This window comes from Syzygium oleosum, unplaced genomic scaffold (assembly GCF_021117445.2).
Source record: "Syzygium oleosum isolate NSW1041296 unplaced genomic scaffold, Sole_v2.1 Sole_v2.32, whole genome shotgun sequence".
NCBI classification, from domain to species: Eukaryota; Viridiplantae; Streptophyta; class Magnoliopsida; order Myrtales; family Myrtaceae; genus Syzygium; species Syzygium oleosum.
In genome coordinates, this window is record NW_026607516.1 from 2,114,615 (window position 1) to 2,387,221 (window position 272,607).

At 40.8% G+C, this 272,607-nt stretch overlaps 35 protein-coding genes, 1 long non-coding RNA gene and 3 other non-coding genes across 72 annotated transcripts in view; 17 read left to right on the forward strand and 22 right to left on the reverse strand.

Moving 5' to 3' along the window:
* Window positions 1-1,187: 1,187 nt before the first annotated feature.
* LOC130135383 (BON1-associated protein 1-like) lies at window positions 1,188-1,841 on the reverse strand. The gene is made up of 2 exons (XM_056304380.1): window positions 1,306-1,841; window positions 1,188-1,248 (listed from the first exon to the last, which is right to left on the reverse strand). Exons 1-2 carry the CDS (start codon window positions 1,839-1,841, stop codon window positions 1,188-1,190), a joined length of 597 nt encoding a protein of 198 aa, XP_056160355.1.
* A 7,221-nt stretch (window positions 1,842-9,062) lies between these two features.
* Window positions 9,063-9,977, reverse strand: LOC115691733 (BON1-associated protein 1-like). Its single transcript, XM_030618439.2, has one exon. The coding sequence runs from the start codon at window positions 9,751-9,753 to the stop codon at window positions 9,229-9,231; it is 525 nt and encodes a 174-aa protein (XP_030474299.2). The 5' UTR covers window positions 9,754-9,977; the 3' UTR covers window positions 9,063-9,228.
* Window positions 9,978-16,011: 6,034 nt separating this feature from the next.
* On the reverse strand, window positions 16,012-16,557 carry LOC115691730 (BON1-associated protein 1-like). The gene has a single exon (XM_030618437.2). It carries the CDS (start codon window positions 16,555-16,557, stop codon window positions 16,012-16,014), a length of 546 nt encoding a protein of 181 aa, XP_030474297.2.
* Window positions 16,558-22,313: 5,756 nt separating this feature from the next.
* Window positions 22,314-23,107, reverse strand: LOC115691729 (BON1-associated protein 1-like). The gene has a single exon (XM_030618436.2). It carries the CDS (start codon window positions 23,085-23,087, stop codon window positions 22,464-22,466), a length of 624 nt encoding a protein of 207 aa, XP_030474296.2. The 5' UTR covers window positions 23,088-23,107; the 3' UTR covers window positions 22,314-22,463.
* A 12,694-nt stretch (window positions 23,108-35,801) lies between these two features.
* On the reverse strand, window positions 35,802-36,639 carry LOC115691731 (BON1-associated protein 2-like). Its single transcript, XM_056304634.1, has one exon. The coding sequence runs from the start codon at window positions 36,527-36,529 to the stop codon at window positions 35,984-35,986; it is 546 nt and encodes a 181-aa protein (XP_056160609.1). The 5' UTR covers window positions 36,530-36,639; the 3' UTR covers window positions 35,802-35,983.
* Window positions 36,640-42,721: 6,082 nt separating this feature from the next.
* Window positions 42,722-47,094, forward strand: LOC130135427 (cell division protein FtsY homolog, chloroplastic). 3 transcript variants are annotated; one of them, XM_056304649.1, is made up of 12 exons: window positions 42,722-43,145; window positions 43,333-43,437; window positions 43,633-43,706; window positions 43,779-43,837; window positions 44,120-44,157; window positions 44,339-44,459; window positions 44,586-44,654; window positions 44,752-44,834; window positions 45,040-45,108; window positions 45,464-45,515; window positions 45,836-45,898; window positions 46,008-46,134. In XM_056304649.1, the coding sequence occupies exons 1-11, from the start codon at window positions 42,795-42,797 to the stop codon at window positions 45,871-45,873; spliced, it is 1,059 nt and encodes a 352-aa protein (XP_056160624.1). In that variant the 5' UTR covers window positions 42,722-42,794; the 3' UTR covers window positions 45,874-45,898; window positions 46,008-46,134. The 3 variants fall into 3 exon arrangements, with proteins under 3 accessions (XP_056160624.1, XP_056160623.1, XP_056160622.1); XM_056304648.1 differs by lacking the exon at window positions 45,464-45,515 and adding an exon at window positions 46,864-47,094 and having other exon boundaries at window positions 42,723-43,145; window positions 45,040-45,090; XM_056304647.1 differs by lacking the exon at window positions 45,464-45,515 and adding an exon at window positions 46,864-47,094 and having other exon boundaries at window positions 42,726-43,145.
* Window positions 47,095-50,336: 3,242 nt separating this feature from the next.
* On the reverse strand, window positions 50,337-52,271 carry LOC130135393 (uncharacterized). Its single transcript, XM_056304406.1, has 3 exons — window positions 51,969-52,271; window positions 51,060-51,206; window positions 50,337-50,920 (listed from the first exon to the last, which is right to left on the reverse strand). The coding sequence occupies exons 1-3, from the start codon at window positions 52,185-52,187 to the stop codon at window positions 50,777-50,779; spliced, it is 510 nt and encodes a 169-aa protein (XP_056160381.1). The 5' UTR covers window positions 52,188-52,271; the 3' UTR covers window positions 50,337-50,776.
* Window positions 52,272-53,474: 1,203 nt separating this feature from the next.
* Window positions 53,475-58,321, reverse strand: LOC130135415 (transcription factor MYB3R-2). 3 transcript variants are annotated; one of them, XM_056304594.1, is made up of 9 exons: window positions 57,551-58,321; window positions 56,608-56,662; window positions 56,192-56,249; window positions 55,945-56,007; window positions 55,752-55,855; window positions 55,485-55,613; window positions 54,843-55,061; window positions 54,061-54,760; window positions 53,475-53,740 (listed from the first exon to the last, which is right to left on the reverse strand). In XM_056304594.1, the coding sequence occupies exons 3-8, from the start codon at window positions 56,213-56,215 to the stop codon at window positions 54,106-54,108; spliced, it is 1,194 nt and encodes a 397-aa protein (XP_056160569.1). In that variant the 5' UTR covers window positions 56,216-56,249; window positions 56,608-56,662; window positions 57,551-58,321; the 3' UTR covers window positions 53,475-53,740; window positions 54,061-54,105. The 3 variants fall into 3 exon arrangements, with proteins under 3 accessions (XP_056160569.1, XP_056160568.1, XP_056160567.1); XM_056304593.1 differs by having other exon boundaries at window positions 55,752-55,851; window positions 55,939-56,007; XM_056304592.1 differs by having other exon boundaries at window positions 55,945-56,039.
* A 1,957-nt stretch (window positions 58,322-60,278) lies between these two features.
* Window positions 60,279-70,732, reverse strand: LOC115691752 (uncharacterized). Of its 3 annotated transcripts, XM_056304552.1 has the most exons (18): window positions 70,329-70,732; window positions 69,257-69,575; window positions 67,395-67,638; window positions 64,613-64,714; window positions 63,388-63,529; window positions 63,200-63,301; window positions 63,042-63,113; window positions 62,854-62,955; window positions 62,695-62,766; window positions 62,507-62,608; window positions 62,348-62,419; window positions 62,160-62,261; window positions 62,001-62,072; window positions 61,814-61,915; window positions 61,627-61,728; window positions 61,452-61,541; window positions 61,246-61,377; window positions 60,279-60,809 (listed from the first exon to the last, which is right to left on the reverse strand). In XM_056304552.1, exons 3-18 carry the CDS (start codon window positions 67,473-67,475, stop codon window positions 60,505-60,507), a joined length of 1,752 nt encoding a protein of 583 aa, XP_056160527.1. In that variant the 5' UTR covers window positions 67,476-67,638; window positions 69,257-69,575; window positions 70,329-70,732; the 3' UTR covers window positions 60,279-60,504. The 3 variants fall into 3 exon arrangements, with proteins under 3 accessions (XP_056160527.1, XP_056160529.1, XP_056160528.1); XM_056304554.1 differs by lacking the exons at window positions 62,695-62,766; window positions 62,854-62,955 and having other exon boundaries at window positions 70,329-70,726; XM_056304553.1 differs by lacking the exons at window positions 62,854-62,955; window positions 63,042-63,113 and having other exon boundaries at window positions 70,329-70,725.
* Window positions 70,733-71,334: 602 nt separating this feature from the next.
* LOC115691751 (digalactosyldiacylglycerol synthase 2, chloroplastic) lies at window positions 71,335-77,331 on the reverse strand. 6 transcript variants are annotated; one of them, XM_056304556.1, is made up of 6 exons: window positions 77,157-77,331; window positions 76,638-77,030; window positions 75,546-75,879; window positions 74,691-74,957; window positions 72,702-73,051; window positions 71,335-72,008 (listed from the first exon to the last, which is right to left on the reverse strand). In XM_056304556.1, the coding sequence occupies exons 3-6, from the start codon at window positions 75,825-75,827 to the stop codon at window positions 71,498-71,500; spliced, it is 1,410 nt and encodes a 469-aa protein (XP_056160531.1). In that variant the 5' UTR covers window positions 75,828-75,879; window positions 76,638-77,030; window positions 77,157-77,331; the 3' UTR covers window positions 71,335-71,497. The 6 variants fall into 6 exon arrangements, with proteins under 6 accessions (XP_056160531.1, XP_056160532.1, XP_056160533.1 ...); XM_056304557.1 differs by having other exon boundaries at window positions 75,546-75,886; XM_056304558.1 differs by lacking the exon at window positions 76,638-77,030 and having other exon boundaries at window positions 75,546-75,628; window positions 75,770-75,879; window positions 77,157-77,329.
* Window positions 77,332-81,975: 4,644 nt separating this feature from the next.
* Window positions 81,976-86,650, forward strand: LOC115691776 (uncharacterized). Its single transcript, XM_056304561.1, has 7 exons — window positions 81,976-82,153; window positions 83,832-84,161; window positions 84,246-84,339; window positions 84,799-84,920; window positions 85,077-85,226; window positions 85,935-86,033; window positions 86,264-86,650. The coding sequence occupies exons 2-7, from the start codon at window positions 83,841-83,843 to the stop codon at window positions 86,312-86,314; spliced, it is 837 nt and encodes a 278-aa protein (XP_056160536.1). The 5' UTR covers window positions 81,976-82,153; window positions 83,832-83,840; the 3' UTR covers window positions 86,315-86,650.
* A 2,916-nt stretch (window positions 86,651-89,566) lies between these two features.
* Window positions 89,567-92,946, forward strand: LOC115691775 (uncharacterized). The gene is made up of 6 exons (XM_030618505.2): window positions 89,567-90,028; window positions 90,748-90,907; window positions 91,129-91,316; window positions 91,664-91,787; window positions 92,154-92,284; window positions 92,578-92,946. Exons 1-6 carry the CDS (start codon window positions 89,807-89,809, stop codon window positions 92,707-92,709), a joined length of 957 nt encoding a protein of 318 aa, XP_030474365.1. The 5' UTR covers window positions 89,567-89,806; the 3' UTR covers window positions 92,710-92,946.
* A 926-nt stretch (window positions 92,947-93,872) lies between these two features.
* Window positions 93,873-96,161, forward strand: LOC115691778 (uncharacterized). Its single transcript, XM_056304562.1, has 3 exons — window positions 93,873-93,885; window positions 94,086-94,314; window positions 95,776-96,161. Exons 2-3 carry the CDS (start codon window positions 94,132-94,134, stop codon window positions 95,848-95,850), a joined length of 258 nt encoding a protein of 85 aa, XP_056160537.1. The 5' UTR covers window positions 93,873-93,885; window positions 94,086-94,131; the 3' UTR covers window positions 95,851-96,161.
* Window positions 96,162-97,208: 1,047 nt separating this feature from the next.
* LOC115691777 (phosphomannomutase) lies at window positions 97,209-101,716 on the forward strand. The gene is made up of 12 exons (XM_030618510.2): window positions 97,209-97,418; window positions 97,870-97,956; window positions 98,124-98,168; window positions 98,288-98,354; window positions 99,039-99,115; window positions 99,360-99,395; window positions 99,566-99,621; window positions 99,696-99,795; window positions 99,879-99,974; window positions 100,086-100,175; window positions 101,051-101,102; window positions 101,482-101,716. Exons 2-12 carry the CDS (start codon window positions 97,888-97,890, stop codon window positions 101,538-101,540), a joined length of 747 nt encoding a protein of 248 aa, XP_030474370.1. The 5' UTR covers window positions 97,209-97,418; window positions 97,870-97,887; the 3' UTR covers window positions 101,541-101,716.
* Window positions 101,717-101,974: 258 nt separating this feature from the next.
* LOC115691774 (bifunctional protein FolD 4, chloroplastic) lies at window positions 101,975-105,123 on the reverse strand. 2 transcript variants are annotated; one of them, XM_030618503.2, is made up of 5 exons: window positions 104,719-105,123; window positions 103,792-104,111; window positions 103,248-103,484; window positions 102,996-103,163; window positions 101,975-102,714 (listed from the first exon to the last, which is right to left on the reverse strand). In XM_030618503.2, the coding sequence occupies exons 1-5, from the start codon at window positions 104,909-104,911 to the stop codon at window positions 102,544-102,546; spliced, it is 1,089 nt and encodes a 362-aa protein (XP_030474363.1). In that variant the 5' UTR covers window positions 104,912-105,123; the 3' UTR covers window positions 101,975-102,543. The 2 variants fall into 2 exon arrangements, with proteins under 2 accessions (XP_030474363.1, XP_030474362.1); XM_030618502.2 differs by having other exon boundaries at window positions 103,792-104,117.
* Window positions 105,124-106,332: 1,209 nt separating this feature from the next.
* Window positions 106,333-116,214, reverse strand: LOC115691739 (K(+) efflux antiporter 2, chloroplastic). The gene is made up of 21 exons (XM_030618449.2): window positions 115,967-116,214; window positions 113,920-115,654; window positions 113,412-113,583; window positions 113,230-113,320; window positions 112,643-112,779; window positions 112,507-112,566; window positions 112,276-112,395; window positions 111,838-111,906; window positions 111,266-111,331; window positions 110,999-111,088; window positions 110,265-110,369; window positions 110,043-110,171; window positions 109,523-109,732; window positions 109,181-109,330; window positions 108,484-108,537; window positions 108,331-108,389; window positions 108,067-108,133; window positions 107,814-107,990; window positions 107,581-107,637; window positions 106,858-106,932; window positions 106,333-106,754 (listed from the first exon to the last, which is right to left on the reverse strand). Exons 2-21 carry the CDS (start codon window positions 115,542-115,544, stop codon window positions 106,632-106,634), a joined length of 3,636 nt encoding a protein of 1,211 aa, XP_030474309.1. The 5' UTR covers window positions 115,545-115,654; window positions 115,967-116,214; the 3' UTR covers window positions 106,333-106,631.
* Window positions 116,215-128,045: 11,831 nt separating this feature from the next.
* Window positions 128,046-130,808, reverse strand: LOC115691749 (LIM domain-containing protein PLIM2b-like). The gene is made up of 5 exons (XM_030618466.2): window positions 129,845-130,808; window positions 129,105-129,204; window positions 128,981-129,009; window positions 128,644-128,733; window positions 128,046-128,524 (listed from the first exon to the last, which is right to left on the reverse strand). Exons 1-5 carry the CDS (start codon window positions 129,977-129,979, stop codon window positions 128,234-128,236), a joined length of 645 nt encoding a protein of 214 aa, XP_030474326.1. The 5' UTR covers window positions 129,980-130,808; the 3' UTR covers window positions 128,046-128,233.
* A 147-nt stretch (window positions 130,809-130,955) lies between these two features.
* Window positions 130,956-136,526, reverse strand: LOC115691741 (uncharacterized). Of its 2 annotated transcripts, none has more exons than XM_056304550.1 (14): window positions 136,367-136,526; window positions 136,100-136,180; window positions 135,813-136,014; window positions 135,593-135,667; window positions 135,410-135,511; window positions 135,195-135,235; window positions 134,789-134,902; window positions 134,022-134,136; window positions 133,710-133,900; window positions 133,495-133,611; window positions 133,061-133,141; window positions 132,628-132,866; window positions 131,797-131,836; window positions 130,956-131,638 (listed from the first exon to the last, which is right to left on the reverse strand). In XM_056304550.1, exons 2-14 carry the CDS (start codon window positions 136,145-136,147, stop codon window positions 131,057-131,059), a joined length of 1,947 nt encoding a protein of 648 aa, XP_056160525.1. In that variant the 5' UTR covers window positions 136,148-136,180; window positions 136,367-136,526; the 3' UTR covers window positions 130,956-131,056. The 2 variants fall into 2 exon arrangements, with proteins under 2 accessions (XP_056160525.1, XP_056160526.1); XM_056304551.1 differs by having other exon boundaries at window positions 136,325-136,499.
* A 1,476-nt stretch (window positions 136,527-138,002) lies between these two features.
* LOC115691747 (pre-mRNA cleavage factor Im 25 kDa subunit 2-like) lies at window positions 138,003-141,910 on the forward strand. The gene is made up of 7 exons (XM_030618464.2): window positions 138,003-138,199; window positions 138,880-138,925; window positions 139,718-139,811; window positions 139,904-139,977; window positions 140,456-140,542; window positions 140,652-140,762; window positions 141,446-141,910. Exons 1-7 carry the CDS (start codon window positions 138,081-138,083, stop codon window positions 141,515-141,517), a joined length of 603 nt encoding a protein of 200 aa, XP_030474324.1. The 5' UTR covers window positions 138,003-138,080; the 3' UTR covers window positions 141,518-141,910.
* A 1,651-nt stretch (window positions 141,911-143,561) lies between these two features.
* LOC115691746 (transcription factor MYB17-like) lies at window positions 143,562-145,560 on the forward strand. Its single transcript, XM_030618462.2, has 3 exons — window positions 143,562-143,867; window positions 144,354-144,483; window positions 144,677-145,560. Exons 1-3 carry the CDS (start codon window positions 143,735-143,737, stop codon window positions 145,308-145,310), a joined length of 897 nt encoding a protein of 298 aa, XP_030474322.1. The 5' UTR covers window positions 143,562-143,734; the 3' UTR covers window positions 145,311-145,560.
* A 521-nt stretch (window positions 145,561-146,081) lies between these two features.
* Window positions 146,082-149,156, reverse strand: LOC115691750 (remorin-like). The gene is made up of 5 exons (XM_030618467.2): window positions 148,958-149,156; window positions 147,626-147,676; window positions 147,290-147,377; window positions 146,634-146,715; window positions 146,082-146,389 (listed from the first exon to the last, which is right to left on the reverse strand). Exons 1-5 carry the CDS (start codon window positions 149,109-149,111, stop codon window positions 146,195-146,197), a joined length of 570 nt encoding a protein of 189 aa, XP_030474327.1. The 5' UTR covers window positions 149,112-149,156; the 3' UTR covers window positions 146,082-146,194.
* A 3,257-nt stretch (window positions 149,157-152,413) lies between these two features.
* Window positions 152,414-169,021, forward strand: LOC115691760 (tRNA-specific adenosine deaminase TAD1-like). 2 transcript variants are annotated; one of them, XM_056304628.1, is made up of 11 exons: window positions 152,414-152,652; window positions 152,784-152,904; window positions 152,998-153,197; window positions 153,379-153,510; window positions 154,139-154,252; window positions 154,469-154,638; window positions 154,711-154,790; window positions 154,873-154,992; window positions 155,073-155,160; window positions 168,445-168,523; window positions 168,950-169,021. In XM_056304628.1, the coding sequence occupies exons 1-10, from the start codon at window positions 152,475-152,477 to the stop codon at window positions 168,520-168,522; spliced, it is 1,281 nt and encodes a 426-aa protein (XP_056160603.1). In that variant the 5' UTR covers window positions 152,414-152,474; the 3' UTR covers window position 168,523; window positions 168,950-169,021. The 2 variants fall into 2 exon arrangements, with proteins under 2 accessions (XP_056160603.1, XP_056160604.1); XM_056304629.1 differs by lacking the exons at window positions 155,073-155,160; window positions 168,445-168,523; window positions 168,950-169,021 and having other exon boundaries at window positions 154,714-154,790; window positions 154,873-154,996.
* A 3,863-nt stretch (window positions 169,022-172,884) lies between these two features.
* Window positions 172,885-177,638, forward strand: LOC115691743 (uncharacterized). The gene is made up of 5 exons (XM_056304381.1): window positions 172,885-173,019; window positions 174,974-175,527; window positions 176,450-176,642; window positions 176,804-176,868; window positions 177,011-177,638. Exons 1-5 carry the CDS (start codon window positions 172,885-172,887, stop codon window positions 177,621-177,623), a joined length of 1,560 nt encoding a protein of 519 aa, XP_056160356.1. The 3' UTR covers window positions 177,624-177,638.
* A 3,662-nt stretch (window positions 177,639-181,300) lies between these two features.
* On the reverse strand, window positions 181,301-181,831 carry LOC130135420 (uncharacterized). The gene is made up of 2 exons (XR_008814816.1): window positions 181,505-181,831; window positions 181,301-181,432 (listed from the first exon to the last, which is right to left on the reverse strand). It is a non-coding gene; the product is annotated as an uncharacterized LOC130135420 (long non-coding RNA).
* A 2,660-nt stretch (window positions 181,832-184,491) lies between these two features.
* Window positions 184,492-187,843, forward strand: LOC115691745 (tRNA-specific adenosine deaminase TAD1-like). 4 transcript variants are annotated; one of them, XM_030618459.2, is made up of 10 exons: window positions 184,492-184,755; window positions 184,857-184,977; window positions 185,107-185,273; window positions 185,451-185,582; window positions 186,207-186,320; window positions 186,531-186,700; window positions 186,774-186,853; window positions 186,937-187,056; window positions 187,138-187,225; window positions 187,553-187,843. In XM_030618459.2, exons 1-10 carry the CDS (start codon window positions 184,578-184,580, stop codon window positions 187,661-187,663), a joined length of 1,281 nt encoding a protein of 426 aa, XP_030474319.1. In that variant the 5' UTR covers window positions 184,492-184,577; the 3' UTR covers window positions 187,664-187,843. The 4 variants fall into 4 exon arrangements, with proteins under 4 accessions (XP_030474319.1, XP_056160605.1, XP_030474320.1 ...); XM_056304630.1 differs by having other exon boundaries at window positions 186,959-187,056; XM_030618460.2 differs by having other exon boundaries at window positions 186,777-186,853.
* Window positions 187,844-189,738: 1,895 nt separating this feature from the next.
* On the forward strand, window positions 189,739-193,896 carry LOC115691742 (uncharacterized). Of its 2 annotated transcripts, XM_056304626.1 has the most exons (6): window positions 189,752-190,326; window positions 191,084-191,164; window positions 191,647-192,200; window positions 192,576-192,768; window positions 192,930-192,994; window positions 193,137-193,896. In XM_056304626.1, exons 1-6 carry the CDS (start codon window positions 190,192-190,194, stop codon window positions 193,738-193,740), a joined length of 1,632 nt encoding a protein of 543 aa, XP_056160601.1. In that variant the 5' UTR covers window positions 189,752-190,191; the 3' UTR covers window positions 193,741-193,896. The 2 variants fall into 2 exon arrangements, with proteins under 2 accessions (XP_056160602.1, XP_056160601.1); XM_056304627.1 differs by lacking the exon at window positions 191,084-191,164 and having other exon boundaries at window positions 189,739-190,326.
* Window positions 193,897-197,677: 3,781 nt separating this feature from the next.
* Window positions 197,678-201,418, forward strand: LOC115691761 (uncharacterized). Its single transcript, XM_030618491.2, has 6 exons — window positions 197,678-198,211; window positions 199,058-199,611; window positions 199,749-199,941; window positions 200,232-200,296; window positions 200,400-200,610; window positions 200,785-201,418. Exons 1-6 carry the CDS (start codon window positions 198,038-198,040, stop codon window positions 201,112-201,114), a joined length of 1,527 nt encoding a protein of 508 aa, XP_030474351.2. The 5' UTR covers window positions 197,678-198,037; the 3' UTR covers window positions 201,115-201,418.
* Window positions 201,419-227,962: 26,544 nt separating this feature from the next.
* LOC115691744 (uncharacterized) lies at window positions 227,963-230,683 on the forward strand. Its single transcript, XM_030618457.2, has 6 exons — window positions 227,963-228,247; window positions 228,571-229,115; window positions 229,271-229,463; window positions 229,586-229,650; window positions 229,813-230,023; window positions 230,104-230,683. Exons 1-6 carry the CDS (start codon window positions 228,107-228,109, stop codon window positions 230,464-230,466), a joined length of 1,518 nt encoding a protein of 505 aa, XP_030474317.2. The 5' UTR covers window positions 227,963-228,106; the 3' UTR covers window positions 230,467-230,683.
* Window positions 230,684-232,662: 1,979 nt separating this feature from the next.
* Window positions 232,663-235,939, forward strand: LOC115691765 (uncharacterized). Of its 2 annotated transcripts, none has more exons than XM_056304438.1 (7): window positions 232,663-232,951; window positions 233,092-233,263; window positions 233,641-234,200; window positions 234,337-234,520; window positions 234,939-235,003; window positions 235,100-235,310; window positions 235,405-235,939. In XM_056304438.1, exons 2-7 carry the CDS (start codon window positions 233,126-233,128, stop codon window positions 235,765-235,767), a joined length of 1,521 nt encoding a protein of 506 aa, XP_056160413.1. In that variant the 5' UTR covers window positions 232,663-232,951; window positions 233,092-233,125; the 3' UTR covers window positions 235,768-235,939. The 2 variants fall into 2 exon arrangements, with proteins under 2 accessions (XP_056160413.1, XP_056160414.1); XM_056304439.1 differs by having other exon boundaries at window positions 233,099-233,263.
* A 131-nt stretch (window positions 235,940-236,070) lies between these two features.
* On the reverse strand, window positions 236,071-237,557 carry LOC115691767 (actin-depolymerizing factor). Its single transcript, XM_030618495.2, has 3 exons — window positions 237,412-237,557; window positions 236,726-236,991; window positions 236,071-236,477 (listed from the first exon to the last, which is right to left on the reverse strand). The coding sequence occupies exons 1-3, from the start codon at window positions 237,412-237,414 to the stop codon at window positions 236,327-236,329; spliced, it is 420 nt and encodes a 139-aa protein (XP_030474355.2). The 5' UTR covers window positions 237,415-237,557; the 3' UTR covers window positions 236,071-236,326.
* A 1,754-nt stretch (window positions 237,558-239,311) lies between these two features.
* TRNAE-CUC (transfer RNA glutamic acid (anticodon CUC)) lies at window positions 239,312-239,383 on the forward strand. Its single transcript has one exon. It is a non-coding gene; the product is annotated as a tRNA-Glu (tRNA).
* Window positions 239,384-242,208: 2,825 nt separating this feature from the next.
* LOC115691769 (serine/threonine-protein kinase BSK3-like) lies at window positions 242,209-247,225 on the forward strand. Of its 9 annotated transcripts, none has more exons than XM_030618498.2 (12): window positions 242,212-242,633; window positions 242,719-243,213; window positions 243,824-243,978; window positions 244,064-244,284; window positions 244,522-244,657; window positions 244,877-245,010; window positions 245,091-245,196; window positions 245,293-245,378; window positions 245,560-245,748; window positions 245,839-245,991; window positions 246,196-246,309; window positions 246,573-247,225. In XM_030618498.2, exons 3-12 carry the CDS (start codon window positions 243,897-243,899, stop codon window positions 246,825-246,827), a joined length of 1,476 nt encoding a protein of 491 aa, XP_030474358.2. In that variant the 5' UTR covers window positions 242,212-242,633; window positions 242,719-243,213; window positions 243,824-243,896; the 3' UTR covers window positions 246,828-247,225. The 9 variants fall into 9 exon arrangements, with proteins under 9 accessions (XP_056160663.1, XP_030474358.2, XP_056160658.1 ...); XM_056304683.1 differs by having other exon boundaries at window positions 242,766-243,213; XM_056304685.1 differs by having other exon boundaries at window positions 242,846-243,213.
* Window positions 247,226-248,186: 961 nt separating this feature from the next.
* TRNAC-GCA (transfer RNA cysteine (anticodon GCA)) lies at window positions 248,187-248,258 on the reverse strand. Its single transcript has one exon. It is a non-coding gene; the product is annotated as a tRNA-Cys (tRNA).
* Window positions 248,259-248,749: 491 nt separating this feature from the next.
* Window positions 248,750-250,784, reverse strand: LOC115691773 (uncharacterized). Its single transcript, XM_030618501.2, has 3 exons — window positions 250,487-250,784; window positions 249,738-249,792; window positions 248,750-249,332 (listed from the first exon to the last, which is right to left on the reverse strand). Exons 1-3 carry the CDS (start codon window positions 250,694-250,696, stop codon window positions 249,025-249,027), a joined length of 573 nt encoding a protein of 190 aa, XP_030474361.2. The 5' UTR covers window positions 250,697-250,784; the 3' UTR covers window positions 248,750-249,024.
* Window positions 250,785-251,980: 1,196 nt separating this feature from the next.
* LOC115691771 (voltage-dependent chloride channel 1, chloroplastic-like) lies at window positions 251,981-254,708 on the forward strand. Of its 2 annotated transcripts, XM_030618500.2 has the most exons (4): window positions 251,981-252,776; window positions 252,939-253,106; window positions 253,282-253,488; window positions 254,122-254,708. In XM_030618500.2, exons 1-4 carry the CDS (start codon window positions 252,108-252,110, stop codon window positions 254,323-254,325), a joined length of 1,248 nt encoding a protein of 415 aa, XP_030474360.2. In that variant the 5' UTR covers window positions 251,981-252,107; the 3' UTR covers window positions 254,326-254,708. The 2 variants fall into 2 exon arrangements, with proteins under 2 accessions (XP_030474360.2, XP_056160582.1); XM_056304607.1 differs by lacking the exon at window positions 253,282-253,488.
* Window positions 254,709-255,118: 410 nt separating this feature from the next.
* TRNAV-CAC (transfer RNA valine (anticodon CAC)) lies at window positions 255,119-255,192 on the reverse strand. The gene has a single exon. It is a non-coding gene; the product is annotated as a tRNA-Val (tRNA).
* A 527-nt stretch (window positions 255,193-255,719) lies between these two features.
* On the reverse strand, window positions 255,720-262,908 carry LOC115691770 (serine/threonine-protein kinase VIK-like). Of its 4 annotated transcripts, none has more exons than XM_056304418.1 (12): window positions 262,333-262,908; window positions 261,594-261,830; window positions 260,853-260,927; window positions 260,156-260,236; window positions 259,957-260,051; window positions 259,221-259,341; window positions 259,068-259,147; window positions 258,367-258,429; window positions 257,593-257,705; window positions 257,422-257,507; window positions 257,100-257,218; window positions 255,720-256,137 (listed from the first exon to the last, which is right to left on the reverse strand). In XM_056304418.1, exons 1-12 carry the CDS (start codon window positions 262,360-262,362, stop codon window positions 256,062-256,064), a joined length of 1,176 nt encoding a protein of 391 aa, XP_056160393.1. In that variant the 5' UTR covers window positions 262,363-262,908; the 3' UTR covers window positions 255,720-256,061. The 4 variants fall into 4 exon arrangements, with proteins under 4 accessions (XP_056160393.1, XP_056160392.1, XP_030474359.1 ...); XM_056304417.1 differs by lacking the exon at window positions 255,720-256,137 and adding an exon at window positions 256,397-256,767 and having other exon boundaries at window positions 262,311-262,908; XM_030618499.2 differs by lacking the exon at window positions 255,720-256,137 and adding an exon at window positions 256,397-256,767 and having other exon boundaries at window positions 262,333-262,905.
* Window positions 262,909-263,805: 897 nt separating this feature from the next.
* On the reverse strand, window positions 263,806-266,688 carry LOC115691768 (F-box/kelch-repeat protein SKIP4-like). 3 transcript variants are annotated; one of them, XM_030618496.2, is made up of 3 exons: window positions 266,560-266,688; window positions 265,235-265,953; window positions 263,806-264,611 (listed from the first exon to the last, which is right to left on the reverse strand). In XM_030618496.2, exons 2-3 carry the CDS (start codon window positions 265,714-265,716, stop codon window positions 264,014-264,016), a joined length of 1,080 nt encoding a protein of 359 aa, XP_030474356.2. In that variant the 5' UTR covers window positions 265,717-265,953; window positions 266,560-266,688; the 3' UTR covers window positions 263,806-264,013. The 3 variants fall into 3 exon arrangements, with proteins under 3 accessions (XP_030474356.2, XP_056160641.1, XP_056160642.1); XM_056304666.1 differs by having other exon boundaries at window positions 266,492-266,668; XM_056304667.1 differs by having other exon boundaries at window positions 266,311-266,668.
* A 2,031-nt stretch (window positions 266,689-268,719) lies between these two features.
* Window positions 268,720-272,607, reverse strand: part of LOC115691759 (acyl-CoA hydrolase 2) — a 7,047-nt gene continuing 3,159 nt past the window's right edge. The window contains exons 8-17 of the mRNA XM_030618489.2: window positions 272,268-272,355; window positions 271,578-271,690; window positions 270,959-271,021; window positions 270,817-270,872; window positions 270,352-270,456; window positions 270,139-270,195; window positions 269,684-269,785; window positions 269,340-269,388; window positions 269,203-269,271; window positions 268,720-269,077 (exon numbers count right to left, since the gene is read on the reverse strand). Coding sequence (XP_030474349.1) covers window positions 269,000-269,077; window positions 269,203-269,271; window positions 269,340-269,388; window positions 269,684-269,785; window positions 270,139-270,195; window positions 270,352-270,456; window positions 270,817-270,872; window positions 270,959-271,021; window positions 271,578-271,690; window positions 272,268-272,355 — 780 coding nt within the window. The 3' untranslated portion in view covers window positions 268,720-268,999. The remainder of the gene's footprint in view (window positions 269,078-269,202; window positions 269,272-269,339; window positions 269,389-269,683; window positions 269,786-270,138; window positions 270,196-270,351; window positions 270,457-270,816; window positions 270,873-270,958; window positions 271,022-271,577; window positions 271,691-272,267; window positions 272,356-272,607) is intronic.

Here is a 272,607-nt window from a genome sequence, read left to right on the forward strand (position 1 = left end):
ACGTAAAACGACAATTTACGTCCAATGACCTCTAGAAAATAAATATCGTAGTTTTCAGTGATACGAGCTCATGAGGAAGTTTTGGGCTTCTGAATTATCATTACGAGGATTCGAGGGAAAAAACAATTGAGAAGTATTATGCATAATAGGTTGAACTTTGTAAGTTTAAATAAGACTTTGCTTGTTTCGCGAAAAATGAATGATTTGAAAAATATTTTTTTTATAAATGATTGCTTCTATCGCTTTAAATAATTAGTCAATGAAAAAAAAATTATTGTCAACAAAAATTTACGTTTAAATAATTTTTTTTACCAGACAAAAGGAAGAAATATAGGCACATGAAAAAGATAAGTTTAAAATGTCCATATAGTATTTAAAGATTTGAGTTAATGTAGTAGGGAAAAATAAATGCTTGTAGCATGTGCAATATCTAATCTAAAACATCGAAAGGTAGACATTTATGGGATTAGTCAAGATAGATATTTCTGTCTATTTTGATTTTATTGTAGAATACTAATGTTGTTGTTTAGGAAAAATTATTCAATCGGTCCTGAACCTATTATACGGGTTCTAATTCAGTCTTAAATTTTTCAATTTTGCTAATTTAGTTATAAACCTTTGCGCAAAGTTCTAATGTAGCCATTTCGGTCAATTTTCGCTGGAAAGCGCTGACGTGGCGATCCAGTCACCGCCGGCCGTTCTAGTTGGCACACCGTTGTGTCAATAATTTCCCGAGAAAATTGACCGAAATGACTACATTGGAATTCCGCGTAAAGGTTCAGGATTCGATTGATAAAATTAGAAAGTTTAGAATTAAGTTGGCATCCGTACAATATGATTATAATTAATTGGGTAAATTTCCATTAATCTTAATAAATAAAATGGTCTAGTGACATATTTTGACAAGATTTCGAGATGAAAAGGAGTCACCAATTTAGTGCGCCTTGTGATATAGAGATGGAGAGACGTTTAAAGGCAGAAAATATGTCATGATTTTCTTTATAGCCATTATAAGAAGGACATTTTCTCATATCGGACATTCACCCTCCAACCCCTCTAACGGAGATCGAACCAATCAAACAGGGGACCCCCAAAACATTAAAGTAATAAAGTTTACAAAATCAATATGTGCGCTTACACCGTTAGACGCTTGACGCTCCACCAACAAGACCGTCACTTTCTTGAGCTCAAACCAGGCCGTAACCAGAGACACCCAAACTCATCAACCTTTCATACCTTCTTTTCCAACTGCAAGTTTAGAATCGAAACACAGTATTTTTTTAAGATTTCCATCGATTGGGATACCAAACCGGCACGCCAGTCACTGTCCCGCCGTTCTTCTCCCGATCCACTGGCGTCTTGAACTCCAGCACCGACGGCGGCGAACGCCACGGACGGGACGAAGCCCCTTTACACGACGATGTGATGACCCTCACCGAGATATTGATGATCCCATTGCGCAGGCCTTTGGCGTCTCTCAGCCTGTAACTCAAGAAATGCAGGTAATTCTCCGGCGTGTAGTCTCCGACGAAGTCCGACACCAGAATCCACGCTGTACCGACAAGCTTGTCTCCGGCCGAGGAGCTCCTCCGGCGAACCTCGGCAATGATGTAGCGCGAGCCCGCGGGCAATTCCACGTGGAGCTTCTCATCCCAATAAGGGTAGCTCTCGCCCCGCGCGTCCGGTTTAGTCGAGTCGTGCGATGACGGCGAGCAGCAAGAGTCGGCCTTGACGGTGACGAAGGCGTTGTTCTTGATGGGCCTGTCGTTGATGCGGAGGTCCTCGCCGGAGATGATGGTGACTTCCAAGCTGCGATCGTGAGTGTTGGCTATGTCTGACATGTTCGCAAAACTGGTGGGTGTGCCTTCGAAGAATGGAATCGGAGACGACGAAAGTATATGTATTTGTGGAACGATTCTTCTTTGATTGCGATGAGGAGATTAGGATAAGAGAAAGAGACGGACTAGGAAATATATAGGCTCCTTCGAATGCAATTGTACCAAAGACATGCATCTTCTACGTGTGTGATTATTATATATGATGTCACAATTTCCTTGAAACCACATCAAGAGTTTTTACATTTTGGTACTTACAATCATCGTAAGACATTCATGATATAATAAAATAGTTTCCTTCATATCACCTCACAATACTAGTTTTGACAATCTTTCAATTATAACGAAAGGATTTTCATAATTTCCTCAAAACCAACTCAAAGGTCATTACTTTAATAATTACTTAAATTAGATGTGACATAAATAAGGGTGTGTTTCGAATTTCGAACTTGTGACGGGATCTATCGACAATACTATTTTTGGACAAAAGAGAAAAGAATTTGACAATATCATTATTAAATAGCCAAATACCTCCCTGGGCTATGAGATAAGTGATACTTATTCAGGATAAAATTTTGCCCTGACAATTTTCTTAGTACTGTGGTAAAACATCCTTAACCATACTACATCTACATCAATAATTTAGTTAATGCTTTTTCGAAGAATCGGGATATCTCAATTGAGAAGAAACATGAAGTGGTTCCATCTCCCGGAATTTTTCAAAATGGGGAAAGTAACGTAATGACTATGAAATTTCTGGGAAAGCGATTGGCTTTGTAGTCGTCAGGGAATTAACATGACATTACATGTGCCTTGGACAGCTAGCATAAATATTCCCCATTTTTTTAAACAATCAATAAAATTTTTAAATATGTAGGTTTCGTTTGTTTCACCAAAAATAAATAATTTGTAAAAAAATTTCTTAAAAATGATAACTTATATCTCTTATTGAAATAAATAAACAAAAAATATTTTCATCGTTCATAAAAATATTTGGATAAATTGTTATAGGTGATGGAAATTTATTTCATTAATTAATTATGTCAAGCGATACAAGCAATCAATTTTATGAATTTTTTTAAATTCGTTCATTTTTTGCGAAATTAACGGAGTCATAAAATATTAAAATCGCGAGAATCCGTGAAGTCGAGATAATGTAAAATAATTGGCTTAAGCCTATGAGCGGATGCTTCTACTTTATTCGAATAATAATTCTAGACTTACATATGAAGATGCTTATGCTTGGCATTGCGTGTACAATTCCCTATGCAATGAGAGACGCAATACCTTAGTTGTTCAGATAGGAGTGCGAACTGACGAGGCATTTGTGAACGATTTTGCTACGTAACCTAATTATTTTTCTATATTTGAAGATCATCCATTTGCTTTGTCCAGGATGCTTTCCCCTTGGATCTTCGGAAAAAAAAAAACAAAGATACATAACAATTCTTGTTGGATGTTTGTTTGTAAAACAAATAAAATAATGCTCTTTCCTTTGCCCCACATAGGAAAGTTTTGAGAAAGTGGGCCGCTTTATAACTGTAAATATCTTCTTGTTCCTTAGAGTGAAGACAATGGGGTGTGTGCTAGTCCACACAATACCCGCGTGCGGGTGCGCGAATAATTGCGCGATTTATTTTATTTCGTAAGGTTATCTTATTAATTTTTATTAGTTGAAAGGTTGTTTTTTGTTTATTAAGTAATTTTGGAAATTATAAAAATTCGGAATTATATATTTATTTATTTATTTATTTTATTCCGAATTTTGCATGTGTCTTTCCAAGACAACTTTTGGAGATTATACTTGATCAGTTTTCAATCTTTTCCGAAGGGTTGCATCTATTTAGTTTGCAACTTCTTCCGAAGGAATATCTTTGTTAGCTTTGCAACCTTTCGTGAAGAGTTGCCAATGTTCTTTAAAGACCGATTTCTATATATGTCAGTTTTTGGCAAGAAAGAAAACAGAGATCAATTTCTTCAAGTCTTCTTTCGAAAACTACAACCATCATTTCTTTTGTTTCCTAGAGAGAAATGGAGAATTCTATCTAGTATTCTCATTTTAGACTTTATTGTATCTGGAGGATTTCTGCGGACCATTAGACAATTTTGGGCAAATAAATCCTTAAGGAAAGTGATATCCTCAAAGTCCACTTGATTGCTCTTTGATTCAAGCCATTTTATTTTACAACAATTCTCACATGAAATCGATACGTGCATATTCATTTGTGTACTAAATTCATACGACTCCTTAAAACAAAAACCACGTATTATCATGTTTGCAGTAGTTAAATTGTAGCTTATTGGTCTTTTCCTTTAGGGTTAATACCACGAAAAACCCTAAACTTGTACACTTTGACACATTTACCCCAAACTATTTTTTTACCATGGTACACTGGGACAATTTTACACAACTATTTTTGATCCTTAAGGAAAGTGACAATTTTATCACGCCAAAAAAGTCCGTACATATGTGACAATTTTACCTGAATTAAAATTTTATTATTATTTTTATTTTTTCAAATTTTTATTTATTTTTATTCTTTTCTTTCTTCATCTTTTGCTTTCGTCCATTTTATTTTACAACAATTCTCACATGAAATCATACGTGCATATTCATTTGTGTACTAAATTCATACGACTCCTTAAAACAAAAACCACGTATTATCATGTTTGCAGTAGTTAAATTGTAGCTTATTGGTCTTTTCCTTTATGGCCGATGATGTAATTAATTGTTGTTTGGACCATAAATTGGGTTTTTCGCTTAGATGTTTTGCTTGTCTAGCTTAAGTTAGATCCCTTCCATGGATGACTATCCCACCATTCTATTCTGAATGTTAAGAAAGAAAACATCGTCGTGACCTTTCTCGGGGTGAATCACCAAGGGAAAATTAATAAATTAGTAGGCGGGCACAAACGGTTACTCATCAACCGGGAAAAATATACTAACTAAAATCCATGATCTCCTAAATTATTTCATAATTTCTAATGCATTACATATAGGAAATTCTAAATTAGGAAACATGCATAGATTAATATAAACTAAAATATGCAACATGCATGAATATATGATAAAAAAGTAAAATCTGATGGAAGTGCACTATAATTGAATAACGTCAAAAATTATTACTATGCATCAATATCCATGGAAACAATGTAATATCATTAAAAAATCATCAATATCTACCAAATATATGCAATGAACCCATATGCATATACAAGAAAATAGATTAAAAGAGTAATGAACTGTGATCCAAGTTAATAGTTAAACTTAAATTATTACTGGACGAGAAAGATGCAAATTTGACTTTATATTATATAGTAATATACGATTATAAATCTCGTAGTAGATATAATTTCATTGGACAAGGTACTCAACGCTTGTGCTTAGGTTCCTAGTGGCTGGGTCCAAAAAACCCCGGCTCCTGCAACCATGATCACAACACTTGGGCCTGGGAACCCCGGCGGTTGAAACCAAGTTCCTGAGGCCGGGGCCCAGTCCATGACGCTTGAGCCGGGATCCTCGGCAATCGGAAAGTATTTTGATGATACCAGATCATACGAATAGTGCATGTCTCTTTAAGAAAATAAAGTCAAGTTCTCTTACACAACGACGGAAAATATTTTCCGATTCATTTTCAAATTGCAATCAAACACTGGAAACTATTGTTATTTTTCCTGGACAATGACTTCCAAAAAAACATTTTCTGTGAAGCAAACGGAGCCTTAGAAATGGTAATTTTGTTACAACGCGAGGTCGAGTCTCACCCAGCCATGGGTAATTTTTTTACAACGCGAGGTCGAGTCTCACCCAGCCATGGCGAGGCCGACCTCGCCTCTGGACAAAAGTGCCCCTGTTCCAATCCTCAAAAAAATCACATTAGTGAGATTGGCCTTTATCTAAGACCAAGTTAATCACTTCAAACCTTTATTTGAAACCAAATCCATTCTATGCCCCTTTTTTTTTGAGTAAATGTCTCCCTTCATGCCCTTATTTAAAATTTTCTCCATATATATCTATATATATGGGTATGTGTGTCAGTTTCTTCATTTAATTACTTAAACTCTTGAAATAGATCTTCTTTAGCATAGTAGAAAGCCAAACTACCTCGTTGACGTCTACTGATTCTAACGGGATTTTTAGAATTAGTGACACGAACCCATTATTAGGATTCATGTCGAACGAAGGGCTTGGCTTTATATAGGAAAGAATCATTTTAGTATTTCTGATATTGCTATTGTGTTTAAGTTATTAAAATGCACATTCACAAAACAAAATAGCTAATAAGGTGGATCTAGCGAAGCACTGGTGTTGTTCATTTGGATAATAATGAGAATTCCTATGCGGATGGAACGCTTGACTCAACTTCCATACGCATGCTAAGTCGTATTAACTAAAAAAAGAGGAAGAAAATATTCATCACTCCGCCCCGTGCTCTCTCTTTTTACGCTATATAAAGTAGTGCTATTGTTTATGACCAAAACAAAAAGGAAGTGCTATTGTTTTTTCTTCTAGCAACGGATCATTGACGGCATTTTCTTATTGTTGACCTAGAGGGAACTTACGATACAACGCACTTATTTAGGCTAAGTATGGTGTGACGACAAGAGGAGTCGACGAAGACGATGACCGCATGTCAACGCAAAAGTCACAAATTTATAATATCCTTAGCCTTTGCAAATACGGGGTGACGACATCATGACGATATCGGTCTCGGTCACTATGATTACGTCGCATAATTTTCCAATTTGCTGATACTGAGAGCACGAAGCAGTTGTATTTGACATCTTCCCCTCCTTTGGAGTTATTCACTCTTTATTCCTTCCCACCAGACAAAAAGAGATGGAGCTGGATTTGTGATTTGTTGTTGGGGCGACCGATGATGAGTCGCGAGAGACTTTGCTAGCGAAGTTGCTGTTCCCGTGCGTGGTTGCGGATATACATGACAAAGTTAATATACAGCTCTCCAAGTCGTTTCGCAAGTCGCCTTTGCATGGATGAATGCAGACCAAGTTATATTATATTCGTGACTTGACACATGTGGGGGATTGTTGGAATTTTAGGTACAAATCCCTTGTAAAGTGAATAAGAGATGTGGATGGAGGAGTCCCACATTGAATAGAAGAGAGATGAGAGATGTGTTTAAATAGTTGAGCCTCTCAAATGGGTTTGAGCCCTAAGGGGTACCCCACTTTTGTGGAAGAGAGAGGACCTACGCCATGCTGGGTCGATTTCACCGCCGCTGTCCATCCGGCCGACCCCGGGTTACCATCGGTTTTATTTTTTCCTGAATTTATTCTTTTTATTTCGAACAAATATGTCTGTTCGTGTCCAAGAGTGAGAGTAACCGAACCGAACGAAATTGTTCACTTTGTGACTCTTCATTTTCGTCCTTCTATATTCGAAATTCGCTTGGTGACTATTCATTCGCACATGACCGAACGAAACTCTTCGGTTATTAACAACTGTTCATTCCGGCTCTTTATTTTTTTAAAAAATAACATCCGTCAGAGAGTAATTCTCTGGTTTTTTTTCCGCGAGTCATATTGCTGCACTCTCATTCTTCATCATTGTCATTTTTTTTTTGTGTGATTATTCTGCGAAGTTGCGTTCGAAGGAGTCCTCTGAATACGTACCACTTCAGAGGAACGAGATCCGTTCTATCCTGGGAGACGATTGTCCAATATCCTCGGGTACTGATTGAGGGGCCAAATTCGTCTTAAGGACACGACGTTACTTCTTTGGGCTCGGATCAACATTCTGTTTATTTATTTGTACTGCTTTCAGGTTAGTTTTTCTGATGTTTGATTTCAATTTCTGGTATACGAACTTAGCCGACAACAAAAATAACTTTCACTGTCATCAAATTTGAAATGATATGAACATACTCTCTCACCCCTTTGATTATTAAGCCGTGATCCAAGTGTTTTAAGTCATTATATAGTATATATTTCTGCTGGACTCCATCATTTTAAATACAAAACATTAGACGTAAAAAAACATGAATTTACTGTTAAATAAGAAACGCGTGTTTGAAACTTTAGAGCTTTTGCAGGTTGCAAAAGTGCATGCCAATGATCCTCGTTCATGCGTAAAATGTAATTATTTATACGCATAAACAAGAGTAAGGTTCACATTTTTAAGGGTCATTTTATAGAGTATTGTGGGATTGTGGTAGAAGGTCACGTTGTTCATCTAAAATTGTTTACGAATCTCCATATGTTCTTGAACTATGATTAGAATCTAATTTTCCTAGAATCAATCTTAGCGGTTGGATTCGAAGAGAGTAAAAAAAGGTCGGAAAAAAAGGAGAATTCAAAGAGGAAAAGAACATTGTACAGCTTATTTTGCCTAAACGACGGATCACCTGCTCAGTTCATCCACACTTAGGCGTTGTGCATATCATCGTCTTCGAACACGGAGCTTCAACAGTGAGCAGAACTGAGACTGAGAAGAGAACCATCCATGGCTTCATCGACCCCAGTTGATGTTCACCTGGCCGACGATCACCTTTGGTTGCCGTCAATGCTTGCTTGTGGTCTTCGCCAAAGCTCGCCAATATCCTCGCCTGTTTGCCACTGGTCGCCCAGTTGCCTGCCCTCTTTTCTTTTTTTCTTTTTTTACTTCTAAGTTGCTTTAAAAAATATGAACCAAAATCAGATATCCAAACCTTATTTGCTTTCGGCAAATACACCTTCATTCAAAAATCTTTGCGAAATTGGCTTTACATCTCCCCGAAGCTTAACCAAACGCAATCTTAACCCTTTCATCATATATGCTTGAAATCTATCCATTTTAGCTTAACTATATCGTGTTGTAATTGTCTCCTAAACGAAAAGTACTCGAATGAACATGGATCCGTAGACCATATATAATCTGAGTCATTAATATTGGTAAGATCCATCTGGGTTTCAAGTGAGACTCATGTGATTAGTGGCTTTGATTGGTTCAACCCACGTAGGCAATGGTTAAAAGACAAATCTCGCCTCCCGTGACGTGACCAGATGCATACAGTCTACTTCGAGAGCGCATATTCTCCACTTCAACACTTTGAAGCCAAGTTAAAAGTAGCTTCCTAACCAGAGCTTTTTGCCGTGAATATATTACAGTGTTCAAATATAAACCAGAGCTTTTTGCAGGTAGATGCTCTCTCTATGATAGTTAGGAAGCAAGATTGTGTAGCTGAGAGCCAAGAGAAAGCCCATGAGAAAAGAAAAAAGAAAGTCGCGTTTTAGAAATAGAATGGCCGGCCTCAAATTGAGGATGTTTACCACACCCATATATTATTGGTCCATCGAAATTTTCAATTGCACATACTGTGTTTACAATGTTATGTTGGCACAAGAGAAAACAGTCTAAACACAAAAGGTCAACTTAGTTTGATCAGCTCTGGCTTCAACATCTACAAGGCTGGGCGTACCAAACTGGGACTCCAGTCACCAATCCGCCGGCCGCCATCATCTTCCTCTGATCACTGACCGGCACTCCGATCTCCGGTCGCGGAACCTCATACATGCGTGTCGGTGCTGGCGCGGCCATTTTCGCTGAAATGTTAATGATGCCATCTGTCCGCACGCCGTTAGAATCCCTCAACCTATAACTCAGAAAATGCACGTAGCCCTCCGGCGTGCCAAAATCCCCAGCGAAGTCCGAAACCGGTACGGTCGCCCCGCCAACGAGCTTGTAACTACCCGACGAGCTCTTGCACTTCACTTCCACGGTAATGAAGCCCGTATGCAGCGGTAGGTCAACCACGACATTCTCGTTCCACGTAGGGTTTGTTCCACTGTCCAGCGCCGGTTTGGTCGAGCACTCGTTGCCGGGCTCCACCCGGACCGCCACGACGGCGTTCTTCACGGGCTTTTTGTTGAGCTGTATGTTTTCTGCCGACATTAAGGTGATTTCCAAGGCTCGCTTCATCTTCTTTTTTTCCTTTTCTGGGTTGAAGATCACCGCTTGGAAAGCTTGAAGCTTGTGATTGGAAGAAATGGAGGAGATGAATGTAATGAGAAGTGTTGAGATGAAGAAGACTATGAAGAGGAAAGAGGGTGTGTGGTTTGGCTCTATATATAAGGGGTTGTGAAGGAAGGGAGAGAGAAAGGAGGAAGAAGGAGGTGGGCGGTTTCTGTTTCTTCTTCTGCGTATGGACCGAGCTTGACGCGGTAATATTTGTATTACGCGAGAGATTGGCGACGGGGTTCAAGAGACGAGTTAAAGTTGGTTTTCGCGGTTGAAAAGTCATAGCCATAAGTACAAACGAAGAAAATATTTGTATATGTTGACTAATTCAATTCATTAGAGGGGATAGGATCGGACCCTCTTCCTCTAATCAAATTTTTAATTCGTAGATTACACACACATATATAGACACACGCTATCCACAGTTATTTTTAATTAAATACTCATATGGCTAAATATTCATTTGTTACCCACCATACCTAATTGAAGAACCAGGAAGGAAGAAAAGGCACGGAAAAATGAAGATGTGTTTGTTTCATTGAAGACTTCGTGATAAAAGAAATTATTTTTAAGGAAAATTGTTAGTTTTTATTTGTTTAGCGATTTAGGAAAAATGATTTTCTTCTTGCTAGAAGGAGAAGTCATTTCCCCAAAATTATGCTTGTTGTTTTCGGTTCATGGAAAATGTTTTCTGTAGATTGATAAGTTTTCCATAAACTAAACAACCAAATAGCGGAAAACAATTTCTGAAAAATAGTTTTCCTTCAAACAAATGGACCCTAAAGTAAACTAATTAGATTCTATGATACAGTGTCAAAATCAATCATGGAAAAGTATAAATTTTGTGTTTATTTATGTAACTCAAATTAAATGATACGTAACTCCGACTAATTTTCGTTTCGCGAAAAATGTGATGTTCCTTGAAAATGTTTTCTAAGAAGCCATTTTTCAGGAAAATGATAATATTTTCCTGTGTTTGGCTGAAACCTGAAAATGAAATGGAAAATATTTTCCACCGTTCGCTATTCGATTTGATTTTCTAGAAAAAAAATTACAAAGATATTCAAAATTTTTAATTATTTTTTAAATTTTAAATTATTAAGGACAACATTGACCATTTTCATATAATTTAGAGACTACACATATCAAAAGTTCAGGGATCATATTGAACAAATTAAAAGTTCGGATATGACATTGCACATTGAGCTAAAGTGCATGGATCACATTGAACAAATTAAAAGTTTAAGGACCACATTACATATTAGGCCAAAGTTCAGTGATCATTTGTGTCATTATCCCTTTAACTATCGACTCTAAAACCTAAGATATTTTGGTGTCTACAACTGTAAATCAAATGACACGTGATTATTTGCAAGTTATTATATCTAATCGCCAACGTCTCACTTGTTAAACATATAGTTGAACGCAATTCTTTAATGGGAAAAAGCCAATTCTCTTTCTCTAGTAGGGTTAGGTGACGCGCGTGCGGACATACAAATGGAAACGTTCAATTATGGCGTGAATTCAGTGGTCCACCACAATTTTCCAATCATGGTTACATGAATTGTTTAAGACATAAAGTTCCAATTGCACCATTAATATAACCTGTTCAACTAGTCAATAAATGTTTCCGGCCTTTGGATCCTATCGGAGGAAAAATTGCACCAACGCGAAGCCTCGAACATCCCACGAAGATTAGCTTAGGATCAAGTTTGTGTTGGAACCAAAAAGGAATAATGATAATTTTGGAAGTTTTGAACAGGCGCACAAATAAAGACCGGAGGATGGAGAACTTATTGAATCGCAAATGCTTTGTCTTCGGGTGCAACTACAAATCTGAAGTTCACAATCTCTTATGACGGTTGGACGTGTACATAACTTAGGCATTTGCTCTGGCAATATTAAATGAGAAAAACAAGAAAGTCCACAAAGCACACAAACAAAGTCAAAGAAAATACGCACGATAAGGGTGCGTATGGTAACGTTTCTATTTCGAAACAATTTTTTCTAAATAGTTTTTATTTCTATTTCTGGAAGAGTTTCGAGGAAAATAATGCGTTTAGAAGCGCACAAAATTTCTATTTCTAGAAGAAATGTGTTTGGTAAGCGCACAAAATTTCTATTCTTGGAATAGAAAAAGAACAATGCGTTTAGTAACTCGCACAAAATTTCTATTCCCAATTTTTTGCATTTAAATCTATATCTTTTATTTAACTATAAGTACAAGTTATAAGTGAAAAAAACCAATAAGCATGATTTATTGGTTTGTCTAATCCTTTTTAGGGGTTTAAAACCCCTTTTAATCCCTAAACTAAGGAATCTTCAAAAATACCACTTGGGCACCTCAAAAATTTAAATTTCACTCAAAGTGGGTGGCGCGGGTATTCTAAGCCATTATGTGAATTTTTTATATTTTTTTGGGGTAAAATTTATTAAAATTTTTTACTTTCCCTAAATCTGTTTCTTTTTATTTTTCCGAAAATTTTTTATGAAATTTTTTAATTTCGAAATTTCGAAATTTTGCAAATATTTAAGGGTTTTCTGAGCTTTTATGATTTTTATGGATTTTCTGAGAATTTTTCTGATTTATATGAATTTTGGGAATTTTTTAATTTTCTAATTTTTTATGGGATTTTTCTGAAATTTTTCTAATTTTTATGAATTTTCGGAATTTTTTAATTTATTCTAAGCCATTATGTGAATTTTTTTATTTTTGTTTTTTTTTGGGGTAAAACTTTTTACTTTCCCGAAATTTATCTCTTTTTATTTTTCAGAAAGCTTTTTATGAATTTTTTTTAATTTTTTCAATTTCGGAATTTTGCAAATTTTTATGGGTTTTCTGAGTTTTTCTGATTTTTATGGATTTTCTGAGAATTTTTCTGATTTTTATGAATTTTTGGAATTTTTTAATTTTTTATAATTTAATTAATTTTTTATTATTTCCGTCGAGAATGGACCGGACCGGTGCTTTGAGACGGTTTGCAACGACGGAGGATGGAGGAGGAGCTGAGGTCGCGACTTGAGGACCGGACCTTTCTATTTCTATTTCTATTTCTAGGAACAAAGTAGATTTTTCTACTTACTTATTTTCCCTCCAAATATATTTTGTGGCACTTTTCTATTCCAGGAAATGAAAAATAAAATGTGTTCACAAAGCAGTTACGTGCTTTTTTGTTCCGGAAATGAAGAACGAGAAAAATAAAAAAAGAAGCGTTATCAAACGCGCCCTAATTCAAGGAAGCTCCTCGTCTATATATGCATGAGAAGTCATGCTACCATGAATCGTGCTTGGCCGATTGAATTTCATTCCTCCTCTGACGCCCACCATAAATCAAGGTAATCCTTGAAGAATACCAACAACCAAATCTGTAGCTCAGAAACCAACATGCTCAAATATTCAACAATCAATTTTATATTATTCTAACAGTTTGCATAGTTTCTTGTTAATTGGCGAACACAAAAAGAAGAGGACAATGTCATTGTCTATTATTTAAAGAGTCGTGCGCGTTTTCCTTCATGTTTGAAATCGAATTACTCTTACATTTTCCACGCATATGTATAATCACTTCCAAAAACGCACACCATGTTTAGGCAAAGTTTGTCGGTCTAATTTTCACTGTGTTATGAGAAATATCCTGGAGTAAGCAGGTTTCTCCGTATAAAGACCGTAGCAATTCGGTCAACGAGAGCACGCGGTACGTTTTCTTTTCGAAGAAATTCCCCGCAAAGTAGGGCACCTAAATCGGTTGAAGTCCATTTGCGCCACCTCGATTTCACCTTTATAAATTATTAACCACGTGGCGGCCGGCCGGCAAATTTTAATGTCCTGAGGCGGCGCCGCCACCACGTAGCTACCTTGTAGAACACGCCAACAGAGGAACACTTGGCAATCGTTTGACCAAAGAAGATAATAATAATATGTAAACTGCTCCCAGATTTATGGTGGTATAGTCTTTATCAAAGAACAAGTGGATGATTCAGGCCGCTGAAGGGAGATAGGACCGCCACGTTTGAATGCATGGAGCGGATTTGGTGAACACGTGTGCGATACGGCGGACATGCTTTGACTTTGTTAACGTTAAGTCCTCCTCCTTAACGTTATCCACTTCTTTTTTTTTCGTGGAAAAGTCAGGAAGCTTTCATACGTTTTTTTTTCACGAGAACGTATGAATGCACCGGTCCAATAAAAACCTAGGCTCTTGATTTTCTTTAGTAGAATATATGAATGGATATTATCCAAACGAGGGCCGACATAGATTAGATTTTTTTTTTATGTGAAAATTCACAAGACGAAATGGATGACATGCATAGAGATCGAGTTCATATTAAGTCACAAAAAGATTTTTTGGAAATGAAAAGGAGTAATATAGGTGTTGCAAAGTTCATTCAGAAAGCCTCGTTGAGATCTTAGATTCACGTGACTATTTTAATGAAATGGAAGTAAACTTAATCAAGACACTCATCTATTTTTCTGGGTTTTCCAAGGAAAGTGCAAGAGAAATTTGAGAATGACCATAAGTTGGCTAACTAGTTTAAGAAAAGCACCCTCTATGGGATTATAAACATTAAGATTTTCTTTTTATAGAGATAATTAAGATATTTCTAGTAATTCTTCATATCTCTCGAGATTATGCGTATATTTATCTAATAATTAAAGATATATCTCGTCGGATTGTGCATATTTTGATTGTGATGTTATCTTATATAATTATCTAATAATTAACCTATAAATAAGTTGGTGTATTCTTTATCATATCACTGAAAAAAATATTTTCCACAATATTCTTATCTGCTTCAATTATCCGAATTACTTAGGTGGACAATCATATATTGTTTGGGCTATTTAATTGAATTTTGACACAATCTGCAATAAGATCATAGTGATTAATATTTATCAATGACTGTGATGCACCATTCCATGACAGACTCAATGTACGGGCAAAAATGATCATTCAGAGCATATATATAACATTATAATATTAGATTAGATAAGTGAAATCCAAATGATCTTTAGGATTTACTCAAATTATTATGTAGCACCTAATAGAATCTTCCAAGTTGTTGGGAGTATCGCTTTAAAGAATTCTTTGGAAAATTAGCTGTGAAAATGCACCCTCGTATATCCCTTATATTAATCTTTCTCTGATCTCATCTTTTAGTAATTGACCGAACCTATATTAATGTATCATACTTGTTCAGACAACACTTCCTGGTTTTCCTTCCTTGTTTACCCAACGAAAGAGTAGTTCCACCTTACTACGCAAAAGCAAATTTCGTGTTGGAAGTTCGCACCACCTACCTACGCCAACTCAAAAGAGATCGCAATGGATGACCAAAACCAAAACGTAACTTACAGACCAAAGAATTCTAAATTCACCTCCCTTTCTACTCTTTTACCAAACTAAATTTAAAGTCAAATCGCGCGAACGGTGAAGAATTGTTTAGAACAAGCTCCTCCTTTTTTGGTTTGACAAGTAATTTTGCATGATAGGTTGATGAGAACTTTGTCCATTTGAGTTCATACAAGTGTCTCCAATTTCTACTTGGAATTGACCCAGTCTATATTCATTATTCACTGTGGCTGATCCCCTTGTTTATAATGGTGGAAATTCTCCACAGGTTACTTTCTTTTTTCACTAGAAAAAGAAAAGCAGAAATATAGGCATATGAAAAAAGAAAAGTTTTAGACGGGTCTAGAAAGTATTTCAAGATTTGAGTTTATATAGGAGGGAAAAACAAAATGCTTGTAGCATGTGCGATATCTAAACTAAAACACAGAATTTAAGACATTTACGGGATTAGTGAAAAAAATTTCGGTTATTTGTATCACGATTCTGTCTATTTTGATTCTAATAATGATGTTGTGATTGATCTTAATAAATAAAAATGGACTCTCATGAAATATTTTGACAAGATTTTGAGATGAAATGGCACCATTTAGCGTGCCTTGTAATAGAGAGAGAGAGAGAGAGAGAGAGAGAGAGAGAGAGAGAGAGAGAGAGAGAGAGATAGGGAAAGGGACCGAAAACATCAAGGTAATATAAGTCTACAAAAAATCAAATCAACATGTGCCACTTGCACGCTTGAAGCTACGCCAAACCGACGATCACTTTCATGTCCGAAACCAAACCGTAAGCGACAGATCAAAGAATCCCAAACTCGTAAATCTCGATACCTTCTTTAACATCTGAAAGTTTAGAATCGAAACACACGTGTCTCTCAAGATTTCCATGGATTGGGATATCGAACCGGCACGCCGGTCACCGTCCCCCCGTTCTTCTCGCGCTCCACCGGCATCCCGAACTTCGGCTCCGACGGCAACGAAGACTGTGCGGCGGTCCCTCCATATGAAGACGTGACGACCCTGACCGAGATGTTGATGATCCCGTTGCGCAGGCCTTTGGCGTCTCTCAGCCTGTAACTCAAGAAATGCAGGTAATTCTCCGGCGTGTAGTCTCCGACGAAGTCCGACACCGGAATCCAGGCCGTCCCGACGAGCTTGTCTCCGGCCGCGGAGCTCCTCCGGCAGACCACCACCACGACGTGGCGAGAGCCCGCGGGCAAGTCCACGTGGAGCTTCTCGTCCCAGTAAGGGTAGCTCTCGCTCCGCGCGTCGGGTTTCGTCGAGTCTTGCAATGATGACGAGCCGCGAGAGTCGGCCTTGACGGTGACGAAGGCGTTGTTCTTGATGGGCTGGTCGTTGATGCGGAGGTCTTCGCCGGAGATGACGGTGACTTCTAAGCTGCGGGTGTGGGTGTTGGCCATGTCTGACATTTTCATGAAACTGGTGGGTGTGCTTCTCATGGAACGGAACAGGAGACCACAATATATATATATATATATATATATATATATATATGTATATATGGAACGGTTCTTCTTTGGTTGCGACGAGGAGATTAGGATCCGAGAAAGACTCGGACAAGGAAATGTAGACGCTTCTTTAAATAATGCATATGTACGAAAGACAAAGCGGTGGAGAACTACCATCTTGCTTCTATATATAAAACCTTTGCAGTTTCCTCGAAATCACCTCAAGAGTCCTTACTTTTTTATGCTTACAATTACTATACGTGATCGAGATATGATAAAAATGTGTCTATATAATTTACTTAAAATCATCTCACGGCTCTAATTTTGGTAATTATTCAGTTACAATGAGATGAATCTCGTAATTTCCTCGAAACCACTTCAAAGTTATTACTTTGATAGTAACTTAAATTAGATGGGTAATGATTAAGGATGCTTTTCCAATTTTGGACTAGTGATGTGGTCTATCAACTAATCTGAGTCTAATCTATAGACTAGAGGAAAACAAATTGACAATATCATTATTAATTAGCCAAATACCTCCCTAGGTTAGGAGATCACTCATGCTTATTCAGAATAAACTTTTTCCCTAACAATTTTCCTTAGCAATGTAAGATTATAAATATTGTGTTATATTTATGTGACTCGGATCAAATGATACGTGGCTCCACTTCTTGATATGTAATAAATATGGTGTATTGGAAGGAAGAAAATGATACTAAATTCATTCAGAGGTTATTTCTTAGAACATGATGCTGGTCTATCAAATTTGAACAAGTATACACGTCTTGGTCTCCTCGTGGATTTAGATCGAAGTTATTTGTAAGTTATTAAATCTAATCACAAAGTCTCACTTGTTCAACGAATTGCTGAACGCATTTCTTTTAAGGGAGAAAGCCAATTTTGTTTTCTTAAGTAGAGCTAGGTTGACGCGCGTAAGGACATGCAAATGGAGACGTTCAATTACGGCGTGCATTTGCAATTGCATGAGTCTCCATGTTGGCCTGCTTTGGATATAACCTGCTCGACAACTGAATAATGTTTCTGGCCTTTGGAGCCTATCAGAGGCAAAAATGCACTGATACCGAGCCTCCAGTGGTCGCGATCACGAAGATTAGCTTAGGATCAAGTTTGCATGTAATTAGGTTCCGTTTATTTCTCGGACAAATAAACGATTTGATAAACATTTTCCTGAAAACGATAGCTTATATTGCTTAAAACAATTAGTGAACGGAAAATAATTCCATCATCTACGAAAACTATTATATACATAATTCGTTACCGGTAATGAAAACATTTTTAACTGATTAATTATTATAAATACAAGCGATCATTTTTAGGGAAATGCTTTCCATATTATTCATTTTTCGCGAAACAAACGGAGCCTTAGTTTCTTGTTAATTGATGAGGGACCAAAAAAAGGGAGAAGAAAATACAATATCATTGGCTAAATTTAAACATCATCCGCATTTTCTTTTTTGTTCAAAAATAAAATTATTCTTAAAACTCCATATATATATATATAATCAATTCAAAAAGGGCGGCGCTATTTCCACCCACATTTTGGCTAAACACTCATTTTTTCAATTGACTAACCGAAATATCTTCTTCTGTCTCTTCAATGTATTGTTTCTCTTTTTATCAAGCGAACCAACAAAACCGACTTTATCTATATCATATCTAATCGATTTTACATGCCCCATTACGCACAACAAGATATCATCTTACCCTGCATCATGTTATCACTTTTCTTTTAGAAGGTTGTTGATTTTAATTTATGGTCTCATGTTTTTAATCATGTTATCACTTTTCCTTTAGAAAGTTGTTGATTTTAATTTATGGTTTCATGTTTTTAATCATAAAAGCTATATAAAAAATTAAAAATTTCTATTTACGACCGCTTATGAATACACACTTAGTTGCTGATTTTTTTACTCAAATAGATTGAGCGAATCTAAATTTCAAAATTGAAAATTAAATTTCAATCTAATTAGCTAGCCAATCTTGATCTTATGGGTCTAAAGTTAAAAATCGCATATTTGGAGCTTTTTTTTTTAGTTTTTCACATTTTAATCTGAATTGCAAAATAGTGTCGAAAATCTAGTTACACGTTCTTTGTTGACACCTAAATTTCTGTCCAAAGATCATGTTTACAAATTTCCAAAAAAGAATTGGAAACTTGTTTTTCCATAAAAATATTTCATGTTAAATTCTTGCATATAAATTATCTAGGTGTTTAGTATAGTTTTTAAATGGGAATATTTTTCTCGAAATTTACTTTCCAAAGGATCTGAACGTGAGGAAAAGTGTTAGAAAAGCCATAAACCTTTTGCATTGGTGCCAATTTAGTCCTAAACCTTTTTTTGGTGTCAATTCAGTCCTAAATCTTTTGTCTCGGTGCCAATTTTTTCTTTTTGTTCTTTCCCTTTCTTCTTCCACCAGCTGGTCGCTGGATGGTGACCGACTGGAGGCCAAGGCTGGTGAGCCCCGCCGGCCACTGGCGAGGCTCACCCTCGCCAACGACAGCGACGGCGAGCCTCACCAGTAGCTAGGCGAGGCACAACATCGCTGGATCTGGCAAGGTCGGGCCTCACCCATGGCCGGCGAGGGTCGAGCCTCTCCCATAACTGGCGAGGCTCGACCCTCACCAGATCCAGCGAGAGCGAGCCTCACCCAGCCCAACGCGAGGCTTGACCCCTCACCGAATGGCCACGAGGGCGGCCTCGAGCTGGGCTGGGTGAGGCACGACCTCGTCTAATGGCCGCAAGGGAGGCCTTGAGCTGGGCTGGGTGAGGCACGACCTCACCGGATCTAGTGAGGTCAGGCCTCCCCCACGGCAGACGAGGCTCCACCCTCGCTAGATCCGGCGAGGGCGAGCCTTGCCCAGCCCAGCGCGAGGCTGCCCTCGAGGCCATCCAACGAGGGTCGAGCCTCGGCGCCCTCGCCAGTGGCTGGCCGGGCGGGGCTCACCAGAGGCCAGCGACCGGCTGGAGGAAGAAGAAAGGGAATAAAAACAAGAAATATAAAAAAATCGAAAAATATTAAAATATTATTAAAAGTTGTCTACGTCATCGCCGGCGGTGCCACGTAGGCCAGTCGGTGTCCACATTAGTAAAATCCGGTCAAAATTAGCCGGAAGGACTGAATTGGCACAAAGATAAAAAGGTTTAGGACTGAATTTGTATCAAAAAAAGGTTTAGGACAAATTGACACCAATGCAAAAGGTTTATGACTTTTCTGACACTCTTCTCTCTGAACGTGACTAGCCAAGCTTTGGGTTGGTCAGATTGCAATTGAAACAGTAAGTTGGGGACTGAGCCCAAAAGAAAAGAATGAAAATAGAAAAAAATAAAAAAGATGAAAAATTAATAAAAAAATATTGAAAAAAATATTAAAATGTTATTATAAATTGTCTAAGGCACCGGCCATGCCACTAGGACGGCCAATATCCACGTCAGCGATTTCCGGCTAAAATTAGTCAAATGAACTTAATTTGCAAAATGTGATGAGATTTATAATTCAATTGATACAATTAAAAAGTTTATGATTGAATTGGTCAAAGCGTAATAAGTTTATGATTTTTTGGATAATTTTTAACCATAACATATATTTTTTTTTTCTTTTGAACAACACCTAAATCGGTCGAAGTCCATTCGCACCACCTAAATTTCGCCTTATAAATTATGAACCATGTGGGCGGGCCAATTTTACCGTCCTTATGCGGCGACACCATGTGACATTTTATTTTCACTACCTTATAGAATACGCCAACTGAGAACTTTTTTCAATGGTTGGACCTAAAAATAATAATATGTAACTACTCTCAGACTTTGAACCATGTGAAACCAACGTTAATAATGGATTGCGTTATAAAAGTTTAATTTAAAAAAACAAGTAGATAATTCAGGCCGCTTAAGATGCTACGATCGCCACGTGTGGATGCATGGAGCGGATTTGGTGAACACGTGGGCGACACGTGGACACGCCTTGACTTTGTTGAGGTCGGTTCAATAAAACCTATGCTCTTGATTTTGCAGTAGAATATATGGATGAATATCATCCAAATGAGGGCCGACATAGATTAGATTCTCTTATGAAAACAAGAAAATGTTTTTAAAAGGCAAAGGAATAATATAGGCTCCGTTTATTTCACGAAATATTAATGATTTGAAAAATATTTTCCTAAAAAGATCATTTATATCACAAATAAAGATGAAAATATTGAGGCATTAATTATTGTCGACAAACAAAATGTTTATCGTAAACTAATTATTTCAACCACCGAAACGAGCAATCGTTTTAGGAAAATATTTTCCAAATTATGAATTTTTCAATAGTTTTGCAAAGTTTATTGTGAATCACGATTGAATGCTTTTACAAGCCTCATCGAGATCTTAGATTGATACGATTGCTTCATGAGATGGAAGCAAAACTTAATCGAGACATTCATACATTTTCCTGGGCTTTCCCTAGGAAGGCGCAGGAGAAATTTGAGAATGGACCATTGAGTTGGCTAACTGTTTTAAGAAAAAGGACTCATATGTAGGATTATAAACATAACATCGTTTCAATAATCGGAATGGCTAAGGCAAATAGTCTCATATTATTCGGGCCACTTAATTGAGTTTTGACTTACAATTTATCTTATTTATGGAACTAGTAAGATACATCGATGCACATTGTTCTCTCACGTTGGAAATAGAACATTAAGGACAAGTCGTATGACAAGCGTTATGACATAAAGGACCAATGTGCCGGTGCTCTTTTTTGGAGAAATTTTTACATTATACGGCTCCAAGGAAAAAAAATACATCGCACATTCTGCAATAAGATGGTGGAAATTAATCATCATTAATGGTTGTAATGCACACCATTCCACGACAGACTCAATTATGGGCAAAAAGAAAATGATCATCAAGAGCATATACAACAATCCAATATTAGATTAGATAAATGAAATCCAAATGATCTTTAGAGTTTACATTTCAGATTATCATGTGGCACCTAATAACATCTTTCAAGTTATTGGGGGCATAGCTTTTTTTAGCAAGCCATCTTCCAGATTATTTTCGACCAAAAAAAAAAATCTTCCTGATTTTCGAGTACCTACTTAACCTATTCAAAATATACAATGCGCCTCCAATCAAAACTAATTGTGAAATCAATCTATGTAATGCATCAAAATTGTTTAGAGAGAAGAGAGAACACTTCCTGCTTTTCTTTCTTTTTTCGCCAACGAAAGAATAGTTCAACTTTACTACGCAAACGCAATCTCATATTGGGAATTCACACCACCAACACCGAACCACAAACTGAAAAAGGGAACAAATTCTAACAAAGTGACACCAAAAAGATGTTCAATTGCTGACCAAATTCATCGGTTTTGGTGCTTTTTCAGTAAACGAAATTTGAAGTCCAATCACGTGAGCTTTGAAGAATTTTGCATTATAGGTTGACGAGAGCTTTGTCTTTTGGAGTTCATACAAGTTCCTCCAATTACTATTTCGAATTGACCCAGTCTATATTCACTGTGGGCGATCAACTAATTTATATCGCAGAAATTCTCCACAAATTACACTTTTTTTCGCTAAAAAAAGTGAAAAATGTCCAGAAAATATTTAAACATTTGAGTTTATAAAGGAGGGAAAAATAAATGCTTGTAGCATGTGCAAAATCTATAATAAATACGGAATTAGTCAATAATTTTCGTCATTTGTATTACGATTCTGTCTACACCAATACGACGATCACTTGCGTGACCAAAAACCAAACCGTAACTGACATACCAAAGAATCCCAAACTCATCAATCTGGATACCTTCTTTGCCTCCTGAAAGTTTAGAATCGAAACACCCGTGTTTCTCAAGATTTCCATTGATTGGGATACCAAACCGGCATGCCGGTCACCGTCCCGCCGGTCACCGTCCCGCCTGTCCCCACTCGATCGGCTGGAATCCCGAACTTGGGCACGGAAGGCAACGAAGGCGATGCAGAAGTCCCTTTACATGACGACGGGACGACCCTGACCGAGATATTGATGATCCCGTTGCGCAGGCCTTTGGCGTCTACCAGCCTGTAACTCAAGAAATGCAGGTAATTCTCCGGCGTGTAGTCTCCAACGAAGTCCGACACCGGAATCCAGGCTGTCCCGATGAGCCTGTCTCCGGCCGCGGAGCTCCTCCGGTAGACCTCGATGACAAGGTAGCGCGAGCCCGCAGGCAAGTCTAAGTGGAGCTTCTCGTCCCAGTAAGGGTAGCTCTCGCTCAGCGCATCGGGTTTCGTCGAGTCTTGCAATGAAGGCGAGCCGCAAGAGTCGGCCTTCACAGTGACGAAGGCATTGCTCTTGATGGGCCGGTCATTGATGCGGAGGTCTTCGCCGGAGATGACGGTGACTTCTAAGCTGCGATTGTGGGTGCTGGCCATGTCCGACGGGTTCATGAACCTAGTGGGTGTGCTTTCATTGAACGAAATAGGAGACCACAACATATATGCACTTATATAATGAATCTTCTTTGACTGCGACGAGGAGATTAGGATCTGACAACACACGGTCTAAGAAATATATACAAAAAAAAGAAGTTCCCGAAACCACCTCAAAAGTCCTTATACTTTTATGCCTTATAATTACCATACAAGATTCGAAACACGGTAAAACTCTATTCACACGGTTTCCTTGAAATCACCTCGGATTCTAGTTTTGATAATTATTAATCAATTTCCTCGAAACCACCTCAAATATTCTTACTTTGATAATTACTTAAATTAGATGGGATATAAATTAGGATGCTTTTCCATTTTCGGACTCGTGATGTGGTCTATCAATTGATCGAGTCTAATCTATGGACTCGAGTAAAACAATTCGACAATATCATTAATAATTAGCCGAATTCCACCCTAGGTTACGAGATCACTGACACATATTCAGAATAAACTTTTGGCCTAACAATTTTCCTTGGTAATGTAAAAACAAACATCCTTAATCATAGTATGTATATATGACTAATTTAGCCAACACTTTTTTCAAGAATCGGGATGTCTCAACTTAGAAGAAACAACATAGGGATGAAGACCAGAGGATTGCAGTGGTTCCACCTCCTCGAGTTTTTCAAAACGGGGAAAGGAAATCAATGACTATGAAATTTCCTGGAAATTGCTTGCTTTTATGGTGGTTAGAACATTACATGTGCCTCGGAACTAGCATAGAAATTCTCAATTTTTTTAAACGATCAATGAAAATCTCGAATTGTGTGGAACATTCAAATTGCTTGAACCAGTGAAGACAAGATAATGGAAAATAATTGGTAACTTGTGAGTGGATGCTCTGCTATATCTCATGCTAATTATAGTCTTATTTATGAGAACTAGGTGAAATGTTCATATAAAGTTCCGTTTCCTGTCCAAACATGTAAATTGCTCTTCCTTGGTATTACGTGCACAGTTGTCCATGCAATGAGAGATGCGCGTTGTGTTGTTCAGATAGGAGTCCGTATTGACGAGGCATTGACAAACGATTAAGCTTCGTAACCTGACTGTTTCTCTACATTCGAAGATCTCCCATTTGCCTTTCTCTTCGATCTTCCAGTAAAGAAACAGAGGTACATAACAATTTTTACATGAAATCGATATGTGCATATATTGTTGCGGAACAACACCAAAAGATGCGCAAATCAAAGCACAACAAAGGATGAAAGCAAAACCAAAACCACACGAGACACAAGATTTCATTATCTTCAACAACAAGTACAAGAGTATAGTACAAAAGGCAAAACAAAATCACTTGGTGAGCCACAAGATCTAAAGATCTAACAAGAAGATAAGAAGGGGGAGAATGCGGAGGCTAGGGTTAGAGAAGTGTTGTGCAACACATCCATTTTACAGTCTCCCTTCGGAAAACCCTAAAAACAAATATGCATAATCCAAAATAACCCTAGTCATCAATTTGAAAGTCAATACTCAACATATACAAATTTGAATTCGATGGATACATGAGGGTCTATCTAATATAAGGGTCTGCATAAATATGTTCATTTCTTCGTTTAATAACTCTTGAGTAGACCTCCTTCACCAACATCAAAAGCCTAACTACCTCATTGACGTCTACTAATTTGAACGGATATATTATAATTTGTGACATGGGTCCATTAGTATGTACAAAAGAATTATTTTAGTATTTCTGATATTGCCAATGTGTTATACCCCAAAATTTGAATTGCTAGAAAACGTGTCTACATATCGAAATGGAGAAAATGATACTAGAGATACTATAACTTTTGTACCTTGCTCACTTTAATGCCAAAACTTTTCGAGTGAACACTTGAATGTCACATAAATGGAAAAACGATCACTTAAGTGCCTTTGATAATATATTCCAGCAATTCATCCTATGTAGCTTTTTTTTTTTAGGGAAAAAACCACCAAAAACCCCAAACTTTCCCACTTGTGACACATTTACCCCGAACTTTTTTTTGTGACACCAAAAACCCCAAACTTTGTTTATTGTGACACATTTACCCCGATATACATTGTCCATGGGCATTTTCGTCTTTTTAGCTTTTTCTTTTTCTTTTTTTTTTTTTTCTTTCCGGCGAGGGCCCTCGCCGCGTCGGCGAGGGCCGCCCGCGCCTCGCCGAGCGAGGGCGAGCCTCGCCGGCGTCGGGCGAGCCTCGCCTCGCTCGCCCAGCCGGGCGAGGCTCGCCGCGTCGGGCGAGCCTCGCCTCCTCGCCCAGCCGGGCGAGGCTCGCCCGACGCCGGCGAGCCTCGCCCTCGCTCGCCCTCCTCGCCCGAGCAGGCGAGGCTCGCCCGACGCCGGCGAGCCTCACCCGCTGGCGAGGAGGGCAAGGCCGCGAGGCTTGGGCGAGGAGGGCGAGGAGGGCGAGCCTCGCCGGCGTCGGCGAGCCTCGCCCGGCCTCGCTCGCCCGGGCGAGGGCGAGGCTCGCCAACGCCGGCGAGCCTCGCCCTCCTCACCCTCCTCGCCCGACGCCGGCGAGCCTCGCCTCGCACGGGCGAGCGAGGGCGAGGCTCGCCCGACGCCGGCGAGCCTCGCCTCGCTCGCCCGGGCGAGGCGAGCCTCGCCGCGGCGGGCGGGCTCGCCTCGCTGGCGAGCGAGGGCGAGCCTCGCCCGACGCCGGCGAGGGCCCCTCGCCGGAAAGAAAAAAAGTAAAAAGAAAAAGAAAAGCTAAAAAGACGAAAATGCCCATGGACAATGTATATCGGGTAAATGTGTCACAAATAACAAAGTTTGGGGTTTTTGGTGTCACAAAAAATTCGGGTAAATGTGTCACAAGTGAGAAAGTTTGGGGTTTTTGGTAGTTTTTTCCCTTTTTTTTATAAATTTGTTATTTCAACGTGGTTTTTTTTTTATAGAAAAGGAAACCCAACATGGCCCATGACCTGGCTATTCTTGATTAAATGACCATGTTTCATATTACAACTCTCTCTCTCCCTCTCTCTCCTTCTTCTTCTTCTTCGGCAGGTAAAAAAAAAAAAACCGGCGGGCTTCTAGCAAATTACCAAAGAAAAAAATCTCAGGCAATTCGAAGGGAGATCTCACTCCTTCTTGGGTACATCTCATCTTTTCTCATTCTCTCTCTCTCTCTCTCTCTCTCTCTCTTCTTCTTCTTCTTTGGCGGTAAAAAAAAAAAAACCGGCGGGCTTCTAGCAAATTACCAAAGAAAAAAATCTCAGGCAATTCGAAGGGAGATCTCACTCCTTCTTGGGTACATCTCATCTTTTCTCATTCTTTTTTTTTAAAATTTTTTTAATCACTTTCTTTGTCCCTTTTCTCTCTGTTCAAACTCTGCTCACTAAGAAAGCTTGGGCAGACCAAAAGAAAATGTTGGGAGTTTTCATTTGGGTTGGGTTTGTCAAGCGCGGACGTCCTCTTCCACCGGGAAATTTCAATTCCGGCAAAAGAAAATCATACAAATCAAGTAGCAGACCTCCATTGGAAGGTTAAGGTTTGAACAAGAGACTGAACTTGTTCCTAATTCTTGAGTGTGAGATTAGGGTTTAAAGAAATAGGTGCTTGTTTGTTATAGTTGGTGTGGAAGCAAGCCATTGCAAGATTCAGCTCTTAATTTTGTTCCAAAATGCCTCAGAAAGATTCAGCTCTTAATTTTGTCCCAAAATGCCTCAATCTGAATTAGGGTTTGAAGGAGATGTGAGATTTGAGCCGATTTGTCCCCAATTTTGTTAAATTTGAGGCAAACATGTGTAGCATAGTTGTTTTAGGGCATTTACGTTGAATTATTGCCACATCATTTGAAAAAAATGTTAGAATATTGCTACTTTGGATTTTCGATATCTCAAATTGGAGTTAGTACATAAATGATTTTTTTTAATCAAAGTGGTATAGAAGTAATTGGTTGAAAAATTTTGACATCAAAATAAGTATCATACGAAAGTTATGATATTTCCAGTGTCAATTTTCCAATCTAAATGTAAATATAATCTCATGAAACAAAATAACCAAAAAAGAGGAGCTAGTAAAGCATGATGTTGTCTATTAGGAAAATAACGAGAATTACTATGATGATGGAATGCTTGACTCAACTTCGTTACGTATGCTAAATCGTATCAACTGAAAACAAAAGAAAGGATTAATCTCGAGGGGATCGCTCCCTACCTGCTTTCTCTTTTTGCGCAAATGAAGTGGTGCCATTGTTCGCTCATTTCGCAATGAATCGTTGACGACCCTTTTTTTTGTTGACCCAGAGAAAATTCGAGGTGTTGATCTAATCGCTGTTCCAGGTCAACATAGCTAATAGTACACGACACGTGATCAAGACTACGCTGTGCTTTCCTGTCTGTGACGTCGTCTGCGTGAGCTGATGCTCACGTAAAGAAAAAGACTTAGAGCCGAGAGGAGTCACCGCGAACACGAAGACAACAAATGGCAAGACCATATGATATGACATTGCAAAAGTCACAGATTCGCAATATCTTCAACCTTGAAAATTTGAAACTATGGGGTGACGACATCGTGGCGATTGATGGCCTCGTCACTGTGATTACGTTACATGATATCATCCCTATTTGCTGATACTGAGAATGAAGCACGTGTTTTGACATCTTCCCCTCCTTATTTGGACTTGTTCCACCAGACAAAAAGAGAAAGGAGCTGGATTGTGATTTGTTTTGGGGCGACTTATAAGTCGCGAGACACATTGCTAGCGAAGTTGCTGTTCCTGTTCGTCGTTGCTTATATATCTGACAAGAGTAATAAGTACAGCTCTCCAAGTCATTTTGCAAGTCGTCTTTGCATGGATGGATCAATGCAAACCAAGTTATATTATATTCGTGACTTGACATATGTTAAAATAATTAATGTCACTGTTATCAAGTTTGATATGATATCAACATACTCTCTCATGCTTTGATTATTAAGTCTTGAGCCAATTGTTTTAAGTCATTATATAGAATATATATCTGCTGGACTCCATCATTTCAAATACAAAACATTAGATGCAGAATATAGTTTCGACCGAAAGTAAGGATGAATTGAATATTTTTTGACAGTTAGAATCATTTTTCTAAGGCTCCAGAAGGCACATCGATGAAGCCCTTCCTCGTGTTTTGCATCACAATCTTAAGTTCCTCTTGTTTCGCAAAAAATGAATGATTTACTAAAAATAATCACTTATATAGTTTGAAATAATCAATCAATGGGGAAAGTTTTTATCATTGACAACAATTTATGTTCTAACATTTTTGTGGATGATGATAATATTTTTTATTTCTTAATTTTTGTAAGCAAAATAAGTTTTTTGCAAAACAAATGGAGCTCTGAGTCTCAGTCAAAACGGACTTCGTCTCGCTTTCTTCCTTCCACCAGACAAAAAGAGACGGAGCTGGATTGGGATTTGTCTGGGGCGACTAACAAGTCACGAGACACATTGCCAGCGAAGTTGCTGTTCCTGTGCGTCCTTGCGTATATGTCTGACAAATAATGCACAGCTCTCCAAGTCAACTTGCAAGTCGTCGTCTTTGCATGGATGAATGCGATCGAAGATACATTATATTGGTGAGCTGACGTATGTTGTGATGATCAATGTCCCACGTATCATCAAGTTCGATATCATCTGGATATGCTCTCTGACGCAACGACATCAAGTCGTGATTTTAAGTCTTTTGAGTAAAAAAAAAAAAAACATTATATGTTTCAGATGGACTCCATTTTCAAATACAAGGTATTAGATGTGGACAATAGTTTCAACCGAAAGTAAGAACGATTTGTAATTGTTTGACAGTTTGGGCTCATTTGTCTAGCGCTTCGGAAGGCACATCGAAGATGCGATTTCTTGTGTTCTATGTCACAGCCTTAAGCCTCGATCAAACTCTTTAAGTTCACAAGAAAGGTATACAAGCACAATCGTAATTCGAGTCTCAATTCTTATGGAATTGAATAGAACCTCATAATCGATCCCGTTCCTATACACTTGTCTCTGCAGTATTGTTTTCTGGAATTTATGACCACAGAGTAATTTATACTTTTCCGTTGAGCATTATTGTATCTGGCTTCAAAGTGGACAATAGGACTTTAACAAAGTGAACAAATAGATACAAAAATGACATATCCCGTCTTGCACATCGCTTACCAAGTTACTGATACGATCTGTATAAACCTCAAACGATAATACCTAAATTTATCATCAGATAAGAAACGTGTGTTTGTTGTAAAATGGCAATGATCCTACAATCACCATTGAAACTGGAGGCAAAGCACCTATACACAGACAGAGCAAAGGGGCATCGAATTTCCAAAAGTATATTTATTAAACTTCCAGATTTAAATCGAGAGAGGATAGCTCCTAAATTTAGAATTAGACTTAGAGAAGAGAGCTCCCGAATCTAAATCGGGAGAGAATAAAAGAGCAATAAAACACAAACAAAAAAAAACAAGAGAGGAAGAGAAGAGAGAGGGAGAGGGGAAGACTTTTCGGCTCATTACATTGAATGGGCTCTCATTAGAATGTACTTTATTTTTTTTGCCAAACATTAGAATGTACTTCACTTGTAAGTAAATTATGGACTTTTCATTAATATTTTTCCATTTACGCTCTACTGAATCTCTACGACAATTTTTTTTAATGTCCCCCTTCCAATCCTATATAAGCCATCCATTGTCATGCCAATAGATGCTAGCTCCGCACGAATACAAATCTTAACTCGATCGACCACCATCACCTAGCTAGCTAAGTGGAATTCAACTAGGCTAATATCGATTACCTTTTTGGACATTGTAAGATTTTGTGAAACCACCCAATTATTTTTAAAGCCTAAACTTTTAGATAAAAACTAGGCTTAATGTTAAAGTATCTAACTCTCCCCCTCATGTGTACTTTAACCTAAGACACGAAAATATATCATAAGTGAGGCAAATAAGAGGCTTGAAAAGATTTAAACTCAGAAACTTCTACTTTGATACAATATTAGAAAGTTAATTTAAACCAAAAGCTTAAGTTAATAGGTGAAGCGAGATTATCAAAATAGAGGAATGGTTGCTCCAATTTAAAATATCCAACTCAAACTCACCTTCCCTGGAAGTAATTGCAAGTATCCTCTTAAATCTACGAAAAGCGAGAAATAATTTTGTATTATGCCTTTGAAGCCTAGAACCGTTGATGATTGTTAAAACTAGGGGTGATCGGTTCTCGGGTGGTTCGGTTCTCACCCAAAAACCAGGAACTGGCCACCCGGTCCCGTAACCGATGGTATGTTGCGAGAAAACGAAAGGGTGCTCACTCACCGAATGATTTCAGCTCAAATATACGATGCGAGAAAATAAAGGGAGGCCAACTCACCGGTTCCGATCACTGCTGGAGAGGGAATCGATTATGCTCCGATCCATGCAACGTGCTCCGCTCACTCACTAAGGTCGCTAAAACTCAGTAAACTCACCGAGTACGAGCCAAATGTCCTTTTCTAGGAAAAGTAATCTCGTGATTTGGAAGTTCCTTTTGGTCATAGCATCTTCCATAACGTGAGAGCCACTACTACGAGAAACATATGATCCCCATTTCACTCAAGAGAGAGGGACAGAGAGTTCTTATGTACATATTTTACCTCCCAAAGGATATTTAATTGAAGAAGAATCTAACACGGGGAAGATTTTGCGTTTGCGAGAGAGCGAGATTTATATTATAATGGATAATTATAAAATAACTAGCATTTTCAGGTATTTAATAGAAATTAAATAATGATTAATAGTAATAAGAGAGAGGCAAAAGCGAGAAAATGATTGAACTGCCTAGTGCATGTGACTAGGATGAAAGGAAAAGATGGAGAGACAGATGCTTTTCCTGTGCTTCTTTATTTTCTTTAATATTTTATTATTTAATGTTTGTCTTTTGCCTTTTGCCTTTTGCTTTTTGGTGATTTTGTGGAGATTGAGAAAAGTGGTGCATGCGCTAAACAAATATTTTTAGTTTGATCCGGGTAGGCGGTTTCACATATGAAATCGAACCGAAAATCACTGATTTTAATTTTTTTGAACTGAGAACTCGATCGATGCTCTTGGGAACCACCCAGGACCGGCCAGTCCAATTCAATCCGGGTGGTTCATTTTGCTCACCCTAGTTAAAACCCTTTTGCTGAAAACCAAATACTTCCAAAAAAGTACCCAAAGGAGAAAACCTCAGCGGAAGAGTGAGGCGACTTACCGGCTGTGTGGAGTCCATCAAAGAGAGGCCCCCTGAAGATAAATATCGATGGATCATTTGTCGAAGGGACAATGGAAAGTCCAATTGCATGTATTTGTCGCGATTCTTCGGGGAGCTTGGTCAATGGCTTTACTCGCCGCGTTCGTGCGTCCTCTGCAATCCAAGTTGAAAGCCCCAGCAGCACTGCTCGAGTTGCTGAAGTGCTTTGAAGATCAAATTGATCTGCACAGGTGAGCTTCGAGTCAGATCGCTTGTTGCTGGTAAGCTCCCTTGCAGATATGTATTTAAGCATCGATGGGAGCTAAGGGGGCCATATTCAGGAGTGCATATCAAGACTGGCCCCATTTCTATAAAGCCCAAGTTGTCCACTGTTACTGCAAGGCCAATCACCTGCAAACTGGGCCGCTTAGAGTCTGCATAGCAACGATTCTGTTCCCAGAAATAATTTTTGATCAGAAATAGTTTTTTCTATTTCTATTTTTTTGGAACAGTTTCTGAGAAAAAAATAGCATTTAGTAACTGCACAAAATTTCTATTCCTGGAATAGAAAAAGAATAAAAACGCGTTTAGGGCGCGAATGATCCATTTCTATTCCATGGACGAGTTTCTCCCTTCTGGGCTACCGGCGAAGGACGGCGGGTGGCAGTGGGGGGCGGAGGACGGTGGTCGGCGGCGGCAGAGGATGGCGGCCGGCGGTGGGAGGCAGTGGAGCACGGCGGTTAGCGGCGGAGCACGGTGGCGTCGGGCGGCGGTGATGGCAACGGGGGGCGGCGGCGGGAGGTGGTTGGCGGCGGAGGGCCGCCATCGTCGGTCGATGGAGCACGACGGCCGATGGCGAAGGATGGCGGCCGATGGTGGGTGACCGTCGGCGTCGGGTGGCCAGAGGCGGGAGGTGGCCGGTGGCCGAGGGCAGCCAGCACCGGGTGGTGGCCGGCGTCGGGCGGTGGAGCACAATGGCCGGCGGCGGAGGATGGCGGCCGGTGGTGGGTGGCCGGCGGCGGCGGAGGACGGCGACCGGTGGTGGGTGATCGCCGGCGTCGGGTGGTTGGCGGGGGGAGGCGGCTAGCGCCGAGTGGCGGTCTGCGTCGGGCGATGGAGCACGGCGGCCAGCGGTGGAGGACGGCGGCCGGTGGAGGGTGGCGACAAGCGTCGAGTGGCGGAGAACAATAGTCGACAACAAGAGGCGGCCAGCGGGCGGGAGGCGGCCGGCGAGCATTGGCCGGCGGGCGGCTGCGGCGGAAGGCAGGCGGTAGGTGGCGGCGAAGGACGGCGACAGGCGGCGGTGGGCGAGTTGCGGCCGATGGATTGTTTCTTATTTTTGGAGAATTCTAGAAAAAAAATCGTTTCTTTTTTCTTGTTCCAGAAACAAGAAGCAGATTTTTTTTGCTTCTTGTTTCTGTTCCAAATCTATTTCTGGAACACTTTTTTGTTCCAGAAACAAAAAAAATAGATTTTTTTTACTAAACGGATTTCTATTCTTTTTCTGTTCCGGGGAACAAAAGAACAGAAAAATAAAGAAACAGAAACGTTACTAAACAGACCCTCAGTTGCAGAAATGAAGGCTTTCATTTTAACCCAAAAAAAAAGGAAAAATTTTAAATAAAAGCTTGAAGTGCCCTCATTTTATCAAACAATGGCATGAAATGAACCTTATTTCAAATAATGGCGCAAAGTGCTCTAATTTTCTCATATAAGGGTCTGAAGTGGAGGTTGTTTTAAATAAGAGTCCGAAATGATTATGTTAGTTTCAAAGAAAGGCCTGACTTTCCGGATGATCAAAGGTATTTTTGCTCTTCACCTTTTTCTTCGAATTTTTTTCCCTTTTTTTTATTTTTTCCTTTTTTCTTTCTTTTTTCATTTTCTAGTTTTTTCTTTCTTCTTCGCTGGTGGCCGATCGAGGCCGGCCATGGGCCATGTTCGGAGAAGGCTAGGTGAGGGTCGCCCTCGATGGCCATAAGTGAGGCAGGCCCTCGTCAAATCTGGGCTAGGGTCGCCTCACCAGCGGCCGGCGAGGGCCAATCCTCGCCATAAAGAAAAATTAATAATTTAAAATTAAAATTATTTTTGGACGAAAATGCTCTTAACCGATTAGAATATTTAGTCGGTCGATGACCTGCAAAATCAGGCCCTTATTTGAAATTGCCATGGCCACTTCAAGTCCTCATTTCAAGCACTTATATGTCACAAAATTTACTTTAGACTCTTATATGAAACTTTTCCAAGAAGAAAAATCTTCTCTTTCCACGTTTTGTGGGTGAGTCCTCTTTATTTGGCTTCTCCAAAGTTAACTTCTGCAAAATTCCTTCTTGACCGAGTATTCTTGCCTCCAAGTGTGCGTGAATATTGTGTGCGAGTGCTTCTTCGCTTGCTGCTTTGATTTTTTTGGACGTGCGTTTTCTTGCTTTCAGACTTGACTAAATTTTGATGAACATGTGGCACCCATCTTTTATTCTACTTTTGGCCAAAAATATATACTCAATATATACTCGCTGAATGTCCCATTGTTTCCAAGCTCGCATGGGTTTTGATCTTGAAAATTCGAATGCAATTGACAACTTGATCAATCTAAATGAAATTTATTCGATGCGAACATGTTACTGCTAAATAAAAAATATACACAATACCTAAATGAAATGCGAATGCAAAAGTATGCAATATCAATCTTTTTATTTTAGAAATCATATTCTATCGCTATCGATAAATTTGATCCCGTTCTTATGAAATGCGTGCGAAGACTTTAAACAGAAAATTTAGGGGTCAACAATCAATTATACCGCATGCTTCTTTTCTCGAAAAAACAGAAGAATTTCCGCACACCGACTACACCTAAATCAGTCGAAGTCCATTTGCACCGCCTTGATTTCACCTCCATAAATTGTTGACCACGTGGGTCGGCAAAATTTTACTGTCCATATGCGGCGCCACCACGTGCTACCTTATGAAAAACGACGACACAGAACACTTGGCGCATTCTGAACATGCGAAACCAACGTTAACAATGAATTTGGTGATGTTGTTTTGTTTTATAAAACAAAATTGAACACTTCAGGCCGCATAAGAGAGCTAGGACCGCCACGTGTTAACGCATGGAGCGGGACTCGGTGAACACGTGTGTGACACGTCGGACATGCTTTGACTTTCTCAATGTTGACGGGTGTCGGGTCCTCCTCGAAGTCGGGAAAGTTTCATGTTTCTTTCATGAGAGTGTAGGAACGCACCGCCCAAAGAAAAACCTTTTTTCTCTTGATCTTTTTAAGTAGAATATGGGAATGGATATTTGTCCAAACGAGGGCCGACACAGCTTAGACATCTTATCAAAGCACGACGTCATGAATGACATGAAAGGAAAGGAAAGGAATGATATAGGGTTGCAAAGTTTGTTCTGAATCGCGATTGAATGCTTTTACAAGCCTCATTGAGATTTTGGATTCGCACGACTATTTTTATGAGATGGAACCAATCTTATTCGAGGCACTCGTCTATTTTCCTGGGCATTCCAAGGAAGGCGCAAGAGTTATTTGAGAACGGCCATGAGTTAGCTAACTGTATTAAGAAAACGGACTCATACATGAGATTATAAACCGCTTCAATCATCCGAATTACTAAGGCGAACCATCTTATATTATTTGGGCTCTTTGATTAAGTTTTGACTCACAAGTTATTCGATTCATGGAACTAGTAGAATACATTGATCCACATGGTTCCATCACATTGAAAAAAAAAAATTAAGTACACTGAATTAACTAGCGTTATGACGTGATGGACCACAATACTTGTGCTCTTTCTTGGAGAAAATTCTTAAAAGATACGAGTACGGGAAAAAAAACATTACACAATCTACAATAAGATCATGGAGATTAATCATTATCAATGGTTTTGATGCACTGTTCCAAATCTATCACTCTTGGTATATACTATTCTCAAACTTGTTTAGGGAGAATAGTTTACTTCATGATTTTCCTTTTTTGTTGGCCAAAGAAAGAACAGTTCAACTAAACTATGCAAACGCAATCTCGTATCGGATGAACCCCAACCAGAACGTAACTAACGGACTAAAGCATTCCAAATTCATCACCCTTTGCCACTTTTTTTACTGAAGTAAATTTAGAGTCAAATCCGTGAGCCGTGAAGACTTTTTTCAGAATAGGCTCTTTCTTTTTTGGGTTTGACAAGTAACTTTGCATAATAGGTCGATGACAACTTTGTCTTTTGGACTTCACACAAGTGCCTCCAATTTCCACTCGTAATTGACGGAGTCTATATTTTCTGTGGGCGATCAACTTGGTTATAGGGCAGGAATTCCCCACAAATTACACTCTTTTTTACTAGGTAAAAAAGACAGAAAAAACAGGCATATGAAGAAGAAACGTTTCAAATGGGTCTAGAAAGTATTTGAAGATTTGAGTTAATACGGGAGGGAAAAACAGATGCTCGTAATACGTGCAGAATCTAAACTAAAGTATTATTACGATTCTGTCTATTTTGATTCTAGCATTGATGTTGCTATTTATCTTAACGAATGAAATGGACTCTCATGAAATACTTGAGCAACGCAAAGGCAAATCTCATATTGGAGAGTCATTCTCTACCAGATCGAACCAGTCAAATGGGGATCGAAGACATCAAAGTAATAAGTCTTACAAAATCAATAAGTCTCTCTCTCTCTCTCCACCAAAACGACGATCATTTTCATGACCAGAACCAAACCGTAACACGTTTCTCTCAAGTTTTCCATCCATCGGGATACCAAACCGGCACGCCGGTCACCGTCCCGCTGTTCTTCTCTCGATCCGCCGGCATCCCGAACTCTGGCACCGAAGGCGACGAACTCGACGAACACCCCTTACACGACAAACTCTCTTTACACGACGACGAGACGACCCTCACTGAGATATTGATGATCCCGTTGCGCAGGCCCTTGGCGTCTCTCAGCCTGTAACTCAAGAAGCGCGCGTAGTTCGTGTAGATGAAGTCAGACACTGGAATCCACGCCGTCCCGACGGGTCTGTCTCCGGCCGAGGAGCTCCTCCGGAGGACCTCCACGACGAGGTGGCGTGAGCCCGCGGGCAAGTCCACGTGGAGCTTCTCGTCCCAGTAAGGGTAGCTCTCCCCCTGGTCGTCGGGTTTCGTCGAGTCGTGCGACCATGGGGAGCCGCAGTCGGCCTTGACGGTGACGAAGGCGTTGTTCTTGATGGGCCTGTCATTGATGCGGAGGTCTTCGCCGGAGATGACGGTGACTTCTAATCTGCGATTGAGAGTGTTGGCCATGCCTGACGTTTTCACGAAACTAGTGGGTGTGCTTTTACAGGACGGTATAGGAGACGACGATATATATGTTTTTATGGAACGACTGTTCTTTGATTGCGACGAGGAGACCAGGATCCAACGAAGCAGGACTAGGAAATATATACGTTTATTTAAGTACAAATGACAGATGCAGTCAAATCATGTTCATATATATAATAGGTTTTCACAATTTCTTCAAAATCACCTCAAGAGTACTTATTTTTTAGTACTTACAATTACAATAAGAGATTTGAGATATAATAAAACCGAGTCCATGTAACTTCCTTGATATCGCCTTAGAATTCTAGTAGAGATGTTTCGATAATTATTATGTTATGATGAGATGGTTCTTACAATTTTCTCTATATCATTTCAAAGGTTCTTGCTTTGATAATTACTTAAATTTGATGGGATATAAGTGGGGATGTTTTTCCAATTTTGGACTCGTGATGTTTTCTATCAACTAATCAAGTCTAATGTATGGACTAGAGGACAATAATTTGACAATATTGTTATTCTATATAATGAATTATATGTTAGCAAAATAGCTCCCTGAATTATGATATTAGTGATACTTATGTAAATTAATTATATGTTAGCGAAATACCTCCTTGGAATAAACATTTGCCCTAGCAATTTTCCTAGTAATGTTGTAAAACATCCCCAATCATAATATGTCTATATCAAAATGTTTTTTTTTCAAAGAATCGAGAAATATCAATTTAGGACAAACAGTAATGAGATGAAAACTAGCTCCTGGATTTTTTCAAAACGGGGAAAGGAAATTGATGGCAACGAAATCACTGGGAAGTTGATTGTGGCTTATAGTCACTTGGAAATTACACGTGCCTCGAAATTAATCGATGAACATTTCCAAAGGCGTAGAATATTCAAATTGCGTGAACCAGGTGAACACAAGATAGTGTAAACTAATTGCCTAGAGTTACAAGCGGATGCTTCTGCTTTTATCTTAATAATAGTTCTAGACTTATATATAAGAACTAGGCGAAATGTCGTAACAAAGTTCCGTTTCCCATCCAAACAATTGATGACTATCCTACCACTTTAAAAGTCAAGGAAGAAAAACATATAATAGAGTTCCGGCATTGGACAAAGAGATGCACATGACCTAAGGAGCAAGATTTGGTAAGTTGTAAAAGTCCGTTTCTTCGTTTAATAACTGGAACTCTTGGGTTAGAACTCCTTCAGCATCATCAAAAGCCAAAAGTACCAAATTGACGTCCACTAATTTTGAAGGGTTGCCTACATGTCCAAATGTAAACATGATCTCAACGAAACATAATTACCCAAAAGAGAGGATTTTTGTTAAGCATTGGTGTTGTCTATTTGGGTAACAACGAGGATTGCTAAGAGGGACGATCGACTTCGATCGGTCCCGCCTGCTTTTACAGAGGCTAAGTCGCACTAACTAAGAACAAAAGAAAGAATTGCTCTCGAGGCGATCGGTCCCACCTGCTTTCTCTTTTTCACGCAAATAAAGCAGTTGTATTGCCCCACGAATAATCATTGTCTTAGGTCAACATCGCTAAATTACGGTGATATTCCACAACACGTGGCCGAGGGCACTTCGTGCGTAATGCCAGTGACGTCATCTGCATGAGGTGTGATGCATGAGGTGTGATGTCATGTCGATTTTAAGACGAAGGATTAATACCACGAAAAAACCTAAACTGGTACACATGTGATAATTTTACCCCAAACTAATTTTTTGACTAAAAAAAGCCTCAAACTGGTACACTTGTGACAAATTTACCATCGGTTTGTTTCCATAAAATTTTACTGTTAAATTGCTTTGTTAAATGACACACAGCAGTTGACTGATGTGTCAGTTCTATGTTTTACCCTCTGTTTGTCATAGGTGTACCAATTTTTTATTTTTTTTGTATTAATCTAATTTAATGGAAACTAACGGAGGGCAAATTTGTCACAAATTTATCAGTTTTGGATTTTTAGTGGTTAAAAAATTGGTTTGGGGTAAATCTGTCATAGGTGTACCAGTTTAAGATTTTTTGTGGTTAAAAAATTAGTTTTGAGTAAAATTGTCACAGGTGTACCAGTTTGGGATTTTTCGTGATATTAACGCTAAGATGAACCCTCGAGAGAGCGACGCGTGTCGAAAGTGAGTTCACCTATCAGAAATTTTAAAAAGTCTTTCTCCTTTCTCCTCGGTTACTTCGTTTGCTTCTCCCTCTCCAACTACGACTTCAAAGCTCAAACACCATGACTACGAAGCGAGTGTCGCTACGCCTCCATGATTGTTAGCAATTGGTTGGTGTGTGGCCGCGAGTGAAGGCGGCCTCGCCCCGACTGGTGAGGACCGCCTCGCTCACGGTCGGCGAGGTTGGCCTCGCCCAGACCATCATGGCCGTGGGTGAAGTCGCCTTCGGTGGTAGCCGGCGAGGCCATAGAGGCGAGTCTTCTTTGTTCGAATGAAGAAGAAAAGAGAAGCACGGAGAGGAAGAGAGAAAGTAATGGTGAGAGAGAAGAGACAGAGTAGTCGATGAGTGCGACCTACCTTGCCACGTGTCGACCAATAAATGGAGTATTCCGCCACGTAAAACAAGACTTGCGCCAACAGGAGTCAACGAGCACGAAGAAATACGAATGGCAAGACTTCCCACTAAGGACAAACCGACGACCATACGTCAACTGCAAAAGTCACAAATTTATAATATCCTGAGCCCTTTAGAAAATCCGAACATACGGGGGTGACGAAAAACGTGGCGATGACGGCCTTGTCACTGGGATCACGTCACATGATGTCCCAATTTGCTAGATACTGACATCTTCCTCTCCCTTTGGGACTCGGTCACTTGCTTTCCACCTTCGACCAGACAAAAAGAGGTGAGCTGGATCGGGACATTTTTGGTGGCAAGACTCTTTAACACAAGTCGCGGGAGACATTGCTAGCGAAGCTGCTGTTCCCGTCCGTCGTTGCGTATCATATCTGGCAAATTGAGTGCGGCTCTCGAAGTCTTTCTGCAAAGTCGTCTTTGCGCGGATCACCGCGATCAAAGGCATATTATATTCACGAAGTGACGCATTGTCAAGTCGTGATCACTGATCAGAGTCCTCAAGTTGATGCATAGTGTCCATTTCATCTGGACTCCGTCTCTAGATGCAGGACATAAGATGTGGAAAATTGCTTCGGATGTTCTGTAGTTGTTTGATTAATAGTTGAGCTAATTTGTCTGGCATCTAGAAGGCACATCGAAGACGCAATTTCTCGCTTATAGTGTCGCGATCTTAAGTTCTCGTTCATGTTTCGTGGAATTCGCAACAACGACAAAGTGTACGAGCACAATCGTAATTCGATTACCGAGTTGTCAATACGGATCTGTGTATGGACATCGAAGGATTCAAACATGAACTAGCTGCTAAATGAGAAACACATGTTTGACAAAAGATATCAGATGTGGAAAATAGCTTCGGATGTTCTGTAATTGTTTGATAGTTGAGCTAATTTGTCCGGTATTTGGAAGGCACATCGACGATGCACCTTCTCGTGTATACTGTTGCAATCTTAACTCGTAAGTACTCTTTCACAATTAGTTAAAAAAGGGGAAATTACTAAAAAAAGTCATAAATTTATTGTAATTGTGCAAATTCGGTCCTAAACTTTTTTTTTTTTTTACAATTGAGTCATAAACCTTTTGTATTTGTATCAATTCAGTCCATACGGTCAATTGTGACCGACCGGCGCTGACATGGACTGTTCATGACGTAGCCGGTGCTGACGTAAACAATTTTTAATAATAGTTTAATATATTTTTTTCGAATTTTTATTTATTTTTCCTTTTTTTCTTTTCTTTCTCTTTTTTTTTTTTCTTCCCTTCTTCTTCCTCTAGCTAGTCGCCAGACCTTGGCAATCGCCTAGAGGCGAGGGCTGGCAAGGTCGACCCCGTCAGCCTTTGGCGAAACTCACCCCTGCCGGCCATTAGCGCGGACGAGCCTCGCTAGATCTGGCAAGTTCAAGCCTCACCCAGCCATGGTAAGACCGACCTCGCCCAGCGATGGCGAGGGCATACTCCAGATGCCCCAATCAAGAAGAAATAGTCACATCCAATTACCAATTCCTCAAACGATTGATTCAAACAAGAGCAAATCGAAATGGAGAGAGAGAGAGAGAGAGGAGAGAGAGAAGAGAGAGAGAGAGAGAGAGAGAAGAAAAGAGAGAAAAGAGAGAGAGAGAGGAGAGAGAGAGAGAGAGAGAGAGAGAGAGAGAGCAATTCCCAAATGATGGATTACTAATCCCTCGCCAGGCCCTCGCCCTCGCCATGCCGTCGCCACACCCTCTTCGTTGCTGGGCAAGGTTGGCCTTGCTAAGGGCGGGCGAGGCCGACGAGGACCTGTGGCTAGTCGCCGAGGTCTGAAGACTGGCTAGAGGAAGAAGAAGGGGAGAAAAAAAAAGTGAAACAAAAGAAAAAATCATAAATAAATAAATAAAAATTCCAAAAATATTAAAATATTATAAAAAATTGTCAACGTCAGCGTCGCCGGCTGTGCCACATAAGACGACCGGCGTCCATATCAATTTGACCGGCCCAAATTGACAGATGGACTAAACTGGTACAAATACAAAAGGTTTATGACTTCAATTGGCAATGAAAAAGGTTTAGGACTGGATCGACACGATTGCAATAAGTTTAGAAATTTTTTGGTAATTTTCCCCTTTAAAAAGTATATAAATTGTGAATGAGAACGATCACAATTCAATTACCAAGTTATCAATACAGATCTGTGTTTGGACCTCGAAGGATGAAACATGAACTGGCTATTAAATTAGAAACACATTATTTATAGGGTTAATACCACGAAATATCCCAAACTAGTACACTTGTGACAAATTTACTCATAATTAATTTTTTGACTACCAAAAACCCCAAACTGGTATACCTGTTACAATTTTACTCTCCTTTAGTCTCCATTAAATTTTACCGATAAATTTCTGAATTGGATGACACATGGCAGCTGACGGGTGTATCAATTTGAGGTTTTACCATTCATTTGTCACATACGTATCAGTTTATGATTTTTTGTGGTAAAAAAATTAGTTTTGGATAAATTTATCACAGGTGTACCAATTTGGGATGTTTGATGATATTAACCCTTGTTTAGATCAGGGAATTTTCTATCTTAGTGTGTGCACGTTTATTTCCTTACCTTAACATAAATATCATTAAATAAGAACATTCACATATGTCCGATGAGTAACTACATAAGTATAACGGTTAGTGTCATATAAAAATCTAAGAAAGAGGATTGCATGTACCTTGGTTATGTAGTGTGATTTGGGGGATTTTTGTTTTGCACTTGTTTTGCCGAAAAGTATCGATGAAATATATTTCAAAATACGAATGGATGGACTAAATCCACAAAGGGGGGGTCTAAAAGGATCATTTAATGATTCTTAGACAGAAAACAAAACGATGAGAGATTTGTAGATATTGAGACGGAACCTAGTCATGTAAAAGGTACTGAAATGTAAATATAAACTAGAAGATAAAAGTGAATAACCGGTGTTCTTTGATTGATTAACGGTCATTTCTACAAACTACAATTCATGCATTTATACCTACTATTTATAGCTAACGACAGTTACAAAGAATTCAAACACATTTTAGGTGGCTCTTACAATTCAGCAACTCCTATCTACAACTGGTTACTCAACAATAACTGATGCAGTTACTCAACAATTAGATTTGCTCTGCTCCTTCACGATTGCCATCACCAGTCATTTATGGGATCTTTGGCTCTATTATTTGACAGTTGTGTCGATTTTCTCCATTACGGTGCCTCTCCGATGGTTGCTTCCGAGACCGTCGGCTCCCACACTTAGACGGTTAATCATTTCCACTCTATCGATGGTTAAGCCAATCGTGGCATTTTGGTCGGTTAAGTCAACCCCCATCTGTCGACACTTTACTCCAAGACTTAGCTATTTTCACATTGTATATGAATCTCCCTATGTTCTTGAAATACGATTAAAATCTAATTTTTCCAGGATCAATCTTGGTCAATATTGGTTGGATTTGAAGAGAGTAAGAAAGAGATTGTCTTAAAAAAAAAAAAAGAAGAAGGAGAAATCAAAGAGGATAAAAAGAACATTTTGCAGCTTATTTTGCCCAAACGACAGCGTATCACCTGCTCGGTTTATCCACACTTGTGCGTTGCGCGTATCATCGTCTTCGAACACGGAGCTGCGAGAGCAAGAAGAGAACCATCCATGGCTTCACCTTCGCCTTCGAGTCACCTCTCGCTCCTCTCCAAGCCTTCGCCGCCACCGCCGACGCCGCCGCCGCCACGGCCGCTTGGCCTCCGCTTCCAATTCCCGCCGAGCCGGTCCTCCGCCGCGCCCTCGCTCTCTCGACCGGCCGGTTCTAGGTTCAGGTGCTCGGCCAGCCAGACGGGCTTCTTCACTCGGCTCGGCCGGTTGATCAAGGAGAAGGCGAAGAGCGACGTCGAGAAGATAGTTTCTGGATTCTCGAAGACCAGAGAAAACCTCGCGGTCATCGATGAGCTCCTCCTTTACTGGAACCTCGCCGACACCGATCGCGTCCTCGATGAACTCGAAGAGGTCCTTTCCTTTTGATTCTCTGTAGAGTTCGAAGTCCGTTACGGAAGGATTGACTTCGTACAGCTTGGTTATGCGCTTCGTTGAAGTAGTGCGATTCCTTTGTTGTGCGTCGAAGTACTGTTGTTTCATGTATCGCTTATGGAGAGTGTTTTGTTCAGTATTCTTTACGTTTTGCTATTGGTTTCAGGCTCTGCTAGTGGCCGACTTTGGTCCGAAAATTACGATTAGGATTGTGGATAGATTGCGCGAGGATATATTGGCGGGAAAGCTTAAATCGGGAGCTGAGATAAAGGTAGCTCCGATTGAAACAATCGGTTGATTCTTTTGTGAGTGCTGTCATCAAGTTGGATTTTTTATAGTTTAATTGGCTCTTTCACGAGCTCCGTTTGTTCTTGGTAGTATATCGGATTCTTCTCTGAAACTTGGAATCTTGATTTATAAGTTGATTGACATCCAAATTGGCTCCTTGCGTGTTCCATTACCATAGGATGCGTTGAAGAAGAGTGTTTTGGAGTTGTTAACCAAAAAGGGGAGCAAAACCGAACTCCAACTTGGTTTCAGGTTTGATACTTCTTAAATGTTTGTTTCTCGCCACAATATATGCTGTTTATGTTCGTTATGTCTTATCATCAGGAAACCGGCTGTGGTAATGATTGTTGGTGTTAATGGAGGTGGGAAAACAACTTCTCTTGGTAAGTAGTGTGGTTCCTTGCTAGAATTTCAGTAGAAACCAGGAGGAAGTTGAATAAGATGTATCGAAATGGAAGTTTGTTTGCAAAAATTGGATGTAATTAACTATGACTTGTTCTGTCATGTGCATTCTTTATCATTCTGGTGCTTGTGATGCTATGTTCGTTTCTTCTACACTGGACTAACCTTGACCATTCTTTGCTTTCAAGAGATAAAATACATTAGCTTCTGCTGTTCTCATAAAAAATGAGAAAGTGCTGATGTCTTCGATTGCCTCCCTGCAGGAAAGCTGGCTCATAGACTAAAGAGAGAAGGAGCAAAGGTGATTGCCTCCCTGCACGAACATTTCTCTGAGATGCTCGAACCTTATGTCTTAGATTAAAAGTTTAGTGTAATTTATCTATCAAGGAGTACATCATTCACGTACAACATTCTAGATGAGCTGTGCTGTAGATTTCTTTCATATTTCATCTGCACCACCTGATGATGGGACATTGGCTTAGGTACTAATGGCGGCAGGTGACACCTTCAGAGCAGCTGCTAGTGATCAGCTTGAAATTTGGGCTGAGAGGACTGGGTGTGAGATTGTAGTGGCCGAAGGAGAGAAGCCTAAAGCATCATCAGGTAGACGATTGGAGTGAAAGAGTCGAATGTAGTTTTATTTGCATCTCCAGTGGAATTATTCTCTCTTATATGGTTTAAACTTGTTTGATGATGCTGACTATGATCTTAGAAGTTCTTCCTGAATAGTGCTCTCCCTGGCTGTGAAAAGAGGGAAAGAACAAGGATTTGATGTTGTCTTATGTGACACTTCCGGACGTAAGCACAATCACTTCTTTGCCTTTTTTTGGAACAGTCTCTTGTGTAGCTTATATCTGGCATAATTTGAGGAGAGATGCCTGCTTTACATGTTCAGGTCTGCACACTAACTACAGCTTGATGGAAGAGCTGATCGCATGTAAGAAAGCTGTTGCCAAAGTGGTTCCCGGTGCACCAAATGTATAATTCATCTTTTCATGTCACGAGCAAACCTTATTATATATGGAATCTCTTCATTTTGTCTATTCCAAGTTTCTTTATCCATCTGCCACTTTTCTAAAAGCGAAAAGAATGAACTTTTCCAATATTTTGGACCTAACAATGGCACTTGTTGTGGTTATTTGTAATTGACTAATTTCTGAAGACCTTGTTTCAAATTTCACAGGAACTTTTATTGGTTCTGGATGGGACAACAGGATTGAATATGCTTCCACAGGCGAGAGAATTCAATGAAGTAATATCACGTTTTCATCTTTGAATTTAATAATACCTATACTTGTTTCTCACTTAAATGTACTGGCAGTGGTGGATTAGACTCAAAGTTACGCAATTAACAGAAACAGAATGGGAGAAATGTCTTTTAACCATCACAGTTTTTCTCCAGTTCAAACTAATAACTTTTATCTCTGAAAGATCTGTTTTCTCCCTCACATGACATGTGAGGGAGAAATAGATGAGGGACATAACATGGAAGAAGTGTCTTCAAAGCCCTTAATTGTATATCATGTTTTAATGAATTGAAAGTTTCTAAGAAAGTTTCAAAGTGAGGAACCATAGAAATTATTAGGATATCTTGTTGATTGTCACAGGTCAGCGTTAAGTTTTGGTCACTTTTTGAGGGCCTGTTGGTGGTGATGGATGGTAGGTGGTGAGGAAATGCTTGGTGATAATCAAAGGGTCTTTTCATCTACTCCTGCTCTTGCTTGTATTATCTTTTAATATAGTGGAGTGCTGAAAGTCAAGAGCCCCGTTTAGATATAGAGTTTTCTGTAGAATTCTGAGATATAGTGTGTTATTTGTTTGGTTCTGTTAGAGATTTAGACTGCTAAGCGTAGATCCGGAGATTCCCAAATAGGTCAATAGCGATCCCATTTCAAAATCCTGGCTTGTCCCTTTGATCGTTGCTTGTGTAACAGTCAACATCTGGCAGTATTAATGACTTTGATCCTGAACTTTTGCAGGTGGTTGGTGTGACAGGTTTCATTTTGACAAAACTTGATGGTTCTGCAAGAGGTGGCTGTGTGGTAGGTATCAACTTTTGAATGCTTTTTGCGATGGATTCACCCTGTCTGGCTTTTACCTCTTCGAATAGAAATGCCATAGTTTTTAGCATGAGAATCACTCTGTTTTCAGGTCAGTGTGGTTGATGAGCTGGGCATCCCTGTAAAGTTTGTGGGTGTCGGTGAAGGAGTTGAAGATCTCCAACCCTTTGATGCCGACGCTTTTGTTGATGCAATATTTGCATGAGGTTTTAATGTTGGTGAGTAATTATCAGACAAGGGCTACCCGTACTTCCAATGTTTGACTAGAGCCGTGCAATGCTAGGTTCTTCTCTACCAATTCCTTTGAACTGGGGCCATCATCTTTACATTGATTCTTGTTTCAAAATGATGTATACCGGTTTCATACTTTATTTCACATCCAGAGCCTGACTTTCTATCGTCAGAAAAATTCCCAATTGAATTAGCCACTGTCACTAGCTAATCCAGTCGTTGTTGCCAGCTCCCATGTCTGTCTTAGGCAAGCTTTTCTTTTAGCATTTGAAAGTTGCATCTTGCTATACTATGCTTCTACTCGTCATTCTTTTTTGGTCAATCGAGAAAGTATTTCAGGTCAATACCTTCTCTCTACTCCCGTCAGGCTAAAGAGAACCATTTGGTTGTTTGCTTGATCACCTATAATATCACATAGAATAGCCGCTTTTTCATTTGGTGGTGTTGGTAGTAGTGGTAGAAACAGCTGTATGGCGCTTTTTTATATGAAGGAATTGCAAATGGTCAATTTGAGGCAACAGATGGGTCCGTGAAAAGAAACAGATAGGTCATTGATCACGGTTGACCCCTCTTCCATCTTTTCTAAGCAAATCTCTCTCAGAAAATTCTCAATAGCTTCTTATATTACAGGTAGCCTTCTCTCGTCTTATATCGCTAGAATTTGTTGAAGCTCATGTCGCTTCCTTTTCTCTTGCTCACTACTGCGGTAACTTCAGATGGTTCAAGCTGAGCATGGGACTTTATCAATTTCTCTGGCCAAACAAGGGACTCTATCGACAAGATTCACAGGAAATGCAACTGAGATTCTACCGATAGAATGTGAAAAGACTTCCTTCCCTGGGGTCGAGGAATTGCTTATGGCCTATGCGCGTTGAAGACCAGAGCCCTGCTTCTGGAGTTGGAAAGGTGAATAACGGTTTACAAACAATGAATCATTGCTTTCCCTCGCATTTTGGTAGATTTCTTCAAACATCTTTTTGTAGGGGTTCGACGTAGGGTTCCACAGTTGTTAAAATGCAGCGGAATATATTTGTAAACCGAAACCCTAGAACCCTAGACAGTATCCATGTGTATATTGAAATACACTTTTATCGGTCTGCGAATCCATCATTGGCACATAGCTAATTACTCTGCTATTCCCCTACGTGGGACAATCCATTTTAACTCGTTTTTCTAGTTTTCAGATTGTCATATTATCTCCTCTTGCCGTCGTGTTTATGCAAGCTATTTCTGGCCCTTTATATCGAATATAGACCATCAGTATTTGTAATCAGCGATTTCTCGCTGGAGGAGGAACAATAGTATATCATTTAAGATGCGAGATGAAGATCCTTTTGATTTGTGCTATTTCTTCAATCATTAACTCGGAAAAGCAGTCGGTTTTGATTCAAATTAATTATTTTAACTAATTCTTTTTACGTATATTGCAAGCAAAAGTGCAATATGAACTAGCAAGAAGAGTGCAATAGCAATAAATCGAGAATATTTTACTTCTATAATTGCATTGTTCCATTTGCCAATAACTCGGGATTGAATCCGGGGAAAGTGCCAAAACAGTTCTAAACCTTTTGCATTTGTGTCAATTTAGTCCTAAACCTTTTTTTGGTGCCAATTCAATCTTAAACCTTTTGCATTGGTGCCAATTCAGTCCTAAACCTTTTGTATTGGTGTCAATTCAGTCCTAAACCTTTTTGTCTTTATATCAATTCAGTCCTTTCGGTCAATTTTTGCCAGATTTTGCTGACATGGACGCCGGCCGCCGATCACCGGTGCTGACGTGGACAACTTTTAATAATATTTTAAATTTTTTTTGAATTTTTTTTTCCCTCCCCTCCTTCCTTCCTCCAGTCGGTCACCGGACCGCCGATCGGCCTCGCTGGCCATTGGCACAACCTCGCCAGCGATGCCGAAGGCGAGCCTCGCCATAGCTGGGCAAGGCTGGACCTATCCAGATCGTGCCTTGCCCAATCGCCGGCGAGGTCGACCTTGCCGGCCCTTGGTGAGGCTTGCCTTCGCCAGCGAAGGCGAGCCTCGCCATGGCTGGACAAGGCTAGACCTTGCCGGATCTGGCGAGGTCGTGCGTCGCCCAGCGACCGGCGAGGCTCGACCTCGCCAGATCCGTCGAGGTCGGGCCTCGCCCAGCCGCCGGCGAGGCTCGAGCCCTCGCCAGAGGCCTTCGAGGCCGCTGGGCGAGGCACAACCTTGCCAGATCCAGCAAGGTCGTGCCTCGCCCAGCCATGGCGAGGCTCGCCTTCGCCGTCCCTAGCGAGGGCGAGCCTCACCAGCCTCTAGCCGATCGCTGGACCGGAGGAAGGAAGGAGGGAAAAAAAAAGAATAAATAAATATTCAAAAAAATATTAAAATATTTTAAAAAGTTGTCCACGTTAGCGCCGGTGACCAGCCAGCGTCCATGTCAGCAAAATATGGCCAGAAGGACTGAATTGGCACAAAGACAAAAAGGTTTAGGACAGAATTGGCACAAATGCAAAAGGTTTAAGACTGAATTAGCACCAAAAAAAGATTTAGGACTAAATTGGCACCAATGCAAAAGGTTTAGGACTGACTTGGCACAAAAAAAAGGTTTGGAACTAAATTGGCACCAATACAAAAGGTTTAGGAATTTTTTTATACTTTTCCCGATTGAATCCCATAGGGATGATAAAGTGGGTTTTCCTTCCACCTTTCAAGAAAGATGAGTTTCAATTGTTCGCTTTCTCTCTGCAAAACCTATTATACCTATCAAATGTATTTCATTGAGATCTAATCAAATCACGATGTGATTTTCTTGTTCATAAATGGGTCTTTTTTTCAATTTGTTTAGGTTTATGCCCAACTCTGAGTAAAAGGAAATCCATCCCATCTCTTTTGGCACATATAGGACAGATGATGCTGATATTATTGCTCCGTTTATTTTGCAAAAAATGATTGATTTAAAATCGTAAGTGATTTCATTGACTATTCTAATTTGATTATATGAATTTGAATAACCTCATAAAAAAAAAGATATAATTTCACTTGATCTTGTTTCACGCTCCGGCTTTTTGATAATTCAATTCTTTTTCCGGCAAAACAAAGGATATGATGATCAGGGGAGAGGATAAGCAAATCCCATACGACAATAAATTTGACAAGGTGCGCCATACGTCAACTCAAGAGGCATACTCCTCTCCATAACATCAAAAGGGTACTCTTGGAACAAGCTAAGCATACTTCACATTTTTGCACAAGCTAACGGAGAATACTCTTGTTTAATGCTAAGCACAAACTACATATTGAAATATCCACTTACGGTTTCCTGCACGTAGCGTAAATCAATCTAATAAACCAATCTTGATTTGCATAATCTCATGCAACAAACCACTTTCATTAAAATTTCCCTAGAATCGCATACTTGAGGATGGATAATTCTCAGCATAATCCGTCAAGAAAGGATCAATTGTTGGCAAAATCCCTAAAATTTCCAATTCTCTGACAAAGGGAAAGTAATCAGCACTAACAAATCTCTCAGAACTTCACTACTCATTTACGCCGTTCAGAGCTAACTTACACATACAACAGCCAATAAAGCCAAACTATCAAAAAGTGAAACTGAAAGGTCGATGCCGAGAAATGCGGTTGGGATTCAGAATTGTCTTAATGCCATCAATAGTAATAGTTTTAGGTGGAGGAGCAGTGCGATCAACATGAATTGCACATCAAATATCTCTAAAATATGATAAGAAAGGTTAGATCAAGTCAAATAATTGCCCATATCAAGTATTGATGGACATAATCAGTGATGTGAATAGCAGAGGGATTAAAACTAGAAGTAGACTAGAAGATTATTGAGCCATAAGAACTGAAACCACAGACAAGCTGCACTGCCTGAAGGATTTACATGGCGAGGGCCGATGAATAAATCTTAAATGAAGACACAGCTCCAGGACCATTAGATGCTCTGATACCACGACAGTGAAAATATTCTATTGCCTTGCACACCACATTAATCTTATTTGTGTGTGTGTGTGTGTGTGTGTGTGTGTGTGTGCACACACAGCAATAATAACATGGAAAGTATATCCTCACTCTTGCAAGCTTTACAAGAAACAAATGGCATCTCGAGATACTCCTCTAACAGAAACAATATGGTTTACTTTCTACATTACTTGTTCCCAAGTACAAAGATTAAGGGGGCAAAGCAAACTAAAAATCCAATAATAACGCTTTTACTCCAATCATCATCCACATTGTACGATCATGCAGTGATACATCTGAGAAACCTCTTCCAAATTATTATTTAAATCAATAATGATGGTCCTGGTCATTCATGAAGTTCTATGAACCTGAATTTATTTTTCATCAGAAGAGGTTGACACATCTAACCACATGCAATGCATCTTCCTAGGATGGTTCTACACTCTCAAGTGCATCAATGCTATTCAAGCAAAATATTGCAGAGTCCATCAGACATGTCCGCTAGAAAAATACACAAATTAACCTGTAATGTCAAATGGCAGGGCATATACCAGAATATGGCACTAGCAGAGTAGTAAATTATTGACATACCACAATGGCATACCATTGATGCTTGATGCAGCAGCAGGATTATTATCAATATTCCATTTTTTGCCTGTAATTTGCTACAGATTCTCACAACTTGGCAAGGGGCATATTAAAAAATGTGGCTCGAGTAGTGAAGGCAAGCTTTTCAGACTTTATCAATTTGAAATTGACCTCAACTACAGTCACATTTCTTCCAGTCCTCACCACTGAAGCATCAATGACCAACTCGGACTACACAAAAAAGACAAGTTGCAAGTCCTATAAGCATCAATTTCATAAACTCGTCCGCAGTCAATAGTGGAGAAATTCAAAGTTGCAGATTAGTATCAAAAGGCGATCGAAAATCACCAACGAGGGAAAAGAAACATACATTTTGAGGGGCGGACGAGAGGTAAGAAATGCTCAATTCGCCAAGAAACAGTTCTTTATCCTCACGCATGACTGTTCTAGCGCAGCCAATTGCCACTCTCTCTGCAAGGGCAGCAACCGATCCCCCGTGCAGTCCACCATACGTGTTCTGCAACAAAAACCATGAGAACCAACGAAGTTGTTGAAAGGAGAGGGAAGGACTGAAATAGCGAACCACCGATGCATTTGGAAAATATAAGAGATTCATAGCCCCAGCTAATAGATTTACCCATGCTCTGCGATCACTTAAGCTAGTAGCTTCTTTTCAGTCGCAGAGCAAAATGAGGAATCATAGCATTAGCTAGTGTCGAACTCGGTGGAACCATTCTCATTCCATCTAAAATGAACTTGTGCTTAGTATCTATTATTTCGATACTGCACCTCTGCCATAGACTAGCATTTCTGCCCAGGCTAAAAGCGCCGAATTGGTTTTAGATAGTCACACTGTGACACAGGAGATTCGGACACAGAACCACGTCAAAGTTATTCGAAATCTAACTAAGGCCGGTCATGCCTCTATATCAACAGCGTTAAATTACAGTTCATTTCCACAAGAGAAATGAAAAATCAATGAAGCAGAACAGGCAATATAGCAAGCAACCAAACAAGTCCAGTTCATCGGAGACACAAAACTTCGGCTCTAGAACAGTAGAGAAAGCCATCTCCTTTCCAATTGTGGAGCAAAACGAAATCTCATAACCTCCCGTGCCAGCAATTTCAACATACGTATCCGATAAAACTCGCAATGCTCGAATCATCTAACCAGGCAACAACGCATAACGAAGCCGAGCCAATCACAACAATCGACGCGCAATCCGAGCAGAATCCAATCGTTACGACGACCGAAGAGAGTAAGGCGAAAGGAGAGTACCAGGAGAGGAGGTCCGACGGAGAGGAGGCACGAGACCTTGCCCCGCTGGACTCGATCGGCTCTGAGGGAGCTGCAGAGGAGGTCGGAGTAGCCGTCGGCAGCCGCGTACGGCGGCGGGATGGTATCGGAGGCGCCGGTCCTCTCGAAGAAGGCGAGCATCGCGTCCACGTGCTCGCGAGGGACGTCCGGCGAGATCTTCGCCGGAGCCTCGGTCGCCATTGTTGAGAAATGAAAGAGAGAACGACGGCCTGCGTATACAAATGGAACGCGAAGAGCTTTGCGGTCTCCCCCTTCTTTTTTGGTCGGAGCTTTTTTATGAAACGACCGTCATAAATAGTTGCACGTGCCGCCCGATTTTGTGAATTAATTTTTGCTGAATAATCTTCTATCTTCCGGTTCTAATTAGGGTAAATGAAACGAATGATATGTGCGCTTATCCGGTCCCTGAATTTTGAATTTATTTAATATGATGTCTGAACTTTTGGTACATGTTCAATTCAGTCCTCAAACTGTACAAAGATATTCGATGTTGTCCCTAAACTTAAATTAATGAAAGGACAATATTGAACATTTTCATACAGTCCTCCAGGGACCATTTTGAATAAATTAAAAGTTCAAGGATCATATTGCACATTGAGTTAAAGTTCATGGACCACATTGAACAAATTTAAAGTTCATGAACCGCATTATATAATTAGTCAAAATTTAGAGATCATTTGTGTCATTATCCTTTCTAATTAATTGTGGCACTGTGGAAAAGAATTTTTGAAAATTTTAGAAAAGGGGAAATTCCTCGACAAGGTGAATGTCATTAGTTAAAATGACTATGAAAAGAAAATGCAAAGAAATAGAAAGAGTTATCATCATATGTGCTAATCAAATAATGTAAAACTGCGTATAGAGAATCATCTAAAAGAACTCAAAAAATTCTTGATCCACAAATTAGTCCCTTCCAACTCCCTCAGTGGTCGAGCCGATGATGTTTCTCATAACGGGGTTGATTATCGGAACGATGCCGGCGACCGGCGATGATGGAAACCGTCGCCGGAGCCAAGCCAACTTGCACAACGCCGATTTCCAAGGCCGCCAAAATCATCTAGACGATTAGCATGAGAGTCAAAGAATGTTTTATCCTATAACAAAATAATAGAACAACGCCATGTTTGCAAGGCTCGCGCTTTGGACCACCTTTCTGATTCCCACTCGAAAATAAATTGGCTGTTCATCATTTAACAAAACATGGGACCTAAACATGTCCTTAAAAGACTTTATCCTGGGATCCTCAAGATGTAAAGCAACAAGAGAGTATTCCCACTCTTCCAGGAAACAAAAAGATTTGGAGGGAGCGCAAAGCGTGCAAGCAATAGCACGTTAGAACAAGGAAGAGCCCGCCGTCACTGTACAACAAACTGATAGGCCTCGGAGGCCCTGTAGGTAATAAAAAAGAACAACCAAAAGGGATCCAACAACCATGACAGCGATGTGAATGTTAGTGCACAAAATCAGTAACAAATTTCAAGCATCATCGGAACAAATGTCAAAATCCAGATACAAATATCTTTATGCATGCTAGTAAACACTTGCATTTCTGCACAAGATGGGGCGCAAGAAACCCATAAATTATCCGATTTATTCCCAAAAATAAGCGCTCAACACCCATAATCGCAAAAGCAGCAGTCAATCCATTGGCAGCATGTATAGTCCAGACCAGAGAGACTGTGACCTGTGAGGGTTGAACCAAATAATTTTGCTGTACTGTCGATAAAACGAATCTGCAAGAGAGGAGAAAATTGAGTAGGTAAATACAAAATCATTAAGCAGCCACCTATATGGCGTGAACTCATTAACAGGCAAGATACGTATGAGATTATGCATGGAAATTATTCCACAAAACATGCGTGAATCCATTAGGACAAAATACAATCAGCTTAAGTTTTCTTTCCGTAAAGCGTATATGATCTCCCGTGACATATCAAAATTAATGCACAGATCATGTGATAACCACAGAAGCTAGGCACTCCTGTACTCTCTTATGCATACAGCTAAAGTGCAATATCAGATAAAAGGAATTACATTGTCATAGATCACTTACCCTATACAGAATTTACAGGGTCCGCCAATCAAGATATGGGTTTCATCAGCTACCAGGGGCAGTGGCTTCAGCAGCAGCATCAAATGCATTCTTTAGGTTCTTTCCAACCGAATCTATAGCCGAAGTTCCAAGCTTCCGAGACTTTGGAGGAGACGGGAAAAGTTGCTTAGGAATGTTCTGTTCAGTGCTGTTTGCAACATCAGTATCACAAACCAATTGGCACATGTTGTTAAAACCGTCCTTGTTTTCGCCAATGGCCGAGGTGCTGACTGTCTCGCTCGCGTGTTCTCTGACGTTCGTTGATTGAACTTTCCGCTTCCTTATAATAGATGGGATGTTTTTGAAACTCTTTGCCGCACTCTTTAATTCGGAAATGCAGCTTTCAAAAGACAATTCTTGAACTTGTCTTGGAGGATCGGAAATGCAGCTTTTCAAAGATAATTCTTGGGCTTGTCTTGGTGGAGTCCATGAGAAATATGGACCCGTCGTGATTCCAACATGACCACTCGGAAAACTCCAAGAAGTCGAACATTTATTGCGATCTAGGATTTTACAATGTTTCATGCTGCGGTCCGGAGACTGGAAATTGTTGGGAGGAGTTTTAGAGATGGACAGAAAAACTCCTGTAATTGTGTGCACGGGATTACTAGAGTTGCGCTGCTCATGGGAATATGACAACTTTGCAAGATCCACGGAAGATCTGTTTAACACATCATTGACCCATAGTCGATTAACATTATCTGGAGGTTCCAAGTAAATATATGATCAATAAACTCTTTTACCTTTTGCCAGTTGATGCATGCGTACCGATGCCTCTCTTTTCGGGCACTTCTCTAAATGGAAGATGCAGAACATCGATTCCTTGATTTCTGGGAGATTTGCAAGTTTCGTCTACTGTAGAATTTAAATCAATCTGTTTTCCCATGTGCTGATTTCTGAGTTGATGTTCAACTCTCTTTCTCAATGAACAGTTCCAGTGATTTTTTATCATATTTTCAGTCCTGCAATTAGGCAAACAGAAAGACACTTAAGTGAACAAATCATACAGGGAATAAAATGCCAAATATTTGTGAGTATGGGCTTTAATATACCATGCGAAGGATATGAACCTCACTAACAGCAAAAATGAGGTTCTTCACCATCCAACAAAGGTGCAGCAGTCAAATAAGCAGAAAATGTGACTGATCTCATGCCGATTCGGACCAATCACTAGAACAAAATCGCAATTATTTCTAGCTTATGAAGAGCAGTTGTCTACTAGGTTAGTTGCTTTGAAAGAAGCTTACTGGCTATTTAATTGGCCTTATTCGAATTATTCATTAGAAATCAAAGAAATGCCTAATCTAGAAGTTGAAAGTAATTTCGCCGTCTCTTGGTTTTCTACGCCTTAGTATCATCATCACGTAAAGGCTTTGAAGCCATACCTTCCTTTTAGTAACTTGGCTATTTCAGCCCACTTGTTGCCATACACCTTGTGAGCCTCAATAAGTGTCAGTTCCTCTTCTTTGGTCCATGCAGTTCTCCTGATATCAGGCTTTAGATGGTTATGCCACCTGAGAGAGCGATTTTATTTAGCTCACAAAAGAACTAAGTTTAGCTAAAGGAATCATGTGAAGTTCTTAAGAATGAGGCCATAAATTGAACATAAAAAAGTTTGTACTTCTGAAGAGTTAGCCATAGTTGTCGAATACCTTTCTCTACATTGCTTGCCTATGCGACCGGGCAAATGTTTCGCAATTTCAGACCAATTACTTGCGCCCTTCTTTGAAACAAGTGCAACAATAAGATCATCTTCCTGTCAATAGCAAAAGATCAATCTTTGAGAATCTCTATGAAATTGAGGGGGAAACTGTATCCTAAATGAAGAGATATTTCTACTCGCACCTTCTTGCTCCAAGGTCCTTTTACAAGATCGGGATCGAGGACCTTCTTCCAGCGATGTAGGCACTGAACATCATTGCGATTCGGTACCCTTTCAGCTATGGTGGATACATTTCATTAAATGCTCAGTGCAAGAGAGAGAATATAACGGGGACAAAGATTTTGACTTGTGACCAATCATTAAGAATACAGAGGGGCAAAAGAAGAGTGCTTCGGAAATCACTAAACAGAAATGAGAAGATTAGCTTACCGATCTTTTTCCAACTCTTGCCATTGTATTCCTGGACAGCAGCTATTAAAACTTTGTCCTGCAGATAAGAGAAAAGACATGCCAATCTGTTAAGGATGCAATTTGTCGAATCCACCATCAACATGAGAGATGAAGTTTCAACATGACACTGACAAGACACCATCAATTCGAGCCTTCTCTTTTTCATCAGTTCACTATGGGGCCAGCAAAAGATACAGAGAGAAGAAAAATTAAGAAGCATGTGACACTAAAAAGATTGCTTTACCATCAAAGTTCAAATTTGCATTGCCATTTCTGCGCTTAAGAATCTAAGTGATTCTTGCCGAGAGGAGACCAATCAATTTATTATGCATCCCCATATGCAATAAAGAAGCCACCCAAAGAACAAAAGAACAAGGTAATATCTAACTACTAACCTCCTCCTCTGTCCAGCCTCCTATTGTCGATCGCCTTCTGGGTCCCGTTTCCCTCCTAAAGATAGAGAATCGACCAAGCAATTAATGTTGAATGATTCGTATAACATGCTAAGAATTGTGTTGAGCATAATCGATAGTTGTCATCCATGTTGAATGTAAGACAAAATTTTCGACTCGGGATGCAAAAGGATGAGGTCTAATAAAACAAGTCCACTTTCCTTAACTGTTCTTTCATATGTTTCTCCTCCTAAACTAATAGAAACAATAACAAAAATCGGGCAGAGACGAAAAAGTGTTTGCTTGGACAATAAGTCATGTCATATTATCTTGAGCTTGGACCAAAAAATTGTGATATCATCATGTACAATTTGGAATTAAAAGCATAGGCAGTGTATATTTCTCTCCAATATCACCATGGCTAAGCCTAAAACAATTTTAAGCAAAGTGATTTAAAGCACTGCTCACAAGGAATATATACAAAACATAAATGCTAGCAAATCCTATCTCGTCTATCATTCGTCCTGCCCTCGAAACCAAACAGTGCGAACAGTAGAGCTAAAAGCAGTTACAATGGTTGATCATTCAAAGGAAAAATGGCAATCACGAATTCTAGCCCGACATAGAAGGAATTGGTATTGAATTTTGTCTCTAGCATAGAAAAGAAGATCATATAACGCAAAAAAACTCGATTATCCGCACCATTAGAACATACCATTCTAGAAAACCAATCTGATCAGCATTCCAAAAATCTCATTTAACCGAATTTCGGGCGCAACAAAAAGGCGGAGCTAACTAAACAAGCACGCTGAGACACGACCGAAAACCAACCGTCTAACTTCGAATTCGCATATTACATCCATCCCCGATATTCGCATGCAAATGTTCATCTCATGATGCTGGAATTCTAAATTTCTGAGAGCGGGGGAGAAACAGAGCTGCTAACCGCGGGAGAGCGACGGAATCGAGAATTCCGCGGACGCAGCTAATGTCGGGGCCGCACTCCTTGATCTCCACCATGATCATTACTCATTAGCTGCAGGCCATCCCCATCATCTCATACCCAACAACGACACGATCATAAAAATAAAAAATAAAAAAAATAAACGATGTTGTCGGGGAATTAAAAAGGAACTCCAGACCCACAACTCTTCCGATCTCAAAACAAAACAAAAAAAACAAAAAACTTTAAGCGAGAGACGGAGCAGAACTGAATGAAGCAAGCAGCAGCAGCAGCGTCGTTAATAATGCCGACCCAATAACTCACACTCCAGCGCCACCCTCACCCTTCGCGGGGGGAGATTAAAAATCGGATCTTTATCGTCCATCAATGCGGAGCTCAGCGGCAAGCCATCGCCAGCCCCCCGAAACTTTATGAAGAGAACAGGAGGAGGAGGAGGGAGGAGAGGGGCAAAATCAACGGATACGTTAGGAGTGCATGGAAGGGGAGAGAGAGAGAGAGGGAGGGAGAGAGTTACTGCAAATTTCCTCTGAAGGGGAAGCGTTTAATCAATTCAGCCGCTTTTCTACAGGGAAAGGCAGCGAGAATGGCGTAACGGTTCCACAGAGAGAGAGAGAGAGATGGGAGATGGTGGGAGTGGAGGAAGTGAGCAGAGCGGTTGACGCGAAGGGTCAGGCTTCTGCTTCTTCTTCTATGTTGAAGGAGAAGAAGGAGAGAGAGAGAGAGAGTTAGCGGGAACTGAAGCTGAAGGAGAGTTTGTGAGGGGGGTTGAAAATAAAATATACAAATATATATATATTTACCGCCCTTTCTTCAAGAAAATTTAATAATAATTCAAAAATAATTGGCCGATTCTCTGAAAAAGCATCTCGAACTTTAGGTCCAATTTCAATTCCTTATCTCGAAAAAGGTTGTCGACTTTCATCCCAAGTTCGGCTTCTTCGAGATTATCAACATCGGGAAGATGTTTGTGTTCCAGACGAAGGCCGGGGGGGTTGCTGATGAAAACTCGAGTTAATGAACGCCGTGATGTTGATGATTTCAAAGAAATCAGCAGCGATTATTGGCCATGTGGGTCAATTTGAGATTAAAGTGAAATTTGGGGATATTTTATAGATAAAAAAAATTTGGTGCAGAATTGAATTGAACATAAACTTGAGATTTTTTTTTTAAGGAAATTGGGCCCAAAAATAAAATACCGAGAGTGATGAAACGACAGCAGCCTTTGAGTTGCATCTCGTTTTGGTTCTAAGAAATTACTAGTTCCAAGATTAATTTTCTAATTATGTCGCGTGTTATCTAACAAATTACTCGGTTTGGATTGTTTTGAGGGTGGATCTCAGCATTTGTACGGATAAAAGGGGAAAAGGTGTGATTTGAATTAGCTCGAGATATAGATTTAGATTATTATAGGATTACGATAATTATTCAAATTAAGAACTCGTGAGATACTTATGCGATATCATTTGTAATCTTTTCAAAAATTAATTATCTCTATCGTTCAGTAATGCACTATCATTACTCAATCTATAGCATGCGATGGGCTTATTACGGAGTTCTTGCGTGAAAAGTCTGATATTAAATAAATTCTTTTTTGGTTTTGCATTTTGGAATAGAAAGATGCATGTGGAAAACAGTTATCTACAACTTAAATTTTTCTGCATGTTCGAGTAGTTTCGTTATCTTTCGTTCCGCGAGAGATAATGAGCGGCGAAGATATCGCACGATGGATCGTAGATTTATGTTCTTACCCAACAGCAGAGGATTAACCTTCACCGTGGGTTTGAAATATAGTTCTATAGTACAAAATATCGACCTTAGAATCCCTAAAACTTATTCTAAATCAAGTCAACTTTTGATACTTAGACTCCGTTTATTTCGCAAAAAATGAATGATTTGAAAGACGTTTTTTCTAAAACAATCGCTTGTATCTTTTATGAAAAATGACCAAAAGAAAAATATTTTCATCATTCACGAAAATGTTTAGACATGAATTATTATAGATAATAAAAATATTTTCCATTAACTAATTATTTCAAACGATACAAGCGATCGTTTTTTTAGAAATTTGGATGATAAGAGAAACAAACGGAGTCTTAGAGCATGATAAGAGAAAACCAAATTTGGATGGTTTGAGTATGACGGGCAGGATTAGTTCATAAACATCTGCTACATCTGCTTGTTTCCACTTCAAGAATGTGTTTGAGCAAAATATACAAAGCTACAACTAGTAAGTTAGAGGCGATCACAGGTCTAAAGAACTGATGAGCCCGACAAGCCCGCTCGTAGTTTAGGAGGGCTTGGAGAATGCCTTTCAGCATGTTGAACAAGTTCACCGAGAGCCCGTTACCGGACAGACGGTTCCATATTAATCCCCGAGCTTTTTCTACGAGTCGAAACCCGTCCAAAGCCACCCGTCAATCAAGTCTATACTAGTATTGATCGCCGGAACAAGCCAAACAAGGAGCAACTCAAAGCTACTAATCATCAGCCATACATGAAACAGAGAAGAATTAGAAGCTCGAAAGAGGAAAATGTTGATCCACAACGGGGCTAAATGATTTAGCAATTGGTACCGATGAAGCTGCCCAAGATTGAAACTAAATGTTTCACCAGAAAACCGGAATAACGAATTACCAAGGGCCTATTCCTGTTCTGCCCGTCAGAATCATTCTTCATATGTAGCATGCAGAAATTTCAAGCCAATTGGAAGTTAGGATCCGAAATAGTCGATAATTTAAATAAGTCTACCCGGAGCAAACCAAGCTCCAGAACAGCATAAAGTTTCACCGGAGAATCTTATGTCTGATAGAACAAGTTAAAAAGCAGGTAGGGTAAATGACATGGTCCCCATTAATAGAGTTTCTTCTCTTATTATTGAACAAGTCCAAGAGATGGGCGGTCGAAAGTCTCGGCAAACACTAATAGAGATGTTAACTTCAGGTCGCCTTTTTCCTCAGTTGCCCGACAGTTGGACGAGCGATCTTGTTTCTCTCATTTCTCCTGCGATATTGATGCTCTATGTATGGCCTGCTCGGTTCCATGTAATATTGGATTCCACTGTCTATGGCAGAGATGGTAGGTTCCTCACCTGCTTCAAACCCAACTTGGAAAGATAAAATATTTGCTTCAAAAGCCGAGTCATAATTTGTCTCCCTTGAGCCCCCTTCAAGTGGAGTATCCTCTTGAACACCACCATAATCCCCCATTGGAGTCATGTCCATTGAGCCGATGTTCACCTCACCTGCAGTGGCGGTTTATACCATAGGAAATAGAATTAATGAATTGGTATGGTGAACATATATAATTGCAAAGGCATTGTCAACACATATATACTAATGCAGCTCCTTTTCCCACTTCTATCATTGAGAAGTTGGATACTGTAAACGAGATTAAGTGTGATTCCATTTACATAATCCTTGAACCTGCAATGGCCGCATGGTGCACATGGCTAGTCACCATGCATTCTACTGATGAAACGAATTATTTCATCACCGCCAGATTCCAAGTCCTTAACTCAATACTACGAGGCCAAAAACCAGCAACGAACTTACAGTTTGAGTGAAAGTAAGATCATAAGATCTAAGTTCGGCTATGGCAAGTGAGGTTGCTTCATAACAGCTTCCTAAATCTTACCTGATATTTTCGAATTAGAAGTACTTTTTGGATCAGACACTTACTCTCATTGATGGCCCCTAATATGGAGCTCTGGCCTAGGGAAAGCTGCTCTATAGCTGGTGGGCCGTAGTTCTTCCTTCTAGGAGGAATTTTCTCTCTTGTTGGCGTTCTCCAAATGCTGGTCTGATCTACAGCTGAAAAAGTTCACACAACCCTTTTAGAATGAGGAATTTCATCTCACCGACTACCATCAATTTTAATCTCAAACCTGGGGAAAGCTGCAGATAACCTTCCCTCAGCCTTTTGGCAGGATATTCTACTCCCAATGCTAACTTCAGGTCTTTGGAGTGATCGCCCCCTGATAAATTTTATACAACCTTTGTCAGTCACTTTTTCGGTTAGCTTTTTAATCTTACCTGCAACAAAAGATCTTAATCTCTAACCTGGGGAAAGCTCCTTCAGATCTGGCAGACAAGCTTCCTCCATCCTTTCCAGAGGAAGTTCTGCTCTCATTGCTGCCGTTGGGACTTTGGTCTGATTAACGGCTGATAAGTTCATACAATCATATTCAGTCACCTTTTTTGGTCGAAAATTCAATCTCATCGACACCCAATAATATTAACTTCTAACCTGGGGAAAGCTCCTTCGCATCCAACGGGTATGCTTCCTTCTGCCTTTTAAGGGGAATGTTTTCACTAATTCCAAACTTCGGAACCTTGATCTGACCAACAGCTGATAAATTTCATGTGTTAGCTTTTCATAAATTTTGAGATAAGAGATCTACTCTTTAAGACAGCAAATATTTTTGAGCTCTAACCTGAGGGAAGCTGCTTGATAGCTGCTGAGCCAGCCCCTGTCCTTTTGCGATAGACCTTGGTCCGATCGACAGCTGATCAGTTTTGGGCAATCGTTTTCAGTCACTTTTTGGGTCGAAAATTTCAATCTCATTGACACACATCAATATCAATTTTCTAACCTGGGAAAACTTCCTCTGGATCCGCCGGGCATTCTTCCTTCCATCCTTTAGGAGGAAAATTTCCACCTATTCCAAACTTCAGAACCTTGATCTGGCCAACATCTGATAAATTTCATGTGACATCTTTTCAGAAACATTGAGATAAGAGATCTACTATTTGAGACAGCAAATGGGTTTTGAGCTCTAACCTGAGGGAAGCTGCTTGAGAGCTGCTGAGCCAGCCCCTGTCCTTTTGCGATAAACCTTGGTCCGGTCGACGGCTGATCAGTTTTGGGCAATCATTTTCAGTCACTTTTTTGGTCGAAAATTGCAATCTTATTGACACACATCAATATCAATTTTCTAACCTGGGAAAACTTCCTCCGGATCCGCCGGGCATTCTTCCTTACATCCTTTAGGAGGAAATTTTCCACCTATTCCAAACTTCAGAACCTTGTTCTGGCCAACATCTGATAAATTTCATGTGACATCTTTTCAGAAACATTGAGATAAGATCTATACTGTTTGAGACAGCAAATGGGTTTTGAGCTCTAACCTGAGGGAAGCTGCTTGAGAGCTGCTGAGCCAGTCTCTGTCCTTTTGCAAGGAGCTTTGGTCCGACCGACGGCTGATCAGTTTCATACAATCTTTTTCAGTCACTTTTTTGGTCGAAAATTTCAGTCTTATCGACACACATCAATATCAATTTTCTAACCTGGGAAAACTTCCTCCGGATCTGCCCGGCATTCTTCCTTCCATCCTTTAGGAGGAAATTTTCCACCTATTCCAAGCTTCAGAACCTTGTTCTGGCCAACATCTGATAAATTCCATGTGACATCGTTTCAGAAACATTGAGATGAGAGATCTACTATTTGAGATGGCAAATGGGTTTTGAGCTCTAACCTGAGGGAAGCTGCTTGAGAGCTGCTGAGCCAGCTTCTGTCCTTTGGCGAGCAACTTTGGTCTGACCAACGGCTGATCAGTTTCATACAATCTTTTTCAGTCACTTTTTTGGTCAGAAATTTCAATCTCATTGACACCCATAAATACTATATTCTAACCTGGGGAAACCTCCTTTGAATCCGCCAGGCATGCTTCCTCCCAACTTTTAGGAGGAAATTTTCCACTTATTCCAGACTTCAGAACCGTGATCTCACCGACATCTGATAAATTTCATGTGATATCTTTTCAGAAACTTTGAAATTAGAGATCTACACTTCAAGACAGCAAATGGTTTTTGAGCTCTGACCTGAGGGAAGCTGCTCAAGAGCTGTTGATGCAGCCCTTGTCCCCTTTCTAGGAACTTTTCCTCTAGTTGCTGGCTTACAAACTTGGGTCTTAGTATGCGAGCGACCTCTTCTCTTACGTGATGATTTATCAGCATCAAAGTCCTGCAACATTTTGACCTCATCTCCATGTCATTGGTTCAACAAACTTTTGCATAAGAAAAAAAATTGGATGTTGAGGAAAATATAAAGAAAAGAAAGTCTCGAGTTTGTTAAGAAACAAATGTTAAACAGATGTTCTAGCACCCAAAGGGCATCTCCATTTGGCAAGGCCATCCACAGAGGAAGCCTGGGACTGAGGCCAGGTTTCTAATGGAAGTAACTTTTATTGATTGTTGAACTGATTTTGTGTAAGGTTGTTGAGATCATAGTCAGATCAGATGCACGGCCGGTAATGGGAGAGTTACTATAGGAAAGAAAACTTGCGAAGTGGCTCCAAGTTGATGGTGGTTGAGCTAAGTAATTGCAGATAAAAAAGTTGAGAAGAAGATGATATAAGCGATAACAAAATGGAGATGCATTGCAACGAGGTGCTTGTGTGGAGCTGTGGGTGTCTGCAAGGAGGTATTTTTAGTACACTACAACCTCTCTGTTAAGTTTTTCCCATCTGTGTTCCCAGATCACATAGCCAAGTGAGGATAAAGAAAGCAAACTGATCATCCAGTCCGTAAATACATTGAGAATCACAAGGATCATATTCACTCCCCGGGATTTCTTTTCACACTTATTTTATAGATATAATTGCAGAAAGGTGAGTCCAATTAGAGCAACATTCAACAGCTGATTGGGTCTCCAAAGCAATCATACTGGATCCATGACCCATGATGTATCAAAATTTAGAATCTACAATGTGTATTTACCAAAAAGTCATAGCTCCAACAACACCATTCAGCAACACATATACCAAATAGAGAAATTCCTTTAATATTTAAATTTATCTGAATCTTGCCCTATACTCCTAGCTTATGCATTTAAACGGGCTAGAAAGCAAAGATGCAGTATCCAGAATGGTCTTACATCATATGAGTTCTTGTTTGTACTCCTTCCCCTCAACTACAGAAGAATGTTTATAAATGAGGCCTATGCTCCACCATGTAACAGATAGGCAACATCTCATCTCACAGATTAAAGCAACCCCAAAAAAGAAAAAAAGAAAGGGCGAGAGTAGCATAAGAACCCCATACTCACCGGCGCATAGATGGAAACTTTAGCTTTTTTAGCATATTCCACATAGTGCATAAGGGCTTTATAAGTTGAAAAGATTTGGCCTGTGGCAGGACAGAAGTAATGCTGTCATAGAGAAAACATTAAGCAGATTAGCAAGTTTGAGCAATACCAGATGAGACATAGATATAGAACTTTCTTCCATTAAAAATAGTTTCACTAAAACAATTCAAATAAACTGCAAAGGTAATGAGTGAGAAACAGCAAAAAGTTAACGACTGAATGACCAATGGACGAGGCATTTGCCTCCAAAGTATGAGATGAGGTTTGGAGACCTTTGATGCCAACATGTTCCATTCACTCCAGGGGGCAAACCTTCGAAGCAGAAACAGAACAACAAGAAGCGAAAGTGCTGGAAAGTTGATCCCAACCTGAGCACTTTTGCAACTTCTACTGTTCTAGCTTATATGTACAAAAGTTTTCCCAACTTTACAATTGTTTAACACAAGTTATTTGATGGAATTCATCTTCATTGCAGAAGCAATTAATTACAGCCAAGTCAAATTTAAGGAGTCATTTCATTAAACTTATAATCCTGAAAGCACACTGCAATTTCTCAAAAACCCAAAAGAAGACTTTCTTAATAATTTAAAACACATTTCAATTGTTTAGGAAAAGCCTACAGTAACCACAATTGCAACAGAATATTGCATTACAAAAGGGTGATTGCAGCACCAAGAGCTAAAGAAACACCATATGGACATTGGTACAGGAAGCTAACTTGACAAGCTTCTTTCTTGAGTGTGTAGTTGATTAATTCCATAGCAATATTCACGTGCATCAAACTACTGGTTAGAAGTAATATGCTGTGTACATCCAGAGCTGTCCTATGGAAAAATAGAAATAACAACATAACTGCAAAATCTTTTCTACCATGACAAGGAAAGGAAATATACCTTAGGTTAGCAAAATTTCGAGCCCATGAAATAACTCACTACATGGACAAAGTAAGATATGTAGATAAATAGCCCAAATCTGGGATTGTCTAAACTCTATAGCATGGGGAATAGAAACTGTGCATTTTGACTAGCCCTAATACATGCACGTGTCTATTTCCTTTAACTACAAGAACTCTATGATCATTTAAACTAGCCTAATTGCAAGCAATTAGGTGAAGTTCATTGAGCCAATTATGCCAGTTCATTCAACTACTCCAACCCTGTAGGCCACCCATTCAAATCCAACGACTGTGTGCAAATTGTCACCTCAATACGCAACAGCCTAGACTTAAACAGTTCGTGGGGCTTAAGAGGTGTTCAACGGGCCTCTAGATAGCCATGCTCCTGCAGCCGTGCCCCTTGGTTATGAAAAAAAACAAAGGAAAGCTGTGAAAGTTGTCATAAGTCGCTTTGCGGTTTGAACTATGTGAGGACAAAAATGCCTGATGTGAGCTCGAGTGGAGAAAGTGCATCTATCATTGCCGCGATTGCAAAAAGCACAGTTCTGATGGATATTCTCAATTGACTGGAGCAGAATCTTCTGTGACACATATGCAAAATTGATTAGAATAAAACTTAAAGCATACACTCATACTTTCTGCTCTTCATTTGAAGCTAGGTTGTAGGAGTTAATACTTAAGAAAACTCTCTCCATAATGTCTTCGATATTGTCTTGATTCCTCCAAATGCATATCTTGATTATTAACTTATGGGACCTTTTGTCACTAGACCTAGATATATTCCAATAAGATGCCATCATCTACATTCTGGTATGTCAGCTGCAACCAGGGCAAAACTCTTAAAAAGTTGCTGTCTTCAGTGTGTTCACATGCATGTCATCATACTCATTCTTATATAGGAAAGTAAATGATTGACTTCAAAATGTTAAAATTTGATACTCACATTACTGAATCACTGATCTATCATGACTAGAATTTAGAAGGATCTCATTAGGATATCTGCATTACTACTAACATATTCTCAGCTATAGCTTCATTTAAATCAACAAAACAGTATACATTTAGTACAGTGCAATAAATCACAACAAAGCACCCGTTATGAACTATGATATACATGGCCGCAGTTCAAACTCAAACACATAAGGTAACCACATATTTAACTGGCACCGAATAAAGCATAACAGAATAGAGTAAGCTAAAAAATTGAGGTCTCGCTTTTAGGTCTCAATAAATGTAATTAAATAGTAGGCTGATGACTGAATAAACATTTTCGATGTAAATCCTATTGTGTTCAGGAGACTTCGATTCGCAAAAGATCAACTGACTTTATTGTGGAAGTATTGCCCACACTAATTTAACAGCCAACAGGAAATCACATCACCGGCACATTCTGCTCAAAAAATGAATTATTTACGACCTTGACACTTTCAAGGGAAATATTTCTTTTCCAACAAAATTTGCTTAACTAAGAATCAGTTCACACAAATCTAGGTTTATGGAAATAATACTCCATAAATTGCATAAATTCAAGTTTCAATAATCAGAAAACCAAACTGAATGCATTACATGAAAAAGAAGACTCAAGCATAGCTGAAAAGCATAAACATGCTCTAAAAAGCAATAGATCTTCTTCTTTTTTTGCGGGGGTCGGGCTACAAAGCAATGGATCTGACCAAACACACCATTCACCAAAAGAATATTGATCAAGGAGGGACCTTTGCATGCCAATCCATGCAAGCAAAATATATTAATAAATGAACATGGCGGTCGATCAGGAATGTCCATGGTCAATAGGGTATCATTGAGAACAAACAGATTAAAATGCATAGAATTAGGGTACAGGTTTACCGAAGCATCAGATCCACGCCGGACCTTCGGCTTAAAAACCCAGCCATCAGGGATGATTCTAGATCTATGAGAATCAGCCATACCAGGCAAAAAGCAGATTTCCTTTACCACCAGTCAAAGCTTTCTTCTTCGCTACTTCCTCTGTGATGAATTTTCACCCCTCTTTCGAAAATGTCGAGGCACTGTTAGAGGAACGCTTAAATATCATATATGCCTCGCGACCACGTGTTCCCTCTTTCTCCATCTGTCGTGAATGGTAACCCAAAACATGGTATCCCAAAACATGCCTTTAAAGGAAAAAGAATTTATCCATCGTATTTTCCATTTTATTTCCAGTATTAATTAGATTTTCATTGAACTTGATATGGTGAAATCGGGAGAAAATGGACAGAAAAGGGGCCAAGCTCATATTTAATTTTCCCAGAAGAAAGATAAGCGAACAATAACTGAAGATATATAGAACTACCTTGATTAATTAAGAGGTTTGACAGCGGCAGCTAGAAAAGCCCATGAAAAAACGAGCGAAAATGCGGATATCCAACACAAACCACCAACATCAAACCAAACAAGTGGCAGCCATGCATACCAACAGTCAGAGAAAATGCAAACTGAAAAGATAAAACTTCAACGAAGACATTCCATTTTGGCACGATAATGTCACTGAGGATCCCTTACAATCTTCTACTAGCCAAACATTTAAATCAAAATATAACTCATCAAACTTGATAATGATAACAAAAGCCCATTAAGTAACAACCATGTAAGAGCTTCCTAAAACTTTTCCAACCTCAGACAGAGCATTTTATGCTTCAGATCATGCAAGACCAGTTATCCAATATACCGACCAAAAGGGGGATGAAAAGCTTCAATGCTGACTTTGCTTGAGAGAAAGGCCCCGATAGAAAGCTCCAATATGTTTGAATTGCCCATGAAGGCAGCATAAGTAGACCTCTTATTATGCCAGAAAAGTATTCCAACCTTATATGATGTACTCCAAATAGATATTCCACTACTTCAGCTATTCCTCAATCAAGCGAGAGCTCCTGATGCGTCTTGCTTTAGAAAAATTGAAAAAAAACTTAGTTGCAGATTGTTTGCCAGCCAAAGATCTTAGGCAACACTAAATTCACCAGTCCACACCTAAAAGGACTTAAAATCAGCACTTTGATTCCATCAAACAGACACCTAAAGCATGTCCATCTATGGTTACTAGGAGCAACAAGAAACGAAACAGAATTACTTATCAACCCAAAGTCATGGATCACATACCAATCTTCATCATGTGTACCATCTCAACTTGTTCCAAGTCCTTAAGTATTGTTAACCTCTCAAGCATTAGAAAAGATGATTATCAACACTCAACATGTGATGGTTCTTCAAGCCATTCCAGTCAATGATTCTCATGACCAAGTTCTCTATAAACAAATTCATTTGTGATCTGCATCAAAGGTTCATGAGACTGACTAAAATCAAAGGCAGTCATCATCTGACATTTTCAAAGGAACTCCAATTAACCCTTGTCCATCAATTTTGCAAACAGTGAGAGCATAAACAAGCCTTTCACCACTCAAATGTTTTAAGGATCTTTTCTTCATTCATTTTTTTTTTTTTTTTGCAAATTCAGTCGAAGTCAACTTATAATCCTGTCACAACCAAGAGGAGAAATCTAAACCCAAGCAGCGAGAACTGAGAAGGGCTTCCATAAGAAGCAGTGGTAGTGCTGACTGCTGAACAACCATCATAAGGAATTGGACAGATCAGGAAAGAAAATAACTACAACTATAATCTGAGGATCAAATATTGATTTTATTGAACCATCATTACATCTTTCAAAGGTAACAAAAGCCTGATCCTCTCCTTACCTTATTTTAATTCGTGACACCAACCAGAATCAGAACCGTCTCGGCTCCCAGTAGAGAGATATGTCATTGTCATCAGAGACTGCACAGGTTAATATATAGTCTCGAGTCTATATGACCGGAGAACTCAGGCTCATTTTGGAAAGAAAAATTGCAATAACGCCTGGTTGAAGAACTAACAGGCTTAAGGGGAAATAAAATTCCATTTGTAGCAGTAATAGCAGCATTATCTTCTCCTTCCCCACACTCTTCTCCCAGAGGGAAGGAAAGAATGTCTCCCAGCATATTTCTCTTATCTCCGCTGGACGGACTCAATACTTCACTGCAACAAATACAAGAAAAATGTAAATAACAAACACACAAAATGCTGATCATGAGAAGATATTGTGATTTTTCTTTTGACAACTAAGATCATGAGACTAAGCTCAAAGAGATTGCACATTATTCAAGTTGCAAAACAACTTCCCAAAGCATAAACTTGGATGACTACATGAATAGATCAATGTTCACAACACGCTATTGCAAATTACGACTGCTTAAATTATTTTGACAAGAAGGACGCATGAGCTTCCCTTATTTACAGATCACTTTCTAGTTCAGCTTCACCTGAGAACCCTAACTTCCAGTATAACGTTGCTTGAGAAATCTGCCTTTTTACATCAATTGTCCCGGTCAAACTTTTGTGGGCTTTGTCTTTGATACTGCAACTACGGCTCTAACACATGAAGCATCATCTTTGCCCACACAACTTCTCCAGTTTCTCAATCGCCAAGACGGTGAAAACCTCCTCTCTTCTTCCAACGATTGATAAATCAAAGAACACAGAGACTGTGCAAGCCAAAGCTCTAATGGGAAAAACACACGCACACGCACACCAGCAGCAGCAGCGAAAACCTCATCCGAAGATCTCTATAGAACATCAACTTGAACTAGGAGCATCTGGTGATAATGAGATGCATCCAGCATGCAATACACGTACCAATAAGCAGATGAAAGCTATGATACGCCCGTGAATGACAATCGCGAGCATGAAATCCATTGACAGAACGAGAAGACGAAGTTCCGAGAGACGTACGCTCGCGATGAAGACCTCAATTTCCGTCTCCAAGGTCCAAAAATGGCGGCGGGAAGGTAGAGCTCGAGCCACCGGAGAGCAGACGATCGAATTCCATTGCACTCGCGAACTCCGTTTGCTTCATCGGATTCATCAAATCCTCTTCGATTGCGGCCGTCGAACGCAATCGTAGGGAGATGGGCTGAAGCTAACTAGTGATTTCTGCCCGTCTCTTGCCGCCTACCTTCCTTCCTTCCTTCCCAATTGCTTTGGTTGCCATGAGAGAGAGTCCATAATAGCATTTTATGAAGAAACAATGGAAACATGAAGGAATGGTGTATACTTGACTCCACGGTGATTACTTTTTTATCTGTGATAATATGTTGAATATAGGTAATAATTTTAATTATCGCTCTAATTACAATATTTAAGGTCGATTTAGCCTGAATGCAATCATATAGGCTAACCCTTTATTCATCTTCTAATTCATTCTAAACTATTCCAATTTTTTCTTTGATTTCTTGATGCACATAGTTTGCAAAATCTTTTAATTTACTAGTAACAAACGGTCGAGCATCGAAGCCGGTACACCATTGTCACGGGAATCGCCAAGCTCGAACAATTGTTGTGAGCTTTATAAAGATGGTCCAGCGGTTATCGAATATTTGTCCAATACATTATAAAAGTCATAGCACTCCTATTCACAACTAGAGTTATTGCGGGAAAAGCTGTATCGAACGACCTCTTGATATCGAAGAGAGAGGACAATTAGAAAAACCGATTCTCGGGTAGCTCATGGGGATATGGCAGGGGAAGTTTTTGTAAATCTATGTTGTCGGTTATGTAACAGTTTGGCTTGTAAGTCTAATCAGCCGAGAAAAAGAGACTCAGGATCATGGCAAATGCAAGACAGAAGCATCATGCATCCCCAGACTAGGACTGGATGCAAGTTCTGCTCAGAATGACAACAGTGGCTAAGCAGGAACCGACACTCTTTAACAGGTCTATGGCCATCCCTCCATATCCATTGCAAATGGAATACAAAATTTGATTAGAATCATATAGAATGAATAGCTCTTACATGCTTTTGGTATTATTTACACCCCTAAACCAATTTTATTGATAGCACAGGATTTCAAAGTAGTCAGTACAGACAATCTTTCCCGAATTTCATCATAGTATTCACCATATTAACTTCTTGAGCCTCTCTTTCCAGGAGGCGGGGGCAACCCAAGATCCTTACGCAACTCTTCATCTGGTTGCAGGCTGCCAGGAATAGCACCAAATGCTCGTCGTGACATTTCGTAGCCGGAAGCCACATAGTGCAAATATGCAGATGCGTCTTCCATTTTCCTCTTGAAATTCAGTGAAGTGGACATGAAGTTGTTGGAAGTAGTTCTGGACAATTTAGTCGCAGATGCCTGATCCAACTGAGCAGCCTTCAGAAACCGTTCCGTGGCGGCCTCCCACGATAACTCGTACCTTAGATCATCCGTCATCTGGGCAGGTTCTTCACTCAGTGCCTTTTGAGTGGCATCCACGAATCCTTTGCTGTCGTCATATGTCCGGCAATTTGGAAACTGCTTAAAGAAGTCATTTGATGGATGATTGGCACAGACAACCCACTTCCCCATTGCGAGTGCTTCAGCTGTGGTCGTACAGACTACATCAGTGGTGCTTGGATTCAGGAACACCTTATAACTGGATGATAGAAAAGGAACTTGGTGAGTTTGAAATCTTCGGTTCCCAGAGCAATCAGGAAAAACAAATAGATGTGAGATAGCTCCTTTCAATAGCTAGACTCAATATTCACTTACCAATGACAAGATCACCTATTTACTGAAAGATAATTTAGCCATCATATTTGAAACGAGTTCTTTGAAAAAATCATACTTCAACCTACTTATCACATAGGAAAAGAGTATTACTCAAAACTAATAACTTTCAAGAAAGAAAGCGACTCAGTCATCACGCATACGTGACAGAGAAGAAAAAACGGTGAAGTACAAGAAAGCATGATGGAAAATCCGGTTTCCCATCATTGTCTTACATTAAGGATTTACAAGAAATTGTATTATGAGATAAGACTGATAATCTGTAAAAACAAACCGTGATAAGATGCATTTAGTGTTTTGTACAGTAATTAGTTTGTTAAGTACAAGAAAGCATGATGGGAAATCTGGTTACCCTTCATGATCTAGCATTAAGGATTTTACAAGGAATTATGTTACTTTATAAGACCGATACGATGCATGCAGTGTGTTGTATAGTCATTAGTTTCACCAACTTTTTGGTCGATAGGGAGCCTCATGAAAGAAACCTCCAATTAAGGATGTCTAACAGCTGTTTTCCAGGTATTTCAAGCTGCAAAATTGTGACAAAGTGACAACTTACTCATGGAACAGGGGATCAGCATGGTCACGACCCGGGTTAACTCTAATTGCTAGTTCCAACTTCTCTGCAGCTTTCCTAACTTGATCAGAATCCTCTCCATTCCCATACAAGTCAATCTCAAACCCAGTCAATTCTTTCTGGTGATCACCAAGCAATTTAAGTAGCTCCTTGTAGCCTTTGCTCCAAACCATCTTGCCAATATAGTAAGCACCTTTGCTAAAGGCTTTGCCTTCATTTTGTTGCTGCTGCATCTTTTTCTGGCCAATCTCAAGGAACTTGGGATTAACTCCATGGACATTGCAGATGATAGAATTGGGATAATCCTGAGTGGCAGCGGATAATCTGATAACCTGCCGTCCAATCCCCCAAGTGAAACCTTATTAAGTGTAAGTGTTGGACTATAGCCATAGTTCCAGAATCAGTAGGTTTCCACCATTGTTCTTTGTAAACAACTTACTTTTGACAGGAATGACGAGCGGGATTAAATAAAATAAAAAGATAACAAGACACTGCTCTCTCAACTTAAAACTAAATGCAAACCAGTAATTCTGTGACCAATACAATAACATCGAGTAAATGTTCCCATATTGCTCAGGCTAGGCTACATAAATCTATACCATTTGGCTTCATCTTTTGCTGTGTATCCCAAAACCAACATGCTAGGACATCCATCCAAACATTGAGTGCCCACCTAAGGAGCAGGAGAAGCAAACACAATGTATTCACACTCATAAACTACTGACAGCTACCTCTATCCGGAAATTTCACGATCGACAGACATTCATAAACAGAGAGCAATATGAAGATTAAGGGCTGTAAATACAGCAACACAGTATATTCATGTTCAAATTAATTAGTCATTTCCCATTTGACAATCAAGAATCATATTCAGCCCCAAATGGACATCATTTTAAAGATTCAGACGTACACACTTAAAAAATTCATGGGAAGTGATGAAAACAAAGGCTCGACAAGAAAGAATCTGATAACACGTAAGAACTGAACAAAGGTGTTGATCATCGCTTTAATAAGTCCTAGAAAAGGCCGATAGTATCTGCAAAGCACATCTTTCTCGAGTAAATTTCACCAATGCCCCTGTACCCACAGTGAAATTTGATGGATGATCCCCTTCTTTTTGAAACCTCCTCTGCAACCCATGAGAGACTGGGTCATCCGTGAATTGCTTACACAAAAAGGGGTGACCCCTAAATTATTGACAGAAAAGGATCGACACTCTTTCGTCTCTTATAATTACAATGACCACAAGCCAAACGATAATCATAACAATATGCAGTTTGTCAAGGAGGGCTCTTCGAGCACTATCAAGCAATCAAACAAGGAAATCTGCAAATTTCAATGCATTGACTTTTTCTGCAGTAAGTGCAATCGACACATTGCAAATCAAACACTTCATGAAAGTATGCTAAGAAAGTGCCCTAAAAGTACTCAACCCTTGAAACTATTTAATATGAGATTGTGCTTGGGATTTCTAACACCAAAGAATCTCCACGTCTCTACAAAGTAGAATGTTCTTCTCTGACCCATCTCTTACCAACTCTAGGTCAGAAGACTGCACCAAAGGCCTATCATTTATTATGAGTTCATATATCACAGTTGGGCAGTTCACCTTTTGCCTATATAAACTCTCCGCATAACCATGTTTAATCGTTTGATTGCATATAATCACCTTCCAGAAGTACCGCACTGGATAGACAGGGAATATAGAATGCACTCAATTCTAAATGTCATGAACTTACATCCAGATAGCCTAAACGACTACCAACCTGTTTTTCATTTCACAGCCTCCAAGGTCAACAAACCAAACAGTGCATGGGTAGTTCCACAACTGACCAATATCAAACTCCATTAAAAATGCAAACTATCAAGAGTATATTCTGTGTAAGACTAGGTACAGAGATGCAATCAGTGTTACCACAGTAACCATTTCTCTCAACAAAAAAATGAAAGGAAAAAGCTTGAGGACAATACCTTATGACAGTATATGTTGACAACCCAACCATTTGCTTGTTTAAGAAGAAATGCTTGTATACGACCATTCTTCTCTCTCTTTACATATTCCAAGTAATTTGTGTGAATAACTCCAATAACAAGGCGGAACTTAGTTTTCCATCTTTTCCCATGATGATACCATGTTAGGTGCTCTGGTTCCTCCAGGACAGCAACATCTGCCTCTTCATCGGAGATGAGTTCTGCAATATCTCCAACAGGAAGAATGCTCCTTTTATCTCTGGAAAACTGCAGTGTAGTCGATACCATGCATTAACATTTATCCTTGAGACAGTTGTAGTAGATGATATTTACTTACGTGTAGAAGAAAATTTCAGTAACCAAACACCAAAAATGACAAGCTTCCCTAATATGCCTACACCGTTACATGTTTAGGAGCCAATGGACTATCCGTCACATGAATATGTTAAAGCTCATGTGATTCTGGATTATAACTATACCAAAGAAACGAATACCAGATTTTCAGCTACAGAGGAAAAAGTAAGTGTTTAATTAGTAGAATAACCATGCCATAGACCATTTAGTGGTTGAAAATAACTAGCAAAAGATGCATGCATTTACGACTGGCCAAGAAGGGCAATTCTCAATGATCTCACTACAGTATCAAGAATGACAATTCTCAATGATCATGCTACTGTCATAAGATTATACACTCTTCCGGAAGAGGAAGAGTTGAAGACTGTTCATTCAGTGGTACAGGCATTGAATTTAACTGTTCTTCTGACTGTAGATGCAGCAACTATTTGCCTTCTCGTGACAAAAAAGTTAAACACAATGCATAACGATTAGCACATCTAATATAGAACCGATGAGTACCTTTCCAGGGTAAAAACGTATGCCAAAAGCAGATTTAAAGCCCGTTCTTTCTTCAAGCCACTGACGGACATACATTTCCTGTTCTGAAGGAGACCTGAACATGATGTTACTAGGATATACTAATCCTTGATCATTTGATGATAACCAAGGAATCACCAAAGTGATATTTCTCTCTCCATCTTTTGAGAGATATGCAGCACGGAAAAGAGGGTTGACAGCTGTACCAGTCATCCATGGTAGGCTTGCGGTCGTGAAAATTGCAATGTGTTGTTTTCTATCCATTGTTTTCAATCATGGGCTACCTCTTTAACAACTAGTAAGAATTGCCATACACCTGTCACCTTCAACGATAGTACAAATAAATATCTTCACTCACATGAAGGATGAGGAACTTGCATATCTGAAATAAATGGCTGAAGATAATATTGAAGAAAAGTCAACACTGCAATAAAAGTGCCAGTCTCTCAATTTCATATTTGATGAACATGCCCTTCCTGTGTTTTAGTATTTTTCAACCGCTTCTTTTTCTCACTTATATGGGACAAATGCACGGACATTAATCCTGCTACAAGTCATCAACAAAACTAATTTAACTAAACAATGGCTCCCTAGATCAACTTATGTATTTTTTAGACAAAAACCAACTCCTGAAGCTCTTAAATACCAACGATCCCATCTTAAACTCTTTTGTATTTAAAGCAAACGAAAATGATCCATAATGCTCATGACCTAGAACGTGAATGAGTTTATTCTGAGTTTACCATGGAAGAAATACACGAGCAAAGAAACCACAGCAACCTAAACAAAGAAACATCTAAGATACTTCGGTTCTGGATAATCTTAAACAAAAAAAAAAAAATTTAGGGCTTTAATCACCTATACATCAACTATCTCCCATAAGGCTAAGAGAGGGCAATCCAATAACAAAATGATTCATCTATCTAAAACACCATTAGAAAGCACACGCGCAAGCTCAACAGCATGATTCCATTTGCCAATTCCTTCTACCTTCCAAAGGAAGCTTATTTAAAACTGCTCAACCACAAATTTGGAAATTATCCTGTCATCCTAATTCTTAACTGCAGTGGATACCTCATGCGACGAACTGGGTCCATGCATCCCGTTCTTCTCCTCGTCTAGCACCCAGCTAATATCAAGAAAGCTACGGAATTCAACTAGACTAAAACATTTTTATCTATCCCCCTGTCGGTCGATGAAAAATGAGGGAAACTACGGTTGAATCTAAAATTGAACTTAAAAAACCTCTCAAACGTCCAGCATGGTAAGAAAACAAGCATGCCCGCGTTTAGAATCGCCAGGCCTGAAGAGGACAGATTCCATGGACGTAACAATCATGGAGCAAACTGACAAGCACGTAACGATCCCCGCAAACGGAACACGACCACCGCGCATGGCCACACGCGCGCGCGCGCACACGCAAGCGCGGTATCTACAGCCTCGCGGAGATCGTCGCCGCATCGACAGCTGAACGAAGAAACCGGACATGAAACCTAAAGCGGAAGCTCCAACGAAATCGCGACGTGCGCACGCGCGGAAGCAATGGCAAGATCAGGCGCCGAATTGAGCAAGATAATCGCGGGATGCTCTCACCTTTCGATTGGAGCGCCGATGGAGCGAGGGAGAATCAGGACGCGAGGATCTGCGTGAAGTTCACGGCGAGAAAGAGAGAGAAAGAGGAGAAGAGGAGATGTGGTGGTTTGGTGCATTATGCAATACGTCGGATATACTCACCTGCTTCTGTGTTCGCTGGCGTTGAGGGCGATTGGAGGATGGATCGCCGTGCGACGCTGCGACGTCGTTTGGTCAGTTTTGAGCGAGGGGACAGCCAATGGGATTCGTCGGATTCAGGGCGGCCTGCCTCCGGGGTCCCGGTCCCGCCAGCGAATGATCAGACGAGGAGTCGCCCCAGAAAATCAGCACGTGGAACATCTTCTGTCTAACCTTCTTCCGTCTATGTTTGAAAAAAAAAAAATTTCTGGTTTAATCATTTCTAACCGACCAACAATTTTCCTCGTCCCTTTTGACCTTCTCAAACAAAACTCGCTCGTTGACTTTCCATCATAAAAAAAATTTCCCCGTGACAAGATTTTATGCATTTCCATATATCAATATTCGAGAAAATTTCAAATAAAGACTCGAAATACTCTTATTTTTTTTAAATAAGGACCTGAAGAGAATTTTATTTTTAAATAAAGGGTTAATATCACGAAAAACCCTAAACTGGTACAATTGTGACAATTTTACCCCAAATTATTTTTTTGACTACAAAAAACCCCAAACTAGTATACTCGTGACAAATTTACCCCGAAATATTTTTTTGACCATCAAAAACCCTGAATTGGTATACTTGTGACAATTTTAACCCAACTAATTTTTTAATATTATTTTTTATTTTTTCGAATTTTTTTATTAATTTTTTTTCTTTTTTTCCTTAATATTCTTCATCTTCAACCTCTGGCCGGTCGCCGGTCCGGCGACCGGCCAGAGGCGAAAGCCGGCGAGGTCGGCCTCGCTAGCCGCTGGCGAGGGCTCGGCTCCCGCCGGCCGATGGCGAGGTCGGGCTCGCCCGCAACGGCGAGGTCGCCGCCTGGGCTTCGGCGAGGTCGAGCCTCGCCCCACGGCCGGCGGGCCGACTCGCGGCTTCCGCCCTTCAAGGCTAGTCGCTGTCCGGCGACCGCCGTAAATTGAAGATGAAGAAGATTAAGGAAAAAAAGAAAATAAAAGAAAAAATAAAAAATTAATTAAAAAATTCGAAAAAATAATATTAAAAAATTAGTTGGGGTAAAATTGTCACAAGTATATCAGTTCGAGGTTTTTGGTGGTCAAAAAAATAGTTCGGGGTAAATTTGTCACAAGTGTACCAGTTTGGGGTTTTTTGTGGTCAAAAAAATAGTTTGGAGTAAAATTGTCACAACTGTACCAGTTTAGGGTTTTTCGTGGTATTAACCCTTAAATAAAAGCCTAAAGTGTCATCATTTTATAAAATAATGGTATAAAGTGGATTTTGTCTTAAATAAGTGCCCAAATGGGCTATGTCAGTTTCAAATAAGAGCATAACTGTCCGAATGGTCAATGGCATTTTCGTCCTTTACCTTTTTAGAATTTTTTCCCTTTTTTCCTTTTTCATTGTTTTTTCCTTTTTTCTTTCCTTTTTTCTTTTTTTTTTTTTTGGTTTTTTCTTTATTCTTCATTGGTGGCCGGATCACCGACCGCGAGTGAGAGTCGCCCTCACCGGCCACAGGCAAGGGACAACCTCACTCGCCGCCGACGAGGGTCGCTAGGCCTTTGCTGAAAAAAAATAAACGAGAAAAAATAATTAAAAATAAAATTGTCTTTGGACGAAAATGTCTTTAACCGACCAGAATATGTAGCTGGCCGACACCGACGAAGTCAGGCCCTTATTTGAAACTATTGTGGCCACTTCAAGCCTTTCACTTCAGGTCCTCATTTGACACAATGTCCACTTTAAGTCTTTATTTGAGAAAATTATTGTACTTCATGCTCTTATTTAGAATTTTCTCATATTCAATTATAGTCCGCGCGATGTGTGGAAAAGATAAAGATTATAAAATTTCCGTGCATAAAAATTGTAAGATGAAAAGGAGTCCGAATTCCACGACATTTTTCTTTTCCATATCATATTTTCACTTCTACAGCTTATTTCTACATATTTCGATTACTTAGTTAGGGTGCGTTTGGCAACCATTTTGTTCCTGGAAGCTGATTCTACTCATAAATGATTCTTTTTGATTTTGTGCCCGGGAATAATTTGTAAGCATTTGAAGGCGTTTGATAACTACCCAAAATTTCTATTCTTGGAATAGAAAAAGAACATAAATGCGTTTGGTAACTGCACAAAATTTCTTTTTATTAATAATATTTTGAATTTTTTAATATTTCTTTCTCTTTTTTTCTTCCCCTTCCTTGGCCATGGCTAGGTCGCCGGCACCGGCGGCGACCGGCCAGGGCCGGCAAGGGCGTCACGGTCCTCGTCGCTTGGGCAAGGGCCCCTCGCCGCTGGCCTCGCCAGATTCGGCGAGGGCGACTAGCGGCCTGAGCGAGGGAGGGGCAATGCTGTCGATCTCACTGTCGCTGTTCCAGATGGATGAGTCCAACAACGGCAATATCATTGTTGACTCGAGGACGGGCATAACTCGGTTGCATACCTAGGCGTACAACTCACTCCGCGACGCCTTCATTAGATTCACCCCGCACTTGAAGTCCACCCGCGAAGTCGTCAACCCTAGATTTAAACTCGACACCGCCTGGCGCCGAGTTGGTGTTCACCCTCGCCCAGGGGGCGAGGACCACAACGCCCTCGCCGGCCCTGGCCTATGGCCGATCGCCAGCCGCCGGCGATCGGCGGCAAGCCAGGAAGAAGAAGAAGAACAAAACCAAGAAGGAAGAAGAATGAAAAAAAAAATTCTTTTCCATTTTTAATTCTTGTTCCTAGAATCAAGAAGCTACTTTTTTTTGCGTCTTGATTCTATTTCAAAACTTATTCTGTGAACAAATTTTTGCAAATTTTTGCTCGGGAACAAAAAATTTACTAAACGAATTTCTGTTTCAAAACTAATTCTGGGAACAAAAGAACAGAAAATAGTCATTATTTGGCAACCTGCCAAACACGCCCTTATTCAATTAGAGAGGTCTACATGACTGCTTCACACTAATTATTGGAATTATATATCATCAATAAGTTTTTTAACCTTCTTCTATCACAAGTTTCGATTTATTAACTATTTTCAATAAGGTTGTGAAATCATTATATCAAATACACAATACTTGAATTAATATAATTGAGGTATTTAATTGAAGAATTATTTGTCATTGATTGATGCTGCTCTTTATTTCGCACTATCATTCGTGGTCTCTGAAATATTTATCCTTATGTAGAATTTTATAACTTTTTCTAAGAATAGTTATTCTTTTTATTAGTGTGTTCTTCAACTTGGATGTATGTTGAAGTTTTTCTTAGCAATGTACTTTTTTTTATTAGAGTATGAACTTTTAAACTTAGCACTCCTAACTCTAGGCAATCCATTTGTAGAGACCCAATCGAAACCCTCCATTTCACTGGATGAAGGCCAACAACAGACAATAATACCCCTCGAACACAGTTTACGACTTTCATCGTACTGTACTCTCCAAAGAACAACTCTTATCAAAATTTCAAAGGGTGTTGAGTTGAAATCTCATCTAGCGAAGATTTTTTTTGGTTATGGAGGATCCAGCTACAGGAGAATTAGGAATTGAGAGCTTTCCTTGCCTTTTCCGCCTGACTCTTTGATTTTAAGAATGAGTGATTGCCTTTCTTCGATCTTTACTGCTCAATCTAAGGGCACACAGCTAATGCGTTCTACTTATTGAACGTGATTTTATGATCGGTCCACGACCCCTGGATGCCAAAGGAGTCATGTGATCTTGTAGTTCTTACGAGATAGAGACGATGAGATCGGTCCATGAATTTTTTTTTTTTTGCCGCATTTCGCTTTACGTTTAATATAATTAGTTGATGAAAATTAGCTACATGAAATCATGCACGCTACATGACTTCTCATGCATATATAGACGAGGAGCTTCCTTGAATTAGTCACCATGCTATAGAGAATGGTGACTGCAATCGAATTGTATTCTATGGGGAGATATATGGTAAGAGCCTTACTATAAAACACACTTTAGTGAAGGCTTGATATTAATAAATTTCAAATTTTAGGCTCAAAAGTTCGTACTATCATCGTGATCATAATTAATTTATTTTTTCATAAACATAATATTACGGAGTCATTATCATTTAGGGGTAATCAGTTCCCAGTTCAATCCGGTTTCGACGTGAAATCGGGAATCGGACCGGGAGGACTAGTTCCCAATTTTGAGAATCGAGGATTGAACCGGTTGGTCTTAGGATCGGGAATCGGTCACTTTTTTATTTTTTTTCCCACCACAACGAGAGAGAGTAACAAATCTCAACATATTGACGGAAGTGACGATAAGTGAAGAGTCATTGAGGTGCGACGATAAGGGGAAAGTGTTGTACATGAGTTTAGTTCACATTTTACTATTTTTTTGAAGAAATAAATAATAAAAAAGTTATATGTAGTCGGTTCGGCTCCCCCAGAGAATCGGAAACCGAACCATCCGGATACTGATTCTACTTTTAGGAACCGGGAACTGGACCAAACCAGTTAGTTCGGTCTGGACGGTTTCCGGTCCAGACGGTCCATTTTGCACACCCCTATTATCATTGCAACAATTTTACAATTTCACACCCAAGAAGAATAGGGAAAAGCCAGAAAATAGAGCTAACCGCAAGGGCTATTCCTAAAAATAGAAAAGCGCGATGAGCGAAATTAAAAAACGAAAAAGTCGAAAACTTTCGAGTTTTTAAATACGAGGGGGGCCCCCAAAATAGGCGAAACCAGAGAGAGCGAAGACTGGTAGTTTCAGAAATCCATACAGCTCCGAAGCTCTCTTGAATCATCTGCATCTCCACTAGTGCCAGCAGCTCCGACAGCCATCGATCACGCGATTCTCGAGCTCCTCCGCCATTGATCCTCCGTTCGTGCCGGCATTCGAAGGGTCGACAGGTGAAGTTCCCCGCCTCCGTGACATTCTCTGCGATTTGCGCTTTCCAATTTGCGCTCGGTTCCTCTTTCGGCTCGTGAATGTTTGAATTCGGACAAAATCCGTAATCGTCGAACGTGTATACGAGGATTCCTGATCTAGATGCTATTTTGCGTCGTGCTCCTAAGTTAGCTGGACATGTCGAAATGGTAAAGCGCGTGTATCTTCATTGTTAAGCTCCGGCGTCCAAAAAACAACTATTCAGTTTGCAATGCCGACCGGCTTTTGCTTTGGAGCGATCTGCTGAATCGGTGTGTTTGGTCGGAGGTTACGGATGCGTTCTGTGGCTTTAATGATGTTGTAGGAGCAGATGAAATTGGGGGATTGACGCAAATTTACCTACAGCCGAATCATTTGTCGTGGTTCCCTCTCTCTCTGAAGTTGGAAGAAGCCTCTCTGGCTCAAACAATCCCTTGAAAATAGATTGCCTCATTGGGGTGGCATGAAAATAGGGATTAGAATCACATGACATGACTGATTCATCAGTTAGCATGCCAGTTGGGCATTGGCACATTGCTCTTGTTCTGTTTGGAATATGGAGTGCATTTTCCCTCTTTTTTCTCCCTTTGAGTCCATTAGATTTGTGTTGAGATTCTCGTATACCGAGATCCCCATTGATAGTTAGCCGACCCCAATAGGCTAGTGGCGACTCTTCATTTAGAATTCTCATAGGGTTAATCTAATCTAAAATTGAATATCCCAACGTGGCGGAAGGCAAGGGTTTGGGAGAACCAGTGCCGGAAGAAGACCGTTGGTCCCGATTTGGCATAGCCTTTAAACCTCTTCCTTTCCCCCCTACGGAAAAGAGGGTCGCGACACCCAGGCACCTAAACATCTGAGACATGAATATTGGAGTGTGTTTGGCCGACATTGTGTTGTGAACCATAGTGGAATGTAGCTCCTGACCTGTATCTGATTGAATGGCTTGCTCTTCTATCAGATCGTTAACCTAGCTAGGCTAATTGTGATAGTTACACAACTCATGCCATCTTTCTGCCAAACCATACTTTCGGCCTCGGATCGATACTTTCTTATGGTAAGGCCAGCTAAGAAGCTTATTGCTAGGGTTCATGATAGGGCTGACCAAAGCGAGAAACGACTGATCCCAAGAAGAAAGTGGGTCTAGGCATGTCTGGAGGTTCTGGTCTTAAGCCTGAAAGAGTGAGATTTAGGAATATGCTGCCAGTTTGAATTGATCTGTGGAAGGGTCTTCCTTTTTTTGGCCAAATTTGTGGGGAGTTAACTTGCTGTGCTTAGCCGTCGTAGATGAGAATCGTTATTAAACACCGGAGTTGAGTAATAACAATAAACTAAAAAGCTTATTGCACTAACAGTAACTGCTTTATCCCCGATCAGTGCCCATTGCAGTAATTTTGTTCTTCAGTCCAGAAACTTTTGTATCCTGCAAGAGAGGCAGGGAGAGTAGGATTAAACTTTGCTTGTATTAGGGTTGTTCTCAATGCATATTAAAAACTTTTCAAGGAACTTCGCAGAGTCAATTCGTTAATTTTTCCTGTCAGCATTCTTGAGTTATTTTATGGAACTTCAACTGGTAGAGAATTATCTATTAACTTCCTCTAACCACACTGCTTCAAGTGACTCACCCTATAACTTGATTTTGCATTCCTTTGGCTTTTCTAGTTCAAGAAAATGTTGATGGGTCATACTGATGGTCTGTCGGAGCGCAGTACATCGAAGGAACAGCTGCTCCCTGATCCTGAATCTGAATTAGACAATGATGAAGCGTCAGATTCTTCTGAGGAGATACTTTATACAGCCTCATTTGAGGAGCTTGCAACGAATCACCTCAAGTATGATACCATCATATGGCTGTCTATATCCCTGCTTCTTGTTCTAGCATGGGGAGTTGGCATCTTTATGTTGATATATCTTCCCATTAGAAGATATGTGATTCGAAATGATATTCACTCACGAAAGTTATATGTCACACCTACTAAAATTGTTTACAAGGTTTGTTGCCTTTCTTTTCATATATATGTTTACGAAAGGGAAAAAAAGGCATCTCTGCAATTCTAAATTTTCTTCTGTCTGAAGGTTTCAAGGCCGTCATTCATACCCTTCTGGCATCCCGCAGTGATTGAGAAGCATGTACCTCTTTCCTTGGTGATTGATATAATAATTGAACAAGGTACTCATGCTTGCCTTATTGGAAGCTCACTCCTGTGATCTTTATCGATAATTTCAGCTGCTGTACTTTTCCTCTCTGGCCTAAGATGCTTAGCATACTGAACTTAAATGTCTCGTCCTGATGGCTGAAGTGTATTATGTATACACAAAATAGGTTGTTTTCTGCGAAAGGACATGACATATCATTGCGCTAATCAAATGCTTGACCTTTTGAGTTACTAGTGTGTTTTTATTTTTATTTCACTCCTGTGATCTTTATCGATAATTTCAGCTGCTGTACTTTTCCTCTCTGGCCTAAGATGCTTAGCATACTGAACTTAAATGTCTCGTCCTGATGGCTGAAGTGTATTATGTATACACAAAATAGGTTGTTTTCTGGGAAAGGACATGACATATCATTGCGCTAATCAAATGCTTGACCTTTTGAGTTACTAGCGTGTTTTTATTTTTATTTTTCTAGGTTGGCTGCAGTCTATCTACGGAATTCATACATTCAGAGTTGAAAGCGTGGCACGTGGAAAAGCTGCACCAGTAGATGAGCTGCGGGTTCAAGGGGTTTCAAACCCTGGTTTACTGAGGAAGGTTGGCCATTCTTTACAGTTCTTTCTTTCTGCATCTTTTAATGATTCAGGAACATCTGCAATTTCATCTTTCAATTTCCTCAAACTATTTTTTGTCAGTCATTTGACAACATTTGGAAGAGATTATGTATATACAGAGTCCTTGCATATCTTGCAGGTTATTATCACAGGAGCTTCCAAAGTCATACAGGATGCTGGCAGAAGTTGGAAGCCTACTTCTTTTGTTGTCGAGGGAGACAGTATGGCTCGTATGACATCATTGACTGAGGGATCAACTTATCTGAAGTCACCATCCAAAAGTTGGAAGGTACTCTATAACTATGTTCTACAAGCTAAATCTTTTTCTTGTTAAGAAAGACATGGCTAGGAAAACATAGTATACTTCTGTAATAGCAGCAACCGGGTCAAACTAGAAAATGGAAGAAGATGATAACATGCTATAAGCCTGCCCATTACTTGTTAGCAGAAGTTAACAGCAACGGGAGATCTTCGTTAAAAATCAGGAACAATAGGCAAGCTTATTTTCATAATGTAGTTGGCTCTTTGGTAGAAGCTTTTTCAGAAATTGGTAGATTCTTTCTCAATGCAAAACTGCCGACTTTATCTACACTGTAGATACAAGCATACTTTGCAAACTTCAATAACAGTAATTCAGCTACTGTGACTGGGGTTTGCCTAGTGATTGTAGGCTACTGCAGTAGCAGGAGTCAAGGATTCTATTCGTCAATAGTCAGCGATTTTATTACCAAAGGGATAAGGTCTCTTCTTAGGGCATGGCTAATGTTTGGACTATAGTCTATTCTAATGATTTCTCGGGTCTAACAATCATAAAGGTTCCACTGCTAACGAAGTCCACATACAGCAGAAACATAGTTCAGGCCTCCATTTTTCGGAGGAAACATTGGAAGAAGATAATCAATATACAGTTTCTGCTGTTGTTCCTGTTTCTATGCAGCTGACTTTATATGTGGAGTGAGTCTCTAATGATGATGTTCTCATCAATCTTATGATGCAGACGACTGGTTCCTCACGCTATCCTTCAATTGAGCGGAGGGGCATGGTGCCTGGTGAACTGCTGCTAAATAAACTTGAAGAAGTCAACAAGTCAGTGAAGGTATGGAGTTGCTTTCTGTAAAGTTCACGTTTTAGAAGGCTTACGAAAGTCTTTTAACTGGAGGAAATAAAGTGTCTCCATCATTAACTGTCGGAAGGATTTGAGATGTCATTGGGAAAATATATCCATTTGGGAGCTCATCTGCCTTTTTCTCTTAGAGAAACTACCTCTATCAGATCTTTTTCTTTTTTTCCGTATTAAATTATTTGTGTTTCTGATGTTCCCACCAGAAAATCGAATCACTCGTTGAGAAGTCTCAAGGGATCCCGCACAACAACTGATAAAGGAAGCCAGCCAATCTTGGCCGTCTTCTACTTTTCCAGGGCAGGTGCTCTGCAGCCATCTGAATCAGGCAAAGTGACAGAGAGAAGGGGGTGGTTACCAATGCCGCAGTTTTGCCATCCTCCCATACATTGTTGTTTTATCCGCGCAATTGCAAATCTGCTTCTGGTCTATCAGTTGATTGATTGCCTTTTGAGGTTTGCTCTTTGCTGTCTAGAATTTAGCTTTAGAATCTCAAAGAGAACTTGCAGAGAGAGGTTTCCAGTTTTCTTCATGAGGCTCGTGCCTTAATGGGAATTTCGAGTTGTAAATAATTCGAGGTTGATTTTTTTTCATTCCAAAGCACCCCCTCACCCTTTCTCAACCTGCAGGACGGGGGTCATTTGCTTCTGATTCCTTTCATCATGGAGCATTGTTACTCGTTGATTGTGGTGTACACATGCAAAATGTTTGTTTTTTTTTCACAATTAGATTGCTATTGTTATAATATTTACGCCTCCCGGTTTAGTTAAGAGGGATTGCTGACATCCGGGTTCAATGCCAAAAGATGACAATGGCAAGTAGCATCGATCATTGTACCTTGACAATGCCTACTCAAGAACCATTAATGTATGATTTTGGTGCCTGCGAGCTTGATTTACATGCACTATTGGATCATGTGAGTCCCCCGTTGAATATGCACGTGAGTTGATGATCTCAAATGCATCGGGGATATTGCGTAATTTTTTCGAATGTCCTTCTCTTCTTGCATATTTGTGACAAATATAATTTGATTAATGTGGTTCATGAACTTTGTGGTTTTCGAATTTTTAATTTGTTCAATATCGTTTATGAATTTTAGCTCAATATACAGTATGGTCTCCGAACTTTTGAAACACGTTGAATGTAGTCCCCGTTGTCCTTCCATTAATTTCAGGTCAGGGATAATATTGAACATTTTCTTATAGTTCAGAGACTAAATTGAACATGTATCAAAAGTTTATGAATCATATTGAACAAATTAAAATTTTAGAGACCAGATTACACATTGGGCTAAAGTTCAAGAATTACATTAATTAAATTAAAAGTTGAGGCATCACATTATACATTGGGATAAATTCATGGATCATTTATGTCAAAACTTAAATACAAGTAATCACAACGTTAATCGATTATTTTGTTGCAATTTTCTTTTCATCACACGACCTGCACTCACTTTCAAGAATAGAGTTTGAAAAGACTAGAAAGCAAACAAAGACTAAGGATGTGTCTACTTTGCGGAAAACTCAATGATAACGGAAAATGATTTCCCAAAAAGTATTTTTCAAGAAAACGATTAGTTTTCCTTTGATTGGTAATATATGATCGAAATTGTTTTCTGATGTTTGAATTTCATTGGAAAACGATTTCAATTTCATGATTTTATCTTAGGCAAAAAGAAATCGAATTTTCAATTTTATTATTTTAAAAAAATTCTAATTTCGAATTACTTTATTTTATTTTAAAAAAATCAGTTTTTTAATTTTCTTTTCTTTCCTTTACTTTTTTCCTCCTTCCTCCGCCGTGACGGCCACAGGCGAGCTCGAGGCTCGCTTGGCGACGGCCACAAGCGGTCGAGCTCGCTGGTCTTGACCAAGCCTGAGCTCGCGCTGACCTAGATCTAGCGAGCGTCGAGCTCGTGCAAGGCCAACGAGGTCGAGGCTCGCTAATGCGAGGTCGGCGCTTGCTAGGATTTGGCAAGCTCAAGCTCGTGCGAGGCCGGCGAGTCGCGAACTTGCGCTGGCGAGCCTGCCCTACCTGTGGGCAACGACCAGTGGACGAAAGAAAAAAGAAAAAGAAAGAAAAAAAATAGAAAAATAGAAAAGCAAAAAAAGAAAAAAGAAAAGAAAAGAAAAGAATAAAATACTAAAAAAGTTAGGGAAATTATCAAATAATGACCCAAAGTGGGTGCCTTTTTTCAAAAGAGGACCTCAAGTGGACAAGGTATCAATTAAGGACCTAAATTACCAAAGGCGATGGTGTCGTGCGCGAGCTTGAGGAGGAAGGGCCCGAGATCCGGGTTGTCGAGGGCTGTATCGGGCGGGGCGGGGCTGGCGGCGGAGCTCGGGGACTCCGGCGGGGGCTTTCGTGGGGAGAACTTGGAGCGGGAAGGGGAGGGGGAGGGTGCCATGGCCGGTGAACTCGAGCTCGCTGAGATCGGCGGAGCGAAGAAAAAAAAAAAGAAAAAGAAAAAAAAACAGAGATGAAATGTCTTGTTTCGAAACAAGAATCAGTGCATGTACTCGCCTCGGCCGGCGAGATTTGACCTGGCCGGCGAACTCGAGGCCCTTATCTCGAGACAAATTGAGTACTTCGGGCCTATTTGGGCGATTGGGCACTTAAAGGTCCTTATTTGACACCATGTTCACTTTGGGTCCTCTTTTGAGAAAAGGACCCCACTTGGGGTCCTTAATTGGAATTTTCCCAAAAAGTTAAGATGAGCAATTCTGAAAAGTATTTTCACCTTCTCATATTAAGGAATTCACTTTCCTAATATTATATATGAATGTTTTCCTTGACCAGAAAGTGTTTTCCGTTGACTTATTATTTTCGGCGAACAAAATGGGTTAAAGTTCGGAAAACGAATTCCCGAAAAATACTTTCCTTCAAACAAACGCACCCTAAGAGTGCAAATTCAGCAAATGCTCGGAAGGCGAAGTAGAAGCTACGTACAACGATAATAGAAAGCCACCGTACGATGTCTTTGCGCCTTTTCCACTAGAGTAACGTTCGTTGATGGACTTCACGATGAATAGGCATAGGAGTACCCAAATCACGCGTCGGCTAGCTTGGGAGTAGACCTCTCAAACAAGTGAATCGGATAAAAAATGGCTCGATCAAAATTGACCTATTTAATCTGTTTTGACCAATTTCCATATGATACAAATCTAGTGATTCATATTCAATCCATAACCGGCCAATCTGTATTGTTAAAACAATTCTATATTTAACTCAATTTAAAAAAACTCATATCCAAATTATGGTAAAATTACAGAGTGAGCGAGCAAGAGATCGAATAGGGGCCAGAGAGAGTTATAGAATTGGATCGCATATAAGTAAATTGCGAACTCATTTAATAGTTATATTATTTTGAGTATTATCATTCTAAACTCATTTATAATCTATTTACTAAATATAATTAACTAATTAAATATGGATTAAGAAATTGACACATGACTCGTTTTGGCAGGTTTAGCTTGAGCCCGCGGGCCTCCATTCCATTGGATCAGCTCTAACCTGGACGAACGAAGCCTGAGAGTGACATGACACGTCCTGGTGAAGTTGCAGACGACGCGACAACAGAAGCTTCCCTCCATCGAAGATCCTCCCTCAAATTTTCGCATCGGCCATAAGAAATCCGTCATCTCTCCACGTTTGGTCACCTGCATTCGCTCGTGTTCCTCGCTCAGCCACTAGCACGAGCAAAGTCCCAGGGGAAGAAGGAGAAGAAGAGGAGGACGGCGAGGAAGAAGATGACCCGGAAGCGAATCTTGGTCGTCGGTGGCACCGGCTACTTGGGCCAGCACCTCCTGCGGGCATTCTCGGAGGTTCCGGATCCTCCCTACGACCTCGCGTTCACGTACCGCTCCAACCTCCCTCGGGCATTGCTCGATGCCTTCCCTCGTTCTCTGGCCTTTCACGTCGATCTGCAATCTGGAGGAGGTCTCGATGCCGTTTCACAAGCGTTCGGTCAGGTTTTGTTACCGTCATCACGTTGAATTTTTCGTTTAATCTGAAGCATTTTGGTTCACAAAGCTCGAAGTTTAGCTGTCGTTGATTGGTGGTCACCGAGTAGTTCGCTTGTCTTGTTTTCTCGCCAATTGTTCGAGTCGAGCTCGCTATGGGAATGGAAAAAAAGCTTTGCTCCAGTCGGTCTTGAGGACTGACAACATGGGTTACGAATCTACGAGAGGGAACGTGCTAAATTGAACTTAAGTTGTATGCTGTCAAACTTTGGCTTTGGAAATGCGATTCTTTGTTGCAAAGAAGAACACTTTGCTTCGATTATCTGCTGCTGGACAACGTCTGTTCTTGACGATAACCGTGCCGCAATGTGTTGAATCTTAGTCAGGCAACAAATTCGTGGGCAACTTTGGATCTGAGCTGATTTGCATTGTACACCTCCAGCTGCCTGATGCTCAAGATTCAGTTTTTTTGTTTCCTTACATAATTGCTGCACGTTTCTTCTTTTTATCTGGGATGTTTCTACTACTAGGGGAGTGATTTTATAAAAATTGTGCTACTAGCTTCAGGGGTTTTTGATGATCGTTCGATTAATGCCTGATAATCATGATGGTTTAGATCTTTCTTGATCGTGTCACATTCTACTAGTTTCGCTCTTTAGAGCCGACATGTAACAAAACATGACGTGGTTCCATTCGCGCTGAAGAGAAGTACCATGTCTGAATGGCAGCCTGACGTGGTCGTTAACTGTGCTGCACTCTCTGTACCTCGTGCCTGCGAAGCAGATCCAGCTGCTGCTATGTCTATTAATGTGCCTTCTACTCTTGTAGAATGGCTATCGACCTTTAAGCAGGCTAACACTCTTCTGATACATCTATCAACTGATCAAGGTGAACTACTTCTTAGTCTAACCATACTTCTCTTATTCAGTGTTCATTCTTAATTTGGATCATTGGCAACTGGTCGGCCCTTGAGGTAAATGAACTTTTGATATGGGGATTGTTGCAGTAGACTTGCAAGTTTAATGGGGTTCAGCTTATAGTGAATGTAGTCTTCTCATTAAAAATCTTGCCGAGCCTGATGTCCTTAGATTTGATTCGTTTGAATTCAGTTTATGAAGGGGTGAAATCCTTTTACAAGGAAGAGGACGAAACTGTTCCTGTGAATGTTTATGGAAAGTCTAAAGTGGCAGCAGAGCAGTTTATCAGCAAGAACTGGTCAAACTTTGCTATCTTGAGAAGCAGCATTATCTTTGGCCCTCAGACTATTTCACCTGTTCCAATGTCTCTACCCATTCAGGTAAAAAGAGTCGGATGGAAACAAGAGGTGATCAAAATCATCACATTAAGTGATATAGATTATTTCCTCCACATGTGCATATGCGTCTCTGTTCTTATGGATAGTCTTCAATGAGTTCCTACACCTCAGTGATGCTTTTATTCTTTTGTCTTTGTGAGATACAAAATGGAGTTTTAAGATCTTTCTAATGGAGGGCAGCTCTATATGATATGCCAAGTGTCTAAGCATGCAAACTTAGAAAATCTAGTAGGAGCAACAGCCATGCAGTAAGTACTATAAGGATAATCAGAGGTCAAGAAATGATTATTTCAGTGTCTGACTTGTGCCCGCGCGTCACTGTGATGCAGTGGATTGATGGCGTCCTCTCTAGAGGAGATAAAGCAGAATTCTTCCATGATGAGTTTCGCTGTCCAGTGTACGTTAAGGATGTTGTAACTATAATACAAGCACTGACAAGTAGATGGATATCAGGTAACAAATCTTTAGTGTTTGCAGTGACCACTTTTGATCTGTCATCTGGGTGATGTTGGTAACTATAGATCATTGTATGACAGTCAAAGTAACATTAGATCATACTTGCAGATGTTAATAAAAGTTTCATATCCTTATGATTTAGAACAGGGTGTCCTTTATTTGTCAATTGCTTGTCTTACCTCTACATTGAGCAATATGCACACATTTATTGGGGAATGGAAATAGATACATCGTCTGCATTTATCTTACAGAAAAGATATGCATTTTGTCCAAGAAACTTAGAATTTTTTGGTGACTGTTATCACAAATGCCGGCTGTTTTGTCCATTTCTGCGGTTAATATAATAATTGATGATTGGTCCAGATGGTGAGTGCATGCAATTGCTACTAAACGTTGGAGGACCAGACAGAGTCTCTCGTGCTCAAATGGCAGAGGCTGTGGCGCATATTAGAGGATACAGCACCTCTTTAATCACGCTAGTATCTGCTTCATCAGTATGTGTATTCACGACACTCTTTTTCTATTTATTTTTGTGTTTACTTTTCCCCCAAAAACCCATCTGGTGGTTATTAGTGACTCCAATTTGCTGTTCTGCCCTTGACAGTTGTGCTTAACTTTGTCCTATCTAATTATTCCGTCAATTATTACTATCATTCAGATGAGAGTAGAGAAGCACCAATATTCATCTTGCACTTCATGCCTGAGATTCTTTAAATCTTAACCATAGATGGCCTGTTTCTTCGAATTACCAACTTTTCTGATGGTCGATATGGATGATTTTCAACAGGTTGACCGTGGTGTGAGATCCCCAGCTGACATCTCCATGGATATCACTAGACTGGTTCAGACACTAAGAATTTCTCCTACTCCATTTAAAGAAGGTGTCAGATTGACGCTTGAAGCTGAAGGCAGTGCTTGATGCTAAAAATGTTGTTTCTATTTACTCCATTTGTTTTTTATTGTTAAATTGGTTTTATAAGCCATTCTTGATGATCACCAGCCACTGAAGAGCCGAGGATCTATTGGGCTTAGGTTCTGCTAGGTTCTGTTGGCTGGAAGTTCCAATGTATCGTTTCATTCTTATGCAGGTGTTGTGTAATGACAATCATGGAATGATTCACGTATGTCGAATAAAAATTCATTGTTCACTTGTTCAGCAGCGATGTCTAGTTTCTGGATGTTAATAGAATACAGGGAGAGTAATTTTTATTTGCCCCACATCCTGCATTTTGATGGCCGAGGTAAATAGTAAGCTGAGGTGGGCAGATCAGAGGCCTTGAGTGACCCATGATGATTGATGACAAGAAAGAAGCCTTGCAAGTTACTGCTACTCATCTTGAGGTTCTTCTGATAAACTCCTTGTCAAGCGAAGCAAGAGAAATCTCTCATTAAGAAGAACTGGAAGAGAAATCTCAGTTGACATTATTTTGACTGCTTTTAGCTGGGAGACAAATAGCGGAGCATCTAAACCCTCAACTTTTTGATTTTACGATTGATCAGCTCTCTCCTATTCTCCCTACAAAGCATATTCAACCATATGTGTACCATTGAAATCGAGATGAAACTTTGCGCAAACAAAATAAGAACATGTTTAAGCTAAAAATGGGTTGTTCACTATCAACATTGCTTCCGATTAGAGTCCAAATTTAAGCTCCAAGTGAGCATACACTCCCTGTGGAGGATACAATTCGTCGCACCCGTGTCGGCTATTCACTTAATTTCCTGGAACTTCCAATTTGCTATAGTTATGATGCATACAATAACAAATCGGTTCCTTTTCAATCAAAATTGGATCAGAACTTGTACATTTATATCATTTTCAAGATAATAGGTTTTAACGTATTTCTAGATTCAGCTTTCTCCTGGTAAATTCACACCATGTGCAAGTGCTGTGAAACGAAAAATTGACAACCCATTATTGGGCCGTCAGTGGAGGCCCATGAACATCTCACTCGCCAGGATACGGTGGAAAGACCAAAGAGCCCTCGCTTTCACTCGCTAAACCCGCAGATTACCACCACCGTCGAGTCCTCCGACTCAACAACACACACGAGCGAGGAGACTCGAAGTAGCTCAAACCTCTCCGATTTCTCAGGTAATTCCGACCAATCTCTCTTCTTCGATCCTCCAGATCTGCGATATCGATCGTCCTTTGGAATGCGGCCTTAGCTACTGATTAGCGAGTGATGCGTCACCGTCGATGAATCGATGCATTGAAAAGGCTTAGGTTTTTGTGGTTCATGTGTTGCTCCGCTGATTTGTTTTTCCTTTTTGATTGAATCGTCGGTGAGCTAGAGTAGAGAGAGAGAGAGAGAGAGGAAGAAGCTTGAGGAGGTCGGCAATGGGCGGAGCAGATCACGGGCACGGGCACGGGGAGGTGCACGGCGATTTCAGGACGAAGGTATGGAGCATGAGCGGGGGGCCTTACTGCAGGCCCAAGCACTGGAAGCGCAACACCGCCATCGCCATGTTCGGCGTCTTCCTCGTCTGCATCCCCATCGCCATGACGTCCGCCAAGCTCGAGGTCGCCCCTCTATTCCATTCGAATTGTTTCGATAATGTCTTTGGGGATTCGTTTTTTGAGCTCTGCTTATTTGTCAGTGTTGTCTCTGTTTCTTTGTCTAGAGAGAAAGAATCGTCGTGTTTCGTGCTGGGAAGAGTGTTCTGAGTTTGGGTTCAGGTGCTTTGACATGAGTTTGCTTATGAGTAATATGGGTCAGTGCAAGATTAATTGGAAGTGCTCTTGTGAGAATATTTAGGGAAGACGAATGCACTTGTAATCTCTCAGGCGAAGAGGACATATGGCAAAGTGCATAGCTACTAATTCACTTGTTGAATGTAAATTGGTGTACTCATTTTCTTTTCGTTTCCAGGATTTGAAGTGTATTTGAAATCTTGAGTAATGAATTTCTTCATGTTTAGAAGAGAGCAATGTCGCGGAAATGTGCATTCTATGCTTGTGAGTGGGAGTGCTGCAGAAGTTAAACACCAGTTCTGTCTTTGAAGTCTAAGTCCCTCTCATTCACATATTACTAAAGTCCCACTTAGCCATAATCATTTATTCCTAGACAGATAATCATAACTATACTTGTGTCGATCTTCAGCAGTCTTAAGCCAATTTATGGGCTAATCCTTGTCAAAGAACTAGAGGAACATTTAATGGGAAGTTGCGGTTTTAATTGCAGTCTTAGAATCAAGAATCACGATCAGAACTTGAGGGCCAAAAGTGTTGCTAGCCAAGATTTTTTGGTCAAACAGTTAGAGAAGATACTTCACCTTGCCGTGCAATCATCCATGGAAGATAAACACTAACCCTTATCATAGTAAAGTACTTCAATTGTTAACATGCTACCTGGTATAACAAAGGCAAGCTACACCTGAGAGTTTTCCAAAGCTGTTTTCTTTTTCGTTGGAAGGTCGCTGTCTTGATTAATTGGAAGCAAACAAACAAGATTGGTTGCCTAAATACACTTTCATGTCATATAGTTAGAAAAGAAGTGTTGTGAAATGCAACTTCACGGAAATGGGGTGGAATGCTAAAGAAAATCATGAACCCCGTCCCTGAAAGCGGAAAAGCTTTGATCATATTCGGACTGACGAGAGTTTGAAAACCCTGTACCTGCAGAAAACTAATAGCAATAGATAATTTTTTTGCTGTCTTGACGGATAGTTTCCCGATGCATGTGAACATCCTGTTCTAATTTTCTTTTTATTGTTCATCTGAGATTTTCCCTTTGCGTAGTTGCTGCCTGTACATATTTTTGTGAATAAACTCAAAGGTACATTTGCCTGTGAGTCATTGTTGTGCATCTTCATTGTCAACAGCCTTCTCTAAATAAAATCCAGCAGGAACTAGATGTTATTCTATATGTTGTATTTGCATCGCTAGCTGGACAAGTCATTTGGACCCAATGACTTTTAGCTCGAGATATTTATGCTGTCTGGTTTCCCGACTAGTGGTTGACAGAATTCTGCTTTCTTGCAGCAACGGCCTCATCAGCCTGTTCGCCCCATTCCTTCACAACTCTGGTGCAAGAACTTTGGTAATAAGGAGTACTGAAGAAGTGTGCAAGAGCGAATAACTGAAGTGCTAAGTCCCGCAGCAGATTGAAGTGGCTTGTATCTACTCTTCTTCTTCGGATTTAAAACACCCAGTTGAGATTTTGGATCACATGTGTCTGAACTGATGACAGTTGCCTTCTTTTGTGTGTGTCATTCAGCATCCAATAAGCAGCGATTTGCTTCTATTTAGACATGTCTGAAGCTACTCTTTCCAGCTGAACAACTACTATCATTCCATATAAGCTTCTGTGACATTCAATGTCCCAATGCAACGATAGCAATGAGAAAGATGAAAACAGCATTTCATGATGATGAAATTAGTCTTGTTCTTGTAGTAGTAGATTGTGTCTGTAGATGGTTGTGCGTTCTTTATAGCTTGAAAATTGTCAAATGCATTTCAAAGTTGGTGATTTCAGCTCATGTAGGGACGATTCATTGACTCTTCTTTTCGCATATGGAATATGCCAAAATCTGGCATCGGAACCTTTTCTTTAAAAGACGGGATCGGATCGTAAGAGAGACCCCACAAGGGACCATGTGATGAGCAGCTAAGAAATTTCATTCCCACATATAGACAGGTCGAATGGCAACATGACTGGTGTGGTGAGTCGCCTTTTGGACCAGGTAGAATGATGACATCGGAGTGTCATCGGGACGAAGCTTCGTTCATCCCACAAGCCAACATCGACAATTTGCTTCTGTACTTTTCACAAAAGAGGAGGATTCTTGCTTTGGTTTTTTTTAGCCCCCCCATTTTCGTCTGTCCAATGGGACTTTGAACTGAGTCTTTATACATTAATAACTTTATGTTTTATGATTTCGTATAATTACAAATGGATCATTTATATCGAGGTCGGGAAATTTATACCCTCAAGGAAAAACTTTTTCCAGACTGGATTTGAAATTAGATGTTTCCATGATGTGCGCAAAATTTAATTGCCAGCAAATTAAAAAATGGTCGACCCGCATCTTTTTTTTCTTCTGACAAGTATTAACCATGTGACAAAAAAGCACTTCATAAACGTATAAGTTTATGTATGGACAGGCTCTGATATGCTCTTGTGATAACTCGTTCCGTTTAAAAAAGCATATTCTGTGTCGGTTGTACAACTAATCCAATTCAACCAATAGATTATATACTACACACTTTTACAGCGGGGTGAAAGAATTCTAAAGTTTTTACTATTGTGCTTAACTATTAATCTATGTAAAGGAAATAATCTTTTTTAAAATTATAATTTAAAATTTAATTCTTTTTACTTATAAAGTTTTGTGTCATATGGACGAAAATATCGTCCAATTCACGTGGGGTGACCGCTTCGTCCGAGATTTCTCTCCGAAGTCGAGACAAAACACACAGCGACGGTCGCAGAAGCGGACACCCAAACCTCTCCTTCCTTCCTCCTCCTCCTCCTCCATCCCTTCCCCTTCACTTTCCGTACGTATCTCCAGGTCCAAGCAGCTGCATACATAGCTTCGCTCGCGTCGTCTCCGCCATCGCACTTCGCTCTTCGGACGTCGACCTTCCGATCTCCCTCTCCCGCCGCCTTCTCCTTGAAGCTAGAGGTAAATCTTCCCGTCCTCTTCTTCACCGGCGATCTGTTCCGGTTTTGGTTCTCGCGAGCTGGAGACCGGCGTTGGAGAGTTCGGACCGCGACGGATTTGCGTGCGAACTTCGAGTTTCTTTGAGGCCGAGCTCGCATTTGATGTGATGTGCTGGAGTCTCTAGTGGCGAATTGCGTATGTAAAACTTAGATGTTCTGAGGCTGAACCTTGCACTTGAATCGACGTGTTGGATTTGGAGTCTGGCTGTGGAATTGGGTTCGATGATTGTGGTAAAGGTCATTGTCTGGATGATGGCATTGGCATTCCAGAGATGGCACTTTGCATTTGAAGTTGGTTCCGGCCCGATGCAGTTTTTGATCTGGAGCTCACTCGCATCGTTTGGATGATTTTGTTCGTCATAGGGGATTCAGTTCGTATCTAACCTTTGCTATTTCACTTCATTTGATGGCAGAAAGAGATCTCGAATAGAATGGCGGCGAGGAAGCCTGGTTTGATTGCTTTGTTTGATGTCGATGGGACTCTCACAGCTCCAAGAAAGGTCCTAGTTCCTTCTTTGCCCATCTCTCTCTCAAGTACTAGTTGCAGCTATGCAGTTTGAATCACTATCCTTACTGAGCATGTCGATATTGCTGCTGTGTTTCCAGACTGGAATGAACTGGGTTAATTAATGTCGAAATCACCTCTTTTCTTGTCCTTGTATTCCAGGATGTTACTCCTAAGATGTTTGAGTTTATGCGGGAACTCCGAAAGGTACATGACTTGGTTGGCTAGCTACTTCTGCGGGAAATTTCCTGTTTATCTTCCCTACTTGAAGGAAATGCCTTACAAGCTCTTTTTTGTGCTTGCCTTTGCGACACATTTCAATGCAGGTTGTCACAGTTGGGGTTGTTGGGGGATCTGACCTATCCAAGATATCGGAACAGCTTGGAAGCACAGGTTGGTTACCCATGGAAATGCATAGCTGTTAGATATTTCTCTTAGACAATACATCTGATTCATTTCACTTGACAGGCCTGCCTTCCATTCATCTTTTTAACTAATTAAACAGTGAATTGAATTAAGTTGCTTTGGTTATGGTCTTTGTAGTGTAGATAAGTCATCTTGGGATCCATGATTGGAATACATGAATAAGTGCTATAATTCTGGCTAGATGCTGCGATACTATTAAAGATTTTTCTCACTGAACTAGCACAATTCTGAATCTTTGTTTTCATCCTTAAAATTCTGAATGATTTTGAGCTCTATCTAGCCCGAGTATTTAGTAGATATAAGAGGCTTAAATTCGGAAAAAAGACCTCAATCTTGGATAAGCATGTATTTGATTTTCTGGGAACGGTGAGCTTCAATCAGGTGACAAACATCACTTATTATGTGAGGATAAGGTCTATGGTAATACAAACAGCATCTCCCGATGAGTAAGATCCATTGCAGAAGGAGTTATCTGATAATTCAAACCTTCTTGTGCTTTGAATTTCATGGTTTCACTTTGTAACTTTGGTTCCTGAAATCGCTGACATGGTCACATCTCTCAACATTACTTGATGAAACCAGTTTTGAATTCTTAGGTTCAATCTGCATTGTTTTATGGACTTGATCTCTACTGTCATGTCAATTATACAGTTATGAATGACTATGATTATGTGTTCTCGGAGAATGGCCTTGTGGCACACAAAGATGGGAAGCTTATTGATGTGCAGGTACGTGATTGCTTTTAAACACTCAAGCTGACTGAAAAGCTCAGCTCCACATTCTATTCATATCAATAATATATGAAGGAGTAGGAGATTAGGAGTTTTATAATTTCAATTTCACCATTCGATAGCTAATTTTCTACTTAATGTCACCGTCCACAATTGTTATTGCAATTTGTATTTATTCGTGATTGATTCCTTAGCTTACCTGTACTGCCTTGACTAGTTCCATGATTTTGCTTTCTTCCAGAGCTTGAAATCATTTTTAGGAGAAGAGAAGCTCAAGGTAAGATCTTCTGTTTGCTCTAATGTTTTTCTACATAAAGGTTAAAGTGACTAAGTGCAAGAGTATTATAGAGGTCAATTCTGGATGTCTATATCCTTTATTAGATTAGGTGGAACAGAATAACTGCGTGATAACAAATGCTATAAACTTGTTTGAAAATTGTCTTGCAGGAGGTCATTAATTTTACTCTTCACTACATTGCTGACTTGGATATCCCAATAAAAAGGTGAGCCTTGTTACCAGTTCTTCATCATTATTAAGCTCAAAGTCCAAAACTCTCATACTGCAATGCTTCCTCAGGGGCACATTTATAGAATTCCGAAATGGGATGCTTAATGTCTCCCCAATTGGGAGAAACTGTAGCCAAGAAGAAAGGGATGAATTTGAAAGGTACGACAAGGTGAGACATTCTAACTCTATTTCGGTATTGGATATTCTGATAATGCAATACAACATGTGATCTCTCATGTAGTACTGTTTCAGGTTCATAACATACGTCCAAAAATGGTGTCTGTCCTGCGTGAAAAGTTTGCTCACCTTAATCTGACATTTTCAATTGGAGGACAAATAAGTTTTGACGTAAGTAAATATACCACTTGTTGATTCTTTTGGATAAATCTCAAACTTGTTAATGGAGAACAACGCAAAAAACTCTATTGAATCTGCGAAGCTAAATAATGCTTGTGTCAGGTTTTCCCTCAAGGTTGGGATAAGACATACTGCTTGAGATACCTTGATGACTTCTCGGAAATCCACTTCTTTGGCGACAAAACTTACAAGGTATGCCTAGTATTTTCATCCTAAGGAAAATGTAAACAATCCCTCTCTGTTCGCTAATTAATATCTCATGTCACTGTCCTTTCTAAATCTTACATGCTTGGTGGTGTTAGACTATGTAGGACTAAGCTTTTAGATGATTTATGTCTACGAGATGTATTATTGCCCGCATGCAATGAGCTAGTGCTACTTGGTCCATAAAGCGATTAATGTCCTTGGAACTATAAAGGTGTGAAGGGATGCTTGATGATACTGCTAATTTTGGTTTAAGTAATTGCAGAAATTCTGTTCAGCTCATACCAGGGATTTGATAACTAGAATTGGAAATTAAATTTTACAATGCTTTACCTGAACCTGATGTTTATCCTCTTGAAGTGCTTTTTGTGCTATTCATGAGAGTCTTTAATTCCTTGATTGCATATTCTCTGTGCGATCTTCATGGCCATGGTTTGGGATTTGAAGCTATTGAACATTTCAACTGTCATTCCATCTCTATATCCTTTAGCCCCCCTAAAGTGGGGCCATTTGTTAGTAAGAGACATATCATTGTTTCACAATATCGGCTTCAACAGAATAAACATGATATTCAAGTGTCTAAAGGTCAGAAAGCGATGTTCCTTCAAAAGTGCCTATCTGTTGAATCACAAGCAGATATAGATTATCGTATACTTAAAGTTGAGAAAGGAGACTTTATGCAAAATAGCTCAAAGTGTTTTAATTTTAGTTATTCGATGTTAATCAGTTTTACTTGTATATCCAATGGAAGCATGAGTTTAGATGTATTATGCATATTGTGGTTAACCAAATAAAATGTCCTCTTTGTGGTGCATCATCTTGATCATTCTGTTTGACAACTACTGTTTCTTTCACTTGAGCAGGGGGGGAACGACCATGAGATATACGAGTCTGAGCGAACTGTGGGTCATACAGGTCAGCTTTGTGTATTGATGGAAATTTTGACACCTGAATTTCATTGTGTTTTCATCCAGCAGGATGTAGATGAATGGTTCTAGACTTTTAATACACAGATTCATTAACCTATAAAAGGAGGGTCCAAAAAATTTCTGAAACGGTGTAAAATCTCCAGAATAGTGACAAACTTTTACATGCCGGAAACATGAGATCGTGCCGTCATTTTAGTTTCAGAATAGACCGGGGATTTGTTTCATTTCTCAAAATGGCCGTAGTCAATGTCGCATAAACCCTTCGAAACTTCAAATTCCTTTTTATGACAAATACATCCATCTTTTTATATATTTATATTTTGCAAAATCCTGTTGTTTATACAGTTTTCCGTGTTCTTTGGCAGTCACTAGTCCTGATGATACAGTGGAGCAGTGCAAGGCCCTCTTCCTTGCTGAACCTTGAGCTCAGCGTCATGTAACAGTCTTTGGCAATATCCATTTGTACTCCGATTCATATGTATGAGAATTAACTGGTATGTGTAACTCATACCAGTGCAAAAGGGAGCATGAAATCCCAATGTATGACTCATTTCTTTTGGCAAATGGCTTAAATCACAGATTGTTTCATATTCGCTCGGACGTTATTAGTACATTATTTCCACAACATCACAGTTAATGAATTTAACTGATGTATCAATTTCATATGCTAGCTGTAACAGGTGAAGTTGATCATATTATAAAATTTTGATGTATATCGAATCTTTCTCCCTAATTATTCTAAAACAGTTTTCTCATTCAAACCATCCTGGTCATTTATTCATCCTGACCAACAAGTGAGGTAAACTCAAAACCCACAAGATTCATCACTCTATGTAAAATCTATTATAGACATTGAGATTAAGGGAGAGAGGGCATAGAAGCATTCAGGAACAGTTCACAGGTACCTTAGTGATGATTACACAACCTCAAGGTCTAAACATACATTTGGCATAAGAAGTAGGTGTTCATACTGTTGATGTATCTTACCCTCGAACCAGAACCGATAAAGAACGGATAAAACAGAGACCAGAATAACTCGTACTTCTGTGGATCTAGCAGCAAAAGAATTTGGCGATGATCACAACACTACAATAGGTGTCTTGTGATGAGCTCACCGAGTGAGAATCAAATACACTATCATATTCTCTCTCTCTCTCTCTCAAAATTCACCGCATAACTGCCGTCAGTACCATCATTTGTGTGATTTCCAAATGATAGAATCCTCTCTTGGAGAGCTTAACTACGGTAAGGAAAAATTGATTTCACTATCTACTAGATCAACTGGAATGGAGTCATGAAAGAGCACCCAAAGCATGGTAGAGTCAGGACACGTGCTGGAAACAGCAGCCCCACCAATAACTATTCCTCTTGCACAGTTTCTACAATTGTCTCCCAAATTGTAGAGTCGGATCTTGAATCTCCTACACTCATTGGAAATTGTGTGCCCTCTTTGCCGATGTAAGAGTATTAGAGAGAAGCATTGCTATCGTCATCGGACCAACTCCTCCTGGAACAGGAGTGATGGCTGATGCAACTTTACAAGCCTCCTCGTAGCAGACATCTCCGACTAGCTTGTAACCCCGAGAGCTTTTTGAATCCTGTTTAAGCACCAAAGATAAAGGTCACAAACAGTAAAAGTATAATGGTATGTGGTAGGTGCTTTTCATAATACGCACCCCTCTTCCAGTATGATGACCTAGGGGCTAACTTCATCATAATGAGAATCACCCCATGCTATTTAACAGTTACTTTTACCATCTAGCTATCAGTGTAGATTGACCAAGCCAACAACAGTTTCTCAGGCAACTTATCCTTGCACAATTGACAAGACATGGGCCACACGGCTTGTATTTGTAAAGCATGACAGCTTACAAGTTACCTCAACTGGGTTGATTCCGACATCAATAATCACTGCACCAGGTTTGATCCACGTCCCTCTCACCATGTTCGCTTGCCCAACAGCTGCAATTATGATATCTGCCTCTCTTACGATCTCCTCAGGATTTTGTGTCCTTGAATGGACAATACTGATAGTTGCATCTTCCCTCTAGAAAAATACATACATGTCATGGAAGATGAAGAAAGATAAATTGCAAGGAAGGCGACATAGTTCGGCAAGATAGAAGAATACTTGAAGTAGCAAAGCAGCAGGCATCCCGACAATATTGCTCCGGCCAATCACGACAGCTCTCTTTCCCTTAATACCAATACCATATCTATGCAATAGCTCTATGCAGCCTTTAGGAGTGCAGGGCACAAACAAGGGCTCTCTACCCCTCATAGCAAGTCGACCAATGTTCAATGGGTGAAATCCGTCCACATCTTTCTCGAGAGTTACTGCATTTAGGATACCCTGTTCATTCATATGCTGGCAGAAGAACAATTTAGTTGTTAATATTCTAAAAAGAACAAGAAGATGCCATTTAGTTCATATGCAGGCAGATAGGGCCAAGGGGCTTTATTACACAGTTAATGACCTCATGATTTGAAGTTGGTTTTCAACAAGATTAATTATTAAGTATAAAAAACAAAGGTCGTCCTAACTCCTACATGAACATCAAAATTGACCTTTTTATTGAATCCTCCTGTCATGAGATTAAAGATTGAACCCAAGAAACTCAATTTGAGAAGTCTACATCAATTAATTGGGGAAGAAAGAGCATTTAGATACATACTGAAGGCAGTGGTAACTGAACAAGAATGCCGTGAACCGAAGGATCATCATTGAATCCTGAGATAAACTTGAGCACATCTTCTTCTTCCGAGTCTTCAGGCAAATGCACTTCAAAGGAGTTAATCCCCACAGACTCGCAAGCTTTTTTCTTGTTGCGTACATATGTAGCAGAATCCTTCCTGTCGCCGACAAGAATCACAGCTAACCCAGGTACAACCCCAATCGCCTCCTTCATTCTAGACACTTCAGCTGAAATCTCGTCTCTGATTTGCTTTGCAACGTATTTTCCATCAATCACTTTGGCACAAGCCTCAATCGCCACTGAAGCTTCACAAGCACACTACCCAATCAACTTCAAATAATTAAGACACGCTTTAAATATGAATCTTCCACATGCATAAAAACCACCCCCTCCAAAAGAGCTCAAATTGCTGTCCATAATGATGCACGGAACAGAAGCATGAAACAGAAAGCAAACACAGTTTACATCCTCAGGGAAACAAATTGCAATCTATATGTATGCAGTATGATATGGAAAGAAAAATTCTCACATTCAGTCGATCCAAGAGACATCGCATAAAATTTTTTATTCTATCCATGCAAAATTCTTCTGTTCATGCTCCATTTCGTGTCTTTCTACTTTCTGTGACTAGAAATTCACATCACTCAAACTTTCATGATGAAATGTTTGAACTTTCTTCTTCTTATTCCAGTCGAAAACCACTGCAACAGCTCAGAAGCTGCTAAACAAGCTTCTTCACCGATTCCAGTTCTCAGCGAACACGAAAGCAGAAACCCATCACCAAAAACGAATCCCAACATTCGCAGCTTCACGAGCACCCGAGAAAAGCCTAATAGAGCTCCAGCTAAGCATCCATCACCAATCAAACAGAGGACGCAAAGGGAAAGGATGGAAATGGGGACGAACCAGAAGGAGGTGGTGAAGTCGGAGCAGCAGCGCCGACGGCGAGGGTCCTGCGAGAGAGAGGGGCCATCCAGGCACAAGAACGGCGAGGCAGCGACAGTCTGCGGACCAAAACGACGGCGTCCTTGCGGAGGCTCCTGGGGAGCAAGCGAGACGCGGTCGAAGTCGAGCACTCGCTGAACACCATGGAAGTCATCCTCAGGATCGAACGGCGTCGTCGTGTATCGGCCGCCGCGACTTTGGCTTTCGCTTCTCAGCTTGAGATTTTTCAGCTGAAGAAGGCTACGGCGGCACGTCGCGATACTCCGCCGTGCACCGCCGTCGTGATATTCTCGCCGTTGAAGTGCCCGGCGGCGAGAGGGTTTGCAGACTTGAAAGTGTCTGCTGCAAAGTGCCGGAAAGTCTGTTTATGGATTCTGCTTTTTCTTTTTCCTTTTCTTCATGAAAAAAGAATAAAAAAAAAAACAGGGTACTTTTGAAAATAGTAAAAGAAAAAACACACTTTTGACCTATTTATGATTATTAATTGTGTGCATAGTAACTGTGGATGTGATAAAATCTTAAACATGTTGATAAATAGTAATTGCTGTAACTGGTTAATAGCTTGCAATGTAGATTAGTAAATATCTACGTATGGTTAGTAATTTACTTGTGTGAAATAGTGAAAAAAATTATTTAAAGAGAAACTGATTAACAAAAGTGCGAAATAAATTAAACATAACTGAAATTAATAGCTTAAACTAGATTATGATAATTTCTCGATGGTTAGAACTGTGGTTTGGACCACAAAGCAAATCCATAGGATCGCAAAAGTTTGCATTTCGTCTATGTTGGGATAAAGAAATATCTATAGATCAAAATGGGTACGGGGACATAAGATGGAAATCTTGTCCAATTTTGTTGGGGCATAATAATATTTTATAACCTGAAAGGGACACAAGTAAAACACAAGCATTACCTCTTCATTGGGTTGTTATTAGATCCACCACCAAAAAAAAACATCATCAGATGAGTGACGTGTGCTTGGAGTAAGTGTTTTTTATTTTATTTTATCGAACTTGGAATTAATTTTACAATCGAATTTTTTCACACGTCAATATTTATGCATAATTAAATAATTTTTTTTTATCTTGGCCAAAGTCACTTTAAATCTCCCTGTATCAACAACTTTTTCCATGATGAAGTAAGTTTCACGAGGACCCAAGTAAAAAGCTTGGTAACCAGTTTTCTATGAGAAGGGATGGAAATCCATGAAAAGTCACTAGTAAATACTTTTAGTGATATAGGGAAATCGATTTCCTTCTTGCCTGAAGTGGAAATCGTTTTCCCCTAATTTAAGTTTGTCATTTTCAATCGACTACAAACATTTTTCATAAATCGATTAATTTTTCGACATTAAAACCCTGAAAAGTCGAAAAATAATTTTCCGAAAACAGTTTTCCTCGTAGCAAAAGAACCCTCTTAGAATTTGCCTCAATGGACATCGTTTGTACGAGATGACCAATTTCATTGCCCTTTGCCTCTGAGACAGAGGCGTAAATTCTCTGTGGTTTAAAAAATAAAAGCTAATTAATTGTTCCTCTTCCTTGATCACAAACAAAAAAGCAAGTTCCTTACCAAAAACAAAAAAGCAAGTGAATCAATAATTTCCTGCATGAAAGGGTTACAAGCTCTCTGTTTCTTTCCCCGTGCAAATCCAGCGTTGCCTTCAAGCCACAGGACAAAAGCCGCAGCGACGAAGGCGATCGTAGAGAACGTCTAGCAAAATTTGTGGAACCAAATGAATGATCACGGTGTCAAATGTCCGGTTCAATACTCTGTATAACCCTGTACAATTTAAACCAATGCGGTTTGCTTTACATTTATTCGATCCTCCCCCGCCCGTTCTGGTTGGCTTGGCCTGTACTAGTAGTTTGTTATATGGGTATCGTCCCTTCGCTGGCTTCATTCTCATCTGATGAATCCGAGGGAAGAGGTTTGGGTCGGCTCATGATTCGAGAAAATCCATAACCCAGCGAACTTCCACTGGCTTCACATAGCTGCAAATATAACAGTGAATATTTTCATCATTCGCCGCCAAAGTTCTGTCATGCACTTGCTGAGACTATATATGTATCTGAAGATGGAGGAAGTATTATGTACCTCAGTAAGCTCAGACAAATGGCGGGATCTGAATTCGTTTATTGTTGCTGCTATCTCTGAAGTTGGCAGTTTCGCCTAAGGTTAAACAAGGAAAGGTAAGGAAATGAAAGAAATGCAACAAGCAAAATCAAGTCTTTCAGCGCTCTTTTTCTCGATGTTACAATGTGGGTCATGCCACCAAGCGAGCCCCTGTACTAAAATTAGGCTGGAATCCAGCAGGTGCTGCAGCCTAAAATGCATTACCAGTAGGCCATTCCAATTTGTTATGAGATAGATAGGCATCACACAGTCAATGAGATAGCTTTCTTATCAACAAATAATTATTTTTAAGGCACAACTAAACTTGAGCTAGTAAATGTACAGGTATGCAACAGAGGTCTCTTACTCATTTCAGATTTCCCGTGAACTAAAAGATCGATGGGAATGTCTAGTGGCACTTTACGTTAGTTAGGAACAAACAAAGCATATGAAACCAGCTAATATTATTTTTTGCTGCATTGAGTATAGTTTACAAAATCTGTTTTTTGGCCAAGATAATCTATAGAAGCTTAAATCACTATCCTGTTGCCAAGTACCATCGCATTGGGACTTGGGAGGTCCAGGATCAGAGAAAAGCAGCTTTGTGCCCCATGCAAATTACCATCACATAGTACCAGGGCCCTAACAAGAGTGAATTCAACCTTCAGAAACAGTGTATTTGTCAAGTAATATCGTTGTAATTACCTGTGCAAGAACAGCAGCAGCCAATTGTAGACTGGGTTCCAGGGTCTCTGGAACAACCTGTGAGTTTTTGGCAGCAAAACCATCAAGGCATAGATGTCAATCAGCAAAGGCACTCAGGTAATGAAAGACTGAATAACTATCAGAGCATGCCGTTAATCTGATTGATCTTACAATTGGACTAACATACAAATACGAAAACAAAAGGGGGGACAATTAAGTAGAGGAATATTAACTGCCGTAGCCCCAGCTTTCTCCAAATTGACGCCATGATCCACATCGTGAGCACGGACATAAGTTTTTACGTTGGGGAAGTACTTGCTTAGAGCCCAAACAGCCCTATAATTTGCACCAGGAGTGTCCAAGGTAATTGCTGCAGCGCATGCTCTTTCAGCCCCAACTTTATGAAGGACCTAGGGAACCAAGTATAGCTTGTAAGGATTAACACATAACAAAATTGAACACACTTCTAGCAATGTCACTTATCACCTCTCGGCTGCCCGCATCTCCAAAGAACACAGGAAGGTCCAGGGCACGACCAACTGCTACTCTGTCGCTGTAATCATAATTAAGTCGATATTGACAAGTTTAGTTAACAACACATATATATTACTAGACCAAAAAGGTACTATGACTATAAACAACTTGGTTTCTCAGTTCTTGCACAAGGAAAACTCTGAAGCTGCATAATGCCAAAAACTGAACTTAACATATAAAATCAGTCAATGTAAGAGGAGTCACCAATTTCTTTACCTCCTTACGTCAAGTGCAACAAATGGGATTAGTCGTTCTGAAAGAAGCTGAGCAATGATCTGGGAGCAATGTAAACAGTTATGTAAATATGAACATTGACAATTTCCAAATGTGTCCTACTGTGGACTATATTCCAATTTTAAATTGCAATACCTGGCCAACACGTCCAAATCCACAAATGATGATATGATCTTGCAAATCATCGGTCTGTTGTGATCATGCCAAAGCAAATGTGGGTTTGTTAGTATGAATCACTGTTGTGATGAAAATGCAATTTAAACTTATATAAGGACCATGAATATAGCATACGGATCCATCATTTGCAATCTAGCAAAACTGAGATTATTAAATAATGTTTTCATCTCATTTCTGTGTTTTTCTGACTCGGTCCATGTCTATGATATCACCAGATGATGACGGTGACATGGAATCTACTTTGAATCTCCCTGAGGATCTAATGTCAGTAAATTATGCATGTTGAACTATTATAGCTTGTTTCTCATGCAAGAATTTCAGTTTTATCTTCAACACCTAGACTTGCACGTCCAGAGCAACGACGCTCCATTCTCCAAGTATACCATATCAATAGTTTTCTCAGTGGCTGGGACTGCTAAACCTAGACCTAGGATCGAACAAGGACACCTAAACTTCCCCCAAATCTTTCATACCCAAGATATTATCATTAAACCTTTCAACTGTGGTGCCCAAACCCACAGGACTTATAGACCTCTTTGTCGTCAATTGAGAATGAGTTATTGCAGACAGACAGTAGAAATGGCTGTGCTACGAGTATGATATCATTATTAAGCTATCCACATAAGAAATAGACACTGAAACTAAAGCACATTACCTCACTCTCAACAGGTAATAGACTTCGGACATCATGCTGCTCAAAACGAGAGGCAAGTAACTGGCCTCCAGCAGCTAGCCATGGAGTAATGGCCATTGAAATTCCCACCACAAGAAACAACAGAGATGACAGCTGAGGAGACATAATTGCCTGGACAAAATTCAGAGTAAAAGCACTGACAAATGTTGGAAACTCTAATGCCTAAAAAGCAACATGAAAGTATGAAGATGCCAACTGTTAACTGCTAAAGTTGCCAATAACACAGGACGGCAATTCAGCTCTTGTCCAATAATCAATGACAAGAATACGGGTCAAAAGTTTCTGACTTATAAGTTGACATACCTGATTAACCGCTTCACCAAAAGCCACAAATGCGAACTCCCCACCAGGAGCGAGAAGAAGGCCCACTCTTACTGCAGAGATTATCGAGATCCCAAAAAGCCGGCCAACCAACATAACCAAAATAGTCTTGCCGACAATTAGTAGTGCCAGTGCCCCTGTTATGACTGGAAAGTTTGAAACTAGAAGCTTTGGATCGATTGACATTCCAACCTGGACACCCACCAAATGGTCATCATTACAAGCAAGTTCCAGTCATAGCTGATGGTCCACTAGAATTAAAAATATCCCCCTTGAAGAGGAATGCAACTTTTCTCTCATTACTTCTCGAGTTCAGATGTTACATGATTTCACGAAGCAATCATTAAAGAGAAGAAAGACAACATGAATGAGCATAGCTTTTCATGTAAGGAGAATTTAACTGATTATCGATTTACTGTAAGGCATCAACTATTTTTGTAGCAACAGATATGAAGTTCATATAAAAATGGAAAAGAGAATAGACAAATGACAGAAAAAATACCGTCATGAAGAATAGGCCTAACAGCAGGCCGCGATATGGAGCAATATCTGATTCAACCTGGAGAGAAAATTCAGTTTCTGCAAGCAGCAAGCCTGCTAAAAAGGCGCCTAATGCCATGGAAAGACCAGCCTGTTGCAATATTTATTGGGAAAGAATTACTACTGCGACGCTAAGTATCATTTGAAAAATTATATGTGCACTGGATGTGGAAAGAGACAATACTCTGGCTGTAAGAAGACTAGTTCCCAAAATAACAAGGAGGGTGTTGGCTGAGAATATCTCTGCATTTTGATTTTCTGCAATTTGCTTATAAATTGGTCGCAGAAGCTGCAGAAATAGAATGAAACTAAGGCTGAGCACAAGTCAACAATTGTGAAAAGCAGAAGCACATAAGAACACTCTGAACACACGAGCACGCAGGCCAATAACTGCCTGTTCTCTTTCTGCTATTTGTACATTTAAATATTCACATGTACTTAAAAGAGACAAATCATACAAACAAGAAAAAACCCCACATGCCTGAACTTCATTGTGACTAGAACAATTAAGCACGACACCATTTGAAACAGAACTCGAGCAACATTCACCAAGATACATCAACTAGTTCAGATTCCTCAGGACATGACATTAAGCAAAGAATATCTCTGGTGTACTATCTCAGTCTGAGCATCCAGCATAACTATTAATATGAGCTTGATCATGCACCAAAATCCTTTTAATTGACAAGGTCATGATCACAGAACGCCAGCAGCTATGGATGCAAAAAAGAAACACGAATTGACATCTGAAGTGCCTAAGAAAGCTTCATGCATTTGAATGAAAATATTGTGCAATTAATCCAAGTTAGATCTTTACCACTCAGATTGCCCTTGTTCCCTAAGCAGATAATACGCATTTTACCAGGCGTCCAACAGTTAATCAGTCAAATATCATTCAATCGATTTATGAGAACTTACCAGGCGTCCACCGGCAATAATAGCAGTGATGGCAACAATAGCCTTAACTGCAGCTAAACCCAGGGCCTCGGCAATGGCTTGGACGCCAATCTAACTTGGCATGACAACATGATTCTTAGTGACTAAGAACAACTAGACATTCTGGTGAAAACTAAATACTGGTCAAGTTCAAAATTTAAAATTACTTCTGGAAGAGGTGTATGACTTGCATTATACAATAAAGAAAAACCAAAGATGAGGACCATGGGAAAAAATAGAACAATTTACCCCTCCTTTGGATGAATTCGGTGAGATAAGAGGTATGAGTATAAGCAATACCACCACAGCCAAATCCTGGAAGCAAATGAAAGACCAATGTCAAGAATTGTTCAAGAACCGAAAAAGAACATAGCAAGAAGTTAACAATGGATGAGTTCCTGTATTTAACTGTATCCAGGCATGTTAACGTTTACATAGGATAATTTGAAATATGCATGGTGTTACAGTTAACTAAAAGCACTGGCCATGAAATTTGACATGTTCTTGGAGTATTTCGTCATTTACAAGCCAACAAAGTTCCCTTGAACTCGTAGGGTAAATGTCAAACTAACCATAACACTAAAAAAATGTCACCATATCATGGCACCTAAGGAAGACAGATGTACAAGGAGAACTTGTCAATCTAGTTAGATGCATACAGAAACACATTCTACCTCTCGTGATATACCTATCTTCGTCTTAAGACAATTCTCCCTACAGAATCTCTATCATCAAAATTTTTGAAAGATGTGACAGAGCTGATGGAGAAAGCCTTAGGTTCTAAATCTAGTGGAGAAATATTTATCAAGAAAATTGCAAACCTGGAAAAGTAGGACAGAAAATGTTGCGCGTCCATGACGTGATGTGCTCTCACCTCGTTCCTGCAGGACCTGTGTATAATTTCCATGAAAATATCCATCAAGAGGACATCAAATATAAACCTCCTGTTGTGTTTGAAAGTTAGAATGAATACAGGTTGAGTTCTAGAGAAAATTGTTCTCACAACAAGAAGGCAGATGTTGCCAGTACTTTTATTCCAAAACATCATCTCACTAATCCAATGCACATTATCACAGGAGATGGAAGATTCGCGAATCCATATGAGCTCACTATTTAAGTTTCCTCAGAAGATAATGACCTGAGGCCACATAGGTAATCCCAGGAAACTGAATATACCGATTTATTTTGCTACTTGCTTATTCTTATATGTTAAGAAGGAAGCACTGACACTACATGGTAAAGTGAGATTTGCTATGTACCTGCAGGACGACAGCTGTGGAAGATAAAGCCAGGCCATTCCCAATGACGATAGCAGCAGGACCAGGCAGCCCACATACATAATGAGCAACCAAGCCAACAGCCACAGCTGTTGCTAAAACCTGTGATCATCAGGTGCATTCGCACGTAGGATTAGAAAATTATATATCCAATGGCACGAGACAATGCCAGCAAATTCAAAAAGGATTAAAAAATATGAGGTCTCCAATCACCTGAGCAGTTCCTAATCCGAAGACATACTTCTTCATAGAACTAAGTCTTTCAACAGAAAGCTGAAAATGCAGATCAAAGCTTAAGTACTCTGATGCAAAAAATTGGAAAAAATCAAACAGCAATCATCACTTTCACCTCAAGGCCAATGTTGAATAACAAGAAAACCACTCCAAATTCTGCAATTGCCTTTGTCCCATGTACATGCCGAATAATTGAGAGTCCATAAGGTCCAATCAGAATACCAGCAGCCAAGTACCCCAGGACAGGACTGCCTAAACATGACAGAAGGCCAACAGGTAGCATATACACATGCTTCTGAGATTTTGCACATGAAATGGGGAACTTAAGAAGTAATAAACAAAAACGGGGAACTACAAGGAACGTGGAAGGATGTTGATACACAGTAAATTATTTGCATAAGGAGTTAGCTTGTGAAGCACATTTTTGTCACTAGAAAGTTTAGTGCAGCTCTATCTACGTTATGATATACTAATTGGATTGAACCATCAAATACAAATGATTGCCAACAAGGAAACCAAAAACTGAGAAAAAAGGGCCTGACATGTTGAAGAAATAGCACGCTCAAACACTTAGAGACAAACAGAAGACAACAACTTATAACATTTTAAAACATACAAAAAAGCACACATCATTTGTGGGACTGTACTAATATACGAAAGCTTGTTTGAGCAAAGGGAAGGAAAAATTAATGGAGTTGTTACCTCCAGGAATCTTTTGGAAAACAGGAACGAAAATAACACTTGCTAGAAGCAATGCCAGCATATCAAAGAGAGAAGCTTCTTCCTCATTTACCTGCAAGTTGAGCACGTGATCATATGTTCACAAACTGTTAACTTGGGAAGGAAAAAATAAACTAATGAAGTATATAAATTTAATGCACAACCTCTTGCTGAGGAAGCATGGCCATTAGCTTTTTTACTCTTTTAGGAATTTTCCTCAATTGGCGGACCAGAGGTTTGGCGTTAGAGGAAACTTCTTCTACACTGGCACTAACGACTTGCGACTGTTGAAGCATTTGATCAGCTCTCTCAGCTCGTCGGGCTAAAATAGTGGCCCTGTACAAGTCACAGCATCTAGATAATGAGATGCAAAACTTGATGTCTGAATCGTGATTGAATTATCTAGACAAAAAGATCATAGGTCTTCTCGGAAGAAGTTACAAAATATAAAAGCAAACGGTCTTGAGCGGTATCATCCTAACAATCTAGATCCAACTTGAACGGACAACTTCAAACAATGAACCATCACTTTCAAAACTCAGTCTATAGCCGTCTCTTAAATCTCAACAACCAGATGACATAAAGAGCAAAGACTGTAAAAAAGTTTGCCAAGGATGAGAGTTAAAGAGTACTAAATGATAAGATGAGTCAAGAAGTAACACTAATGCATACCCTGCCCCAAAAAGCATTATCCCCAGTACCAGCTTGGGCCATTGCTCCTTTGCAGTCTGCAAGAGTCCCTGGAAAACTGATGCTGGTGTGAATTCAGTCCCATCTACAGTAAAAGAGAAGAACGATGCAGAAAAGAAACGAGAAGATTTCTTCAATAGTGCCTTTGGAGCTCCTAAGGGAGAGCTCTCCCTCAAGTCTTGTGCATCTTGCTTCTTTGCTTGAACTGGAAACTTCGATTTGTCTGCATCTACCTCAGCTTCTCTTGCAGAATCTAATACAAGCTTACCATTTTCTTGATCATCCAAATCCTCAGGCTCTTCATATATCTCAATTCTATCAGCCTGCTGATCCAGTAAATGCGCACCAGCTAACCGATCACCACCAACGACGACATCTCTCTCTCGTTCAGAACTAGCAGTGCTACCAATGGCTCGAATCGTATTCTCTTCCTCAAGCATCTTCTCGTCGGTCATTTTCCCACCAGTCATCTCTGGAATATCAACATAAGTACTAGATATAGACTTCTCTGCCCTTTTTAAAGCAATCTCAGCGTCATTTACACGTTGTGCAGCTTCAAGTTCAAAAGCAACAGCTTGCTCTGCTAAAAGCATTATGTTCGCCACATCCTCCTCTGCCTTCAAAGCATCCATCTGAGCATTCTCTGCAGCCTCATCCAGTCTGTCCACTTCCTTCTGCAGTTCTTCCTTCTTGTTCTGCAGCCGCTTCAACTCAGCATCGCAATTGGCTAAATTTGCCTGACAATCTCTTACGTCTTCTTGAGCAACCAATAATGCTTCTTCCTCATCATTAGAGATTTCGTCCGCATCACTTGCAGTACCAAGAGTACCGTTCTCTTCTTTTGCGAGTTCTAGCGATTCCAATGCAACCTGCAGCCTTGCTTCGGCCAATGAAAGAGCCATTGTTGCCTTTTGAACAGCCTCTTTGGCAACACATTCTTCATTTACGGCATCTTGTATGGTATTCACTGTACTATTGACATTGTTCCAGGCTTTCTGAGCTTCATCCTTCAAAGCTATGGCAGTTTCCGATATCCGCTGAGCCTTCTCTTCAAACACAGTGCTGTTAATCCTTGCAACCTCCAATTCTTTCGATGCCTTTTGCAACAATTCCCTCAGTTCCTCAAGACTAGGTGGCTCCCGATCATCCTTTTCTTCTCTTCCTCCTCCTCTCGAATCATCAGTATCGGAAACATCAATTAGTTCCGAGCTTTCAGTACTCTCTATGAACTCTACATTTCGGCCATTTCCATTAACACATGCTAAGGAATCATTATTCTGACATTGAAATCTAAGCCTTCTAGATGACTTGAAAACATTACCGACCTTAAAAACAGGGAACCTGTTAACATATGAACCACACAAATAGTTGTCCAACTCCGGCTTATATCCCCCGGCCGAATTACAACAGCCATTACGAACAACCATTTGTTTCACGCTCCTGTTAGCGCACATCGGTCTGTAGCTATTCACACTCTTAAACTGACTAAAACCGAAACTTCTATATCTAAACCTCGGATTAGGATTAGCAAGTTCCATAGCCTTGCGACCTGTGCCCTCTCCACAGGTAAGAGCATTCGACTGCCGCAGACTACATCCGATATCCATCTTTCCCCAGGTCCTTTCAGCAACGACGCTCTTCTTCACAGAACAAAAGGAGAACACGAGGCAAGCTCAGCAGCGCATTTCATATCCTCTCATTGCCTTCCATCAAACACCTGGACAAACAATCGACATCGCTAGAAAGAAAAAAAAAAATCACCAAACAAAGCACAGCAACCAGGTCCTAAAGCTAAAAAAAGGTGAGGACACAATCATTTCGATCGTACACGCGGGTGCTTGCACACGTAAGCACACGGTCCATCGATACGCATGCACATCTTCGAAAAACCTCATGCAACAATCCCAATCGAATCGACCGCAGCCACAAAACAAGCCGTTTCGCGAATTTCAACGCGGACAAGCGCACGCGACAATCCGATGCTCGAGTTTCCAATCAAGGAAAAAACGGGAGGAGAGAGTGGACGAACCGATCACCGGGAGCTGGAGAAGGAGCGAGGTTCCGCCTCGGAGGTCAGAGCGACGAAATCAATGGCGGAGCCGGAGGCGGAGAGAATGCGCCGTCGCCGGAAGAGAATGACGCGAGCGATGACGAATCGAAACGCGGCCTCTCAGATTCTTCTCCTCCTTCGTCGCCGTCTTCGTCGTCTCCTTCTTCTTCTTCGTCGTCCGTTCGTGCGAGTGCGAGAGAGCGAGAGAGTCCAAGCAGGAGTGATTCGGAGCGAGCACGTACAGACACTTGACGCCTCTCTCTCTCTCTCTCTCTCTCTTTCTGTGTGAAGTTTGGTGTGTTTAGGGAGAGGGAAAATGGGGGAGGAAAGGAAAAATTCCAGGGAGACGAGAACATGGTCGATTTGGTGGGCCGGAGAAATTAAATAATTCGCCTGAAATTTTCGCCGGCTTTGCGTAAAATCGAGAGATTATTCTGCTCTCGTCTTGAGATATTCCTTTTCCCAGATATTTAACGGAAGGGGGCAGAAAAATACAAGGCAGGTGTTTCAGAACACACCGTTATAAAAGAGAATGAAAATTATTTATACTTTCCATCGATTTTTTTATTATTGATATTCAGGAAATTCCGGAAATAATCAGCGCGCGACTCGAACTCTCGTTGTCGAACCATTTTGCTCGCTCCCCATCAATACTTTTGTCTTTTGGGTACTGGGTAGGTAGGGTGGGTGTACCGTGTTTCGGTTCGGTTCGGGTTACATACTCATATCATGGAATTATTACCCGAAGCAAAATTGAGGCTCGACCCGAAAATATCCGAAAACTTTCGGGCTCGGTTCGGGTCGACCCGGGCTTTTTTGACGGCCCTACTTGTCACCAAGTTCAGCACTAATTGACCCGAGTTAAACACATTGACTGTCGATTTGGATAGCTCTCGAGTTTAAGCGACCGATTAATATTGCAATGTAGATTTCACTTTTTCATACTCGAGTGTAATTGAGTCGAGCTCAAACCACCTCGAGGTTACTTGAGGCTAAGCTCGAACCGTGTACAGGAAGCTTTTCTGAAACCCATCATGATACGATAGATTATGAGACCCGACTCTGCTTAATTAGACATATAAGTAGTCTTTGGCATCAGCTGAATGATTGATGAGGCGTGTTATGGTGACGAGCTAGTTGAAAGCAACCTGGTGGTGCACAAAGTTTTTTCAATAAGCCGGTTGGCCGTACGAGTGCTTGGTCTGGGGCTATTGAACTCATCCAAAGGTAACATGAAATATACTAAGTGGAAATATTTCCATGGATCTAATTGACCCAAATTAGCAGTGAAGAGCCGCTAGACATAGAAATACCTCTTGACCCATAATCATATTTTAAATGTACAAGATGCGCCTTGAGTGGCGGTTGTTGTTAGGGATCAGCAAACCAACCGGATCAATTCGGCCGGTTTTAGGCGGTTCCCGATTTCTAAAATTTGAAACCGGCAAATATTGGTTTTGTTGCTCCTTTCAGGTGTGGACTCACCCACTCAAATCATCCGAATCGGGCTAACTTTTTTTTTTATTCTTATTATTCCAAATTTATGAAACCCTAATTCACATTTTTTTCTTGTTCAGACTTAGTCACGCACGCTCATCGCTCACGCCTCTCGTTCTCACTTCTCTCGATCTGAGTCATGGAACACTCACGCCTCCCTCGCAACTCGATACCTCTCAAACTTGGTTCTCAATGATCATTATAGTTTTGTTCGTGGAGAAGATCATCATGTTTAACTTATCACGAGCTTGTTCTTCAACATCGCTTTAGATTATGTAACAACACTTGCAATCTTGCACGGATTAGGAAAAGTAGCTTATCACAAGCTTGTTCTATTAACATCACTCGTGTTCTATTAGCTTATCACGCCTCTCAAACGGGGCCGACTAGCGATCCGATTCCCAAATGAGTCCAGGATCAGGTGGGCCGATTCCTAGTTTCACAAACTGGGAACCGACTGTTCTGGTCCATTCCCGGTTCTAGTGTGGGAATCAGCCCACCCTAGAACTGATCACCCCTAGTTGTTGGTCATTCTTTCACTCTACTATGCTTTTAGACCTTGCAATTGTTGGAAATTTAGAAAAAAGGTTGCATTCGATTGGGATTTTGGGCAAATTTTTTAGGAAAATGCAAAAGATTTTAGTTTTAGAGGTTTTTCGAAATGCAAATAGTGTTTGGTAAATTGTAATTTTATGGTGCATTAGGAAGCAATTTTGGTTTAAGTGGTGTTTTGTAAAAGACTTTTGCTATTTTTTTTTTAAAGCTCAAACAGGTAAAGGGCTCAGGCAATAAGCAGGCCGCTAGTAAGCTAGATTTGGCATCGGCGGCCCTCTCCTAGGGTTGCTGGGGTTGTGCAACCCCAAGTCATGGTTGCTTGGGGTGACGCAACGCAGCCTAGGGTTGCGTGAACCAAGGCAAGAACCGCCAATGACAAATCTGGCCAAATCAGGCCGCCGATGATGTTGCGCAAGGTGAGGGCATTGTTGGAATTATGAAAGTTTAGTGAGGGCAAAGTTTGAAGAAAAAGAATGTATTAGGATTTCGGAAATGCTTAAAACCCAAAACTCCTCCGGACCTACTTTAGGTTTTAGGTATTTGGAAAGGGTTACGCTTTTTCCACTTCATTTATGACTAAAACACTCCTTCACATAATGTTATGTAATATTGCCATTTGTGGGACTCACTTTTTAGCATCCATTTGTCCCTTTTTAAAATTGATTTCCTATTTCTTTTATTGTGGGTTCCACATCCACTTTTCTTAATTTTTTTTCTCCTTTATGTTCTCTTCGTTTTTTTTGTCAAACTCTGTTCTCTCAAGAGGCAGAGAAATAGAGAATTATGAAGGTCAAAAGTGCTCGCATATCCTAGGCAGGGCCACATCAACCCACCACCGAGACATCGATGAAGCTCTCCTCCTCTTTGACCACCTCCGTCTCTGCTACCGATTTTATTCGCTTAACCTCAATGTAATTCATGCTCTTTGCGAGGAAATTTACAAATTGGTCAATGGATATTTTCAACGGTTAGATGAGGAGAAATTGATTGTGAGCAACGCTGCTTTTGTGCGTAGAAGGGTTTTTCAATGAAGTATTTTAGATTGTGGAGAGTATGCCCTCATCCTCCCTATCACTCTTCCCAGCTCGTCCTCCTCATCGGCGCGAACTACTGCATCTTCACCAACCTCATCAAATGCAGAGTGCACAACCTCCTCATACCCCACCAGTATGCGCCACTCTTCGTGAACACCATCCCCTTGATATCATAAGACATAAGACATGTAGCGCAAAGCCTTCACTTAGGTGGCTAGAGCAGGTATTGTCGTGGGTCATGAAAACTAGTTCAGTTGCCTCTGCCTACACAAGCATGGAAGTCTCCATTTTTCTACCTTTTTATTGTTGTGAGTGGTTACATGAGAGAAATGTAGAGAAGGAAGAAGACAAGGAAAATGAACGTGAAACCCACAAAAAATAGAAAATAAATAAAAGAAAAGGGACACAATGAATAAAAATGTTACAACACTTTCTTAAAATATCAGCAAAAGAGAAATGCTAAAAAGTGGGACCACAAAAGACAATATAGTCAAATTATCACGTTAAGGAGTGTTTTAGTCAAAAGGGCAATGGAAAAAGCACGACCTTTTGGAAATGCAATTGCATCTTCTCAAACTATCCAAAAAAATTGCCAAACATCAATTGCCTAGAGGAGGGAAAGTTTTCCCAAACGTGTAGGCCTCGTTTGATTTCATGTGAATCGGATTCCTTCAAGGCATTCCAATTCCCATTATCAAAAAGCTCCATACCACCACCGGTTGCCGGTCGCCTCTACCGCCGGTCATCGACCACGGACTCCACCGTCAATTGTCAGCCATTGGTTGCTATTCGTCAAACTTCGCCGTCGCCAATGAGAAGTATTCTCTCGTTGAAGACCAAAATGTTTGGCAATTCAATTAATTACCAAGGAATCTCCTTTCAAGCAACGAGATTACTTGGAATGGGGAAACCATTTGAGGATTCCTTCTCATGAAATGAGAGGAGGGGCAACTTTAATCTGATTGGGCTCTGCTTACTCTAGAATGCAATTAGAAGTTTTTTTTTGTTTTGGTCTGTAATGCAATTAGAAGTTGAGAAGATCCAAAGAGTTCAACGTGATAAAAGTACAGGAGTTGGAAGGGTTTGTGGTACTCGATATACATTTTTCGGATCACATGGTCTTCAACATGCGTACACTTATTTCCTTACCAAAAAAAAAACATGCGTACACTTATAAGCACAGTACGCTAAGACAAGCAGTAACTAGTATGCCTTCCATTTTCAGCATAACAGTTCAGCTACATTCAAGGAGTACTTCATTTGTGCTGCCTTCTCAAAACAGAGAAGAGACATTGTAATTCGTCTTTCATTCGCCCCTCCGCTGCTTTCTACCGTCTCATCAGTCGTGCACCAGCTCATCCAGGCTAACTCAATGACACGTGTAGATTCGTAATTCTTTCATGATAATATATTTCACATTTCCAAGCACGCTACAAGGGCTTAGGCTGGAAGGTTTATCGCAGGTTGGAAAGGCTCATGCAAGGAAGGCCATGCGCAGCCCAGTTCCAGTCTCTGGAGGGTTAACTCTGGAGTAGTGGCAGGATCTCGTGCTATCCTTATTAGGATGTTTTTTTAGAGATTTGGCGTGGTGAGCTTGGAGCAGGACTCGTTGAAAATTCTATCCTCTAATCATCTTTAGTGGGCTATGTCATGTCATCTTGACACGGGCCACTTAATCCTAGCATATATCCTCTTAACACGTGACGAAACACCATTCGACGATTCAAGACACATGGATTGCCATGCAGCAAGATCCTGTTCAGTATCATCTCTTACCTCTCATCGTAGATATACCAGATACCCTTTTGAGGAGAAGTACTAACAAGGGTAGTGCTACAGCGAAAACCTGATGCGGATTCTATTAGTGGTGCGTTTTTGGACCGATTGGACGGCATGTGTCCAAACGGAAGGCGAAACGATGATGTGACTAGAAGCGGTGGACCGATCGACGACATCGGATATTTTTATGAGTTAATTTAAAAGGCGGTTTTCTAATTTTGATGTTTACGATTTCCAATTGATTAGGTAACTTTCCTATTATGATTAGGTTTCCAATTTAGATTAGGTAACTTTCCTATTATGATTAGGTTTCCTATTATAATTAGGTTTAACCCCTATAAAAGGGTGTTTAGGGTTGTTTTGAATACAAAACATTCTTATCATCAATATTGAATTTCGAGATTTTTCTCTCTAAGCAGGTTTTGCTTGAATTATTCGCGGGCTGCGTCGGAGTGGTATCGAGCCTATGGCGGCGGCGGTGGTCTTCGTGACGATGCTCGGAGCCGGAGCCCCAACCGTTGGGGACGGCGGCTGCAACGTTTGGAGCGGCGTTTAATGGAACGCTTGGATCAACGATTCGATCAAAGTCTTCGTCGTTTCGAAGAACGATTTGGAGTTAATGAACGATTCGAAGGTCTCGGCGTTGATGTGAACCGGAATCGGTGGAACGACGAAGGCGGGTGCGGATCTTACTCGTGGTGATCCCGTTGATAGGCCTTCTCGTCCATGAGGCGAGAATAACCCTCTGTTTTGGAGAGTTCGGAAGAAGAAGAAAGCTGAAAATTTTGATGAGGAACGTGCTTGATTATGGCGGCAGGCGTCGTCATGGAGGATTTCAAAGAGGATATGATCGGAGAGATGGAAGACGACGCTATGACGATCGTGAAGGTAACGACTTTAAATTGAAAGTCGATATCTCTTATTTTAATGGTAGTCGAGGCATAGAAGAATTTACGGATTGGCTTGCGATATAGATAGATTTTTCGACTATATGGAGACCCCTGGTGAGAAAAGGGTGCGATTAGTAGCTTGTAGATTAAAGGGCGGTGCGTCGTATGGTGAGAGAGATTACGAGAATAGGAGAGAACGAGAAGGGAAAGAGAGAGTTCGAACTTGGACTAGGATGAGGAAGGCTTGAAGCAAGAATTCCTTCCACCCGATTATGAGCAGATTATGTTCCAGCGGTATCAACGTTGCCGGCGGGCAATCGGATGATGCATGAGTATACGGCCGAATTTATGAGATTGGCGGAGCGGAATAATTTATCGAGACGGAGGACGGCGGGTGGCAAGATATCTTGATGGTTTGAAACCCTTCATTCGAGATAAAATTGGAGTGCGGTTCGCGAAATTTAGCGAAGCTAAGAATATGGCGATGAAGGCAGAATTGATGCAGCAAGATAAGGGAAGAAGAGGCTACGAAAATTATCGAGGTAGTAGTTCGAGCAGTTCGGTAGAAAAGAGCAGTTTCAATAATCGCTTTAACATAGGGCGAAATCAGGAAGATAAGGCGATAGAAAAGCACCCTATGAGCGAGCCGAGGGATAAGGAGCGCAAGCCTGAAAACTGCGAACCCTAACCCTTATACTAAACCGGCGCGATAAAGTGTTACGGGTGTAATCGGCACGGGCACCGTTCTAATAAATGCCCTCGAGAGAAAGACCGTAAAGCGTAGCGAGAAGAGGAGGAAGATGGATATTGCTTTGTGCGTGGATGGTGAGGACGATGATTTTGAAGATGAAGAAGAGGAGCAAGTAAACTATGTGGTGCGTAGAATGATGTTGGCCCCAAAACAAGAAGATGATTAGCAGCGCCATCGGTTATTCCGAACCAGGTGCACCATTTCGGGAAAGATCTTTCTTGTGATTATTGATAGTGGAAGTATGGAGAATATCATTGGGAAGGAGGCGGTGAAGAAACTGGGGATACCGTGGAGAAGCATCCTAATCCCTATACGTTAGGATGGATTAAATCGGAGCGGAAAGCATTCGGATAGCGAGCGATGTAAAATTCCATTCTCCATCGGTAAATATCATGATGAGTTGTATTGTGATGTAGTAGACATGGATATATGTCATGTGTTATTTGGGAGACCGTGGCAATTTGATGTAGATGCTCGACATTCGGGAAGAAGCAATCGGTATAACCTCGTGAAGGATGGAGTGAAGTATACGTTCCGCGCTTGAAGAACAAAGGAAAACAAGCTGCTGAAAATAATTTCCTTACCCTTACGAGGAAATTTGAAGGCGAGGTTAAGGAGACCGACTGATTCACGTCTTTGGTCGTGAAACAAGCAATTGAGGCCGAGGCTGAATTACAAGTGGAGGAGCGGCAGAATCGGTTAAACCTTTATTGAAGGAATTTAGCGAATTGATGCACGAAGAGATTCCGGATGGGTTGCCGCCTATGCGCGATATTCACACCATATAGACTTAATTCTGGTACTAGTCGCCTAATTTACCGCACTATAGGATGAGTCCAAAAGAGAGCGAGATTCTAAAAGAGAAGGTGGAGGAGTTGTTGCGAAAGGGACACATTCAGAATAGCATGAGCCCATGTGGTGTTCCGGCCTCGTTGACTCCTAAGAAAGATGGGAGTTGGCGGATGTGTGTAGATAGCAGGGCCATTAATAAGATAATCGTGGGTTACAAGTTTCCAATTCCGAGATTGGATGACATCTTTGGATAGGTTGCACTTGTGCTAAGTGGTTCTCGAAGTGGATTTGAAAAATGGATACCATCATATTCGGATTCGACCCGGAGATAAGTGGAAGACAGCTTTCAAAACAAAGGAGGGGTTGTACGAATGGTTGGTGATGCCTTTCGGACTTTCCAATGCTCCAAGCACTTTCATGAGGCTTATGAATCGGGTTTGAAATCTTTTATTGGCAAATTTGTTGTAGTTTATTTTGATGATATCTGATTTATAGTAAGACCGAGGAGGATCATCGATGCATTTAAGGGAGGTGTTGATGACCTTCTGATTAATAAGCTGTATATTAATCTTAAGAAGTGCAGCTTTTTTAACTAATAAGCTGTTATTCTTGGGGTTTATTATTCTTTTTGAAGGAATAGAGGTAGATGAGGCGAAGGTAAGAGCAATCGGAGAGTGGCCGACTCCTCAAACGGTTTCGATGTTAGGAGTTTTCATGGGTTAGCTACTTTTTATCGGCGATTTATTAAGAATTTGAGTACTATCGCGCCCCAATTCTTGAATGTATGAAGAAAGGAAAATTTCTATGGGGAGAGGAAAGGCGAGAATAGTTTTGCTATTTTGAAGGAGAAGTTATGTCTTACTTTGTTCTTGCTTTACACGATTTTGATAAAGCTGTTTGAAGTTTTGTGATGCTAGTGGAGTGGGTATAGGAGTGTTTTATCTCAAGAGCGCGAGACCAGGTTGCTATTTTAGTGAGAAGCTCGGTGACACAAGGCGAAGTGGAGCACTTATGATAAAGAATTCTATTATGTCGTAAGGGCTTTGAAGACACAGGAGCATTATCGATTGGGAAAGAATTCGTCCTTTATCTTGATCATGAAGCTTTGAAGTATCGAATAGTCGAAGAGGATTAGCAAAGATATGCATGCGCGATGGTGTCAATTCTTGCAAAAATTTCCTTTGATTCTGACACAAGTTAGGTGTACATAATGTCGTAGCGGATGCATTGAGTAGGAGAGGCTGGCTTGTTGATTACATTAAGCCAAGACATCTTGGGGTTTGAGCGAGTTGAAAGAGTTATGCGGATGATGATGACTTTGGAAAAATTTGGGAGTCATGTCTTTTGGTCAACTTTGTACAAGAATTTTATGTGCGGGATGGCTATTTGATGCGTAGCAACCAGCTTTGCCTTCCTCGAACATCATTACGAGAGAAGGTAATTCGCGATTTACATGATAGTGGATTAGGCACATCTAGGTCGTGATAAAACTATTGCTTTGCGGTTCGGGAGCGATTTTCTGGCCCAATTGCGTAGAGATGTCGGTAGGTACGTACAAAAGTGTTATGTTTGCCAGGCGCTAGGGTCAATCTAAGAATACATGCAGTATATGCCTTTACTGTTCCTAACAATATATGGGAAAGATCTTGTCCATGGATTTTGTGCTTGGTTTACTACCGACACAAAGAGGCGTGGATTCTGTTTTCGTTGTGGTTGACAGATTTTCCAAGATGGCGCACTTCATTCCTTGTAGGAAAACTTCTCATGCGTAAGTGTGACAGATTATTCTTTAAGGAAGTGGTTCGTTTGCATGGTGTGCCCAAGTCTATTACCTCGAGATAGGGATAGTAAATTTCTAGGGCATTTTTGGCGGACTTTATGGCATGTTTGATTCATCTTTGAATTTAGTATGCACACTCACCGCATGGTGATGGGCAAACGAGAGGTGGTTAATAGAACTCAGGAAACTTGATTCGAATCATTTGTGGAGATAAGCCGAGGCAATGGGATGTTGCTTTATCACAAGCGAGTTTGCTTATAATAATGCGGTTCATAGTTCTATTGGCGGTCGCCTTTTTTACATTGTTTATACAAGGCGCCTCGATACTCTGGATTTGGTACGGTTGCCTAAGCAAGCGGATAAAAGTGTAAAGCGGATCATATGGCTAAACAGATTGTGGAGGTGCATCGTGAAGTCAAAGTTTGGAGGAAGCTAATCGAAGTATAAAGGCTGACGAGATAAGCTGGCGGAAGCAGGTGTTTGCGATAGGTGATCAAGTCATGGTTTTCTTCGAAAAGCGATTACCCAGTGGATCTTACGGTAAATTACAGCCAAAGAAGTATGGACCTTTTGTTTGTCGGCAAGAAAATCAACGATAATGCTTATGTTATAGACCTTCCACATAGCATGGGCATATCCAACACTTTTAATGTTTTGATTTGTCACCATTTCATGAGTCCACAGAGCCGTTTTATCCGGATCCCGATTTTAACTCGAGGACGAGTTCTTTTCAAGTGGAGGAGAATGATGCGGAATCTATTAGTGGTGCGTTTTTGGACCGATTGGACGAGGCGAAGTCCAAACGGAAGGCGAAACTTGATGATGTGACTAGAACCAGGTGGACCGATCGACGACATCGGATATTTTTATGAGTTAATTTAAAAATGCAGTTTTCTAATTTTGATGTTTTACGCTTTCCAATTCAGATTAGGTAACTTTCCTATTATGATTAGGTTTCCAATTTAGATTAGGTAAGCTGTCCTATTATGATTAGGTTTCCTATTGTAATTAGGTTTAACTCCTATAAAAGGGTGTTTAGGGTTGTTTGAAGACGAACATTCTTATCATCAATATTGAATTTCGAGATTTTTCTCTCTAAGCAAGATTTTGCTTGAATTATTAGCGCAAGCCTGCGTCAAAACCTTCGACGGTGATGTATCAACCCTCTGACCTTTTCTCACCACTTCTTATATCCATAAGGCAGTTTCTATACTTCCAAAGAAGCCCAGCATCAGGGGAATTGATAGAGATATATCAAGAAGATAATCTCATTCATCCTCGCATGCGTGCCAAAGAAGCCTCATGCTTTGCAGCTGGTGCTTTGCCTAGTTCAGTGTCAGATTGTCACATTAGATGAGTTGTGGTGGCCAATACTTGTCCTTCGTGGTTTCGAGCTATAGCGGCAACAGCACAAAAGCCTCTATGGATGGTTGCATCAAAATTGATTTTTGTTGAACCCACAGGAGGTTGTTTGATTACGCTTTGTGGATTCTAGAGGCGCGGATTCTAGCAAAGGTATCGACAAAAGCTGGAGAAGAGATGTAATCACAAAAACAGTTAAATTTGTCAACTGTGTCAAATGAAGGGCATGCATTCTCAAAAACCTCATTGCCGAACAAGATGATTTACCTGTAGGATGAATGCTGATATTCATCAGAACTCCCAGAGGATTGATGTAGACATCGACTGGATCATCCTCCAAAAACAACTCTCTTAAGAACCGCATTGGTCATACCGACTTCTATGCTTGGAGAGCGCGTCCTTTGGCATCTGAAAAGGCAAAGGGATTCTTGGGGGAGAAAAAGATCGAGTCCATGCAGCCTGTGAAGCTCAAAGCTTTGAACAAGACTCCATTGCCGGGCACGACTACAATGTTCACATTGGCCATGAGGCTGAGAACCTTCAGAGAATTTATCAGTGGTAGGGCATTGCGAAAATTGAATCCCACCATTGCTGCGAGAGCGAGTAAGCGAAAGTGAGAGAGAAGATGGCAAAATGAAGCGTGTTCTGATGCTGTTTAAGATTTTTATGTCTAAATTTTTTTTGAAAAGGTTTGTCTGTCAACTTTAAACACTGATTACTTTGTCTGTCTGTCTTTGGTTCTCTTTATTTTTCTACTTTTGAGTGTTCGGGCACCAGTTGCTTATGGCAATTGGCAATCCTGTGCACACTGCATATCTATCGGAGAAATACTGGTCCGTGCTTCTGCGGGGCGGCCCAAAACAATATGCATTTGTTGTGAGTCAGACCGGGCACAAACACACTCATTACTTAAGCAAATGCCGGGCTTTGATAGCAATGAAGGTAGTCATCATAGGGAAATGATGCAAAAGAGAAATAATTCTAATAAGTGGTTCCCTATCACCGGATGAGCGTCATCCAAAACTATGATCTCTCTTTTTTAAGATCACTGAACTAGAATCTGCACTAAATGTTTTAGAAACTTTACCAAATATTTCAGACCGGTTCAGGTGGGTGATTCAATTGAATACTGGATATACAGTTCGACTTTCGTAAGCTTTGTGTATGATCTCATCTAAACATTTTTATCGATTCAGACTTGAGATCCGCTAAATCCAATGATCCAATAAGTATTCAGTGGAAGTCAGTTCGTGTGCAGACAACAGTAGCCAAAATCTGAAACTTAGCTTGTTAATTAGATGAAGTGCCCTCATTTTCCTTATACGAGTTAACACTGAAGTGAAGTCTCAAATCTGTGTTAAAGCGAATTGCATTTCAGGTAGAACAAAAGTACAGGGACTACATTTGCCATTAAATCATCAGTTTGCATTAGAAACACAAAATTGCCTAAAAAGTAAGGAAGAAAGAAACTTGAAAACTTATACAGCCACCAAATTTTTGTGCAACATATAATTCAGATCATTTAAACGAATCAATGTGTAACTTTTAGAACTCATAGTACATATCAAGAACGAAGCAGATATCAGAGATCAAATGGTATATCTTCCTGTTCATGACGGACAAAAAAACAGCAACATGTTATATCAGGTCATCAGACTTCAAAAACGTCAATTGGTAAATGCAAGAAAAAAGAATAGTGATAACATGCATACAGTTTGTGAAAAACTACAATCAAAGTACATAATGTTGGCTCTTGAAGATGATGGCATCGAAATAAGGTCTGAGTTGGGAGATGAGATGTTATAGTTAAGATTGATCCTCCTCTGGCTTATCATCTGGCTCCAGCTTTGGCTCAGCAGGTGTGGGCTCAGGCGCGGGCTCAGGCGGGGGCGATGTGGGCGCAGAGGACATGTTCCGCTTGTGTGCAGCAGCCTCTAGGACGTGGTTGTAGTTGCCTTTCTCCATGAAGAGGCGGGCAAAGTGGTGCTTGCAATAGAGGACTCCGTCCAGAGCAGCATAAGACGAGTGCGTCAACGGGCATCCGCCATGAGCGCATCGGAAGCAGTTCTTGTGGAAACACTCTCCCTCTAGAGTCACCTGTGTTTCGAAACAGACACATGCAATGTGTCGCGACAGTTTGATTGGAAAGAGGATGATGAGTTATTTCTAACTTCATTACGGATTTTGGAATTGGCTGGGGCTTAAGAATCGCATACCTTTTCCAAGGGGTAAACTGTCTTGCCACAGGTGGTGCATTTGTCTAGGGTTCCGGAGAACATAGAAGATAGCCTGCTCGGGGTCCGGTTCTGTGGATAGAGATGACATGAAATCATTGAGTTGGTTGACAACGCAACACAAAAGCAAAAGAAGATGAAAGATGAAATGTGGATGGAGTTGTCATTGCTGGCTGCCAGTTGGTCTCATCATTTGGAGCTACTAGGGAAGTAGAGAACAATGAGAATTGAGATTGAAACTGTTTGCGAAGCGTTATTGAAGACCCGTAAAATTTAGATGTAAATGAAGCAACCGAATCAGCGGTTATAGTTAACATACCAGGTCATGTTGCCTCTCAGAAGACTTGGCTGCCATGGTAATGATATGATATTAGCCGAAAAAATTATCTGAAAATTTAGCGGAGCCTTAAGAGAAGCTGATGATGAGGCCAAGAAGAGCTTACCAGTTTGAAAGTTCTTGCTGAAATTGCCAGATTCCTTGAAAAGTTGCTCGAAGTGAGTCTTGCAGTAGAGGATACCATCCATAGAGGAGTAGTTGCTCATCTGTCGTTGGTACCGGATTAAATGCCATCCTCGCTTTATGTTATTAGGCTTAAATGAAACACGACTCTTTGATGCATTTCAATGACACATAGTTCACCTTGATGAACACATCGCACATTTCACGGTTACATACATGTTGATGAACTTTGTCTTATAGACAGTGCACTACATTATCACAACAACCCACTTCAGAGAGAAAATTGCTGATTGCACACTAGCATTTCATATTACAATGCCTTGCTTAGATCATATTCGCATTGTTTTCTATTCTCATTTATGTATCTGAATTGTAACTAAAGCAGTTTATTCCTTAGGACGAGCCAAATTGTGTGGATTTCGATCTCTAATCATGCTTGTGTTGGGTCAATCATGCTTATCTCAGTTTTTCTAATCATATTTACCCGCTGCCATCACGGGGTGGTATGTTTGCTTTCTCAGGTTGTTATCATTCATTTTTGTTTGATTTAGTTTCCTGGTTTCATTTCACCACTTGAGCTAAGATCTACTCTACAGCATGAGGAATCGCGGGCACGATCCATAACGGGAAAAGAAAACTCCTTCTTCTTCTTCACCAGATTAGAGAATATATAAATCGTCACAATGCAAAGCAACAGAACCAACTCAAATACAACTCACATACCACAAGATATCCATGGCAATGGCTGCATCTGAAGCAGGTCTTATGGTAAGGCATGCCCTCGAGGGACAACATGTCGACCACGTAAACCGTCTTATCGCAAGCCTTGCATTTGTCCAGAGTTCCTGTAAACGCCATTCTCGTTTCTCACAAAAGCTAAAAGTCTCAAAGAGCTTTCTGAATCACCTTGACTGAGGCTGTCTCATAAGCATTAGCCCTCCAATTGGTAACCCAGAAAAAACGAGATTGAACAAAGAATATGATTTTTGTGATCAAAGCTCATTTATATCACTGCCCGACAACTGGATTTTGGCTTCTCACTTTCTCCTCCGAGGGTGTAAAAACGGATGGAGATCCCAATATTATGAGCTAAAAATGGACTTGCGTTTAAAGTGGAGGAAAAGAAGGATGATGTGTGATGTTTCCAAGCGTATCTTTGGCGTGCAATTGAAGTGCTACAGGTCTTTTGTTTGCTAATTTTGGTGTTAGGTTAGTTGTGGTGACTGAAATAGTACGACCTTTTCAGGTGACAAGGTGACAAGTAAGACCAACGATACAAGTCCAGAACGCCGAGGTGTCGAACAACACAATACGTGCGTTAATACACCTGTTCAAGACCCTTGAACCTTATTAAACATCCTGGGACCAAGTGTGGCTCAAGTTGCCATTGTGTAAAAATGCACAGAACGAGATCTAGGAGGCTGAGCGACATTTGAAGTAGTTGTTTGGGTGGACCACCAATGATGTTTTTAATAATTTGTTCACAGCAATATATTAGTGAAGGAAACAATAGTCTAAACTCAAATTACTAGCACTTGAACAATCGAAAATTAACTGGTGAGATACCCTGCAAATGATTACCAATGTAAATGCAAAATTAATGGTTAAATATATTAATAAATATCAACATAATTTTAACTTGGAGAAGAAGAATTAGAGATTACCCAAATCTAATTCAATCGAGTAGGTCTCGGGTGATTTGTGCAGATATCAGGAAAAAAAATGTAAGAGAATAAAATGATGATTTGTATCAAAGAATGTAGAAACCCATCACTGTGATCAACTTAAAAACAGTTTTCTAGGGAACAATTTTTAATAACAACACTGAGAAAAGTTTATGTAATTAGAAAATGTCCTTGAATAAAGAGATCTGCATATAATTATAGTTTCAATGGCAATTCACCATATAGGATTAGTATGATATAATTGAGCTAGTCAAACACTTGATAAAGGAGGCAACACAACTCTCTGGCACAATATGAGATCCGATACGGTCTTTCCATGGCGGTCGATCCTGCGAGAACAGTTGACACCACCATCTAGGATGTTCCGAACCACGACGTTCAATGAATGTATCCCCCTCACTTCATAAACTTCCGCACTTACGTGCTCCTCCACCCACCTGTCTCTCTTCACTATGGCATCTGAATCTGGAAATGAGGAGGCATTCAGAAGCGAAGAGACGATGCCTTTTACCCACGCCGGTGTTATGATCACCTTTAACCTCTCGATATCTGTAGGGCAATGTGGGATGATGGAGAAGTTCAAGTCATTTCCTTTGTCTCCAGCTCTACTATGCGCTATGTTGTACAACGAAATCTCCTCCCCGGCAGGCGCAGGAGAAGCATCAGATTTTGACATAAAGCCACCATCGTCATTTCCCTCTGTTGTTCGTGGATTAATTGGCCTACGAACAGCATGGTTTCTCATTGTATCATTGAGACAATTAACTCGATGATTTGAGTTTGCCATGCTGTGCTTTGCTCCAACTTTCCAATACACATGTTCACGGCCAACCTAAAAGGGCAAACCACTTCGATTAGTACTTCCTCAGTTTTTCAAGTCATTTAGCATTGGGTGAAAATTCACTTTTCCAGGAATGTTTGAAGAACTAATTTCAATCTTAGAGACTCAATGAAAGGCTCATGTGGGTGTTGGGGAGTCCAATTCCATACCAGTTCCTTTCCAAGGTAAATCTCTTTCTTGTGTCCGGTGCTGTAATAGAAGCAGACAGAACAGAGAGTGAGCATGTCGAAAAACTAAGTGGCCAAAACAACAGTCTTGCTTTTGGATTTGCAACAATTCATGCAAATAATAAGATAAGCAGTTCACAAAGCATTCTTTGCGACCTTTTCATTGTCCAGCACCTGAATTCTTGACATTCCTAGTGTTAAAAATCTTTTTCTAATTATTTCAAGGTTCCTGTCTCGGTGGAAGATTTGCCAACAGAAGTAGTCACCAATAGCAAATGCCAGGCCAAAAAAACTCTTTTAAGACTGGATGCTGAAAATTTTTGTATACTTTGTAACAGTAATCTCCAGTCCACATGATCAAACTAATTCAGCTCAGCAACAGACAAGTAATAGATAGATTTAACTAAAATAAATGCACAACTTTGTGTGATCCCCACCCGATTGACTAGACGCTAACATTTATGGCGGATATATACGCAAAGCCAACTTCAAGCATTTATAAGCATTTTATATTGTACCTTCCATCATCAATCCTCAACATCCTGGTATATCATGTTAATTGAACAACAGAACCACAAACCTACTTTCTCACAATTGTATGCTGTAGACATACTAAAGCCAGAAAGAACAAAACTGCAGACATTTTTGGCATCTGTTAAATCTTTTTCTGATAACTAGCTCAGTCGATGAAATTATCACCTCAAAAGAAGAGCTTTAAAATGTTTGCAATTGGTTAAAGTCAAGCAAAATCTTTAAGTGGAAATATTTTTTGGATTAAGCGCTGATACAACATAAAGGTGGAAAAGAAATTACCAGATACCACCGCCCCCAGCCGGTCCATTAGTGTATAATGCAGTGAACTCCCTCACAAACTGGAGTGCATGTTCCTTCAGCTCAAATAATCCATCCATTCTTAACCTTATATCTGTAACTGCCTCATAAGCAGAAGACCCAGTGACCAAGCTAGTTGCCTTCAGGCTATCCATTCCAATAATACAAGAAACAATGTGGTCATTAAGGCCAGGAATTACTTCTTCAAACCACGACCTGACCTGATAATGGAAATAAAAGGATCTTTGAGGGTAAAATGGTGAAGCCAGACACTTCACTACATCAAGAATTACTCACGTGACATTGTCTATGCAATAGTTTACTTCCCAGAGGAAAGATAATGACAGGCTGTTTGAAATGAGCACTCACATGTTTACGTTCATTAGAAAAGTAAAACTGATTAGATCTCACATACCAAAATTTCAGCAGCCTTAGCACGATTGACACATTCAAAACCACCATAGGATATCTCTCCCCATCCTTTCCACCCAGCATCCTGGCAGAACATCAGAAGTAGTGATCGTAAGAAGGCCTCAGACACTCGAACGACATCAGAGGATCAAAGACAAATTGCTTCGAAAGACGAACAAATCAACAGTTGGGAAAGTAATCAACATCTCAAGGACTCCAAGTTCAATAAATTACCCAAACATGAACATGAGAACCAATACAGTGATCCAAGACATGCTATTACACTATTGGAAATGATAAAGATACTGATTAACTCGAATCTTCTGAATGAGAGGGCAAGAATTGAATGGAAAAGGCTACTGAAATGGTAGGAGAAGCACAATCATCACGAACTCTGTTTAAATTTCAGTAAGTTCACTACCAAGATGCTGACTGAACCTTTGGAAGCAATCGCAGGAGCTGATCAGGTACTGATCTCGCAGATGGTTTTGCTCCAAGACACGTCATTTCATTGTTGGATAATGGCTGAAATGTAACATCTCGAAGATCTATTACCTGATTAAAATGAGAATAAACATTTCAACTTTTGTTTTTTCTTTTGGTCCATGATGAATGTCTACAAATCTTCAATGATGATGAAAGCCAGAACCTACCACATCAGGGGTAACATATGCTGCTGGATCACCAATCTCATAAAGAAGTTGCTGGGCACAAGTACTGAAGTTTAAAACTCCTCCACTGCTATCTGCCTTTGCTACACAGACTCCTCCATCATAACTTACTTCGGCATAAGGGAGTGACAGGTCTAAAAGGCATGGAAGAGAGATGTTGCGATATCTGTCACCTGCATCAGACAATAGTAAATTGCATGCAACATCCTAAAAATGTCATATAGGTTTTATGTTTCATAGCTTGAGTGTCCACATTAATTGGCATGCTAAACATGAAGGTTAAACAGCTAATACCTGGATGCATGAAGTATCCTCCAGTCAGTTGACAGCCGCACTCTAAAAGGTGACCAGCCAGAGATCCTTGCGCTAATAAATTTAGATCATCCCAGTTCCAACCCAATTCATACACCTATTTACAGGTTGGGATCTTTCAGATTTCTTTCCTCAAAAGGAAAAACTACAGGATGAGGAAAAGCTTATTAGACAAAATGAAGGGGTTCAGCACCCATGTGATTTTTACTATATAAAGAGGATCAGGCTGCACTCACATCTACACATTTCTTCCTTCAAAATCCCAACTTCTTCAACAGTAAATTGGTGTGACGATTTTGTCCAAACAATGGTCTCTTAATCCAAAAGAAGTGAAAAGCTGAAGTGTTTCTTAAGTGACTCAAACTCTATTTAACATCAAATTAGGTCAACGCTCTATCAATCAATTTAAGATGTCATATGGAAATCCCATTAACCCAAAGAAGTGGTAAAAGGTAGCACCAATATGGTATTTGGAGGAGTAATTGGATTCACATCAGGTTCTAGTTGTGAGAGATTCAACAATAGTCATTGCGAGGTATTTCCATAGTCAATGGGTAATTGTTCTGTTCAGAAGTTAATGCAAGTAGCGTGAGTCGTCCATAACAATGAAAGCGGGGAAGAAAAGAGTTCAGAAACTACTCGACTAAACATCAGAAGGAAAAAGACAAAGAAACACAAAACATAAAACACAGGAAAAGAACATCTCATTCACCAAAGGCGAAGATAAAAAAAATACAATGATTTCATACCATTGGACCCAAAAATAGGGCAGCATCTGCAACTCTGGAAGTAATAACTACATCTGGTTGGTAGTTCTCCAGACACTCAACAATTGGGGCAGCTCCAAGATACGTGCTAATACCCTTCAGAGAATGGGAAAGGAAGCTGAGACAATTCGACCCCATTAAAGAAAGAAAAAGGAAGATATGCCGCTGATCAACGATTTCCCTTCAGACGATCAAGAAACTAAAGCATAAAAAATTACATCATCAACATGTGTTTCTGTTTTGTCTACATTTACTTTGCTAGCGAAAAAATCCACTACATTGTCATTAAGAAACATTTATCTTCTAAAGAGTAGTAAAATCACACAAAATAATTCTGTACGATTAAAAATACCAACGAAAAAACACGATATCAATGTCAGTTGCTTACACCTTCCGCAGTATTTGATTTCTCGTGCAAGATTCTGGACCCTGCACAAGGAGAAAAAGGCAAAAACAATCTTTTGAAAGGCCACGCCTTGTTCCTTTATACTATACAACTCCATCTATGCTGTTCGCTATAATACTAAAATCACATTAAGCTTAAGTTACCCAAGACCGCCTATTTAACATCAAAACCGGATGATCCCTATTGACCTTGATTACCTGCTTCTGCGAATGAAACCTCATGAGCCACAGCAACTTTCAATTGAAGGCCTAGCCCGCTGGCCACTTCTAGCACTTTCGCTTGTGCACCAATTGGATCAACTTTCGAGAAAGACACAAAGCACAAGTATCAAATCACTTTCATCAAAGTTAAAACCAATTCGTGTGCTCTGTGCCCCTCACCTGCACCCATATTGGTGATAATGCAAGTTCCTCTTTCCACAGCCAAAGGCAACAGCAAAGCCATCCATTCCGAAACTGCATATCGTTTCGAAATTTCAAATCACCGATATTGATAACAAGTAGTACACCCCGGTCCATACCCAAGGCATCATCATACGTACATTTACAACAGCACTATAAGATAGAAACCACATCACCCAAAAGGCCAATCATGACATACTTCGAGGATCGAAACCATCGCCACCGGACATCATTTCTTGGTAGCGGTCGGCAAGAGTTCGTTCCGCTAAGCATTCGAGCACAAGGTAATTCAGCTCTTCCACCCTCTGCAGCAGCTTGAGCGCTGCGGATGGTCTGTCGCCTCCGAATCCAGCTCCACAACCAATATAAACCTTATCCCTCAGCCTCTTGGGATTCACCCTCTGCAATTCAACATGTCTCAATCAAAATTTCACATTACTTTCGGCGACCGAAACAGAACGACACCCAAGTAAACACCGCAACGACCTGCTTGGTCACGGAGTTGCGAATCCCACATTCAACATCTCTCTCCATCCAACCGTGTCGGACACTCGATACCAAATTAATCTGAGCAAGCAAGAAGGCGAAGACCCATTAACAGCTTCACACAAACAATTGCAAGTGGAGTACGAATTGCCAATCACATGTCAAATGATCCATCAAAGACCCAAGAACACCACTATATGCAGAAGCACGAGTGTGGTGCAATACCCACAAAAAAATCAATGCTAAAGAATTCTTTCGAAACCTCACTTGTGTTCTAGTAGCTGTGAGCTACCAAGGATGACGCTTGAGCTGAAATCGTGATGAAGCTCGAAGCTGCCAGAGAGAAATTGCAAAAGGAGATTCGTTGATCGACGCAAGCACGTAGGATCAAACTATGGCACGGAACTGGTCCTTAAATTTGTCTTATTCTGCAATATCCTTAAATTTCAAATTACCTCCATGCCCCCAACTTAGGAGCCATCATTGGGCGGACGGGACCGAGCTATATATAGGCTTCGGTTTTTTTTTTTTTTGGCATAAGTCCATTACAAATTTACAAGTTCTTAAACTTATTACGAAAATATAATTAAGTTCTAAAACTTTTAATAAGTGTAATTAAGTTTTAAAATTTATCGCGAAAATACAATTGAGTTTTAAAACGTTTCAAAATATGCAATTAAAATATAAAACTCGTCAAAATTGATTTGACGAGTTTTAGGACTTAATTCACTTTCATGACGAGTTTTAAGACTTAATTTTACTTTTTAAAAATCTTAAGACTCGATTAAATTTTCGTGACAAGTTTTAGAATTTGTAATGCATTTATCTCGGTGTTTTATCTTGGCTCGATGTTTTTGGCACCATGGAGAGAGGGCCCAGAGCGGATCCTGTTATTGGGCTAATAACCCTGTTCCAAGCATGATCTCGTGGATTATGTGTTCAAAAGATACATTTATATTTGATACTTACACTTTTTATTACTATCATAAATAGAAATATCGGCTAGTTCCCAGTTAAATAAGGTAGTTGGATTCTCAATTTTGATTTTACTAAATTGAGATGGTTTCCGATCCTAGTTCAAGAACAACCAACCGTATAATTGATTACCCTCGTTCTTTTTTTTTAATCGCCAAATAATTACAAATTTTCAAACACACCTGATCAAACTGATAATTCTATCGTTTGTCAAGTCACGATTTTATAATTCGTAAGGAATTGCGCAAATGATAAGATTGTTTGTCTCACTCGTTCAAGATCTAATTTCAAATCACCATACTTACAAATTCTCTCAATAGTACTCTTACAGGGAAGAAAGACCCATGTCTCTTTGGCAACCACCAACCTTAAATTACAAAAATTTACAGAATTTTCTCATTTTTTGCACCCACCTTCATGTACCTCAAATTTCTTTTTCATGAAAATGGTACGAGGGTTTCTTATTTTTCAATGTTCAATATAATTCGTAAATTTTTTCCCTTGTATAATTTTATCTCTGAATTTTCAAAACTCGCCGAATGTAATATTTTCAGTAAAGCGTATTGTCGCATTACATGCAAATTTTTCTTATGTGGACCGTCGCATTAGCGTATGACGTGGACAGCGGCGCTATCTTTCGAAGTCAGCAGATCTATTTTCTTTTTTTTCTTTTTTTTGGGGGGGGGGGGGGGGAAAATTAGCAAGACGGATGTGACGTGGAAGCCACGTGGATGCTAGCTAGCACGACGATTCAATTTCGGGGAGGAGGGTATTTTCGCGAAACCGGGGGCGTATCTGAAATTCAAAAGCACTCTTCATAAATCAGTGTACATGGTCGGCCAATCACCATCGGGGGGCATTTTCGTCCACGCAGGTGATCAGAAGTTCTTCGGTCAGAGCTCTCTCCATAATTTTGCACTATGCAACTTCCGAGGGAGCAAGCAATTGATCACAGAGAAGAAGAAGGAGGAGGAGGAAGAAGAAGACGACGACGACGACGACGAAGATGGTGAGCTCGCCGGTGGTGAACATGTACCCGCTCTCCAGTTACACCTTCGGCACGAAGGAGCCGAAGATGGAGAAGGACACCTCCGTCGCCGATCGCCTCGCTCGCATGAAAGTCAAGTACGGTCTCGACCCTCGAACCTTCTCCGTCGCAACTTCACTCTGGTGTTCTTCGCAGTAAGGCGTGCCGAGCAGGCCTTTTTCCGGCGCGAGTTTCTTTGGTCCTCGATTTGGTTTCTGAAACATGGTGCTAGGAATCAAGAAAGTTCTGGAGTCCTGGCTCGCTCGAACATACTTGTGTTCCACGACTGGAGCTGTCGTTTTTAGCGAGATTGAACTTACCCGACATGCTATTTCGCTCTTTGAGCTTTACCTGCGAGTGGTACTCTGTCGCGAGAGGGAATAAGTTTGTAGTTTTGACTTGGTCGTTTGGGCTAGCTCGGTCCGACTCGATTAGAGGCTAGAGCTCTTGATCGCGATGCTTGTTTGTAATTTCATGTGCCCTCTAGTTCGTAGTTGACCTTGGCTTGGTTCTTGATGCTTGTACCTGCTGCTGTAGAGTTCAATAATGTGTTCGTATTAAACGTTGAAGCCGCGGAGCAGCTTTGGGCACCGCTTTGCCAACTAAATTTGAGGCTTTCAGTCTAGCTATGTGGTAAAGATTATGATTTGTTTACAAATAGCATGAACCACGATGTTATCAAGGTTGATTTTGTTTGACCAATATGATGTCTCTTTTCCTTTTCCCATTTTTTTTATTGCAATGGGCAAGCACGTAGCTAATTGTTTCTAGTCTGCAGCTACATGAAAGAGGGAATGAGGACCAGTGTTGAAGGCATTCTGCTGGTTAGTCTTTGAAACTTTTAAGTGTGACACTCCCTTGCTCAGTGCCTATTCTCTCGCTCTCTCTCATATGCATATGTTTGTGCACGCTATTTGTGTGGGTGTGCACCTGCGCATGTGGGCACGTCTGTGTATGCGTATACGAGGATGTGCGCGTTTTCACATGTGTGCATGCGTCTGCGTCTGTTCTTGCGGCGCATCTCGCTTTTGAGTCGGTGGATGTTGGCTAATTACCACGCTTCACATTCTCCGATCATTAGCTTGTCTTGAAAATGATATTTTGATTGTAAATTTTCATCAACTGGAAATTTCTGGAATCTGCTCAATCAGTGGGCGAAAAAACACTTATGAATTTTATCCTATCGTGTGAATTATTATTATTATTATTTTAGCATATCCTTGACACAAGGCAAGGAGTTAGTTTTCCCCAAATTTCAAGTAGCATCTTTATTAGTCGATATAACAACATATTCTCGATAAGTGGGTGAAGATCTTTGGCTGTATGTCAGCATATGTGGTTCAAATTCGATTGTTTTAATGAACTGGGAAACCACCCAGCATCTTCAAGTTCTGATCCCCTTTGTATTTTTCTGTGAGGGCTTTAAGTTCCCTTATTTCATGCACACCTCCGCAATTTTGAGCATGTCATTTAGCTATTTAGATGTGATGCAGTGGTGCTTTCTGCTTTTTCTGAGCATCTTGTTCTTGGTGGTGGTAATGGTTTACCAAGTATGGTGAAAAGAAGCTGTCACGCTTCAGCCTCTCATTTTCAAGTACTTCTCTTTAATTGGGCAGGTGCAGGAGCACAGGCATCCCCATATTCTCCTCCTGCAAATTGGGAACACATTTTGTAAACTTCCAGGAGGACGTTTGAAACCAGGAGAAAATGGTAGACTGATTCATCTTTTAACCCTTCCCCCCCTCCCCCTTCTCTCTCTCTCTCTCTCTCTCTCTCTCTCATCTGTCTGTCTATCTTTGCAGAGATTGAAGGTTTGAAAAGGAAACTATCAAGCAAATTAGGTGCAAATTCACTGTCACTGCAACCCAATTGGCAGGTGCCCTATCATACCTGAGAAGTCTGGAGATTTATTTGAGTAAGCTTGACACTATAAGTGGGAGTATATTCAAGGATAATCGAAACGGAGTTATTGAAAAATCTTTCCATGCTACGACCGAGTGTACTTAAAAGAAGTAAAATGCCTAATTGTTGGGAAGATTGAATTATAATTTGTAATGATTATGTGTTTCAACAAGTACATTAGCTTCTTTAATGAATATAATATCCTCCGTGTTTTTTTATCGTTACAAAATATCGCCCGGCACTTAAAGCGCATATTCTCATTTTCTTGCTATATCATCTTTCTAAACCAATTTCAGAAACGCCTAAAGGGAAGCGTATAGAGTGGATTCATGTTGATAAGTGTGAAGAATACAAAACTTGTATAACAGTCTGCTTATCTAAATGAACATAATTGTGGACACAATTCCCCTTCTGGAAGCAGATTATTTTATTGTCAGTTGTCTTTTTTGCAGATTGGTGAGTGTGTTGCTATCTGGTGGAGACCAAACTTTGAAACTGTTATGTATCCATACTGCCCTCCCCACATAACGAAGCCGAAGGTAAATAAATACTGTTCAAAAACCAAGTCGTACATACTTTGTTCAAAACTTTTTCTTTAAACAAGTATTATAACCCTCCGAGCACTGAGTAAAGAGTTCTTTGATACAGGAGTGCAAGAAGCTCTTCATCGTCCATTTGTCTGAAAGAGAATATTTTGCTGTACCGAAGAACTTGAAATTGCTAGCCGTTCCGTTGTTTGAGCTATACGACAATGTGCATGTATGGTGACATCTAAGCTTCTAAAGCTCCATTCTTTTTTTCGTTCATTCTTAATCATCTACATTTTCTCATCAATAAAATGCAATTCTAAAAGTTCAGTTTTAGGTTGCTTGTAGAGCAAGTCTACAGGTGAGAGGAGAAATAGAAACATCAAGGATTTAGGATTTTCTTTTTCTTTTTCTCCTTTGTCAAGTGTGTGTGTCTCTAAGGGGGAGAGAAAAAATAGAGCTTAGTGGCAGCCATCTGTGCCTGCTGTAGGCGGTAGCTACCATTATGGGTGTTTCCGGGGTGGCTGGTGGTGAGACTGTTCCGGGAGATGAAGAGGTGAGTGAGACCTTGAGGGGGAGCAGTGATGAGGTAGAGAGCATATGGAATTTAGGGAAAAAGAAACAAAGAACACAATTTATTGTTTTAATTATTGTCGAACCCTAGTTACTTTACTTTTTTAGTAGTCCATCTGGTCATTCTGGTAGCTTGATTTGAAATTGTCTAGATTCCCAGGGCACAGTAAAAATTCTCAGAATTTGTCCCAAGACCTGAAAGAACTCGAATGGAATTGCCAAATATGATGTTAGAGTAGCGGGGCAGAGAGCTGGTTTTTTTATCATCCTATCTACCAAGTACGTCTATGTCTACACATCTAATACATGCTGCATGGAGGTTCACGCACTTTTTGTTGGCAGAGATATGGACCAGTTATCTCCACCATACCACAGCAGCTCTCAAGGTTTCAGTTCAACATGATGACCGCATGAAAGCGTAGAGGGGGGAAGAAGCTCTTGATCAATGCTTTCTAACATTTCTCGGGGTCACTAGATAGCAAATGGACCTCGATAACTTAGATAGTGTACCAAAAGTCCTACCTTCACTTTCTTCTGTTACTATTATTAGTAGGTGAACTCAATCTTCTAGAATAGTTGTCCCCTTTCTTTGTATTTGATTATGTATCCGACCTGACCAAGTTGTGATTGTTGGTTTTCTTGTCTTGCTTGATTATTTGTTTGCCTGCCCCTAATCAGTGGCTTCCGGCCTCTAAAACGGGGGTCGGAGTTGCCGGTTCTTGAAACTTGCTCCTGGGATGTCTTACTGTTAGATGAAAGTGAGCTGTAACCAGTATTACTAATGGTAGATGCTGATATTTCATGAGAGAGGATTTGGATGGGACTGTGTGTGTCTTCGTCGTACCAGCTTTGTGACTATATTTCAGTTATCTTCTCTTCCTCCAAATTTGGGGATGATGGACCTACCCTACTCTGCTTTATTGGCCGATTCTCCTTTTCAGCCAAACTGATGCATCCATCTTATGTTACCAAAAACCCGAGCTTTCCCTATTGTCAACGAGGAGTTCAATTGTCTATCGGACTCCATCTAGAAATCAGACACGCACTTTGCAGCTGAATATTCTCATAGTTGACCTGCACCGAAGATCACACCCTTGTTAGGGATCTATAACTCGGGGCAAAACGCGGTTTATGATTGACCACTGTTAAAATAATTAAATATTATATCACGTATTCATCTAACAGCTTAAGTTTTTAGAACGGTCAGCAGTGGTCTCACCAAAATCTCACATGGTATCAGAGCTGGAGGTCCTAAGTTCAAATCTTGCCAGGTCTCATTTGCCTTCTCAATTAAATATGTCCACGCTTAGTATTAGGCAAAAAATACCAGATTAAGCGTGAGGGGAAGTGTTAAAATAATTAAATATTAAATCACGCCTTCATCTAACAGCTTAAGCTTTTAGAACAGTCGGCAGTGATTCCACCAAAATCTCAGTGACCGGAACTGGGACTCTTTCGTGTCGATAATTTGATTGTTTATAAGAAAATAAAAAGTTCAGAGGGGAGACATGTACTGACTTCAAAGTCTGGGGGAGTCTTGTGTGATTTACTCTATAATTTTACAAAATATGTAATCTTTTTGGTGCTAAGAGAGCAACCTTAATCATATCGCGAAGAAATATATCGAGTAAAATGTCTATTTTTTTTAGTTAGGTGTGAAGTAGTCCAATCTATATTGAAGAGACGCAATAAGTGTGAACATTTGACTGCTTGATTATAGGCAAATTGTAATTGTTGAATAGGCTAAGGACAAAATCTTAACAAGACTTGGTGGATAAATTGATCAAGTGATCCTGCAATGTTTCATGTGTCTATCTTATATTATGGCAAAAAAAATAAAATAAAAAAGAGATAAATATGATCACCAAAGATGGCTCATGATCACGTAAAGTTGTACATGCCAAAATTTGAAATTATTTTGTCTCTGTTTAGCATTAAAAGAAAACTTTAGTGCAGAGTCATCGTTGTCATGACTCATGACAATAAAATCTCTCTCTCTCTTTCTCCATCCTCATGTCCCTCTTTGTCCTTCATCTTTGTAAGTATCCGCCATTAATGCATTCAGGATCATCTCCATTGCATCTTTCTCTCTCCACTTTCTGTAGCTTCTCTCTCATGCCTCTTCTGTGTTTCTCAGAGCTTGCACATTCATTGCCCCTTCCTTCTCTCTCTCTATGGCTCGAGAAAATATTAAGTGCATTCAATATATCACGTAGGATTTTAACCCTACACGTGTCCATATCGGGCCCACCTCTTACAGGTGGGCCCGATATGGACACAATTAGAGTGTATGGTTTATCGTAAATCCTACTTGGTATATTGAATGCACTTAATATTTTCACAGCTCGGTGATATCTTCTTTGGTCAAATGATGATCCAATTCATCACCATTTCCTGCGGATGTGACGGGGCCAGACACAAGTTACATTAAATGCATGCACGGCTTGAGGACCGCTGATATAGTCCCTCCACCTCCACAAGTTACATAATCTTCTTCTGTGTTTTTGTACTTTTTGATATTTTTATAGTTAGAATAGATAAAGTCTAGCCCTGTCACCTGCTGCCTTACTTTGCTCACTTCCTGTACTATCCTCTAGTTTCATTTTTTAGTTTGGATAAGCATTTGGAGAGATGGGTAGGAGTCCATGTTGCGAGAGGAAGGACTTGAAGAAAGGGCCATGGAGTCCTGAAGAAGATCAGCTTCTGATTGATTACATCAGCAAGAATGGCCATGGAAGCTGGCGTGCTCTTCCTAAGCTCGCGGGTAAAAAACTTATTTATGTTCCCTTTCCTTTATTGCCATTACGAGCATCATTTGCTTCTAAGTAAAAAAATTTCCAGACAACATTATGGAGATGTAGTGAGAATCACATTTCTGCTTCCAAGAACCATATGCTTGTAGTTCTGTTCATGTACATTTGTGTCCTGTGCATGAAAAAATATTTTGGTAGTTAACAAAAGGTTGAACTGCCACTTATATTCTTGCTGAGGTTGATAATATTGTACGCACTTAGACATGAATCACATATAAAGTTTAGTGCATGCTTTCGGTTTTTTACTTCAGTTTTCGTGCCATGAGCAAGTAATTGCATTCTAAGATCAGTTCAGTCCATGTTCTGCTTGATTTGGCTCACTCTACGTTGGGGCATATTTATCTGCTGTAGGGCTAAGAAAATTCACCAGATGCAAGAGTGAGCATGTGAGATATGAAACCTTTTCCATGTACACACTAAAGCTCTACGTTTGCTAGGTCTTCTTCGGTGTGGAAAGAGTTGCCGGCTCAGGTGGACAAACTATCTGAGGCCAGACATTAAGCGTGGTCCTTTTTCTCTGCAGGAGGAACAGCTTGTCATACAGCTCCACGGTATTCTCGGAAACAGGTAATTTTGTGATTATTAGCGTCTTATCAACACGCTAACGTCTTATGAAGAGTAGGAAGCAATGTTGTCATGCCAAGAGATTATAGTATGTTTGTCGATGGCCAGTGATTTTTCTCTTTCCCTAGTTGTGCTTGCGTGCTCTTTGACATATTGCTGTTTTTCTTCCATGACATGTATGATTTATGAATTTCAGGTGGGCAGCAATTGCTGCTCAATTACCCGGACGAACCGACAATGAGATCAAAAACTTGTGGAACACCCACCTGAAGAAGCGTCTGCTCCACATGGGTCTTGACCAGCTAACCCAGGCACCATTGACCCCTCAAGGGGCCATGACAAAATTGCCTGCATCTCCTATTACCCGACATATGGTTCAGTGGGAGAGCGCGAGGCTTGAAGCCGAGGCTGGGCCCGCCAGGGAGACTTTGCTGCTTAATCCACTGCCGCGGCGACGAAAAACCGATCTGGACTGTTTCTTGCGTATTTGGAATTCTGAAGTAGGGGAGTCGTTTCGAACCATCAATAGCAGAAGCAAAAGTGTGAGCCTCAGCCCGGTTTCTCAAACTTCTTCCTGTGCTAAATGTGAAACAAGCTCAGCTTCCACCACAGGGATTGGCGCCGCATGTCTCGGAGCAGATGCAGATTCAACACCAACTGATCATGAGAACAATGCAGATGGAAAGAGCAGTGAGGCAGAGTATGAAGCCCTGGCCACGTCTGAATTATCTGGCTCTAGCGAGTTCAACAGTTCGACAGTCACTGCACTGGAAATGCTATTTGATTTCCCAATCAACAATGACATGAGCTTCTTGGAAGGAAGCGCCTAATAGACCCGGTGTGTTGTTCTATTTCACAAGAACCAAACCTCCATGATCGTTCCCTTGGTAATCTTGTCTGAATACATTCTATATATTCTGAATCTGAAGCCTCTTTAGTTGAACTTTTAATCTGATTTTGGCATCCAAATTAGTAAAGCAAAGAATCCCATATCAAGTATATTTGATGTAGTAAGCCTCTTTTCAAAGAGCTGATCTGCTGGTTTTTTATGCAAGTTGCAATGGAACCCCTTTTCGTTCATTGTATTGCAGATGTGAGCTAGCTTGCACAATTCTAGTTTAGTACAGATTAAAGTCCTCGTATTTCTTTTTTTATTTGAGCCAGACAGATTAAAGTCTTGTTGAAGTTGGTTCAGTTTTCTCAATATCTGGTAGCTGATTGCGTCTTCTGGGTCAATTTTCTTCTGCCTACAATGATGATTTGTCCTTAAGCTTAACCCTTCTGATCCCCTCGTTCCATCTATTATTCTCATGCAATATACTCTTGTGAGGACTCGTTCCAGATGATGGCAGAATCAACCATCAGACCAAGCCCCAATCACGCGATCGCCATGGGAAGTTTCTTGAAAGACATGTGAAGATTCGAGCTCTTCTACATCATTCCGCTGAATTTATGTCTTGAACATAACAAGTAGATGAAGCCGTCTATCTATACAGGAATTCTCGACATCCAAACAAGGCGAGATTTTCAAACAATTCCCAAGTGGTCCTATAAGACTATAAGGCTTATTCCTTACCAAAACATATGGCTGCTACAACTGGTGGAAAATGAACATTCTGATTTTTTTTAACTATACACACTCAACAAACTGTGAATGGACACACAGGAACTAAAAAATCATTTCACCCTTTCTTGCTATGGTTCAAAACTGCCTTCAAAAGCACCCGACGAGCTTCTTCGGGACGTACCCGGTAGCACGGTGCTTTGCAGCCATTTCTTCTGCCTTAAGAATCTCTTCCTTTCGTCTAGCTTCAACCATTGCCTTCTTTTCTTCCGCTTCCCTGTGGATTAGACCGATCTTGTTCTTCATTTTCTCTGCATATTCAGCCTTTTTCTTCTCTAGTTGTTCCTGCAAGACATTATATTGTCAGGCATTGCATCTGCAAGACTGCAACTTTGTTCATACATCTCATGCATGTGAAGCGGGACAAATATCAAGACCTACATTGCTCAATGGTTCATGGCAATCTTTGCGTGTAATATAGGGGAGAAATTTGAGAACTCCATTTAGTTACAAAAATTTCGAGAGGAATGGCCCAAGATAACACGGGAAAAATCTGCCATGGCAAAACTTAAGAAACTTTTAAAAATACCTCCATTTTCCTCAATTTTGCTTCGGCAGCTGCCTTCTTGCTGTTTTCCCAGGAAGCAACAGCTGACAATTTTTTCTGGGCCCTGTTCAACATTTTAAGCAAATTCTGATATAAGTGTTAAAACCAGTATGATTAGCATCAAATAAAGCTCAGAAAATCACTTTAGTTTCTTCCTATTGCGAGCTAGAGTGTACAGTGCATGACCATTCAAATTACTGAGAAGATTCGTGGTCATGCAGTACAATTCAGGCATATCGTAGCAACTTGCAAATACAAATTTCCTCCTTCATAAAACAAGATTTAAGTCAAAAGATGTCTTCAGTATCTCTTGCAATTACAACATGGTTGCGTTTCACATTTCAAATAACTTCTCTCTTTCATGCCAACTTGTCAAGTACTTGGCAGTTGGGACACGCTGCACAGGAAAGCAATTGATTATATTGATCCTGAAGCCTAGCTGGGTAAGGGTGATGATTTTTCTCTTTAACTACTCCACTCCCAGTGTAGCTGATAATTGTTCATTTAGGATTTAGATGCATGACGAGTAATCCCCGCAACTCAATGATCTGTAACATCTGTTTCCATTTTTAAAATAACACAATCTATAACTCTTGTCAATGCTAATGAGGGCCGGAAAAAACTCTGGACAAGCTTACTTGTTCTCTGCTTTTGATTTTTCACTGTCTTCCCATGCCTTGATAAATGACATCTTCTTTTCTTTCTCAACTTCGGCAAGTGCGATGTCTGAAACAACAATAACATAGATCAGTGAAATAAATGTTGACATTCGTATTGTACTACAGATTGTTGCCAGCCAATGGCAAACTAAAATAGCTTTCACCATTCTGCAATTCAAACCAAGGAAAGCTATAGGCTCATTCGAATTCAAACAATTGCAGAAAGCTGGTTTCAAAATCGGAAAACATTTAAGATGGTCGTCCAACACCATGATTACTGAAAAATCCTTCCAAGAAGAACCTTTGAAGTCTCACCTCTGTCAATTGATCCCCCAGAAATTTTCTTTGCTGCAGCATCTGGAGCCTCTGTCAAAATTGAAACAGAACCAAACAGCAGCTAAGCATGGACAGTGATCCACAAGAATACATCTTCCAAAAAGTCACAAAGAACAAGAATGAAAAATAGGAGAGATACAGGATAAAATTGGATGCTAGTGAAAGAAATACTGTTTTGGTGCAGATGTCTTCTATCGATTTTTCTTTTCTTCAACCATTTTCTCCAGATCAATGCCAGAAAGAACCACATAGAAGTCACTCGTATCATGCTTGACTGGGCTCTAGTGATCCAACAACTAGAAAGGAAATTAATCTTGCTAACACCCGTATCAACATAATGGGTTATCCCAGAGCACTTGCTCAAGTCTTCTAATTATAGTAAGATAGCCTTTTCAAACATCAAGAATGCTGTCCTAAGAACATAGAAACACAACTTAACCTTTTCAAAAATTCAGAAAGTACATTGATTGTTACTTAACAAGCACCTGTTATTTTCCCCAAATATTGTCATCTAAATTCTAGATCACAGATTCGAACTTTGCAACCTCTTTCAAAGTAATCAGGTCCCATATCCGGAACAAAGAGTACCATCCCGAAGCAGTGAACGCAACGATCATTCTTTTCTGGTAAGTAAATAGTTTCATTAACACAAACCAAACGCGGGACATTGGCCTCAGATTCTTATGTTTGGTGTTCTTGCAACAATCATTTTGTTCCCAAAGAACAAAAGAAAAGAAAAGAAAATACACAGAGAAAGAGAAAGAAAGAAAGCAAGCATGATTGTATGCACATCACTATGTATCCAACTTTGGTAAAGCAGGAGCAGGAGTTGGACCCCAGTCCTATATCTTCGAATCCATGACATTGCCAAAGACAAAAAGTCAAAAAGCATCGCCCATTATCCTTTCCTAATTCTTTTCCGATTCTTTTTCTCTAAACTCAAAAAGACCCTTCACCTTCACTTCAGCAGCCAAGAGCCATTGCCTAAACTCACACCAAGAATCCATGAAACTCATCGCGCCGAGCTGCACATGAAATCGAACCGTCCGCATTGTCCAAGAAAAAGTTGAGTGGAAACAAAACGATCATCGTTCATAAAGTTTCCACGAAAAGAAACAGCGGTCGATTTTCGGAAAAATACAAAACGCAAACACATCTACAGAAAAACAAGGTCGACGAACATCGTCATCGCAATTACACAATAGACACGTTCACCTCCCATCTGTCGCGATGTCGAATTCGCTCAAAGACCACGAAAAAGAACTGAACAAGAAATTCAGGGTGTGCGTGCGTTTGTGTTTTTTCACTCACTTTCGGCAACTACGATGGCGTTGGATTCTTGAACCTTCTCCTCCGGCGGAGGAGGAGGAGGAGCGCCGACTTTCTCCTCCTCCGCGACAGCGGTCTCCACCGCCGGAGCCACAGGCTTCTCCGTCTCCACAATCTTCACCGCCACCTCTGCCATCTCTCTCTCTCTCTTCTCTCTCTCTCTCTCTCTCTCTCAGAGCTTGGCTCGCCGGTTGATGAGGATATTGCCCGTGTTCAAAGCGTCCTCTTTATAGTAAACCGCATACCGTGTGCCACTGTGGGAGCATACCACACAACTGTTTTCCCCAATCAAAATGGAAATACGCACGATGGCTGTTGGATCGGAGGGGAGCTCGCGATCCGACGGTCGACGTCGAGTGGCGATCGGTGTGGGGTCGTGTTTGCCGCGAGTGCCGACAGGTAAAACGGGTAAAATGGTGTCGGCACGTCGGGTGCCAAGCGACGCCGTTTAGCTGAGGGATACGAACAGTGAAGGACACGGCTGCTCCCCCTGGTCCCACTTTGCCATTAATTGCATTGGAATGAATTGAATGCTTTTACAAATTTGGCTAAGGCCCCAAAGGCAAATGGGATTCGCCTCCCACGCCCGTATGGGCGAGCGGCGCACCATTCCTCGCCCCCACCCCCAAATAAATTACAAAAGGACCTCAAACTTTAATCAATCAATATGTTTAATGTGATCCATGAATTTTTGGTACATGTTCAATTTAGTTTCAGCATTGAATAAATTAAAAGTTAAGGGGCCGCGTTGTACATTGAGCAAAATTTCAAGGATTACATTGAACAAATTAAAAGTTCAGAGACGATATTACACGTTGAGCCAAAGCTCATTTATGTAAATGATGGTGACACAATTAACTCCCGAATTCTAACTTGACTTGTAATGCCATCAATTTAGAAATGGGATTGAAAGAAAAAGATATCGTAAAATCCGGGCAATAGCTTGCTTACGAAAATTTGTGAATAGTATCGAAAAACTAATTTGATTTTGTTAAGGAAAGTCAAGGATATCAAATCGAATAAATTGAAAGTTTAGCAGGTTATATTGAACGCTGAGGAGTAAGACGAGAATGGCACGAAAGAAATTGGAAATTTAAAGATGTCATTGGATACCGAGCAAAGTTACTGGATCATTTACGTCCTTTCTCCCAAGTAGTCTCGAACGACAGCGATCGACGATTAGGGGAAACGAGTTGGCAACCCTCCGAATACAAGAATTAGGGAGAGTGGCTCGTAGCCTACATGATGACAATCGAGCCACGTGGGGGGTTGGGCCCACGTAGTCTTCGGTGGTTGTCCCCATCTGTCTCTCCGGGACGCGGTGGCCCCAGCTGGCAAAATCATCGCGCAAAATGAATAATTAAAATAAGATAAAATAAAATAATATAAGATAAATTAAAATAACGACCTTTTTCTTAGCTGGAGAAAGATGCCACCCGGCACCTTTGCCGATTTGTTGATTTTTCCCCCGGCCAAAAAGTGAAAGGATCTCGATTTTTGTCCCCATTTTAATTTTATAATCTTTGTAATTTTTTTTTAGGTCGGCAATCTTTGTAATTGTTATATTTTTTTTTTTGGGGTCGAATCTTTGTAATTGTTTACGAGGTGGTGTCTTTCTTTTGGAATAAAGAGGTCGGACGTGCTTTAGAATTTAGGCCTGGCGATTGCGCATTTGCAAAGTTTAGTTGATGATGGCTGCGTTTGGAATTAGCTTTGCCGAGGGGCTTTGGATGGCCAAAGTCCCTTGGGCTAAATTTTGGTGCTTGGCAAGATTTTTTAGAAACCTCATTGAGCCAAAGTTGGCCTTCAAAAGGCCAAAAGCCCAAGGCAATTTTGGAGGTGCCTTGGCATTTGGGCATTCTCGGCAAGCAACAATGCCGAATAAGTGAAAAACAATTTCTTCCGAAACTACCCTTATCTTTTTTTTGATTTTCCGGTTTTGACCTCGTCTATACTGTTTATCTTCTTCTTCGCTGAGACCTCAGCAGTGTGGCTGTGAGGCGACGGCGACCGGCCGGAGGGGGGTCGGCATGGTCACGCAACCTAGCGACCGTCGCTTGGGCTCGCATGACCGCCGTGAGGGGCCACGCGACCCAGGCGAGGGCCGCCTGAGGTCGCGCGACCTAGACGACCCTCGAGGGCCGCTGACGACCTAGATCTGGCGCCGCGCGGTGGTCGTCTGAGGTCGAACGACCTCAGGCAGCCTTTGGCGACCATCAACGAGAATCGCATGGGGTCAAGTGACCCCCGACGAGGGTCGCAAAACCCAGGCGGGGCCATCGACAACCTAGATCTGACGGCCGCCGGCGCCAGATCTAGGTTGCCAGCGGCCGCTCGTCCTTCGCCAACCGGCGAAGGGTTTCAACTTTCCTTTAATAAAAAATGAAAAATTTACTTTGCAAATATAATTTTTCCAAACACTATTTTACCTAAAGTTACTTTGCAAGGGACTTTTAAGTTACAACTTACCAAACACAATTTGCATTTTGAAAAACTCCTTTAACTTAAAGTCCTTTGTATTTTCCCAAAAACTTTCCCCCAAAGTGTTTCCAAACGCAGCCGATGCTGAGTGTCCCCGTTAATGGTTATTGGGTGGTTATCCCTAACGTGATTGCTTGTAATGGTTGCCTATTGAAGGGAAGGGGTGGATTGGATTTGGGTTTTCTTATCGAAAAGGATTAGAAAGCAAAAGCAATTCGTTGTCGTAATTAATGACATCGAGCATGTTAAACCGGCCGTTGAGCTCGAGCTCGATTGGGCTCTTGCCTCTCAAACTTTGAATTTTTTTCTTTTGTCGGAAAAAAGGCCATTTCATTCAACTAACGTCACAAAAAGAAAACATGAGTTTTTGAACATAAAAATTCCCATAAAAGCGAACGTGGTTTTGACGTTGGGTTTTTGCAATCAATCCGCAATCTGGTTAGCCTCTCTCGGATAGTGGGCCGCTTCTATCGACTTGGACAGGGCTAAGCGTTGCTTGCAATCTTCAATCACGGCCTGTAGCTCCCATGGGCTTGGAAGAGAGCCCGCAATAAACGCTAGGGCCTCGACTATAGCTGAAGATCGACTACAGCCGATCGGGTCTTCTAGCTTTTTACGAAGTTTTAAGCGCATAAATCAGATATATACTTTGTAGGGTCATGTCATTTCGTTGATCGGTAAGTTTCGATTATGGACACTACACATATTTAATTTTCGTTAAGTTCATGCGAAGATCGCGTTCACAATTTGTAACCCGTCGATCAGAGGCGTGGTCGGAGGATGGGGAAAGCACGACGCTGAGGGTGTGGATCTCATAGGTCCATTAAAATCTGATTATGGGCCTAGTGGTCCATAACTTTCACCGGTTTTGGGCCCAAATTTGAGAGCAGAACCGGCCCATTACTTCAAAGCAGCGTCCGCACGAGCAGAACGAGACACTAGTCTCCCTCCATCATTTCGTCGTTTCGCAACTCTCTCGGGCTCTCGCCTTCCAGTGATCTGAGGCGGAAGCCTGCCGATGAGCTCGCCCGGCGAAGCGAGCGCCCCGTCCGCTCCGGCGAGCGGCGGCGGCGCCTTCGCGGAGAGGGCCTCCGAGAAGGTCCTATCTCGCTACCGGGCTCTGCCGAAGAAAGGGAAGCCTCAGGGGCGCGAGGTCACCGGCCTCGCCGCCTTCCCCTCCTCCTCTCCTTCTCGAGGTTCTCCTCTCTCCCGCTCTCTCTCCCCGCGTTTTCCTGTCGATCGAGCTCGAGTCTGTTGCTTCGATTCGTTTGTTGGTTCTGATAGGATGGAGCATGATTCTGTTTTGTCTCGTGAGCCTCTCTCTCAGAACTGGAAGTGGTTTCGCTCGGAACGGGGACGAAGTGCATCGGGCGTTCTTTGCGGAGCCTCCATGGCGACGTCGTGAACGATTCTCATGCTGAAATCATCGCGCGGAGAGCTCTGATGAGGTCCTGTTCATCGCTAGTTTGCTCTTGCCGCTCACTTCTCCTTTTTTTGCATTTTTTTGGTGACTTCTAAGACGTGAGTTCATTTCGAACCAGGTACTTGTATGCTGAGATCCAACGACTTAAAATGTCTTACGGTAATGATGGAAAAGACCATGGAAGCAATCCATTTCAATGTGACGGCGATGTTTGTGATCGTAGATCCCCGCTTGAGCCGATCCTAGAAGGCCACGGCGAGGGGAAGTACAGAATGAGGGTGGGTTGGCAATTACATCTGTACATATCGCAGTTGCCATGTAATTCCTGGAAATAGCTCAGTGTTTCCCCTACTATGTTATGTTATGGTGCTGGGACTCTTTCTTTTTCTATCTGTCATGAAACAATTCATTGACTATGTTGTTGGATAATTCATCACTTCAACAGGCGACAATGCAGTTGAGTTTTATATGCTTATAAACCTTTGTGTCGCATACGTAGGTGGAGTCGCTTCTACCCCCTCCCTGTTGCCTCATAAAATATCTGCAATGATAGAAGAAGAGGAAGTCGAGGTACCATCAAAGGTGAAAGACACAGAAGGAGGGGTTTCAGTGGATACATTGAGGAAACATGGTAATGGAAGATTTAAGCTCCTTGGCTGATTAACATTTCTAGGATCTTCTGTTCTTTTTGGGTCCCTCCTGTTAGTGAATTATCTGGACGATTCATTCTCATGCAGCATCTTGCTCTGGTTTTCTAATGTGCCGGAACGATTTTTGTTCATCACGATTCTATCACATGTTACATTTGATGCTGAGATGCCCAAAGTTTATATTTTAGCTACAAATGAACACAAAATGATCCTGTGTGTGTATGCTGCTTTTTTGTGGGGGGTTAAGAGGGAGCCGGGTTAAGACGTAGGATCAAATTAGAGTAGACCAAAAAGGAAAAGAATTCTTACATATTGGTTTTCCCTGGTTGTCATTTTAGTAAATTGCTAAAAGAATTCTTATATGTGTACCTTTCTCTGTAAATTCATGTATTGACAACGCGGATCATTAGTTATTTTTTTTCTGTTGTTCGAACTGTTGAATTGAGAAGTGAACTTTACATATTACCAATTTACAACTTTATCGCACAATAGCTTGTGAGAAAATGACATCATGTAACTTTTCTTTGACAAGTGATGCAGCTTTGGAATTGAATCTCCTCACTAATTCTCTCTCTCTCTCTCTCTCCGTAAATTTGTTCATGTTTCCAGGAGATGACTTACCAATCATTGCCTCTATTCGGAGAAAGCCTGGATGTGGTGATACTACATTGTCAGTCTCTTGCTCAGATAAGATAGCAAGATGGAACATTGTTGGTGTTCAAGGTTTGTTCCTTCTGTCTATGAATCATCGGAAGCTACGGCTGGCTGCTTATAGGCTTATAGCATAATGAAACATAATCAACCTCCCGCTACTTTTTGGATTTTCCTCTTTTCTTGGTCTCCCGTGTGTCTTTTCGTGATATCATTGTTCTACATAGATTGACCATTAGGTATAATGACTGCTTTTACTTGGTAGCATTCTCATTTCTCTCCCTTCAGGTTCTTTGCTTTCCTACTTCCTCGAACTAGTTTACCTGTCTTCTTTGATAGTTGGACGGTCTCCAGATAATCCTGAAGACATGTTGGTGCAGAATAAGCCGCAGCATGCTCTATATGAAAGAACATCATGCTTTCCACAAGAGCAATTAAGTCCCTCTCGATTGAACAAGGTGTGTACTTATTTAGTGTTTATTGGCAAATTAATATTGAGTGGGGATGACTGAAATTTTGTATCCTCTTAGCAGCCATTGTTCTTGGTCGGCCCAATGCCTCCATTGGAATTCCAGCATTGTGAGAGTGCTGCTACAACTCTAACATGTGGGTGAGTTCAACTTTCTTCTTTTTTAAGCTGATATAACTCACATCTGCTAGATTTTTTATTACACAATAGTATTTAATTTCAGGTATTCATTATGTTGGAACAAGTCTGGGTTGCATGAGGTTAATCTTGGAACCGCGGGAAGGAAACAAGGTACCTCTGCCAAAGGGGCACGCTATCCATCTAGTGAGTCATCTCTGTGCAAGTAAGTGCAAGCTATGTGTAGCAGTTTTTGACTACAGTAGTACAAAATTATTGTCGATATTGGTCTTCTTCTTCTCTTAGGCGGTGGTTATTGGAGATTTTCTTGTCACTCAAGCATGAGAGTGCAGCCAACGAGCCATGCAAGGAGACTCCTCATCGAGAATACAAGGTGGAACTCCTTAGCCAAATAGCTATGCAACTCTTCATCTTACCGCCAAAGGTCCATTTGATAGCAGGCATGTCAATAGTGATGTAGCTAGCAAGGATCACCTAGAGAGGGGTGAATAGGTGATCTTAAACAATTTTTATCAATTTAAGCGGAAATGAATGATCACAGTTGAGTCTGAATAAAATTCAGATTCAAAACAGTTTATATAGACAATGCTCTTGATGTGCAGTATGTAAAGTAAAAGATAAGGGATAGAAAAACTGCATACAAGTTGATAGTAGTTCGACTTATAGCAAGCCTACGTCCACTCTCCCACGCTGACAGCCTACTGGCTGGATTTCACTATGTAATCAAGAGGAATTACAGATTCTGAGTGATAACACTCTTGTGTATGATAGGACTCTCTATCTCACACAATCACTTTTACAAAATGTCCCTCAAGATCTTAATATTTGGCTTAAGAAAGACAAGAAAAAGGATCGGAGTATACTCAGACTTTGGACTTGTTGATTCTTGATTTCGTACTTCCTTCTGCTCCTCGTAGATCTCCTTTTATACTCCTCCACTACCAAACTAGCCGTTGGACAGTCTTCAGAGGATCATCTTCTAATCTTCATCTTGGACAGACTTGTATAAAATGGATTGAGTAGCCGTTGGTTGACAAAATCTGAATCCCGCTGATTCTGGTCGCCCATATAATCAGAATCTTGGTTTTCATAAGTAAAGTTTTATCCGTTGTAATGCATACTTGTTATAGTATTTGATTGTCAATCAATTATAGATTTTGATTGAGACAGTCAAAACTTTCCTTCTGTGAAATCCATACCAGATCACTAGCTGTTGTGATACCTTCTGAATGAGTTTTGCTTCTGCGTCTGAAAAACTTCAGCGTCTGAAAAATTTCAGTGTCTGCGTCTGCATAATTACTGCATCTGAAGAATTTTTAATTCAGAACTTGAGTCAGTGTAGGTCTTTAGTAAAATCTGAATATTTCATAATAAGAGTCTGAATGACTTTTATGGTAAAGTCTAAAGATCTTATATCTGAGTCTGAACTTTTAGTTCTGAGAAATTTGTAAAGTCTGATATTTGCTTCTGAAGTTTCAGAATATATTAACCTGAAATGGAATGCATGTCAGTTTCACATAGAGAGTTTTGTCAGCTTCAAAATCCATTAGGAGTTTTCCTAAATAATCTTCCCCTTTTTTATGGTGACAAAACTTTCATGCAGATTCAATCAATGTCAAATAAATTTGAAGAAAATAATCATATTAAGCCCATGAAACACAAATATATAAATGTGCAAACTCGTAAGGTCTGTGTGTTTCTCTTCCATTTAGTATAACCTGTATAACCTGCATATTGAAGTGTTAGTACGACAATAACTGCATAATCTCTCCCCCTTTTTGTCATCAGCAAAAAGAATAAATCGATAATAAGAAGAATAAAGTACTTATATAAAGTATTCAAACAATCTAACAAAGTCAATTGTTAAGAATACAGATCAAGAATGGTTGAAAAAGAGGGTATGAAAAACAGGTTATTTCTTTGATGGGGTTCGAACAAGTTGAAAGTTTTCCAGAATAGAAACAGCTTCTTCAATCTTAATAGAATATTGACCCACAGCCTGTTCCATATTTGTAGAACATAGAGCTATAGCTTTCCTTAATTATGCCTTGTCTTTTTCTGCTTGATGACGTTGAGTCTGATTGTTTTCCTCAACAATTTTCTGAAGGTTCTTTACGTCCTCTTCAAGTGCAGCTTGCTTTTCTTTGATTTCTAGCAAAAGGGTCAGAATGGTCATGTTTTCTGAAGTCTGTCCCTGAATATTTTCTGGTCCATGCTGTTCGAACTTATCTCCTGCTTCTGTTGGAATCTCCCCCTGAATATCTGCATGTTTTGCAGCAGTAGTGTCATTCACAGTTTCTTCAGGATAAAATGGAGATTTACTTACATCTGTCTTCTGTGGAATATCATCCTGTTGATGTAGATGTGAGTCTCCAGATGCTAGTTCTGAAACCTTTTTAGTAGGTTCTGAAACATGTTCTGGACCAACATTCTGTCCTATTTCAAGGTGCTCTGTTTCATCATCTTCATCTTGGAGAAGAATTCTTCTTTTCTTCATGTACACTTTGAGTGGGCTTGAAGAGAGTCTACTTGCTTTCTGTTCCTGTTGTTTTTCTTTCCCCTTTGTCTCTGTCATTTTTCTTCTCAACAGATTTTGCTGCTGACTGCTGAGCATCCTTTCCTCTGGCTATGCTTGCTCTTTCCTTTTTATCATCAAAATGCTTCATCTTAGTAAGCAATTTTTCTCCAACAAACATATAAGGTACAAAGGTTTTGTACAACTCATCGGGAATAGTTATCCTTAAAAACATTAAGATTCGAGTGATGAGTGCACCATATGGAAGCTGTCCATTGTCCTTTTGCAGAGTTCTGTACATGTGGAAGATGATGATGTGTGGAAGAGAGAAAGATTGTCCATTCAGAATGGCCTAAATAAGCTTGATTTCAGACTTGGATAAGTCAGTTTTGGAAGCTGCTTTAGGCTTCAAGCAATTGATAATGATCTTATGCAAGATCACAGTTCTTCTAGTCAGATCATAATATGAAATATGGCGTTTAGAGCCTTGAGCAAAATTCTGATTCTCTGAAGTCGCTTTGGAAGCATCTTCTAGGCTCACTTCCAATGGAGTAAACTTGTAATTTTTCGCTTCAATAATCAGAGCCAGATCTTTCGCTTTCAAATCATACTTTTTTATCACCAACAGTGAATTGAAGCCAATTTGGTGACAAAATAGAGAGATTTGAATAAAAATAGGCAGTCAGTTCTGCATATACATGTGCAGATTGCAGACGGATTTCATAAATCCCCAATCTTTCATACAGATGTTTCACAGAAATGCCAACCTTTTCAAGATATTCAAAATCCACACTTCGATGATTCATAACTCCTCTAGCAAGTAATAACTGATAGTAGACATTGTGCTCAGTACTTTTGAATAAACCTCCATTACCTTGCACACCAGATGCAATTCCAACCTTCATCTCAAAATTATCAAAGAATCTAGCATCATCATCAGGAATCACAAATTTAGATGCACTGGTAGACTTAGGGCTTATGCGAACGGATTTCTTATCAGAGGGAGTGGATGGTTCCCCAACTTTCTCTTTTCCCTTTCTAGAAGAAGTCTCCTTTGGAGTAGTGCTGGCCTGATCGTGATCAGTTCCAGAGGAATATTGAGAATATTTTCGCACAAGGCTTTCTTCAGTGTGAAAGCCGTTATCTCTTAGACATTGACAAAGGACCGATGGGCGAATTGACATTCTTTCTCGGCCTACAAGTGAAACAAACCAAAGATGGTACATTCATTTGTCAAGAGAAGTATGCTAAGGAGATTGTCAAGAAATTTGGATTGCAGAATTGCAAGAAACAGATATTCCTATGTTTTTCATCCAAACTGGACAAAGATAAAAATGGTAAAAAGGTTGATCAGAAGGTATATAGAAGTATGATAGGATCATTGTTATAACTTACTGCATCTAGACCTGACATATTGTTTAGTGTCTGTATGTGTGTAAGATTTCAATCTGACTCAAAAGAATCACATCTTTTTGCAGTTAAAAGAATAATCAAATACATTGGAACTTATCCAATGATAGGTCTTTGGTATTCTAAAGATTCAGATTTTACTCTTACTGGTTTTTTTGATGCTGATTTAGCTGGATGTAAAGTGGACAGGAAAAGTACTACAGGAACATATCAACTACTTGGGAATATGTTGGTGTTCTGGTACTTAAAAAAGCAAAATACAGTTGCACTTTCTACAGCAGAAGCAGAATATGTGGCTTTGGGAAGTTGCTGTGCACAGATTCTGTGGATGAAACAACAGTTGCGAGACTTTGCTATTGAAGATTCAAGTGTTGCAATCAAATGTGACAACACAAGTGCTATCAATTTGACCAAGAACCCAATTCTTTATTCACGTGCTAAGCATATTGAAATCAAGCACCACTTCATTAGAGATCATGTTCAGAATGGTGATGTGAATATTCAATTCATTGATTCTAAGAATCAATTAGCTGATATATTCACAAAACCTCTTGATAAGTCTTCATTTGAGTATATTAAAAATAAACTGTGCATTACTTATCCATTTTCTTGAAGTATTTGTTGGACAGGAATTTTTCAGACTCAAATGTTCTCAGTCTGAATGTCCTTTTCAGACTCACAAAGAAAGGTACGTCCTTAATTCAAATTTTGGTAGGTATATTTTTGGCATTTCTAGCAGGATATTTTTGTATTTGATACTTTCGGAAGCAAATAAGGTATTTATTCTAATTTATTTGATTGATTGTTTGTGCTTAAAATATTGTCGTGATTGTTTATGCTTAAAATATTATATTTCCTTCCTATATAATAGAATCACTTATTGTATTTTCTAAAAGGGGTCTTTCTTTCCAAAACCTCCTCTTTTTATAAAACCCTATCAGCACGAAACCCTTTTTCACTCTAGACCATCACGACACTCAGAGTCTACTCCTCCTCCTTCTCCAAGATCAAATCTTTTCGACCCTGTGATTCAATATGCCTTTCAAAAGACTATTTTCGCGTATTCTCAACAAAGATTCAAAGTCTTCAGCACCAGCAGAGTACATGGAGTTATCAGACACAGAATCGGACCAACAACAAAACTCTTCAGAAGCGTCACCACCACAACGATCGTCGCCACCCAAAACCACCGGTAAAACTGACTTTCGCTTCAGTAGCATAAAACTTGTGTGGAATACTTATGAAAGTTTGAAAAGAAGTAATGCTTATGCATCGGTCCTTCGTCAATGTCTAAGAGATAACGGCTTTCACACTGAAGAAAGCCTTGTGCGAAAATATTCTCAATATTCCTCTGGAACTGATCACGATCAGGCCAGCACTACTCCAAAGGAGACTTCTTCTAGAAAGGGAAAAGAGAAAGTCGGGGAACCATCCACTCCCTCTGATAAGAAATCTGTTCGCATAAGCCCTAAGTCTACCAATGCATTTAAATTTGTGATTCCTGATGATGATGCTAGATTCTTTGATAATTTTGAGATGAAGGTTGGAATTGCATCTGGTGTGCAAGGTAATGGAGGTTTATTCAAAAGTACTGAGCACAATGTCTACTATTAGTTATTACTTGCTAGAGGGGTTATGAATCATCGAAGTATGGATTTCGAATATCTTGAAAAGGTTGGCATTTCTGTTAAACATCTGTTTGAAAGATTGGGGATTTATGTAATCTGTCTGTAATCTGCACATGTATATGCGGAACTGACTGCCTATTTTTATTCAAATCTCTCTATTTTGGCACCAAATTGGCTTCAATTCACTGTTGGTGATAAAAAGTATGATTTGAAAGCGAAAGATCTGTCTCTGATTATTAGAGCGAAAAATTACAAGTTTACTCCATTGGAAGTGAGCCTAGAAGATGCTTCCAAAGCGGCTTCAGAAAATCAGAATTTTGCTCAAGGCTCTAAACGCCATATTTCATATTATGATCTGACTAGAAAAACTGTGATCTTGCATAAGATCATTATCAATTGCTTGAAGCCTAAAGCAGCTTCCAAAATTGGCTTATCCAAATCTGAAATCAAGCTTATTTGGGCCATTCTGAATGGACAATCTTTCTCTCTTCCACACATCATCATCTTCCACATGTACAGAACTCTGCAAAAGGACAAGGGACAGCTTCCATATGGTGCACTCATCACTCGAATCTTAATGTTTCTAAGGATAATTATTTTTCTGATGAGTTGTGCAAAACCTTTGTACCTTGTATGTTTGTTGGAGATAAAATGCTTACCAAGATGAAGCATTTTGATGATAAAAAAGAAAGAGCAAGCATAGCCAGAGGAAAGGATGCTCAGCAGTCAGTAGCACAATCTGTTGAGAAAAGTGACAAAGACAAAGGAGAAAGAAAAAGAAGAGGCACAGAAAGCAAGCAGACTGTCTCTTCAAGCCCACTCAAAGTGTACAGGAAGAAAAGAAGAATTCTTCTCCAAGATGAAGATGATGAAACAGAGCACCTTGAAACAGGACAGAATGTTGGTCCAGAACATGTTTCATAATCTACTAAAAAGGGTTCAGAATCAGTATCTGGAGACTCAAATCTGCATCTACAGGATGATATTCCACAGAAGACAGATGTAAATCAATCTCCACTTAATCCTGAAGAAAATTTGAATTACTCTACTGCTGCAGAACATGCAGATTTTCAGGGGGAGATTCCAACAAAAGCAGGGAATTAGTTCGAACAGCATGCACCAGAAAATATTTAGGGACAGACTTCAGAAAACATGACCATTCTGACTCTTCTGCTAGAAATCAAAGAAAAGCAAGCTGCATTTGAAGAGGACGTAAAGAACCTTCAGAAAATTGTTGAGGAAAATAATCAGACTCAACGTCATCAAGCAGAAAAAGATAAGGCAGAATTAATGGAAGCTATAGCTCTATGTTCTACAAATATGAAGCAGGCTGTGGGTCAATGTTCTACCAAGATTGAAGAAGCTGTTTCTATTCTGGAAAACTTTCAACTTGTTCGAACCCCTTCAAAGAAATAACCTGTTTTTCATACCCTATTTTTCAACCATTCTAGATCTGTATTTCTTAACATTTGACTTTGTTAGATTGTTTGAATGTTTTATATCAGTACTTGATTCTGCTTATTATTGATTTATTCTTTTTGCTGATGACAAAAAGGGAGAGAAATTATGCAGATATTGTCGTACTAATATTCAAAATGCAGGTTATACAGGAAGAGAAACAGAAACACAGATCTTACGAGTTTGCACTTTTATATATCTGTGTTTCATGCGCTTAATATGATTATTTTCTTCAAATTTATTTGACATTGATTGAATCTGCATGGAAGTTTTGTCACCATAAAAAATGGGGAGATTGTTGAGGAGAACCCCTAATGGATTTTGAAGCTGACAAAACTCTCTATGTGAAAATGACATGCATTCCATTTCAGGTTAATATATTCCGGAAGTTCAGAAGGAAATATCAGACTTTACAAATTTCTCAGAACTAAAAGTTCAGACTCAGATATAAGATCTTCAGACTTTACTATAAAAGTCATTCAGACTATTATTATGAAATACTCATATTCTACTGAAGAGCTACGCTGACTCAAGTTCTGAATTAGAAATTCTTCGGACACAGTAATTATGCAGACGCAAACGTTGAAGTTTTTCAGACGCAGAAGCAAAACTCATTCTGAAGGTATCACAACAGCTAGTGATCCGGCATGGATTTCACAGAAGGAAAATTTTGACTGTCTCAATCAAAATCTATAATTGATTGACAATCAAATACTATGACAAGTATGCATTACAACGGATAAAGCTTTACTTATGGAAATCAAGATTCTGATTGTATGGGCGACCAGAATCAGCGGGATTCAGATTTTGTCAACCAACGGCTACTCAATCCATTTTATACAAATCTGTCCAAGATGAAGATTGGAAGATGATCCTTTGAAGACTGTCCAACGGCTAGTTTGGTAGTGGAGGAGTATCAAAGGAGATCTACGAGGAGCAGAAGGTAGTACGAAATTAAGAATCAACAAGTCCAAAGTCTGAGTATACTCCGATCCTTTTTCTTGTCTTTCTTAAGCCAAATATTAAGATCTTGAGGGACACTTTGTAAGAGTGATTGTGTGAGATAGAGAGTCCTATCATACACAAGAGTGATGTCACTCAGAATCTGTAATTCCTCTTGATTACATAGTGAAATCCAGCCAGCAGGTTGTCAGCGTGGAAGAGTGGACGTAGGCTTGCTATAAGCTGAACCACTATAAATTTGTGTGCAGTTTTTCTATTCCTTATCTCTTACTTTACATACTGCACATCAAGAGCACTGTCTATATAAACTATTTTGAATCTGAATTTTATTCAAACTCAACTATGGCTATTCATTTCCGCTTAAATTGATAAAAATTGTTTAAGATAACCTATTCACCCCCCTCTAGGTGATTCTTGATACCAATTGATGTAGCTAGCAAGGATTGTATCTTCTTTTCCTTCTTCTACAGATTCAACGATCTTTGGAGATTCTTGTTGAGCTTTAGATAACTCTTGAATATTGGAAGATGGTTCAGATTCATCTTTGTGAGTCTGAATATTTTCATCAAACCTTACATTCATTGTTTCTTCCACAGTCTGAGAATTCTTGTTGAAGACTCTGTATGCTTTACTTGTAGTAGAGTATCCAAGGAAAAATCTTTCATCTGCTTTCTCATCAAACTTACCAGAGCGGTCATTTGGATTTTTGAGTATAAAGCATTTACAACAAAAAACACGAAAATATGAAATACTGGGCTTTCTACCTTTGTAAAGCTCATAGGGGGTTTTCTCAAGAATGAGTCTGAGAAAAGCTCTGTTAATGATATAACATGCTGTAAAAATTATATCTGCCCAGAAATGAAAATGAATCTTGCTTTCAATCAACAGAGTTCTTGTCATTTTTTGCAAAGAACGATTTTTCCTTTCCACAACACCATTTTTTTTTTTTTTTTGGTAAGGACAACACCATTTTGTTCTGGTGTATAAGGAGTAGAAAAATTGTGTTGAAAGCCATTTTCCTCACAGAATTCTGAAAAACTTTGATTTTCAAATTCTCCCCCATGATCAGTTTTAATGCAGAAAATGGTATAACCCTTTTCATTCTGAGTTCTTTTTGTAAATTTTGAAAAATATGAAATTGCTTTATTTTTATGAGCAAGGAAGAATACCCAAGTAAATCTTGTGAAGTCATCAACAATAACTAAACAATATTTCTTACCATAAATACTTTGTGTTCTGGTTGGTCCAAATAGATCCATATGAAGAAGTTGCAAAGCACGATTAGTGGAAACATGATGTATAGACTTAAAAGAGATTCTTACTTGTTTTCCTAAAGTGCAGGCATTGCATATCTGTTTTCTTGTATTTCAAATCTAGCAGACTTCGAACCAATTTCTTGGTTGAGATTTTTGAGATTTGTTTCATACTGATATGCCCCAATCTTCTGTGCCATAGATCTTCATCCTCTTTGATTGAGATCAAGCAATGAGTGGAGTTTGGATTGACATCTAGAAGATAAATATTACCATGTGTTCTTCCTGTGAATATTTGAGAAGAATCTTTGCTTGTTCCTGAGCATGTATCTTCTTGAAAATTGATTCTGAAACCTGTATCACATAGTTGGCTTATGCTTATCAAGTTGTAGTTGAGTCATTTTACCAATGACACATTATTGATTGTGAGTCCTCCAATTTTAACCGTTCCTTTGCCAACTATTTTTCCTTTGTTATTTTCTCCAAATGAAACTTTTCCGCTATTCAGGCTTTGTAGTTCAACGAATATGCTTGGATCTCCTGTCATGTGTCTAGAACATCCACTGTCTAGGTACCACTTTTTTTTTCTCTTTGTGGTAACCTGCAAAAATCACAACTCAAGTTTTCTTTAGTACCCAAATTTGTTTGGGTCCTTGAGAATTAGTATAGGCTGTCTTAACAATGTCTCTTCGAATAGGTCTCCAGACCTTAGGACATTCATTCTCAAAATATTATGGATCTCCACATTTTGAGCACTTGAGTGCACTTCGGCCAACAGGTTTGACAAAATTCCTTTTGAAATGATTTTTATAAACTTGTCGAGGAGGTCTTTGCCTTAATCTCTCATTGACTTTTGGAAAATTAATTAAACTGTCACTTTCCTTCACAAATTCGAGACCAGATTTGTTGTAGTTTGGAATTTGTATAGAAAGAATATGCTTCAAGGTTTCTGAACCTTTTGAAAACTTGGAAGTAATTTCTGAAAATTCCTTTTTCAAAACATTTTCTTTGGAAAGAAAATCTCGATTTTTCTTGACTTGATGAAATTCTTTTTGAAGGAAATCGATTTTTTCTTTTTGTGAAATATCCTGTTGCCTCAGTGATGAATTTTCCTTTTTCAAAGAAGAGATTCTTTTAAGAGCAGCCTTAAATTCAAAGCATAATTCATCAATGTAATTTGACACTTCAATAGGCATTTCAGGATACTTTACCTCAATCTTAACTTTAGTATCAGAATCTGAATCTGACTTAGCCATCAGACAGAAGTTTGAAATATCTTCATCACTGTCTTCACATTCTGTATCACTCTAGGTTTCTGCTTTTAAAGCCTTCTTTGCTTTCTCAAATTTGGTCTTCTTTTTCAGAAGTGGACAGTTTGGCTTGATATGTCCACGTTTCCTACAGTGAAAGCAGATTACTTCCTTTGATTTTTCTGTTTCATCAAGAGCCTTCTTCTTCTCAAAAGGCTTCTTTCCTTTGAGATTTCTTCCTTTGATTTTCATCTTCTTGTACTTCTTTATGAAGAGAACCACCTCTTCATCATCAACATCTTCATCTTCAGAATCTGCATCAGAATCAATATTAGTTTTTAATGCAATTGACTTTTTACCTTTGAATTCATTCTCCTCATTCAGTTGCTCAGTCTCATATGATTGAAGAGTTCCAATTAACTCATTCATTGATAGAGGCATGATCCTTTGTGTCTCTCGAAGAGATGTTTTGATATTATCCGATTGCTTTGACAGTCCTCTCAGTAGTTTGTTGACTTTCATCGCGTCTGAGACTGGTTGTCCTTGGTATGCAAGACCGTTTACTATGTCAGCAAACCTGTTATACATATCAGCAATTGATTCTCCAGACTTCATTTTGAAGGATTCATATTAACCAAGCAATAGATTGATTTGAGTTTCCTTGGCTCGATCTGTTCCTTCATAAGTAGTGTAGAGAGTATCCCAGATATCCTTAGCTGATTCACAAGAAGCAATTTTTTTATATTCAATAGGTGCTAAGGCACAATAGAAAGAATAAATTGCTTTGGAATCTAAGGCTTCTCTTTTTGATATCTCAGTTTGAGATAATGGAGGATCTGCTGGTATACTTGCGTCTGCCTTTTCTTTTGAATAAGAAGATTTCGGTTTGACTCCTCTGATGATGACATCCCATTGCATGTGATCAATTGACTTTATAAATGCCTTCATCTTATTCTTCCAGACACTATATTCCTTGCCATCGAAATATGGTGGTCTGTTGTTGCTTTGTCCTTCAATGAGACCTGGAGCACTCAAGCTAGCCATATAGATCGTTAGCTCAGAAGTAAAACACTTCAATAAACGAGCAACCTGCTCTGATACCAATTGATGTAGCTAGCAAGGATCACCTAGAGGGGGGTGAATAGGTGATCTTAAATAATTTTTATCAATTTAAGCGGAAATGAATGATCACGGTTGAGTCTGAATAAAATTCAAATTCAAAACAGTTTATATAGACAGTGCTCTTGATGTGCAGTATGTAAAGTAAGAGATAAGGGATAGAAAAACTGCACACAAATTTATAGTGGTTCGGCTTATAGCAAGCCTACGTCCACTCTTCCACGCTGACAACCTGCTGGCTGGATTTCACTATGTAATCAAGAGGAATTACAGATTCTGAGTGACATCACTCTTGTGTATGATAGGACTCTCTATCTCACACAATCACTCTTACAAAGTGTCCCTCAAGATCTTAATGTTTGGCTTAAGAAAGACAAGAAAAAGGATCGGAGTATACTCAGACTTTGGACTTGTTGATTCTTAATTTCGTACTACCTTCTGCTCCTCGTAGATCTCCTTTGATACTCCTCCACTACCAAACTAGCCGTTGGACAGTCTTCAAAGAATCATCTTCCAATCTTCATCTTGGACAGATTTGTATAAAATGGATTGAGTAACCGTTGGTTGACAAAATCTGAATTCCGCTAATTCTGGTCGCCCATACAATCAGAATCTTGATTTCCATAAGTAAAGCTTTATCCGATGTAATGCATACTTGTCATAGTATTTGATTGTCAATCAATTATAGATTTTGATTGAGACAGTCAAAATTTTCCTTCTGTGAAATCCATGCCGGATCACTAGCTGTTGTGATACCTTCAGAATGAGTTTTGCTTCTGCGTCTGAAAAACTTCAACGTTTGCGTCTGCATAATTACTGCGTCTGAAGAATTTCTAATTCAAAACTTGAGTCAGCGTAGCTCTTCAGTAAAATATGAGTATTTCATAATAATAGTCTGAATGACTTTTATGGTAAAGTCTGAAAATCTTATATCTAAGTCTGAACTTTTAGTTCTGAGAAATTTGTAAAGTCTGATATTTCCTTCTGAATTTCTAGAATATATTAACCTGAAATGGAATGCATGTCAGTTTCACATAGAGAGTTTTGTCAGCTTCAAAATCCATTAGGAGTTTTCCTCAACAAATATGAGTAAAGGGTCCAAATATTGAGAAAATATCTCCGGAGCCCACCAAAAGTTCTCTCTTTGACCGGTCAAACTCGCCTCTTTTGTCCTTTTCTGGGGATGTCTTCACTACCCTCCCCCCACCACCGAGGCGGGCCCACGTGCAAAATCGATTGGGGACAAAAGCATTGGATCAACGAGTGGCTCTGGAGCCTTCTTCGTTAAAGGCGTGTGCAGCGTGTGCTCTCTCTCTTTAGAAGCGAGTGCCCCGCGAGATGGTAAATGGCTTTGCTAGGTTCGCGCAAATTGTAGGAACGTCCTCTTCGTTCGAAATAGAACGTTGGAAGCATATATTCTTATCATGTTGGTCGACTTGCAAGCGGCTGTTTCCCTTCTTCAGAAATCAACTCTCTCTCTCTCGATTTTGGGGGCATTCTCCTTTTTCAAATTAGGAAAATGTTAGAATATTTTGAGCAGGCTAAAATCATACGTGCTTTTAGGAAAGGAAACTCATGTATAGATTACTTAGCAAATTAGATGCATCATTGGATGTAAATGAAACTCTAGCATTAGAAAGGCCATTGAGAAGTCTGCTTAGCAAATTAGATGCATCATTTGCAGCCAACGAGCCATGCAAGGAGACTCCTCATCGAGAATACAAGGTGAAACTCCTTAGCCAAATAGCTATGCAACTCTTCATCTTACCGCCAAAGGTCCATATGATAGCAGGCATGTCAATAGGAGTTTAAAGGGTCAAAAAACAGAATCGGAAGTAGTCGCTTTGTCCAACAGACATTTAGCTGTTAATCAGTTGTTATCAGCTTCTTCACCTTGTTAAGTCTGTGAATGGATGACGACATAAGTGTAGAACTCTCTAATGATAAAGAACAATTTTCTCCCCAACGAAATGGAAAGCAAATTTGACAGTTTGTTTACTCTCATTTTGACATTGATGTGGCTTTCCCCCCTTTTTCCTTCTTTTGCTGGAAGGAGCTCAGTCTTACAGGTTTAGCTTCGATGGCTTTGAAAGATACACCCCCTTTTATCAATTGGCAGTTGAAACCTCTCAATCATGACGTGAGGCTTTTACTATCATTAGAATATGTTGTCAATGATCATAAGTGGTGTCCTTCCTTTGCTTGTCATCTCATTTTCCTTTTACTATACATTTTTGGAAGAGAATTTTTCTTTAGTTTCCAACTCATTATGAACGCTCTCCAGTTAATCAGATAGTGACAAAAATACTCTGATCTACCGAAAAGTAGAGGTTAAGCATTTAACTTGCTCCCTAAATGATTTGGATTCCCATAGAACTGCTGAAAAAGTTTTGCACTCAGCTATTCTTCTCATATGCAAATTGGATGTTTACCTTCTGAACATGCAATCCGGCGAAGTTTCTGTAGACTTGTTATGTTATTACATGTTTCCACTTTTGTCATCATATTGAGACATCAACTTGTAGCGAAGTTGTCTTTAAGATTTCTCTTATCTTCTGTTCTCCAGTTACTCTACTAAAGGTTATTCTTTTTCTCGCTATATTGAAATAGAAAGAATACAGAAAGATCTGTTGGTGAAGTGGCATGCATAAGATATCCATGTAATTCTCCAGTTTTCATTGATATGCCGTCATCCACAGCTCAGAATGCTTGATGAAAAGCGAAGAAGAGCAAAAGATGCCACGCGTTACTGTTATTAGCATTAGTGTTAAAAAGTAGCCGAAAACTGAAAAGTGCGGTCGGAGAGCTCACACTCGGGCTTAGGGTACTCAAACAGCTTGTGTTCGGGAGTTCTCCGTCTCTCAGTTATCCACAAGAAATTTCAATTTTGGATGAAGGGTTAATGGGTGCAGATTTGGGATTAAAGTACAAATTAGTGATTTTTTATGAAAAAAATTTAAAGTATAATTGGGACTAGACCTAAAGTTTTGGGTTTTTTTATGTGATAAAAAAAAATTAGGGTGGAATTGGGACTGCCTAAAGTTGGGGTTTTTTTTAGGGTTTTAGGTCCTGAAAATTTTAATTCCGAGACGATTTTTGCAGCGACCCAATTGGGTTTTTTTTTTTTTGGTCGAAAGCGACCCAATTGCGTCACAGCCCGGAATTTCTCTCTTTTCTTTCTTTCCAATAGACTTGTCAAATGGGTGGGTCGGGTCGGGTCTGGTTTGGGTCGGGTCATAAATGGTTCGATCCAAATTGACCCATTAACCCGTTTATGACCCATTTATGCGCAATGCAATTTTCTTAACCCATACCCGACCCGACCCATACTCAACTCATACCCGATCAGACCCATATTGCTAAAACACTTTCATATTTAATTAAATATAGGAAAATTCATACCTAAGCTGAAATGAGAGTGCGGAGTGAGTGAGTGCAAGATTGAATGAGGGCGAGAGAGATGCGTTAAGTTTAAATCAGTTATAAACTCATTTACGACCCATTTACGACTCATTTAACACCAATATAAGACTTCTACCCATTTATGACCCATTTACTAAATATAACTAATCAATTTATGACCCATTTACTAATATATGGGTTAAGAAATGGGTTTATGACCCATTTTGACAGGTCTACTTTCCAGTAAAAGGAGCAGTAATCAACATGCAAAACACAACCGGCGAATTTCTTGTGCATTCAATCTCACAACTAATTTAAAAAATACAATCAAGTTTCAGGAAACAAATTTCCATAATTTGCAAATGAAATAAAAAGAATTTTGAGAAAAAAGCATCGAAAGAAGATCTGTGAGCGGCCGAGCATGTTTCGGTGTTCGTCCCGTTGCTGCTGCGCTGCGTGCTCGCCGCTGCTTGCAAATCTAGTGATGCGAGTGAGAGGGCAAATCCAGAGGAGAGAGGTCTTGTTTTACCGTTCGCTCAAGTGTCTTCGTGGGTGGTGGCGGCACGGCGGGCCGACGATTTTTGTTGATGGTGGTGGTGCGGCCTTCTCGGCATGGTGGTGGTTAGTGAAATCAGGAATGTGACCGGCCGGATCAGGGCCATCGCATCAACCTCCGCTGCATCCTCCTCTGCCTCATCCTCAGCTTGACGGAGAAGGTGAGGGTGGCGGCGTCGGAGGGGACAGCGAGGAGAGGAGGAGGGAAAGAGCTGGATGGCGACGGAAGAGGAGATGTTGCCCTGGAGGTAGTCGAGAAGTAGTCGAGAAGGGGCTTGCGATCGATGAAGGTGACGGTGGGGAGCTGGTGAACCCATTTATGAGTTCAAGTCTTTTAAATGAGTCATAAATGTCTTTCTAGAGAATTCATTTATGTTCCACTTGGATTTCAGTATGTTGAATTCATTTTAATCGGCAAAAGAACACTACAAGTGCCATAACTTATGTACGGCGCTCACTTTGGTGCCATAAGTTTTTTTTGGATCACTTTAGTGCTAAAATTTTTGAAAAACGATCACTTAAGTGCTAAAATTTTTGAAAACGATCACTTAAGTGCCAACTCCGGTCTTGTACACAATTTTTCGTCTGAAATCGACGTGGCATTTTTTTATTAATTTCTGAGGCGACGTGGCTCGCGGAGGCTTGCCGGAGATTGGCACTTAAGTGATCGTTTTCAAAAATTTTAGCACTTAAATGATCGTTTTTAAAAAATTTTAGCACTTAAGTGATCGTTTTTCAAAATTTTAGATCGAAGTGATCTAAAAAAACTTATGACACTTAAGTGATCGTTTTCCTCCGACTTGGCACCAAAGTGATCCGAAAAAAGTTATATGCACCAAAGTGATCTCCGTACACAAGGTTATGGCACTTATAGTGTCCTTTTGCCCATTTTAACCCAACCCTTTAAATGTCTACCATTCCATTTATAACTCGACCTCAAATATATAAATAAAAAATGGTCAATGCCTCATTTTGACACTTCTAATCGCAAGCTATGTGAAGACTCGACTTTGCAGCTTATGTCGATAATATCAATGATCTTGTCTACGCACGTACAAACTTTGATGTCTAGCTATTTAACGACCTACCCATCCATATACTAGAAAAGGGGGGTGCTGGTCACTTGACAAGTGTTGGCCGGACACTCTCCATCGAAATCCACGTCATGCATAATCCTTAAAACTGTACGCATCTCGACAAGCGGGATATTGACATTGAATCACATTTCGCTTTCTCGACGTGCCCACCTTGTTCGGGCATTCGTCCTAGAATCCGCTAAGAATAATTAAAGATTTCATGATAAGGATATTGTTTTGCAAAGTCTTATCTATTAGAACTAACCCTTTGTTTTTCACTTTCCGTTCAAACTTGAAATATTCTGATCGAAACTATGGTTTCAAAATCTGTTATATTTTGGCGGTCTTACCTCCTCTTATAGGACAAATACATTGGTTTTATCCGACATTCTATTTACTAAACTCAATAAATAATCCCGTATTCTTCGATTGGAGATTACGTTGTTTTCACTTCTATCATTTCGAAGATGATTATCATAGGTAATAATAGCGGATATCGTATGATTGGTGCGAGGACAGCTAGTTCGGACAAGAGGGTTTGTACTAGTCTGGCGGCAACAACAAGAACAAGGTTTTAGATGCTGAATTGTTGTTATAAGGAATGAATGTTTCAAGAGAGCGAAACCAACCGTGGGATTGACTAACTCTAAAACCCGGCTTACGAGAGATCTAGCACTAGATGGGACTTCCTTTCTCAAGTCCTTTTCCTTCTGCTGCCTTACTTGATTATCTGGAAATTACGTATTAATTGCTCTGTAACCTTGTTGCTGCAGGAGTCTGTCCACTATATAACCCAATCTTGTAATCTGCCAACCGAGGAACGCATGATTCAAACCCCAACCTCGTCGCTGATGCATGTCGTTTCTTATTGGTCTCTCTCACTGTCTCTTTCTTTTTGTCTTTTTGGTCGACTCTCTGTCTCTTTCTGGGGACGTGTGTTTTTATCGTGATATAGGGACGACGGTAATGTCAATGACTCGCCCCAAGCCAGTCAAGTCTTCATTGGAGTCTCCGCTATTGCACATAGGTTATTGTCGCAACCCATCCGTGATGTCGTCTTGAATCAATAATTTAGGCTATGTTTGTTCTGCTCTGAAAAATATTTTCTTTATACTCCGGCATTTAGATTTTTTGAAAAAAATGAGTTAATGAAAAATGTTTTTCAGATCAATGGAAAATTTATGCTTAAATTTCAAAAAATTATTTTCTCTATAAAAAATCACATATCATTCGTCAAAATATAACTAAATATCAGTACTTGGACCATAAATTTTACGCTTGAGAACGGCATCTAGGACCGGGTGCCCTGACCCGGGTCCATTAAGGCCGAGTCCACAACCCTAGTGCCTATGCTCAAGTCTCCAGCACCTGGGCCCGGGTTCCCAAAGTTCGGGCCTAGGATCCCAGTGCATGTGCCTGTCCCCCATGCCTGAGCTCGGGTCCATTGAGGCTGAAACTTGGGACCCCGATGCCCGTGCCTGAGTCTCCGACCCTCGGGTCTACAAAAGCCAAGCTCGGGATTCCTGTGCCTATGCCTGCGCCTGTGCCTAGATCCCCCGCACTCGAGCTCGAGTCCATTGAGGCTGGGCCCAAGTCCTTGGAGGTCCCAATGCCCGGCCAGGGTCCACAAATACTAGGCCTCGATGGACTCTCAGCTTGGTGCCTTTGCCTGTGTCCCCGACGCCCGAGTCGAGAGAGGTCTGTTTGGGTCCTTCGAGTCCTAGCTTGGGACCTAGTGCCCTTGCTCAAATTCCCCGCGCCAAAGCCTAAGTCCATGGACGTTGAGGCGCGGGTCCCCAGGCTCAAGACCTTAGTGCCAGTGTCCGGATCTCTCGCACTCGAGTTCGGGTCCATTGAATAGCGTCCTTTCCAAGTGACGGAAATATTTTCCGGTTCTTTTTTAGATTTTAGCTAAACACCAAAAAATATTATCATTTTTCTTAAAAAATGATTTCATGAATTTTTTTCAAATAAAATAAACGGAGCCTTAAGTTGATATTAGCCAACTCCGACGACTACTCCAATCCTCTGAGTCCGGTGAATCTCTAGACTCCAGAAGAGTCGGAGAATACCCAGGATTCTTCTCCCATATCCTTATTCTTTTTAATTTCCGTTTCTTTTGTTTCCTCCATTCATGTGGCTTTAACTGAATGCCTCTTGTGCATCTCTTGGATAATTAGAATTTTCCATGCTTCACTGATATAATGATGATGATAATGATAACAGTAATTTGTATTATATCTCTGTCATTCAAGACTTAACGAGTTGCTGCTGAAGAGTGAGCTGGTCATCCATGGGAAAGGAGAGCTCTCATGGATGTTGTGGCACAAAAACTTGTAGAGCGGTGAGGACATGGCCTACTCTTTTCATTCTCTTCGCAGTTTTTGTTCTCTCTGGAGTCTTCATCTCTTGGATGGATATTGTGAGTCTCTTCCTCTCGTGCCTCCCCTTTAATTCTCTGCAACTTGTTTATCACTTTTACACGTGTCTCGCATATTGCCTTTGCCACTAAATGAATAGCATGAACTGTTCTGAATCATCGAATCATGAAACAAAAGGGAGTGAATGGTAGCTTCTCAGAAAAACATATTGATTTTTCTTGTTCTGTAGCATCTCTAAAATTGTTGCAGATCATCATTAGTTTTCTGGGTTCAGGTTCATATGTTATAATTTGTATTTTATGTCAGTTTGTTATAGTGTGAACGGAAGATATTTGCAGAAAGCTAGAGCTAAGGGAACTGTTTTTAGAAAGTACGGGGAGCCTGTTTCATTATGGCTTGACTTCCACATGTTAATTCTAGTAGTCTACTCTATTTCTTATTTGTTCTGCATAACTTTTCTCTCTAATAACATCAAAACAGAATTACTTTGTCCTTAAGAAACACGCTTTGCCGTGATCAAGAGTATGATGATGCTATGGCTAGGGATGATCGGTTCCCCGACCGGACCACCGGTCCGGTCCAGTTTTGGTTTCGGTCCGATTTAATGAAACTGATCATTTAGGGCTTACTTCACATTTTACTAATTTTTGTCAATGAATTTTTGTTAATGAAATTCACTTAAGGTTTTGTTCACATTTTACTAATTTATGTCAATGAAGTTTACTTAGGATTTAGTTCACATTTTACTAATTTTTTTTAGGAAATTTAAAAAATAAAAAAAGTATATGTAATTGATCCAGTTCCCCTTTGGAACCGGAAACCAGACCGCTCGGACACCGGTTCCACTTTTATGAATCGGGAACCAGACCAATACTCCTGGAAACTGGACTAAACCAGTCGGTTGGTCCGGGTGATTTTCGGTTTGGGTGGTCCGTTTTGCATACCCCTAACTTATGACCCATGACCATATAACACGTGTCTTCCTTGCATCAATCATTTCCTCTCGATGCATTGATCTCGATATTTTCTGTTTTCATGTTTCATCTTTTGTCTTAATTTTTGTAAATCTCGATACTGAGATTCTTTTTCATGACTTTGTAAATCTCACATATCAGCTAATCTCATATCCATGAATTAACCTTGGTATTCCTTTTCTTATTTTTTGGTGGTTTGTAGCCTACTTTTACTTTTCCAGGTGCTTCAATTTCCAAGACTACCACCAATGACAGCTCTGCCCAATCATCTCCGAAAATCGAGTTCCCAGTCGAGTGCGCGAATGCAACCGTGAAGCAAACATGCCCCTTGGATTATCCCTTGAAACACGAGACTAAGAACATACAAGCCGAGGTATGTCCCGAGTACTTCCGGTGGATCCATGAGGATCTCCAGCCTTGGAAGGCCACAGGAATCACGAGGGAGATGTTGGAGAGCATCAAGAGTACTGCACATTTTAGGATAGTGGTTCACAAGGGGAAAGTCTATCTGGACAAGTTCAGGCCTGCATACCAAACGAGAGAAGAGTTCACATTCTGGGGGATAGTGCAGCTCCTGAGGTTGTATCCCGGCAAGTTGCCAGATTTGGAATTGATGTTCCAATGCGAAGACCAACCGGCAATCAAGAAGAACGATTACAAGGGCTCGAAAGCCACCAAGATTCCACCACTATTTCATTATTGTGGACACCACACGGCGTTCGACATTCCGTTCCCTGATTGGTCCTTCTGGGGTTGGTAATAACTCACTCCTTTTGCGTTGCAGCTTCTTTAATTTTGTTTTTATCATAGTGCTAAGAAATGAGAGCATGTTTTACTAGCTAAACCATTGGTTGTTCGAGCTAAGTTTAGCCCGTGTCTTAGTAGATTCGGTGGATGAGTGCAGCATAATAAGCTCTAAATGCATGATTCACTCAATGCATAGAACTCACCACACCAAATTGGTTCATTCTCAACTGTTTAGCCAACGAAGATCGGGTCTCTATCTAGTAAAGGTGATTATTTTCAAGGTGGATATGCTCGAGACCTAAAACCTGGAACCTATGTTAAAAATCGGTTTCCAATTTTTGCAACTTGAAACTTGTAATGTTTTTTCAGTCCAGTACCAGGATTTACTCGAGAACATGTTTTTTTTATTCCTTTATTTGGTTTCATTTTTTTACAGGAAAATAATATGAGCAACAAAATAGTTCAAAAAAAGATGAATGAGGGTGAGTGAGCGAAGGTGAGTAAGGAATGAGTAAGGGCGAGCCGCGGGTAAGCGAGAAGGAGGGGAGAGTCATGAAGTGTCTGAGTGAGGTTGAAGAGAACAGAGAAAAACAGAGAGATAGATAAAAAGAAGTGAAGAGAAAAGTTTAGGTTTTTTAGGCTTTATGAAACCGATTCAAAATTCGGTTTGGTTCATGGTGGTTCTTTGCTCGGAATCAGGAACCGGACCCGTTCCAACAGAAACTAGAACTGGACCGATTTTAGGGGGGTTGATCTGGTCCGGTTCTCGGATAGAACAATCCGGTTGCATAGCCTTACTATTTAGTTTAGAGGGAATTTGCGAAAGCAGTTCCACCGAGCAACCTTTTTGCATCTTTTAATGCTCTCTCTTCCAGAAAAGCATCATGTACGAAGTCGGAAGTGTCTCATACAAGCACGTTTTATGTGGTAGGCCTGAAGTGAACGTAAAGCCATGGGAAAGCACATTATCAGCCGTAAAAGAGAAGGCAGAGATGATCCCATGGAAGGATAGAGAGCCCTATGCTTATTGGAAAGGCAACCCTACTACGTCTCGAAGCAGGGGTGAGCTCCTCAAGTGCAATGACAGCAAAAAAATCGATTGGAAAGCTCGCTTGTATGACCAGGTAAAAATGGAAAAGCAAAGCACTTTGTGAACTCTTGAAATCATTAATGATAAATGATCCTTATTTGATTTGGTCAGTGCTACCTATTGTTACTTGGATCAGATAGTAAAGTTACTGCACTAAAATGTGAAACTTGATGTGCTTGTGATTTCCTTTTCCAGGATTGGGGTCACGAAATGGCCGAAGGATTTAAGCATTCAAATCTAGAAGATCAATGCACTCATAGGTAAGCCAGTAACAATTCCCTGTTTCGTTTGTCTTACAAATCCTCTCCCGCTCTCTTTGTAAATTAGTAGTCGGTATTCCAGATCGCATCGTATGGCTTAGTCATAAACTAAATTTGCTTGCATGAACTAAACATGGTGCAGGTATAATATCTACATTGAAGGAATCGCTTGGTCGGTCAGTCAGAAGTACGTTCTGGCATGCGACGCCATGACTTTGCTGGTAACGCCGGAGTACTATGATATCTTCTCAAGAGGACTGATCCCCATGGACCATTACTGGCCCATTAGGCCCCACAAGAAGTGTAGAGATATCAAGTTTGCGGTGGAATGGGGAAACGAACACCCTACGCAGGCACAGAGCATCGGAGAGAACGGAAGCAGATTTGTCGCCGAGAGCGTGAAAATGAAGTACGTATACGACTACATGTTCCACTTACTCAGCGAGTACTCGAAGCTTCTGAAGTTCAAGACGAAGGTGCCTCCGGGGGCAGTCGAGTTGTGTTCCGAAGTGATGGCGTGCCCGTTCGGTGGCTCGATCAGGAAGTTCATGGACGAGTCCATGGTGATGTCCCCTAGCGATGCACTTCCATGCTCATTGCCACCTCCTTATGAACCTCTTGAACTCAAAGCGCTCCTCAAAAGAAAAGAGAATGTGACTAGACAAGTGGAGATGGAGGAGGCCCAACACTGGAAAGATTTCGAGAAACGCTCATCCTATTGGTGGTCTTGGATATATCATCTTTGTTGTAGCTAGCAATATCACCCAGATGAGGTGAATAAGTGATTTTAAAAACTCTAGACAATTTAATGCGGAAGTAAAACAGTCAAGTTGAGAATAATCAAACTTGAGTGAAGTCAGAGTCTGAATATTGACAGTAATATGATGATATCATGTTGGCAGATGAAGCCAAATATTACTATTAAGGGCTTTTTTTATCTTTTATATTAATTTTACTTTTAGGTTAAAAGCTACACTTTATATATTAGCTATTGATAAATGCAAGCCGTTAGATGTTGAGAAGAAAATAGAGAGAAAAGAAAAGAGAAGAAAAAGTGAGTTTTTCTTTGTGAATATTCTCAATCTCTTTGCGCTCCGATCTTGAGAGAAGATCATCTTTGTATTCCTACTTTCTTTGAAGTCTAGTGGATTTCCAAGGTGCCTCTGCACGGAGACATAGCCCAGGTTTGGGTGAACTTCGATAACAAATTTTCTGGTGTGTTCTTTCGATTATATTATTTTATTATTATATTCCGCTTGGGAGATTGTTTGCTTGTGTTATTTTTCCGGAATTGGTGTGCTATTCCCAACAACTGATATCAGAGCTTGGTTGGCTTTCTCAGTGATGTTTGATTGAAAGCAAACAATATGGTAGAAGATAAAATCATAATCAATAAGTTCGACGGATAGGATTTCGAATGATGGAAACTTCAAATCGAGGACTATCTTTATCCAAAAGATCTCTATGTACCACTTGAGGGTTGGAAACCCGAACTCGCGGAAGTGGAACAACAACAGAATCGGGATGGAAAATTCTTGATTGAATGGCAATAGGTGCGATTCGTCTAGGGCTGACGAAAAAGACAGGGTACCACATCGCGAAAGCAAAACAGCAAAAGAAGCCATGGATATTCTAACGAATATATATATGAGAAGCTGTTCACATCAAATCATATATTTTTGCTGAAGAAGTTATTTAATATGAAATTATCCGATAAAGATTTTGCGGCAGAGCATATCAATTGTCTCACACAGGTTACAAATCAGTTGGGATCCGCAGGCATAAATTTGGATATGAAGCTCCAAACTTTATTATTTTTATGTTCCAATATTGGTCTCAATTTTCAAGTATCATATTTATTACTTCCACCAATTATAAGTTTAAGAGATACTTTGATTTGGCGAAAAAAGAAGGTTAAATTGACTTGGATCAACAAAGCATATATTTCGTCACAACACATGCTTACTTTTCTAGTTCTTTACATGCATTTCAATCTTTAGGTTTTTATGTTTTTTCTTTTATTCACTAACAAATTTTATTGAGTTAATTTATTTTTTTAATTGGATAAAAAAATCTATCTAGGTAACATATTCACATGAAGAGTTTAAAGTAGGTTAAATGTTTTGGTATGGATATGGATGTGTTTTTTAGTGATATGGGTTGGGTTCGAGTTGGCTTGAGTTGTCGCTAAAATCGTATTACATAAAATGGGTCAATTTGAGCCGAACCATTTTTGACCCAATCCGCCCATTTGACGGGCCTAGTTGGGACATGCTACACTAGAAAGCAACTGATTACATCGAACATCAAAGCTGGGTAAGGGTAATGATATTTCTCTTTAACCACCCCACTCCCACTGTAGCTATTAGAAGTACGTTTAGGATTTGGACGGATGACGAGTAATCCCTGCAACTCAAATGATCTTTTACTTCTGTTTCTTTGTTTAAAATAACATAATGCAAAACTCTGCAATGCTAAGGAGGGCTAGAAAAACGCTTTGACAAGCTTAGGGCACGAATGACAATCATTATATTTCAGAAATCAATTTCTGGCGAGAAATAAATTTTTCTATTTTTATTCTATGGATGAGTTTTTGAGAAAAATACGCATTTGATAACGATACAAAATTTGTGTTCCCGAAACAAATTTTTTTTTGATAATGGCACAAAATTTTTCTCTCCCTGGTGGTCGGCAAGTGGACGACGGGCGGGCGGCGGGTGGCGGACGACGAATGGCAATGGGAGGAGGGCAGCGGGCGGGAGGCGAGCGGAGGATGGCTGCAGGAGGCGGGCGACGATCTATAGCAGATGGCGAATGGTGTGGAAGGCAGCCAGCGGCGGGAGGCAGGCAGCAGCAAACAGTGGCCGATGGACGGTGAGAGGCGGCAGACGATGGGCGGCTATTAGGGGTGTCAAAAGAACCCGATCAAACAGGATCTAACCCGACCCGACCCGAACCAAACAGGAAATTTTCGTATTGGGTCGGGTTGGGCCTTAACTTGTTTGGGTAACAGTAAAAACAAAACCTTATCTTGTTTTGGATCTACCCGAAACAAGTCCACCCGAAACAAACAAAAACCGCTTGTTCTTCTTGCACCCAAGCCCACCTGAAACCCTATCTTCTTCTTTCGTTCAGACAAGTGTCTTCCTCCGAAACTATTTAGGCTGCGCATGACAACTTGCCAAACAGTCTTTGATTCTGTTCTTTTGTTCCCAGAATCAGTTTGGGAACAGAAATGCGTTTGTTTAATTTTTTGATTTGGCTCAATTTTGTCAAAATTGTTCTTAATCGATTTGGAGTAGAATCGAGAATAAAAAAGTAGCTTCTTGATTTCGGAACAATTTTGAGAATCAATTTTTTTTCTTCTTCCTTTTCTTGGTTTTTAATTTAGCTTCTAATGTCCGGCCGAGAACCGCCCTCGCGGATCCGACGAGAATAAAATATTTTAATAAAAATATTATTAATAAAAATATTTTGCCGGCCATGGCCATAAAAAAGAAAAAAATATTATTAATAAAAAAATATTTTACCTGCCATGGCCGGTGACTAGGCCATGGCAAAAAAAGAAATAATATATATTTTTAATAAAAATATTTTAATAAAAAATATTATTAATAAAAAAATATTTTACCGGCCATGGCCAGCGACCAGGCCATGGCCCAAAAAAATAAAAATGTATATTTTTAATAAAAATATTTTAATAAAAATATTATTAATAAAAAAATATTTTACAGGCCATGGTCGATCGTGCCATGGCCAAAACAAAGAAAAATATATTTTTAATAAAAAAAATTTAATAAAAAAATGTTTTACCGCATGGCCGGCGAGCGAGCCATGGCAAAAAAATAAAAATATATATTTTTAATAAAAAATATTATTAATTAAAAAATATTTTATCGGCCATGGCCGGCGACCAGGCCATGGCCCAAAAAATAAAAATGTATATTTTTAATAAAAATATTTTAATAAAAAATATTATTAATAAAAAAAATATTTTACCGGCCATGGCAAAAAAAAAATATATATATATTTTTAATAAAAAAATATTTTACCGGTCATGGCCGGCGACTAGGCCATGGCCAAAAAAAAGAAAAAATACTTTTAATAAAAATATCATTAATAAAAAATATTTTACGGTCATGGTCAAGCAGGTGCTATGGCCAAGAAGGAGGAAAAGAAAAAAAGAAAAAAAAAAGAAAGAAATATTAAAATATTTAAAAATATTATTAATAAAAAGAAATTTTGCTGGCTACTAAACGCATTTACGTTCTTTTTCTATTCGGGATGGAATTTTGGGCCGTTAACAAACGCCTTAAAATGCTTAGAATCAATTCCAGGCATAGAATAAAAGAATCATTTCGAGCGAATGCTTGGCATAGTAATCGTTGTCATGCGCAGCCTTATTCTCCTCCTCCTCCTCCTCCTCTTCCTCCTTCTTCTTAACCATCAACCTCGTCTTTGCTTCTGCTTCTGCTTCTTCTTCTTAGCTTCTCATGTGGGCTTCTTTTCCTTAGCACGATCACCTGCTTCAGAATCTCTCTCTCGATGGTTTTTGGGATTTGATCTGGGATTTTATGTGGATGTGAGCTGATTTGCCGTTTGAACAAATGGAGGAGGAAGAGGTTGTCATTCTGACCTTCGGTCGTGCAACGGCGCAATTGCACTCTCAAGCGCCTGACCTCCGGTCTCGCAATCCAGACCACCCGCGGAACCATCTCTTCCTCCAACTTCTTTGTGAAGCTCGCCAAGAGCTCCGGATCTGCAATCAGTTCGCCTTCCAGGATGCTCTTGCCCTTCAAGCTCTCAACCCTGTTTTTGCCCAAGCTCGTTGCGACGTCTCCTCCCTCGAGCTCGAGCCAAAGCCTCTCTGCCTTGACCAGAAGATCCTTCTCTTGCAAGAGCCTCTAGCCGGCCCGACTCCTCCCCGATGTCCTTTTTGTCTTTAACTGATCTATCGCCTTTGGAATCTGGTTTATGATGCTTCTCCCTCAAGCTCTCTTCCCTCTCTTCTTCCAATTTCTTCACCTTCAACTGCAAGGACCTTTGTGCCGAAACAACAACAAAAAAAAACACAAAAACGAAAAGAATAAAACTTTTCTTCTCAGATCTGGTATTCATTTTCATCTCGACGATGATTTTTTTTTTAAAATTTGGTCTTTGAGAAAAGGAAAGGAAATACTGTAGAGACCGAGAGGTAGAGATTTACGGAATAGATCCGTCATGGCGTTGGACCTCCTGCTAGAGCTCGGCGACGCGTAGCTTCTGGAGCTCTTCAAGCCAGGGGATATGGACCACTTTGTCGTCGGAGGAGGAGGGGGCGGCGGCGGCGGCGTCGTCGTGGAGGGTGGCGTCAGGGGAGGGATGGGGGGAGAAGCGGCGCTTGAGATCAAGGTACTGAAGACGACAGCTGTCGGGGGTGATGAGGGGGAGGGAGCTCTGGGATTGGACTTCCAAGGAGACGGAGTCCCAGGTGTGGAAGCCGTGGCGCTTAACGGCGCAGGCATGGAGGAATTGACGAAGTCAATTAAAAATCTCAAACACGAAACCCGACCCGACTTGACCCGTCCCAATCGTGCAGTTATATCTTGTTTGGGTCTTGTTTCGGGTCGGGCCAAACACATATGTTCATTATTTTGGATCGGATCGGGTCGGGTATCATGAAAACCAGACCCGACCTGACCCATTGACACCCCTAGCGGCTATGGGAGGTGGGTGGCGGCCCATGGTGGCCAGTGGCAGGAGACGGCGGGCTAAGGGTGAGTGGGAGGCGGCAAACGGCAGGCGATGGGATATGGCGGTCGGCGTATGGTGGTAGGCGGCGGACGGCTGGTGAGCGGCGGCGGGTGGGTGACCGGTTAGTAACGAGGGCGAGCGATAAGAAGAATTTTTATTTTTCATTTTTGTTTCTGAAATAAAAAAAGTAGAAAATTTTTACTTTTCATTTCTTTTCAAAGCCTATTTCTGAAATCAAAATTTATTTCAGAAATAAAAAAATGAAATTGCGTTACCAAACGCATGTTTCTGAAATCAAAATTTGAAGATGCGTCAGCTACCGCTTTCTTTGACGACGGTTTGGCATTTCTTAAGCAGTTCTTGCTTGAGATTGTCCATTCTAGGGTTTCATTTTGGCTTCGAGATTGATGGGAGGAGCGGTCAAATCTACATGAGTTCACTTTAAGCATTCCATCAAACATGTGGCGAGCAATTTCCTAATAGTGTTTACATCCAAAGCAACTTGGAATCCAACATCCGAATCAAAGCCAAACATGCAACGACGACGATCTCACGGTGGCTAAAGTGCAATAATGAGATTATTTTTCAGTGTAGAGGATGGCGGTGCTTGGCGTGGTGCTTGGTGGCTCCATGGGCGGCATTGGAAAGGACGGTGAATACTCTTAAACAATATTAAAATATTATTATAAATTATCCACGTTAGCGCGATCGTATAACGTAGGATTGTCAGCGTCCATGTCATCGAATTCCGGTAAAAATTGCCCGGATGGACTCAATTAGTAAAACGCGAAAAGATTTACGATTCAATTGGCAAAATAGAAAGTTTTAGGATTGAATTGGCAAAAGTGCAATAAATTTAGGACTTTTTGAATAATTTTTCCCATTTACGAGGTGTCTTTCTTTTGGAATAAAGACGTGAGACGTGCTTTACAATTAGGCCCGACGATTGCCCATTTGCTAAGCTTTAACCGATGCCAGGTGTCCGGACGCGATTGCTTTTAATTGGAGACACCATCTCCCCTTCGTCGTCGTAATTAATAATATCGAGCTTGAGATTGAGCATGTTAAACCGACTATCGAGCTCGAGCTGGATTGAGCTCTTGCCCCTTAAACTTTGAGTTGACTTCAATCAATCGGGTTTTGCAGCTTTTTACGAGGGTTTAAGCACGTCAGATATAACTTGTTGGGTCGTGTCATATTTTTGATCGGTGAGTTTCGAGTACGGACATTACACTTTTTTTTTAAATTTTTTTTCATTAAGTTTGCGTGAAGATCGTGTTCATAATTTGTAATCCTTCGATCAGAGTCTCGAAATCGAAGGGGTTAATACCACGAAAAACCCCAAACTGATATACCTGTGATAAATTTACTCTTCGTTAGTTTCCGTTAAATTTTATTGTTAAATTGTTTTGTTAATTGACTTGCGGGAGTTGACGGATGTATCGGTTTTGGGTATTATCCTCCGTTTGTCACATGTGTATCGGTTTTTGATTTTTCGAGGCATTAACCAATTTAACGCAAACCAACGGAGGGTAAATTTGTCACAAATATACAGGTTTGAGATTTTTGGCGGTCAAAAAATTAGTTTCAAATAAATTTGTCATAGAGGTACTAGTTTGGTGTTTTTTATGGTCAAAAAAATTAATTTTGGGTAAATTTATCATAAGTGTATTAATATGGGATTTTTCGTGGTATTAACCCAAATCGGAGGACGGGAAAAGCACGGCGCTAAGTTGTGGGCCTACTTGTGAAGGGTGTGGATCTCATAGGTCCATTTAGATCTATTTATGGGCTAATGGCCCATGAATTTCACTGGTTTTGGGCCCAAGTTGTAGAGCAAAACCGGCCCATTACTTCAAAGCAGCGTCCGCACGAGGAGAACCAGCGCTTCCCCGTCGTTCCCCGTCGTTTCATCGTGTGCTGAAAATTCGCTGTCAGGCTCTCGCCTTCCGGTGAGCTGAAGCGGAAGCCTGCCGATGAGCTCGCCCGGCGAAGCGAGCGCTCCGTCCGCTCCGGCGAGCGGCGGCTCCGCCTTCGCGGAGAGAGCCTCCGAGAAGGTCCTAGCTCGATACCGCGCTCTGCCGAAGAAAGGGAAGCCTCAGGGGCGCGAGGTCACCGTCCTCGCCGCCTTCCTCTTCTCCTCTCCTTCTCGAGGTTCTCCTCTCTATCGAGCTCGAGTCTGTTGCTTCGATTCGTTTGTTGGTTCTGATAGCATCGAGCATGATTCCGTTTCGTCTCGTGAATCTCTCTCTCAGAACTGGAAGTGGTTTCGCTCGGAACGGGGACGAAGTGCATCGGGCGATCTTTGCGGAGCCTCCGCGGCGACGTCGTGAACGATTCTCATGCTGAAATCATCGCGCGGAGAGCTCTGATGAGGTCGTGTTCATCGCTGGTTTGCTTTTGCCACCGAAAGCACTGTGGACTGCCAATTTGATGGTTCTCACTTTTTTTATTGCATTTTCGTTTGTCGATGATTTATAGCGACTTGAGTTTGGTTCGACTCAGGTACTTGTATGCTGAGATCCAACGACTTAAAATGTCTTATGGTAATGATGGAAACGATGTTCGTGATTGTAAATCCCCGCTCGAGCCGATCATAGAAGGCCACGACGAGGGGAAGTACAGAATGAGGGTGGGTTGGCAATTACATCTGTACATATCACAGTTGCCATGTAATTCCTGGAAATAGCTCATTATGTTCCTTACTATGTTATGGTGCTAGGACTCTTTTTTTTTTTCTGTCAGTCATGAAACACTTCATTGACTATGTTTTTGGACAATTCATCACCTCAACAGTCAACAATGCAGTTGAGTTTATATGCTTATAAACCTTTCCGTCGCATACGTAGGTGGAGTCGCTTCTCCCTCCTCCCCGTTGCCTCATAAAATAGCTGCAATGATAGAAGAAAATGAAGTCGAGGTGCCATCAATGGTGAAAGACACAGAAGGAAGGGTTGCAGAGGATATGTTGAGGAAACATGGTAATGGCAGATTTAAGCTCCTTGGCTGATTAATATTTCTAGGATCTTCTATTCTTTTTGGGTCCCTCCTGTTAGTGAATTATCTGGACGATTCATTCTCATGCGGCATCTTGCTCTGGTTTTCTAATGTGCCGGAAAGATTTTTGTTCATTGCGATTCTATTACATGTGACATTTGATGCTGAGATCCACAAAGTTTATATTTTAGCTACAAATGAACACAAAATGATCCTGTGTGTGTATGCTGCATTTTTGTGGGGGGTTAAGAGGGAGCCGGTATAAGACGTAGGATCAAATTAGAGTGGACCAAAAAGGAAAAGAATTCTTACATTTTGGTTTTCCCTGGTTGTCATTTTAGTAAATTGCTAAAAGAATTCTTATATGTGTACCTTTCTCTGCAAATTCATGTGTTGACAACGCGGATCATTAGTTATTTTTTTTCTGTTGTTCGAAGTGTTGAATTGAGAAGTGAACTTTAAACACTAGCAATTTACAAGTTTATCGCACAATAGCTTGTGAGAAAATGACATCATGTAACTTTTCTTTGACAAGTGATGTAGCTTTGGAATCAATTCTCCTCATTAATTCTCTCTCTGTCTCTCCATAAATTTGTTCATGTTTCCAGGAGATGACTTACCAATCATTGCCTCTGTTCAGAGAAAGCCTGGACGTGGTGATACTACATTGTCAGTCTCTTGCTCAGATAAGATAGCAAGATGGAACATTGTTGGTGTTCAAGGTTTGTTCCTTCTGTCTATGAATCATCGGAAGCTACGGCTGGCCGCTTGTAGCATAATGAAACATAATCAACCTCCTGCTACTTTTTTTATAGTTTCCTCTTTTCTTGGGCTTCCATATGTCGTTTCATGATGTCATTGTTCTACATAGATTGACCATTAGGTATAATGACTGCTTTTACTTGGTAGCGTTCTCATTTCTCTCCCTTCAGGTTCTTTGCTTTCCTACTTCCTCGAACCAGTTTACCTGTCTTCTGTGATAGTTGGACAGTCTCCACATAATCCTGAAGAGATTTTGGTGCAGAATAAGCTGCAGCATGCTCTATATGAAAGAATATTATGCTTTCCACTAGAGCAATTAAGTCCCTTCCGATTGAACAAGGTTTGTGCTTATTTAGTGTTTATCGGCAAATTAATATTGAGTGGGGACGACTAAAATTTTATCATCCTCTTAGCAGCCATTGTTCTTGGTCGGCCCAATACCGCCTGTGGAATTCCAGCATTGTGAGAATGCTGCTGCAACTCTAACATGCGGGTCAGTTCAATGCCCTTCTTTTTTAAGCTGAAATAACTCACATCTGCTAGATCTTTTATCACACAATAAGCATTCATTTTCAGATATTCATTATGTTGGAACAAGTCTGGGTTGCATGAGGTTATTCTTGGAACCACGGGAAGGAAACAAGGTACCTCTGCCAAAGGGGCATGCTATCCATCTACCGAGTCATCTCTGTGCAAGTAAGTGCAAACTATGTCTAGCAGTTTTTGACTACAGTAGTACAAAAATTATTGTCAATATTGGTCGTCTTCTTCTCTCAGGTGGCGGGTATTGGAGATTTTCTTGTCACTCAAGCATGAGGGTGCAGCCAACAAGCCATGCAATGAGACTACTTATCTAGAATACAAGGTGAAACTCCTTAGCCAAATAGCTACGCAACTCTTCATCTTACCGCCAAAGGTCCATTTGATAGCAGGCATGTCAATGGGAGTTTAGAGGGTCGAAAAACAGAATAGGAAGTAGCCGCTTTGTCCAACAGACATTTAGCTGTTAATCAGTTGTTATCAGCTTCTTCACCTTGTTAAGTCTGTGAATGGATCATGAACCTAAGTGTAGAACTCTCTAATATTAAAAAGAACAATTTCTTCCACGATGAAGTGGAAAGCAAAGCTGACAGTTTGTTTACTCTCATTTTGACATTGATGTGGCTTTCCCCCCTTTTTCCTTCTTTTGCAGGAAGGAGCTCAGTCTTACAGGTTAGCTTCGAAGGCTTTAAAAGATACAACCCCTTTTATCAATTGGCAGTTGAAACCTTTCAATCATGAGGCCTTTACTATCTCGAGCTAGTTTGCTGTCAATGATCACACGTGGTGTCCTTCCTTTGGTTATCATCTCATTTTCCTTTTACTATACATTTTTGTAGGAGAATTTCTCTTAAGTTTCCAACTCATTATCAACTCTCTCCAGTTAATCAGAACATTGACAGAAACACATTGATTTACTGAAAGGCAGAGGTCAAGCGTTTAACTCGCTCTCTGATTGATCTGGATTCCCATAGAACTGCTAAAAAAGGTTTTGCCCTCAGCTATTCATTCATCTCATATGCAAGTAACTCTGATGGTGAAGTGGGATGCATAAAATAACTCTCTAATTCTCTAGTTTTCATATGGCAAGTCGGCTTTGTCGTTGTCGTCGTCGTCCTCCAAAGAATCAGAATGCTCGATGACAAGAGAACTAGGGCAAAAGATTCCTTAGCCACGCTTTACTGCTAATTAGCAAATAGCGTTAGAAAGTAGCTGAAAAGTGCTTCGCCACCTGACAGTATTCGTCTTTGTTCTTGCCTGACGTGGGTGAATACAAAAGATATAATAAGAAAGACAATAAAAGAAAATGAAAGAATAAAAAAAGAACAAAGTAATAAAATATGAAATACAGAATAGTGGAGTACTTTAATACAGCGGAAACGAATACGTTGATTTTCTCAACTTATGAACAAGATCCAAGAGTCGTAAGCTAACACGAAGACTTTGACTTTGCAGCTTGTTTCGATAATATCGAACGATCTTGTCCATGTATATACATGTCCAGGGGAGTTGATGAGGAACGGAGGGTAGACGAGCACGGGAATAGACGTTTAGGTAGCCACGAAGAGATAGAGGGGGGGGGGAGGGGGAGGATTGCACGGGACTAGAGAATTTCCTCCATAGAAAACTTTGATGCCTAACTGTTTCGCCACCTAACTATCTAAAATAATAGAGCGGCGGAAGTCTCAATCCGCTTAATGAGTGCTGTCGGGATACTCAGTCGCCGAAACCCACATGGTGTGCGAGTACCAAAGATCGCGCGCGACCCAACGAGCGGAACATCCGAGTTCGCTGTTCATTTGAAGTTCCTAATTCTAATGGTACCCAATTATAGGAGGATGGATTTGGCATGCTTGCGCAGACGATTTGCTAAAGGGGAACCCCCTTTTTCTGGATGAAAAGATCAGACCCGGAAAATAATAGAACGAAATGAAATGAAATGAAAGGTGCATCGTAGTGGCACCAATTTGCTTATTGGTCCCCAGATTGACCAATGAGGTTCGACCTTGTTGCGGGGTGCACATAACTAGATTTTGACCCTCGGGTCCATTCAAATCGCATTGGAAGAACGTGCCCAATAGCCTAACGAGGACTTTTGAGGCCGCTGATCGAAGGCGAATTTGGGGCGCATTATTGCGCCCATTTCGCTTTCCTGACGTGCCGTCTCTGTTCGGGCGTTCGTCCTTACCCCGATTGCTCGTCCAATGCCCGGGATCCGATGTGACCTAAAGTTTGGAAATTTTCACCAGATTGGTCTCATCTTTGAACCCCGTCAGGTCGAGTCACGAAATTAAATGAGCCGTGCACCTTCGTGGAATTACATCTCTCCTATTCGAAATGGTCGAATCCCTGGATTTTTTTGGGTTTCGTCGATTTGACGGGAGAACCAATTGTAATTTTAAAAGTCGCGCGTGACGGTCCCAGCGGTCGGATACATCTAATATAGTATGTCCGAGCGGGATTGAGTGTGGCCCAGTCCGCACAGGATTCCTAGAAACCGCCAAAGAGGAATTAAACAATTACACGATAAGGGTTATCTATTGGGGCTTAACCCTTTGTTTTATCAATTTTACCATTCAAACTTGGAAATATTCTAACGGAAAATGCACAGAACGCCGAGGAACGCACGATTCGAACCCCAAAGTCGTCGCTGATGCATGTCGTTTCTCATTGCTCTCTCTCTCTCTCTCTTTCCTGGGGATGTGTCGTTTGATCATAATGTTAGGGGGAACAGACAGTAATGTCAATGACTCGGCCACGAAGCCAGTGCTACTGCTGCATAGGTTATTGTCACAACCCATCCACGTCCTCCACAGACGGTCCAGATTGGTCCCCTGCGAGCTCGTCTGGAAGCAATAATCTATCGTCGATATCTAGTAAAAAATTCCCCAACGAGATCTTACCTTCACTGAATTGCCAACTCCATAGAGACCATTCAAATCCTGCGAGCCCCCGGGTGGGGAAGATAGTCTATGGACTCCAAGAAAAGTCAGAATATACCCACGATTCTTCGCCCCACACAGCCCCTCTTTTTGCCTTTCCAATTTCCATTTCTTTCGTTTCCTCCGTTCATGTGGCTTCAGTTGAACGCCTTTTGTGCATCTTCTTGGGAAATTTCTCCAGCCCTGGTGGTGACAGTTAGCAAGCCGGACAAAAGGGTATCGCTAGAATTTTCCATGCTCTTCAGCTGATATAATAATATGATGGTAACGATAACGGTAATTCGTGTGACATCTCTGTCATTCGGGACTCAAACGGGCTGCTGCTGAATTGTGAGCGAGCTGGTCGTCCATGGAAGAGGAGAGCTCTCATGGATGCTATGGCGCCAAAGCTTGGAGGCCGGCGAAGACGTGGGCTTCGGCCACTGTTTTCGTTCTCTTCACGGTCGTCGTCGTCTCTGGAGTGTTCCTCTCTTGGATAGATATCGTGAGTCTCTCTTCATCTCGTGCCTCCCCTTTTGATTCCCTGCAACTTAGTTTTCCGCTTTTACGAGTGTCTCGCGTATTGCCTTTGCCGCTAAATGAACAGCGCATGAACTGTTCTGAATCATCGAATCATGAAACGAAAGGGGGTGAACGGTAGCTTCTCAGAAGAAAAGATTGATTTTTCTTGTTCCGTGGCATCTCTTAAATAGTTGCAGACCATTAGTTTTCTGGGTTCGGGTTGATATGTTATAATTTGTATTTTATCTCAGTTCGTTATCATGTGAAAGGGAGAAATTTGCAGAAAGCTAGAGCTAAGGGAACTGTTTTTAGAAAGTACCCAGAAACGGGGAGCCTGTTTCATTATGGCTCGACTTCCACATGCTAATTCTAGTAATCTACTCTGCTTCTTGTTTGTTCTGCGTAACTTTTCTCTCTAATAACAATAAAGACAGAATTACTTTGTCCTTAACAAACACGCTTTGCCGTGATTTAGAGGATGATGATGCTGCTATGGCCCATGACCAAATAACATCGTGGGTTGCTTGCATATCAGTCATTTCCTCTCGATGCATTAATCTCGGTATTTTCTTTTTTCATGTTTCATCTTTTGTCTTAATTTTTTGTCGGCCATAGATATGCTAATGTTTCGCAGACACAGAGACTCTTTTTCATGACTTTGTAATTCTCACATATCAGCTAACCTCATATCCATGAATTAACCTTGGTATTCCTTTTCTTGATTTGTGGGTGGTTTGTAGCCTACTTTTACTTTTCCAGGCGCTTCAATTTCCGAAACTACCACCAATGACAGCTCTGCCCAATCATCTCCAAAAACCCAGGTTAATATGTTGCAGACCATTAGTTTTCTGGGTTCACGTTGATATGTTATGATTTGTATTTTATGTCAGTCTGTTATCGTGTGATAGGAAGTAATTTGTAGAAAGCTAGAGCTAAGGGAACTGTTTTGAGAAAGTAACTGGAAACGGGGAGCCTGTTTCATTATGGCTCGACTTCCACATGCTAATTCTAGTAATCTACTCTGTTTCTTGTTTGTTCTGCGTAACTTTTCTCTCTAATAACAATCAAGACAGAATTACTTTGTGCTAAACAAACACGCCTTGCCGTGATTAAGAGGATGATGATGCTATGGCCCATGACCAAATATGCTAATGTTTCATCTTGTCTTAATTTTGTGTCCGCCATAGATATGCTAATGTTACGCAGATACTGAGATTCTTTTTTGTAAATCTCACAAATCAGCTAATCTCATATCCATGAATTAACCTTGGTATTACTTTTCTTATTTTTTTGTGGTTTGTAGCCTACTTTTACTTTTCCAAATGCTTCAATTTCCAAAGCTACCACCAACGAAAGCTCTGCCCAATCATCTGCGAAAATCGAGTTCCCACTCAAGTGCCCAAATGCAACCACGAAGCAAACATGCCCCTTGGATTATCCCTTGAAACACGAGACCGAGAACATACACGCCGAGGTATGTCCCGAGTACTTCCGGTGGATCCACGAGGATCTCCGGCCTTGGAAGGCCTCAGGAATCACGAGGGAGATGTTGGAGAGTATTAAGAGTACTGCGCATTTTAGGATAGTGGTTCACAAGGGGAAAGTCTATCTGGACAAGTTCGGGCCTGCATACCAAACGAGAGAAGAGTTCACATTCTGGGGGATCGTGCAGCTCCTGAGGTTGTATCCCGGTAAGTTGCCAGATTTGGAACTGATGTTCCAATGCGAAGACCGACCGGCAATCAAGAAGCAAGATTACAAGGGCTCGAAAGCCACCAAGATTCCGCCACTATTTCATTATTGTGGACACCACACGGCGTTCGACATTCCGTTCCCTGATTGGTCCTTCTGGGGTTGGTAATAACTCGCTTCTTTTGCGTTACAGCAGCTTTAATTTTTTATCATAGTGCCGAGAAATGAGAGCATTTTTTACCAGCTAAACCGTCGGCTGTTCGAGCTAAGTTTAGCCCATGTCTTAGCAGATTCGGTGGATGAGTGCGGCATAAGAAGCTCCTAATGCACGATTTCACATAATGCATAGAACTCACCACACCAAATTGTTTCTTTCTCAACTGTTTGGCCAACGAAGGTCGGGTCGCTATCCAGTTCGGAGGGAATTTGCGAAAGCACTTCCATTGAGCAACCTTTTTGCGTCTTTTAATGCTCTCTCTTCCGGAAAAGCATCATGTAAAAAGTGGGAAGTGTCTCATGCAAGCACGTTTTATGTGGTAGGCCTGAAGTGAACGTAAAGCCATGGGAAAGCACATTATCAGCCATAAAAGAGAAGGCAGAGATGATCCCATGGAAGGATAGAGAGCCCTATGCTTATTGGAAAGGCAACCCTACTACGTCTCGAAGCAGGGGTGAGCTCCTCCAGTGCAATGACAGCAAAAAAATCGATTGGAAAGCTCGCTTGTATGACCAGGTAAAAATGGAAAAGCAAAGCACTTTGTGAACTCTTGACATCATTAATGATAACTGATCCTTATTTGATTTGGTCCGTGCTACCTATTGTTACTTGGATCAGATAGTAAAGTTACTGCACTAAAATGTGAAACTTGATGTGCTTGCGATTTCCATTTCCAGGATTGGGGTCGCGAAATGGCCGAAGGATTTAAGCATTCGAATCTAGAAGATCAATGCACTCATAGGTAAGCCAGTAACAATTCCCCGTTTCGTTTGTCTTACAAATCCTCTCCCGCTCTCTTTGTAAATTAGTAGTCGGTATTCCAGATCGCATCGTATGGCTTTGTCATAAACTAAATTTACTTGCATGAACTAAACATGGTGCAGGTATAATATCTACATTGAAGGAATCGCTTGGTCGGTCAGTCAGAAGTATGTTCTGGCATGCGATGCCATGACTTTGCTGGTAAAGCCGGAGTACTATGATATCTTCTCAAGAGGACTGATCCCCATGGACCATTACTGGCCCATTAGGCCCCACAAGAAGTGTAGAGATATCAAGTTTGCTGTGGAATGGGGAAACGAACACCCTAAGCAGGCACGGAGGATCGGAGAGAGTGGAAGCAGATTCGTCGCCGAGAGCGTGAAAATGAAGTACGTGTACGACTACATGTTCCACTTACTCAGCGAGTACTCGAAGCTCCTGAAGTTCGAGACGAAGGTGCCACCGGGGGCGGTCGAGCTGTGCTCGGAAGAGATGGCATGCCCATTTGGCGGCTCGATCAGGAAGTTCATGGACGATTCCATGGTGATGTCCCCTGGCGATGCGCTTCCGTGCTCGTTGCCACCTCCTTATGAACCTCCTGAACTCCAAGCGCTCCTCGAAAGAAACGAGAAGGTGACTAGACAAGTGGAGATGGGGGAGGCTCAACACTGGAAAGATTTCAACAAACGCTCGTCCTCTTGGTGGTCTCGGATGTTTCATTTTTAGATTGCAAAGGTGGACACTGACACGTTAGTTTCATAGTCACTCCACTTATGCCTTGAAAACGATGAACCACAAAAGCGAGCAACTAGATTGAGTTGACCTTTTGTAAGTAAATCTCTCTCTAGGCGTACCTTGAAGCCACTTTCTTGTTGGTGAGCCTATGCATGACTACAGGAGCAGATGAGTAGGGCTCTAACTTGTGAATACTTCTTGCAAGTACTCAAGAGTCATCGTCTCAAATTAGACCTTGAGCCCGTATGTGTGATGAACTCAGCCCACGCTCAAGGATTTCTTTTCTTGGTGGTAGGGTCCATTCTAAATAAGGGGTGTTTGGAAGGAACCGCCTGGACAATACCGAATTGGCTTGTTCCGGGTGGTTCTGAGGGCATCAGTTCTGTTCCAAGTTTAAAAAATTAGAATCGGTGATTTTCGGTCAGGCTTCCAGTTTTATGTGTGGAACTGCCCATTCAGACTACCTAAATCAGACCAAAATTTTTTTTTTTTTGAAATTTCTTACAGATTAATGCTTTTATATGGGACTGCATCTTGTCTATATCTATAGTTTATCATTTTCATTTATCCATGAGCTCGTTGCGAAGCATTGAAATCAATTTTGCACTGAATGGGGTCGTTTTGATAGACCTTGCAATGGGCCTGTACTCATTTTCTGTTAACCCATACAAATTCCCATGAGAGGTTTAACATCCTTCTCACAAAAATCCTACAAAGAATTATGGACTATATGCTTAAGAAAAAAACACTGAACATGCAACCGGTTCCATTGGCCCACCTGGAATCGTACCGGTCGGTTTGGTCCGATTCGGTTCCCGGTTCCGGAAATCGGGAATCGATCCCTCTGGTTTGGCTTTCAATTCCTGGGTGGGAATCGATCATCCCTTAATTCTAAAGTTCCCATAAAAGGGTTGCATTCATCCGTCACGAATTCGAAAGTTTTCTTATCTTATCTTTATCGCATTTTAATTTAAAATTCAGACGATTACATGTTTTCCATACTTCAAAAAATGTATTCGAGTAAATATTTGCATGAAAGAACAATCAGATGTCTACCTATTTCATCATTCGTCAAACGGATTTTCCTAGTAAAGATACTGATGGTGGCAATCGTAGCCAATCCCCGTTGGATTGTATTAGTCCAGCGTTGGTAAACCAACAAGTCGATCGGAGTATAAAAATTGGCGCGCCGATTGATTGCAAAGGAAATAACTTGTGGATACAATATCGATCGCCGATGATTAAATATGGCGGAACGGTGCTCTAGGTATTCCCAAGGAAGGGCGGCGCTTATGACTTACGAGCAGTGGCGACAGCATCTAATGCTCTGCTGATATTGACACTTACACATTTCACCTCTCAAGGGATGGAAACTATGAAATTCAGGAATTGACTTTTTGTTGCAATAAAAGCAACTCTATGATCCTACCAATCTCGCAAGTAACCTATATAGATCAAACTTCATATTCGAGCCCACTTTATTTTCTGCTAATTAAAACTTTTGATAAAAATCCACAATCCTCCATCCCTAGAGATCTAGTTACAACTTAGCTAGGGCCGCAGGAGAGCATTCAAACTTTTCAGAGTCCCCAAGTTTAATTCGATGTGTGGTTGTAGATAGATAGATGGATTTCTGTGCTTCTATGGGTGACTTGGACTCCCTTTGAATGGAGCTAATACTACTAAAAATTCCAAATTGGTATCCCGTGTTTGGAGTTGGCAAAATGGGTATAGAACCCATATATTAACCTGTATAAAATGGTGCTGGTCATAAATTGATTGCTTAAGTTTTAAAAACGAGCTTAAAATGGTCATAAAGAGGTTACTTAATAATTTAATGAGTCTTAAATGGATCATAAATGAATTAATTAATAATTTAAGGGGTCTTAAATGTGTCATAAATGGGTTAGTTATTTGAGTCATAAATAGACAAGTCATTTTTTTAATTCTTTTAATTTTCTGATTTTTCATAATTTTTTAATTTTTAATTTTTTTTCTTTCTTTTCCTTTTTTTTTTCTAGGAATCTGGCAAGGGTTGCTGGTCAATCACCAATCGACCTCGCCGTCGCGACCCACGGCAGTCGGCCTGCGCCAGGCTCAGTGGCCGGCGCCCGTAGTCGCGACACAGCGAGTCGGCCGGCGGAAATCAGTCGCGGCAAGCGGTAGCGGCGAAGCGCGGCGGCTAGGGCGTGACAGACGCGGCATACGACCTGTAGCGGTGCGGCGCGGCGCAGCCAAAGAAGGAAGGATAGAAAGAAAAAAAAAAAGAAAAAAGAAAAAATATTAAAATATTATTAATAAAAGAAATTTTGTGTAGATTCTGTGAAAGCGTATTTACATTCTTTCTATCGAGAATAGAAATTTTAGATGATTACTCTTAACAACAATGAAATGCTTAGAAATTGTTTAAGGCGCGAATAAAAAGAACCCGATTCAGTAGAAACTAGTTAAACGTAAACTTGTTAATAAATGCATATGCTTAATAATTTAATGAGTTTTAAATGGATCGTAAATGAATTAATTAATAATTTAAGGGTCTTAAACGTGTCATAAATGGGTTAGTTATTTGAGTCATAAATAGACAAGTCATTTTTTAATTCTTTTTAATTTTCTGATTTTTCACTTAATTTTTTAATTTTTTTCTTTCTTTTCCTTTTTTCTAGAAATCCGACAAGGGTGCATCGGCCAATCATCGATCATCGCTGGTCACCGCCGGTCGTTGGCCGGTTGGGTTCCTAGTCATCGGCGAGTCGTTGCTTGGTCACGTTGGAAAAAGAAAAAAAAAAGAAAAAATTATAAATATTATAATAAAATCAAATTTTTTTTTAAAGTTTTAAAAATTGTCCACAGTGTTTTAGCAATATACATTTAAAAAAAATTTATAACAATTAATTTGTTCTAAATTGGATTCAATATTGAAGTCTTTTAACAATATGTGTCGGGTCAGGTCGGATTGGGTATGGGCCGCTAGAATTGTATTATATGAAAATGGGTCGAACCATTCCAAACCCGAGCCGACTCACCCGTTTGATAGGTATATCCATGCCACATTTATCCAAAACTAATTTTCGACTTTGCATGGTCTTTCATTATAAAAAAAAACATGGAGAAGATTAACCCTTTAAAATCGCAAAGTTTCACAATTGCTACCAAAAATATGAAGCGAGTGTACATCCATTAGAACATTATGACCACATGAACGGCGTCGTACTCGAAAAACCTTTGGGTGGACCGACTGGGGAAATGGTTACAGGTTGCCTGCACATGGACGAGATCATATAGTTAGGATGAAGTTCTATAAGCAAATATCATTCACATATTGACGAAAATGTAGTGTTTATACATATTATCCACAGTTATTGATGAATAATTGTGTCTAATTAGGACGAAGGATGTTAAATTAAGAGGTGCAAATGCGAATCAATGAGAATCCAAAGTTAGAAAGGAGTCTCACTGGTCTTCGAGGATATAATCGGTCTGTGATTTTTCGTGATGCGAATATTAGTTTTGGGAGTAAATGTGGCACGGACGTACTAATTCTGGATTTCATGTGGCACAAAAATTAGTTTGGGATAAATGTGACGCGAAATGCACTGATTTGAGATTTTTGGTGGCGTCAATCCTAGTTTAATAATGCCCAATTTCATTGAAACTAGAAAGGAAAAAAGCATCCTCTCCTTTCCGACATAATTAGGTAAGGAGGCAATAGCATCAAATTTATTCAAATGGGTCGGTACATCTCTACTTCTCTGTGGACAAGAAGACTTGCCCGAATCAAGTCATATACATGTTGCTTCACATGCAAATTAATTTAAACCAATAAATAAATAAAAGTAGGAAGTCAAATTCAATCACTTAGTCTTCAAGCCTTCACGCCTCCTTTGGCAAGTGCATCACCAAAAATTTGGATTCCTAATCATGTGATAAACCTTCCTTAACGGAGAGTTCTTCTTCAACCAAAACAAGATTAGATAAAATAAAACAGATTGCTTTTGACTTGAAATGAGATCACACGGATTACAAACACCCAATCTTACGTTCTTGCTCTTTTGCTGAAAAACGAAAATTAAGCCGGATAATACTAGGACTGAACTTCATCTGAGCTTGTTCATGTAATCACAAACCAAGGAGTGCACTCTAAGCAAGCAAAAAATAGTTAGATGTGACTTTGCAGTAGTTTCATCACTCAATCTCCCTCAAGAACACCCATTGAAAACAAAAGAAAGAATACGAAGAAGTTGTAATCTCTGTTAGTCTCGATCCCAAGCCTGAGTGCCTCACAAGATCAATGGAAGATGAAGAAGAAAGGCTCCGTCCGAAGACTGGACTGGGTTCGAATATGGGTCGGTCGCGAAGTTCGTCGAGTAGTAGCCGTCCGCTGAAGTCGTGGACTCCGGCAGCTGTTTTCGCTTCCTTTGTCGTGATCATCCTTTGTGGGAGCGTCGTCTCTTGGCTGGACATTGTAAGTCTTCGCAACTTTCTGCTCTTTGATGGTAACGAGTCTGTCCTTGTGGCTTAGAGGTTCTTTTGTTGTGAACTCGTATGTTAGTCAAACTAAAACCTTGGCTGATCAAGATGACGAATTTGAATGATGAGTGCCCTCGTTCAAAGTTATCACATTCTCTCCACCTCTCTCTATGGGCTCGGTTCATTGGACCATCTTTGCTCATTTTCTTGTTAAGGAGCACTTCTATGAATGAAGTCAAAGGCTGCAATACATACCTGAGAAAACCAGGGACAGCAAGTTAGACTACTGTGGCGTCCGCGCTTGGTTCAGGGAAACTGCAGCGTCTGGACTCGTGTAGAAAGAGACTCTGCTTTCATCTGATGTATTGCTTACTGAACCATCCTGACATTCGGACTCTCTAGGAAAATAGATTATGCTTGATCCAGCATTTGGTCATAGAATGCAGATACGATAAGCGCAACTTAATTGTGCTTTCATGCCTATGAACACCATGATGTATTTGAATACTTACATTCAACTCGAACCTGCCCAGTCGGAAAAACCAAACATGGAATCGAGATTCTACTCAATTGAACCGTCCTTTCTTTTTCCAGAATTTTGTTGGCCAGCTCTAATGGTTGTACGTTCCACAGTAGATTTAGACCAGTCAATTGAACTTCAGGAACCAGTTAACCCAACAGATCGTGATGCCGAAGGATTTGATATATTTCCACTATTACAAGATATCGGGAATTAGCATCACATTAACAATGCGTTTCGCTATTGGATAAGCCCCTCATACACCTAAATCTTATAAATTTACCTTCGTTCTTACTTTTATCATTGTATGCTGCACTCCAGTTTATATTTCCAGGAGGTTCATTAGGGCAAATGATTACTGCTAAGAGAGACCACCAAAAGCCGCCTCAGAAGATGGAATTCCCTCTCAACTGCACCAATTCATCAACCATGCCCCAGACATGCCCGGCAAACTACCCGACGAAATACAAGCCTGAGGAATTGTATGCCGTGGCGTGCCCGGAGTACTTCCGGTGGATCCACGAGGATCTATGGCCATGGAAGAGCACGGGGATCACAAGAGAGTTGATGGAGAGAACCAAACACATTGCCCACTTCAGGCTTGTGATTGTGAATGGCAAGGCTTATATAGAGCACTACAGGAGGCCCTTTCAGACACGAGATGTGGGCACAATTTGGGGGATTTTGCAGCTCCTGAGGTTGTATCCCGGAAAAGTGCCAGATTTGGAGCTCATGTTCTATTGCAATGACAGGCCGGTGATCATGAAGAGTGACTACCAAGGGCCCAATGCTGTGTCACCCCCGCCGCTTTTCCACTACTGTGGGAATGACACATCGTTGGACATATTATTTCCTGACTGGTCATTCTGGGGATGGTAATAATCTTATTCTCCTCTGTGATTAACACAGTGACTCGATATTTTTTGAAAAGATAATCATGTGCATTGTAGTTCTCATCTTGGGATCGGAAAAAATCATGTGCATTGAAGTTCTAATCTGTAATTTTGTATAGGCACGAGGTCAATATTAGGACATGGGCAAATACATACCAAGCCATCAAAGAGAGAGCAAACGATATTGCATGGAAAGATCGAATCCCTTATGCATACTGGAAAGGCAACCCGGACGTATCGCCTAATAGGCAAGACCTAATGACGTGCAATGCGACTGACGAACATGACTGGAATGCTCGTCTATATGCCCAGGTGATTCAGCCTTGTCCATCAAGCTAGTTGCTAAGTTGATCAAACTCAAGCCCAAATCATGAGGTTGTGCTGAGCTATTCTCACAAAAGAATATGCAGTTCTTGTGAATTGCCATTGGCTTGTGATAGTTCTTGATTTTGGTACTGTAACAGTCACAGAAATGTACTAATTTTTCCACTCATCGTCCGACAAGCTGCGCGGACCACTTTGTGATCTCTCTCTCCGAACAATTAGAAAAAGAAAGTTTGTAACTGACAGATAATTTCTGTGATTATTTTTCTTTTTATCAGAATTGGGCTGCTGAATCTAGGCAAGGATTCAAAGCATCGAAATTGGAAGATCAATGCATCCACAGGTAATTACGCAATGCAACTCCTTATGATTCTCAAGATCCCCTGTATATGTTCTGGATTGATTAATCTGATTAACAAGTTCCTCTCCATCCATTCATTTTCAAGGTACAAGATCTTTGTTGAAGGCAAGGCATGGTCCGTGAGCGACAAGTACATTCTGGCATGTGATTCGATGACTTTGATGATGGAGCCGGTTTATCACGATTTCTTCCTAAGAGGGATGATCCCAATGGAGCATTACTGGCCCATTAGGCTCAACAACAAGTGCAGAGACATCAAGTTTGCAGTAGAATGGGGCAACAAGCACATCAAAGAGGTACTAATATATTTCCAAAGCAATGTGGAGATTCCTGATCGATATTTAAATGGGTCCGCTAACTCAAGGAACGACTTACAGTATCACGACTCGAACATTAATGTTACCCCACTTCTTTTTCCTTTTACTTTTCTGGGTTGTTACTAACAACTTTGCATTTCCTGGCCAAATTAGGCACAAGCCATTGGAGAAAGTGGGAGTACATTCATGGGGGAGAATCTGAAGATGAAGTACGTCTACGACTACATGCTTCACCTCCTTGTTGAGTACGCAAAGCTTCTCAAGTTCAAGCCGGAGGTGCCAACGGGAGCGCCCGAGTACTGCGCCGAGACAATGGCATGCCCGATTAGCGGTCTGTTTAGGATAAACATGGAGGACTCCCTGGTGAAGTCCCCTAGTGATTCACTGCCTTGCACACTGCCACCTCCTTATGACCCAAGGGAGCTTCAAGGCTTCATGGAGAGAAAAAGGAACATCACTAGGCTAATTATTAAGAAACAATGAAATGCCGATTTCGCTCGAGCATTTTTCTTCTTCTTCCTGTGCTCTTAGCAGAATGTGGCTGCATCACCGAGTGGAAGAGAGCAATTTACTAACTTTAAGAAGAAAAATTAGTTAGAGGGCCATATTGGAAATACTTGTTACGTACCATTGTGTCACAAGTTGAAGGAACAAGTAAGTACGGGTGACTGATGAACTTCATCGGTGAAGTCAAAAAAGAAGAAGAGAGATTTGCATCTCCACGTCTCCCTTGGTAGTAAGACTCTACATTGAAAGTCTCAAATCTGTCAAATGTTACTTCATGTGGAAACAAGGTTAACTAGAAATTTTCAAATCACTTCTCCTTAAGCTTCACTAACACCCCAAAATAAGAAAAGTAAGTAAATATATAAAAAACTGAAAGACTTCAAATCCTACATCAGTTGTGGAAGGGGCTGGTGGTCAGTTTATAAATGTAAGGGAAAGTCTCACTCTTTGAGCTGCTTTTGTGCTGTAGGAGACTCAACGTTTTGTCCACGAAGGAATTTGATGCGTGTACGAGATGTGCGACTGGAATACGCCTCTTTATATGGAGTAACTAATACATAACATTAAAGACACCAGTCAAGCACTATGGCTTAAAAAAGAAAAAATACTAGAAGGCATTGGAGAAGTGCAGAACCACCTCTTATATTTTGCAAAAACAAGTGGGTGGTCGCTATCCAGAAAAAAACTTTTACTCAAAAAGAACCAAACATATTGCCATTAATGCTCCATTTGTTTCGTGAAAAATAAATAATTTAGAAAATATTTTATTAAAAATAATCGCTTGTATCGCTTACAATAATGAATGACCGAAAAATATATTCATCGTGCACGAAAATATTTAGACATAAATTGTTGTCGATAATAAAAATATTTTCGATTGACTAATTATTTCAAGCTTTATCATTTTCAGAAAAATATTTTTTAAATTATTCATTTTTCAGCGAAACAAACGGAGCCCAAATATCACTTCATATGAGAAGTTCAAAGTAACAACAAGGTCAAGCTCATTATTGCAAACTTGAAAATCGAGTTGTGGCTATATTTACTAAAGCATTACCACAAGCCAAGTTCGAGATACGGCAAAACATGCTCAGAGTATTACGAAAATTGATCAATGAGGAGAGTTGAAGTATCGATCAATTTTTAGAATAGCCAAGACTCCTCTAGAATTAGTGCTCTCCAAGTTTCTAATTTAGTCTTATTGAGAGGTGATTAAAGTTTGTGGCCATGAATATGTCCAAGGATAAAAACTAGTAGAATATCTCAGACAAATGCAGAGATATTGGTGTACATGTTGGTTGATTGAGCCTATAATTGGGCTTGGGATGTTGAGTAGGTACAAGATATCAACTGACAACACCAATGTTCCACGTCCAATACCACTTGTAATAACCCAGCTGTTCAATAAAAATTTCTATACCTCGTCCCATTGTTGTTGCATTTACCGAGAATCCCCACATATTTTTTACATCCCATAACACAATACTAACCCCAAAATCTAACACAGCCTAACATCCTCTTAATTAGCTTCATTAGTGAGTGGGGAAAATTACCAAAAAGGTCTTAAACTTATTGCATTTATGACAATTCAGTCTTAAACTTTTCAATTTGGCAAATTTAGTTCTAAACCTTTTGACGATTTGCCAATTCATTCATTCCGGCCAATTTAGGCCGGAAATCGCTAATGTTGATTCGGCAGTGCCATGTAGGGGTGTCATTGAACTGTACGGTCGCGCGAGGTTTGATTGTACAGTTCGTCCAATACCAGCCGTCCGCTAAAGTCGTGGACTTCGGCTGCTGTTTTCGCTTCCTTTGTCGTGATCATCCTTTGTGGAAGCGTCGTCTCTTGGTTGGATATTGTAAGTCTCCACAACTTTCTGCTCTTTGAGTCTGTGCTTGTGGCTTGTGGCTTAAAGGTTCTTTCGTTGTAACCTGTATATGTTCAAACGAAGATCTTGGATGATCATGAGGACAAATTCGAATGATGAGTTCCCTCGTTCAAAGTTATCACGTTCTTTCCGCCTCTCTTTCTGGGCTCGGTTCATTCGATTGTATTTGCTTATTTTATTGTTGAGGAGCACTTCTATTAAGTTTCGAAGTTGAGGCTGCAACATACACCTGAGAAAACCAGGGCCAGCAAGTTAGACTAATATGGCGTCGTCGCTTGGTTCAGGGAAACTGCAGCATTCGGACTTGCGTGGAAAGAGACTCTGCTTTCATCGAATATATTGCTTATTGAACCGTCCTGAAATTCGGACTCTTTAGGAAAATAGATTATGCTTAATCCAGCATTTGGTCATAGAATGCAGATACGATAAGCGTAATTTAGTTATGCTCTCATGCCTATATGAACCATGATGTATTTGAATTCGTACAATCAACTCGAATCCGCCCTGTTGGAAAAACGGAAGATGGAATCGAAATTCTACTCAATTGAGCTGTCCTTTTTTTTTTTTTCCAGAATTTTGTTGGCCAGCTCTAATGGTTGTACGTTCCACAGTAGATTTAGACCAGTCAATTGAGCTTCAGGAACTTACCCCCGACAGATTGCGATGCCGAAAGATTTGATTTATTTGCACCATTATAAGATGTCAGAAATTAGCATCGCATTTACAATGTGTTTCAGTATTGGATAAGACCCTAACACAGCTAAATCTTGAGAAATTTACCTTCATTGATATGAACTTACTTTTTTCATTGTGTGTGTGCACTCAAGTTTATATTTCCAGGATTTTCTTTAAGGCAAATGATTACTGCTAAGGGAGGCCACCGAGAGCCTTTGATGTAGCCATTGAGAAATGCACTTTTTACGTCCATCTGAAAAAGTTTAAAGTTATGGAAGTAAGCATAAGCTAAGAGGAGCCTTATGGCTTCTAGCTTGATAACATGTGCATAGGTTTTATCATAGTCTATTACTTCTTCTTATGCGTAACCTTTTGTCACAAGCCTGACTTTGTTTCTAGTAATCTTACCTTAGTCATCTAGTTTGTTTCTGAACACTCACTTTGTTCCGATTATTGGATGATTCTTTGGTCTTGGTATTAGTTTCCAAACTTCATTGACTCTGAACTGATAGTTCTTCTTGCATGGCTTCTATTAGGGGTGTCAGAACTGAATCGAAAAATCGAATCGAAATACAAACCGAACCGAACCGAACCAAAATTTCATGCATTTTCGGTTCGGTTCGGTTTTTGGTTCGAATAATGAATAAAAACCATATTTTTTCTGCCGGTTCAGATTTTAACAGTTCGGTTTGGTTCGAACCGAAATATAAAATCACGCTTAGCCCTTTAAGCCCTAAAAATTGCACTCTATCTCTCGTCTCCTTTGAATTGCTCTCTATCTCACTCATGAGGTGACCGAGGCAAAAGATTTGGATCTTACCTCGGCGGTGAGAAATTCCCATGACGATTACAAGTCGAACTTGCACGAGGAAGTTCAGGAGAGTTTCACCGGAGAAGACGAGTGTCGGGAATGGAACTATTAGCGAGAACAAACCACTTCGAGTCTTCACGGCCAAAAGCAGAGATGAGCAAGAGAGGGAACGTTTCAAGGTGCGGCTCTGAGACGGCGTGAAAACGGCGCAGGTGAAGAAGAAAAACTTTTGTTTCCCCCCCTCTCTCTCTCTCTCTCTCTCTCTCTCTCTCTCTCTCTCTCTCTCTCTCTCTCTCTCTCTCGTGGTCTCCTCTTCCTTCTGTGGGTGATAAAAATGAGATCTTGAAAAACCCCTCATTTTTCATTTTTTTTTCATTTTTTTTATATTGGTATCATCGTACGGTAAAAACGCAAAAAACAAGAAAAAAGAAGAAAAACCGAAAATCGAACCGAACGGAGCCGAACCGAACCGATTTTTTGGTTCGGGTCATTTTTGGTTCGGATCAAGATTCTGTTCAGTTCAAACTTACATCCTAACAGTTCGGTTTTCTTGAAAATCCGAACCAAACCGAACCGTTGACACCTCTAGCTTCTATCAAGCTTTCATCAGTGAGGGCTTCATCAATTCCTTTTGATTCTATTTCATATATAAGTGTCAAAGTACTTATATTTTCTTTGAGCCTGGAACGTGTCTTGATACCATCTTTTACCTTCCCAATGATGAGATTCTTTAGATGACTTGATTTGTGTTTCTAGTTTTTGTTGAATTTGTTATTCTGATCTTCATCAATTTCTAGAGAGATAGGCTGAATTTGATCATTTGTAAGATCATCATTGATTTTCTCAACAGGATGAACACCTTCAGGTATAGAATTTTGTTGAGATTCTTGTACGTCCACATTGGCTTGAGAATGTTCATATTCATCTTCTAGAAATATGAGGATTCTCCTCAAATTTGACATTTATCGATTCTTCCACAGTTTAAGTGTTCTTGTTGAAGATTCTATAGGCCTTGCTTGTTATTGAGTACCCAATGAAGATTCCTTCATCTGATTTCTCATCAAACTTTCCAAAACTATCATTTGTATTTTTAAGAACAAAGCATTTACATCCAAAAACATGAAAACATGAAATGCTTGATTTTCTACCTTTGTAAAGCTTATTGGGGGTTTTCTCAAGAATTTGTCTTAGAAAAACTCAATTGATTATGTAGCATGCTGTCAAAACAGCTTCTGCCCAAAAGCGAGAAGAGACTTTGCTTTCAATCAATAGAGTTTTTGCCGTTTTTTGTAAAGAACGATTTTTCCTTTCAACAACTCCATTTTATTCTAGAGTATAAGGAGAAGAAAAAATATGTTCAAAACCATTTTCATCACAAAAATCTACATAACTTTGATTTTCAAACTCTTCTCCATGATCAATTTTGATGCTTGAAATTGCATAACCTTTTTCATTCTGAACCTTTTTGGCAAAATTTGAAAAATAAGAAAAAGTTTCATTTTTATGAGCAAGGAAAAATATCCATGTAATTCTGGTAAAATCATCAACAATTACTAAACAATACTTCTTATCACCAATGCTTTGACTTCTGGTTGGTCCAAATAAATCCATGTGAAAAAGTTGTAATGCATGATTAGTAGAGACATAATATATAGATTTAAAAGAGCTTCTGACCTGTTTTCCCAATGTGCAAGCTGTATATAATTCTGCCCTTTTGAATTTTAGATCTGGAAGGCCTCGAACAAGCTTCTTAATAGAAAGCTTGGATATTTATTTCATACTAGTATGCCCCATCCTTTTGTGCCATAAATATGTATCTTCCTTGATAGATGTGACATTCCGATTTTCGGCCCATTTTTGGGATTTATAAAACGTGTATTTCGTTAGTGCGCTTATAATAAAATCTCGCCCGGAACTGATCACTCTCGGGTTATTATTTTTAAATTTGAGATTTTGCTAAAATCGCACTCGATCGAATTTGGCCCTTATTTAAAGCCCAAATTTGGTGTCGAATTTCTCGGAGTTCCGGGATGAATTTAATTGGACAGTGTCGATATTATTGTGGACAGCCTCGATATTGCCCGGGATATGTGAAAAGTGAATTTTTGACCGGGTGCGGATTTGGACTAGTTAACCTTCCTCGTAGTGTGTTTTGGGTTATTTTCTTTTGGCTCTTTTTCCTATTAATTAATTAGGATTTTCGTGGGCCGTTGGATCGATTTTGGGTTTGAACATGGGCCGTTAGATCGCGATTATTACTTAAGATATTTTCTCTCTCTCTCTCTCTCTCCTCTCTGCCGCGCCCCTCCCCTACGCGCGACGTCCCCTCCCCCTGCCCGCACGTCCTCTCCATCTCTACCCCATGCACGTCTACTCCTCTCTCTCTCTTCATTTTCTTTCTTTCTTCTTTCTTTTCCTTTTCTTCTGCTCTTCTTCTCCTTCCCTTCCCCTTCGCCCGCGACTACTCTAGCTTCAGCATCTGCTTCATTTCGCTTGCCAACGACGCCGCTAGCCTTGCCATCCGCCTTGCGCCGCGGCACACTCGACCAGCCACCGCCTCCGCAGTCGCCACCGCACAGCCACCAGACGTCGTCGCCGTCGCCGCTCGCTTGTCTGCGCACCTGGTAGCTTGCCGGACCGAGATCGTCCGTCCCGCGCCGCTCGCCCTGCCCGACCGCCGCCGCATCGTCCGCCCTGCTCGCCGCCCGACCGTCGCCCCAGCCTAGCCACCGCCACCCGCTCCCCACCTGGCCCTCGCCGCTGTCGCTCGTCGCCCCCGTCCACTGGGTTGCGATCGCCGGCGGCACTCGCCCTTGCCGCTGGCCCGTCGCAGGACGGCCCTGCGTCGCTAGCCGCGGGCGCCGTGCCGCCTGTCGCCCCTCAGCCCCCATCTCCCTCTCTCTCTCTCTCACCATCACCACCCCCGACGAACATCCTCTCCCCCTCCGCGCCGCCGCCGCCGCATCGCTCGTCGCCGGCCGCCAAGTACGCATCAGCCAAGGTCGCTGCTGGGCGGCTGACAGCCTCGCCGCCACTGCCACCAACACTTCACCAGCCACCAACACCCCAACCGCGCCAAGTCCGCCTGCCGTGGCCGAGCCGTTGCACGCCAAATCCCAAAGCCGGGCGCCCGTTGCCTAACCCGTTGCCCAGCAGCGCCCAGCCGTGTGCCCAGTTGTGGCCGAGTCGTCGGGCTGTGTGCCGAGCCGTGGCCTAGCCCCGCACCTGTCGCGCCCTCGCCTGTGCCGAGCCCAGCACTGTTCACCCGGGCCATTTTAGGCCCGTACCGATTTTTTCCCAGGCCAAAACCTAGTAAGTGACTTTCTAAACCCTACCTAGTACTTTGGGTATTTTTAGACTTGTTTATGGTGTGATTAGTACCGGATTAGGGATTAAATTAGGCGTGGGTTAGTTAAATTGAACGTGTTCAATTTATGGATTATTGTTGTGGTGATTGTGTGACTAATTTAGTGATTGAATGAGATGGGTGATATGATTGAGTTGTCGTAGCGTTTGTGGGTGAAACGGAATATTTGAATGTGCCGACTTGAATGTCGGGTCGATGGGTCGGTGTGGGGAGCATGACTTGAATTGGCTGTTATGGCGTGTCAGATTGACATTGGCGAAAGCTTGGTGATTTGAATGTGAACTGTACGACGTGTTAGATGGCAAATTGTGTTGTGGCGCATGTGCATGAGAGAAATGTCCTGAGGCGTGATTACGCGGGACTGAGCCCGGATTGATCGGAGGGCTGCCAATCTGAGGCGTGGTTACGCGGGTGTGGCTAGAAAGGCAAGAAATGACCTGAGGCGTGGTTACGCGGGACTGAGCCCGGATTGATCGGAGGGCTGCCAACTTGAGGCGTGGTTACGCGGGTGTGGCTAGAAAGGCAAGAAATGACCCGGGGCGTGGTTACTTATGTCGAGAGAAATGTCCTGAGGCGTGGTTACGCGGGACTGAGCCCGGCTTGATCGGAGGGCTGACCTGAGGCGTGTTTACACGGGTCGTGTGAATGTGTGAAATGTCCAGTGAGGGACGGAGCCCGACTTGATCTGAGGGCTGGCCTGAGGCGTGTTAACGTGGGCAGTGTGAAAGGACCTGGGAGGTCGTGAGAAAGTTGCTCGGCGAATGCGAATTGAGTGTGATTGAATTGATTGAATGTACGTGGTTATGACGTTTGAGTGGCGATGTTATGTTCTTGAGTTACTACTGTTTTATGGTGGATATTCTAATATGCAGAGTTGGCACGTAGTTCGAGGCGAGGTAAGTATGTTGTGTGGAATTGATTGTGTTGACTGGTGGATTGCATATTAGACTTGTCTGGGTACGCATTGGCCTAGGTGAGGTATAGGTTGTCTGCTTATTGAGATTTATTCTCATTGCTGTAGTGCAAATATTTTTAGATCCCCGACCTTGAGCATGTCGCCACCTAGGCATTTTGGGGTTCCCATGCATACGGTGCATGAGGAGACCGAATATCCGGGACTGAACCCGGATGAGACGTACATTAGGCATCTTACCACTGTTTGGGTAGACGTGGGACTAGAGGAGCTGCAACGCCATACCTATTTGGCTTGGTCCCATCGGGTCGGGTTGGTGACTACTAGGCCAATCCGGGGTTTTGAGGGGTTGCAGCATGCTAACGAGGGTGTGGTGAATTGGGAGCCCTGGGACAAGTTTACTCCCGATGATGAGGTGACGGATCCCGATAGTCCACCGGAGAACCCTGGCCCAGAACCAGCACCCGTTCCAGAGCCTGAACCCGAGGCCGTACCTAAGCCCGAACCCGAACCTGTGGCCCCTATAGACCTCGAGCTGGAAGAGGAATTCGAGGAATCCGAGCCCGAGGAGGAGCCCATGGTGTCCGAGCATGAGGAGGAGCCGATCGAGATCAACTCGGACACGGAGTTAGAACCGTCAGGGTCCGATTTGGATTGGGCGCCGTAGGGATGATTATGTGTTAGGCCTAGAAGCCTTTTTGGTAGGGTCCCTTTTTATGCAGTTAGTAGTCTACCGGCCACCTGTTCCTTTTTTATGACAAATGTGGATATTAACCCTAGAGGCCTAATGTATGAATATTTGGGATTTCAAGCTAATGTTATATGTTTATTGATTTGCGTTTGTTCTACCCCGTTGTCATTATTTATTGTCTGGGATGTTTAAATTTCGCTTCCGCCTGCGTACGACTTTGGGTGTTTCGGTTGGGGTCGGCGACGCGTCCTGGGACATCGCGATCAATACGACCTCGTGGAAGGGGTGTCGCAAGCCCGTCGGGGTTCGGGGCGTGACACCCCCGGTTGATTTGGTATCAGAGCAAGGTCAACTCGATCCAAGTTGGTCGAAGTCTGGAGTGATAAGGAGCGACAAGGAGCGATGACTTTGGGGTAGCCAGTTAGGGAGACTTGTGTGCCATGCGTACCCCAGACTGTTTAATTGTGATTTGCTAAGTGATTTTATGCAATAATATGTGAGGTGCAGGTGCGTCAGGACTTGAGGTAAGTGCACGAACTCTGTTGATTGTGATTAGCTGCCTGCTTAGTGAATTGTGTTGTGATTCACTGCCTAGGGCTTAGACTGGTACAATTGGCCTAGGTTTCTAATTCCTACGTGGAATTTAGTAGGTGAGCATTTGTGAGAACTGGTAAGATGAGCAGTCGAGGTCAAGGTAGAGGTCGAGGTCGTGTAGCGCCGCAAGCTGGAGTTGTGGAGGATCTCAGGTTGGATGAAATGTGGAGGGCACTTGAGGAAGCGAGATTATTATCGGGTAGACAAACGAGGGAAAGGAGCGCTACTGTCGCCGCTGCAGCTGCCAGCGAGATTATTGGAAATAATGAAAATCAGGGGAATAATGTGATTGGTGGAAATCCTGGTCTAGTGCGAGTAAATGCGAACATGCCAATGTCCAAGCTAGTCGAACAGTTTCTGAGGTTGAAACCCCCGAAGTTTGATGGGAGAGGCGATTCCGAGGCTGCACCCAGATGGGTAGAAGAGCTAGAGAAAGCTTTTGAGGTGCTAGGATGCACTGAAGAGGAGAAAGTAACGCTAGCAGTCTTCCAGCTTCAGAATAATGCAAGTGATTGGTGGAGGGCCACCAGAGGTCAAGTATTCCCTGCTGGTACTGCTCCGAACTGGACCATCTTCACCGAGACCTTCAACGGCAAGTATTTCTCAGAAAGTGCCCGAGAACAGAAATTGGCTGAATTCATGAGACTTCGCCAGGGTCAGACGTCGGTAGATCAGTATGAGGCCGAGTTCGCAAGGCTGTCCAAATTTGCCCCCAGGATGGTGGAGGACCCGGTGGACAAAGCTAGGAGGTTCCGGGATGGGTTGAAGCCGGACCTTCGCAGTCAGATGATTTTATTGAACTTGAGAGGCTATAATGAGATTTATGAAAGGGCTCAGGCAATTGAGCGAGATCAAACGGAACGGGCCGCCGCTTCTGGGTCGCGGTGTGCCCCGGCTAGGGACAACCGTCAATTTGGGAAAAGACCCATGGCGGGAAATAGTCGTTTTGTCCCTCCCGTTCGAAGGAATATCGGGAAGCCAAACCGTTACCAGAACGCCCCGTGTAGGCTGTGTGGAGGAAGACACGGGAATGGACCTTGCCCAAATAGGGGCGGAGCATGTTTTATATGTGGTGGAAGGGGCCATCAGATGAGGGACTGCCCCAACAACGGACAGGCTAGGCCGTCTGCGCTACCGCCACCGCCGCCCCAGAATGGATATCAATTTAGAGCTATCCAGCCGGCCAATCAGAATAGGCTGCCGGCCCAAGGACGGGTGTATACAATGGCAAGGAGGGAAGCAGAGGACGCGCCTGGCGTGGTCACAGGTACGGTCTCTCTCTGTGATCATGCTGCATATGCTTTGTTTGATCCGGGGGCGTCGCATTCATTTATATCTGAGCAGTTCGTTAAATTATCTAGGATTGAGCCAAAATCGCTTGACGTTATGCTGTGTGTGACTACTCCGCTGAATGATAAAGTGCGGATTGCGTTTGGATGTCCCGATTGTAAGATAGTGATTGGCGATAGGGAAGGAAGGATAGATTCGGCGGTTTTATCTATGCATGACTTTGATGTGATTGTCGGTATGGACTGGCTAGTCAAACAAAGAGCTGTTATGGACTGTAGTAGCAGGGTGATCCAATTTAATCCGGTTGGACATCCTAGATTCGAGTTTGTGGGAAACCGAGGAGGAACCTCGATCCCTTGGATTTCGTCGCTCAAGGTAACAAAGCTATTAGATGAAGGGTGCCGAGGATTTCTGGCAAATGTAGTTAATTCGACGGCTGGAGAGCCGAGGCTAGAAGACATAGCCGTGGTGTGCAATTTTCCCGATGTCTTTCCGTAGGAATTGTCGGGACTGCCACCTAATAGAGAAGTGGAGTTCGTGATTAAGTTAGCCCCAGGGACGGAACCGATCTCGAAAGCACCTTATAGGATGTCACTGTCGGAATTGAAGGAATTGAAAGTCCAAATGCAAGAGTTATTGGATAAAGACTTCGTTCGCCCGAGTACGTCTCCATGAGGAGCGCCAGTGTTATTCGTGAGGAAAAAGGATGGATCATTGAGGTTGTGCATTGACTACAGACAACTGAACCAAGTGACCATTAAGAATAAGTACCCGTTGCCAAGGATTGACGACCTGTTTGAATAGTTATAAGGGCGTCAGTGTTTTCTAAGATCGATTTGAGGACTGGCTATCACCAATTGAGGATCAAGAAGGAGGACGTGCCGAAGTCGGCATTTAGGACGAGATATGGACACTACGAGTTCACGGTGATGCCGTTTGGACTGACAAACGCCTCTGCAGCCTTTATGGATTTAATGAATCGAGTATTCAAGGAATTTCTGGATCAGTTTGTGATCGTATTCATAGACGATATTCTGGTGTATTCGAAGAGTTCCGCCGAGCATGAGGTACATTTGGAAAAGGTTCTACGGACCTTGAGGGAACATGCACTCTACGCTAAGTTCCGTAAGTGCAAATTCTGGCTTCATCGAGTGGCGTTCTTAGGACATGTGATATCCGGGGAAGGGATTGCGGTGGACCCGACAAATATTGAAGCCGTCACGAATTGGCCGAGGCCGACAACAGTAACCGAGATTCGGAGCTTCTTGGGTCTAGCATGTTATTATAGACGCTTCGTGGAAAGGTTTTCGGCATTAGCGACGCCATTGACGCGGTTATTAAAGAAGGAGACGAGGTTTGAATGGACGGATAAGTGCGAAAGGAGCTTCTAAGAATTAAAACAGAGGTTGACGACCGTGCCAGTGTTGACGATCCCGTCAGGTCCGGGAGGATATGAGATTTACAGTGACGCGTCGTTAAGAGGATTGGGATGCGTGCTAATGCAACACGGAAGAGTAGTGGCATACACATCGCGACAATTGAGGCCACATGAGCAGAATTATCCGACGCATGACTTGGAGTTGGCCGCGATTATTTTCGCTCTTAAGATTTGGAGACACTACTTGTGTGGGGAGAAATTTCAGATTTATACGGACCATCAAAGTTTAAGGTACTTGTTCTCCCAGAAGGAACTGAACATGAGACAGCGTCGTTGGATGGAACTCCTTAAGGACTATGACTGCGATATTGTGTATCACCCTAGAAAAGCTAACAAAGTAGCGGATGCACTGAGCCGGAAATCGAGTATCGCGCATATGATGGTCAAAGAGTGGACTCTGTTGGAGGGAGTTCGGGATTCGGAATTTAAGTTTGAAGTGAGTCATGTCTCGAGTCTGCTTGCAGCATTAAGGATTGAACCGGAAATCCAGACTAAGATTAAGGCTTTACAATCGACGGATCCAGAGATTCAGAAGATTTTGGGTATGGAGGTCACAAAAAGGAAATCGGATTTTCAGGTATCCGAGGATGGGATTCTGAAGTTCCGTGGACGGTTATGTGTACTTAGTGATACAGAACTGAGGGAAGAGATTTTGTCTGAAGCACACCGTAGCAATTACAGTATTCACCCGGGTAGTACGAAGATGTATCAGAACTTGCGACAACATTATTGGTGGAACGGCATGAAAGTGGATGTAGCCAAGCACGTGGCCAAGTGTTTAACATGTCAGCAAGTGAAGGCACAACATTGCAAGCCGGGTGGAATGTTGCAGCCATTGGAAATTCCCGAGTGAAAATGGGAACACATCACGATGGACTTTGTGATGGGATTACCGAGAAGTCAAAGGGGTCATGATTCGATTTGGGTGGTAGTCGACCGATTGACAAAGTCAGCACATTTTCTGCCAGTGCGAAAGGACTTCACCTTGGAAAGGTATGCCGAGATTTACGTGCGACAAATAGTCCATCTGCACGGAGTGCTAGTGACAATCACTTCAGACCGTGATCCTAAATTTACTGCCGCCTTTTGGAGAAGTCTTCATGCGGCATTAGGAACGAAGTTACAATTTAGCACAGCCTATCATCCCCAAACGGATGGCCAGTCTGAAAGGACGATTCAGGCTTTGGAAGACATGTTGCGAGTGTGTGTATTGGATTTTAAAGGTAGTTGGGAGGAACAGTTGCATTTGGTTGAATTCGCCTACAACAATAGCTACCAGCAGAGTATCAGAATGGCACCATTTGAGGGGCTGTATGGCAGAGTTTGCAGAACATCGGTTTATTGGGATGAAGTTGGTGAGAGGAGCATCACGGGCCCCGAGTTGGTTCAGTAATCAGTCGAAACGGTCAAGGTGATTCGGGACAGGCTTAAGACCGCTTAGAGCCGCCAAAAGAATTATGCGGACCGGAGACGCAGGCCTTTGAAATTTCAAGTAAGGGACCACGTTTTCCTCAAAGTGTCATCGATGAGAGGATTATCACAGTTTGGCAAGAAAGGAAAATTGAGCCTGAGGTACGTGGGTCCATTTGAAGTCTTAGAGAGAATCGGCACTTTGGCCTATCGTCTCGCGCTACCGCCAAATATGTCTCAAGTGCATAATGTATTCCACGTGTTGATGTTAAGAAAGTATGAACCGGACCCGACCCACGTACTGAACTATGAAGAAATAGACGTGGACGACAGTGTCGTATGTGGAAAAGCCAGTAAGAATCGAGGACAGAATGGAACGAGTATTGCGAAACAAGACAATTCCGATGGTCAGGTAACTTGGGAGTATCATGGAACCGAAGGTGCGACATGGGAAAGCGAAGAGTTGATGCGACACCAATACCCCCATTTGTTTGAATAGTTGGGTTGGATTGTAAATTTCGAGGACGAAATTTTTGTAACGGGAAAAAGTTGTGACATTCCGATTTTCGGCCCATTTTTGGGATTTATAAAACGTGTATTTCGTGAGTACGCTTATAATAAAATCTCACCCGGAACTAATCACTCTCGGGTTATTATTTTTAAATTTGAGATTTTGCTAGAATCGCACTCGATCGAATTTGGCAGTTATTTAGAGCCCAAACTTTGGTATCGAATTTCTCGAAGTTCCGGGACGAATTTAATTGGACGGTGTCGATATTATTGTGGCCAGCCTCGATATTGCCCGGGATATGTGAAAAGTGAATTTTTGACCGGGTGCAGATTAGGACTAGTAGACCTCCCTCGTAGTGTGTTTTGGGTTATTTTCTTTTGGCCCTTTTTCCTATTAATTAATTAGGATTTTCGTGGGCCGTTGGATCGATTTTGGGTTTGAACGTGGGCCGTTGGATCGCGATTATTACTTAAGATATTTTCTCTCTCTCTCTCTCTCTCTCTCTCTCTCTCTCTCTCTCTCTCTCTCTCTCTCTCTCTCCTCTCTGCCGCGCCCCTCCCCTACGCGCGACGTCCCTTCCCCCTGCCCGCACGTCCTCTCCGTCTCTGCCCAAAGCACGTCTACTCCTCTCTCTCTTCTTTTTCTTTCTTTCTTCTTTCTTTTCCTTTTCTTCTGCTCTTCTTCTCCTTCCCTTCCACTTCGCTCGCGACTGCTCCAGCTTCTGCCTCTGCTTCATTTCGCTTGCTGACGCCACCGCTAGCCTCGCCGTCCGCCTTGCACCGCCGCACACTCGACCAGCCACCGCCTCCGCAGTCGCCGCCGCACAGCCACCAGACGCCGTCGCCGTCGCCGCTCGCTTGTCCGCGCACCTGGTAGCTCGCCGGACCGAGCTTGTCCGTCCCGCGCCGCTCGCCGCGCCCGACCGCCGCCGAGCTGTCTGCCTTGCTCGCTGCCTAATCGTCCGCCCTGCTCGCCGCCCAACTGTCACCCCAGTCCAGCCACCGCCAACCTGCTCCACCCAAATAGAGCAAAGACTGTCGCCGCCCGTCACCCCCGTCCACCTCGCTCGCGACCTCACTAAGCAACTCGCTCTTGCCGCCACCCTTCGCCGCCGGCCTGCGTTGGACCATCGCGCCGTGCCCCCCCTTCGCCCCCCCTCAGCCCCCATCTCCCCTTCTCTCTTGCCATCACCACCCCCCCCCCGGCGGACTTCCCCCTCCCCTCCGCGCCGTCGCCGTTGCCGCCACGGCGGCTCGCCAAGCCGGCCGGCCAGCCCGCCCCGCGGCCAAGTCGCCCCGAGCCGTGGCCGACCAAGCTGGGTTCTGCTCACCCGGAGCCATTGCGCCGGTCGCCTAGCCCGTTGCCCAGCCGCGCCCAGCCGTGTGCCTAGTTGTGGCCGAGTCGCCGGGCCGTGTGCCAAGCCGTGGCCGAGCCCTGCACCCGTCGCGCCCTCCCCGTGCTGAGCCCAGCACTGTTCACCCGGGCCATTTTATGCCCGTGCCGATTTTTTCCCAAGCCAAAACCTAGTAAGTGACTTCCTAAACCCTACCTAGTACTTTGGGTATTTTTAGACTTGTTTAGGGTGTGATTAGTACCGGATTAGGGATTAAATTAGGCGTGGGTTAGTTAAAATGAACGTGCTCAATTTATGGATTATTGTGGTGGTGATTGTGTGACTAATTTAGTGATTGAATGAGATGGGTGATATGACTGAGTTGTCGTGGCGTTTGTGGGTGAAACGGAATATTTGAATGTGCCGACTTGAATGTCGGGTCGATGGGTCGGTGTGGGGAGCATGACTTGAATTGGCTGATATGGCGTGTCAAATTGACATTGGTGAAAGCTTGGTGATTTGAATGTGAACTGTACGACGTGTTAGATGGTAAATCGTGTTGTGGCGCATGTGCATGAGAGAAATGTCCTGAGGCGTGGTTACGCGGGACTAAGCTCGGATTGATCGGAGGGTTGCCAACCTGAGGCGTGGTTATGCGGGTGTGGCTAGAAAGGCAAGAAATGACCTGAGGCGTGGTTACGAGGGACTGAGCCCGGATTGATCGGAGGGCTGCCAACCTGAGGCGTGGTTACGCGGGTGTGGCTGGAAAGGCAAGAAATGACCCGAGGCGTGGTTACGCGGGTCGAGAGAAATGTCCTGAGGCGTGGTTACGCAGGACTGAGCCCGGCTTGATTAGAGGGCTGACCTGAGGCGTGTTTACGCGGGTCGTGTGAATGTGTGAAATGTCCAGTGAGGGACGGAGCCTGGCTTGATCTGAGGGCTGGCCTGAGGCGTGTTAACGCGGGCAGTGTGAAAGGACCTGGGAGGTCGTGAGAAAGTTGCTCGGCCATGAATGCGAATTGAGTGTGATTGAATAGATTAAATGTACGTGGTTATGGCATTTGAGTAGCGATGTTATGTTCTTGAATTACTACTGCTTTATGGTGGATATTCTAATATGCAGAGTTGGCACGTAGTTCGAGGCGAGGTAAGTATGTTGTGTGGAATTGATTGTGTTGACTGGTGGATTGCATGTTAGACTTGTCTGGGTACGCATTGGCCTAGGTGGGGTATAGGTTGTCTGCTTATTGAGATTTATTCTCATTGCTGAAGTGCAAACATTTTCAGATCCCTTACCTTACCAAAAAAAAAAAAACATTTTCAGATCCCTGACCTTGAGCATGTCGCCACCTAGGCGTTTTGGGGTTCCCATGCATACGGTGCATGAGGAGACCGAATATCCGGGACTGAACCCGGATGAGACGTACATTAGGCATCTTACCATTGTTTGGGTAGATGTGGGATTAGAGGAGCTGCAACGCCATACCTATTTAGCTTGGTCCCATCAGGTCGGGTTGGTGACTACTAGGCCAATCCTGGGTTTTGAGGGGTTGCAGCATGCTAACGAGGGTGCGGTGAATTGGGAGCCTTGGGACAAGTTTACTCCCGATGGTGAGGTGACGGATCCCGATAGTCCACCGGAGAACCCTGGCCCAAAACCAGCGCTCGTTCCAGAGCCTGAACCCGAGGCCGTACCTGAGCCCGAACCCGAACCTGTGGCCCCTGCAGACCTCGAGCTGGAAGAGGAATTTGAGGAATCCGAGCCCGAGCCCGAGCCCGAGGAGGAGCCCATGGTGTCCGAGCATGAGGTCGAGCCGATCGAGATCAACTCGGACACGGAGTCAGAACCGTCAGGGTCCGATTCGGATTGGGCACCGTAGGGATGATTAGGTGTTAGGCCTGCAAGCCTTTTTGGTAGAGTCCCTTTTTGTGCAGTTATTAGTCTACCCGGCCACTTGTTCCTTTTTGATGACAAATGTGGATATTAACCCTAGAGGCCTAATGTATGAATATTTGGGATTTCAAGCTAATGTCATGTGTTTATTGATTTGCGTTTGTTCTACCCCGTTGTCATTATTTATTGTTTGGGATGTTTAAATTTCGCTTCCGCCTGCGTATAACTTTGGGTGTTTCGGTTGGGGTCGGCGACGCGTCCTGTGACGTCGCGATCAATACGACCTCGTTGGAAGGGGTGTCGCGAGCCCATCGGGATTCGGGGCGTGACAATAGAAACTAAGCATTGGGTAGTGTCAGACTTTACATCAAGAAGATAAATGTTATCATGTCTTCGTCTAGTGAAGGATTGTGAGTAATCTTTGCTTAACCCAGAACATGTGCTCTCTTGAAAGTTGATCTTGAAGCCTATATCGCATAATTGACTTTTGTTTATAAGATTGTAATTAAAGCCTTTTACCAAGGAAATATCATTAATCACTAGGCTTCCAATTTCAACTGTTCGTTTGCCTATGATTCTTCCTTTGTTGTTTCCTCCAAAAGATACGCTTCCACCATTCAGTTTTTCAAATTTTATAAACATGCTTGAATCTCTCGTCATGTGTCTTGAACATCCATTGTCCAAGTATCATTTGTTCTTTTTCTTTTTATGTACCTGCAAAAAATAAATAATCTATAATTTTATTTGGTATCCAAATTTATTTGGGTCCTTGAGAGTTAGTGAAATAAGCTGTTCTTATCCAGTTTCTCCGAATTGGTCTCCAGGCTTTAGGATATTCATTCTCAAAGTGCTTTGGATCACCACAATTTGAGCACTTGACGGCATTTCGGCCAATAGGTTTTACAAAATTCTTTTAAAAATGATTTTTATATGCATGCTTCGAGGGTCTTTGCTTTAGCCTCTCCTTGACTTTTGAAAATCAATTAGAAGATCACTTTCCTTAATAAAACCAAGTCCAGACTTGTTATAGTATGGAACTTGTATGGAAAGTATATGTTCCAAGGTTTTTGATCCATTTGAAAGTTTTGTGGTTAAATCCGAAAATTCCTTTTTTAAAATAGCATTTTCTTTTGCAAGTAAATCACGATTTTCTTTTATTTGATGAAATTCCTTTGGTAAAAAATCGATCTTGTCCTTTTGAGAAATATCCTGTTGCCTTAGCCTATAATTTTTCTTTTTTAATTCGGAGATCCTTTTAAGAGTAGACTTAAAATCTGAACACAGCTCATCAATGTAATTTGATACTTCAATTGGAATTTCAGGATACTTTACCTCAATTTCTTTTTCAGTTTCCGAGTCTATATCTGAATATGAGTCTGAGTGTGCCATTAAGCAAATGTTTGCATATTCATCATCACTATCTTCACACTTAATGTCGCTCCATGTTTCTGCCTTCAGCGCTTTCTTAACTTTTTCAAACTTCCCTTTCTTTTTCTTCAAGAGTGGACAATTAGGTTAATATGTCCACGTTTCTTGTAATGAAAACAAATTACATCCTTACTTACTTTTCCCTCATCGTATGTTTTCTTTTGCTCAGCTTGTTTGAAAGCTTTTCTTCCTTTGAACTTCTTCCCTTTCTTGTTCATTCTCCTTAATTTCTTTATTAGAAGTGCCAATTCTTCGTCATCTCCATCATCATATGACTTTGTATCATCGGAATCTATGTTAGACTTTAGAGCAATTGATTTCTTACCTTTCGATTCATTTTCTTCATTGAGTTGTTCTACTTTATATGAATGAAGAGTCCCAATGAGTTCATCCACAAATAGTGGCATGATTCTTTGAGTTTCACGAAGAAAGGTTTTATATTGTTCCAATCCTTTGAGAGTCCTCTCAACAGTTTGTTCACTTTCTTTGGTCCAGAGACTATATTTCCTTGATATGCTAAATCATTCACAATTTCTGTGAATCTGTCATTCATTTCAGCAATAGATTCTCCCGGCTTTATCTTGAAGGATTCATATTGTCCAAGCAATGTGTTTATCCGAGTCTCTTTCACTCGATCTGTTCCTTCATAGGTGATGTAAAGCCTGTCCCATACCTCTTTGGCTGTTTCACAATAAGCAATTTTTTTATACTCAATAGGTGATAAGGCACAATAAAGTAAATAAATTGCTTTTGCATCAAGGGCTTCTCTTTTATGTGTGTTGCCATCTTCTTGACCAGTTGATGAAGACACTAAAGTAGTTGTTGCGTTGATTCCTTTCGGAACATCATCCCACTCCAAGGGATCCTTGGATATGAGGAAAGTCTTCATTTTGTTCTCACAAACATTGTATACTTTTCCATCAAAATGTGGAGGTCTGGTGTCACTTTGTCTTTCGACAAGACCTGGAGCACTCATGCTAGCCATTAAAAGATCTTTAGCTCAAAAGTGTAACACTTCAATAATACAGCAACCTGCTCTGATACCAATTGAGGTGGCTATCAAAGATCACCTAGAGGGGGGTGAATAGGTAATTTTAACAATTCTTGATAAATTTAAAGCGGAATTCAAATATCAAAAACAAAGTCTGAACTTAAAGTACAACATTAAGATTTTAAATAATATTTGGAAGCAATTTAGTAAGTGTGCAATAGAATGTAATAAACGGAAGGAGTTTTAAGGGATGAGAAAATTTGCACACAAAACGTATAGTGGTGCGGATTAGATCAAGCATACGTCCACTCTCCCATGCTGACAGCCTACTGACTGAATTTCACTAGATGATCAATCAAGATATTACAATTATGAGTGATAATACTCAGTATATGATAGATCTCACTATCTCACTAAATTACTCTTTTAGTACTTCTCTCAAGATCACAAATTTTGGCTCAGAGAAGACAAGTATATATGATCAAAGGATGCTTAGACTTTGGAATTGTAGAATTTGAAGTTTGTCTCTTACTTCTCCTCTTCGGCTCATTGGTCTCGTTTTATACTCCTCAACTTCCAATCTAACCGTTGAACAGTTTTAAGATGATCATCTTCTTATCTCCACATTAGATAGATTTGTATCAAGAAGATTGAGTATCCGTTAAGGGACAAAATCTGAATCTCCGTTAAATCCGGTTGTCCATACAATCAAAGTTTTGGTTTCCATAAGTAGAGCTTCTTTGCTTGGAAAGTAACTTGTCTCGGGATTGATTTGTCAATCATTCAAGATGTTTTGCATATCAAATGTTTACAAAACAATCTTCAAGATTGAGTGAATCAAATCTTTTTAATTTGTGAAATGCGAACCAGCTCACTAGCCGTTAATTATTTTTTGATCTTGTGTCACGTTTTGAGCTTGCGTCATGTTATGAACTTGGGGATAAGAACATTAGGAGTGCCATAACTTTCGTATGGCGCTCACTTGAGTGCCATAACTTTCGTACGGCGCTCACTTGAATGTCATAAATTTGAAAAATTGATCACTTGAGTGCCATCGGCAATTTGCCTTGCTGGAAAATCATGCCGGTTGTCCTACGTGGCTTCGCCGGAGCTAACGTGGACAATTTTTTAATATTTTTTGGGTTTTTTTATTTTTTATTTTTATTTTTCCTTTTTTTTTATTTTTTTTCAATGCCGGCGAGGATCACTGGCGATCTTTGCCGGTTGCGAAGACCTCACCCAGATTGGGCGAGGGCCACCTTGCCCTTGGCCGCAAAGACCTTGCCCAAATTGGGTGAGGGCCGCCTTGCCCTCAGCTGTGAAGGCCATGGGCAAGGCCACCAAGGCCGTCGCTAGATCTAGGTACCCGCGGGCGAGGCGACCTCGCCAGATCTGGCGAGAGCCTTTGCGGCCCAGGGCGTCGCCTTGCCGGTTGCCGGCGAGGCCGCAATGGCCTCGCCAAGGCCTTTGCGGCCGCGGGCGAGGCAACCTCCCCAAATCGGGTGAGAGCCTTTGCCGCCTCACCCGCGATCGGCGAGGCCGTGATGGCCTCGCGAAGGGCTTTTGTAACTGCGGGCGAAGTAGCCTTGTCAGATCTGGCGAGAGCCTTTGCCGCCTTGCTTGCGGCCGACGAGGCAGCGATGGCGAGGCAGTCCTCGCCCAGTTTGGCCTTCGGCGAGGGTCATCGGCAACCCTCACTAGCCTTGAGAAAAAAAAAAGAAGAAGTAAAAAAGGAAAAGAAAAATTCAAAATAAATAATAAAAAAATTAAAAAAATTACGTCGGATGAAAAATTAATTAAAAAATCCACGTAATATGATTTACCGAAAATGACACTTAAATGATTGATTTTACTCCGATGTGACACTTAAGTGAGCAAAAAAAAAGTTATGACATTCAAGTGAGCGCCGTACAAAAGTTATGACACTTGCGCTGTTCTTATCCCTATGAACTTGTGTCACGTTCTGGACTTGCTACGAAGGGAACATAAGTAGTCATCTGAATTTGAAGTTCTTCATATAAAGTCTGAAGTTCTTCATTTGAGTCTAAAGTCTGAACTTCTTTTTCTTGAAGTAAATTCCACAATATGAACTTGAATTAAGATTGCCAAATGCTTCTCTTCCCAAAATAATTTCCCGAGTCAAAATACTTCAAGGCGTGTATCAAACTTATGAAACACATGGATAGTTTTGTCAACTTCAAAATCTATTAGGAAGGTTTTCTCAACAATTCTCATGCCATGGATTTGTTTAGCCAGACCTAGATCCTTCATTGCAAAAGCTTCACTCAACTCACTTTTTAAGCTCTTGATTTTCTTAGCATCATGCCCAACTATCAACATATCATCCACATAGAGTAAGAGGATAAGAAAATCATTATCTGAGAATCTTTTCATAAAGACACAAGAATCGAAGTTGGTCTTACCATACCCGTGATCTTCCATGAATGATTCAAACTTCATGTACCATTGCCTTGGCGCTTGCTTGAGACCATACAAACTTTTCCTCAGCCTACGTACAAGATGCTCCTTGCCTTCGGCTATAAAACACTGCGGTTGCTCCATATATATTTCTTCTTCTAAGTTTCCATGAATAAAAGTTTCCCTGAAGAAAAGCTGTCTTTATATCAAGTTGTTCAATTTTTTAAATTTAAGGTGGCGGCCAACCCAAGAACAACTCGAATAGAAAGCATTTTTACAATTGGTGAAATTATCTCTTTAAAGTCAATTCCTTTATTTTGACGAAAGTCCTTCACAACAAGCCTGGCATTGTATCGTGGTTGCAGACTACTTTTTTCCGTCTTCAACTTGTACACCCACTTATTTGTGAGTGTTCTCTTGCCGTTAGGCAACTTCATCAATTCAAATGTGTGGTTCTCATGCAATGATTTGAGCTCCTCTTGCATGGCTTCATATCAGTCATTCTTTTGATCACATGACATAGCCTATTCATAAGTTTCTGGCTCTCCTGCATCAGTGAGTAACACATACTCATGCGGTTGATATCTTTGTGAAGGTCTACGTTCTCTTTTAGATATTCTAACCTGAGATAGGACTGGCTCAACTGTCTCAACTGGCTATTCTTGCTTAACTATTTCACTTGTCTCAATTGAAGAATCAACATTTTGTGAGGATTCACCATCTTCATGATTTCCATGTAATTCTCCCTGTGATTTCCACCCAATACGGTAGGAGGACTTGGGCTGAAACTAACATAATGTTGAGTTACATTATTTGGCCTCCATTGCTTGTCAATGTCTTCAATGATTTGATGCTCAAAGAATACCACATCTCGGCTTCTAATGACTTTCTTTGCAACTGGATTTTATAACTTGTAGCCAAACTCTTCATGTCCATAACCTAAGAAGATACACTGTTTAGACTTGTCATCAAGCTTCGACCTTTCATCTCTTGGAGCATGCACGAATGCCTGGCAATCGAACACTTTTAAGTAATTATACGAAACATCTTTCCCACTCCAAACTCTTTGCGGAACATCCCCCTTAAGAGGAACTGATGGAGAAAGATTTATCAAGTCCATTGCTGTTCTCATCATCTCACCCCAAAATGACTTAGGCAACCTCGCATGAGAGAGCATACACCGAATCTGATCATTAATTGTCCGGTTCATTCTCTCCGCCACTCCATTTTGTTGTGGTGTTTTCAGAACATTCTTCTCAAGCTTGATACTATAATCCCTGCAATAATATTCAAACGGGCATCTATATTCACCACCATTGTCAACTTGAACACATTTCAACTTCTTCCCAGTTTCTCCTTCCACATTGATATGAAATTGTTTGAAAGCAGCAAGCACCTAGTTTTTAGATTTCAAAGCAACAGCCCACACTTTTCTAGAGCAGTCATCAATAAATGTCACAAAGTATAATACACCACCAAGTGTTCTAGCATCCATGCAACAAACACCAGTGTGAACTAAATCAAGTACATTTGATTTCGTATGTGGAGAAGAACTATGAAATGAGAATTTATATTGCTTACCTGTAAGACAATGAGTACATTCCTTCATATTTCTCTACTTCAATGGTAGGAGATTCTTTATCGCAAGAATTTCAAGCCCCTTTTTGCTGAGATGATTGAGTCTCATATGCCATAGGTCAACTGAGGAGTCCTCCATTGCCTTCACCTCTTCCTTGACCAACTTAGCTTGCGTGGTGTAGACAGTGCATGTCTTTTACCCTTAGCCACTATCATAGAACCCTTTGTCAATTTCCATTTGCCATCACTCAAAGCATTGCAGTAACCATCATCATCTAAGGCACTTGTGGAGATCAAGTGAAGTCGAATATTCGGAACATATCTCATATTTTTCAGAAGCAAACTACAACGTTAGTCGCCAAATAAACGTCTCCCATGCCGATAACCTTGGAAACACCACTGTTTCCCATCCTAACACAACCAAAATCACCGCTGCGATAGGAAGTAAAATAGTCATGCCATGAGGGGACATGAAATGAAGCTGCAGAATCAACAATCCAGCTAGAATCTTGGCATGTAAGGTTCACACAACCATTGTCATATATGAACATAATATCGCCATCGGATGGAACTGTCACTGTAACCTATTTCTCTTCTTTCTTTCGATCACCATTTTTATCATAAGATTTATCTCTCTTTGGCAACCAATACTCTGTCATAATGTCCTCCCATCTTGCCACAATTATAGCACTTCACACTCCTCCTCGGCCTTGGTTTCGATCTTCCTCTTGACTTGCCCCTGTTATCATTATTTTGAAACTTTTTTGATTGAGTTCTCACCCCATTTGATATGACAAGAGCCTCCGATTTAGAAGTATAATTCAAGCATTTTCTCCTTGTTTCTTCATTGAACAAGCTTTCTTTAACCATGCTCATAGAAAGTACACCGAACGGAGCCGAATTGTTTAATGCCACAACCAAGATGTCCCAACTGTCGGAAAGAGTACCAAGCAATAGACATGATTGCAGTTCATCACCTAGGCCAATCTCAAGATTTGTCAATTGATTTACAACATTTTGAAATTCACTCAAGTGTTCCGACATGTTACTTCCCTCCTTGTATCTCAAATTCATAAGTTTTTTAACTAGAAAAGCTTTATTTTGTGGGGTTCTCCTCTCATAGAGATCTTATAATTTCTTCCACAAAGTATCCACTTTCGTCTCTTGAGCCACATGATGAAACACACTATCATCAATCCATTATCAAATAAACCCAACTGTTTTCCGATTCATTCGCTCTCATTCTTTGTCTTCCTTATCTCCTTTAGCCTTATCACCATCAACGAGATTATACCAATCTTTCCAACATAACATGTCTTCCATCTAAAATAGAGTAATTTGAGGAATTTAACTTAAACATCGTGCCACTACTTTCCTCCATTTAACACTAGAATCTCAACGCTAGATCTAATACCACTTTATTGGGGAGAACTGGGACAACAATTCGCCAATGACTAAACCTAATCCAGAATCAATATCTCTCCCAAAACCAAACCGACCAAAATCGACTTAATCCTAACAATAACCAACAATATTCCAACAATACAACCCCGCAATTATAAGAAGACAAATGCAATAAACACCAAGATTTAATGTGGAAAACCCAATGCAGGAAAAACCACGGACCACCCAAAAACTTCCACTAATCACCAAGAATAGTAGGATACACAAAGTTCTTTTCTAGTAACACACTAGAGGCACAATATCAATAATGCAACAATATTTACATCATCACGAAGGTGAATTTACATAAATTGAGGAGAAAAATCCTAATCACAATTGGAGAATTCGGAAGAAATTCTCAACAAACAAAACTGATCAACTCTCATCCCTCGATCTCACAAACAACGTACTAAAATTTTAGTCCATTCCGATAACGTTTGGCTTTTGAATATGGACCACAAGATTCAGCCCCTCTTTCCATCTTTCTCCCCTGCACTCTCGGTCGCTGTCGGGGAGGTCCGTGTTTTTCTCTATCCTCGGGCTCACTTGCACGAAGTTGCTCCTCTCCTTTTCTTTTTGTTTTATGTTAGCTGGGCCCCACACATAGAGGTGGACCCAGCCAACAGTTTTTTTAGGCTCTTTTAATTCTCCTTATCTCGTCCATTTAAAATTTAGTGAGTAAATTCTGTTGTTCGTAAATGAAGTCTTGGTCCTAATGAATATTATTTCCGTATGGGTGATTGAGATCGACCCACAGAGAACTTCGCACTAACAGCAGGTGAAAAAATGCACAAGTTCTTTTAGATTCGACATCAAAGGAAACCCTTTTGGCCCTTCAATTATATATTCCGAACCATTAACTAAATCATTAACTGACGTGAATATCTTGTCTTCGCCTGAACGAAGAAGGTGAACTTAGTCTGATGAGTGAACGTCAATTCATGATGCCACCTAATGCCGCTATATCCCCGGAAGAAAAAAAAAGAGAGACCAAATTAAATCATTAGTTTAATAAGAGCTTTCATTAATTGAAGAAGCTGTTCGAAGTCGTCACACGTCCCTTCCCATGAACATGAAGGAAACTAGGAAGTCAATCTTGTTCCTTCCAGTCTTTCTCTAATTGCACCACCATCCACAGGAGAAGTCCCCCTTTTGTGCATTGGATTTCCAAGAAACTACGGCATCGACATGTGGGGACGGCTTCCTTCATTGAGTGGCATCGTAGACTTTGACCGAATGCGTATTAATCAATGGGAAAATTCCATTTTGGTATCCAAAGTGGAAGTGTTTTCTCAATTTGGTACCCAAAGTGAACGCGGTGTCAAATAAGGACCTGAAGTGCTCAATTAATCACAAATAAGGACCCGAAGTGCCCAAAAAATCTCAAATAAGGGCATGGGTCGCCGGCCGGCCAAAATTGCCTGCCGGTCGGCAAGAATGTTATTGTTCCGGCACTGGAACATTAACTTTTTTATTATTTTTTCCTTTCTATTTTTTTTTCCTTTTTCTTTTCTTTTTTTTCTTCTCTTCCTCCACTGGCCATAGCCGAGGCTGGCGGAGGTCGCCTGCCTCAGGCGGAGGCGGCCCTCTCCGGCGTCGGGCGAGGGCCGCCCTCGCCTGGGCTGGGCGAGGTCAGCCTCGCCAATTGCCGGCGAGGTCGAGCCTCGCCAGATCTGGTGAGGGCTCGGCCCCGCCGGCCACTGGCGAGGCTCAACCTCGCCCGACGCCGGCGAGGTCGAGCCTTGCCCAGCAACGGCGAGGTCGAGCCCTCGCCTTTCGGACTTCGGCGAGGCTCGACCTCGCCAGACAGGCCAGCGAGGGCGGCCTCGCCCGGTCCCAGCGAGGCGGCCCTAGCCGGCGACAGCCGGCGAAGGGCGCCTCTGACATGAGGCGGGCGACCTCCGCACGGCCCGGCTATGGCCGCGGCGGAAGAGAAGAAAAAGAAGAAGAAAAAAGAAAAGGAAAAGGAAAAAATAATTAAAAAGTTATTATTCCGATACCGGAACAGTAACATTCTTGCTGGCCGGCAGGCAATTTTGGCCGGCCAGTGACCCAGGCCCTTATTTGAGACTTTTTGGGCACTTTTAGGGCCTTATTTGACACCGTGTCCACTTTGGGTACCAAATTGAGAAAACGCTTCCACTTGGGTACCAAAATGGAATTTTCCCTTAATCGGGAAAACAGCCTTTCGAAATGAGTCTCCAGATTGGGAGATTTAATGCTCCTAAGCACTTCTAGCTTCGTTCGCGACGCCCGGAGAGCAAAGAGAGCGAGGTTGAGGTGGTCGATCATCCATGGAAGAAGAACGCTCTGCTGAATGTTACGATGGCACCAAGACCCGGCAGCCGGTGAAGAAGACGTGGGCTTCGGCCACCGTTCTGATGCTGTCAATCGTGTTTATTCTGTCTGGCTTCGTCGTCTCCTGGATAGACTTTGTAAGCTTCATATTGATCTAAAACCACCTTTTGTTTCACATTTCCATGCTTGCTTTGATCTTTTAGTAGTATTCTTAGAGCATAATAACATGGCCTTGATGTATCATATATCCTATTATCGAAATCTTGATTTTTTTTCGTTTTTCTCTCCATTTTTTTTCCTGCGCCCTGCTGGTCACTTGGACAGTACAGTAATCTAAACTTTAGATCCTAGTTTGTTAGCGCCGAAGCAAAAATTATCTGCAGATTCTGATCTCTCTCAGAGAAAATATTGGGTGGGCAACCTGCGCATCTATACTGATTGTCTATGTTTTGTATTGCAGTCTACTTTGACAGGCGCTTTCATCTTCAGGACTACGACTGTGGAAAGACCAGGAAATTCCACTCGGGAGGTCGGATACCCGCTCATCTGCACGAACTACACGCTGCAGTCATGTCCGATGAATTATCCGGCAACGCATCAAATCAAGGATATATACACCGAGGGATGTCCAGAGTACTTCCGGTGGATCCACGAGGATCTTCGGCCCTGGAAGACGGCAGGGATCACGCGGGAAATGTTGGAAAACAGCAAAGGGCACGCACATTTTCGGCTCGTGATACTTGATGGAAAGGCATACGTGGAGAAGTACAAGCCAGCCTTCCAGACGAGGGACGTGTTCACCATCTGGGGGATTTTGCAGCTCCTTAGGTTGTACCCTGGGACGGTGCCAGACTTGGAGCTCATGTTCAACTGCAACGACACGCCGGTGATCCGGAGGCAAGATTACCGAGGCTCGAAAGCAGAGGAGGTCCCGCCTTTGTTCCACTATTGCGGGCACAACACGACCTTCGATGTCCCTTTCCCGGATTGGTCCTTCTGGGGTTGGTAATACCCTTGAAGATTATCAGTTCACAGTTTTCATCAAGCTCCCAACAATCTGTCACGAACCCATCATTCACTATTTGCTGCATCATTTATACTATGATTTTTGGGAGATAGCATTGAATTTTTCTTTATACGGCTGTATTAACTATGGTTAGGCCTGAAGTGAACATAAAGCCATGGGAAGACATTTTAGCGGCCATAGAAGGCGAGGCGGAGCTGATCAAATGGAAGGACAGAGAGCCCTACGCTTTCTGGAAAGGCAACTACGGACTGGCCAAGACCAGGGTCGATCTCTTCAGGTGCAACAACCGTTCAAGAACCGATTGGAAAGCTCGCTTGTATGCCCAAGTAATTTCCTATCTGCACATGACTATGATTTTGATGGTGTCACATATTTCCACTGTGGTTCCCACGATCGAGATCGGGAGACGAAAGGTCAACACAAAATTCTTACGTTGGTTATTGTTCAGGACTGGCAACACGAAGTCGCGCACGGATTCAAGCACTCGAATCTAGAAGACCAGTGCACTCATAGGTGAGTGTTAGGGCTTTCAATTTCACCATCTCTATTGTTTTTTTCCTTTCACAAAATTTCAGAATTTTAGGCTTGCATGGTCCGACTTACGCATAATCTGTATTAGCTTGCACTTACAAAACAAAGTCTGCATTTGCCTGCATGAACTTGAAACGTGGAAAGGTACAAGATCTACATAGAAGGAATTAGCTGGTCGGTGAGTGAGAAGTACATTTTGGCATGCGATTCCATGACGTTGCTGGTAAGGCCGGAGTTCTACGATTATTTCATTAGAGGGATGATGCCAATGGAGCATTATTGGCCAATTAGGCCGAATAACAAGTGCAGAGATATCAAATTTGCTGTTGAATGGGGAAACAATCACACTGAGGAGGTTAGCAACAATCCCCTATTTTGCTCTAGGCCTTCATTACGTTCTTTCCTCAAACTTGTGACCACTTGACAATCGAACAGGCACAGAGGATTGGCGAGAGCGGGACCAAGTTCGTCAAGGAGAGCTTGAAACTGAAGTTCGTGTACGATTACATGTTTCACCTGCTCGGCGAGTACGCGAAGCTCCTGAAGTTTGAGGTAAAGGTGCCCCCGGGAGCAGCCGAGCTGTGCTCGGAAGTGATGGCGTGCCCGGCGGACGGGCTGCTGAGGAAGTTCATGGCCGAGTCGATGGTGAAGTCTCCTAGCGACGTGCTTCCATGCTCGTTGCCGCCTCCTTACGACCTGGTTGAGTTCAAAGCTTTCATTGAGAGAAAAGAGAGTGTAACTAGGCAGGTAGAGATGTGGGAGGCTGAATTTTGGAAGAATCTTGAGAAGCAACTCTAGATTTACCTTATTTGATCACTTTATATTTTGTTTCAATTTCAATTGATGGTTGATTATCCAACAAAAGAAAAGGAAAAACTGTTAGCACAGAGCTAAATTAAATAATATTCACTAAATGGTACATATCTTCCATGTACCTTCAGGAATCAAGCAATTGCGCCCTCGCCTTGTTGCCCGTAAATGAATCAAATCAAAGGGCTTATTTTGCCATCAATTAGGAAGTCTTGGTCAGACGAAAAAAGATGTGTTTCAATGTAAATTCTATGTCGTTGTTGGCTAAAAGATGGAATTTTGTTCGTGCACAATTTTGGATCGTGATTCTAATTAAATCTAACATAGACTAACGGATCAAATTAAATAAAAAAGAACGTGTAACTGATTTAACAGGTCGCCAATCAATTTGTTTTTTGGGTTGAAAAACATGACGATATTATTGAAAGCTTAAGAGTTTGTAAACAAAATAACCAGCCCCAGGTCAACCAAATAAAGTAAATCTCAAAGAGGTTGGGGGGCCGGGCTACCCAAGAGGAGGGTGGGGAATTCATTCTGCGGCCCTTAACTATCCAATCGGCTACACGATTTGCGGACCGACCACAATGGGCCGAGGTGATATTTTCAAAAGAGCCCATCAAGGATTTGTTGTCGATCAATTTCATCCGCCGATTAAATAGGAACTTCTTATGAAAAAGTTTCTTAATTATGACGTGAACTCGCTGCACGTCCAGACTCCAGACTACTTGGGAAAACTCTACGAAAAAGGGTACATCCACTAAACAATAAGGTAAGATCTTTTCATGGAATTCAATAGGCAATTGAAACCACCTTTCGATTTTGCATTATTATACAGAGATATAATGTTTTTTTACTTGGCCAAAAAAAAGAGTTAGGCTTAGATTCATGACCACTCTAAAATAGGAGAAAAGAACCCTTAGAAAACGAGAGAAGTTAGGTAACTGGCCTACGTTAGGTTCGTTGGAAATTAAGAAGAGTTAGGACCAGGCGCAACATGGACCGGTCTTTTGCAAGGTTCGCAAGTTTCTCTGAGGACTCTCCTGACGCTGAGCGTTCTTCGTCTGTTTATTCACTCAATCAATGACCACGGATTTGGACTAGACTCGGTCAAGAGGGACGAACATTGATGGAAAAATGTGTTCTTCCCTTTCATAAAATTTTTTTGGTCCATGTGATTTGATTTGTACCGTTTTCCGACAGACTAGTTCAAAGATCCAGAGAGCCGAACGGACCCGTTTGGAAACTTCAAGCACAACCAAGCCGAGGCTTTGCTTTTTTTCGCACCGTCCTCGTGGCGACGGGTCTCGTGTCTCATGGATGAATAATCACTCCATCTTCGTCCTAAGATCCGGCATAGAGTTGTACCATGTGAATCTGTTTCATCGTGGCTCTCTCTTGCATAGAAGGACTTGCACAAACTACACTTCTTCCTGTGTTCCTTCATGGGGCAACAAAGAGGGTGACTCGAAAGTCAACCACTTCTACTTCAACTCTTGCTTAGCGTCGACCAAAAAAAAAAAACTCTTGCTTAGCAAATGACCTCCAAAAAGAAAAAGTGGTTTCTTTCTTGGCAATAAACCCCAACATGGGGAGAAAAAACTTGAGTAGTCTGCAAGTGTCCTACTCTATGTGCAGAATCCACAAATTATCTCCACCTGTGCAGTAGTTTTCAAGAAAAGTACCACCACACATGTGACGGAGGGACGCTCCCTGTAATCCTAGGTTGAAGATAAGCTCAAGAGTTCCTTGCGACAAGATTGAAGACAACCTTAGAGTTCCTTGCCAGTGGGAGCCTTGGCGTCCTGACTTGCAATTAGGCGGGCTCCATCAATGCTTTTTTTATTTTAACGTATCGGTACTCGCATGCCCCAGCCCTTCTGTTGGGTCAAAAAAATTTTCTTGTCCCGATCCCGACAATATCCGTACTTCATTTTTACACCTTGTGGTTCAGGTGTAGCCTTTTAAGAATAGGCTAAGGTCCGGTCCTTCTCTATGTGCAGAACCGAAAAAATATCTCCTCCTGTGCAGTGGTTTTCAAGAAAAGTATAGCCAAACAAGTGACAGAGCTTCCTTAATAGAGAGGCATTGACTTTGATCAAAATGCGTAAGCATGTTAAATTCCAATAGACCAACTTTCCTTTCGCGCTAAGTAAGTCGAAGAGAGCTGCTTGCATGATCGTCTGATGGTGTGACGGTCAAAAGCTAGCCACAAAATTTTCCTTTATCCATCACAACCGCGTGGAAATTTCCAAGCAAAACACAGGTCTCTTTCTCTCTTATGAAAATGTGTGGCTGAGGGTTCACGGTCCATTTTCCAAGATGACGGTACCGTTATGCAAGCGTTTTCCAGGAATTAAAACAGTAGAATTAGAATTCTGATGCACCGAGCTAATTTCCAGGAAGAGAATGAAACAGTAGACTCCAAGGAAGGCAGTATTACTAGGGGGATTTCGCTTCAACATGGGCTAATCAGGTGACTTCGAAACAAATTCTAGTTTAATATTAGACCGCCTTCGGTTCAAACCGGGTTAATTAGTAGTAGTAATCTGTGAATGAACGATGAATGCTTAAGTAGGATTGTGACATTTTTGTTTTGATGGGCATGAAATAAAGTTGGCAGACCGAATGAGGCGTTAGCTAAGATCAAATGGAGGAGGAGAAGCTCCGCGGTTTGCCATCGTCCAAAAGAACTCCTCGGTCGCTAAAGGTGTCGGCTTCAGCTGCCGTTTTCGTCTTGTTCTTGATCATAGTTCTCAGCGGCTGCATCATCTCAGGGCTAGATATTGTGAGTCCAGTGCCACCTACCTTCTTTCCCGTATTTAATTTTTCATCGTCTTCTAGTGAACTCGTGTTATTCACTGATTTCCTGATCAATCAGACGCGAAACAAATGACGATTGCCATGGATTAGATTAGCATATAGCCACTAAGTTGTAGAGTAAAATCTGGTGCCCAGAAAATAAGGTGCAAATTAGCTAATTTAGATTCGACACATGTTTGTGTCTTTACTAGCAGATCCAGATCGGCTTGCAAACTTCTTAATAACAAAAGTTTGCTCTCTGTTATTATATAGTGAAAGCACCAAAAGAACTTAGATGTGGAATTAACATTCTTATGCTCCTAGACTAAATTTTGCATCTCTGTCTTTTATCGTGCATTGCAGTTTATTTTTCCAGGTGGGTCATTGAGGGAAGTGTTTAATGTCAATAAAAGCCCGGAAAATTCGATGTGGTTGTACCAAAAGATCAAGTACCCTCTCAACTGCACCAACGCAACCAAGCTGCAGACATGCCCAACAGATTATCCGGCAACGTTCCAACCCACAGACTTGTATGCCATGGAGTGTCCAGAGTACTTCCGGTGGATCCACGAGGATCTCCAGACCTGGAAAAGCACAGGAATCACAAAGGAAATGGTGGAGAGAACAAGAGGCCTTGCACACTACAGGCTGGTGATTCTCAAGGGTAGGATCTATGTGGAGCACTTTGGGAGGCCCTACCAAACAAGAGATGTGGGAACAATATGGGGGATTGTGCAGCTCCTGAGGTTGTACCCGGGAAAAATACCGGATCTTGAGTTGATGTTTTATTGCAATGACCAGCCGGTGATCATGAAGAGCGACTACCAGGGACCGAATGCCACATCGCCTCCACCGTTGTTCCGCTTCTGCGGAAATCAGTCGGCCTTTGACATCACTTTTCCTGATTGGTCATTCTGGGGATGGTAATTCCTTACACTGTCTATCTAGTTATGAAATTGATCCTTCGGTTGTTTCAAATTTACTTTGGTAAACCAACTTGCTTTAGGAATATTGGTCGAGAATTTTCATTTTCTTTTCATTTCATAATGTCTGATATAGGGCCGAGATCAACATAGGGCCGTGGGAAAGTACCGTGAGAGCCATTAGACAGAACTCTGAGAGAATCAAGTGGAATGATAAAGTACCTTATGCTTACTGGAAGGGCAACACAGGCGTCGCAGCCACCAGGCGAGACCTAATGAGGTGCAATGGACAGGACTGGAAAGCTCATCTCTATCAACAGGTAAATTCACTTCAACAATGGTCGGTCAGTCCTATCGTACTTGAAAAATAATCCCTGAGCCTCTTGTAATGCCCTGGCTTTAGTATATGCAAGCGACTCGTTTATGGGATCCTGCATAAAGCAGAAGTTATTGGCAGCACTTACTCGTCAAGTTGGGTAGTACTTGAGCCAAAGTTGGCCTGTTTACTTTATAGTAATTTAAGCCAAGGGAGATTAGAGTAACTTGAAAGGGGCTAGAGTATAATGTCTAATGCGAAATGCAAGGAGGACCATGTGCCTCATATAAAATTCCAATAAAAATAACACAACCTTTTTTCACTAAGCTGGGCGCCATACATAAATCCCCATTTTAAGAGGTTACAAAGAAGTATATAGTGATGATTGAGAATGTGAAAATGACAATCTGGTTCACATCCAGGATTGGTCTCGTGAAGCTAGGCAAGGATTCAAGCAATCAAAGTTAGAAGACCAATGCACCCACAGGTAAGCAAATGGACCCTTATGCGTTTTCTCCTTCGTCCTTCCCCATAAATTGACTGGCTGATTTACCTCACTGCTTCGACAAAATTCGTGTAAAAGGTACAAGATTTACGTGGAAGGAGAGGCGTGGTCGGTGAGTGAGAAGTACATTATGGCATGCAACTCGATGACCTTGATGGTAAAGCCCGAGTTCCTCGATTTCTTCACAAGAGGGATGATCCCTTTGGAACATTACTGGCCCATTAGGCCAGACAACAAGTGCAGAGATATCAAGTTTGCAGTTGAATGGGGCAACAATCACCCTCAAGAGGTAAGGAAAATCCTCTCGAGTTCATTGTTTTGCCCTCTCTGATTTTTGTTCTTTTTTCTCAGCAAGTGATATAGGGGATTGCATGATTAAACAGGCACAGGTTATTGGGGACAGTGGAAGCAAATTCATGGAGGAGGGTCTAAAGATGAAGAATGTATATGATTACATGTTTCATCTTCTCACCGGATATGGCAAACTTCTCACATACAAGCCAGAGATACCTCCAGGAGCGATCGAATATTGTACAGAGACAATGGCGTGCCCTGCTAAAGGGTTGTTTAGAAAAAACATGCTCGAATCGATGGTGAAGTCCCCTAGCGATTCGCTTCCGTGCACACTGCCACCGCCTTATGAACCGGGAGAACTTCAAGCCTTTCTCGAGAGGAAAGAGGGAGTTTCAAGACAAGTGGAGCGGTGGGAAGCCGAATACTGGGAGAAAATGAACAAGAACCGATGAATGCTACTTTAACTTTCTTCGCCATTCTCAGGATAATTGTCAGTCAAGCATTTGTACTCATCTTTTTTGTTTTTTCAAACTTCATATTCTTAGGTTCCAATTTCTAGGCTGCTGGTGAAAGTTTCCTATGGATCAGACATGGAAGCATGAGTAACACATACGTCGCAGTGAATACGAATAAATGTTGATTCTCTATCTGGAGTTTGTCTTGTCTTCTCTGACTTCAATACCCTGAAAGCTAGGTATATATATAAACACTGAAAGATTGGTCTGGTCAAACTAATAGCATCAGAACACACTACGTAAGAATGATTCCACTGAGTTGAATTTCTCATGTGAGGAAGGTTAATGCAGGTCATCGTACACGTTATTTGTTATGCCAGAAAGAAAGAAACGACATGTATGGAAGGGACGAACATGACTAAATGGATGCTAGTTTCCCTTCAGTAAAATGGTACATGCGTGACGGACCATCAAAGAAGAAAACGAGCACGCTACAAAGAAAAATGATGTGGAGGGGTTCAAGATCATCGAGAGTAGACACTGGAGGTTTGACTGATTATAGCGCTCGTCCTCTTACGATATCGATGCTCATCTCACTAGGATCAGTAGCTTGCAGCTCGACTTGAATCCCGTCCAATTCTCTCTTGAATCTGTCTTTCGAGCTGGCGTAGAGCATCTTGCTCCTCACCCTTGACGTATCAGGCGACCTAAGACAAAGTTGAATATGATGAGTTAATAGATGAAATTAATCAGGTACTGCATTAGACTCCAGAATTTGGACCAGGAATGGATGATTATCATGGATAAGATACTCATCCAATTCTGTTTCTCTGACAAGAAACAGGTAATTCTAGAGAATTGTTTTATTCATGCAGTTACTGTGAGTGTCTGTTAAGATTATGATCCTAATTAAGTTTCAATCATTCATATGGTAAATGACAATTATTGTTCTCACCATGCAATGAAGAAAATCTTGCTTTTCTGGCAATTCTCATCAGTCGTGAAATCGAAGTCAAACACAGCGTATCGGCACTCATCGGCAGGCAAACTGGCGGTGAAATCGTCATAGGTTTCGTCTGGACTACCGAGTTTCTCTATTGTCACCTGTTGGATCTTCTCTACGATCTTGAACACGATGAATCTGTAAATCCTCTTTGCTTTTAGCTCCAAGAACTTAAGCTTGCACTCATCGTCCACTGCCATTCCAGATGACGAATTTGCCTATACATGTATTGTTGAACAATCAAACGATCATTGCATGCTAGTGACCGCTAAAATGAAATTAACATGCATACATTAAAAGGTGAAAGCAGGTTATTTGGTCATTATACAATTGCTCAACATGAGAATTATATCAACATTGTCAAAACTCATATAAGATACCAAGTGACCAACATGGGTTCTATTTTTCTTTTTAAGTCCATAGAATCTGCAATCTCCATATCAGATAATTCACAAATGCGGATTGATCGGGTGCATTGCACAAAAGATGATTCTAGTTTGCACTTCCTTGGATACAAAAAGAAAATGTGCATCATATTTTAAGCAGACTGATCTTGTTTAATCCTTGAAAAACATCAAAATATGCACTAAAACGTGCATAATGTTAGAAAATGAAAGAAGGGCTTTACTAGAAAGTACCATGTTGATGCCTGCCAATGAGAGATGATCCTGATGAGAAGTGAGAAGCAGAAAAGTGAAAGATTGAGAGACTGAAAAACAATGAACAAAGAGACCCCGAGTTATATAAATCTGAAGTATTGTGGAGGTCAATTTGTGAGGGAAAGAGGAGGGAGGTGACTGGGAGAGAGTGTTTTAAGGGAAAAATAAGGGGTTAATTTTAGAATTCATTTCTTGGCTTCTGACAGGTGATCATGTGCTTGAGTTTTTGTCCAATTTAGGAATTAGGAGTTACCCAACGATGGGTTTTTGAGTTTTGACCATGTTTTTACTCCACCTGGTTCAGCTGCCAAAGGTTGGTTCTCCGTGTAGTTCGCCAGTTTGTTTGTTTCTGTCCTGAAAATGCAAACTAGGAAAGGTCAGGTCCATTGGGTTGGGCCTTAAAAGGCCCTTCCAAATAGTCACATTTGAATTCCAGTCAAAATAAATGTATGAGGTGGTTTTGAAGTTAAGAAAAAATTGCAAAAAAAAACAGAGCTGGAATTTCAAACGTGAAAGATTTCAGAAACCCATTTCTTAAATGAAGTAACTATGAAGAAAAAGGAAAAGAAAAGAAAAAAATAACTAATCAAATAGGTTGAGATAAGTATGAACTCAGTCGTTTCACTTGCTAATTATGATCCGGAAAATTAAGAATTAAATATGGAGGCACTTAGCTAGACATTCCGTTCCTTATATGTAATTTACAAAATTCTTTGAAGGGATAATAATACAAACAATCCTTGAACTTTGGTCCAATGTGCAATGTGATCCATAAACTTTAAATTTATTCAATGTAGTCCTTGAACTTTAGCCCAATGTGCAATATTGTCCCTGAACTTTTAATTTGAACAATGTGATCCCTAGACTTTTGGTACATGTTCAATTTAGTGCTTGGATTGTATGAATATGTTTAATGTTATCCTTCCATTAATTCAAATTCAAGGATATCATTGAACATTTTCATACAGTCTATAGACTAAATTAAATAAAGGGTTAATACCACGAAAAATTCCAAACTGGTACATCTATGACAAATTTACCTCAAACTATTTTTTTTACCACAAAAAACCCCAAACTGGTACACCTGTGATAATTTTACCCCGAACTATTTTTTTTACCACCAAAAACTCTACATTGGTATACCCGTGATAATTTTACCCCGAACTATTTTTTTACCACCAAAAACCCTACACTGGTACACCCGGGTGAACTAATTTTTTGACCACTAAAAACCCCAAACCGGTACACCTGTGACAAATTTAGTTTCCATTAAATTTTACTACTAAATTGCTAAGTTCGATGACACGTGGTAATTGACGAGTGTACCAGTTTGGGATTTTACCCCTCTGTTTATCACAAGTTTACCAATTTGTGATTTTTTGTGATATTAATCCAATTTAACGGATACTAACGGAAGGTAAATTTGTCACAAATGTACAAGTTTAGGGTTTTTAGTGGTCAAAAAAATAGTTTAGGGTAAAATTGTCATATGTGTATCAGTTTGGGGTTTTGGGTGGTCAAAAAATTAGTTCGTGGTAAAATTGTCACAAGTGTACCAGTTTAGGATTTTTCGTGGTATTAACCCTTAAATAAATACCAAAAGTTCAGGGACTACATTGAATAAATTAAAAAGTTCAAGGACAACATTACACAATAGGCTAAAGTTCAAGAACACATTGAATAAATTTAAAGTTCAAGGACCACATTACATATTGGGCCAAAGTTCAGAGACCACTGTGTCATTTACTGTTTTCTTTGCTTTTTAATCTTAAAAACTTAACACTAATCACGATCTATCTTAGTCATGCATGGAGGGGGAAGAATATGTAGGATCGAGTTTATTTTATTATAATATATATTTTGCAAGTTCTTGTCAACATCCGTTGTAGTCTAGTTGGTTAGGATACTCGGCTCTCACCCGAGAGACCCGGTTCAAGTCCCGGCAACGGAATTTTATTTTACTTGTTTTCTTGTCCTGATTTTGTAATGATCTGTCTAATATTATGGAAAATGAGCAGGCATAGAAAAAGAAAAAGGCGACCGTAAAATCGTCCTCCTTGCAAGTGAATCAAGGATGTCGTCAAAATCCCATAATGTAGCTCTTTTTTCCACTCCTTTATCATTTACTTTCGTGACATATATAGATCATCAAAATTTGGAATTTGGGCATTTGCAGGACTCTTATCATCAATTTCAATTGTAGTTATATGTAGCAAGCAAAGCAGGCCGATAGTTTGTTTTACAGTTTGAGATTCTGCTAAAAACAGAGGAAAAGATGTCAGTGTCACGGAGACGTTTGGTTACGTCTTCTGTTGGTTCATGTTTAGAACCTTAATGGGTGTATTTTAGGATCCTAAGGTGGCAGACAAGTTCCGTAACGGGAATGGAGCCTTATTTTGCTAGCAATTAGAAGACAATTCCAATCTAGATGTCTGCTAATCGAAATGTTTAATCATGTCTGCGTGATTCGGATGAGGATCGGACAAAGTCTCGGTCAGCGACGAATCCAAGTTCTCTTCATCGGTTAGAGGATGGAATAAGCATATATGAGATAGTAGTCAACTGTTTTGCTTCAACGTAAGGCCGTATCGCTGATGTTGATGGGAAGTAGCCATCGTTAGTTCCTTCTGTATTATGCAGCTTTCGATTGCCTTTGAAAACTGTCATGCCAGATTGTGCTGTGTTATTAGTACCACCTTTGATTTCTTATATATATAGCTCTACATGACTCCCTTTTCTAGCATCGAGAGCTAAAAGGCAAGAACATCTTACAAAGACAGAAAATGAAGAACTTTAGCTTGAAATGCTTGGGCTCATTGCTTCTTGATCTTCTGGCTATGAGTTGTATGGAAGTTCAAGGTCAGTCTTGCAGACCGAGCGGCAGAATCAGAGGGAAGAATCCCCCTCCCTGACAATGCAACACCGGGGACGACTCGGAGTGTTGCAAAAAGGGCCAAATGTAGCCGATTTACAAGTGTTCGCCGCCGGTGTCAGGCCACACCAGCGCTCACCTCACCCTGAACAGCTTTGAGGAGGGCGGAGATGGAGGTGGGCCATCTGAGTGCGGCAACCAGTACCATTCCGATGACACGCCTGTCGTGGCACTATCCACGGGGTGGTTCGATAACATGAGCAGGTGCCTCAGGAACATAACGATCTACGGCAATGGGAGGAGCGCCCAGGCTATGGTGGTGGACGAATGTGACTCGACCATGGGATGCGGTGAAGATCACGATTACCAACCTCCATGCGATAACAACATTGTCGATGCGTCCAGAACTGTGTGGGAGGCCCTGGGGTCTAAGGAGAATTGGGGCTGGCTTGACCTTACATGGACCGATGCCTAGTTCTTTGTGCTATGCTTATCACATACTTATATGTACCTATCGAACAATGTACTTATAACAAATACCTGTACTAAATATAAAGATACTTCCTTTATGGATCATACGCAATTTGAACTATGGCTGTGAGCATAGCTTCTCCGTGCAGAATGTTGAGTGACTGTATAATTGCTTACTGGAATGTTTTTCATCATATGTCAGCCTTGATGTTTAAGATGAGCTTAGCTATGATGATACCTGATTAAAGAAGTAAGCATACGCGACGAAAAACGAGAGAGCAATGGCGAGTGGCCTGTCCAGAATCTGTGCCCAATCTGCTGCTGCGTACGAAAATGCTTCTAGTTAGAAAGTTTCAGCCCATGAAGCATAATTCTGACGTTATTCCCTCTATAGCCAGTAAGCTAGTGCTTTTGCAGCTGAATTATGGGCACTGATAGATGGAGTTAGGCTGGCTGTTGAGAATGACACTACCCGTTTGCATATTGAGCTAGTGGCCACTGGTGTTATTCAACCTATAGAAAATCAGCACTCAGCATTATAAAAAATGTCTTCTCTTATATTTGACAGATTTTTATTTACCTTTTTTTACTGACAACCTGAGTTTATCTATTATTACATGAAAGTACCAACCTTTATTTGAGCGGCTAACCAACTATTCTGTAATTAAATTATTAGCTAGTTTTAGGGTACCAGCTCTCATTTGAGTTGTTTACCAATATTTCTTTTTTAACTATTCTCCTATGTTTAATTAACATATATGGGGTAATCTGAAAATACGTCCGACTACGTCGTTACGTGCCTGCTTGGTGATGCTTTTGCTTTCTTCAATTTATTACAGGGTCTTGTAAAGTCGCGTCTGTGATATAATAGATGGAACGTGTACTATCAAACTGAAAGTACTGGATATTACCATCAAAAGAAGTACTGAAAAGAGCTAAATAATTGAAGTTCTCAGGTTAATTATATCATCCCAAAACTCCTCCTCAGTTGGACTTGGGGTGCATTATCTGAATAGGTCAAAATATCAGGTAATGACCACCCAGGGCCTGCCTGGTCCATAACTTGGCACATGTTCTAACTAATTTTTTTTTATTTGGGTTGTAATTTGGAAAGGTCAACTGGATAAACATAGTGTCTGATTTAGTCAACAAGTTTACTGACATAATACTTCACTAGCTCATAATTCTCAATAAATAAGACTACAGAGAGTGGAAACTACTCCATTGAAAAAAAAATTAGTATGAAATTATCAAAGTAATGTGATTTGACAGATGATCTAAGCTAAAGGAACAAGAAATAAGTAGAAAAAGAAAGTTGCAGCTTGACATTTGACAGAGGAAAGCACACAAGAGAAGTGTGGTCCAGCTCCAGCTCCAGCCTGTTGATACTAAAAACGAAAGGAGGTCAAGTGTAGAGAGACGTCGTCGTTTCGGTTTCGCACGAAAGATGAAATGATTACGGCGGGAGTGATGGAGGCAAACAGCAACTCGGAAGAGATGGAAAGCCAGAGAAAAAGTTCGGAACTTTGAAGAGCTTTTGAGCCGCTGGTCCCTCCTCTCCAACTGTCACACCATGCGACTTCCTCAGTCCTAAGTTTCTCTCTCTTGTCCTTGAAACGTTACGGGCCAAGAATCATTCGAGGATGGGAAAACGATAGTGTTCATTGAATAACAATCTTTCTTGAATTATTACACTACTAGCAACACCAACGACGCCGACACCAACTTGTTAAAATAACGTCAAGATTCTGCGGCTTTGAGCAGAAGTTGGTGGCATGTCGGAGAAATTATTTGTTCTTTCTTTAGTTCATCGTCTGCAGCAACAAACCAGCCTCGTACGCTCAATGTATTTTGTCCGGTATGTTCTTTATGAGATGTTGTTTTTCTTTACATGGTTTTGATCCAATCTGAGCTGATCCAAGCTATGACGTTAACATTGTCAGTCCATTGGGAATTCTTTCTTTTTCTTACCCCCCGTCGGCTTGACCAGATCTCTTCTCGTCAAAGCTGTAAAGTAACCACGTTTTTTCGGAGTCTGCTCATAAGTTAATCGACTTTTGGTTGTTCGAGGAGTTGGAGATTCATGGGAAATTGAGAAGTGGGCGCTTGGATTCGGTTCTGAGTGTTTTCACTGTAGCGGAAGTTTGGATCTTGCCTGGAGAATTGTTGGTTGGACCGAGAAAGTGAAGATTTTTTGCGCAGTGATTGGCCCAAGGTTCAAAGCGGCTTCACGAGTTGGTTTTTCAGTGATTTCGTTCATTGGAGATTGGAGATTTTTTTTTTCTCTTCTTTTTCCAATGTTCGTGGTTTAAAGAGCTGATCGATGGGAGATAAATACTGGGTTTAAGGCATTGGAAGCTGGGTTTTTGCTACATCATTGATTTTGTTTCTGCTTCACTGACCCTGAGTTGACTCTGAAGCTTGAAGCTTCTTAGCTGGTAAGATACTACCTGTTTGCTCTCTCTCTCTCTCTCTCTGTCTCTCTCTCTCTCTGTCTCTCTCTCTCTCTCTCTATGTTTTATGTTTTGTTTGAAGAGGTAAAGAAATGGGCAACTTGTGGATTTTGAATGCTCTGCTAGTGATACTGAACATCTTTCTCTCTGTTTTATGTTTTGCCTGAAGAGGTAAAGAAATGAGCAACTTGTGGATTTTGAATGCTCTGCTAGTGATACTGAACATCTCTCTCTCTCTCTTTTATGTTTTGCCCGAAGAGGTAAAGAAATGAGCAACTTGTGCATTTTGAATGCTGCTAGTGAAACTGAACATGGGTATAGAGAGAGAGGATTTTTATTGTCAAGGAAAAGAAATGTTGTCCGGATTGGCCAATTCAGTTTCTAAGTCTGAATGGATCGAGGATGGTCGCTCCTTATAAGTTGTGCCTGGGATTGTACACTCTATTATGTCAACACTTTCTCCTTTCATTTCCGACTTCATTGCTTGTGGATAAAAAGAAGCAAGGAGTTTCGAGAAGAACACTTGTTTTAATTTTCTCAATTTTTTTGGTTCCCCTGATATTTCTACTGCTGATTTCTCCTTGTTGTGTGATAGATGTAAAATTGCTGAGATAGCTGCTTCGTCGAAGAGGGTAGCCAAGATCCGCGTTTTAATTTTTGACTTGGAGATGGGGTGTCAGTTCTCCAAATTGGCACCATGTTGCTGGGAGTCACAATTCAAGCGATCGGTCCTCGAAATTGCTGATGTTGGTGCGTAAATCACATGTAGCACTTATTCCTCGTAGGAACTTGAGCATATTATTACTCGTGTTCTTACATCGTTATCCTTTTCCAGAGAAAGATGAGTTGGCTGAACCTAAGTCCTTGCCTGCATTCCGAGAGTTCACGTTCGAGCAGCTTAAGAAGGCAACGTCAGGTTTTGCAGTGGAGAATATTGTGTCGGAGCATGGAGAGAAGGCTCCCAATGTCGTCTACAAAGGAAAGCTAGAGGACCAGAAGCGAATTGCAGTCAAGCGATTCAATAGAAATGCTTGGCCTGATTCCCAGCAATTTTTGGTATTAAGTCATTCTGTTATATGTTTTTCTCTCCTCTTTCTCATGCAAAACATTGTGTTTTCTCTTTTCCTTTTGTTTCTTTCTCCCGTTGCATATATATTTCTATATGTGAGAGTTATGGGACAATAGTCACTCTCGATTTCCACAAGCAAATGTTAATCGTGAAGAAAGGGCAATGCTTGTGCACTTTTTCTCTGTAACAGCACATCAATTTGATACGTTTTTTTGCAAGTATAGGAGGAGGCAAAGTCAGTTGGTCAGCTGCGAAATAACAGATTGGCAAATTTGCTGGGTTGTTGCTCTGCAGATGACGAGAGGTTGCTTGTTGGAGAATACATGCCCAACGAAACGCTTGCAAAGCACTTATTTCATTGTAGGTCCTTTTGTTAACAAGCATAAGTTTTTGTGTACAAGTTGTGTCAACATGTGTTCTGGTAATCTGATTAAGTGCCCTTTCCATGCAACCTCAGTACAACTGGTTATTGTCCTAAAATTTAACTTTCTTGGTGAAAGTTTGTTGTAAATGGCTTTACTAACCCATAAACAAGTTCAAGCGCTTTACTCTCAAATTAGATTTGATCTTTTGAATCAGGGGATTTGCAACCCATGAAATGGCCTATGAGAACGAGGGTTGTCCTTCATATTGCACAAGCGCTGGAATACTGCACAAGCAAAGGGCGCGCCCTTTATCATGATCTTAATGCATATAGAATACTGTTTGATGAGGTAAAAGTCTGGTTAATCCCGTAGGCAAAGTCAGTCTCCTTCATGTTTTATTTGTTATATTCATGATCAGATCTTTTCAGGATGGTAATCCTAGACTTTCAACCTTTGGCCTCATGAAAAATAGTAGGGATGGCAAGAATTATAGCACAAATTCGGCATTTACACCTCCAGAGTACCTGAGAACGGGTACAGATTCCAATGCAACATGCACTTATCTACTTATCTGTTTCTCCTGGTTGTACAAGTGCTCATACAACATATATTGTTCTTCTATTTTCACAGGCAGCGTGACGCCAGAAAGCGTTATATATAGCTTTGGTACTCTTCTGCTTGACCTTCTAAGTGGAAAACATATACCCCCGAGTCATGTAAGTTTCTAAGTTTAAGCATTATCTGGGCTGATATTTTTTATTTTCTCTTGATATATGATGACACTGCATCAAACAACCTCTTTTTCATATGCTTCATGGAATAAGTATTGCCTTTTTTCCTTTATGTATCTTTTAAGCTTTACCCCTTTGACCCTGAATCTCCACTGATCTCTATCAGGCCCTCGACTTAATAAGGGATCGGAATCTGCAGACGTTGATAGATTCTTGCTTGGAAGGACAGTTTTCTGATGACGATGGGACGGAGTTGGTACGCTTGGCTTCCCGATGTTTACAATATGAACCTCGAGAACGTCCAAACCCAAAGTCCTTGGTTGCTGCATTAACTCCATTGCAGAAGGAGGTTGAGGTATGCCTTTCTTTTATTTTTAGAAAGAAAGAGTTTCATGTGCCAAGTCAAAGAAATTTGATTGCTGAGATTTCTCTCTCTGGTTTTCAGGTTGCTTCTCACGTACTTATGGGGATCCCCCACAGAGCTTCTTTATCTCCTCTATCGCCTTTTGGTGAGGCTTGTTCAAGAAAGGACTCGACTGCAATGCACGAAATCTTAGAAAATCTCGGATATAAAGATGATGAAGGATTAACAAATGAGGTTTGCTCATTCTTTTTGTTTAGAACATCTAGAAGCATCCATTATTGCTGTCTAATATATGTCCTTGCTGTCATGTTTAATCATTCAGACACTCCCTATAGGAGCGCCTCTTCATTAGCTTAGTTATGCATTTTATCTAAATTTGTGTAATCCTTGTCGGAGGTGAAGAGTGTTAAACATTTTGTTCCGTTCAATATGCTGCAGCTGTCTTTTCAGATGTGGACAGACCAAATGCAGGATACATTGAACTTGAAGAAAAAGGGCGATCTTGCTTTCCGGCAGAAAGATTTCACAGCAGCAGTTGATAGCTACACACAGGTTTGTATTACGAATAATCCAACCCTTAAACAAAAATTATTGTTCTCAATCTTCTCTTTATTTCGATCATTATGGTGCAACTGAGATCCGGAAATCCTAGCTATCATCTGGGGATGAATGCCCTTTGAATTTCCTCTAATCTAATTTCAAGGAAAAAAAGTTCATGATATTTATGATGACTGTCTGAAATCCTCACCATTTCATTAACTCGTTGGGTTACACGATAAATAAGATCTAAATCAGCTTTTTCCTTCAACATGTAGTTCATCGACGCGGGAACCATGATTTCTCCAACGGTTTTTGCACGCCGCAGTCTGTCTTACCTAATGAATGACATGGCTCAGGAAGCTCTGAACGATGCAATGCAAGCCCAAGTCGTTTCCCCGGTGTGGCACATTGCGTCATACCTTCAGGCTGCGGCCCTCATAGTGCTAGGGATGGAGGCTGAAGCGCAGGTCACACTTAAGGAAGGCGCAGCTCTGGAAGCTAAGCGGAGTACAAACACGGGCCAAAAATGAAATACAACTCTGCAGTACAAACTGGACACTGCTGTTTGCTTGGATGAACGATGTTTTATGGGAGCACGCGACGACTGAAGCATTCTCAATGTCCTCGTCTTGATGCTACAGTTTGTCCATTCTCCCCATGCAGAGAAGTGTCTTAGTCATGCCATTTGGTTCAATCTACTCGGACATTTGTATAGGCTACATCCATGTTCTTTTGTTTCCCAGTGTCCTTTTGTGTTTTTTTATTTTTTCTGTCGATTACGGATGAGAGAGAAGGCTATTTATCTGGAGGAAAGGTTTGCAAGCTTACATTCTCTGTATAGAGACAGTTTCTATCCTGATTTGGAAATTCAAGTTGAGCCAGAGACAGACAGAGAGGTCTCCTTTCTGTTTCGGTCAATTTTTTCTTTTCCGATTTTAGCGTGGTCTGGAGGGTGAAGTCCGTCTTATAATCAAAATGACGGCTTTTTCAGGACAACCCGGTGAAAGAATCAGTAATCTCTCTAACGTTGTCAGCACACATTTGTCTAATCATCGGTTTTCTGGAGCACTTCCAGATGTTTTCAGGGCCTTCCAAAGCTTGAGATCTTTTCTGCCAGATCAAATAATTTTTTCTGGTCAGTTGCCGCCTTCACTGATGTGCTCTCCGTCCCTTTCCGCGGTTGACTTGAACAACAAGACAGTATCAACTGTTCTTCAATGGCACATCCAAGTTCCCTCAGCCTTGGTTCCAATTTTTTCCCCAGGTCTGCTTCCTGAAAATTTATGTGCTTGTCATGGATTACATGTTCTAAACCTCGCGAACAATCACTTAGGTGAAGCTATTGCGTCCGGCTTCCAAGACCTCCAGACACTTACACACCACTATCTCTCTCAAGAACGGAAACGATTCATCTGTCTACTGCTCTCCATATATCAGGGCAATGTGGAACCTTAAGTGTGCTGGTCATTCCTGAGTTTTCGAGATGAAGAAATGCCGAGACACGCTGATTTACTGTTTCCAAATCTAAATGTGTCCGTGAATGGCTACAGTCAGTTGAAAGGGTCAATGCCAGTGTGGTTAAGGGGATGCAAAAAGTCAGCATTTGTTGGATCTTGCATGGAACCAAGTAGTAGGGAGAATTCCTAGCTGGATCGGCTTATCGGGTATGCAATGTTTGGCATGAAGCCGACATTCCTGTCGGCTTTCGATGTTTCTTACGGTAAGTTCTCTTGTGCAATTCCTCTGGAAGGCCAGTTTTTTACCTTTCCGGACTCAACCTATCCAGAACTGTGGACCCAACCAGGTTGAGACGAAGTAGTGCAAAAGAACAGTAGCTCGGCGAGATGAATTTCAAAAGTGAGAAAAATTAAAAAATAAAAAACAAGAGAAGGGCCCAACCGGGTTCGAACCGGTGACCTCTTGATCTGCAGTCAAATGCTCTACCACTGAGCTATGGACCCATTTGTTGAACATGGCCCCAATTTAAATATTTATATAATATTTTGGTAAGTAATGCCACCTTTCGAATAAATTTCATAGTTTTTTTTTGTCGAAATAAGTTTTATAATTGATCCCTTAATGTTTATGACAGGTTGACGCTTGAGAGTCTCCTTGATATCGAGGCATGAGCTCGATATCAACACTGCCAATAAATTCGCAAATATTGATAATTTTACTTCAAATAATCTAAACATCCAATTTATCTGATTTGGTAATGTGATGAGACGAGGAAAACAATATGGTCATTTAGAAAATAGGAAAAAATGAAGAAAAGGGTCAATGGAGTTGCTTCTAATTGTGAAATTCTCAAGATGGCCCAAACTAATTCACCGCAAAATGAGGCAGAAACAGCATCCTCACTCTATGCACGTCGAATTAATAAAATGCAAATCAAAACAAATTCAAGATGGCATCAAGAGTTCAGTTGATCAGCAGGGTAGCAATATTCCCAAGAAGAATTGGCTAGAGCTGATCTTTTTCCTTGAAAAGAAATGGAAAGTCAGAGTATTAAGGAAAACGAAAATGTGAGGTCACATTACAAGAGATTCACTGGATAGCTAAACTGGTGTATGAAGCTAAGACTAGTTACATCCCTCGAACACTGATGATATTGCTTCCAAGACTCTATACAATTCCACGGTGATTCACTTAGCCCAAAAAAGGGAAAAAAAAATCCATGGTGATTCCTAGTCCCAACACCAATCGAGTGTGATGGCTCATGATCTCTCAACCAACGCGGGGAACAGAAGCAGTTCTCTTTTCTTGTAGCTCCACTTGTGAAGCTCGAAACGACTCTTTTGTCGGACCGTAGTACGCCGGTTTATGGCCAGGAAAGGTAATGAAGTTCCAGCCAAAAGCTGATCCACCAACAATGTATGACCCCCGAGTCTCGAGCACTTCAGGTTGCCGCTTTTCAGTGTCCTGGTTCTCTCCTTTCACACGCTTCCCGTCTTTCACATTGTTATATTTCGTAGAAGAGATTGATTCTGCACTAGCAGTCATCTGTCTGTATAGTTCCATAAACAGCTTCAGCTCTGTAATATAAGACAATCAGAATCACAAACCTTAGGCGCACAAAAATTATTTCAACCCAAGAAAAAGGTCACTTTTCTATGGAGAGAGACGATGCTGACACACTTCGCTGTGACATGAAACCATGATATATGCAGTGGCCGGAAGATATGTTGCACGAAATTCTCACCGTGCAAGCATGCATAGTTCTGCACATCGATTCCAATTTACAAGTTATCATCAAATTATTCTTTACTAAAGCAAATTTATTGCTACTGATCTCCACTAGATGGCTGCACCCATGTTCATGTAAACATCTAACAAGATAAAGGAGTCTGAGCATACGATACACCAAGAAATTCAAGGAAAAGTACGAAAACTTTCCAAATCATATAAAAGCACTGCAAGTCGAACATTTTGGAGCTTACTTTCTCTAATTTCTTGAGCTGCCCTGCAATTCCGAAAGTCCGGGGTTGCAAGCACCTTCAAATGGATAAACCCAAAGAGGCATTAGGCTTTACCAGCTTTATGCAGCAACAGAATCAAACATGTGCAAGAGGGTGAAAAGCTAAGTTTTTTCGTCGACCAACAGGATATAGTCATCGTCTACGTATTCCGCAAACTTAGATACAAACATGCATACTCCAATAGGATATAAACCACCCAGCAGAATTCAAACCATTTCATGTATTGAAACAGAGAGACCTTCAACATTCATCACATGCCAATACCACAAGCACACCAGTTCAAGTCCAAAACTTTCAAATTTTTCCCCGTGACAATTCCCTTGAAACTCAGATTGTAGAACCCCAAGTAAGGGTCTGACTTGTAATTTCCCAATCGTCAACTTGAGCCATGTTTCTTAAGCATCACGAAAACTTGATGCCCAGAAGAATTTATTGCTGAATTCAAAAGAAGCGAACCGAAAAGATGTGATTTTTCGGCCATATTCACAGCAGATACTGAAAAGCATACAATCGCAGGCCAACCCAAGCATCATTTTTCGTCTACTCTTTCACCGGGAGCGGGAAAACTTCCCCTAGAAAAAGAAAGAAAAAGAGTATACCAAGAGAACGCGAAATATACAGCAAGAAATCACGAACCCAACATTGGTAAAAGAGCAAAAGAGATCATTCCGACATGTGACACCGCCCACGAGCGGAGATGGAAAGCAAACCTCGATGAAAGAAGGGCGAAGGTCGCCGAGCACGGAGCGCATCTTGTAGTAAGGAGAGGCTTGAATCCAAACACTGGGCTCGAGGGGTCTTTTCCTGTTGCTCCTCTGGCGCTGCGGCTGCGGCGGTGGCCGCGCCGGCGGCTGCGGCGGAGCTGCTCTGGGCGGGGGCGGGGGCGGTGGCTGATTCTGGGCGGGTTTCGATTGGTCCATGTCGGAGAGAGGCTTTTGGGACGGAGACCCACCTTCCAGGTCAAGGCAAAAAGAACAACTCGAATCGTGCGGCCCTTCCAAATTTCAAGTGATTTGACCAAAACAAAAAAATTGAAGTGATTCCATTTTTTGACTTAAAAAAAAAATGTGATTCCGTTTTTGACCAAAAAAAAAAGTGAATCCATTGTACCATGGCCTCAAGAACAAGTAAAATTCAGGCCCATATAAAGGAAAATGACACAAATGATCTCTAAATTTTGATTAAATATTTAATGTGGTCCTTGAATTTTAGTCCAATATGGTATGTCGTCCCTGAATATTTTTAAATTGTTCAATATGGACCATGGACTTTTGGTACATCTTCAATTTAGTCCCTAGACTATACAAAAATATTCAATGTTATCCCAGAACTTAAATTAATGGAAGGACAGCATTAAATATGTCAAAAATTCAGAAATCACATTGAATGATTTAAAAGTTCAAGGACCTCATTACACATTGGGATAAATCTTAGAGATCACATTGAAAAAATTAAAAGTTCATGCACCACATTATATATTATATCAAAGTTTATGGACCATTTATATCATTATCCTCTCATATAATGACTTGAAAAAAGAAATTCGAGGAGTTGCGTATATCTATTAATCATGTGTGAACATTGCTGACTAAGGCCTGTTTATTTCACGAAAAATAAATGATTTAAAAAATATTTTCCTAAAAATAATTGTTTATATTACCTAAAATAATTAGTCAATTGAAAAAAAAAAATCGTTATCAGAAAGTTATTATCAATTTGAAAATGCTACTAACTATAGATAGGTTTACTTTTAAAAAAAACAACGGTTGGGTTGAAAACCACTTGTCCTAATGCAAATTCTTTTAATCCTACAAAGAGGGTATGGTCCTTGTTTTGGGCATGCACATTCTCAATCGATAAGAATGTCACTAATTTCAGTGAAAGAAGTTACTCTTTCTTATTACTTTTCTATATAGAGTTACTAATTTTGCAAAAACCTAGCTATTAAATAGAATTGATTATTAGTCCCAAAAAAAAAAAGAATTGATTCATAAAATGCCTATTCGATGCAACTTACTTAATAGAATAAAGGTTTTCTTTTTTATTTTGAAGAAAGTACAAAAAAAACTGTACCTTATTCCACATATTTTTAGTTGGCTGTCACCTGAGAGTGCGAAGGTTGCCGGTGACTGTAGCACGAGCTTATCACCAACATATTTCATTTCAATGGGTTAAAAAACCTCCTTCACAAAAAATAACTGTCATTAACTAAACCTTCCACCACCTCTCTTCCTCAACCCTTCGACTCCTTTACACTCTCTGCTACTTCCCTAACATGTCCTCCCCTCCCTCCACTCCCCAAGTCCAAAACCCTAATTCCAATTCCTCCCAATGGCACAGCCCACAAGCCTCAAATCTCACTCCATGCATTCCCAGTTCACACCAAAGTTCATCCCCAAGTTGCCCTCAACTCCTCACGCCATTCACAGCAGCACCATCTCCTTCAAGGTCCTCTCCTGTCAAGCTGGAGATTCGAGCCCCCGGAAGCCCCCCGCGATCATCTCGATCCTCCGGATGATACCCGACTGGGCCGATAGCGTGAAGGAGCAAGGGATGCAGCGCAAACGGACCCTCTACAACCACGAGAGCTGGCTCCAACACCGGAGCTCGCAGCGCCATGTCCGGCACTTGCTCTCGAGCTTGTCCTCGCGGGTGATCCTCTCTCTGATACCTCCGGTGATGGCTTTCACTCTGGTGGCGGTTATGGTCGCGAGTTATAATACCGCTGTGGCGATGGAGTGGTTGCCGGAGTTTTTCCCGGTGCTGAGGACGTCATCGTTGCCATACCAGCTGACAGCACCGGCGCTGGCGCTCCTTTTGGTGTTTAGAACGGAGGCTTCGTATTCGAGGTTCCAGGAAGGGAGGCAGGCTTGGGTGAAGGTGATTGCAGGGGCTGATGATTTTGCGAGGCAGGTGATCAGTACGGTGGAGAGCAACGAGGATTCGGCACTGAAGAAGGCCCTTCTGGAGTATATCATGGCGTTTCCCGTCGCACTTAAGGTCGGTTGGTATTGACTTCTCTGTTGAATTGTTGCTCAGAAAACTTGCTTAGTTTAGAAGTCAGAGGTGAGATTATCTATGACTTACATTCTGTGACTTTTATCAATTCAAATGCTCGACTCCGCTTTCGATGCTCAGAGATAGTGGACTTTACATATGCAGTGTCATGTTACTTATGGCTCGGATATCGGTCGAGACCTTAGAAACCGAATTGAAGGGGATGATCTAGCTGTGATTCTCAAGTCAAAGCACCGGCCTCGCTGCATTATCGAGTTCATTTCCCAAAGCCTCAGATTGTTGAGCTTAGAGGAGTCGAAGAGACATGTCCTGGTATTTCATTGCTCAACTAACAAATTAAGTTTCTGAGTGAGACTGAGCACGAGGGCCTTGCATTTGCAGATTCTTTATTTTACCAATACCAGATGGTGACCATTTGATTTATGCAGGGAGTAGAGTGAACTTAATAGGCCTGCATTCACTTTAATTTCGGATCTTAATCATGTAGGAGTCAAAAATATCTTGCTTTCATGAAGGAATCAGCATCTGCGAGCAACTAATTGGCATTCCAATTCCTCTCTCCTACACCCGTTTGACCTCGAGGTTTCTGGTCCTTTGGCATCTGACTCTTCCTGTCATTCTTTGGGATGATTGCCACTGGATTGTGGTTCCGGCCACTTTCATCAGCGCCGCTTCCTTGTTCTGCATTGAAGAAGTATGATTCCCTATTGCTTTCTGTTCCCTCGCTCATCGATTCTACCTACACCGTAGCTAAGTTTCCTAGTGAATTACTTGATGATATAATCTTTATTGGATGGCGAAGAATATGTGCTGCTGATGAGTCAGGCAGGCAATGGTAATCCACATTCATATGTTCGAGGAATTTAGGGTCTCTTGATTGGTTAAAGTGAACATATTTTTTACCGAAAAGTTATTTTACAAAAGATTCTGTTCCAGACTGTAGAATGCATTCCTTCAGGGAAATTTGTTGCTCTCTCTCTTGACACGGACTATTTTCAGCTGTTCTCCAATTGTATTAAAAGCTTTGCCCTCTCATACATTTCAACTTTTCCTGGTTACCGCTAAGCTGTTGCCTTGGCAAGCTGTTAAATGCATAGATGGGACGGATCCCACTCAAAAGCATGAGTTTGACACAGCGCTAGAGTCTGCTTTTCAACCTTTGCTGGGATTACATTCGATTGTGAAATCCATATTGAAGGCTGTTATGTATAGTGCTAAAGTTAATAGAAAGAACAGTCTACTCTCGACACACGGTGGGAATCACCTGGCAACTCCCACCAATCCCTTTCATATCGACATGACTTGACTTCTGTCTTGACATCTGCAGGTTGGTGTTCTTATTGAAGAGCCATTTCCAATGTTAGCGCTCGATGAGCTCTGCAATCTAGTCCGCCAAAATATTCAGGAAGCAATTCGTACCGAGAGAATTATTGGCAAGCGTCTTCTTGCAAAGAGGAAGAGCCCCATCCATGAGCAATCACCTAATGGTAGGCCAAAGCACCAATCTGAAAGGAGAAACAGGAACGAATAGTTTGTCAAAGTTGCCATTACCTTGCCACTGGCACATAAACGATCAGCATGATTCCGGTATCCAGATATGCACTTATACTATTGCCGCGAAGGAAGACATAGAGCTGTTATGATGGAATCTTGGGTACTTTAGCTGTCGGCCATCTCAGCGCTATGTCGTATATATGCTGTTCACTCACTGATGGGGGGATCATACTCTGCATGACCGATTGCATTAGCCCGCCATTGATTCACCATGTGAATGGCGTCCAAGTCACCAGCATCGGGTGAAGGATCATTACTTACCAAGTTTCCACTACAGAAGGAATTTGGCACGAAACGCAGCAAAGGATGATCTTTCTTGTCTCTTAGTATTTAGCAGTACCCGAAGAACACCATCGTCATGGCCGGAAATACTGTAATTAGACTTGGAAATCCGGAAATACTGTACTAAGACTTGGAAATCAGAAGCGAAGTTCTACTTTTAGCCCGTGAAAACCTGTTCCTGTTGAGCTTCTCTGAAGGGACGATTGTAGAAATTCGCTTTTGTAAAATTATTTGGCGATCGAATGTGATCAATATTGTCATTGGTGGCTTTTGTGCTAATAAATTCCGGGTCATCGCAGCTTGGTTAAAATTCAGCTCATGCTTGACAATACGATCATGCAATGTAGCCAAAGAACTGATTTTGAGCAGGAATTTAAGTTGCAATCTCGCAGAAAGATTAAATTATGGGATAAAAAAAAAAGAGTTTTACTGAGAATAGAACAAGGAAAGAGTTGATATAGATAACATCAAAGCGAAGGAATGCAAAATGTCTGAGCCCGGGTTCGAACCGGGGACCTCTAGTGTGTGAGACTAGCGTGATAACCGACTACACCACCCAGACCATGTTGGCAATGTCTCACGCACAAACAATTATTAAATTAACAGCGTTCCAAAGAACATAATTAAAGGGTCCTTTTATTTCACAAAAAATGAATAGTTTAGAAAGTAGTTTCTTGAAAATGATTGATTATATTACTTAAAATGATTAGCCAACAAAAAATGTTTATATTATTGACAACAATTAATGCCAAAACATTCTCGTGGATGATGAAATTTTTTTTAGTTTATTTATTTTTGTAATCGATATAAGCACTCATTTTTAAAAAATTGTCTTTTCAAAACATATATTTTCCCACAAACAGACTTAAGGGTTCAAAATGAATAACATGGTTGATTTCATTACGATAAATGCAGACACTAAGCTCTTATCTGCCTAGTTCTCGCAGTTTAGCTCAGGAATTCTCGAGGTACGACTTGCATCGACATGTTTCTCTGACCTCTAGCTCTCTCTCAAGTATTACTCAAACTTGGATAAATTCCAGAACGAACTAACTCAAATGACAAAATGATTTTCATTTCTTTGCTTCAGCCTTCCTCAGCATTGCTTCGCTTTGTTCTCGCCTCCAGAATGCAACGTTGACCTTTGCATATATGCCCTTGTTTATACATGACTTCGCGTCTTTCTCCCAAGAAGCAAAGCCAACCCAGAGTAGCGTCCTGTCCATTTTGCAAGCCATGAGCATCATGCTCATGCTGTGGAGACCCTGTATGCAGCCACTCTGATCCGGTAGAGCAGAGGGACAAGATGGTGGTTGTAGCATTCCGGTCCATGTCATGGCCTCAACATTGCCGGGTTATAGTGAGGAATGTTGGTACATGCAAAAGGGACGGCAGTAACACGCCCCAAACTCACCTTGAGTGAAAGATAACTTATGAAATGATACACGAGGGGTTCTCTGTCTGAGTTTGACGCACTTGTTTTGGGTCAGATTGTTGTGTAAGGTACCTGGAACACTGAACACATGTTGCAAGCTGCTATACGAAATGACCTCATGGTAAACCAACTCTGATGGCAATAGCAATTATGCTTATAATCTAGATGAATAAAGCTGGAGGTACAAAGGCTAGTCTACACAGTCGATTTACAAAACGCAGCAGAACGCTTGGATGTAGTACATTTGTTGAAATAACCACTTGAATTTGCCGATGTCATTTCGCAAATCAACATTGAAAGGAAGCCAGTTTTTGTGAGTCTAGCTTTACTCTACAAAACCATGCTCAAGCAGTTTTTCATTATTCTTCCCCAATATATATAAAAACAAGATGATACACACACCCAAATATGACAGGAATATCATACAAGGTCGCAGAGAGAGGAAGTGTCATATAGGGTTGCCGAGCATGAGGTGTGCTCGTTCTTAAACATATCTCTCATTGAGAGCATTGAATGAAAGAAAGAGATGCATATTCTATATATGCTGCAGGCTGCGACTCGTGTCATAAGATAGCACAAGAACAGCAAACCCGCATTGTCTTGTCATATTGCATGTTCTCTTGGATTTTCTCTAGCTGTAAGATTATCTCTTCAAACGTAGGCCTGCAATCTGGATTCTTATGCCAACATTCTCGAAGAAGCCTAATGAAAGCAAGCATTTACACAAATTTGTTACTTAGAACAAGTATCCCGAACCATGGAAATCATTGATAGAAACAACTTGCATGAATGACATCCATGGGTTTCCAGTATCTAAGTAGAAAAATCTGGCCTGAAATGATTGCTGGGTCAAGATTTAGTGTTAAAACTTATATTCCTGGAGAGAAAAACCCAAAATAATGCACTATGAGCTCGTATCTTTTGAATGTGGAAGGATTTCTTTACAGTTCCCACAGTACATAACACATGCAGTATATCCTGTCTGGCTATATGCAGCTTTCTGTGAAGGAAATGGTTCAGAAGGAATGACTTACGCTCTAACTGATTCAGGGTGTATGTATGAAGAGAGCGGTGGACGGGAATCCTCGTATGCTCTTTTATCAGCGACTTGTTCTGGGGTTTGTGCCCTATGAGATGGTCCCCCGTAATACATCTGGAGACAATTTGGCTTCTCTTATGAGAAATGCAGTCATGATCAACGTGTCTTGATAAGCTGAATGAGCTTTTAAAATATCCAAGCAGTTGACGATTCATGCAAATAATGAAATTTAACTAAGGTCTGAAGTCTCTCAAGTGTAGAAGAGAATAGTCCTTCAACTAATCATGAGAAGAGGATACACCCACAGTCGTGTGTACCTCGTAGACGATCATGGCAAATGAAAAGACATCAACACTCTTCCCATATGATTCTCGACGATAAACTTCTGGGGCCATGTAACGATCTGGATCAACAGCGTATAGTTTATTTAGCTATACGGAAAGAAAAAATCAGTAACTAATCAAAAGTTGATGAACAGTCAATCTAACATGAGCCAGTGCAACCAGTCATTTTGTAACCCTCTGCATCTTTAGCCAGTGCAATCTTGCTCAAGCCAAAGTCTGTCACCTTAAGATGGCCGGATTCATCTTGCAACACATTCCTGCAAGAACTCCAAAAGTGAGAAAATCATTAGGTTTTTTCTGATTTGAATGCAAAAACTGCACCACTAGATGCCAAACATCTATCACCACCGCTGACAATGCCTCCTCTAGAAACTAAAAAGCAATAGGCTAATCATCCTAGCAGAAACTCACAAGATATTATTTACAGCGAGAGATGCCGAGCCTCTCTGTCTAGAATGAAACTAACCTACATCAATTGAGTTGATTGAAAAGCTAGTCTTGCAAACACGTGCTTTCCTCGCAGAATGTTCTCCCGTGTTCAAAACCATGTATAAACCTAATCAAATTTTAATATACACTGATACTAGAATTTGCTTCTGTTGGAATTATTCTGGTATGCACTGCCAACTATCAACAAGGTAACATTACTACTCCATGGATGAATTATGTCAATATGTCGGAAGAGCAGAGACCTCAGATTGACCAAAGATGACCTTCCTTCAAAACAAAAACCTCAGTGAACCATAGCTCTCTAGGCACAGAATGGTTGCAAGCACTATTCCTATGACTTTAAAAATGAGACGGACGTACTCGACCATTGCCACCCTCACCTATACACTGTGGCAACATATTTTGTAAGAGCCCCCCCTTCCCTGCTCAAGTTATATCACGAAAGAGAGTTTAATCAAAGTAAAATACCTCGGCGTCAAATCTCGGTGTATTATTGCGTGCGGTTTATGTTGATGGAGATAATTCATACCCCTGCATAAATCGCGAGGATTCGGCTGAACTTGAGTTGCATAATGTGTAGATTAGACCACTAACAGTTTTAGCCAAACAGTAATAGCTATACATGCTTTCATAGCATAAGCCATGGATTTCAAGCATGATTCCCCATATCAATTTTCAAATGTCACTGCAGTTCTTGTTGATTTCTGACGATGTATTTTTTATAATGCTACCAAAAAAATCACCTGGCTTTAACTTTATTTTCATTGGGAGGAACTATCTCTACCTGACCAAAATAAATTAAAAGAAAATGCTAAAATTGCAGCACAATTCAAGATCCTAAAGAAGACACTGAAAACAAATGGTGAAACTGTTGATTGGATCGAACACAAGCATAACCAGATCCAAATGCTCTAGTCCTGATAATCATCGAAGCAGCAATTGGGAAAGAAAGTAGTAATATAAGTATGTTAACAGTTGAAACTTTCACGAGGTAAAACCTATTGCAAAAAAAGAAAAATAATTATAATTTTACCATTGAAGGGCTACATAAATCAAAATGCTGAAAAAATTTATTGGCTGAAAGAAAAACTTGCTCCAGAATGACAGCTAAACTGGAGAAAGATCACTTCACCATCATCATTCAGGATAGAAGGATCGACAATATATACCTTGCAATATCCAAAGCATATGCAACTGCAGTCTGTGGATTAAGTCTTCCTCTCTTCCTCAGTGTATCAAACAAGCTTCCCTGAAGCAACACCAATGATGGGAAAATGAGACAACCAAACTACAGTTAACTCCATTAAAATGTGAAGACTCACATTGCGGAGATACTCAGTGAGAAAGATCAAACGATCAGATTGCTTTAAAACACCAAGGAACTGCACAATATTAGGGTGGCGCAGCTTCTGCCAAAGAGCCAGTTCCTTCATGAAGTCACTCCTGTGAGAATATAGTACATATACTGTATGATTTCCAGTTGCATCATACAAAAGCATCCAAGTTTCAAGATTCTGGCTTTTTGCTGACTACGGGATTCAAACAAACACAAATTGAGGTGCCTGCACTCCACCCCATCCCACCCCCCCCAACAAAAAAAAATAAAAAATAAAAAATAAAAAAACGACTGAGCCAGTGCGCAGTTGATAATTCATGTTTTAAGTTCTCAATCTGACTAATCATCAGGAAAGAAACACAAGTGTCACTTCATGTTTCAAAGCTGCACCAAGTTTCAAGTATACAAAATCTTAGATTCCTATAGTCTCATGGAGGTAAGGAAAATATTCCAAGTATTTATGTGCAACATCAAAGTTAAATTTTGTTAATATAACCCCACCATTCACAATTTAGTTAAGCATAAAGTTAAACAACTTATCAATTAATCTATTCTCCGTGGAGAATAGACCTATGTGGCTATCAAACATTACTATCGTATCCTAGATTTTCCAGATTCTATCATCAACTCTCAGTAATGGAAGATGGCAAATTTTTTTCTGGGAGAAAATTTTTTATGCACATTTTGAATGAAGATTTCACTTAACACATGCATAAACCAACCTAACTCTTGGATTTGAGGCAATGGAGGAACGTATTGTTTTTGCTGCAACTTCTGTACCACGCCATTTCACCATATATACTTCGCCAAACGCTCCCTGGTAACCAACAAAGTAAGGTCAATGCAAGGCATTACATAGATTACATAAAGTACCTTAGAAAACTCACAAAAGTTTGCCATAAACATCAATCAGTTTCTTACTTCTCCAATTAGAATAGCACTCTCCATGTCAACCTCATCAAAGTCGATCTCATAGCATGGATTTTGTGCATCACGTCCGACCTGTTCGAAGCATTAAGATGAAAGGAATACATTGTAAACTATCCAATCCACCCAAATTGTGGCTGTATTGCCAAATTTATGTGCGCTAGGTTACTGATGGGTGTAAAACCGTCTATGTAAAGCATCTGCAATGTCGAACAATAACTTGGCTGAAGTACGTTCATATTCAACAAATTGATCGGCCAGCAGATTCCTAAATTTTGACATACAATGGCAATCTAAGAACATCTCTAATCATTGAAGTCCCATTATGAAGCTTACTTTTGTACAGAAGATACACAAATTTTTTTGCTTGAGTTTGTCCTCTTGTAAATGGAATGCCTCGGTAGAGGCTTCATCCTGTGGCGAGGAAGATACCAGGTCCTAATCTTTACCAAGTTTAAATATTTGTAACGAATGGAAGTAGGAAAAGCATCATACGGAGAATCTCCAAAAGAAGAGTTATCAGGGAAAGAATTCTTCAGCCGTAAATGATGGAAGTCTTGAAATCTAAGTCAACAACTCATACGACCAGCCTAAATTAATGCCGACGGAAAAAAGGTGGACATTTTGCTTGGAAATAATGGAAAGTGTAGAAATGTCACATTATATACCACCACTCAGGAAAATAGCATACCGGATCTATTCCTCCCCGAGCCATCAGTATCTTACAAATGTCCTCGTGACCAAAGCTACGGGCATCTGATAATGGCTGCAAGCTTATTGACATCAGCGAAAGTTCTGCTAAGGAAAATAATTAATTGGAGAAGTAAATTCTCCCAAAAAGTACTATTGATTGCTCCAAACACTTCCTTAGAAAACCCAATTATAATGAGAAAAATGCATATTTATGGATGAGTATCACAAGAAAAAATGCTGAAAAGAATCATGCTTGTTTACGCGATAAAAGGCATTTGACATATTCCAGTCCTCTTTTTCTTTTTTCTTTTTTTGTCTGTCAGTCCTACTCATAGGACGGGAGAAAAATAACTCCTTTAAGAGATTGAGGAGCATCTTTCAGAAAATGTGAACAGGCTAAAATAATTGAAAGAGGTGAGAAGCATTCTAGATAGTTGCACAATAGTTGACATCCAACCATGCTATTCTTGAAGAGATTACAAAAGCCTGCTACATTTTCAAACCTAACTAAGAGCTTCATATGTAACTCATGATTTTTGTCACAATAAAAATCATCTCTCTCTCTCTCCCTCCCTCCCCCCATATCATGATTGACACATTTTGAGCATTCTAAAAGATTTAGTTAGCAAGTTAGCTTCTACTGCAGCTAAGTAACAGAAAATGCACTCTTCTCATCAACATGGTATGCGTGAATACCAAGGACTGGTTCAGATGCCAAACATAAGAAAGAAAAACTTACAGTTCGACCCCAACGGTCAATGGAGTTCACATCAGCTCCTTTCTCAAGAAGTAGCACAACCACCTCAGTGCAACCTTCGCATGATGCCAAATGGAGAGCTGTCCTCTTATCATAGTCAGCCAAATTTGGTTTCACACCCTTTTCCAGCTCCTGTAACACCCCTGCTTTGTCGTTTTTACTTGAGCAAGAGAGTAACCTGTATGGTCCTCCTCTGTCGATCGTGTGTCGCAGCATGCTCTGTGCAACAACACAAAAATTTCACAAAATCATCGATCGTACAAGCACCTTTCCAGCCAAAAGTTTCAGCATCCACCAACAAAACCAAAATTGGTCAATGGACAAGCAATGCGGAAGACCGTAGATTACTGAAACTTCATCCGCCAGATGAGCTATACTATAAGTGTGTGTTTTCAGGGGAAAAATAATCACTTGAACCCGAAGCCATATGACGGGCAACAAAACACGCACTGGCAGTAAAAGGATTAATATAAATTCACAGCTTGCAATGGAAACTGAATCTCTTCAAATAACCAACTTCGAAAGGAAAAAGAAAAAGACCCAGAAACTCATACAAACTGAGTTGTGAGATGCAACTGCACAACACACTCGTTTCCATTTTGGTAGATACTGGATAACGATTATTCGATTAAACCATCAGCGAAACCAATCACTAGTGACAAAGAACAGCAAGCTAGCAGAATTCAGCGGAAAAGTTACATTGGAAACGTAGACCCTGTACCTCCGGAGGCAACGATCGGGGGTCCCCCATCACCAACTTCTTCGCGAGTGACTCACAGAGCCACTGAGCCGCTTAAGGGGAAACACCCATGTCTTATCGACAGATCGTTCGATGCTCGGCGAAGCGCTCGATGCAGCGAAAAATGGAAGTCCAATACGAAACCAGGAGTGCAATAACCGACGCTGTGACGGTGAGCGAAATCGGCAGCAATCATCGCAGCGTGCAACAACTGGGTGGCGACCGACGTAATAATCCAAAAGGGTCTTCATCCTTTCCGCGGACACAACGAGGGCCCGCTTTATAAATTCCTTTTCCCCTCCCCCTCACGACAGCTCACCCTGTCTTCTTGTGGAGAGCATCGCGGTGGAGCCTCTGTGCTTCGAGGCGTCCGCCGAAGCGAAAAGGAGGGATTTTGAAGCCGACCCTCGGTGGGAAAACCGAGTGACGACGCGCCTCTGTTCGTTTCTCGGGAAAATCTGCAGAGGAGGGGGAGGGAAAAGTCGGGAGACGTCGCGGAGCCATCTCTTTCTCGAGCCCAACGTTAATGGCGGATCAAAGGGTAACGAGTTCGAGCGTGAGCTCGGTGAAAGAAGGGCGGGGCGGGGCCAACAACTCCGAGCAACCGCTTTTTGAATGTGAGCTGACGCGAGTCAAACTCGGACAAGGTGACTACGTTGGGTCTTCGACATGCGCCACCGCGTGTAATGAATCTAGGACATTTCTATATATGCTCTGGCGACATGATGTTTCGTGTAAATTCTTCATTCTGATGAGTCCTCGAACTTAGTTTTTCTTTCGCAAAATTGCTCCGTATATTCGAGTTTTGTAGCATATGATGTGTATATTCGAGTTTTGTAGCATATGACGTTTTATCCTTCGTAGTGCTCGATACGGCGATTAGTGATCGTTAGTGGAAAAAGAAAAGTAGCAGGTCAGCACAGGTGCATATCGCGTGTGCTTTTTGTAGGCATTTTCGTCCAAAAACTTCGGTTGCCACCTCCCACGGTAAGCCACTTCCCACGGTAAGCGTTACGAGCCATCTGAATCGAAATTCTCAGTTCATTCTGAACATATCAACTCCTCCAGGAGCTGCAAAGAGATGAAGGGCCTTCGGGCAAAACTTCATGCAATTATCATGTTGGCATCCCTCAATCGATAGCCGTTTCTAAGTGAATGAATAGACTACATTCATCATACACAAAAACGAAACACAGTGGGAACCAAACTCATCAAAAAACAATGAGACTGACACCGGAACCACTAAAAAAACGCAATTTCTCACACTATTTCCAAAATACGATTGCCTACATTCGCTTCATCATATTTTTTCGTAAATGAGATTTCGGGTCGGAATCTCTCTCCTGTGAGGTTGTTACTACAAGTCGACGATGTGAAATCTTGGAAATGTAGGATGGATAAGAACAGTGTTTTGCATGATTATGTCAAAAACCGCTATCCATACTAACGGGTACCTAGAAAAGAAATACAGTTATCTATTTCTCTATAGTATCAAAGAAATATAGAAGGAACAACCTTGTTCATATTTACAAAAGTGATGTATATTCACTTCTTCGGCATCCATTCTCAGAAAGAGCGCCCAACATATTTACTGGCCGCAAGTATCATAAAGAGGGGGCCTTCGGGTTCACAATTCAACAAGAATTTGATGAGCAAGGGCAACTCATAGTGCTAGAACTTTACAGCTAATTACATCATAATCAGAAGTCAACTTGGATATAGAAGATCCCACCATCATTCCTCCTGCGTTTTCACTCTGGTCCACATCGAACATCACTGTGCTAAGCCCCTTCCCTATGATAAATAATCTCTTGCCGATTGCCACAAGTCGACATGGAGGTTGAGTTAATAGCTGTGACAATCTCCTCACCACCACCCAATCCTTGCTTTCCTTCCGCCACTTCATCAGCCTGAGTCCTGAACTTTGATCCAACACATAAAGAGTCCCGTCTATGACGACCGCTGGACCCTTCCAGCCAGACGCAATGTCAGCATCCACATGTTGCCACGAGCCCCTCGATGGTTCGTACACGATGGCATAGACATGAGATGAAAGTGAAGAACCACCGCAGCGGATATATATTTGCCCATCCAATACCACAGAATCTTCTACTTCAGGAACGAGGTTAGGGTCCTCGTGAGAGATCCAACCATTTGTGCTGGGATCATAAGTGTCCCAAGAATTGGGACCGCTCAGATTTGTACCTATACCCCCAATCGCATAAATTTTCTCATCCAAAACTTCACAAGCAAAATAGCACCTGAAGAGCTTAACTGAGTCAGATAAGAAGTTATATAACCTTCAGTGCATGAGAAAAGAAAAAAGAGGCCTGTGGAAGCTCCATCTACACAAAAATTCCCATCAAACAATCAATTCACCAGTTTTTATTGTTCTTATATCCCCCAACTGGTAGAAGGCAAGAAGCACCACCGCCAATCAGGAGCATGAGGGTTCATTATCATTCCCTTGTGGGTGACAAACTGACCTTGTATCGGAGAGATCATAAGTTCTCCCCTACCGTGTAGAGTTTCAGAAATTATTTACTTACTACTTCCTCCTCTATTGTGTCTATCAAGTTCTATTGCTGCTATATTTACCCTAGCATTCTAATATGTGTCCTCATGAAGATGATCTGTCCTAACACGTGCCTAGAATCTTCCAAAACATCATTATCTGCAAAGTTTTGTACTTGTAGATGAATGGGGAGTAAAAGGACCAATCTTTCGTTGAGTAGATATTCAGATCTAAGCCCTACAAAGATTAAATTAAATGATAGGAAAAAAAACATGCACAGGAAATAACAAGACAAAAAGGGTGTTTCAATATGCAAAGGCTAGCATAGGGGCAATTTTATTCATACAGAACGTTAACATCACCAAGTACCTCGCAATCGACAACGAAGCAGTTTCATTCCAAGTGTTGGCAGAAGCATCATAGCAGTACACTTCATTAGTAGCGTCTTCAACCCAACCACAACCTCCCAAAAAGTAAATATTCTTCCCCAGCGTTTCAAACCCCATTCCTTTTCGCTTTGAAATTTGAGGTGGAATGCCTTGAATTTGCTTCCAACACCTTCGCGGGGAATTGGGCTCTAATACATAACAGAAGCTACGTTCATGTTTGTCTCTACACAAAGCATAGATCCATGCTTCGTCTAGATTATGCCTTCTCCTGTAAGAATACCACTCATCACTACAAACAATGTCTCTCCATTGCTTAGACACACATTTCAAGACTGTATGGAACTTCCGTGGAAGTCTTGCCAAGCAGGAAAGAGCGACATCATCAGGAAGCCCAGGTATCAGAGGCTTTTGAGCGAGTTCATTTCCAGCTGCCACTTCGGACATGCTTTGAATACATTCCATGGCGGTGCCTCAGCCAGGAAAAGTCAAATTTTGGCTGAAAAGGAAAAATTTAATCGTCCCCACACCTTCCCTTGCAACAAGCCCACAAAAATACCAGACTCCAAAATGAGAATTTACTATCTCTCTAAGCACAAGCAGGCCTCCACATACAATCAATAAGCACAGAAGCTTAGTTTCATCCGTGCAATTTGCCTACAGGTGGTATGCACTCAAGAGTAAAGCAATGTAGAAGGCGACCTGCAAATAAAGAACAAAACTGAGAGAAAAAGAAAGAACAGTTAAAGATATATCACAACTTAAGATACTCATCATTCTAACTTACTTCAGCACAAGAAATGACGCGACTTCATGATAAAGCATACGATTAGGGTGAGGGTAGAGTCCACCGTTTTGCTTCAATATAACACCCACTGCGCAAACTTCTAACATAAACGATCGATCAAGACCGACAACGACATCTCTTTGCTAGATCGGTGACCCTCAATCAACATTCAGCTCAGCATCACTCTCTCGAACACAGGGGGGAGTAACACACGAAAGAAGAACATACTCTGTAATTTCCACATCTTATGCACCCCCTAAACGTTGGATTACCTTCAATGCGGACGGATTCCAAGGAATGACAACGTTTTCCGGAACAGACAAACATGAAACGCGAACAAATCGACCCAGATCGCAAAGCAAACTAGATTCGCGGAACAAGAACCGAAATCAGGGTACGCGCCGGAGTCGCGACGACGGGACACGGGACCCATCTAGAAGCCAGAAACAGCACCTGACAACACTACGATTCGGAGAAACTAAGAAGCGGAATCGGTCGAATCGGAGAGGCGAAGCACGAACCTTGGGTTCTCCGATGATCGGAGAAGACGAGAGCGCTCCTGTCTTCCCTCCGATCTGCAGGAAAAGTGACGCAGCGAGAGCAAAATGGCAGGGGAGTGTTATGTACGTAAGAACTTGAGAAAAACAATCGCTTAGAAGAATAAAAATGTGAAGGGTTAATTATACAAACGGTCCCTTAACTTTTCAATTCGTTAAATATGATCCCTAAATTTTAGCTTAATATTCAATATCATTCATGAATTTCTAATTTATTCAATGTGATTCCTGAACTTTTCGTAAATATTCAATCTAGTTCCTAAACTATACGAAAATATCCAAATGTGATCCTTACTCTAATTTAAGTTCAAGGACACCATTTAATATTTTCATATAATTTGAAAATTAAATTGAATATGCACTAAAAGTTCTGAGACCACATTGAACAAATTTAAAATTGAGAAATAACATCATATTAGGTTAAAGTTTAAGGATCACGTTAAACAAATTAAAATTTCATGAATAACATTGCACATTGAGCTAAAATTAAGGGATCACATTGAACAAATTCAAAGTTTAGAGACGATATTACACATTTGGTTAAAGTTCAAGAATCATTTGTGTCATTTTTCCAATTGGAAACTTTCGTCTTTGGGTCGAGCTATTTCCATTTTCCATGCATTTTATGTCTAAATCCGCATATTCTTACTAAAAAGATATAACTACCTTAATCATCCTATGGAAATTTAAAGCGATGGACTCTAAATTTATACACTTTCTTTCATTTTAATTAGTGATGGACTCCAAATTTATTCACTTTCTTTCATTTTAATTTTTCTACTTCTATGTAGAGTCTAATTTATTTAATAAAGAATAATACGTGCTTTCTCTTCTTCTTTTTTTGAAAATTATTTCTACATAAATATTACGAATGCATATTGAAAGCATTACTTTTTTTTTGGCCTAATAACCTAAAAAATCTCAAACTTTCTCTCTTGTCCCAATTTTGCCTTTTGTCTCATAAAAAACCTCAAAGTTTTTGTCATGTCCCAATTCTATCCTAAACTTTTTTTGTTCCATAAAGAGTCCTCAATTTTAGGCCAAATCCCAATTCTATCCTAAACTTTTTTTGTTTCATAAAAAACCTCCAACTTTAGGTCTAATATCAATTCTACCCTAAACTTTTTTTTTGTCTCATAAAAAAAAATCCAAGCTTTAGGTCCGATTTTAATTTCACTTTAATTTTTTTGGTCTCATAAAAGATCATCAACTTTTAATTAAGTCTCAAATCTACTCTCCATTAACCTTTCGTCAAAATCGCCCTCAGTGATTTTGTACTCTTCGATCTCTTGTGCTTGGGAATGTTCCATTTCTTGCTGTCCGAGAGCTCACGCTTGGAACACTCGAGTAGCTTGTGCTTGAGAGTGTTCCATCTTTCGGTTGTCAACGAGAAATTTTGGACGCATGGTTAATGGGGGCAGATTTGCGACTTAAAGAAAAGTTTGTATTTTTTTATGAGACTATAAAAATTTTAGAGTAAAATTGGGATTTGACGGTAAAATTGGGACAAGAACTAAAGTAGGATGTTTTTCATATGACAAAAAAAGTTATGAAAGAATTGGAATATGACCTAAAATCCAGGGTTTTTTATAGGAAAAAAATAGTTTTTGATAAAATTGAGTCTGGACCTAAAGTTGAAAGTTTTTTATGAGACAAAATACAAATTTCGCACAAAACAAAAGTTGGAAGTTTTTTAGGGGATTAGGCCGTTTCTCCTGTTCTTCTTTTGGGATCTTATCGCTATAAGTATTAGCTTCCTCGAATAAAGATATTCCAAAAGACCTGGTCATCTTTCATGTTATCAAACAAATTTATGAATTAATTGTAAAGGAGAATCCAAAAAACTTTAAACATTTAATATTTAGAAACTTCTATTTTTGTTGTCTATATCACCGCCAAACTCTTTCAAATCGATTGTGTTTTGGAATAGTTGTCGATGCCGAGTCTGACGAACATAAGGCACGATATGACTGTTCCATGTATACCGTCAAATGTGTCTCAAATAGCTTACTTACACTACAAAATCCTATCAAGTCTATTCCCTTTTTCATAAGATTCGCTTCTGGCCAAATGCAAGTGTTAAATCACAAGCATATGAGCTTAGCCTTTGAGTTCGGTCGGACGTATTCGATGTCTAATTTAATCAAGACTTGGAACTAAGAAAAACTCAAGTGATGCCCGGAGGTTGGCAGCCTCCGACAGTTACTTCCGTTACAAGAAAAGGTTCACCACCCTTAATGCGGTTCGCAGGAAGGCCAAACCCATGGTTCTCGTGCATCATCTAGAATGCTATTTATGTCGACACTATGAAGAATGGCAACTGTGGAATAGAAAGCGAAATTTGAAACTCTATAGAACTAAACAAGAGGAATCGGGATTATTTATGCAATGCCTTGCTTGGACATCACAGCTTCGATGGAGCAAGTGAAGCCGATGGTTTAGCCTTCCTAATTAAGCCCTCTTGCACGAGGGTCACGAGTAGCTGCCATCAGGAATAATCAGAAACACTTTGTGAGTCCAGATAAAAGAAGAAAGACAACAGAAAATTACAATAAAAAGGTTAAGCAGAAAGTGGAGAGCGGCCAAAAGAACAATTTTGGTGATTACCTCCCCATTTCTACTAAACATTCGACCAGATACAAGGCCACGAGCACTGTGGGCGATGGGACTCAAAACCTGTAGATCACTATATCGATTAGCTTCTTCGCATGTCTAAACAAATCAAACCTTTCAAGTGATCTTACCTCAAATAAAATCCAGTCATCAGCTCTTAAATTTCGGTGGAACCACATCCTGAGAAAATGGAGCGGGAGGGGACAGTTAAAATGTATTCTCAGATTAGCTACAATTATTGTATGCTCAGGTTCACTTGAGAAATCAGCAACATATAACTTGGACGTAGACTTCGTAACAACCTTTAGCCCAGTTAATTCCATAATGATAAATATATAATAGTTTGATCGCATTCGTAATATAAGAGCCACGAGGATTTGGAGAGCAAATGCCCCACTCAGGAAATGGTGCGATCCTTGCAATAACCCAACATCATGAGACCCAACCGAAGATTAATAAAAAACATGATACTCACGCATGGTCGAGACTAACGGAATATGTCTTCAGACCCTTTCTACGGTGAGGATTCAAGCTAGTCCCCAAAAATATTAGATCTGAAGCGAATGCCACCACACATCTGCAAAAGATTGCAAAGAGATCATCTAGTATAAACCAGTGGTACATTGTTCTTCTGATGGAAAAAGACTCTAAAGTCCGATCCACAACTAACACATTTAATGATCCATCTGGTCATTGTCGTAATAACATGTATTACGCAATAATATGGACAGACACAAAATTGACTTTAAGAAGATAACAAGCATTTCTTGAGGCAGTTGAAACCGAAACTAAAAAGCGGTTTTGAACAGGGGCAACAGACAATCAGATACCCTCTGAATCAAAACAGGATAGAAGTCACACTAATCTGTCCCCCTGATTAGTATTTGTACCCCCATGACATGCAATTGTGCATCTTAAGAAAGTACCTACCTATGCAGGGCCTGGTCGTCTGAGAGCTTCCCTTTTGCTTTGAACCAATACCTCAAACTGTCACATGATCAGATCAGATGTAATTCAGATGTGACACGAGACATTGTGCATACAAATGAACTGCCACATTTTTATGCAAAATGGAACACATATCACAGCCTCACCACCTGTTGTACAAACAAACTGTGTATCCAACTATAAGTTATGGCTGACCTGGGAGGGGTTTCGGTCTGATTGGTGGCGTTGCTAGGCTCACAAAATCGTATCTCTATAGGCCATGGAATAAACTTTGTCGTGGCCACTTTGTTTCGGTAACCCCTGAAACATTGCCAACATTCACATGATATCAACATACAAGCAAAAAGGCGTGTGATTGTCTTCGAGATAAATATGCAAGTGGTACCATCAAGACAACTGGTAATAAATATCAAGGGGAATCAGTCAAGAACATATCTGGAGACTAATATGAGGGAAGTTTGCTGGACTCTCTTTTGACAACGATAACATAGAGAATGAAAATTATCATTTTATTTTTGAATATAGTAAAGGATGTGCACAAATGCACCTGTGCAGATATGCTGGAAAGATAATGGCCAAAAACAAACGAATGGGAACAGAAAGACAAACGATACATTGTATGCATCAGATAATAATTGTTATTACAGTACATAACCTTACCTGGGTAGACGAGGATCAATAAGACGCCTTTCTCGTAGATCTTCCAATGATAGAAGCTGCAACAAGCATGGGTTCGAAAATCAAATAAGCAATCACATGGAGAATGCAAAAAAATGCAGTAAGCCGTGTTTGATTCACTTACCGTCTCTGGAGCGGGAACTGATGGCATCATTACGACCTGATGTTCAAATCCTTCTTCTTCAGCCTGTAGAATTGTTTACACAGAGTCAAAAGCATCACATGATGCTGAGAGCATCTTTCTATTGTTCGTAGATAATAGACAGGATTATCATCAATCAATTGATGCTTGAATTATGGCTAAACTTTCATGAAAGGACGACTATTATACCATTTGATACTTGCTAAAACTTTAAAGGATGGCCGCAGATCCACCTGAAAACTCCAAATGGACTTTCGTTTTGTTTTTTTACATTTTTAAATCCTACACGCTTGTATCTCCTAGGGTTTAATACTTGTTACCTCAGTTCACTTATGTAATTCAGAAGCAACTTCAATAAGCACAATGGGGATATCCTCAGAACAACAGACATGATGAAAACCCATGCAAGGGTCCCACAACATCCTTATAAGATAATGATTTTCAGCAGTTTCTCACCGTTGACTTCTTAGATAAGTTAACTCAATAACATATCATAACACTTAAAATACAGAAATTTACTTCTTGAAAAGTTTAATGTTCTAGAAATGGCACAAAACAGAGACTAAAACACTATAGCCAATCCAACAGATAACAGCAGTACCTGAAATGAAGCAACCAACGTGAAGATGACTGTTCCTTTTTGAATTGCATCTACTTTGCGGGTTGCAAAATTTTTACCATCGCGTAGTCGGTGAACTTCGTATATAATTGGCACTGCAATGACGCATTAATGTGCATGATGCAAAAGCAACTCAGAACAAATTTTCAGAAAAGAGTAGACAATGCTTATTCTCTGATTTCCTTAAATTCCAAACTGCTGTTGCACTGCACACAAGTAGAAATAGAACTGGCACCGCAATCATACATTAATGTGCATGAGGCAAAAGTGACTCAGAACAAATCTCCAGAAAAGAGCAGACAATGCTTATTCTCTAATTTCCAAAATATTGTTGCACCGTGGACAAGCGGAAATAGAACTGCAGTGAGAGTGTAAAATGGAACCCAAAACAATTTTTTCATTCTAACCAGTCAACTCTATGAAAACAAAAATTGCAACAATGGGTGGTCTAAGACTAAGACAAGGTCCATGGAGATTTGTTAGTAGCTGACAGTTATGGGACCAGATGTACCATAACACCGTAAATACCGCTGCAAGATTTTTAGAAAGAAATGCAAAAAGTGAATAAAAACTTTGTGCGCATAGATGTTCGATGAAAAGTAGAAAGGACAGGAAACAGCCGACGAGCATACTACACTACTAGGTACTGAAAAATGTACAATGAATACTTACTAATAAGGTCCCCAACCAGAAGAAAATAAACATGCAAACTGTGAATAACCTTAAGACAGTCAACAGTTTTTGATGCTGCAGCTGCAGCCTGCATTATCAAGTACTCATACTGATTAGGATCAGTATAGCTGCCTTCAAATAAACATAAAATATGCTACCACAGTCAGATTCAAAGTGAGATGAAGAGATCAATCTACATGATGCAGCACTAAAATTTAGTCAAGATCATAAATTGATTTATGTCGAGCAAACTATTTCTAGATCTAACACTATTAGTCATGGGATGCGAATCTACAACAACCTTGCTGAGACACACTACAAGACTGATCAGACAAGACAT

Excerpts from the sequence above, each read along its gene's own strand:
- LOC115691767 (XM_030618495.2), bottom strand. Across the intron at positions 236,478-236,725 it reads AAGATTTTCTTCATTGCATG|GTCGCCTGATACGTCAAGGG; the intron begins GTGAGAACAATA and ends ACTTTGTCTTAG.
- LOC115691776 (XM_056304561.1), top strand. The coding sequence starts at position 83,841 with ATGTTGATGGGTCATACTGATGGTCTGTCGGAGCGCAGTACATCGAAG. Across the intron at positions 85,227-85,934 it reads CACCATCCAAAAGTTGGAAG|ACGACTGGTTCCTCACGCTA; the intron begins GTACTCTATAAC and ends CTTATGATGCAG. Across the intron at positions 86,034-86,263 it reads AAGTCAACAAGTCAGTGAAG|AAAATCGAATCACTCGTTGA; the intron begins GTATGGAGTTGC and ends TGTTCCCACCAG.
- LOC115691743 (XM_056304381.1), top strand. The coding sequence starts at position 172,885 with ATGCCCGTGCCTGAGTCTCCGACCCTCGGGTCTACAAAAGCCAAGCTC. Across the intron at positions 173,020-174,973 it reads CTGGGCCCAAGTCCTTGGAG|CCTACTTTTACTTTTCCAGG; the intron begins GTCCCAATGCCC and ends GGTGGTTTGTAG. Across the intron at positions 176,869-177,010 it reads GAAGATCAATGCACTCATAG|GTATAATATCTACATTGAAG; the intron begins GTAAGCCAGTAA and ends AACATGGTGCAG.
- LOC115691751 (XM_030618474.2), bottom strand. The coding sequence starts at position 75,827 with ATGGATAGAAAACAACACATTGCAATTTTCACGACCGCAAGCCTACCA. Across the intron at positions 74,958-75,545 it reads TACGTTTTTACCCTGGAAAG|TTTTCCAGAGATAAAAGGAG; the intron begins GTACTCATCGGT and ends ACTACACTGCAG. Across the intron at positions 73,052-74,690 it reads TCAACATATACTGTCATAAG|GTTATCAGATTATCCGCTGC; the intron begins GTATTGTCCTCA and ends ATTGGACGGCAG.
- LOC115691744 (XM_030618457.2), top strand. The coding sequence starts at position 228,107 with ATGGAAGAAGAACGCTCTGCTGAATGTTACGATGGCACCAAGACCCGG. Across the intron at positions 228,248-228,570 it reads TCGTCTCCTGGATAGACTTT|TCTACTTTGACAGGCGCTTT; the intron begins GTAAGCTTCATA and ends TTTGTATTGCAG. Across the intron at positions 229,464-229,585 it reads AAGCTCGCTTGTATGCCCAA|GACTGGCAACACGAAGTCGC; the intron begins GTAATTTCCTAT and ends GTTATTGTTCAG.
- LOC115691771 (XM_030618500.2), top strand. The coding sequence starts at position 252,108 with ATGGCACAGCCCACAAGCCTCAAATCTCACTCCATGCATTCCCAGTTC. Across the intron at positions 253,107-253,281 it reads AGTCGAAGAGACATGTCCTG|GAGTCAAAAATATCTTGCTT; the intron begins GTATTTCATTGC and ends TTAATCATGTAG. Across the intron at positions 253,489-254,121 it reads CCTTGTTCTGCATTGAAGAA|GTTGGTGTTCTTATTGAAGA; the intron begins GTATGATTCCCT and ends TGACATCTGCAG.
- LOC115691769 (XM_056304684.1), top strand. The coding sequence starts at position 243,897 with ATGGGGTGTCAGTTCTCCAAATTGGCACCATGTTGCTGGGAGTCACAA. Across the intron at positions 245,379-245,559 it reads AACATATACCCCCGAGTCAT|GCCCTCGACTTAATAAGGGA; the intron begins GTAAGTTTCTAA and ends GATCTCTATCAG. Across the intron at positions 245,749-245,838 it reads CATTGCAGAAGGAGGTTGAG|GTTGCTTCTCACGTACTTAT; the intron begins GTATGCCTTTCT and ends TCTGGTTTTCAG.
- LOC115691752 (XM_056304552.1), bottom strand. The coding sequence starts at position 67,475 with ATGGCTGATTCTCATAGATCTAGAATCATCCCTGATGGCTGGGTTTTT. Across the intron at positions 62,073-62,159 it reads TCCAGAGGAAGTTTTCCCAG|CTGTCGATCGGACCAAGGTC; the intron begins GTTAGAAAATTG and ends AAAACTGATCAG. Across the intron at positions 61,378-61,451 it reads TTATCTGCAGCTTTCCCCAG|CTGTAGATCAGACCAGCATT; the intron begins GTTTGAGATTAA and ends GAACTTTTTCAG.
- LOC115691765 (XM_056304438.1), top strand. The coding sequence starts at position 233,126 with ATGGAGGAGGAGAAGCTCCGCGGTTTGCCATCGTCCAAAAGAACTCCT. Across the intron at positions 233,264-233,640 it reads TCATCTCAGGGCTAGATATT|TTTATTTTTCCAGGTGGGTC; the intron begins GTGAGTCCAGTG and ends CGTGCATTGCAG. Across the intron at positions 235,004-235,099 it reads GAAGACCAATGCACCCACAG|GTACAAGATTTACGTGGAAG; the intron begins GTAAGCAAATGG and ends TTCGTGTAAAAG.
- LOC115691770 (XM_030618499.2), bottom strand. The coding sequence starts at position 262,362 with ATGGGGGACCCCCGATCGTTGCCTCCGGAG. Across the intron at positions 261,831-262,332 it reads CCCGATCGTTGCCTCCGGAG|AGCATGCTGCGACACACGAT; the intron begins GTACAGGGTCTA and ends GTTGTTGCACAG. Across the intron at positions 260,237-260,852 it reads CTCGGGGAGGAATAGATCCG|GTCGGACGTGATGCACAAAA; the intron begins GTATGCTATTTT and ends TGCTTCGAACAG.
- LOC115691768 (XM_030618496.2), bottom strand. The coding sequence starts at position 265,716 with ATGGAATGTATTCAAAGCATGTCCGAAGTGGCAGCTGGAAATGAACTC. Across the intron at positions 264,612-265,234 it reads GCTTCGTTGTCGATTGCGAG|GTGCTATTTTGCTTGTGAAG; the intron begins GTACTTGGTGAT and ends TAAGCTCTTCAG.
- LOC115691747 (XM_030618464.2), top strand. The coding sequence starts at position 138,081 with ATGGTGAGCTCGCCGGTGGTGAACATGTACCCGCTCTCCAGTTACACC. Across the intron at positions 138,926-139,717 it reads GTGTTGAAGGCATTCTGCTG|GTGCAGGAGCACAGGCATCC; the intron begins GTTAGTCTTTGA and ends TTAATTGGGCAG. Across the intron at positions 140,543-140,651 it reads CCCACATAACGAAGCCGAAG|GAGTGCAAGAAGCTCTTCAT; the intron begins GTAAATAAATAC and ends TCTTTGATACAG.
- LOC115691773 (XM_030618501.2), bottom strand. The coding sequence starts at position 250,696 with ATGGACCAATCGAAACCCGCCCAGAATCAGCCACCGCCCCCGCCCCCG. Across the intron at positions 249,793-250,486 it reads TTCGCCCTTCTTTCATCGAG|GTGCTTGCAACCCCGGACTT; the intron begins GTTTGCTTTCCA and ends ATCCATTTGAAG. Across the intron at positions 249,333-249,737 it reads AGCTCAAGAAATTAGAGAAA|AGCTGAAGCTGTTTATGGAA; the intron begins GTAAGCTCCAAA and ends CTTATATTACAG.
- LOC115691774 (XM_030618502.2), bottom strand. The coding sequence starts at position 104,911 with ATGACTTCCATGGTGTTCAGCGAGTGCTCGACTTCGACCGCGTCTCGC. Across the intron at positions 103,164-103,247 it reads CTGCTGCTTTGCTACTTCAA|AGGGAAGATGCAACTATCAG; the intron begins GTATTCTTCTAT and ends GTATTTTTCTAG. Across the intron at positions 102,715-102,995 it reads TCGGAATCAACCCAGTTGAG|GATTCAAAAAGCTCTCGGGG; the intron begins GTAACTTGTAAG and ends GTGCTTAAACAG.
- LOC115691745 (XM_030618459.2), top strand. The coding sequence starts at position 184,578 with ATGAGCTCGCCCGGCGAAGCGAGCGCTCCGTCCGCTCCGGCGAGCGGC. Across the intron at positions 184,978-185,106 it reads GCGCGGAGAGCTCTGATGAG|GTACTTGTATGCTGAGATCC; the intron begins GTCGTGTTCATC and ends GGTTCGACTCAG. Across the intron at positions 186,321-186,530 it reads GAACATTGTTGGTGTTCAAG|GTTCTTTGCTTTCCTACTTC; the intron begins GTTTGTTCCTTC and ends CTCTCCCTTCAG.
- LOC115691778 (XM_056304562.1), top strand. The coding sequence starts at position 94,132 with ATGGGCGGAGCAGATCACGGGCACGGGCACGGGGAGGTGCACGGCGAT. Across the intron at positions 94,315-95,775 it reads TGACGTCCGCCAAGCTCGAG|CAACGGCCTCATCAGCCTGT; the intron begins GTCGCCCCTCTA and ends GCTTTCTTGCAG.
- LOC115691746 (XM_030618462.2), top strand. The coding sequence starts at position 143,735 with ATGGGTAGGAGTCCATGTTGCGAGAGGAAGGACTTGAAGAAAGGGCCA. Across the intron at positions 143,868-144,353 it reads TGCTCTTCCTAAGCTCGCGG|GTCTTCTTCGGTGTGGAAAG; the intron begins GTAAAAAACTTA and ends TACGTTTGCTAG. Across the intron at positions 144,484-144,676 it reads CACGGTATTCTCGGAAACAG|GTGGGCAGCAATTGCTGCTC; the intron begins GTAATTTTGTGA and ends TATGAATTTCAG.
- LOC115691775 (XM_030618505.2), top strand. The coding sequence starts at position 89,807 with ATGACCCGGAAGCGAATCTTGGTCGTCGGTGGCACCGGCTACTTGGGC. Across the intron at positions 90,029-90,747 it reads TTTCACAAGCGTTCGGTCAG|CCTGACGTGGTCGTTAACTG; the intron begins GTTTTGTTACCG and ends TCTGAATGGCAG. Across the intron at positions 91,788-92,153 it reads GACAAGTAGATGGATATCAG|ATGGTGAGTGCATGCAATTG; the intron begins GTAACAAATCTT and ends TGATTGGTCCAG.
- LOC130135393 (XM_056304406.1), bottom strand. The coding sequence starts at position 52,187 with ATGGCGACCGAGGCTCCGGCGAAGATCTCGCCGGACGTCCCTCGCGAG. Across the intron at positions 51,207-51,968 it reads CCGTCGGACCTCCTCTCCTG|AACACGTATGGTGGACTGCA; the intron begins GTACTCTCCTTT and ends TTTTTGTTGCAG. Across the intron at positions 50,921-51,059 it reads TCTCGTCCGCCCCTCAAAAT|TCCGAGTTGGTCATTGATGC; the intron begins GTATGTTTCTTT and ends TTTTTTGTGTAG.
- LOC130135383 (XM_056304380.1), bottom strand. The coding sequence starts at position 1,841 with ATGTCAGACATAGCCAACACTCACGATCGCAGCTTGGAAGTCACCATC. Across the intron at positions 1,249-1,305 it reads GTGACTGGCGTGCCGGTTTG|TTGGAAAAGAAGGTATGAAA; the intron begins GTATCCCAATCG and ends CTAAACTTGCAG.
- LOC130135415 (XM_056304592.1), bottom strand. The coding sequence starts at position 57,630 with ATGATCATGGTGGAGATCAAGGAGTGCGGCCCCGACATTAGCTGCGTC. Across the intron at positions 55,856-55,944 it reads AAGGACCTTGGAGCAAGAAG|GAAGATGATCTTATTGTTGC; the intron begins GTGCGAGTAGAA and ends TGCTATTGACAG. Across the intron at positions 55,614-55,751 it reads GGCAAGCAATGTAGAGAAAG|GTGGCATAACCATCTAAAGC; the intron begins GTATTCGACAAC and ends TCGCTCTCTCAG.
- LOC115691750 (XM_030618467.2), bottom strand. The coding sequence starts at position 149,111 with ATGGCAGAGGTGGCGGTGAAGATTGTGGAGACGGAGAAGCCTGTGGCT. Across the intron at positions 147,677-148,957 it reads CGCCATCGTAGTTGCCGAAA|AGGCTCCAGATGCTGCAGCA; the intron begins GTGAGTGAAAAA and ends CAATTTTGACAG. Across the intron at positions 147,378-147,625 it reads TGGGGGATCAATTGACAGAG|ACATCGCACTTGCCGAAGTT; the intron begins GTGAGACTTCAA and ends TTGTTGTTTCAG.
- LOC115691761 (XM_030618491.2), top strand. The coding sequence starts at position 198,038 with ATGGAAGATGAAGAAGAAAGGCTCCGTCCGAAGACTGGACTGGGTTCG. Across the intron at positions 199,612-199,748 it reads GACTGGTCATTCTGGGGATG|GCACGAGGTCAATATTAGGA; the intron begins GTAATAATCTTA and ends AATTTTGTATAG. Across the intron at positions 200,297-200,399 it reads GAAGATCAATGCATCCACAG|GTACAAGATCTTTGTTGAAG; the intron begins GTAATTACGCAA and ends TTCATTTTCAAG.
- LOC115691739 (XM_030618449.2), bottom strand. The coding sequence starts at position 115,544 with ATGGATATCGGATGTAGTCTGCGGCAGTCGAATGCTCTTACCTGTGGA. Across the intron at positions 111,089-111,265 it reads CGAATTCATCCAAAGGAGGG|ATTGGCGTCCAAGCCATTGC; the intron begins GTAAATTGTTCT and ends ATGCCAAGTTAG. Across the intron at positions 108,538-109,180 it reads TATTACCTGTTGAGAGTGAG|ACCGATGATTTGCAAGATCA; the intron begins GTAATGTGCTTT and ends TGATCACAACAG.
- LOC130135427 (XM_056304647.1), top strand. The coding sequence starts at position 42,795 with ATGGCTTCACCTTCGCCTTCGAGTCACCTCTCGCTCCTCTCCAAGCCT. Across the intron at positions 43,438-43,632 it reads AATCGGGAGCTGAGATAAAG|GATGCGTTGAAGAAGAGTGT; the intron begins GTAGCTCCGATT and ends CCATTACCATAG. Across the intron at positions 43,707-43,778 it reads GAACTCCAACTTGGTTTCAG|GAAACCGGCTGTGGTAATGA; the intron begins GTTTGATACTTC and ends TCTTATCATCAG.
- LOC115691742 (XM_056304626.1), top strand. The coding sequence starts at position 190,192 with ATGGAAGAGGAGAGCTCTCATGGATGCTATGGCGCCAAAGCTTGGAGG. Across the intron at positions 192,201-192,575 it reads GATTGGTCCTTCTGGGGTTG|GCCTGAAGTGAACGTAAAGC; the intron begins GTAATAACTCGC and ends TTTATGTGGTAG. Across the intron at positions 192,769-192,929 it reads AAGCTCGCTTGTATGACCAG|GATTGGGGTCGCGAAATGGC; the intron begins GTAAAAATGGAA and ends TTCCATTTCCAG.
- LOC115691777 (XM_030618510.2), top strand. The coding sequence starts at position 97,888 with ATGGCGGCGAGGAAGCCTGGTTTGATTGCTTTGTTTGATGTCGATGGG. Across the intron at positions 99,116-99,359 it reads GGAAGCTTATTGATGTGCAG|AGCTTGAAATCATTTTTAGG; the intron begins GTACGTGATTGC and ends GCTTTCTTCCAG. Across the intron at positions 99,796-99,878 it reads AATTTGAAAGGTACGACAAG|GTTCATAACATACGTCCAAA; the intron begins GTGAGACATTCT and ends GTACTGTTTCAG.
- LOC115691749 (XM_030618466.2), bottom strand. The coding sequence starts at position 129,979 with ATGGCGTTTACAGGAACTCTGGACAAATGCAAGGCTTGCGATAAGACG. Across the intron at positions 129,205-129,844 it reads ATTGCCATGGATATCTTGTG|ATGAGCAACTACTCCTCTAT; the intron begins GTATGTGAGTTG and ends TACCAACGACAG. Across the intron at positions 128,525-128,643 it reads CAGTTTACCCCTTGGAAAAG|GTGACTCTAGAGGGAGAGTG; the intron begins GTATGCGATTCT and ends TTCGAAACACAG.
- LOC115691730 (XM_030618437.2), bottom strand. The coding sequence starts at position 16,557 with ATGGCCAACACCCACACCCGCAGCTTAGAAGTCACCGTCATCTCCGGC.
- LOC115691760 (XM_056304628.1), top strand. The coding sequence starts at position 152,475 with ATGAGCTCGCCCGGCGAAGCGAGCGCCCCGTCCGCTCCGGCGAGCGGC. Across the intron at positions 153,511-154,138 it reads GGATACATTGAGGAAACATG|GAGATGACTTACCAATCATT; the intron begins GTAATGGAAGAT and ends TCATGTTTCCAG. Across the intron at positions 154,993-155,072 it reads AGTGAGTCATCTCTGTGCAA|GCGGTGGTTATTGGAGATTT; the intron begins GTAAGTGCAAGC and ends TTCTTCTCTTAG.
- LOC115691731 (XM_056304634.1), bottom strand. The coding sequence starts at position 36,529 with ATGGCCAACACTCTCAATCGCAGATTAGAAGTCACCGTCATCTCCGGC.
- LOC115691741 (XM_056304550.1), bottom strand. The coding sequence starts at position 136,147 with ATGGAGAGAGATGTTGAATGTGGGATTCGCAACTCCGTGACCAAGCAG. Across the intron at positions 135,236-135,409 it reads GGTTTCATTCGCAGAAGCAG|GGTCCAGAATCTTGCACGAG; the intron begins GTAATCAAGGTC and ends CTCCTTGTGCAG. Across the intron at positions 134,903-135,194 it reads AATCAAATACTGCGGAAGGT|GGTATTAGCACGTATCTTGG; the intron begins GTAAGCAACTGA and ends CATTCTCTGAAG.
- LOC115691733 (XM_030618439.2), bottom strand. The coding sequence starts at position 9,753 with ATGAAGCGAGCCTTGGAAATCACCTTAATGTCGGCAGAAAACATACAG.
- LOC115691729 (XM_030618436.2), bottom strand. The coding sequence starts at position 23,087 with ATGTTGTGGTCTCCTATTTCGTTCAATGAAAGCACACCCACTAGGTTC.